General features: G+C 35.6%; 1 protein-coding gene across 7 annotated transcripts; it reads right to left on the bottom strand.

The window, feature by feature from the left end:
• Positions 1 to 23,258: 23,258 nt before the first annotated feature.
• Positions 23,259 to 171,816, bottom strand: NOX4 (NADPH oxidase 4). 7 transcript variants are annotated; one of them, XM_035265278.3, is made up of 18 exons: positions 171,760 to 171,816; positions 170,295 to 170,390; positions 133,765 to 133,875; positions 132,035 to 132,119; positions 126,664 to 126,761; positions 123,074 to 123,101; positions 115,723 to 115,795; positions 111,855 to 111,935; positions 93,642 to 93,858; positions 91,543 to 91,707; positions 91,345 to 91,407; positions 74,549 to 74,609; positions 54,006 to 54,087; positions 40,004 to 40,123; positions 38,006 to 38,114; positions 35,303 to 35,371; positions 33,672 to 33,769; positions 23,259 to 25,179 (listed from the first exon to the last, which is right to left on the bottom strand). In XM_035265278.3, the coding sequence occupies exons 2-18, from the start codon at positions 170,373 to 170,375 to the stop codon at positions 25,059 to 25,061; spliced, it is 1,662 nt and encodes a 553-aa protein (XP_035121169.1). In that variant the 5' UTR covers positions 170,376 to 170,390; positions 171,760 to 171,816; the 3' UTR covers positions 23,259 to 25,058. The 7 variants fall into 7 exon arrangements, 6 of the variants coding, with proteins under 6 accessions (XP_035121169.1, XP_054097787.1, XP_002754746.3 ...); XM_054241812.2 differs by having other exon boundaries at positions 133,765 to 133,871; XM_002754700.7 differs by lacking the exon at positions 171,760 to 171,816 and adding an exon at positions 171,017 to 171,124.
• Between the last annotated feature and the right edge of the window lie 91,426 nt (positions 171,817 to 263,242).

Genomic DNA, 263,242 nt, shown 5'->3' with positions numbered 1-263,242 from the left:
TTTAAGGTCACTGAGAACAAGGTCCCAGCCTCTGCAACACATCCAGCTAAGTGCCTGTCTTAAGATATGTCCATTAAATATTTTAACGATGATAATTATAAGTATATTAACATCTTTTTGACTTCTAAGAACTATTTTATTTTATTAGAGAAAGTTTAAATACAACCAAACATTTGAAGGTGGAACAATTATCTGAATATTAGCCTTTCTGCGGTTCTAGTAAAATAACACGTTTCTATTTTCCTTGGCTATTAAGATTTTAAAGTAGGATGTTCAGATATTCCTACTACTTAAACTTTGGGGCCCTATTGATTTCCAAAAAAAGTTCAATGGGTATTACATTTGTATCATAGCTATGCATAGCATAAAAGACTAGGGCCAGTAGGTAGAAGTTATAGTGGGCCCATTTTAGTTCAATAAGAGGAAAGTAAAATTTAGAACTTCAGAGAGTTCTAACATTGAAATGGACATCTTTGGAAAACATAAGTGGTTGCTACAGGAAATCTTCACATATTGGATTAAGTGGCTGAACTGACTTGGAATCTATGGAGAAAACTTAAGCAGTGAGTCTATATTATATTTGTTTATATTGGCTCAGGATTCTTACCAACTCTTTCCTCACTGTAAAACAAAGCTAACCATGCTCTATAGAAAGTGGCTGTTACTCTTCCACATTATTTCAGAGTATTTTACCATTCCTTCTTCCAGCCTTCCAACCAAATTCATTTACTTTGTCCAGGCATCCTCACTCTCTGCAGTTTCCTTACACCTGGTTGTGCTTGTCTGCTTAGGGTTTTCAAATAGTATTTCAGTTTGACTACTTTTGTCTCAAGGATCATCTCTGAACACCATACTTTCTCTGTTCCTTGGTGGCATATTAAAGGCAGACCTACTCAATCCAGACTCCTAGAAACTTCTCTGGGTCTGGCATCTGAACCTCTACATCTCCGGAAAGGTAGTTAAGACAAGGCCCACAGGTCTTTATGAGGTTCCTTTTAGTCACAATATTCTACAATCACTAAAAGGTCTGAAGCATAGCATTCTGACAGTGTAAAAATGCATTTAAATATAAACTGGCTGAAAAATTTGAGCTCTTGGAAACACATTTATCTTTGTAAGACTGACTGAAAATCAAGAACACAATTTTGTTTTAATGATTATTTTTCATTTAGTCCCATTTTAGATTTCAAAAAGAGGCAAAAATCATCCTACTTTACACACAGGTCAAGTGATCTTGGCTAATTTTAAAATTTACAATAAATAAGAATTTACAATTATTTTTGAAGTTATCTTATTAATGATCAGAAATTACTAACAATTACTAAACTTGGTAATAGAGAAGCAGTCATCTCTGACTCCTGTTAGTCATTAGACTAAGCTAGCATGTCTAATTTCTGATATCTAGTGGAGGAAAATCTGACAAGAAGTGGGGAGCAGCCCACATGGACACAATGGAAGTCTGTGGGAGGAAACAATAAATACCAGGGATTATATCCTCAAGTTAGTACATAACCAGCAAAAAAGACCCAACATCATTCACAATGGTGTCTTAGGATTAGAGTCAATTATATATGGGGATTGAACTAGTTAAATGAAGAACAAGAAGGAATGGAAAAGGAACTTTGCACAATAGTGTGTAGAAGATACTGAAGAAGGAATAACAGTGATTGGAGCACTTTAAGTCTCAGATCACACATGTGTGGGTGGGTCTAGCTTACCTAACAGGGGCCACGGTGTTGTGGACACTGCAAAACAACTATGTGTGGGTCACTTACGTAGGACTGATGTGAAGGCAAGATTTTAGTCCAGGGTGGTATTTTTAAATCATTTTACAACACATTTTGAATAAAAGTGCACCTAAGAAATTGTCATCGTTATTGACAGGGAGCCGTATAAAGTCATTTTTTCCCTTTGTCACAGGCAATTCCCTTCTTCATCACTGCACCTCAATACAGAATACTCTTTTGTTTCTCTAGAGACTTGAGGTGTCTGTCTGTATAGAAGCAGCATCTGTGATAAAACCACTGTCACTTTAATTCTATGGTTTTCTCAATATGGCATAGAAAATCAGTCAATTACATGACTGATAGTTTCTTTAAATTATAATCAACATTATGTTCTATGGCTTTGTTTTTTATTGAGGCCTTTATAAATTGCTTCATTTTATGCTTCTGCTTTGATTTTTCCATTGCTACCTTATAAGCCACATTTTGTTGAAAAAAAGAGAAATAAGCAACCGTTCTCTTTTTAGTCTTTCTGTTTTGAAAAAAAAAAAATGTATTTTTAGTACCCAACCTTTCCAACAAGTCAAATATATAATTCCACATCTGTAGAAATTACATTTGCAATTAGTACAAGTCATTTCAGCCAGTTTCTCCAACTGGCTAACAACTGGCATTAATGGTGGATGCTTTTAGCCTTTTCCTTGTTTGCATAGGCTTTCATTTTTGTGGGATTTCTTTGTCATCATAAAAACGGCCTTGCTGGGGCCACCTATTGTGAGCTTGTTTTAGAGGGCATGTCAGTAGAACAAAGTTCCACTCCCCCTCTGATTAGGTTCCTTCTGAAAGCTGCCGAGATGCAAATGTGAAAAGAGTCTTGTTTTTGTTTCTTAATAAACATTCTATTGCTTATTTTCAAAAGCATTTGCCATTTTGAACAATGTAATGAAAATTAAAATTGGCTATGAAAACCACTAGACCTCAAGAGCTTTCAAATCATTCAGCTATTTAAAGCAATATTGGAAGAATTCAAGTTTTTTTTTTAAGAAAGTCTTACCAAAACTCTACATAGTTTATATTTATCTTATTGTTTTATGATTTCTTTTCTTAATAGCAATGTGAGAAATTATTCTTATAACTTCATGTTCATCTTTCCATTTTTATGTTTCGTAATCATGATCATAAGGCATATTCTTATGATTTCTAATTTCTAGTTTGTTAATTAGAAATAAATAACAACGATGTTACAATCTGGCGGGTAGTTGTGAAAGTCACAGAACTGTGCTAGGCACTTTCCCGTATGTTAACCTCTTTAATAATCTACCTGTTACCAATGTGAGAATAAGTACTATTCATATTCTCAAGAGAGGAAATTGGTTGAAATAGGGTAAATACTTTTGCAAGTTTACATGTCTGCTCAGTAGTTTAGGTAATTTTTCTTGAATTTGAATTTAGTTCTTCCTAGGTGATTCTTATTATAAATTTAATTGTTGTATTTTACTCAATTATGTTGAAGTGTAATAACCAATTCCTCGCTACTCAACAGTTTTGATTCAGCTTTTGTTGTGGTGGTTGTTGTGTTTAACATGCTAATGCATATTGTGGTACACATAACATTTTATTTCTCTTATTTTCCAGGAGTAGGTTTTCTGAGTCAAAGCACATGAATACTTTTATAACTTTTCTAACAGACTGCCACAGTGCTTTTGAAAAGGGCTGTGTGGACTTAAAAATGGAAAGAAAAGAGTCTAAAAACAAGACTTCAGAAAGAATAAAGGCGAAAGGTAAAGAACTTAGAAGAAAGAAGACATGTTGCAGTTCTCTTTGAGGGGAACTGAAGAGCCTTATTTCCTTAAGTTAGAGCCTTCACTTCATGTGAATTTAATATGGTATAGGCTGTGACATTAAGTGCATTAAAGATTTGAGAAAATTTTTAACATATGTGGGATCTCAAGTCAGACTCCATGAATTTGATTCCTGGCTCAATCTCTTATTAGCTGTATAACCTTGTGTGAGTTACCTTACCTCTGTGTGCCTCAGTTTTACCATTGTTAAAATTCATGTAATAATAGTACTTTCCTCAACATGTCCTGAAGAGTACATGTAAAGCCTTTACAGTAGTGCATAAGTATTCATTACTATTCCACAAGTTCTCATAGAGTATGTTAACTCAGCATGTTGCCTGTTTTAAAAAGAAAGAAAAAATATATAACCCCACATTTTGTTTTTCAGTAATTTCACAAAATCATAAATGGTAATGTACCTGTTTAATAAAATGGTATTATGTACTTTTAAGACAGAAACATTTGAGGCATAGAAATATTAATCATGCAAGTAACAGACTTATAGGTCATAAACAAAAGTTGGCTATTAAAGCACCTATGATGTGATACTGGGTTTGAACCTAATGCACACCGTAGGTCAACATCCCCTAGCAGGATAAATTCCTTTGAGTGAAAGAATGATGATTCACTTTTAATCATTCACTCATTCATTCAAGCAACAAGTCTTTATAGGACACCTTCTCTCGTGGCACTGTGCTAGAGATACAAATGTTAACAAGATTTAGTCTCCATTCATGGGGAAATCACAGTACTCTGAGGGACAAGACTATGAGCAAATCATTACAAAATTATAAATATCATCATAAAGGAATATTTCGTGTCTTATAGAGGTAATGTAATGAATACTACAGGGGTACAATACCATCAGGGGAGCTATAGAAGATTTCAAAGAAAAGCTAATAATTGAATTATATTCCCAGAAGTTCACCAGGTAGATGAGGTGATCAGTAATCTGAGCAAAATGGTAACACAAGCAAACACAAGTGCAAACAAGCTATGGCTAATGGGCTAAATCCTGCCTGCCAGTTGTTTCTGTAAAATGAAGCTTTATTGGAACACAGCCAAACTCATTCATGTAAATTACATATTGTCTATTGATGTTTTAATGTTACAATCTGTAGAGCTAAGTAGTTGCAACAGTAACCACATGGCCCAAAGCCTACAGTATTTACTATATTGCCCTTGATTGAAAAAGTCTGTTGACCTCCTTTCCCCCACCCCCAACCTGGGCATGAACTAAATCGGAAAAATTTAGATTAGGTGAGGACTGATCAATGTAGGGAAAAAAATCACGAAGGAAAACTTCACCTTAACAACTGAGACAACAATATTTGATTAGGGTTTTTGTTATTCTATTGTTTTGCTGGTTTATTTTAAAGATATAAAATGCTTTGGTGCAGGTATATAAATACAGTAACAGATGTACAAACACACACAGACACACACTGAATTATATGAATAAGATATATGGGCTTTTAAATATTTTTCTGCCATCAAGTCTACAAACTTTCTAGATTTTTGTTTTATTCATCTTTTTATTCCCTACTGTATTAGCCAATTTTCACATTGCTGATAAAGATATACCCGAGACTGAGTAATTTACAAAAGAAAGAGGTTTAGTTGGATTCACAGTTGCATGTGGTTGGAGAGGCCTCACAATCTTGGCAGAGGGCAAGAAGGAGTAAGTCACATCTTACGGGGATGGCAGCAGGAAAAGAGAGCTCGTGCAGGGAAACTCCGCCTTATAAAGCCATCAGATCTCATGAGACTTATTCACTATCATGAGACCAGCATGGGAAAGACCTGCCCCCATGATTAATTACCTCTCACAGGGTCCCTCCCACAAAAAGTGGTAATTCAAAATGAGATTTAGGTGTGGGTGGCCAAATCATATCACTCACTCACTCACTTACTCACTCACTCACTCACTATTGCTATTAGGTGTCCTTCCTATTGAGGATCCATCTCTGTAAGCTTAGGATCACAACCTTTCTGAACTTCATGAGTTTTTGTTTGTTTGTTTGTTTGTTTGTTTTGTTTTGTTTGTTTTGAAATGGAGTCTTCTTCTGTCGCAAGGCTAGATTGCAGTGGCACGATCTTGGTTCAATGCAACCTCTGCCTCGTGGGTTCCAACAATTCTCCTGCCTCAGCCTCCCCAGTACAGGTGCATGCTACCACACTCAAATCATTTTTTTTTTTTTTGGCATTTTAGTAGAGGTGGTGTTTCACCATGTTGGCCAGGATGGTCTCAATCTCCTGACCTCATGATCCACCCCACTTGGTCTCCCAAAGTGCTGGGATTGCACGTGTGAGCCACTGCGCCCGGCCCCTGAGTTTTTATTTCATTAGTTTTCCTCATTCTTCCCTGTGTCTTCAACTCTTCCCATACCATAGGGTCCTTAACGCTTCAGCACTCAGACATGCTTTACTTAAAAAAGGAAATCATTCTCCATTAATAGCACATTTCCATTCAGCATTTGCCCTATTTCTTTTTATAGTCAGGCTTCTTAATAAGGCTGCTTATGTTTATGGTCTTTAGTGCTATGTGTCCTGTTGACTACTTAACACACTCAATTTGTTTTCTGTTCTGCCTCTCCATAGGAACTTTCCCTACCGTGGTCACCAAAGATGTCTATGTTGACACATCAGATGACTTTTTTCCTAAACATTTTACCTGATTCTCTCTTCTACTTAAACACTCTTTCATTATGGTTTCTGAGCAGTAACCCACCTTGTAGGCATTGTCTTCCTTTCTGGTTTTCCTTTCTTGGCATTTCCGAAAGGTTCAACTCTTCTACCTCTAGATGTTGAAGGTATCTTAGTTGGGGTTCTCTAAGGCAGTAGTTTGCATGCAGGTGGTTTTTAGAATGTGCTTGTAAAATTTGTCATCACTCATAAGTAGGAGCTCAATAATGCGTATATATGGACACAGAGTTTAGAATAATGGACAACGAGGAATCCATGGGGTTGGCGGGGGATGGATGGTGGCAGGTTTCTTGGTGGGTACAATGCACATTGCTCCAGGATGGATGCAATGAAGGCCCTGACTTCACCACAAGGAAATATGTCAATGTGGCAAAACTGCACTTATATCCCATGATTATATATAAATAAAAATTCAAAATAACAAAGAAAATAATAAAAGAAGAAAAGGGAAAATGCTTGCAGAACTAATGTCTCTAAGGGAGTAAGAGAAGTATGATGTGAAAGGTAGAGATAAAGCAATCAGTCAACCCTATGGGAAGCTCTGCAGCTAGGAGGACTATGAACACACACACACACACACACACACACACACATATACACACACACACACATATACACACACACACACACACACATATACACATAAGCATATGTATAAACTTTTTATAAGAAATTTATCTCACACAATTTTAGGGGTTGACTACACCAGTCTGAATTTTGTAGGACAAACAGGAAAGGAAGATAACAAACTGACGGAAACTGGAACCTCAAGGACGTGAGCTAAAATTAGTTATGCATAGAGGAGGGTTTCTTTGACCAAGGAAGGCCAAAACCCTTTTTAAAGACTTTCCAAAGGATTAAGCTTCACATTTCAGCTTAAATTGTAGATCCCTTGGGTTCACAATTCACTTTAATCATCCCTAATCTTTCATTGTTTTTTTTTCAACATCAATATATCAATAGCACTCAAAGAGAGTCACTTCCTTTGAACTTCCCAAGTCCCCAAATTATGCTTTTGTTACAGGTGTATTCAATTCTACTCTAAGCCCATTCCGGTTAATTCTGGTAAAGATTTTAACAAATGCCCACTATAGCATGCTAGGAACTATCCATATTCCAGCTACTACTAGTGATGGAGTTTTCATTGCCATTAACTTGTGGATTATCCAGCAACAAAATCCTATTTCAGAGACTGTGTCCTAAGACTACTTTTGTCACCAGCAGTCTTCGGGTTCCCCAGAAGTCTCAGGTGATCTGATATCCGCAGCTGGGATGGTCTTTTAGAACTGTCTCACATGAAAGCAAGGAGCTTCAGTATTTGTTTTCCCACATTGTCTAATCATTGCATATGAGCGGCCCCAGGCAGGAGACTCAGGCAAGAGACTCCCTTCTGGGGGCACGGTTCCTGAAGGGGGACTCAGCTATGAGTAATCAGCAGCCAACACCAACAGTAGCTGGGAAATGAGTGCTTTGGTCCTTAAGGAACAAGTACAACAGAGCATCCACTACAAGTGAATGATCTTATCATTCTCATCTTTCCATTCGACTTCCTTCTTGAGTATTCCTTTCCAAAATTCCAGAATTGTTGATGACACCCAAGCTTATGTCTCTAGTTCAAGCTTCATCTTAGAGCTTCTGATTGATATATCCAATTGCTTATTTTAAAATTTACTTAAATGTTTTATGGCAATTAAAACTGTACACATCTAAAAGTGAACTCTTACTATCATTCTAAAAATTGACTCCTAGTTAAATTATGTCTTTTGTAGCAACATGGACGGAGGTTATTATCCTAAGTGAAATAACTCAGGAACAAACCATTTATGTTCTCACTAATAAATGAGAGCTAAGCCATATGCTATGCTAAGGCATATAGAATAGTATAATGGACATTGGAGACTCAGAAGTTGGGAGAATGGGAACAGTATGACTGATTTAAAAAGTTACCTGTTGGGTATAACGCACGCTATTCGGGTGATGGGTACACTTAAAACTCAGACTTCACCATTTTACAGTTTATCCACATAACCAAAAACTACTTGTACCCCTAAAATTATTGAAAAAAAAGTTTCTCTTCCAAACTTCCACAACTTAATAAATGGCACCTGTACCCAGGTTATTTCTCATGCAATAAACTTGGAAGTCTTCTCTGATATAGTTTCCCCCTTTGCTTTCCATATCTAATCTATTTGCAGTAGTTTTATTTCTGCCTGCAATATGCAATAACTTTGGCATGTCTCCACTTCATTCTAACATCCTCACTGTCACATCACAGCAATCTCACTATTTCAGTTCTAGACTAAGACTTCTGTTGTTGAAACTACTGCAATAGCAACTTGACTTAATTCTAACTCCCTCACTTGCCTTCCTCTAATCCACACAGCAATTAAAGAAACGATGCTTGTGGCTGGGCGTGGTGGCTCATGCCTGTGATCCCAGCCCATTAGGAGGCCAAGGTGGGCCGATCATGAGGTCAGGAGATCAAGACCCTCCTGGCCAACATGATGAAACCTCATCTCTACTAAAAATACAAAAATCAGCTGGGCATGGTGGCACACACCTGTAATCCCAGCTATTCAGGAGGCTGAGGCAGGAGAATCACTTGAACCTGGGAGACAGAGGTTACAGTGAGCTAATGCCACTGCACTCCAGTCTAGGTGGCAGAGCGAGACTCCATCTAAAAAAAACAAAAAAACAACAGCAAACAAAAGAAAGATACTTATAACACTTCAGAAGTTTAACATTTCTCTTCAGTTAAACAAATAGCTCCTGTTTCAGCCCCTGCCTGCCTTTCCAGTTTTATTTTATGCTTCTCTGCACCTTACTTGTACTACTTTGGCAAGTAAATTCAATGCATCTGCTTCCACTAGATAATAAATTCATGAAGACAAATTCTGCACTCATTTTGAGAATTTATATTCCCAAATGTCTGGTCCCTACTAAGAATAGGAAAAATATTAAAACAGAAGAAAGTGAAACTCATCAAAAAATTAAATCTAAGCAAATAGAGAAAAGTAAAATCAGAATAAACAAACCTTATGCTTAAAAAACAATAAGATCTAGCTCTCACTTCAGTATGTCAAGGACATCCAAGATGTGAGGGCTGCTGATAGTTCTAAAGGAAGTCCAGGCTGCACTACACGATGTATGTTTCAACTAAAAGGAAATACGGAACTCAAACTGGTAAACACGGTGACACCGAGAAGTGGGAACTGCTTATAGAAAAATCCTCAGTAGGAGTTGAAGGCATGCTGATGTGATAAATGTTCCAGTGACTCTAAAAAACAATGTTCTTAGGTGCAGATGGTGAACATTTCCATCAAAACTTCCATAGCATGATAAATCATAAAGGTATTAATAATAGGCAATACTGAAACAATTCACAAAAATAGCTTACCACCATGGCATGTGTATACCTATGTAACAAACTTGCATGATCTGCACATGTACCCCAGAACTTAAAGTACAATAATAAAAAATTATTAATAGCATGTAAAATTTACTGTGTGACCATAGACACCTTACATCTTATTGACTCATGTAACCCTTCTTTTATGGATAAAAAAACTAAAGCTGAGAATTGTTCTTATTTAATTTTTTATTTTATATATTTTTAAATATATATTTTATTGTGTTTTAGGTTTTGGGGTACATGTGAAGAACGTGCAGGACTGTTGCATAGGTACATACATGGCAATGTGATTTGCTGCCTTCCTCCCCAACACCTATATCTGGCATTTCCCCCATGTTATCCTTCCCCAACTCCCCACCCCCCTGCTGACCCTCCCCTAGTTCCCCGTCACAGACCTCAACAGAGCTCACATTGGTGGAGGCAGGATTTTAACTCAGGCAGTGTGACTTTAAAATTTAGAGAGGTTGTCTCAGAAGAAATTGTAACCACCACATTACATGGTCAGTTCTGGAATACGATAGGTTCAAAAAGACATCAATCTATAAAGTCAATTGAAAGAAATCATCAGCCATCATCTTGAAAGAAACCTAAAAGCTCCTGAATCAGCAACAGTGTGCCATTTATGACCTTAAAATTTCTGTCTCGGGCAAAATGTTTATTCTGAATTAAAAAAAAATAAAGATTGGCAGAAAAACTAGTCACTAGTAGTTTATAAAATAATAATAAAGAACAGCTGATTAGGTATATTCTATTTTTCCTAGAAATATAACCTGTTGTCTAGGTTAAAGTTAGAATTATGAGATTCAGTGAAATGAGATAGGTTGTAGAACGCATGAAAAATCACTAAGAGAAGAAAGAATATCTTGGGAAAGCTAATTCTACCAACACAGATGACATCTACCACAATCCACTTTTGAAAAACATGGGAAGAGATGGGTTGGGTAGAAAAAGGAGAGAAAAAAAGCAAGGAATATTAGGGGGTTAGTGATATTGTAATGTTTTAATTCTGCCCTGCCATTCACCTCTGTTTTGTGTTAGGGAACTGAAAGAGAAATATACAATAAACAATATGCAAAGGGGAGCGAAGGCTCTATTAACAGCTATGTCAGTGGCTAACCCCAATTTGGGGTTCTCTGGTAAAGCTAGGTTGGTGCACAAGACTTAAGCAATAGTCTCAAGTGAAACTTTCAGCAGTTAGAAGAAAATGACTGCAAATCTGGGGCCCTTATCACCCTTAGTCTATCAAACTGAGGAAGAAAGGCAAAGAGAAAAGAAACACAACAAAGATGACAGCAACCCCACTGATGGTCCAGAGTATCTCTGGCATGGAAGAAAAGGAAGAGAGAGTGAGAATGTGGGATAAGGTCCTGCATCCAGTTTCCTCCCAGGGACAAACGACAATGAGAGATGAAGGTACTAAGAGGCAAGCAAATTGTGTCAGAGTGCCCAGTATCCCCTAGGTTTACTAACTCTCTAAGAATACTCAAAGGTCTCAGTATAGTTTTATTCACAGCTATGATTTACTACAGTGAAAGAACACAAAGCAAAATCAGCAAAGGGATAAAGTGTGTGGGGTGAAGGCTAGGGGAAACCGGGCACAAGCTTCCAAGAGTCCTCTTCAGTGGAGTCGCACAGGATACACTCAATTTCTCCAGCAACAAGCTGTGACTTGCATGGAGTGTGGTCTCTAAAGGAAGCGCTTTTAGACACTCGGTGACCAAAGTTTGTATTGGAGGTTGATTGCATAGGCATCCTGCCTAGCACTTATAGAAATTCCAGAGTCCCAGAAAGAAAGCACATGTCCAGTATAAACCTTATTGTTTGCACAAAAGTTCTGTAATATTCAGTTATTGTTATCAGTTAGGGTAGTGAGAATTCTCCTGAACTTTAAGGTTCCCAAATGCCAGCCAAGAGATAAGCTTGCAAGCACACTTTTCTAAGAAGGATAGCTGTCTCAGTCCTGGTACGTTAACTTTTTGTCTGAACATACATATATGTGTAATCTTTTACACACAAGAATTGTACCTATTAATAAATGTGGGCCAATAAAAATTTCACACCCTGTACAAACAAATTATTATTCTCTATTCTTGAAGGCAGAAGAAAGAAAGGAATGAGAAGAAAGGTAGACTAATCAAAGTAGAAAAGCATCTCTCTCTCATACAGAAATGATGAAGTTGGTTCAAAACCAGTAAGTGAAGAATAAAAACTAAAAGTATAAAAAGTCACAGATCTTCCTTCCCATTTACCACACCCAGAAAAAGAGGAGGTACTGTCAAGCCACATTATATGTGGATTCCATATTTGCAAATCATCTGCTTGCTAAAAATTTCTGTGACCCCCCCAAATTAATACCTGCTGCATTTTATTATTGCATTTTAGGTTTAGGGGTACATGTGAAGAACATGCAAGATTGTTGCATAGGTACACACATGGCAGTGTGATTTGCTGCCTTCCTCTCCATTACCTATATCCAGCATTTCTCCCCATGCTCTCTCTCCCCAATTCCCCACCCCCCACTGTCCCTCCCCTATTTCACTATGACAGACCCAGTGTGTGATAACCCCTCCTTGTGTCCATGTGTTCTCATTGTTCAACACCCACCTAGGAGTGAGAACATGCGGGGTTTGATTTTCTGTTTTTGTGTCAGTTTGCTGAGAATGATGGTTTCCAGGTTCATCCATGTCCCTACAAAGGACATGAACTCATCGTTTTTGATGGCTACATAATATTCCATGGTGTATATGTGCCACATTTTTCCTGTCCAGTCTATCATCAATGTGCATTTGGGTTGGTTCCAGGTCTTTGCTATTGTGAGCATTACTGCAATAAACATTCATGTGCATGTGTCCTTATAGTAGAACGATTTATAATCCTTTGGATATATACCCAGTAATGGGATTGCTGGGTCAAATGGAATTTCTTTTCTAAGTCCTTGAGGTATCGCCACACTATCTTCCACAATGGTTGAACTAATTTACACTCCCACCAGCAGTGTAAAATTGTTCCTATTTCTCCACATCCTCTCCAGCATCTGTTGTGTCCAGATTTTTTAATGATCGCCATTCTAACTGGCATGAGGTGGTATCTCAATGAAGTTTTGATTTGCATTTCACTAATGACCAGTGATAATGAGCATTTTTTCATAAGTTTGTTGGCCTTATCTATGTCTTCTTTTGTAAAGTGTCTGTTCATATCCTTCGCCCACTTTTGAATGGGGTTGTTTTTTTTTCTTGCAAATCTGTTTTAGTTCTTTGTAGATTCTGGATATCAGCCCTTTGTAGGATGGGTAGACTGCAAAAATTTTTTACCATTCTGTTGGTTGCTGATTCACTCTAATGACTGTTTCTTTTGCTGTGCAGAAGCTGTGGAGTTTGATTAGGTCCCATTTGTCTATTTTGTCTTTTGTTGCCAATGCTTTTGGTATTTTGGTCATGAAGTCCTAGCCTATGCCTTTGTCCTGAATGGTTTTGCCCAGATTTTCTTCTAGGATTTTTATGGTGTTAGGTCTTATGTTTAAGTCTTTAATCCATCTGGAGTTAATTTAAGTGTAAGGTGTCAGGAAGGGGTCCAGTTTCTGCTTTCTGCACATGGCTAGCCAGTTTTCCCAACACTATTTATTAAACAGGGAATCCTTTTCCCATTGCTTGTTTTTGTCAGGTTTGTCAAAGATCAGATGGTTGTAGATGTGTGGTGTTGCCTCTGAGGCCTCTGTTCTGTTCCATTGGCCTATATCTCTGTTTTGGTACCAGTACCATGCAGTTTTGATTACTGTAGACTTGTAGTACAGTTTGAAGTTCGGTAGTGTGATGCCTCCCACTTTGTTCTTTTTCCTTAGAATTGACTTGGCTATGCAGGCTCTCTTTTGGTTCCATATAAAATTTAAGGTGTTTTTTTCCAGTTCTGTGAAGAAGGTCATTGGTAGCTTGATGGGGATAGCATTGAATCTGTAAATTACTTTGGGCAGTATGGCCATTTTCACGATATTGATTCTTCCTAACCATGAACATGAAATGTTTCTCCATCTGGTTGTGTCCTCTCTTATTTTGTTGAGTAGTGGTTTGTAGTTCTCCTTGAAGAGGTCCTTTACATTACATGTTAGTTGTATTCCTAGATATTTTATTCTCTTTGTAGCAATTGTGAATGGCAGTTTGTTCTTGATTTGGCTCTCTTTATGTCTGTTATTGGTGTATAGGAATGCTTGTGATTTCTGCACACTGATTGTTATTTGCAGTCACGAGAAGAGCAGACAAACATTCATCTTCCCAGGTTGACATTCCTAGCTGAGCCCCAATTGTAATGAAGTTCTGTTTAGGGTTCCTAAAGACCTCCCATTGAAGTACTTTGTCAGAATAAAACAGTCTGTCTTCCTGTCTTGTGGATAATACACACACACAGACACACACGATAAGCTTTGTTCAGGAATAAGTTCAACATTAATGAATCAACAATATATACTAAATAAGGTGTCTTTAAAGAGAAACACACATATACAATATTATATATTAAAAGGTTGATGGAAATTTGATCAGAGGCTCGCAGGATCCTATCTGGGAGTAATGGTTTGCTATTCACTAATTCAGTCTGTGTGGCAACTTTATAGAACAAAACTACCATAAATTATGAGAATTGACTCCACTTTAAACATCACTTCACACAAAGAACCTCTACCTACCATAGAGTTACCGGGTTCTGCATGTCAAGGAGCTATCGCAACCATGGGCACAGAAGGGCAGTGACTGGGAAGTGCCAGTGCCTCAATGACTCCTCTAAGCCCTGGGGCAAAGAAAACCCATAATCAAGGATAAAAGGTTAATTCAAGTGCTGAATTGGGAACAGCCAAACACAGAGCTGAGATTAATCCAAAAATCCAAACAAATAGGCTTTTGCCAACTGTGGGATTAGACCTTGGGTCCTAAAGTCTGTAGCTGGGTTATTAACCAACTGGTAAAAACAAAGTTCAGGGTTAAAGTTAGGTTCAAGGAAATAGGTGAGGGAAAGAGTTCATAATAGAGAACAAAAGAAAAGATGTAGTTATAGTATAGTTTCAGGGTACAGGGCTCTGTCAGTTCTAATTTGAAGCACTCTTCTCATTACTGGCAGATAAGGGTTAAAGAAAAGGGGAAACTGCCTTAAAGACAAGACTTAACAGTGTCCACATGGTTATAACATATATTACTAGATATTTTGTTTCAATATGCTTTGGAAGAGAAATACAAGGTAATTATGCCCCTCAGTATTTTTCAAGTATCCCATTAGAGATTTGAAATAAATAACTAAACAAACCACTTTCTACTATCACTAGAAGAGAAACCCAAGGCAGAGAGGCTATTTAAAAACCTTGAAATTTGACTTTGTCTACCAGTCAAAACATTAAAGTCTTTTGTCAAAATAAAACAAAAATTTAATTTCAGAAATCACCTTATCAAAATGCACATGTGTGTGAAATCTGTCATAACAAGCAGTTACTCTAAAGTGTATTTTTTCATACAATACTTTGAGTCTATATCTGAAATGTAAAGCCAATTCTGGCCTATACACTTACATCTCCCAGTTGATTACACATTTATCAGCAAGTTGCAAACATGGCCACTGCAACACAAGACATTTAAAAAGATTTCTCAGAGATTTTCTTACCTAATAACAAGTCTGATAAGAAACTTGTACTGTCACACATTTTCGTATTTTTTAGCCCTAGGAAACACATTCCTGAGAGGTGAATCAATACGAATAAAGGAAGACATTTTAGAGGAAATTTTAGTCTTCAGAATTGAGATTTGCATCAACGCCTTACTGATTTGTGCATCTTTCAAATGTTTTTTTCACCAATTATCTTCTGTGTTCTTCTCTCACTCGCTACTGCTGAGTAATTTTATAACACTACCGCTATTAAAGCATGCACTCATGACCCCATTGTGACACAAAGCAAATAGTGCTCATAGGGAATGCAAGCACATAACTGCTAATCTTGCTTTTTAAATGCATTTGAATTTGACCTTCTAAAATGCCCATTATAGAATGTGTGACAGCTTGGTCAAATACAGGGGGCAAGCCACCATCTCAGGAAAGCAGACTCTTTGAAAATAAATCACTTGAAAGACTGCAATGTGGTAGGAATTGATTGAAGAAATGCAGTACCACATAGTGAAGTAACTTGCTTAAACCCTAAAAAACAAGAAACTACTTCTAAAAGCTCTGTTAATTAGAGCTCAATGGCATCTAATTTAATCCAAGAATGACTCTTAAACAAAATAATGACTAATAATTTAATGTAAAGAGCATAGGTTTAGAAACATCAATAATAAAATGTCTTGTATTCTGAAGCAAATACATTTTCTTTTTTTAAAAAACATTTTAAATTATTTTTTTTTTTAAGATGGAGTTTTGGTCTTGTACCCAGGCTGGAGTGCAATGGCTTGATCTCAGCTCACTGACACCTCTGTCTCCCAGCTTCAAGTGATTCTCCTGCCTCAGCCTCCTGAGTAGTAGATGGTGCACAATTGTGCACCATCACGCCCAGATGATTTTTTTATTTTTAGTAGAGACAGGGTTTCACCATGTTGGTCAGGCTGGCCTTGAATTCCTGACCTCAGGTGATCTGCCCACCTCGGCCTCCCAAAGTGCTGGGATTATAGGCGTAAGCCACTATGCCCAGCCAGCAAATATATTTTCATGCTGCTGATGCAGGAAGGCATTTCAACTTAATATACCGTAGGCATATCTTAGTATACCTGTTTATTAAAGCATTTTTAGTCATCCTTTCTACTATAAAATTATCAACTCTACTGAGAGTCAAAGTCAACACAGAAACACAAAACATAATGATTCTCAGAAAACATTTCTAGAAAAAAGTCTGATCTATATTTTACTGATGGGAAAAGCAGTTTTCAGATGGTATGAAAACACTGGTCTCTAGGACAGGGCTTATGGCAAATGGCTCAGATCCCACCTTGGTAAATACCAGGTGCTCCTGATAGTATGTCTATTATTATTCTTTATTTTACCTAATTTGAAAATTTCAAAAGAGGAAGATTGTGATGTGCTGAATAAAATAAAAATCTTTAAGCAGGAGTTATTGCATGTGTGTAAATATGTATGGTATATTAGAAAATTTGGTAAAATTGACTCCTCAGAGACCAAACATAAAAACTAAACATTTAAACTTCATAATGAATATATTATGTTTTATTTTTTGTGCTAAAATATAATTTTTATATTTTAAAATTATGTAAATATTAAATGTTACAATCTTACTGGGTGTAATTATGAGCTTTAAGAATAATGCCAAAAAACAAACCAAAAATAAACACAAAATCCCAAACCTGGCATGTTAAATTTAAATATAAGAATCCTGGGTCGATCCAAGATGGCCGAATAGGAACTGCTCTTGAATACAGTTCCCAGTGAGAACAATGCAGAGGGTGAGTGATGACCACATTTCTAAATGCATTATTACTGCTCACAGACCAGGAGATTCCTGGGCTGAAAAGTGCCGTTAAGTTTCCAGCATGGCTGCTTCAGCTGGCACAGCAGGTCTCAACACAAAAACTCACACAAATCTGGGTGGCTGTTTCAACTGGTGCCTGGAATGCCTGGGATACAGAGTTGCCCATTCAACTGAAAAAAAGGGGGCTGGAACAGAGAGCCAGGTGATTTGGCTTGGTGGGTCCCACCCCCTCAAAGACCAGCAATCTGACACACTCTGGATTGAGAGTTTCACAGCAAGTGCAGCTGGACCCGGGGACTATGGTAGAGACAGCCAGGGGTAGGGAAGTTGGGGAGGGATAACATGGGGAGAAATGCCAGATGCAGGTGACATTGAAATGGAGGCAGTAAACCACATTGTTGTATGTACCTATGCAACAATCCTGTATGATCTGCACATGTACCTAAAGTGCAATAATATATACATAATTATATAAAGTGCAATAATATATATGTTATGGTATTATATTTTATATATAATAATTATATATAATATATAAATATATATTTTTATATAAATATAAATATATTTATATATATATTTTTTTAAAGATTGGGACATTATAGAAAAATGGGAAAACATGGAAATGCTTTTTGAGTTTTGGGGTAATTGGAGAACAAGAACAACATGCTTCACAGATACCTTGGAGTTTTCACCACATTGCAGACTGAGAGGTGAGTGAATACAGCTTTGAAAACTAGGTGAATACAGACTTCCTAGTAATTCAGATCCTAAGAAGAAATAGATTAAATGTCATCATGCAGAGAATTTAGTTATCTCATTAAAAGAGACCTGGTATCTACACTAAAATTTATTTATATTTGCCCATTTGAGCATTGTTCCTAAGAATATTCTCATCCTTATTACATTTCGTCTCACCTCTTTAGACTTCAATTTCCCCATCTGTATGTTGAATGAGTTGGACTAGATGACTTCTGAGCTCCTTTTCAACTCTAAGCCTTAATAAGTTTTTTAGTTTTTATTGAATTTAAGATCACACTTGGGAATGTGTTGGTCTCATTTGCTATGAAAAAGGTATTAGAAATAACAATGCTGGTAGCCATAGCAACAACAGCAACAAAAATGCCTGTAGAATATGCTAATTAGCTTGATTTAGCCATTCTACAAAGTATACATATATCAAAACATCATATTGTACACCATAAAATATGCAGTTTTTGTCAATCAAAAAATAATTTTTGAAAAATACCCATGACCTCAAAAAGGGGCAGAATGGAAAAAAAAAACTGTCATACCTTTAGTATGAATAAGGAAACTCATGGAGGACAATCTCACACTTGATAATATGGAAGTAAGAAAGTCATTGAGCACTTGTGTTCTAGCACCCCATATAGACTTGAGGGCTCTTGGGAGAGGATCTTAAGTCTTTAACACATTCTGGTGATTTGCATTGTTGCCGAACATTGTATCACCTGGGTTTAATGCTTTTGAGAAAAACCACTATATTAAAAATCACTTTAAGTAGACTTATACTACTACTATTGTATAAGGGGAATTCAGAAAGCATATACTAGATTTAACAAAAGACTTTCTTTATGGGGAGCAGAACAAAGACAGATAGTGGTGCTGGTTTGCTGTAGGTGTTTCTCTACTTGCCTAGAAAATAAAATTAAAGAATGAGTCTTTCAGGTACAATGGACTGCGACTCATAAAAGCCTGAGTTTTACTTTCTTACAACAATGTTTGATTTTTACTCTGTTTTAAAAAAACCTACTAAGAAAGATTTACCTAGAAAATCTCTCTTTACTGCACTTCTCCTCCCCTCTTCCACATTTTTGCCACACTGCATCCCTGTCCATTAAGCAGAGGTAGATATTATTCCCATTTTTATGTAAGTAGTCTAATATATTTTAGGGATGAAGGCTCCACATTTTCGGATTTCTTTTTCAGAAGCCTATTCACTCTATCACCATATCACCATTGGATGTGGCTGAATAGAATGGTAACACTGGCACACTCTCAGGGTAGAACAGCATGCCATTCAATTGTATGCCTAATTTTTAAAGTGATTTCTACCTTTCCCACCTTTGATTTTAAAACAAATTTTAATGAGAAGATAAGAAAAAAGATAATCTTCTGCTAATGCCTTTCGGAGAGCAGACAACTGTCATCTTTAAATAAAGGTGTAATTGCACCTGGTAAGCACCCAGCTCTGCCAGTAGAGATGCCAAGCTGACTTAAGAGATTGTATTTTCCTAAACCTTATAGTCCCTGGGAACCTAAAGAAGAAATTGTGCAGCACATCTAATCACAGAGTGCAGGGTATGTCCCAGGTCATGTTCCAACACAGATGTGGTAAGAAGGTATTTTACGTTTCTTTGAGGTTCAGCTGCAGAGAAAAACCTTGAAAATTTAACAGTTTTGTCTTTAGCCAGTGTGTTGGCTGCAGTAAATTTTTAAGCAAGTAAGCAAAGCTCCCATTTTATGCACTGTGGGTATTTCTCAACAGTAAAATGAGTTACACAGTCATACTAAATTGATACTAAGTTCAAGTGAATATGCTGATGTGAATGAATAGAAACACTGTTATGATACAACAGAGACAACATCTGTTTCTCAATGTCTGCAATTATTAAAAAGGTTTGCATTCCCCGGGTGGAAACATAAGAGTTGTGAAATATGACCTTGCAATGACAGTTTTAACGCCTTGTGTATGTGACTAAAGCAATGCATGGCCTTGTTTATTGCTATGTATATTAGAATATTTTGCAGTGCTGGCTGTCATCTAAGTGTCAGGTTCTTCTCTAGGTCAAATAGCGGCTCATCAATGCTTTATTTCTTAAAGAACCTAGATATAATTTTAACCTAAAATAAAGCTTCTTCCTAAAATTCTAATGTCAGTGAAAATGTGAAAGTTCCCCTACAATCTTGCCAAATATCACATTTTTTAATATTCTTCCAAACCAGAGTAATAGCCAGTTTGCCATATATCTGAGCCTGTTTTGAGTTGTAAAAAGAAAAGCATTATTATGTTCTGATGTGTTAAATAATTTTGCTTTCTCTGATAACTTTTCTTCCTCCAATTTTTCCTCCTATGAGACCTTTCTTGCCCTTACTAGTTTCTGAAATGTGAATTTTAACACTTTGCATCAGATTGTTGGTCTCTGTTCTAAAACAACATTAAACTTTCTGCTAAGTTTAATAAAAGATCCACATGGCCATTTCTTCTCTTATCTTTTAATAAACACTTCTTTGCTAAGTATTAGATGTTTTCTGCATTCTCTCTTTAGAAAGCTTAGTTTAGCTAGTCTTTGCAATTCTGTCCTTTGAGAATAAAGACTATAATAGTATAGAATAGAATAAAGAGTCATACAGAATAAAATAATAAAGTTAAGGCAATAGAGAGGAAATTTAGAAGAGAAATAACAGTGAGTTCTCATTGTTCTGAAGTGGCTGAAGTAAATGCCAATCTCATTATACTAAATTTCATTTATTTCCTGTCTCACTAGTTTATAAAAGGCTGACTCTTCTCCTGGACAAAAAGTGAGTTATGGTCATGTGAGTAATGAAGTGAACAATAGTCATTTGTTTTGATACCAACTTTTCCTGGGTGGTTAGATAGCTGGTGAAGTTATGATTTTAATCTATGAACCTCAGTTTAAAATTATAGTATTAGCATTTCCTAGAAACTACACTACTACAGATTTTTCCAGTGTAAAACGCTGAAGAACACCATCCCTTTAGCACAATTATCAGACTTAAAAACAGGTATATGAAAATGGATTTTCATAGGCAAAACATATAAGACTAACAAATTTGGAATAAGAAGTTAGATTTGTAAGAAAAGTATAATTTTCTGAATCTGAATCTGGAATTAACACTCAGTATCTTATTTTCCACATGGCACTAAGTAAGGTTTAACGGAAGATTCAAACTCACAGGACGAGATATTTTTCTTAGATGAAGATTTCACGGGGGAGGTGAAGAGCCTTTCAATAGAAGGTATTTAAAAATTTGAACGCCAATCTCAGCTCTGCTACAAACTCAACAGATGACTTGAAGCAAATTTGGGCCTCAGTTTTTCCAATAGTAAAATAAGACTACTACGACCTTCAATATTTTATATTCAATAATATAACTGGATATGAAAAAGTCCTAGCTAGCACAAAAAATGGAAACTGCTGAAAGTAAACAGCAACTTAAAAATCTTCACCTTGATTTGTTAAGAAAACTTATTTTTCTGCTTATATAATTATCCTTAAGAAAGTAAATAGTTTTTTTCTTAAAATTTCTTCTTTTTTATACAACAAATATTCTTCATCACCCGCATTCTCTGTTAATGACAACAGTCCATTTGCCTCCAGTGAGTCTCTTTAACAATGGCTCATAATTTAAATCCATTATCCACTGTGAATGCTCCAAGTAAACACGAATTTGTGGGTTTATAAATCACATGGCTGTGTAGATCAAATTGATTCACCCTGTTCCTTCTTTACACTGCTTTTATGCTGCTGTTTTAAATGCCTATTACCATAGTCACCCAACTGGCATTTGAAAGTCACTCAATGAAGAACTATCAAGCATTTCACTTTTAACTTGAAATTTTTAAAAAGGCAAATGAAGTCCCAAATGTATGCATATACATGAAAATGGATTTTGATAGAAAAAACATAAAAGACTAACAAATTTAGAAAAAGAAGATAGATTTGTAAGAAAAGTATAATTTTCTGAATCCGAATCTGGAATTAGCACTCAGTATCTTATTTTCCACGTGGCACTAAATAGGGTTGTATGAATGTGTATGTATGAATCTTAGTTTTTTAGAATTACATGTAAAAATCATAGCCTTCCCTTGCATTAATCAGGAGATCCAGCAAGATTAAAAACTGATGTAAAGTCCTATAGGATTCTCTGTTTGGGAACATATAACGAGAATGCCCTTGTCCACAAAATAAATGTCTTAGCATAACCCTATACAAATTGGTAGTTTGGGCCAAGCATGGTGGCTCACAACTGTGATCCCAGCACTTTGAGATGCCAAGGTGGGAGCATCACTTTAGCCAATGAGCTCAAGACCAGCCTGGCCAAGATGGCTAAAAATTGGCCAAGTGTGGTGGCATGTGCCTGTAGTCCCAGCTACTTGGTAGGCTGACATGGGAGGATCACCGGAGTTCAGGAGGTGGAGGTTGCAGTGAACTGAGATCGCATCACTGTACTCCATCTGGCTGGAAGACCCTGTCTCAGAAAAGGCAAGAAAAAGAAAAGAGGTGTAGGAGTAGAAAGACCTATAACAATAGCCATTTTGCTATTGCTGTTTTAAATGCCTATACTACCACAGCGACCCTACTGGCATTTTAAAGTCACTAAATGAAGAACTATCAAGCATTTCACTTTTAACCTGAAATTTTTAAAAAAGCAAATGAAGTCTCAAAAGTATGTATGTATATGTACGGGTTTATGTAGCATGTATGTATAAATGTGTAAGTGTGAATCATTTTGCTATTGCGATAGGTTTTTCTGTTCATGCACCCAGTTTTTGGATCGTGTTTGTAACTTCCCCAAAATTATAGGGATGTGCTATATGTCATACTACGCATTTTAATCAGATTCTCAAAAAGATACATTATCCAAAAAATTAATAATTACTGATCTAATCCAAATGATACATTTTAATCTATGTATGAGAAGTAATTTGCCTTAGTCACACCATTAGACTGTAACATTGAAAATTCCACAACTCAAATTCCTAAGGCTTCTTATGCTAGTGTACACTCAAATGCTAATTCCTGACAAGTAGAGTGTTTTTCTTAAACTTGCATCATCTTGTGAACAAATGTTGAGGCTTTATTTGTTTCAAAGTTAGAGTGAGCTAACAGAAATTTCAAGGACACCATTTCAATTTTAACATTTATTGCTATTAAAATTAGTGATTTTAAGGTTTATATTTTAAGAACTGTCCCCAGAGAAATAACCTCAAAATAAAATGACGTTCTCTTAAACATGCAAGATGAAGGAAGCCCTGTAGAGGCAAAAATGACCTATGTTAACATTTAACATCTGAACACCTACTGGAACTTAAATAAGCCAGGAGGCTCATCTAGAATGGCAGACAGCTTTGAAACATCATCTTTCTTTTGAAAAATCTTCTACTTGTTTTATTGAAATTAGATGCATTAAAGTAATCACATAAATAAATTATGATCAGTATAGAGTCAGTATTGGACATTAAGCCTGGACTAACTCAAAGTTTCTTTCTACTAGTTCTTTCTCTTACACATTTTCATGAAAATTCTTTTTAATCTAGAAAATGTTGTCAAGATATACTGATTATTAAATACGACTTCATAGCTAAATCTGCATGAGCATTACACATTTCCTGTCACTTTTGTGGATTCATTGTCTTTCCAAAGAAATGAGAATTCCAAGGAGAGGAAGAAATATCAACAAGTAAATACCATTCAATATGGGTTAGCATGCTTGATTGTTATTGAAGAATTATAGCAAAAAATGACAGTTGCATCTACCATGTTATGTTTTATGTAACAATTTAACAATGGCAAGGCAAGTCACACTGCTGATTTCAGCAATGTGTTATATTTGATAGAAATTGATAGTTGACTCCCAAACAAAATCACTAAACCATATGAATCCCTTAATTCTTAAGATAATAATGGGGAATATTGTTCTGAGCCAAGAATATGATAGCCAGGGAACAGAAACTGATAAGCTCACACAGTGTAGTTCCAACAGTGACTTTAAACCCAATAGTTCCCTATGGAAACTCAGGATACCAAAGAGTGCAACAATAATATTCTGAATTATAAACTTAAATTTGAATAAGAATACCATATTTCCTTTTATGTAGAAGGTAAAATACAGGCTTTACTCTTCAGGAATATGACAATACTTTCAATATCTCCATCATAAACCAATGTCTGACAAAGGAGATAAATCTTATATTCAGTGCCTACTGACAGACATAATGTCCTTTGGTTTCAAAGTCCAAATTAACTAAGTATCCTAAGAGGCTACAGCCTAAGACAAATCGTACCTGTGAAAAAAATGAAATATTAATAATAAAGATAAAAATGCTGAAAAAGGAAAAACTTAGTGTGTGTATATATATATAGTAGGAATACTTTATAATTTATAGTAGGAATACTTTCATTTCCATGCAATAGTGAGAGATTAAATAAATTAAAGATGAAAAGGACCTATTAAATCATTATGTCTAATGCATGCTAAGGGAAGGCATATTTCCCTAGAGAGAGGAATAAAAAGAAAACTACATATAAAATTAGATACTATAATAACACTTGAGGAAGGTTCAGTTAGCATATAGTCTACAGACATCAAATAGAGGTATTAGCATAAATAGTAGAGACAATTAGATATTGACACAAAGTACCCGTATCAATACAGAGTCTTGTGCTGTGTTTTCAAACATCTAATATACTTGCCTGGAGTGCTTGCAAATTAAAGCTACTCTGTTTATACACAACATAGAAAATGGAATTTGAGCTTCAACGAATTTTTAATTTTGTTCAATCTTGCATTTGTTCAACCAAAAACAATATAAAGAGGAACAAGATGATCAGCCTTAGATTGAGCAAGTTCAGCTCCTCACTAGGGAGTTCTTAAATCCATCATAAAAATCAACAGTGTGCATCTAATAGTTTTCTTTTAATTTGAGAACTGAGAAGTGAATCATCACATCAAATATTCTTCAGGGTCTCTTTGGTTTCCAGATTAAACATGTAATGTAACCTGTCATCTTGTCACATTCTCACATTTCCATTTTAAATAATCATAAATAAGAAAACCTTGCTACTCTTTGGCATAACACAGCTGTTTGATTCCACTGAGTTTCAAAGTCTTAGAAATTGCACTCATTCCTTCCTTAAAGTCCTACTTCATGGCAAAGATTTTCAGCTGAAAGACTCTTTATTGTATTCAAATCTTGTCCCATATGAGTTGTTCTGGTTACTCAGCTTATGAAGAGTCTTGGATAGTGAATTGGGCCCACAACAGAAAACACCAACTGTTTTCCTAGAACAAGAGGGGGAAATAGAAAATCAGGTGTAAAATTAGACAGAATTTAACAAGAAGTAGGCTTTATGAGCATGGTTTAAAGTATTAACAAAGTCAATTTCTTTCTGTTTTACGTAATGAAAACACTTTTCTAATTATTTCCAAATGTAAATGTCCATTAGAAAACTATTTTATTTACCTCCTACTTTTCATTCCAGAATTTAGGATAATTCAAAGAACATACCTATGAGCGCAAATGTGCTTATTATCAGACAGAGATTGATCAATCTACCTTAGTCTTTTCATGACTTGCCATTAATGAAACCGGCAACCTCATCAAGAGCAGCAGTTGATAGATGTCAATTGCTAATCAGCTGACATCTAAATAGATGTTCAGTCCACACTGGACAACGTAAATTCTTCTTTTATTAGACACTTTACACACAGTTATCTAAAGTTCCTATGTGGATTTCCAAAAGCAGTGATGAATAAGGAAGGAGAGAAAAAAGATATTAAGAATTTGAAATAATAATTTTAAGTGACTAATTTATATTCACAGTAAACAAAAAACATATTCATCTAATTTTTTATGTATGCATTGCAATAATGGCAACAAATGCCAAGTAGCTTTAATTATTCTCTAACATAAAATTTAGTAGTTAAATAAGACATATGTCTAACAAATAGACTAAATAAATCTCAGAAAATGAATAATATTTCAAATTGACCTTCCTCCCAAGTTTGTTGATTTGCATTTGATTCTTCTTTGGATATCAAAACAATTATTATTTCATATAATATCTTGAAAGCTCCAGTATTTCTTAATTATCTTAAAATAATTAGTGCCAAATAAAAACATTGAATCCATTAAAATTGGTACCAAAAATTAATAGTAAATACTGAAAAAATATTTCATTCAAACTTTTTACCTTAAAAAAATTAAACTAAAGCTATGAAAACAGAATTTTACTTGCAGTCATGATGGGGTAAGAGGGACTAGATATACCCCCTTACATTAAAAATCTAGAAAAAAGCAAACAAAATATATTACATAAGTATTTTCAGACACTGAAAAATAGGTATCATGGAGCTATGATCCCTGAGGCAAGGAAAGAAAACAAGCTAAGTCCAGTCACTGTCTCTGCTTATGGCCTGGAGGCAATCTACCTCTACCAGCTGCAGCACAGAGAGGGGAAGGAAACTCAGGCAAAGATTGATGATTACACTAGGGGACAAAGAATGGAGTTCATTGAAGCCAAAACAGCTGGAATTTGTGGAGAAGAATACGGAAGGAAAGGGAGATCACAGAAAGAAACCGTGAACATTGGTAGAGGAGAATCCTCAAGTCTTCGGTTGATTAATAATCTGTTTGTATATGAGAAGAAACTTCATGAATGAAGAGCTATCAGAAATCAAATGTTCAAATAATTGCCAGACTTTACACAGGTCTGCAAATAATTTGTATTCACACCCTCCAGAATAAAAACTCCTATAAGTACATGGGCAATGGGTTGTATTCTTAGAAAGGTGTCACCTTATTTGCAAGGAGTAGAGAGGATATTAGTAAAATTAGCCTTGGGCAGAAGGCTGCTCTGGACCTGCACTAACAAATCTTAGAAGTGAGCCTTGTAAAGATCAACCTGAACCCAAATAACATAACTGCATGCCAGAACAAGTCCAACACTATTGAAATTAATAAATAAATCAAAATTTGGCATCTAATATTTAAACTTTAAAATGTATAGAATTTAATAAAAAAAATACCAGGAATGCAAAAAGTAAGAAAATATAAATTATAATTAAGAGTTTTATGGGCTGAAGTATGCCCCTCCAAAACCCATAGGTTGAAGTCCTAACCCTCAGTGCCTCGGGATGTGACTATATTTGGAGGTAAGGCTTTTAAGGAGGCAATTTAAGTTAAAATAAGGCTACAAGGGTAGGGCCTAATCCAGACTGAATGGTGAACTTATAAGAAGTGAGTTGAACACAAAAACAGACACCAGGGATGTGCATGCATGGAGAAAAAGCCGTGTGAAGAAGCATTGGGAACACAGCCATCTGCAAGCCAAGGAGAGAGATCTCAGGAAACCAGCTCTGCCAGCTTCTTGATCTTAAACTTCCAGCCCCCAGAACTATGAGAAAATAAATTTCTGTTGTTTAATCCACCGAGTCTGTGGTATATTGCTACGGGGGCTCTGGTAAACTAATACAAGGAGAAAGAGTATTCAATAGAAAAAGGCCCAGAATGACAGAGAGGACAGACATACATGGTCTTTGAAACAGGATATATAGGCTTCATAATTCAAAGAAAAGCATTATCATTATGAGAAGATAAATGAAATATTTTTTAGGATGCAAACATAAATTCTAGAGATGGAATGCAATATTTGAAATGATAAACACACTAGATGAGTTAAAAAAAGAATAGGCATTGCCAAAGAAAAAGTAAACTTGAAGAAAGAGCATTAGAATTTATCCAAATTGAAGCCCACAGAAAACAAAAACTGAAAAAATTTAAAAAAAGAAGAAGAACAGAGCCTCAGTGGCTCATGGGACAATATCAACAAGTCGAAAATACATGTAATTGCAGTCCAACATGACAGAAGACCAAGGAAAAAGCAAAAAAAAAAAAGAGCTCATAAGTTTAAAGGAGAATAAACACAAAGATAACTGTACCAAGGCAATTGATAATAAAATGCTAAAAACGATTGACAAAAAGGAAAACATAAAACCAAACAGACTGGGGGAAAAGACACATTACAAATCATCGGCCGGGCGCGGTGGCTCAAGCCTGTAATCCCAGCACTTTGGGAGGCTGAGGCGGGTGGATCACAAGGTCAAGAGATCGAGACCATCCTGGCCAACATGGTGAAACCCCGTCTCTACTAAAAATACAAAAATTTAGCTGGGCAAGGTGGCGCATGCCTGTAATCCCGGCTACTCAGGAGGCTGAGGCATGAGAATTGCCTGAACCCAGGAGGTGGAGGTTGCGGTGAGCTGAGATGACGCCATTGCACTCCAGCCTGGGTAACAAGAGCAAAACTCCGTCCAAAAAAAGAGAGAAAGAAATGTAAGACTGAACGTGAATTTCTTGCCATAAATCATGCAAGTCAGAAAGCAACGAAGTGATATTTTCAAAGTACTAAAAATATAAAACAAGACATCAACTATTATATACCAAGAAAATTTTATGCCAAACAAAATTTTTTTTTCAGAAATAAAGATGGATTACAAACTTCTTATACAAACACAAGCTGAATTTATTGCCAGCTAACCAGCACTATAAGGTATATTAAAGAAAACTCCTCAAGAAGTAGAAAAACTAAATTAGATGGACATTTGAATCTAACCAAAGGAAAGAAGAACACCAAAATAATAAAATCTGTGAGTAAATATAAAATATGTACTTTTTCTAATTTCTAATCTTTTCAATATATGCTTGATGTTTAAAACAAAAATACTAATGATGAGAATTATAACATATGTATATATAAGATTAATGACAACAATACAAAAGGATGGAAGTAAACGGAAGTACCTGAAGTGTTATAATATTATTCAAAGTACCAGCCTGGCCAACGAAGTGAGATCCCATTCTACAAAACATTTTAAAAATTAGCTGAGCATGGTGGTGTGCAACTGTAGTTCTAGCTACTCAAGAGACTGAGGTGGGAAGAGCTCTTGAGCCCAGGAATTCAAGGTTGCAGTGAGCCATGATCCTGTCATTGCACTCTGGCCTAGGCAACAGAGAAACTAAAAAATAAAAATAAATATAAAGATAAAAAATAAAATTGCTAAGTGGCTATGATAAGCTAATGATGTACACTGTAAACCTAGAACAATGTTTCAATAATTTTGACCTCATAAGAATCATTTGAGAGACTTCATAGAACACAAAGAGCTAGGTCTCCCCATCCCTATAGTTTCTGATTTGGCAGATCTTGGATAGGGCTCAAGAATTTGCTTTTCTAACAAGATTCCAATTATTGCTAGTCAAAAAAATGCAGTTTGGAAACGAATGCCCTAAAGCAATTACCAAAAAGAAAAAAAAATACAGAGGTATAGCTAATATTAGAGAAAATTGGAATCATAAATAATAGCCCAAATCAAGGTAAAAAAACAAAACAGAAGAACAAATAGATAAGCACAAAGCAATGGTGAACTGCCAGATTTAAACCCAACCATGTTTTCATTAAATTAAATGTAAATGATTTAAACACTGAAACTAAAAAGCTTCAACATACATAAAGCAAAAATTGATGGAACTGCAAAAAACAGGTAAATACATAATTATAGTTGATGATTTCAATACTCTTCTCTCAGTAATTAATACAAGCAGACAGAAATTCAGTAAGTATATTGAAAATTTGAACACCACTATTAACCTACTGGAACTAATTGGCATTTATAGAATGCTCTATTTAACAATGATGAAATACAAATTCTTTTTAAGTGAATAAGGAACGTTAACTGAGCTTGAACGTATTTTGGGCAATAAAACAAGTGTTAATACATTTTAAGGAATTAGAATTACAAGGAGTTTGTTTTTAGATCAAATCTCAATTGAACTAGAAGTTAAGAACAAAAAGATATCTGAAAAATTTCTGCATATTTGTAAATTAAACATTTCTAAATAACCCATGGGTCAAAGAGAAAATAACATAAAAAATAAAAAATATTTTGAATGAGATGAAAATGCAAACAAACAAATCAAATTTTATTTAGCAAAAGTGGTGTTTAGAGGAAAACATGTAGCATTAAACTCTTTTCTTAGGAAAAAAAGATCTGAAATCAATGACCTATGTTTCCATTTTAAGAAACAAGAAAAAAGAAAAAGGTAATTAAACCCAAAGTGAGCAAAAGAAATAAAAATACATGAAAATAAATGATGTTATACTTAATACAATTTAAATGATTATTGAAACCATAATGTAGCTTCCATTAAAATTAAAAGAGAATTGAGCCATTTTGTTTCTTTGTATAAACTTTCTGTCAACACTGTATGACGGCAATAGGATACCATTATTTTGTTGATTGGCTTTGACTGGGCAATTACAAAGTTAGCTTGGCAAGTTTTGCAGATTTCCTAAAGGTACTTCTTAAATAATAATAAAATCAAGTATTTATTATAAATTAAATAACAGTAATAAAAATCATTATTTTAAACCACCCAGGATATCATGATTTTTAGCTGTTTTTGTTAACAGTTTCGTTTACAATTATTAACCAGTTTAACTCTGATATCCTTTGTGTGTATGTGTGTAATTTGAGGAATTCCCTAACATCACTCTTACAACTTAATGATATCTTACATTTTTTTTCTGAATTCTACAAGGAATCTTTGCAATTCATTTGTACTAAATTTGCATTAGAGTGCTGCAATCCAACTATTATCTGGAGTTTTGTCTAAATAATGTTTGATGGAATGGGTGCAGGTAGATTTGGGTACTAAGTAGAAAATGCAGTTTGCAGGGTTGATACTAGAAACAAGTTCCATAAATATTCACACTTGCTTTTTATGTAGACTTGTAAATGCTGAATCTTAAGTAATGAGAACTTAATCACTCCAGAGAGCTTATTCACTCCTTGTATTACAGATCCAGCAGGACTGAGTCACTTGACTCAAGGTCACAGGAGTAAATGTGAGAGACTAAACCTAGTTATTTTTAACTTGTTTTAAGAACACTACAAGGCAGTAAAATAAAGTAATCTCAAACATTTCACTCAATCCCAGAGTAGTAATTCTCTATTCAAAAAGCCCAATAAAGTTCAACTTTTCTTTCTCTCTTTGCATAATGCATAAACTTCACAGCTCGAAGCATGATATACATTTTAATTACAAACAACAGAAAACCAAATTTGGGCTAGATATAACAAATAATTTTCTGACAGGTTATTAAATACTAAATGGTTTACAACATAATATTGAGAGCACCTCCCTATCTCCCATCTAAAGGGAGCATGGTAAAATAAGATTACTGCTCTTTATCTGCGACAAGTATGTCCTGTGGTAAAGCACAATAGCTTGCAGTCAGGAGATTAGCGTTCATATTTGCATTCTGGCTCATTGACTGTGGCTTTTGATAAATCATTATATTCTGAAGTCCTAGCTTCTTCATTTTAAAAAAAAGATGAAGGCATATTGACTCCAAAAGTTCCTTCACATTCCATTATCATATCACACCATTTTAATTCATTTTCTGAATTTAAAAAGGCAACAAAAGAATGACTGTCATATACATGTGGAAAGTAAATTAATTCTGACTTTTAGTTTTTGTAGATCAGTACCTAAATCTGTATACCTGTTGAGCATTCCCACTCAATCTTAATCTAACTGCAATATTCTCACATAAGAAAGTATGTACAAAGATAATTACTACAAGACTGTTTTTAACTGTAAGGAAATATAAGTAACCTAAATATAAATAATTAGGGTAGTAACAGTCATGTTGTTCATACTCTAGAAGACTGTGAGATACAATTACACAGAAATTGTCTATGATCAAAAGAAGTACATCATTAAAAATTAGTTGGTTCTTCCTAGCATAGCCAAGAAAAAAAGAAAACAACAACAAAGGAAGTTGAAGAATTAGTTGTTACAGATTCTATTTTTATTAGAAAACTAAGGATTAGATTTTTAAAATATATGGTACACACACACACACACACACACACATCACTCTAAAACACAAACAGCCTGACAAATGAGACTTCTTGAGAACTAACTGTAGGAACCAACAGCTTCAATCTCTGTTTCCCTGTAAATAACCTGCTCTTTATGGATTTGGTTTCTGAATTCAGCCAAAGAAACTCAATTTTCAGCAATATACTGTGAAAATCTACAAAAAAAAATTCTTGTCAGCAGTCAGTAAATGCCACTAAAGAGGAACATGTCAGCAATGCATAACAAGAGACAGATGAGTATGACAAGATCATCACATCGAAGATGAGTTGTTATTGGAGAAAGATGGGAAAGGAAGATAGCCAAAAGTCAGTTCACATCATTTTTTTCTAATTTCAACTTTGAATATTACAAAGAACTCCTACTTTGTAAAGCATGCTTACATTTTCATCCCAAAACTAATTCATCAAGGGAAGGGAAATACTACAAAAGTGATTTAAACATGGCTGTAATCTGAATCACATGGGCAACTTTATTCCTTTTTAAATTTCACTTCCCAGGCCCCATTCTGTAATTTCTAAAACAAAATCTTTGAGGGTATAAATAGGAGCCATCTTGATCAATAATGTCTTCAATAAATAACATTCATCCACCAGTTCCTAAATTGGATTTTTAAAAATATATACATTTAATAAGCTGGCTTGTGCATTTATAATCAAATGTCCTTTTGATGTTTATAAGAACATATTTTAAAATTTATGAAGTGGTCAACTATATACTAATAATTGTAATGATAACTCACGCCAGAAGTAAAAATTAACTCTGGAGTCTATGTTTACAGGAAATTTTCAAATAAAATATTTAATTTATATGCATTCTTGTGTAGAAGTATGATTAGGATTAGGTTAGCAATAAAAATACGATTAGTTCAAATGAGAAAGTATATAAATTATATGCACTAATGGGAAAGAAATATAAGTTAAATGAAAGAAAAAGAATGATGTAAAATATCCAACTGCTAAGAGTTTATATATTTTTGTAATAAATGACATTAGTATCATCTAGCTATATTTATATTCCAGTGGATATGTCACACAAAATTACGTTAATTACAAAATGTCAATATCTTTCACAACTATTTAAACTTATGATGAAACTATTTAGATGCAAATCTAAAAATATGTCAGTGGTTATACAGTTTTCAAAATCTTCTTAGAATTCTTATAGATCAGTGCTCTGCACTATGATAAATTTACAAATGACAAATGGGCTGGCTGGTCTGTGCCCTAAAATGAAATGGAGGCTTTCCTTTCATAGCAATTTCTTCAGATTATAAACACATAGTCTATAAGAACAAGATTCTTTATACAATTATGGCTTCCAAATAATACATTTGGAAATATTCCAGATTTAAAGACTGCATAATACAACACAATGATTTTTTTAAATGAATAAACAAAAAATACACATTTATTCTTGTAAAAAGGTACAAAAATGTGATTTTTAAATGAATTCATTGTTAGAAATATCTGTGAATTCTTTGTTTGCAAACATGATTTTGAAAGCTTTTCCCATGATCACGTGATACATGCTGTGAGAATGAATACTGATTTTTAACACAGGCCTATACAAATATATAATCAGGTGGGAGAATTAAGCTCATAAATACATTATACACTATTTCTAAGTCAAACCTTAATTATTTGGAATTACAGAAATGTACGGCAATATCTGTCTTACTTCCACCTTTGATAGTGAAAGAGTGTTTCAGTGAATTTGTCATTTGTAAACTCATTGCCAATTCATTTTTTAAACTTTGTGTAACTATTTGAAAATATTTTAATGTATTTATTAGCCTCATGTCAAATTTTTGAGGTATAGAACTTACCCTCTGTTACATTTTGCTATTTCATCAAACAGAAGTTTCCACCGAGGACGTCCAATAAAAAGTCTCGAATTCAGTATGTGATATTTTTCTCCAATTATCTTTTGCCAAAAAAAAAAACACTACATTATTCAAGATTTAGATAAGTAACCTGTTTCTCTAACGTCATTTCTGCTAGTGCCATGATTTCCCACCAAATTGCTGTGATATAAAGAATGTTAAGTATCAAATGGCAACCTATTTCGTACAATTATTTCAGAGTATCACTTCCCTTCTCTTTTCCTTTAAAATCCATTATCTCCTTGAATTCCATTTGTTTGTTTTAAACAAACAAACCAAAAAAAAATCATTCTGGTAAAAAGGTAAAAAAATTTGATTTTGAAATGAATTCACTGTGCAAACTAATTGTTAGAACTAAGCTCCTTGAATGCCATTCTGACAAAGGGCTAATTTTCTTAGACGTCAGTTCGTTGCTTCATCTTTAAAGAACTGCAATGCAAGACAAAAAATGAGTTCTAATTGCTCACTCTCGAAAAGGCTCAGCCCACTAACTTCATTGAAGTATTTGCCACCATGAATACAGTTGTCATATTTGGCTCATTATATGAGTAAATACTACAAATTGTCATTGTAAATTTGGGGAGATGATCCTAGACAAGAAAGCTCAAGATAGCAGAATTTCAAAATTGGGTCTATCGACAAATGGCTGATAATGGGCTCCTGTTTGCAACTAACAGAGCATTAGATCTGAATCAATGTGAAGAGTCAGCGTGAAACGCAGAGAAAGGAGGAAGAGTCTGAGTCTCAGGCAGGCAAACTGAGAACCAATGCAAATTATGCTTCATACCTTCATTACAGCAGTACGAGGAGGAAAAGTGATATTGACTTATTTCATGAGAGTAGTAAAATGAAATACATTTAACATACCAAGTAGGGTAGAAATCAGACTGAAAAAATTTGGGTTAGATTAGTTTTGTGGCAATTGACAAATATTAATATTCTGTATTCAAAGTATTCTGAAAATGTATGAGAAAGGTACTAAAATAAAATTTGCAAAAGCATTCATGCCTAGATTTATACACCAGTCCAGCTCTTCAATGTTGTCTTCAAATATCAGTTTCATCATCTGCAAAATGGGAATATCATCTACTGCTTAACTCTGTTTTTATTACATAAACTAATATAAGTGAAATTGAAATTCTTAGCACAGTGCCTAGAACAGTAAATTAACAAAGCGTGGTAGCTATTATTACATTTAGTTTTCCTTGGCTAGAAATAAGCTTAATTGTATACAAACTCATCTTCTCTCTCCACATAAAACATCCCCTTAATAAAAAGAAATCACAAGCTGTTCATGTGTAGTCTGAATTTCAGAAGTAAAGAACTTGAGGTGATAGTGAAGAGGGAAGGGGCAGACTCCAAAGGTCTGTTCCAGCCCCGTGAGAAGGACAAATGGAAGGCATAATATGGTTCACTTCAAGGACAAGCCATCAGTTTTCTGGACATATTCCAAAGGAGCCCTTGTGCTAAGAAACTGTTCAAACCACCTGCAGGAGTTTTCTTCCACCACAGCTCTTACAGTAAATCTATTATCAAGAGACTTGTTTAATTTACAGTAACATTCAACCACATACCTGTATCCCATCTGTTCGACTGAGGTACAGCTGGATGTTGACATAGTCAGGTCTGTTCTCTTGCCAAAACTGAGAGGACAGAAAAAGGAACAGTCTTATTGAAATTCTGTGGGTATACTCAGATTTTCTCCTATTCTAACATAAGTGATTCTAGAATTTAACACAACCTAGCTTATCATAGTCAATATCTATCAGAAAAGAAATATATATATACATATATATATTGCTTTTGTAATATAAAAGATATATATATATTTGTTTTCTGATAGATATTGACTATGATAAGCTAGGTTGTGTTAAATTCTACATACATACATATATACATACACACAAATACATATATAACAGATCTAACATTAACAATCTGGCCACCTGGTATGAATTAGGTCTGATGGTGGTAGTGGTAGGGAATAATTCTCTGTTATCTTTATAGATACAAAATTTAGCATGCTAAATGGCACACAAATATTCTCAAATACTAGTCCTTCTGAAATCCTCCTTATTTTATTCTTAAAGGTCTGAAAATGTTACCAGTTTATTCATCATGAACATTATTTTCTTTATAAAAAAGGAAAGACAATAGTGATTTAGCTTATGCATGCTAGCAAATATAAAACAAAACAAATAACAAAAACAAATAGATGCTTTTTCCTGATCCTGCCTTCCATTTATTCAGCAAAGGGCTCTGGTTTCTCGTGTACAAAAATGCATGAGGCAAAAATATACCTACAAAAATAAATAGTGCAGAAAAAACATATGGATCAACAACTCCTCATTTCCCCTTCCCTGAAGGCTCCAGTAACCTGAGAGAATTTTACTGTATCTGAATTGTTTACAATATTTTTAGGAAGGATGCATATTCCATTCTACCTCCTTTCTCTACAAATTAAACTATTCTAAGTACTTCTATAAGCGGCAGCATAATATATTTGCTCTTTTGTGTCTAGCTTAAATCACTTAGCATTATGTCTTCAGAGTTCCTGGATGTGGTGTGTGTCATAATTTCCTTCCTCTTTAAGGAACAGTTTATCTGTTCATCTCTTGATGAATATTTGGGTTGCTTCCATCCTTTGGCTATTGTGAATAATACTTCTATGGGCATTTGCATACAAATATCTGCAATTCCCTGCTTTTAATTATTCTAGGTATATACCCAGAACCAATCTTTTTTTTTTTTTTTTTGCATAAAGTCTGATGGCCTTATGTAATCTGCCTCTTCCCAGAAAGAGTAGACACCACCTTTCTAATTGCCTTTCCTACTATTGTTCCCCTTGCTCACTCTGCTTCACCCACAAAGACCACCTTTCTCCTCTTTCAGGACATCAAGTATACTGCTGCATCAGGGACCCTCCTTGTGAAGTTAGGTTTGTCTATCTTGAATTTTTTTTCTCCAAAGTATGTGTCTAGTCTGCTCATTCACTGCAGTCAAGTCTGTTCAAGTGGTATTTTGACTGATGGGTGTTCCTCAACAAGCAATATAAATTAACACACTCTCTACTGTTTATTCTGCTTTACTCCTACTCTCCCTTCCTTCTGTGTCCTAACCGAAAGCTCAGAACCTGACACTCAATGTATTTATTGGTTGTTGTCTATCTTTCCCCCTTAGAATGTGAACCACATGAGATCAGAAACTTTGGTTTTATTTTGTCACCTGATGCATCTTCAGATCCTAGAATAGTTCCAGATTGATAGTAAGCAGTTGAAAAATGCATATGAAATGACAGAATGACTGACTGACGAGTGAGTACATGCACAAAGAGGTACATATAATGATATATGTTCAGCATTCTGTGTAACAAAGAAGTAAATATCTAACATTAGAGTGTTGTTCAGTAAACGAAATATATCTATACAATGAAATACATTAAAAGAATCAGGTAGGTCTATCATCTCTAATTGTTGGCACCAGGAAAAACAATGAGGTAGCTCTACATGCACTAATACCAAAAAATAGTCAAGACAGAGTAATAAATTGAAAAAGGAATTTGCATAAATAACATAAATAACATGATAGGGCTTATAGAACACTTAAGAGTTAACTCTGTTTACACAGATTAGGTAGGGAAGGTAGTAAGAGAGGATTTTACTTTACCATAATTGTTTGTAATATCCATAGCAAAAATGTATAGGTGTATTACTTGTGTAATTTGAATAAAGATAAATAGATCAAATGTTACTGGTAGGATAGATAAAGATGCCTGCTTTATCTCTAAAAAAATAAAACACAGAATTTGGGATTTTTGAGATTTTTGTGTTGAATGCCAAAAAGTCTGGTGATCTGAAGTATTAAAAGATGATAATCAAGGTAAGTGCTATCAGAACAAAGCACGGAAGATGTTTCAGCAGGTGTATTCTGGCCTTTCCCTTCATCGTCTTCCCTCATCACTTCCAGTCATATGCATACATGTCTATGTGAAACACCCTATGTTAAAACATAGAAATGAACGTTTCTATGTTAAAATATGTTATATTATATATATATATGCGCATCGTCACAGATATCCATATCTGAAAAGATGTACACCTAATTACTAACAGATATTAGCTCTGATTTTTTATGTTTAAGAGACATTTTTTCGTTGCTACTACTTACATAATTTCTATAGTTTATTCTATAGCAAACATTTATTGTTTTTGTAATATAAAAGATATAACTGTTTTTAATTTGAAAAATTACAAAACTAGAAACAACCTTAATGTTACCTTGTTATGCAACACACAGAGTAAGTCTGCAAACCAACAGAAGGACTGGATATCTCTGCATACCCAGATAAAGTATAGTCTTCTAAGCTTGTATGGTTTCCAGTCATCCCTTTAAAATTAAAATAACATGGCAGTGATTAGGATGGCAAACGCAAATATTAAAGAATCCCTATATTCTTGACACTTTGCTTTTCATTAGGAAGCAACAAATAGAAAAAATCAGTCATTTACATTCTAGCGTCTGATACAGCACTTAACCATGAGACCTAAATGAATCTAATATTTAACATACTGACTCAAGGACATGACACACTCCATGAATTTATGTGTTTAAGTGTTAAATGAACTTAAGTGCGAATAATATTTACGAGTATGCATATCATCCATTTCCAGTTGAATTCTGTAACTGAACTGGACCAGAATAATACTGGACCCTGCATCTCAGAAAAACAAGTTTTCAAATTTCAGTAAATTCGATCACTGACTGAGTAGGGTTCCAAAGGTCATCCAGTCTTGCTCTGGCTTTTTGGCAAAATGAGCCAAAACTGTTCCAGAGAGTTGGTTGTTTATCCCCTCTTAAAAATCATTTAAAAAGAGATTTCACAATCACATACGATGTAATGCATTCCAGCAACTCATAATTCCAAGTTTGGATCCCTTTATAAAGTGGGCTTGAGGTTAAGAAAATGTTCTTGCCTTTTCATAACATTAGGCATCCAAATAACTTGTAATGTGCTGTCAGAAACAAATGATTTCTGGCTTCGAACTTGGTCATTTTTGTAAGAACTGCCAGAAATTACCAAATTTACATCTAGTATTTAAAACTGAAATATCATTCAATTACATCACTTAAATTTATTATTTCTTTTTTGGTACTCCAAAAAAAAAAGCAGATGTTTAATGTAAATTGTATCTACCTGAAAAATAAATGGAATAGATTTGAGAATAACTTTCTCCTGTCATTTTGCTTTGTGTTTTCATTAGAATGTCAATCAATTAACTTTTGCCTATAATCTTGAAACTAAAATAAGTTTTAGTTTAGTATTTCCTGGTCAATCCCCCCGCCTCCTTTTTTTGGCACAGTTTCGCTCTGTCACCCAGGCTGGAGTGCAGTGGCACCATCTCCACTCACTGCAACCTCCATCTCCCAGGTTCATTCAAGCAATTCTCATGCCTCAGCCTCCCGAGCATCTAGGATTACAGGCATGTGCAACCATGCCTGGTTGATTTTTATATTGTTAGTAGAAACCAGGTTTCGCCATATTGGAAAGGCTGGTCTTGAAGTCCTGGCCTCAAGCAATCCATCAACCTCGGCCTCCCAAAGAGCTGGGGTAACAGGCGTAAGCCAATGTATCCAGCTGCAATTTCACCTTTGAAGTTACTTTTAGTCTGCTGTAAATTTCCTAAGTAATAAGTGCTGTGTTCATTTTTCATCTCAGAAAAGCTTTCCCTGACCATACTTCAAAAATAAACCCAACTCTGTTTTCCATGTCCATTTAATGTCTTCCTTTTATCATAATTTTTATATTTTCTGAAATAATTTTATTTATGTTTACTGCTTTATTTTTCACCTGCCCCATTTGAATGTAAGCTTTTTAAGGGCAGGAACTCTGTTTTCATTCATTGCTGTCTTCCCAATACCTATAAGACCTATTGGCACATGGGTGCTCAAAAGTATTTGTTGACTGAATGAGTAGAATCACTTACCACTGATGAGGATATAAAGAAATGAAGGATGAAGGTGAATGACTTTTAACAGAGGAAAAGGACAGAGGAGTGCATAACTGTGATACGTCATCTTTCTACAAGAGAGTATGCTGGGAGCCACAGACCACATGCTGAGGATCTCGGAATTGTTACTTTCTCCATTAATCAGTAAATGGAGATCCTTGATCAACAAGCAGAATAATTTAATAAGGAACTGGTTCGTACTAAAAATATATCTGAAATACTGGCAGTTCTCTATTTGGATTAATAAAGTAGATCTAAATGACATACAGCAGGGTGTTGAGTATTGATGCAAATGGAGTTACTCCGATGCCTCCAGCCACGCACAGGCTGACCTCATAGTTTAGTGATTCCTCAAATGGACTTCCAAAAGGACCATCAATATACAGCCTATAGAGCAGTCAGACAAAGGTGGGGAAAAAATGAAATAAGTTAAATTAATTTTCTATGCCATATAGAAAACATGATGAATATAATCTCTAGATTTTGTGATAGTTCAGGCCTTATTTCCCTGTTTCTCATAGTGATCAGCCTAAAGGAGTAACAAATGTTGTTTATGAAGTGTCAATATTAAAACAAGTACATCTGCTTGTAAGTATGCCTTTTTAGAGGAAACCACTAATTAAAAGTACAGAGTAATATAAATATGATCATGCCATATAGCTAAGGGCAAGTTAAAGTTCTGATCATATTAGAGTACTACATTTGACTAAATTAAAATAAGAACTGCTTTTCTGTGTCTAAATTCAATAAATGTTTTTTCAATGGCTAGATCAGTAATCGAAATACTTACTTAAACATGTACTACGTGAACAGAAAAATAATAGGAGTAAGGAAAATAATCTAACACTGTTCCTCCTCTTGACCTAGCTGTTTATAAGTATAGAGCTTTACTTATGAACTGATAGTTCTTTATCTCTAAAGCACAATCACAAAGGAAGACCTGAGGCTCTAATTACTCAGATCTTCCTTTGTCATTGTGCTCAAGTTTATACATTCAAGTATGTGTGTGTGTGTGTGTGTGTGTGACAAAGAGAGAGCGAGAATAGAGAAATCCTTCTTAACTGCAATAGAACTGCTAATTGTTCATAAAATATTCATCCTCTCATTCTTTCTTAGTAACAGAAAATTAATTTTATTTAGGGAAGCAAAATGTCCAGCCAAAATACTACATTTCTCAGACTCCCTGCATCTGTTTTGGCTGTGTGACTATATTTTGGCCAGTGCCCCCCTCCTTCCTACTCATCTGCTTTCTGAGCTACACACCCACATACACACCCTCCCTACTCCCCACAAAGCTACTCTTTGGTGTTTTGAAATAACTTTGGACAGGACAACTAGAACTCAGCGTTCTAGTCATTTATTGGGATGGGATTCCAGACAGGTTACTTGTCCTCTCTAACCTGGATTTCCTTCATCTATAAAAGGGTCAATAAAATGTGATGCTACAGAAAAAAAATGTCTGCACAAATTGTAGAGGGCCACACAAATATCAGAAATACGTTTTGTTAATGGCATCACTGAGTGCCTACAATATACTGACAAGCCTTCTGGGGGTCCCAGCATCAATGTAAGAAATGGGCTAAGTCCAGTATGAGCTGGAAATTGTACATGGGAATTGGTTTTAAGGCCCTTCGAGAATCAGTTGTTTTTCCTTTGAAATGCTTTTTTTTTTTTTTTTTTGTATCAGGTGAGACATAATTTTGCTTTTCTTGGAAAAAATAGGAAGATAAAATTACCAGTAATTGATTACTTTGCACCATCTAGTTTTTTGAGGGAGATGGAAACAGAAACTGCTTAAATCACTTTTTTAAGTGTTTAATCTGATTAATGTGCAGAATACACTGCCTTGAATTTATGAGAAGTGACTTTCTCCCTATAGTAGTACATGGCCTTTAAAAGAATGTATGGCAATTCCTCAAGGATCTAGAAATAGAAGTATCATTTGACCCAGCAATCCCATTACTGGGTATATACCCAAAGGATTATAAAGCATTCTATTATAAGACACATGCACATGCATGTTTATTGTGGCACTGTTCACAATAGCAAAGATTTGGAACCAACCCTACTGCCCATCAGTGATAGACTGGATAAAGAAAATGTGGCACATATACACCATAGAATACTATGCAGCCATAAAAAAGGAAGAGTTCATGTCCTTTACAGGGACATGGATATAGCTGGAAACCATCACTCTCAGCAAACTAACACAGGAACTGAAAACCAAACACCACATGTTCTCACTCATAAGTGGGTGTTAAACAATGAGAACGCATGCACACAGGGAGGGGAACATCACACACTGGGCCTATATGGGGGGGAGCTAAACAATGGATAGAAGGCAGTGGGGAGATAGAGGAGAGACAGCATCAGGAGAAATACCTAATGTAGATGATGGGGTAATGGATGCAGCAAACCATCATAGCACATGTATACCTATGTAACAAACCTACATTTTCTGCACATGTGCCCCAGAACTTAAATTATAATAATAATTTTTAAAAACCCATGTTGTATATAACAGATACAATTGTATTTGTCAACCTAAAAGGTAAAAAAAAAAAGAATGCTGTTGCTATTATCATAATATATGTAACCAGATTGTAGAAATTAAAGGCAACTCTTCAAAGTCTTGCTCTAACAGTAGAGATGAAATCAACTTGACACATTTATAAACTTCAGTTGATAACTAATGAAAAGATCCTTTATGAAGGATTGTGGATCTAAGATAATTCTAAGAGTAATAGATATCTTCTTCTCTGATCCACCCAAAATATATAAACATGTTTTGAAATTAAAGTTTTTCCCTTGAAAGTAGAACCTATTTACATTTTAAAAAACTGATTTAATTTGTTTATTAACATTAATGAGTTTTAAGCTACATTTCTATTTTACATGGCTGAATGCAAATATACTTTTAACATGGTGACTGAACATAGTAAGAATCTGGTAAATATGAGAATATATATTTAAGAATAATATTACATTATTATTGAAAGTAAAGGTTTGGAATTTGCATACACTTAATGTTTATATAAATGCAAATTTTGGAAAATTATTTGCCTTTAAATTCTTTTCTGATCAGCTGTGACTTTAAACAGTTCTTTTAATTAATAAAAAATTTCAAGGGCCTGGTGCAGTGGCTCACACTTGTAATCCCAGCACCTTGGGAGACTGAGGCAAGAGGATTGCTTAAGGGCAGAATTTTGAGCTGAGCCTGAGCACCATGATGAAACCCTTGTCTTAAATATTAGCTGGGCATGGTGGCACATACTTTTAAGCCCAGGTACTAACAAGGTTGAGGCAGGAGGATGGCTTGAGTCCAGGAGGTTGAGACTGCAGTAAGCTATGATCACACCACTGCACTCCTGCCTGGGTGACAGAGTAAAACTCAGTTTCCAAAAACTTTTTCTTTTTCAAGTGCCAGAGACCCCTACCTCAGAAACTAAAATAAGCTATAATAACGATGGGTACTCTTTGCCAAACATTTAGTCCAGGGTTGATACTGAATATATACCTTCTATATATACCTTCACTGTTAATCCACACAACAACTTTCATAGGAAAAGTATAATGCCTATATGCCTTGGGAACTAAAACTCAAAAAGGTTAAATACTTTTCTTAAGGCCACACTTATATTAAGGAAGGAGGCCTGTTACTAAATTCATTCTCAGATTTATTCCAAAGCTTATTTTATTAATAATCAGATAATAATCGTTACAATTGGCAATTATTTTGGTAAGGGATAGTATATAAAGGTAAAAACAATAAAGGTTCTGGGACATCCATCATCTAACAATTATCTCTTCATATAGAAAAAAAGTGAATGTGATTATTCCTCAGGAGAGGATGGTTCTTCAGTTTTAGATCATTTGAGTCTCAGGAGAGAATCTTATCAATAGAAATAACAAGCAAGGCCGGACGCGGTGGCTCACGCCTGTAATCCCAGCACTTTGGGAGGCCGAGGCGGGTGGATCACGAGGTCAAGAGATCGAGACCATCCTGGTCAACATGGTGAAACCCCGTCTCTACTAAAAATACAAAAACAAATTAGCTGGGCACGGTGGCGCGTGCCTGTAATCCCAGCTACTCGGGAGGCTGAGGCAGTAGAATTGCCTGAACCCAGGAGGCGGAGGTTGCGGTGAGCCGAGATCGCGCCATTGCACTCCAGCCTGGGTAACAAAAGCGAAACTCCATCTAAAAAAAATAAATAAATAACAAGCGAAAGGAGTGAGTGTAAAAGCCTGCGATGGTTTTCCCTTGATGGTTTTCAAATTTTAGTGTGTATCAGAATTTCCTGGAGGGCTTGTTAAAACACAGAATGGTAGGCCCTACCCCGAGACTTGATGACTCAGAAGTCTGAGCATTGTAGTGTCCACAATCCCCCAGGCGCTACTGATGTTGCTGACAGAGGAGGTAAGGAGTGAGCTGGTGCAGGTGGTGATTTTAAATACAGGGGGTACCCAACTCAGGATGCTTGAATTTAAAATTTTTTGACTTTATGATGGAGTGAAAGCTGTATGTATTCAGTAGAAACTATACGTAAATTTTTGAATCTTGATCCTTTCCTGGACTAGTGGTATTTGGTACAATGTTCTCTCATGATGCTGGGCAGGTGCCACAGTTTCCAGTCAGATACATGATCATGAGCTTAAACAGCCAATACTGTACTCTACAGAGTACAGCATTCAATGCATTGCATTGAATAAGTCAGGCTTCGTGTGGTCCAGCAGTAGGCTAATGTAAGAGTTCTGAGAATGTTTAACGTAGCCTAGGCTAAGCTATGATGCGCTGTAAATGAAATGTATTAAATGCATTCTCAAGTTAAAGTACTTTCCATTTATGATGGGTTTATAGGGACTAATCTCACAGTACATTGAGGAGCATCTGTATAATGATAAGTGTACTACCTTAACCTTTGTGTTAAGAGTTGTGGGGGGTTGGAGGGACTTTAACACCCTGAATTTTAGCAACAATTTAAGAAAAGAAACCTTATCAGCAGAGGCCTAAGAACTCTCTGTAATTAATTTGTAATTGTTTTTCAACTTTTATTTTAGAATTGGGGTAGATGTGCAGGTTTGTTACAAAGGTATATTGTGTGATGCTTAGGTTTGGAGTATGACCAGATCTGTCACCCAGTTCATAAGCATAATACCCCATAGGTAACTTTTCAATCTCTGCCCTTCTCACTCCCCCATCTTGCATTCCCCCGTGTCTATTATTCCCATCTTCATGTCCATGTGTATCCAATGCTTAGTTTCCTGGTTTTGCACATAAACAGAAATGAAAACAAATAACTTATTATAATATCAATAGAGGCAGAAAAAGGTTTTGATAAAATCCAACATCCCTTTCTGGTAAAAACCCTCAATAAACTAGGCATATAAAGAACATAACTCAAGATAATAAGCACCATCTATGACAAACCCACAACCAACAGCATCCTGAACTGGCAAGAGATGGGTACATTTCCCTTGAGAACCAGAACAAGGTAAGGATGCCCACGCTTACCGCTCCTATTCAGCAGAGCACTGGAAGTCCTAGCCAGAGCAATCAAGCAAGAAAAAGAAAGTAAAGGCATCCAATTAGGAAAAAAAGTCATACCATCTCCCTTCGCTGATGATTTACTTCTATACCTCGAAAACCCTGAAGACTCTGTCAAGAGAACTGATAAATGACTTCGGTAGTTTCGGTATACAAAGCCAATATACAAAACTCAGCAATACTTCTATATACCAAAAATGTTCAAGCTGAGAGCCAAAGCAAGAACTCAATCATACTTACAATAATTTGTAATTATTATCTAATTCAATCTCATGTTAACATTGTTGGAAAAAAAAACACTTTGATGTTTATCTCTCGGCATTCTGAATGATTCAGTCAAGGCCTTAGAAATTAATTAATTTAAGGTCTGCAAGGATAAAAATTCTTTGGCAAGAGATCCCTATAAAACAATCATGCTATCAAAATTATAATTATATTCCCATAACCATTATAAATTGATGCATTTAATATACGATTTTTAACAAAGGAAGGACTTCAGGCTCCTTTGTCAACTGACAATTTCTGCCTAAAAATAATAAAACAAACCCCAAATAAACAACAAAAATCCTTCAAACCTAAAAACTAAAGAGTCTGAAAAGATGTATTCAGCTGAATGCAGGATGGGGTAGCAAAGAAAGTAAATGGCTCTCAAAGGCACTAGATGGAGAACCACATGGGCTTAATCTATCTCCAGAAAGTGGCTACTTCCCCAACTTGTTCTGCGATTCCAGCCACCTAACCTCCAGCTTTAGACTCCAGCTTGTCCCTATCCTTCAACCAATTCTTATCTGAGTCAGGAATGAGTGGTGCTTTCAGTCAGAACTACAGCGCGTTTACTGCTTGCTCATCAGGCTTGCACTAACCCAATTCTTGACTTTCATCTCTGAGCCGAAGTCTTTACAATTTAAGCAATGCCTCAGTTTTACAATCCTACGACAGAGTTTTTCCTTGTGAATCCCTGCCCAGGGGTTGGGATCCACTACCAGCTGACCTTTGGACATCTTACTCGCCTAGTTTTGCAAATATCAATAGCATTAGGCTTTCTTATAATTACATTCCACACTCTAGTCAGAATACTACCCTTTAGATCTCTTGCCATGCAGGTACTGAAATTTCACATACTGTGTAAAAGAAAGCCTAACTTTATGGATAAGAAGATGAAAGACAGTAATTCTCTAATGAAGAACAATATGTATAGTGTGGAAAATCTTATGAATTACTGTGCTTGTAGAAACTGTACTAGAATAACCTTACCACAGATTGGAAGACATACAGGGAAAGGGCTCCTTCCTGACTATTCCAAGAAGAGGTATCACTCTGAGCCATCTCTACCAGACAGAACAATGCAACCCTTCAGACACGTTCTAGAATGAACTAAAGACACAAAAGCAGCCCACATGGTAGAGCCTTTCCCCCTGCCCTGACGCAAGCAATAGCTTTGAGAAAAGGCAGAGCAGAGCTGACTATGAGAATGGTGATGAGAATTCACTTTTGCAAGAGACCAGGTGCTTTCTATGATTTTGTTTAAATTTCACAAAGACTTACAAGAAAGAATTGTGTCAGGCATTGGGCATTCCTCAAAGCAACATTAGAAGGAAAGTATCTCCATTATCATCGTTTGTAATATGGAACAAAAAGTCAACATAAAGATGCTCAGATTGCCACTCTCTCTCCATCATGAAAACTTAAACTGGAATGTGACTCAAGTGAAAAAGCTTGAAGTCACCCAAAGCTCTTTCTTTCTCCCTCTCTCTCCTCCTCTCCTTGCCTAATAGTCATCTCATCCTTTTAATTATGCCGCCTAAGACCCTTAGACATCTACCTGATCTTTCATATTACTATTACCATGGTATGAATTCATTATCACTTCCTGCCTGAATAGGAAATTGCCAACTAGCTAATGTGCTGACCCCATGTCCCTCTTTAGTTCCATAAGAAACTTATAAAAATGTAAGTCTAATTATCTTTCTCCTGGGCTTAAAATCCTTTCATGGATCTTCATTGTCTTTACAACAAAGTCCAAGATCATTTAAGTGGCAGTCCAAGCCAGACGCAGTTGCTCACATCTGCAATCCCAACATTTTGGGAGGCTGAGGTTGGACGATTGCTTGAGACTAGGAGTTCAAGATAGCCTGTGCAACGAAAACCAGGCCTTTGAAAGCAATGTGATAAGACCTATGTCTCTGGCCAGGCGTGGTGGCTCATGTCTGTAATCCCAGCACCTTGGGAGGCTGAGGCGAGTGGATCATCAGAATCAGAAGTTCAAGACCAGTCTGGCCAACATGGAGAAACCCCATTTCTACTAAACATATAAAAATTAGCATGCTCCTGTAATCCCAGCTACTTGGGAGGCTGAGACAGGAGAGTCGCTTGAATCTGGGAGGCAGAGGTTGCAGAGAGCTGAGATTGCAATTTTGCACTCCAACCTAAACCTATGCCTCATAAGTTAGGCCTGGTGGCACACACCTGTGGTTCTAGCTACACTGGAGGCCAAGTCAGGAGGTTTGCTTTAGCCCAGAATGTTGAGGCTGCAGTGGGCTGTGCTTGCTCCACTGCACTACAGCCTGGGTGACAGAGTGACACTTTGCCTGAAAAAACTAAGGTATTCTAGGCCTTGCCCACATTTCTCCTTACACCCCCAACTCCAAGTGTATGTGTGTGTGCACACGCAATCACACACGTGCTGAACACATACGCAGTTTTCAGCCACCTGAAAGTAGTCCCTCAATGACCCACCTACTTCTAAGTTAAGTATAATTTGAAGGGCCAAAGAAATCTGGATCAGAGACCTAGCTCTGCCATGTGACTTTGGGTAGGGCATTTACCTCTTTGAATTTCAGTCCTCCTGCGTGTAAAATTAGGCAAACAGTACTACCTAACTTTTGCTATTCCTTACAGAGGAATAGCAATAATTAAATCCATACTGCATATAAAGCACAATTCTTGGCATGTGTAGTGTTCATTATGTGTTACTATTATGAATGAAAATAACTTGGCTCAGGCTCAGATGACAAGTACATTACAGACATGCAGACTGAACAGAAATTGTTGAAGACGGGTGATGGCTAGAAAAGGAACTCAAAACTTGCCTGGGAAAGGCCAAGGAGGATAAGTTGAATAACAGACTGTAGAAAAGTCACCTGACACTTTGCAGGGTAGTACCCAAAATCACCATTTGGAGCCATTTTTAAGCAGCCCATTAGAAATGAGATTGAGTTAGGACATCGTTTTTATTGTCCAATCAAAGCTGTTCTTTGGTAGCAAACCAAGTCAAAATAGAACAGCCCTAAAATTTGTCATAAATGATATTCCTCTCTCTAAACAGTCCTGATATTAAGCAGCTCAGAGAATTTCATCATTATGAAATAGATCATTCTTGTATTTTCACAATATTTTAACACATACGTTGATTAAAACTTCCAGAGCCATTGGGTCATGTTTTGCAGGCTTACTTGCCAAAATGGTTGCAAGTAATTTGTGGACAAAATTATGCCAGATGTACTTAAACCATTTTACATATCCATGCTTTACTGATAAGAATAAAAATATAACTACTCTCTAGACGACGTATGTTATGAACCTAAATCCTTTAGAGTTCATTAGCAATAAAATTTATTTCTTCATCTCCACTGGTTTCCTTCAACCTACAAATCAATAACATGCACTTTGTATTAGATACACAATCTTTTTTTATTCCTTTCCACTCATCTGTCTCTTTCTGACAACTGTCACACCTATCCCTGCTCTGAGAAGTTTCACGGAGCAATGTCTACAATTACATCCTGATGAGAATGAATGCTTGGTAATGGGTCAAATAAGAGTTCACAAATGTAGAAATGTGATTAATGAATATTCTTGTATTTTAGAAGAGTGTTTCCAAGCACCACTGCAGGTGACATTTTTTAAATGGCTTTCCCTTAAACATATACACACATACACATATATATTTCAGAAATAGTTCTCTTCATGAATATTTTTTATCTAAATAAAGAGCACACATATCCATATTTCATTATTTGTTAGAGGTCTGTTGGTAACAGGAAGCTAAAGATTATAGGGACACTATGTTGAGTAAATAGAGCCCCCAGACCAAATCCAAATTACCACAGCTCGTGCTAACCAGTGCACAATGAATCTACGTTAGTGATGTTATGATCTATGTCGGTCATGCTATGCTCTGTAAATATCACTCTGTGGACATGATATAATTTTATAGGGCAATGAAGTTGCATTGTAACCCATATTTTAGGTCTCAAAACATATTTCAACCAGAAAAATGAGGTAAAAATCTCAATGTAGATATATATTCCTGTAGTTGTGAATGAAATAAATTCTAATTGTTTGACTCATTTTTCAACTTTCCAGATTTTTTTTTAATGTTACGAAGCTATAAACTCGACTTTCAGTTATCTGGAATGATAAATAAATGTGTGTGTTCTGACTCCACCCACCAACCATTTCTCATTATCTTTCCCTTACCTGGGACCATCCTATTCTCTGAGACAACATAATACTGAATTTAGGTCAGTTACTAACTCTAAGTTTCAGGTGAAAGAAAGAGTAACACGTCTCTTACTTCTATCAAAATCTAGACACGATTAAGCTTAGAGAGGAAGGCATGTTGAAAGCTGAGATAGGCATAAAGTTAGGTTTCTTCTGGCAAACAGATAGGCATAAAGTTAGGTTTCTAATTGCTTATGCAAGGAAAAAGGGTTTTGAAGAAAATTAAAAGTGCTCCTTCAGTGAACACATGAATAATAAGAAAGAAAAACAGCCTTACTGCTGATAAGGAGAAAATTTTAGTGGTCTGGATGATTAAATCAGCCACAACACAACATTCCCTTAAGCCAAAGACTAATCCAGAACAAGGCCCGAACTATTCTATTCCATGAAGGCTGTCAGAGATGTAGCAGCTGCAGAAGAAAAGTCTGAAGCTGCAAGAGGTGGGTTCATGAGGCTTAAGAAAAGAAGCCATCTCTATAATATAAAAGTTCAAAGTGAAGCAGCAAATGCTGATGGAGAAGCTGCAGCATATTATCCAGAAGATCCAGATGAGATAATGGATGAAGGTGACCACACTAAACAACAGATTTTTAATGAAGACAAAACAGCCATCAAGTGGTAGATGCCATCTACAGTGTTCACAGCTGGAGAGGAGAAGTCAATGCCTGCCTTTGAAGAGTCAAAGGCTGACTCTTGTCTATGGACTAATGCAGCTGGTCAATTTAAGTTGAAGCCAATGCTCATCTACCATTCTGCAAAACTGAAGGCCCATAAGAATTTTGCTAAATCTACTCTGTCTATGCTCTGTAAGTGAAACTATGGAATCCAGATGAAAACACATCTGTTTATAGCTAGCATGGTTTACTGAATATTTTAAGCCAACCAGAAAAAATGAAAAAAAACAAAAACAAAAACAAGATTCTATTTAAAATATTACTGCTCACACAGGCAGTAAGCAGAGCTCACACCAGAACAATACAAATGAAATGGAATCAACCTAAGTGTCCATCAATGGATGATTGGACAAAAAAAATACAGTATATATATATATATATATATATATATATATATATATATATATATGAAATACTATTCAGCAACAAAAAAGAACAAAATAATGACTTTTGCAGCAACATGGATAAAACTGGAGGCCATTACCCTGAATGAAATAACTCAGACACAGAAAGTCAAATACTCCATGTTCTCACTTAGAAGTGGGAGCTAGATGACGTGTACATGGATGTAGAGTATGGAATGACAGACAACAGAGACCTGAAAGGTTGTGGCAGGGTGGGGGGCTAGAAAGTGGGTGAATGATGAGAAATTACTTAATGGATACAATGTATGTTATTTGGGTGATGGATATGCTAGAAGCTCTGACTTAGCCACTACACAATCTATCCATGTATGAAAATTACATATATACCACAAAAATTTATACAAATAAATGTTTAAAATTACTGCACATTGACAACATATCTAGTCAACCAAGAGTTACGATGTAGATGTACAAGAAGATGAATATTGTTTGCAGGCCTGCTAACACTACATCCATTTTGCAATCCATGAATCAACGAGAAGTTCTGACTTTCAACGGTTATTATTTAAGAAATACATTTCATAAGGCTATAGCTACCATAGGCCGTGATGCTTCTGGTAGATCTAGGCAATGTAAATCTAAAAACATCCTGAAAATTACTCACCTTCTAGGTACTATTAAGAGCATTCATGGTTCATGGGAGGAAGTCATACTATCAGCATTAATAGGAGTTTGGGAGAAGTGACTTGAGCCCTCATGGAAAACTTTGAGGGGTCTATGACTTCAGCGGAGGAACTAACTATAATAGTATAAACAGAGAACTAAAATTACAAGTGGAGCCTGAAGATATGACAGAATTATTGTAATCTCATGATATAATTCGAATAAATGAGGAGTTGCATATAATGGATGAGCAAATAAAGTAGTTTTTTATTTTTATTTTTTTCTGAGATGGAGTTTCAGTCTGTTGCCCAGATGGAGTTTAGTGGCACAATCTCAGCTCACTGCAACCTCTGCCTCCTAGATTAAAGCAATTCTCCCACTTCAGCCACCCAAGTAGCTGGGACTACAGGTGTGTGCCACCAAGCCTGGCTAATTTTTATATTTTTAGTAGGGATGGGGTTTCATCATGTTGGCCAGGCTGGTCTTGAACTCCTGACCTCATGTGATCCACCTGCCTCAGCCTCCCAAAGTGCTGGGATTACAGGAAGAAAGCAGTTTTTTTTTTTCTTTTTGAGATAAAATCTACTCCTGCTGAAGAAGCTATGAAAATGCTGAAATGACAACAAAAAAATTTAGAATATTATATCAATTTACTTGATGAAGTAGCAGCAGGGTTTGAGAGGACTGAGTTCAATTTTGAAAGAAGTTATGCTATGGATAAAATGCTATCAAACAGCATCACATGCTACAGAGAACTCTTTTGTAAAAGGAAGAGCCAATTGATGCAGTAAGCATCAATTGTTCTATCCTAAGAAATACGTGCAGATAGCCCAACCTTTAACAACCACATCCTAATCAGTCTGCAACCATCGACATCAAGGAGAGATCCTCTACCAGCATAAAGTTTATGACTTGTTGAAGGCTTAGATGATTGTTAGTATTGCCGGATATAGGTGAAGGGGAGGAAGGCAGCAAATCACACTGCCATGTGTGTACCTATGCAACTATCTTGCATGTTCTTCACATGTACCCCAAAACCTAAAATGCAGTCAAAAAAACAATAAAGTGTATTTTCATTAAGGGGTATAATTAGTATTTCTAGACATATCTGAGCTACTGCACACTTAAAAGACTATAGCATAGTGTTAAAATTACTTTTATGTGCACTGAGAAACTAAAATAAAAAGTGTGGCAGCTTTATTGCAGTATTCACTTTGTTGCAGTGGTCTAGAATCAAATCCACAAAATCTCTGAGGTATTCCTGTAGCTGCAAAGAGATAACCACCTGAGAAATTCCTATGACTATCCTCTTTAAGCAACGGCATTAGGCGAACAGAAAGCCTTAGAGACCAAAAAGCAGGCATCATCATCCTCTGCCAACAGCTGCTGTGAGTAAAAATACTAACAGATGTACATCAAACCTTTTAGGCACTTTCATGCTGCTGGTCAACATGTAGATATAGAGCAAAGCATACATGCAAGGCTGTATAGGCACATGCTTGTCTGCGTGTGTTATCAGGGGATTGAAAGTTTATTGCTAAAAATTAAGCCTGGATTAATATTTGAAACAATGCACAAGCAATATAATTAGGATACTATATTTATTTTGTGATTTTAATTAAGTAAGCATTATCAAAGCTAAGTATTAGAGGGAAAATAATTTCCCCAGAAAGCAAAGTTTATGAATACTTGAAAAAAACTCTCAAAGCAATCAAAGAATTTGGCATAGTGATTAGATGAAATATATATAAACCAAATTCTATTCCTTTAAGTTGATGGCCTTTCTTTTATATTTCAGATATTAGTTTATTCATTCTTTAGCCTGCTGCATACTAACTATTAAAGAAAGTTAAACACTCACAGAGGAGGTCCCAAGATGCCACAGGAAGGATCAAGATTCAGCATGCATCAGCTTTTAGGGAAGGAGATGTGTTATAAGAAGGCTTGCATTTCCTTAACCTTCAGGAAGATGAAGGCATATTCCCTCAACAAGGAAGTATGGTTAGGGCATCAGTGAGAAGAAAATATCTGCCTCATATAACAAAGGGTCAGAAGATTTCACTTCAATTTTTCAATATAAATAAGAATATACAGAGATTGTTAAAATCATACCTAGCCTGTGGCTACTTTGAAAATGACTGGCTACAATATAAATGAATCCTTTCATTTAAAGGACAGTAAATAGAAAACCAGATGAAGTGTCACTGACAAAATACTGTCCCTGTTGATACAGCATCAAGCCAAAGAAACCAGACACAGATGTACACAGCTCATTGCCCACACTGTGCAGCAGCTCCTCAATCAAAGCTGGGTTGCAATTAAAAGTAAGTCTTTCTTCTATGACCCAGCTGCAAAGAGTCTGAGAGATTATATTGCAGAAGATATCTTTGTTAGTTAAGGTAAGTTATTCAGAATTTTCAGAAATCTCAAGAAAGATTACATTTTGTCTTTGCCTGCCCAAATCTCTCCCAGAGCTATGCCCATTGCCTTATCAAAACCCAGTAACTCCATTTGCTTACTTGGGATAATTTCTAGACTGAATGAAGGGCAGAATTTCAGAGTCTTGACTAGGTGGAGGCAGTAGTAAATCTCGAAATCGTTCTGTCAAAAGAAAAACAAACATCAAGCTGTGAAAAGGTAAAAGTCATGAAAACAATTTCGAAATGGAAGCATTTCCTATTGGTTTGTTTTGTTAGCCATTTTGACTGTATATCCATCCTTTATAAAAAATTTACCCACCATTTTACATATTACATATATATATATATACACACACACATTTGTGCATGAATGTATTATAATATTTTAATCATAAAGATATATGTAGTCATAAAGGATAAACATATATAAATATATTTTATATAAACATATATAAATAATATATATTCATATATTTTAAATATATAAAATTAATCCTGGATTAATATTTGAAACAGTTATATTTATTTATCCTATAAATTTGTATAATATAGACATTTCTCCATGCGTAGTCTGTGGCCCAACATTTCCATTCACAGGGATACACCCTGCAGAAACTTTCACATGTGTCTTAGACAGCAAGTATGAGAATGTTCACAGTAGCACCACTCATAGAACAACATAAATGGAAGCAGCTCAGTTGCTCATTGACATGAGAGAATGGACATTCGTGCTTATTCACAAAACGAAGTATTAACTGAAGTGAAACTGAATGACTTCAGTTATAAATAAAAACAAAATGAATCATATTAATATAAGGTTGAATGAAATAAAATCCCAGCAGATTACATATAACAGAACATAATCTTTTATTGAGTTAAAAAAACTAGGCAATGTATTATTTAAAAATGCCATCTATGAAATAAAGCAAACCAATTAAAAAGGAAGGACACACACAGTTCAGAATAATGATTACCTTTTAGGAAAGGTAGTGGGATGAAATAGGAGAGAAGCAAAGGGTAAATGTAAGTAATTGTTGGTGTTTCATATGTATTAATTATAATATCATAAGTGAATGTGTGAATGAATGAATGAAGGCCTGGAAAAGTCCAATGATGACTGTATACCATGAGCTAAGCATTGATTTAATCAACTTCAGTGCGATGAAGATCATAAAGAAGAAAAGAGAGAGAATAGGAGGGAGAGGGGAAGAGGAAGGAAGAAGGAAAAGAGGGAAAAAAGGACAAAGGAAAAATCCTAGATGTTACCTTGGAAATACTTAATGTTGCATAGCTATCTGCATGGCATAGAGTATGCACATTTTCAGGAATAGATATGCGTTACTTCTAGAGTCATATGTACGGAAAGGCTTCCTTGATCCCTCCATTACTTTTTGTTCTTTCCTCCTGCCTGATTTGGAATAGGCTGGCCCTACTGTGTACTACCACTAAACCTTGTGCTTACATTTTCACAAAATTTATCACACTATGTTTTATTGTTAGATGTATGTATCTCTTCATCCCTCTTCCTCCTTCTAGTAGATGAGCATTGTGCCACCAAGATACAGAACATTATCTGACACATAATTAAGGTGCTGGATAAATATTTGCTGAAGAACTATTTCCAACATCTATTTTTACTGGACTGAGAAAACCGTTTGTCAAGGTGAATCATAATGACTCCCAGAAGAGACCAAATGGTCATATATCAACCATGAACAGCAAGTGGATCCCTACTCCCATCTTGACAAAGTCGCACAATCAGGCTGAGATAGAATGCAAAGCTAACACTCCCCACCTGCAGTAAATCCAACACTAACTGAAGGTGAGTATTTCCACAAAATAATGAAAATCAACACTGATGACAATTGCCATTTCCTAGTTTATGAATAGTTAGATGTTAAATTATTTGTGAATATGGTGGTCACATATTGGCCAGTGCTGACTGAGCAGGAGAATGTATATTTTATCTTCACATTTATTAAAACATATAGAATCAGAGATATGTAATTAGCTCTTACTGTTTTATTTCCCTCACCATTCTGACACTTCTTATAATATAGGTGAGGAGGAACTAATAAGATCCAAACACAGATGTGCTTATACTCTGAAATACAGAAATACAAAAAAGTAAAATGTGTTTTTCTGTAATTATACTTACTATGTAATCTTAGTTCATATTTTTAAATACTAAATTATATTATTGGCTGATATTTTGGGATGATATTACTATTTTTAATTTATAAAATTAACATTTTTTTAGTTAAATGTCTAGTAAACTGTTTGATAATAAATAACCCTTGGTTTTCAGTCTACTTGCCAGTTTATGGTGCACTCATTAAATGAGTGATGTGCAATACTTGATCTTTTGAATTTTTTTCTCATTTAGGCTCTTCCTAAAATGGGTCTTGAAATATCAAGCCCAAACTCCACAGCAAACAACAACTTTACATATCAAGTAAAGAACTGTTAAATCAAATAGCTATATTGATTATGATATTCCTTGAAAGCTAATAGTATAAAGTGAAGTTTGGTGAATACCTCTCAAACTTATTAAAAGCAAACAAAAATCAGAATTCTTAGTGCACACAACTATTATATAATACATCATTTTAGCAGCAATAAGTTTTTCTCTTTTCACATAATCATAAAAGACATATGATTATAAATCTGGAGAAAAGAATCTCTGGAGATGACATATTGACAGGACTAAAAACACATAGAAAGATGCACATGTGTGCATGCATACACACACACAAACAGAGCAAAAGCAGCATAAAAGACATCACTTATAAAGCTATAAGGAAATCTATAACTAGTGTTCCTATATTTGGAACATCCTTTAATCATATTATCATAAATAAAAAGATTACCAGGCAAACACAGCTCAAATAGCTATCATGATTGTCAAACAGAGTTCATAGGCAGGGCTTGGTGGCTCACGCCTGTAATCCCAACACTTTGGGAGGCTGAGGTGGGTGGATCACCTGAGGTCAGGAGTTGGAGACCAACTTGGCCAACATGGTGAAAACTCATCTCTACTAAAAATACAAAAAATTAGCTGGGCACAATGGTGGGCACCTGTAATCCCAGCTACTCAGAGGCTGAGGCAGGAGAATCACTTGAACCCAAGAGGCGGAGGTGTAGTGAGCCGCAATCATGCCATGGCATTCCAGCCTGGGCAAGAAAAGCAAAACCTCATTTCAAAAAAAAAAAAAGAAGAAGAAAGAAAGAGTTTATATATACATAAACAGAAAATATATATACTCCTTGAAAAGTATGTGTTTTAAGCAATTTTTATTTTTATCATATTAATAAATTCTTAAATATAAAAAATTTTATCTCACAAAGGAATACTGATTATTCATTTTTTCTTTATAAAAATAAAGATAAATGATAACAATTATCTTAGAAAATTTCAAGTAAATGGAAAAACTATTTATAATTATTTAGTCCTTTAGTCTCACAGACTTTTCCCTATCAATTTTTAATTAGCATCTTATTCTCTATGTGATTCTGAGGAAAAGACCAAAATAATTTGATTAAGTTAAAAAAAAATGGTATGTTAATGCTACTTCTTTTGCAGCAAAATGTCAAACCAGATGATCATCTTTCTCAGCAGCCTCAAACTGTTTCTTAAGAAAATGGCACAGTTATCCAAACACTACAGCTCAGTCCTTTCACGGGACTACTTAGAAGAAATTCATTAAAGCCACTGGAAAAAAATAGGATTTTCTGCAAAGGGATACTGTGATGAGCTGACTAATGATGTGGTAATGTCTGAACATGATTTTATACCAGTAGGAGATATATCTTAATTAACACAAGCTTTTCTAGACTTTCACCCACTCTCCCTTTCTCATATTCAATCAACAAAAAGATTATGAGGGTCTTACATCTGGTTGACATACTGCACACAATTATGCTAATTTGTATGATCTGACTAATCAATTGTGACACAATATACTTAATTATTTGAAAATGAAGCTGAGAAAAATAACATACTCTTTCCAATTCTAATTGAAACTTTTCTGTATATTTTTTGTGACCAATGTGTTTCATTTTTATCCTTTGCAGATAGATGGCCAATTTCTAATCCACCCCAATATGCAGACTACACAAAATGAAATAAGGATTTACATAACAATAAAAAGCAGTATGCTTTTTTTTTTTTTTTTTTTTTTGAGATGGAGTCTTGCTCCGTTACCCAGGCTGAAGTGCAGTGGCATGATCTCATCTCACTGCAACTTAGCAGCATGCAAATCTATTCCTGGGATAAGAGGAAAATAAAACCTCTTATCACTACAAAGAAAGAAAGAAAAGAAAAAAAAAATTAACACTGATTAATATTATTCTTGTATAACCTAAAGAATCTTTGCCTCTAGAGAAGTGATCACTGCCACCAATTAGTTTTTCAACAGCAACCTAAGAATGAGCAATTGTTTGCTAGAGGGACCCAGAAAGGTTTTGCCAATTCCAAATCATTGCTTTCCTTCCAGTAATCTCCCTTAACTAACTGCCTCTCTTAGCCTCCACTATGAAAATGAATATTTTAACTGTTTTGAGTATTAGATTTTCAGGGCAGTAAAAGAAAGTCATAAAATATTTCTAAGTGAGACAGTATTGCCCTAAAGAAAAAGAATCTGAAAAGAAGTTCTCTGTGTTTTTATAAACAGGTAAATTTTTTTCATTTTTCTCTTGATGCTCACTAATCTGCCAATTTTATTTTTTTTAATGACACCAAAATGAAATCCTTAAGGGATATTAAAGATTAAGATCCTGTTAAAGTCTTTAGCTTAGTTTTAAAAACACCTAGTATATTGTAACCTATTAATAGTATCAGAAGTTATATTTCAAGGAACCAGACAATACCTCCTACTCTAAAACAAAGGCAATAAGATGACTGTACCATAATATTGATATTATTTCACATTTTTGGCAATGTAAGTTGAGGATTACTTCCTAATGGAGGACATACTATCAGAGCGTATACACAATAAGAGATTGCCGAAGGACAAATCTTTCTTCTCTCATACAGTTTGCAGTATTTAGCAGAAACAGATCCTGAGAGAAAAGACACTGTTGCCAAGTAGATCCTTTTTCTTTCACATTTGAAAAGCAATTTATTTTTTTATTTTATTTATATTTTTAATTTTTTAATTGTTGTGAAGCCAAGTAGATCTTAAGTATTCTTACTACACACAACACAGGTAACTATCTGGGGTGATGAATATGTTAATTAGCTTGAACGTGGTAATCACTTTACAATGCATATGTATAGCAGACATATGTACTCCCTGAAAATATACAATTTTACTTGACAATTTTACCTAAATAAAGCAGAAAATAATTCCTCTTGAAAAAGGAAAAAAAAACATTCAACAGGTTGTCAGAGAGCCTGGATTATTGACCTATTTCTGCCATTGTTCTTAACTCCTTTCTGAACTGACAACTGAGTCAGATTAGTTCATTGATCTTTAAACCACCTTTCAAATTTGAGTTGCTTAAAAAATATTTGCTTATATTCTCGAACTATGCATCTGACAAAGAACTAGTATCCAGAATCTACAAGGGATTCAAAAAATCAGCAAGAAAAAAACAAATAATCTCATCAAAAAGTAGACAAATGACATGAATTGACATTTCTCAAAAGAAGATATACAACAGCTAGCAAACATAAAAACATGGTCAACATCACTAATCATCAGGGAAATGCAAACTAAAATCACAATGAGATGCTATCTTACTACCACAAGAATGGCCATAATTAAAAACTCTAAAAACAGTAGATATTGGTGGGGGATGTGGTGGAAAGGGAACACTTTTATACTGCTGATGGGAATGTAAATTAACATAATGACTATGGAAAATATATGGAAAATTTAAAAATAACTAAAAGTAAAACTACCATTCAATCCAGCAATCCCACTATTGGGTATCTACCCAAAGGAAAAGAAGCAATTATATGAAAAAGACACATGTGCATGCATGTTTACAGTAACACAATTCACAACAATAAAGATTGGAACTAACCTAAGCGCCCATTGACTAACAAGCAGATAAAGAAAATGCGGTATATATACACCACGGAATACTGCTCAGCCATAAAAAGGAACAAAATAATATCTTTTGCAGCAACTTGGATGGAGCTAGAGGCCATTATCATAAGTAACTCAGGAATGGAAAACTAAATATTCTATGTTCTCACTTATAAGTGAGAGCTAAGCTAACTTTTGAGGACTCAAAGATAAAAGAAAGAAATAATGAACTTTGAGAACCCAGAGGTGGAATAATGCAAAGGGGGTGAGGGATAAAAAAATACATATTGGGTACAGTGTACACTGCTCGGGTGATAGGTCCACTAAAATCTCAAAAATCATCACTAATGTATTTATCCGTGTAACCAAAACTACCTGCACATTAAAAACTTGGAACAAAACAAAAAAGAATATTTGCTTAAGGAATGAAAATAAATCTTGTTAAAATCACAGAACGGGAGTGGGGCCATTTGTCTTTGTTTGACTGGGACTATTATGGTTTATGCCTGCTGTCCTAGCATCCTGCTCTACTTAGTATTCACACGAGATTTTATTTTTAACTCAATATTAATAAGAAAATAAGCTAGGGGTCATGTAGTTGATGTAGAGAAGTATCCCCCAAGTGCCTCTTCAGTGAAGAACTTCTTGCCCAGCTGTGGAGAGTATAGGTGGCAGGCAATCTCCAGCTGTCAGCTCCATCAGGGTTGGCCTCAGATTCAAAGCAAATACCTCTCACAGAGCAATTCACATCCAGTGACTAAACAGGCAAAGAAATTTCAGTGCTACACAGGCAACTTTCTTGGGCAATATTTGCTCTAGATCTTCCTACCAATTTGGCTGAAGTTGTTGAACCTGCTTGGTGGTTCAAATTCTTCCTTCACCCAAACCTGTTTGTTATCTTTCTTGTCATGGGTATTGATCCCTAGTAAGCGTTTTACATTCTCTCTCTCTCTCTCTCTCTCTCTCTCTCTCTCTCTCTCTCTCTCACACACACACACACACACACACACACCCCTTCTAGTTAATCTAACCTGTAATAGAGGTGCTTTATAGATCTTCACTTTGCACTGAGAACTTCGACCAAGTTCTCGGCTACTACCGGGTACGATGCATGTGCATATGTTTAAGTAGAATAAAGATGAGCAATAAATAATTGCTCTTTTCCTAGAACTTTCCAGATGTTACATAAATAACATCTCTGTGGCATGTGCAGGTGGTCATTGCCAATCCATTTTGATTACTCTTTCAGCCATGCTGTCCAGTATGCTGATCATGCCCACCTTGACTCTATCAGTTACATATTGCCTGTTGGCTCCTGATCATATATAATCATTTTATTTTATCTATATCTTGGTTGAATTTTTACATTTTAGATTTGTTTGAATTTTAATTTTTAATACTTATTTAAAAGTCATCTATCTATCAGTCATCTATCTATATGTGTGTATGTGTATATATTGAAAAAGTAGATATAGGGCATGGATGTGCACACTACCACACATGAACATATCTTCAAAAGTAGTTCTCATTCATACTCCCCATATTACAGATCTTGGTGTACTATCCCCTCCTCCACCTTCCAAGGAGAACACCACACCAATACCAACACATGATATACACACACACACACAGCTTGAAATAGAGGGTACAAATTAATTTTCTTACATTTAGGAATTACTATTTAAATATATAAACACAAAATGTGAACATCTAAAATAAGTAATTTCTCAGTAACATTTCTGATCGTGCACTATAAGCTGGGCACCAAGTTAGGTTCTTAATGGGCTAAAGGTATAGCAGAGAAGACTCACATATTATCAAAATATACAAACACTACAAGTAAATACGTGCTAAACGTGTGCTCTGAGAGTTCAGAACAGAACAGTCAACTTAGCCTGGATACGCAGGTAATGAAAAGCAAAAGAAGTGAAGAGGTTTTATAAAAACACAATAAACCAACAAAGGAAGTCCTTTTGAGCCATGGTGCTAGATAAGGTGAACATTTTTGCTCTGTTACATATATATCAATAATTCATAATGACATAAAATTTAGAATTGGAAGTAAAATTAATACTTTGGATAACCAGAACTTCATCAGTTAAATCATGCTTTATCCATTTTTTCACTCATCTAACAAACTTTTATAGAACACCTACTATTTGTCACATACTATGAATAAAATGAATTATTATTTCCAAGGCAGCTCTGCTTGTTACACACTCACAAATGCCAAGACAACAAAAGAACTTCACTGCCATTACAGCTACTTGGAAAAGGTTTAGAATGCAATTACAAAATTATTTTTAAAAGGGAAAGAAGTGCTTTCTGTCTAGGGATTCAAAGAAATTAATGATTTGTCAAAATTTGGTGTTTTCATTTCCTGGGAAATATGCATATTAATCTTAGAAAAACAAATTGCTTCTAAAAAGAATTAAAAAGCAGACTTAGAATATATTCATACCACCTAGAGAGATGTGGAGCATACATTTCTCTACCTGAAAAGCTTGTTTAAATCAAGTGAATGTCCTTTATTACTACGGTAACTCAATATTAACAATATTTATAATAGTAACAATAGTTGCTATTTAAACTATTACTTTCAAATCAACGTGAGAGGCACTCAAATTAGTACTACTTTACATAAACCAGGAAATCAAGTTGCACAACAGGAATATTTTCTTATTAAGGATATAGGCAGGCCAGGTGTGGAGGGGCTACATTCCCAATATTTGACAGCTTGAGGCCAGGAATTTGAGAGCAGCCTAAGCAACCCAGCAAGACCCTGGCTCTTCAAGAAAGTTTAGAAAATTTGCCAGGTATGGTGATGCCCATCTATGGTCCTCGCCACTTGGGAAGATGAGACAAGAGGATTGCTCAAGCATCGGAGTTTGAGGCTACAGTGAGCTATGATTGTGCTACTACACACCAGCCTAGGTGACAGAGTGAGACCCTGTCTCTGTGTGTGTGTGTGCATGTGTGTCCATATGTTTATATACACATACATATACATATATATATTTGCCTACATATATATTACATATGTAGGCAAATCTTGTTATCGTAAGATTCTAGGATGCAAATAAAAATAATTTATAATTCTAGAAGAAAATAAAATGATTTATAATTCTAGAAGATAAAACCCTATCAGTTGCATGCTCTGCTTATATAAAACTATTTTTTTTTTTGCAAATATTAAGGCCATGTCCAAGTAATATAAACAACAGTATTTTATACTGCCTTATATGAGGGGAAAAAAAACCCTAAACCCATACATGTAATTTTCAGAAGATGACATGTGTGTTCAACCAGAGCTAATAAATGAGTAAGAACACCAATAAGAAAAAAATATAAGCAACCTAAAAATCCGTTACTTGATATATATCCTTTACAATATTTCTGCAATATTTTCTGAACTATACCAAAATTTATCTACTATCATTCCCACTTTAAGTGGAATTCAATTGACTATATCCTAGAATTTCTTTCTTCCAAAATAATTACACCATTTTAGGGCAATAATGAACTGAGAAATTTGGAAACAACTCCCTCAATTTGGTATATCATAGACAAGGAAACTAAAATCCAACCAGCTGGCTGATAGTTCCACAGTCACATGGCTAGAAAGCAGCAAAGATACTTAAACACGAGACAAAAACGAAACAAAACACTCATAGTCCAGGGTTCTTTCTATTGCCATTACATTGCCTTATTCTCTCCTGAGAATATACTGTACTCCCTTTCTCTCCTCCCTTTTTTTACTTTCTTCTTGCCTAAAGATTACAGGGTAAGAGAAAGCTTAGAAGGATCATATGCAATCTTCATGTCTCAACACCTGGTACTTTAAATACTGTAAGGTCTGAAGGTAGGCAATGCAGTATTACACACAGAAAAAATATTTAATGGATCCTTTGATTTTCAGGGGGAGCAGAATGATGAAAGTCTATTCCTGTGATACTCATTATTTTGCTTCATATTTGCTAAACACACTATTTTAAAAAAATCAAAAGCAGCTTTTGAAAGAACTACAGGCAGACTTCTTGGCCTCTACATACACCAATGAATCAATGCCTAGAACTGTATTTCTCATAAAAATATAGACTCTCTTTTATTGCCACAGAGGCTAACCTGTAACAACAAATGAAGGAGAATAAAAAAAAAGCAGTTTCAAAGAAAGTGAAAGCAAGTAACAGAGGCATTTTTTGATAAACACATTATTGCTACTAAGCTTTCTACAATGCACCTTTTAAGTAAAACATTATATTTTCATTTGTCACATCAAATGCATTTTTTAAACAATGTTGGTTTTCATCAAAAGAAACACCTCAAACTGATCAAGACTCAGCTCGATACAAATTCAGTTCCCAGTTTCCGCACAAACTGAATACCTCCTAGGTATATATTCAAGAAAAAACACACCATTTTATCCAAGACCAAGAGTGCCCCCAAAACCAGGAGATTTTCTTTGATGTTTTTATGAAGTTCATATCCATAGACCCAAGCAAATAAAAGCAAGCCATGCAATATATGGTCCTTCAAAGCCAATCAAAATCAACCATGGAGTGAGTCTTCTCTGTTCTTACATAGAGGATGTCTTGGCCAAAGACCAAGCCTACGAATCAGGGAAAAGCAACAAGCAAATACATACAACGATTAGCAAGTGTATCAAGAAAATGAGTACTTAAAAATGTTCCTTATAATAAGGATAATGGCACAAAATCCTTGCCCTTTTGCCTCCTGTGAAATTATTTAGTCCATTAACACTAGGCCCACTTGGCAAAGTGACATGTGCCTTCTTAGCCATTCAGTACATTATGTCATGTTTTTGACATTGATTAAAAAGTTATGTTACCAAGAAAATACCTCATAAGTCTTATTTTCTTTCATGTTACATAGTCAAATCAAGTAGAAAATACTGGATAACAGAGACTCTAAACTACTTTTATCAACAGAACAATTCTAATAAAAACATAACAATCCATAAAAACAAACCACTTCACTGTAATTACTCTACTTCCAGGTCCAGCAATTATATAATTTGTTTATAAAAAGTAACATTTTGGCTGGGCACAGATCACTCCTATGGTCACAGCCCTTTGGGAGGCTTAGGTGGGCTGATTGCTTGAGCCCAGGAGTTCCAGATTAGCCTGGGCAACATGGCAAACCCTGCCTCTACAAAAAATAAAAAAACTAGCCAGGCATGATGGTTTGCGCCTGTAGGCCCAGTTACTCATGAGGCTAACATGTGAGGGCCACTAGATTTTGGGAGATCAAGGCTGCAGTGAGCCACGACCACATCATTGCACTCCAGCCTGGAGCTAGAGCAAGACCTCTCTTCCAAAAATTGTTTTTAAAAAGTCACATTTTAAAAACTGGATAGAAGACAAAAATTTGGTGTTTATTCCTGCATTTGGGTTTGCAAAATGGCTGGAATGAATAAAACTTAATGACTAGTGAATTCTTTTATTTGCTAAGCAATTATTATATTTCTGTGGCATTTTAAATGAGCTGTCACCTACTAAAAACATGACAGCATATATTTAATGTTCATAAAATGTGAAAACAAGGAAAAAACAATTCATCCTCTCTCCTGAGAACAGAGTGGCATTTAAATTGTAGTACACATATAATGTGCCTCTCATCTTCTTGATTAAAAAATATTTCCTTGGTTTCTGAGGCTGTAGAATTTATGCCCAGCTCACATGCATTGAATGATTCACTATATTGTGATAGTAAATAAGCCATGTTAAGCTTCATCAAATTAATTCATTATCTTCAATGATTTCCACATAGACTCAGATGAGGCTAGAACTACAGTGTTTCATTATACAGAGTATATATACTTTAAGATATCATAGGTTAATCCCCATCTTGACACAGATCCATCTAGATATATACATAGGTAATTGTATCTGTATTTGCCACTCATCTTCCCCTGCTAATCACAAGCCAGATCAGTATAAAATCAATCATTCTCATAGTTCTGGGGAAATGTAGAAACAGGAAGAATTTAGAAATAGGTTCATTTTCTATGTGCCTCTTTTTGTACACTAACTTTCTCTACTTACTGTTCTCCAATGCACTCAGTAATTCACAGCAATCAGTACCATCTCCAAACCTTTCCCTTGCATCTTCCTAATGACATGATTTTTATGAGGCTAACAGTAATACTGCTCAGTCCTATTTCATTGGATACCATAGATCACTCCTTTCTAAAAATTCAGAAGATAAAGTCTTCCATTTGCTTGAAACCAAAAAATCTTTAACATGATGCCTTTGCTTCCAACCTAGTCTTCTTCCTTTCTATTTGATATAACACTGGCAGGGTGACACATATAAAGGGCAAATTTGATTTCAGTTCCTGTTTAAAACTCCCCAATATTTCACCAGCATCTTTTGGGAGAAGACCAAGTCTCATGGCAAGACTTACAAGCTCTTCCTTGGCCTGACATTTGGATGCCATCCTAGCCAAGCCTCCCAAGAGGATGACATTTTCCTGACATTCCAAGCTAGGTCACCCTTCTGAGCCATTCAAGCCATTTTTCTCCCTGGAATAATCCCTGACTCTAGGCAAGTTCTATATATCTCTAACCCTCAGTTTGAGCCAGAAAAGCCTCCCAAGTTTTACTCCCAGAAACTTGTACATCTTCCATTTGCTCCTGGAACTATATCCTCAATTTCTCTAGTAATATAAACCTTTCTCTCTCTACTTCATTCTCATCATTCAAATAAGTGTATAAATATATGATAATGTACTTAGTATACTATTATAATTATTATAAAATAATCACATATCTTTAACTTATATCTTCCTTGTCCTATTTCCTCCTTTCAGCTATTGACTTATTTCTTTATTTCCCTTTACATACAAACTTCTTAGAATCTGTCCAGTGGTATTCTGGCAAATAATTAATAGCCAGGTCTAATAATAGATAAATACATTAGGTCTATTTTATTGTTGTCTTTGTTAGAGAGCTGCTATAACAAAATACCACAAATTAGGTAATTTATAAACAACAGGAATTTATTTATCATAGTTCTAAAGTCTGGGAAGCATAAAATCAAGGCACCAGCAACTTTGGTGCCTGCTAAAGGCTGCTCTCTGCTTCTCAGATGGTTCCTTATTGCTGTGTCCTTACATAATGGAAGAGCAAAAGAGCAAAGAGGAGGAACATACACAGTAGAAGAGCAGAAGAGAGTAAACCAACTCCCTCAAGCCCTTTGGTAAGGCACAGATCTCATCCATGAGGGCTTCATTCTCAGGGCTCAATCATCTCCTAAAAGTCCCACCTCTTAATACTATCATATTGTTGATTACATTTCAACATATGAATTCTAGAGGACACATTCACACCACAGGAATGATGTTCATCAATTTCAGTGCAATAACTACTATTGCTGTGAGTGATGGGAAGCTATCAGACATGCCTACATTGACCACAGAGGTGGGAAGAAAAGAACCTTCTGTCAAGCCCTAGGAGCCACCCAAGCATGCTGCTAGATTTGTCTAGACGTACCAGCTCCACGTCCTCTCTTACTTTTATTATCTCTTTAACTTATTTCAATTAGACCTTTGTTCTTAACACTCTATTAAAACCACAGCTCCCAAAGTCATTAAGTCAGGCCTCACTTTACTCCACTTCTCAGCAGCATTTGATAACATTGATCAATCCTTTTTTTTGAAACACTATCCTATGGTGTCTAAGAATCAAATACTCCTGATTCTTTTCTAACTTTGGAGGCACTCCTCTTAGTTACTTTTGCTGAACACTGCATGTTGAAAGGTCTCAGGGCTCAATCCTCTGTTATATTTCTGCTCTATCTAACCCCATTCCTCAAAGCAGTTACTCCTAATGGGACAGTGCTACTACCCAGAGGAGGTTTTGAGAACTCGTGGAAGCAATTCAGTTCTCAATAATATTCTGAAGTTACTAATATATAGTGGGTGGGTTTCAGGGACACTAGGCATTCTCAATGCTGTGGAGAATACTGTGGAATAAATAATTGTCTCACTTGTTGTATGCTTTACAAATGACTTGCTGGATACTCATGTAAATGTAAAACTCATTTATGATTATGAAAAATCTGAAGTTTTTGCATGATTTTAATATGCAATGAAACTTCTATGATTGCAATCACCCTGGAAACTAAAGGAATACTGAACTCTGTTGTGTCTAGAACTTAACCAAAAGCTGTTCACCATATTGGAAATCACAACATAAGTGCTGTGATTTGAATTTTATCTCCCCAAAAATTCATATATTGAAGTCTTAACTTTCAGTATGGCTGTTTTGGAGACAGGACCTTCATGAAAGCAATTAAAAGAGGTTATAATGGTAAAGCCTTTATCTGATATCATTAGAGTCCTTATAAGGAGAGACAGGAGACAGCGAGCTCTCCTCTCATTTCGCAGTTGTGTGATTCATGTCTCTCATGAAGACTCAATGAGAAGGCAGCTCTCTCCACGTCAGGATGAGAGCCCTCACCAGAAACTCACCAGGCTGGTACCCTGATCTCAGACTTCTAGCCCTTAAACTGTGAGAAAATAAATTTTTTATTGCTTAAACACAGGCTACAGTATTTTGTCATGGCACTCTGAGCTAAGGAAGTAAGGGAAACAGTCCTCACAGCACTTGAATTGTATTTGAAGCCTGTATTTAGAATGTCTTATTCATAACCATTCTATATGCGGGTTTAAGTATATACCTACTTTATTATTAATTCTAGTGGAGTCATGTCTGAAAATTTAAATATCCACTGAAAATCATGTATTATAAATTAATTTATGTTAATAACTTCTTTATACTTACTAAATTAGGACCTTATATTGACTTTGTTGTGTCTAATGTCTATGAATTTTATTTTCAGACTGTAAAATGGGCATACAAAATGTTATTAAACAAAGTGTTGGATCTAACAGAGATCAGAAATACTGCTGTAGGTGATCCCATCCAGCTTCAATACTTTAAAACTATCAATATACAAATGATTCCCAAGTAAAAATCTCTAACCCAGACTGCTGCCTAATTTGCAGACTTATATATGCAAATGCCTAAGCAAGCTCATCTCTTGGAAATCTAAAGGACCTCTCAAGTTTAATACGTCTAAAATGGAACTCTGTCTACCCTTGCCTCTCAAATATGCTGTAGTACTCTGCATCTCACTAAGTGGCAGCACTGCTGTTCACTTACTCAAGAAGAAGCCTTAGAGTCTTCCTTAATTTCTAACTTCTCTTACATCCCTCCTGTAATACATCAAGAAAACCTGTGAGATGTACTTTTGAAATCCAACCACTTTGCATGAGCCAGTCACTACCACCCTAAGCCAAACTAGAATTTTCTCTAATGTGGACTTCAGCAAGGGCCTCTCTCTTAACTCATCTCCAAAGTTACATATATTCTTACCCCTACTATATAGCAGTCAGAGTTACCCTTTCAAAATATGAGTCAAGTCCTGATCAAAATCTTCCAATAGGTTCCTGTTACATTTGTAATACAATTGAAGTTGTGCAATTGCTCACCTGATCTGACTCATGGGTATTTCTCAGACCTTATCAACTACAACTTTCCCACTTAGTGTCAGGAACACTGCACTCCTTACTGGTCCTTTAGCACAAGTATTTGGCTTATTCTGGGTTTTTGCACTTCATTGAAATGCAGTTCTTTATATATTTCTCCTCTTTATTCAGGGCTCTGTTCAGAAAGCTTTGCTAACCTGTGTTACAGTGCAGATCTGCCAGAAACACGACTGTATAATTGAAGTGGAAGAAATTCATTACAGGGAACTAATGACTTAGGTGAGGGAAGAAGTGAGAAGCCAAATTGAGGATGATGAAAAAAATTCAGAGAGTAGCGGAAAACTACTACATCCACAGGGGCTGGTAGGACATGGGTGTAGGTGAGGCTGCTACAATCTATAAACCACAGCCAGATAGCAGGAGATAGAGTCACACCAAAACATCTCCAAAAAAAATGATAAAGTCCCCATGGACCAAAATACAGTCTCTCTAAGAGCAGAGGCATTGTCATTTTTGTTCAATGCTGTATCTCCAGTGACTAACACACAGTCTGGAACACAGTAGGTGTTTAACACACACTGAATTATTAGCCAAAGCTAATAGTTTAAATATTATTTTCAACAAATGACTAATCATTGTAATTCACTAGTCATGGTCAAAGTAACAACAAAAAGAGTACTTCTAGGCACTCCTTTGGTTATGTAGTAGTTGATAATAAATATTTATTATAAGCTTAAAGTTCACATTATATGAACATGAACAGTGTAAACTCTGTCAGATTACACATATATTCAAATATGATTTATTTATTGATTGATTGGCTTTTTGCAGTAACCAAAAGACATTTACAGTTATGTCTAGTGTAAGGTGGTTGATGTAATTGGCCTAAAATACGTTGTCATTATAAAGTAATAACATTAATATAATTTATTGTGGTCATAATCTGACTTATAAGGAGTTTCCAAAAATGAAAAATAAAGTTACTTTAAACACATAATACATGTTTTGTTTTAATCTTTTCATGAAAACATCTAGATAAAGCCTGATACATGACTGGGTTCTACAGTGATATAGAAACAAATAGAGAGTTATCAACTCTTGTATTCCCCAGTCCTTAATTAAACCTATATTTAACATTACTTGTACTGTGAGTAGTCAATACATCATGTGACTAAGGCAAATCCACAATAATATATGCCCCTGTCTTCTCATTTTTAATCTGAAAAGACAATCTTTGGATTATAGAAAGCTTTTCCAGTAGACAATATGGGTATTTATATCCAAGAGGCAAAGAAACATTGTCATGTGATACATGCTACAAGTCCTTTATTGAATATTTATTCACAATTATTACAAATTCATTAACTACTGAAGGAATCAATGGCAGAAATTTTACATTAATTACATGTGGATGTTATGTCTTTAATTCTGTTGTAGTACAACTCAAACATCTCTGGAATAAGCAGGTATTCAGCCCACCAAAATAAGCAAGGGTATAGCATTATCTCAGACATTAATCAATACTAATCATATGTAATGAAGAAATTAACAAAACATTTTTGTACACTTAAAATGATTAGTCAATAGTCCTTGACCATACGTTTGAAACTGGAAAGTGGCTATTCTAGAAGAGCAACAAGATATTAATTCAATTAAAAGACACACCTACTTGGGTAATCCAATCCATCCACTCTACTACCATCATTTCTTTTTTTCTTTTCTTTTTTTCTGTCACCAGGCTGGAGTGCAGTGGCCCAATCCCTGCTCACTGCAGCTTCCGTTTTCCGGTGTCAAACAATTCTCCTGCCTCAGCCTCCCAAGTAGCTGGAACAACAGGCACGCACCACCACACCCGGCTAATTTTTTGTACATTTTTTTTAGTAGAGATGGGGTTTAACCACGTTGGCCAGGATGGTCTCGATCTCTTGATCTCATGATCTTCCCACCTCGGCCTCCTAAAGTGCTGGGATTACAGGCGGGAGCCACCGCGCTGGGCCTACTACCATCATTTCAATTAAAAAGCTTGAATTGTATCTAAAGTGTTTCAAGAATCTTCTAAACTTAACAGGTCTTCCACATATTTAGGAGATGCAGCCAGAGGTCTGGTGAAAATGAAAATCTGGACAACAAGTATGAGAGTTTGATGCTTCTTCGTCTTGTGCTGCATAGCTGCTTCGCTTACTTTTCCAGCACTCGATAGCTAGGTATAGTTGGTTAGTCTTAGAGGGATCATTTATGGAGCTAGTTTAAACCTGATCTTCAGTCCCTGTACCCTGCCAATGCAAAACATATTTCAACAAATAAAAAGTCACTATTGGCTGGGTGCAGTGCCTCATGCATGTAATCCCAACACTTGGGAGGCCAAGACGGGTGGATCACGAGGTCAGGAGTTCAAGACAAGCCTGACCAACATGGTGAAACCCTGCTTCTACTAACAATACAAAAATTAGCTGGCACAGTGGCATGTGCCTGTAATCCCAGCTACTTGGGAGGCTGTGGCAGAAGAATTGCTTGAACCCGGGAGGTGGAGGTTGCAATGAGCCAAGATCACACCACTGCACTCCAGCCGGGTCAGCAGAGTGAGACTCTGTCTCAAAAAACAAAAACAAAAACAAAAAAACAAGTCACTATTAAATATCTCTAAGTCAGTTTTAAAAAAACAAACTTTGATATTCAACCTCTTAGGTATGTCTTTGATATTTCCTATACCTACTGCTCTTAATACTTAGTTGTAATAAATTCTTTTAGAATAAAAACCAATGATTCTTGATCTCAAAGATAATGCTCCTATTTTTCCTTCCAAAATTTTAATTTCATTGTTGTAAGGCAGCTAAATCTCTTTCAACTAAAGTGTCAGACAGTGACATGATTATTTAGGGGTTCTCTGCATGAATGCTCATTTTTTTCCAAGTCAACAAATATTTCAAGCCAACAACAAAGAAGGTCTATTAATTGAAAAGCACCTGACTGGAACTGAACTGTCTAAATAGAATGATCTTGTTTTTCTTAATGGCATAGTACATTAAAAAAGGAGGATAAAATTAACACTATTAAGTGTTCCTAATAGAGATGATTAAAATAGTGAGACATCCTTTATTTTAATGAGCTATTGGTAATAGAAAATCACTTTATGAAGAAACTCAGTAACAATAGCTAATAATAAACCATCAGGAGTTTCTGCTTATTCTTATGAATTAAATTTTGTTTTCATTGTGCATTTTCTTTCAAATATAGAATTTTACCAATTTACCATTCAGGACTGAACTTAATGCTTACTATGTTGGGATTCTCACCAGAAAAGAACTTTCCTTATTCTTTATTTCCAGAACAGTGCAAAAACAAACAAACAAAAAACTGTGATTATATCTACTGATTTTGGGCATACTGATTATTCATATGTTCATACTCCACCAGTATATATCTATCAGAGGACGACCATGATCTCTTTTCAATGCTACCACCTGAAAATTATCCATGTAAGCCTGGTTTTTCATGACTCTGAATGAGTCATTAATGCTCAAAGATCTTTTTAATTCATTTAGATGTTTGCCCATAAAATCCTATGTTGTAGATTTCCTTCTTTTTTTTCAAGTCTCCAATTCCAAGCTGGCTATCCTTTCTAAGACATTAAATTTTATACCTGCCACTATTATTTTTTAACTATATGAAATAAGCCCTTTATATCGACTACCGTAATCCTCATTTCAAACATGTCTTTCTTATTATTTAACATCTTATCCTTCCCCAGTTTTTACAGAAATTAGGTTCTTCCTTCTAATGCTACCTTCTTAACTTGTGTTCACAAATCCATTACTTCCAGTTTCCATCCCACCTCTCCACTGCCTCTTTTCCCCCTGCCTTTAAGTACCTTCAAGTCTTCCCTTGATTTTAATCTAACTAGCAACTTATAATGCTATTTTCATCATGGTGCTTCAAATGCTTCAAAAGTTCTCTAAAGTCTCTCAGTTACTCCAATATTTTGCTAAGGCATCATGATCTTCACCAGGTTGGCCCTAAACGGCTCTTCTATACTACTCTCCAGAACAAAATCTTTGCTTTTGTTTGATTGCTTTTGTTTCATTTTGTGTGTGTTGACTTTACTTTTGTTTAATTGACTAAAAGCTGATGGGATTCATCCTTTCCAAAGAGACTTTAATCATTGCCATTCCTGATTTTTGACAATACTGTAAATTTCACTTAAATTGCCTACATCTTTCTTCATTTGCCTGATTTCTAAGCTTCAGCTCAAATTCTGTCTTTTCTCTAACGCTTCTCTTACAGCCCCAGACCACATTTAAGCTACATTTTTCTCGTTCCCTACAGATTTTACATGCCAGCTCCTTGTTTGGCACCCAATTATAAGAAAATTTAAATTTACATTTGCATTCATGTTTATATCTGCATTCTTTCCTGCAACAACAACATACCAACCAACAAGCCAACATTTACTGAGTACTCACTTGTCAGTTTATTCTGGTGGGTCACGGAAATATTCATACAAGAATGAATAATGTTTCTTTTCTTTACTCAGAGCTCTTAGTACAATGTATCTCTCAGATAATAAAAAGTATTTACTGAAGACAAGTAAAATATCACCAACAAGCCTACAGTTAAAAGTATCTATTCCAAAGATACTATGAAGTTGCTATATATACAGAAACACAACAAAAAATGTCATGAAAGAACTGTAAGATTTGTGTGATCTCAATACCAGGTGTTGATTATTTTGAGAGTCAAACCAAGCACATATTTTAAACTCATGTTTTTTCTAAGAAACACATTTCAGCATTCCCACTATTGCCAGTACACCTGATAAGTAGGTAGAAACCTATTATTTGCAAGCATATTGAACAATATATTACTAATAATTACTGATATCCAAGATATTCTGATTGCAAAAATGCATCTTAAAAGAGAAAATATAGATGTCAAAACTGTACAAGCAGAAAAACAAAAAAACAAAAACAAAAACCAGAACAGCTTAAAGCATACACACATTTTAATACATGCTGGTAGTTATAATAAAACACATTCAAATTGTTACATTCCATTACCTTCAAAGAATGTATCTTAAGATTGTATGTTCTACATACCTGTCCAGTCTCCTACTATTTTAAGATGAACCCCAAATGTTGCTTTGGTTTCAGTAGGACACTAAAAAAAAAATAAATACTAGGATCAATTGTGATTAATAATTACATAATGCGAGACTATAATTCAATTACAACTTTTATCCTGATAGCAAGTCCTCCAAGTCAATACACAATAGAAAGGAATGGACTAAAATCTACGTAGATCCTTATCAGTGGAAAAAAAAAGCAACATCAACAGGTCATTTAACTACAAATCCTGCTAAAACATCTTCTGAGTTAAAATACATATAAGAAAAGCCAAGTTTTAATCACAAAGGAAGAAATAAAAACTAATAATTTTTTGTGTCATTTTCTCCCTAGATATTATCCTAACAAATTCCAGGGAGAAAAAATTCTTAATGTGACATTAATTTTCCATGCCCAGCAGTTATACTGAATTCTTAGGCATGGTCCTACTGAAATAACTATTTCATTCCCACCCTTCGTTCTCAGAAGAAATCTGGAGTGGTGAGGGTACCTGGGGAAGGGGATGAGCTGTGGAAGTTTAGGTTAAAAAAAGTGCTGTGGTCCCATATTTAGGAAATCTAGAAGACATCCAGGTAGTCAAAATGAAAGAATAAAATTTAGTTTACAATAAGAAAAATGTAAAACCTCCTCTTGTTTTCTGGATTCCTACTCCTTTATTCTCAATTCCAAAATTCAAATAATTTTTTTCATAGCTTATTTGGTAGCAATATCTGACTTGAATTAACGGGAGGCTAATATGTCTGTGTAAAAATTCATACGTAAGTATTGTCCTACTTATGTATGAATTATCAACTTGCTTAAGCATGCTGACTAACATCCTGTTGGAGATATTAAGTACTATATAAATATATATACCTTTTAAAGTACATAAATTCTGAATTCTAAAAATGCATCTAAACTAAGAGCTATGGGTAAGGGACCATCTGCCTGTGACTACCCAGCTTTTACCAAGTACCCATGTGCCATGGGAAGTATTAAGTGATTTGTTTTTAAAATTTACAATATCTTTACAGAGTTGTCTTTTATAGATAAGAAAATGGAGTGATTGAGGCTTTAAATATTGACTTGCCCAATAAAAAGGCAAGACAAAATTCGAATCCAGGTCTATTAATTCTTAATTATAGCAGGCCACTGTCTCTATTAAAGCAAAGATACATAAAATGAGTGAGTTGCATAAGAAATCAAACAAAATAAGAGAAAAAAAGGCATGTATTGATCATTAGTAGAATCCGTATGCCACAATAGGAATTAAGAGGAAATAGGGGCTGAAGTCAAGGCAAAGATGAAAGAAAACGGCAGTGGAAGGGCCCTGTGTTCAGTGACTGGCTACATAAAGCAAGTCCAAGACTTCAGAGCTCACTATGTTGACTAGGTAATGGAGGTCATATAGGGATGTTATAAGGAGAGAAATAAATGAAGATGAAGGTACCATGAAGATATGTCAACAAACTCATTAGGCAAAAAGGAAAAGTAGCTCAAAAATCAGTAAAAACACTAAATATGTATTTATATCGATAGGTATTATATTATATATATAATGTTATATATGATATATATTATAAGGTAGCTATTAGTCATTCATAATAAATTATAAACAAACTAAAAGCACATAATCTATGTTAAATGACTGGAATTAATGTACTACGGAATGTGCAAACTACTACTTTACAATCAATGTTTCTGATAGGAAACACTAACAGTATTATTATTGCTGACAGTAGCATAAAATATTGAAGTAAATTGAAATATTTTAAATGACATTGTTCAAACATTTATACTATCAAAATTATATTTTTATTTATAATTGTGATTCTATAATTAATTGTTTTATTTACATTGTAACTTTGTTACTGTTGTTGAGATAGAATCTCACTCTATCACCCAGGCTGGAGTGCAGTGGCGCAATCTCAGCTCACTGCAACCTCTGCCTTCCAGGTTCAAGTGATTCTCCTGCTTCAGCCTCCCAAGTAGCTGGGATTACAGGCACCTGCCACCATGCCCAGCTATTTTTCTTGTGTTTTTAGTAGAATCGGGGTTTCACTATGCTGCCAAGGCTGGTCTCAAACTCTTGGCCTCATGTGATCTATCCACCTTGCCTCCCAAAGTGCTGAGATTACAGGCATGAGCCACCACACCCAGGCTACACTGGGATTTTTAATAACTGAAAGCAACCAGTTTTGTCATCAGTGAATCTTCAAATAAAATGATATTATCTACAAAAACCACCCACGATTTTACTACATATTACTAAAGGCTGGCCAGAGTCTCTGTATAATAAAACTTGTAGCTCTTAAACGCAAAATACCCAACAAAGATCTGAGCTACCAATCTGATAGTCCACATGACACTGGATGTCCTTCACTGTGAACTAGATCTCAGGTTATAAAAAGATGACCTAAAGTCAAGAAGAATCAAAATGGAAAGCAAAGAATGTTTGTTCTTGTGTGCCTGAGGGTACATGTAGCTTCGGTTAATCTCATAATGCATTCTAAAATGAAACACATATTTTGCCAAATATTAACATCTGTGTTCAATTCTTTCAAAGCAGATATTGTAAAAGGTAATTACACGCAATGTTTAACATCTCTTTGGGTCTCATAGGAGACTGTGAACTTCTGAGTACCAGCTCAAGGTATCAATATAGCTTCAAATGCTGGTCTGATTTTGAGTGGATAAAACAATATATTGTTTCTCTCAACCTCTTGGAAATGATGTCTTTATAAGTCACTGATACTTCTCCAAACTAAGAATTTTAACAGTCCTTATTTAAGCATGTAACCTCATATTTGCAAAGAAGCTTCACAGAATAACATAAAGAATGACTTCAGTATTTGTGGTTTGAAAACTGAAGATCTTAGAATCACATTTTTGCGTCTTTGCATTTAAAAAATCCAAATTTACTAATATTGCTAGAACACATTGTAGCAATTCATTTTTTTCTCACTGTCCTTTTGTTTTAGAAAACTGTCTCAAAGGGAAAAAATAGTACACGTATTGATATCTATAGCTTTGTTGTTTCTCCTAAAACATGAATAAAAAGATATGCTCATGGATATTTTTCAGTTAAAAAAGTTACAGAATAATATGTGTAGTTTGGCACATATTAATGTTAAAATAAAAAAGACAGATACTTGTGCTTTTTTCTCATTGAAGACAATATATAATAAAATTTTAGGAATACTAACGTGGGAAGTATAAATGAAGACAGAGAAGTCTCACAATCATTTCATATATATCTACATTTTAAAACTGATCCAAGCCTTTGCTATGACAATAATTTTTAAGTATTTTGAAATTTTAATTTAACTGTAAACATTAAGCTATTGCTGAATCTCTTTAGTTTTCTTCAAATAAAAAATAAAGTTTGGATCACATCTACATTAATGTAAATAGAATATATATTCACCTAAGTCTAAGAAAAATAAAAAGTGACAATTTGACTGTAAAAACAGATCTGGAGAAATATGTACTTAAGGGCCTTGAGAAAATATAACCTTTAACTTCCAATTATTTCTTCAATACGGCACTGGGTTTTTAATGTGCACAAATGACTAATAATTTTATAACAAAATATAAAAATATTTGTAACTTGTCTTATATTTGGGAACTAAATGTAAAAACGATGTCACTTGATGTCTCTGCACATTGTTTTTGAATAAATATAAATTTATAGAACATAAAACAATTACAAGTTGCATTTTTATTTGTAAATCAAGAGCCTTTTAGTAAAAATTAAAAATGATTCAAAAATAGCAACTTTTCTAGAACCAAATGTGTTAAACCTGAGAAAATGATCACAGAATATGATGCTCTTTAATCATTTTTGTCATCTTTATTTTAACCCTTTCTTCCCAAGTTCTTAGTTTCATACTTTTGACTGCCTGTTAGACGTTTATACCTGAAATTCACTCTAAATTTACCATATCTAAAATTAGTTATTGTATTAATACTTCCAAAACTGTCTTCTCCTTCTAATTCCATATATCTGAAAATAGAGCCTACATCCTTCTCAGTACAAAGACTCAAATCTCATTAAGTAATACTACTTATTTATCTTGCCTGCCAGCATTCAATTACCTTTCATTTCCTTTCAAACAGGCCTCCCAATGAATATGTCTGACCACAGCAATCTCCTACTGATTAACCTTTTGTGTTCCCCTGTGAAAAAACACCCATATTCTTTTTGTCCTACGGCCTATGGCCAAACACATCTGCTTCAAATTCTTTCTGGCTTTATATCCAAGTTTCTCCTTTATTTACTCTGATCTAGCTAAACCAATACTTACCAACTAATACATTTTCTAGTCCCTTCATCCCCCCACATACAAGCCTACTCATTTCAAGTGACTTCTTTTCCATTTCTCATGTTGAATCCTAGCAACTTTTCAAGGTTTATCTTAAAAGCCACCATTTTATAAAGATATCCTGATTTTTCCTGCCAAGAAAATTCTCATTTCCCTTAGCCCTCAAATTATGAGTATGACTCTTATGCTCCTTATTACAGTCTAGCTCTTTATTTTTATGCAATTTTTCCTGTATTAATAAACTGTAAAATTCTTGAACTATTTCTAAATTATTATTATATATTCTACAGCACCTTACACATTGAGGGTATCAGCTGAATAAATATTATATCAATTGAATAGTAAATACTAGATGAAAAATACAGGAGAATTAACCTGAGAATGAATAAAAATGTCAAAGGTGGGCAATTCTTCTAGAATTTATTTATTCACTCAAGAAATATTTATTTAGTGTCCAAAATGCTCCACAGACTATTATGCTAGGAGCTCATGCAATTTCACAACTTTAGACTGTTCCAAAAGTCTGTGAAAAGACAAGAACATGGAACACTGAATCTTCCATGATTAATGCAATGTCATGACAGTAAATATTTTGACAAATTAAAACTTTAATGCTTTTGTGTTTATATGAAAGAAAAAAGTGTTTAACTGTATATTTGAATGAAAAATATGTTAAATATTAAAAAGAAAGATTCTGGAAGAATATGTAAATGGAATTTTTATTAACTTGGATTGAACATGTGCATTTACCTCAGGTCCCTTAGGCAAAGGGAATACTAAAATAACAGTTTCAAGATATAAAAATAGATACCACAATGGCAAAAATAACATGGGGAGTGATAAGAAAAATAAAGAGATGTCAACAAATTTTTGAAAAGTGACAAGTGGATGAGGTGGTGGTTTAGGAACGGACTGAAGAAAACATGTGAAGGCAAAATCCCACTGCCTTCAAACAGAGATTATCTTGAGAAGCAAGCCAATCTTTTGATCAGAACACTGGAGAAACTCAGGTCTTAGAGGTAATAGGAGGAAGTTAGAGTTGGGGGAATCATTATTTTTTTTAAAAAAATCTGTTTGTGTCTGTACATGAGTTAATTTTATCCCAAAATTTACTTCGCTCTGATCACAGGCTATGTAACTACTACTCCACAAACCCAAGACAAGGAAGGTGGAATACAAAAGACTATGTATAGAAATAACTGGTCATGGAGGGCAGGACTGAGATGCCAGTCATTCGCTGAACAAAGATTTAATGAAAGCATTCTAAGTGTGATCTCAAAATAACACTTTCTAAGTGGAGTTGCACAGATTTCCATCATAATCTCCTCTCCATCCCCAACCTTCCCTATCTTAATGAAATTCCAGTTGCTCAGACCAAAACTTTGGAATCAGCCTTGACTTCTCTTCCTTTCTTTCACATTATATATACAATCCATGGAGTAAATTTTGTTAACTCTAACTTTAAAGTATATTCAGAATATGATCACTTCTCACACTTCCACTGTTACTACCCTGGTCATAACCATCATCATACCTCGACTGGACAACTGCAACAGCTCCTAACTGGACTCCTAACTGGACACCCCACTTCCGCTCGTTCTTCCCCTTATGTACTCTTACCACAGCAGCCAGCATTATCCTGTAGAAAAGTAAGCCATATCACATCATTTCTCTACCCACACTCTTCCATGACTCCTTTACCTATCAAGGTAAATCCAAAGGCCTAAATGTTCTAGAATATGAGCCTGAATTACAGGGTTAAAATCTGGGCCGGGAATATAAATTCGGGATGTGAAAGCAATATAGATGATGAGAGAGACTACCAGAGAAATGTGTACAACTAGAGAGGAAGAGAAGTTGAAGAAATGGACACTGGTATGTTCTGATACTTAGAGCTTCTGGGAACAACAAAAATAGACTAAGTAAAAACAGCCAGAAATGAGGAGAAAAACAAGTAAGTGGAAAAAAGTGTTTCAGTAAAGTGAATGATCAGCTGTATTAAGCGCTGCTTGTTGCTCAAGCCCATTGAAGAGTGAGAACTTAACAATAAAACGGTCACTGCTGAACCTGGAAATGTTTCAGTGGTGTGCTGTGGGCAAAAGTTGGTTGATTTAAGAGAATGAGAGGAAAGGAACTGGACTGCTGAGACAGGGAGCAATAGCTAGAAGGGATGTGAGTCAAGAAAGAAACTTTTATTCATCACTTCCTTTGGGTCCTTAGGTGAAAAGAAGCATCCAGAAATAAGGATTGGATAAATTAAGCTCAATATTTAGTAGATTTACTCTAAATACACTAACCTACTAAAGTTCATACTTATCATGCAAACTCTCATTAGACACTAAGGGAATATTTTTATTTCCCCTGGAAAAAAGCCAAACTAGAGCAGTTAGATGATTTTCAAGTCTCAAGAAACTCAGATGTCCTAATAGTTTTTCATGAACATTAGTCATCTTCTCTGGTAATTTTGACAACTTTGCTTCATCTATGGTTAAGATACATTGTTGTCATGTTAACCTATCATGTATCCAAGCTAATTCTGGTCAAGCAATAAAATTGGGAAACCATAGAGCAAAGCAATTTTTAAGGTTTAAATAGATGAGAGCAAGACCAGAGATCAAAACTGCTGCAGACTTCCTGGTTTCATTTAAACCCACAAAACTAAATAAACAATAGCAATAAATGTTGCCAGTGTTTGTAAGATCCATAGCCATTCTTGCCTGGTTTTCATTGAAAACTGGAAAATCTATTCCTATAGTGACTGGTTAAGAGATTAAAAACACAAAGTAGAAAAATGATGGCTAGTGCAGCTATGCTATGTAAAAGGGCAGACAATAACAAACTAACATCTAGACATGTTTCTGACTCACGGAAAAATATGTGAAATCAGGTTATTCAAGCTTAAAAACAATGAATCACACAACAGAAAATACAGATGTCAGGAAACCACGTTTGTTCCTGACTAAAAATAATAACTGAAGAATAAAGAGGTATTCATGTAAGCATCAACTCATTACTACTATTTAAAAGGCAGACTCTGCATTATTTCCATAATTGAGAATCCATGAAATTAGTATGAAAATAATGTCTACCTCTGCTAAATATGAAGAGATGCTATATTGTGTAGTAAGCAGTAGGTTTCATGCTCTCTTAACTTAGGGCTTTTTCCAATTATCTCTAATTGATACAGCTAAATTAGGTGAGAACATACCTTAATATAGGATTTGATTTGGTAGAAAATCTTAAATTTGTTCATTGCAGAGCACAGCTGGAAAATACTTGCAGACATCCCTTACACAGTTGAAGAACAAAACGTTACATTCTACACAGGTTTTAAATCAATAAAGGTGTGACATGAGAGAAGAGTCAAGAAACGGGTTCTGGTTTGAACTTTGTTATTGATTGTATTATTTGGGTTTCGTTGGTCACTTCAACAATCGATGCTTTAGACCTCTCAAATGTAAATAAATTTGTAGTTTGGACAACAGGTTTTTAAAGTTCAGTTAGTGTAGACAAACTAGAATTTATATGTACCTCAAATTTAATTTCTAGTGTTAAAAATGGAGAATTACCTCATAAAAGATCTATGTTTTTATTTTTATTTTTATTTTATTTTATTTTTGTATTGCATTTTAGGTTTTGGGGTACATGAGCAGAGCATGCAAGACAGTTGCGTAGGTACACACATGGCAGTGTGTTTTGCGTTTTTAAAACCTACTTAAAGGACACCGTCTTGCACTGCTCAGACCCTTTCCCTTCCCACCTGCCTTTCAGTTTCCAGGATCAACACACTCATTCGTCATTCTTCCAGCTTCTGAAAGGGTTGCCTGGGAGGGCTCACTACTGAGACCTGTCCCCAAAATAGCTATCCATAGAACAAAGCTTCCTTGCCTATGTCAACCTGGAGGTATCTCAAATCCAAGGATGGGTCGACTGGGGTTTACAAAGGTTTGGCCCCCTGATTTCAAGACAGGTTCACTACAAGTTATCATTTCATTTGCAGAGCTCCGGTCAGATCTTCTGAGACTTCTACAGAACTGTATCACATAATTCAGGTTCTGCCTTGTCTTTTTAGTCAATCGTTATTGATTGTCTTCCTAAGCATACTTCGCAACAAATCTGCTGCATGCAATATGCCTCCCAGCCTGTTTCCTAGGAAACCGAACCTAAAACATCATTCATCCTTCAGGCTAGAAGACCATAAAAGGTAAGTTAGTCATCAGTCCCCCAAAAGACTGTTTCTAAAACAGTCTGTGGCCAAAGCTTAGTCAGTTACTACATACTGAAGAATAAGGGGAAAAAATCTTAGTTTAATCCATGTCTTTGGTCCCTCAGTAACTATCTGAAACATCCATAGCAAAATCTATTTACAGAGAGTTTACTATATGCCAAGCATCACACATACCACTTAATTATATCTTTTTGATTAATAGTAGAGTAACTCCATGGAGAAGTTGCTATTATTACATTTTTATAAAGAGGTAAACCAAAAATTAAGTATGTTAATTTTCATGTCCACAGTCTTAATATTAGAAAGTAGAGCATATAGAACTCCATCCCAAGTTGTAGTCTCCTATAATCTATGATCTGATATGACACAATGTCCTATAATTTCCATCAGTTTTGCCAGCAAATGTGTGTGTGAGGTTTAACCATGAAAGAATATAGGTGTACCAACAAAAAAACAATCACAATTTCCTTGGAAAACCCATCACATTGGAATATCATTCTTGTGTAGGGAAGTCAATGTTATGTGTAAAAAACAGTGAAGCACTTTAAATAATCAAAACTCCAACTCTTGCACTCCCAATAAATCAGTGCTTAAAGCTTAGCTTTACCTTGACCGAAATAGTGTTTCTGTGCCCTATCTTTTGTACTTTGAAGTTGTACCTTCAGTTTGAAAAGTTTAATCTCCACCTTAAAAAGTGAGATAAAAAAAACTACTGAATGTGGAATAGTGGTATATATTATCAATTTGATTCTAACTGTCACAGTATATGAAAATAAGTATTAGACATTTACAAATAATTCAAATTTCACCACTTTCACACTATTAAAAGAGCTTAGCAGTATGGACAATCCAAAGCTTTCATATTTCCATAGAAAACACATATCTGTGTTTTCAAGAAACCTGAGTTCCAAATGGTAATTTTAAACTTATATTTGATTTTTGACTCCAGCAACATAGATGCTCAAAAATAATAGCAGTGTTAGGAATAAGAAAGCCCTCAGCACGGATGAATGGTGTGGCAGGAGAGAGACAGTGCAGAACAGTTAATAACATGCCTCAGACAGACAGGTCTGTGTTTGTATTTCACCTCTGCCTCAACTAAATGTGTGACTTTGGGCATGCTATTTAGTATCTCGGAGCCACATCCCTTTCTGCATCACTGAGTTAACAATACATGTCTCATAGAAACGTAAGAATTAAATAATGTAATATTCGCAAAAGAGATGAAAGAACCTCTTAGGCACTTAATTCGTAGGTACTATTATCTTTGACAAAGATGTGATACTTACTTTTTAGTGGGAATCACCAAATGGGAAATTTTGTTTTACTTCAAAGGAACTCTTAAGACAACTATGCAGTGAAAGGGTTTGAAAGCATGCATTTTTCATTTCCAAGTGCCGAACAGAAGTAATTGGACAAAGAAGAAATGGCAGGAAAAGACTGTTAATTAACATAACTAATGTAAAACTTGACTTAGAAATCTTTGCTCTATTCAAATTCATTTCTAATCAGCAGCAAGGTTTGACTATATTCCACTTATGAAAACAAAAACTCCTTTGGGAGATAGTGCAAATGAGCAAACTTGCAACCCCCCGAATCTGGGAAAGGTATAAACCATTTCCTAAGCCTACATGATAAACAGATGGTCTGAAAAAAATAATTTCTTTACCTTAAAATTTTATTTAGAGCCAACTATTATAAAAATTTAAAATATCTATGAGATAAAGTCATTTTAAGAAAACAGTATTTAAAATTGAGGTTTAATAAAGCTTAAGTAAAACATACAAAAACTGATGCTCAAAAAATGAATGAATGTGAATACAAAACCTAACCTTGTAGAGTCAAGATCTATTTCAACCTATAAGGTGCTAGGTGAATATAAAAAATATTGATAGGATTTGTCATATAAGCACAGATGGAGGAGCAAGTAATTTCAAGTTGTTTCACCCGAGAATAAGGGAGGTGATGTGAAAAATGACTTCATCATAGACCAGATATAATCCACAAATTGTGTCTATTTGTCTTTGGTGGTTCTTTCTAAAGACCTTTGCCATAGGTACATTTTCCTTTTATCTTTTGTTAAAGAGAAGTAAGTGCCATCACGTAAAAGATGAGACTTTAAACACTGTACTCTGACTCAGTCTACTCCAAATGAGAGCCACTTTGGAAATAAGTATTTCTCCTTTCTTCTTTATCTCTCCAACATTTCCTTTTCTGTAGTTGCACCCTCTAAGAAAGAGTGTGCTATAAAGAGATCAGGGAAGGAATATCTATCCACAAAGCACTTCTCATGCTAGGTCCTGAACTCTATATATTAGGTGGTTTTTACTCTTTGAACAGATATGCATTGATTATGTGCCAGATACTGTGTTATGAATTCATCTTTCAAAGGGCTCATGGAGCATATGGTCTCTGAGGAGAAGAGAAATTAATTAAACAAATAATTTAATGACTGGTGTTGAAGAGTGCATGCGGGATGCTCTAAAAAAAATGAAAAAGGTCAGGATACTTAATCTACTTGGGAGGGTCAGTGAAGGCTGCTCAGCAGAAGTGATACGAAAATGGGATGTGAAGGATGAATGAGAGTTCCCAGGCAAAGAGAATGGGTGGAGTTTAAGGGGTAAATACGTGAAAGAAGATGAGGTGGTTCCCAGGGTGAGACCCAAAAGTGGGAAAATGGGAAAGCATTAACTAAATGAGTTAACAAAATTTAATGGGATTGGTGGCATGGGGTGATTCATGCCTGTAATCCCAGCACTTTGGGAGGCTGAGGCAGGAGGACTGCTTGAGGCCAAGAGTTTGACATCAGCCTGGGCAACATAGAGAGACCCTATCTCTGTAAATTAAAAAAAAAAAAAAAAGCCAGGCATGGTGGCATGTGCCTGTAGTCCCAGCTGCTCAGTAGGCTAAGTCCAGAAGTCCAGACTACAGGGAGCCATGATCACATCATTGCTCTCCAGCCTGGGTGACAGAGTCAGACTTTGTCTCAAAAAAAAACAAAAATTCACGAAATTATATATTAAAGAACTTCTCAAACCCATTAATATATTAGTAGGCACTATGCATATTAAAATACATATTAAGCAGCATTTTCCAAACTAAGCCATTGAAAATGTCTTTTATTCCTCCTTCCTTCCCTCTCTCCCTCCCAACCTCTCTCCCTCCCTCCATCTCTCTCTCCCTGCCTCCCTCCTTTCCTTTTTTCCTTCCTTCCCTCTCCTTCCTTCCCTCCCTCTCTCCCTCCCTTCCCTCTCTCCCTCCCTTCCCTCTCTCCCTCCCTCCCTCCCTCCCTCCCTCCCTCCCTCCCTCCCTTCCTTCCTTCCTTCCTTCCTTCCTTCCTTCCTTCCTTCCTTCCTTCCTTCCTTCCTTCCTTCCTTCCTTCCTTCCTTCCTTCCTCCAATGCCACCTCCCAACATCTGGGATAATTTTCAGAGAACAACGTTTCTTTAAAGGAATGAAAGAAGTGGTCTCCAAAACCTGGTTTACTACAATTATCCTTTTTTCTCCTCTTTGTCATTTTGGTAAAAAATTCTTACGGAACCAGAAGAAATAAGATAATTTTTTCTTAAGTAAAAAGAAAAGAAAAACTATGATGGATATAGACTGTAGACATCCAACCTCTTCATCTTCATCTCATGCACTTCTGAATCTGAATCTTCTGAAACAAGTCTGCAATGGACTCAGAGCCTTCATGTTGAGGGCTCCCTGGGCTTCCTCCAGAGTCAAGGCTCAGGGTGAGATGCCCTTTGCTAGAGGAGGCAACTCATAGGCTCCAGAGCCTCATACACCTAAAGGAGCTTCCTGGAGTGAGGAAAGCTCTCTTGTCTTTTTCCACCAATCAAAACACATCATTTCCCAAAGTGGTCACTAAACCAATATTTGTTCTCCGAGAACAATGTACTGTTCCTATTTCCACACTTTGAGATCCTAAAAACAAAGTTTTCATTTATATGACAAAAATATCAAGTACATGAGGCTATCCTCATGTTATTTTAATTCTTGATGAACTTGTCAGATATTTATGCTGCTATACCACTTTTCTTTTTGATTCATATCCAAACTGCTATTTGGGCATTGATGACAGTGAATACAAAAAAAAAAAAAGAATTTTGAATTTGAAAAGTAATCAAATTCTCTTTCAAAGGTCTACATCACATGAAAGTATTCAGGAATTCATGGTAACCAAAATAATTTTCATGGAATTCCAAAAAGGATTCTAGTTGAGTAAGCAAAATATGTTTTTAGATGATGATGTTTATATGAGTACTTTAGCAGAATCGTCCTAACAGAGACCATTTGAAAGTGAGCTGTTCTCACTGACGTGATTGGTGTCTACAGAACACAGGTTAAGCACTCCCATCCCTCAACTTCTCTATTGTCCTTAAATTGTCCTTTCTCACAGTGGCCTCTAAAAGAACATCCTGGAGCCCTTCAGGATTGGAAGCTATGTTGACCAACTACAGATCTAATGCAGTGGTTGTCAACTATAGGTGATTTTGCCCCTCAGAAGGCATCTGGTTACATCTGGAGACAATTTTGGCAGTCACAGTGGGGATACTATTGTCATCTAGTGGATCAAGGCTAAAGAGGCTGCAAAACACCCTATAATACACAGGACAACACATCCCATCAAAGAATTATCTGATCCAACATGTCAATACTGCCATGATTGAAAAATCCTAACCTAGTGCAATCATCTTTGCAAATACTCCTGTGAGATAGCTGTTTGCAATTTCTAGACTGGTCTCATTGTTAGAAACGTCTTTATTATGTTAAATCAAAATGTATTTTCCTAAAACTTTGCCTATTGGGATCCTAAAAGATTAAAAAGATCCTTCGCCCATATGACAGACTTTCAGATAACCTAAACTACTCTCATATTCCCAGTTTCTCATTTTCAAGTTGAAAAACAACATGCTCATGTCTCGTACTTGCTTCTTAAAAATGAATAATTTCATAAATGAAAGCAATAATCCAAGCTAAAACCAGATATTTTAAGATTATGAAAATAATAACATCTTTATTACCAAGTACTGACCAATAATGACCTGCCAAGGGTTTTACACATGTGATTTTGTTAACTAATATTGACAACATGAAGGATGCCCCTCCAGGTAAGTATTACTAGCACTGTTTTGCAGATGATGAAACTGAGCCTTAGCAGGGTTGAGAGATATACTCACAGATACAGCAGTAATAACTAAAGGAGCTGAAAATGAATTCTAAAGTTTTTGCCCTTTGTGTGAACAGTTACTACTATTTTATGTCACATATAATTTGGTTTCCCTTTCTCAGCCATCTCCTACCTCCAGTTCCTTTTCTTCTGTCTGTTACCTACATTCCCTTCTCTTCTTTTTCTTTTCTCCGCATCCATCTGTGCCTCAAGCTGGCTACAGGGCTATCACATCTGTTACCATAATCACCTTTTAAAGAGCAGGCCAGGCCACAGAAGGCACTTACTTAAAAGCCCTTCCAGCTCTACAAATCACTTCTTTATATTTTCCCTTTGTCTTGTGAAAAGGGCCTAGGCCTGTGGAAAGAAATTAGATCTAGAAGCCTCTCTTCAGTATGAACATAGGTGAAAAATTCTTTGACATACTGTTTTAAGAACACAAAAACGTATTTAGTGATAGAGTATATACTAAAAAGTAAAGTATCCTCTATAGTTCTGATAAATACATAAGGGTTCTTTATACTATTCTTTTTACTTTTGTGTACATTGAAAAATAGCTTTAAAAAGTAATAAAAAATCCTTTCTTCTCTGTATTTGGTATTTAGCAACTGATTTCTTTTCTTATTCCATATTCTTTATTTAATGCTGAAGAAATGATTTTCAAAATAAAGTTGCCAACACAAGGGAAAGTTAAATTCTGAAGTAAATTTCTTATGACCCCAGGATTAGGCCAAACTTCTAAAACTGTTTAAGTTAGGAGAAACTCGTGTATTTTCTCCCTTTTCAATTATTCCCTTCTATTTTTGTGTTACCAATTTTACATATATGGGATATGCAGATGCAGACAGATGGGAACATGTTTTGCAACTATCAGAAGTAAAACATAATTCAGCTGAAAGCCCAGACCTGAACATGTGATAGTAAGGTATATTACCCAAGCCTCCTGGAACAAAGGTGATCTTATTAAACCACCTTGTAAGGCATGCATATCCTACAGGAAGGATGGACATGACACAGCTGTTTGGTTTCTGAAGAGAGCTATGGCCTAAAGACACTAAGATCTCAATTTTATATTCCATGCAGGCAACTACATTTTCTCTATGCCTCCTGATAACATATTTATCCTCTTACTCCAGCCAGCTACAATGCAGCCCAGATGAAATGGTGTCTGGACTCATCTATCATTATTATTGGGGAAACAATTATCAATTAATTCAGTCGTCATGGTAGATCAGTTTTGCTATCTTTCTTTATACAATCGGATGTTGCTCATTATGTCGCTGGATGTCAAACTTTTTCCTAATCATTAATAAACAAGTTTCCTACACACAGAATGCAAAACTTGAAGCAAATGAAGCAGAAATCATTTTTTTTCTTTTTAAGAAATACCATCGAATGAATGGCTTCTGGTTTGATTTGACACTTCCTTTCTGTCTCTTAGGTCCTTTAAATATGGAACTTTCTGGTCTAGTTGTCTGCATAAGCATATATTTCTCAAGGGGTAAACTCTGAAAATCAAAGACATAATAATTGCTACCATGTATTTGCATGTACCTGACATTTTCTTGTTCCAGGAGGTCTTCTACATGCCTTAGTTTGTAATGGTTCACTTAAATCTACAAAAAATACCTATGAATAGGTAGTGGTTTTATCTCAATATTAAATTTACAAAGAACTGAAGCAATTTGCCCAAGGTTTCAGCATACTTACTTGAATATTAGAATTTTCAACTTCAATAATACATCCAATTTGAAAATGATTCCCATTTACAGTATAACCCTATTTTCAAATCTCAGCCCTTTGTCCTCAGTTATTTTTTTGCTTTTTCCCCCAGCCCAATTTGTTTGTCTTAAGCATACATGTAAACATGTGGTCTCAGTTCTCAAATGTCTATCTTAAAAATTGAATGAAATCCAAATCTCCATCATCCATGAGAATATCAAATAAATTACAGTACTTTCCCACTGTGGAATATTACACAGTCATTAACATGCATGAGGCACATATGGTAATATGGAAAGATGTCCGTCATATGTTGTTGAGTGAAAGGAGCCAGTTACAAGACCCAGTAAACAAATGTTAGACACTCATATGTGCAGAAGCAGATGGGAAGATATCTGGAAAGATATGCCAAATTTCAGAGTAAAGGACTGGGAAGTGGGGAAAAATACAATTTTAAGTTTCTATTTTATTTTATATCTGTGAATTGTCTAAATTTTTTAAATGAGCTCATACTATTTTGATAATAATATGAAACAATATGCTGATTAGTTAGTCATATTTGATGCTGTCCATTATTTAGCTAGATGCCCTCCCATGCCATTATTTACTCCATTTGATTTTTCTAATTTTACTTCCCATTCTGTCTCCCATTACACTGGATTTTACCTCTTCTAAACACTACATGTTTTTTTTAATGCTTCCACCCCAACACAGAGTATCTATATTTCCCCTAAATTCAATCACTAAAGAAAATTGTGTAAATATCAGATTTTCCATATAAAAGGAGAAGAGTAAATATTCACAAAATTTTTACTCTTTACTGGACAAGGTCTTACTGTCTTGCCCAGGCTGGAGAGCAGTGGTGTGATCAAGGCTCAGTGAAATCTCAAACACTGGGGCTCAAGGAATCCTCGTCCTTCAGCCTTCCTAGTAGCTGGGACTATAGGTGTGTACCACCGCGCCTGACTTTTCTTTTTCATTTACTGTAGAAACGTTGTTCAGGCTGATCTTGGAATCCCAGGCTCAAGCAGCCTTCCTGCCTTGACCTCCCAGAGTGCTGGAATTATAGGCATGAGTCACTGTGCTTGGCCTACATTTTGAATCAACAAGCTTTAATACATTTTAATTCACTACTTCCTGAATTGTAAGGTATCAAAAAAAAAAAATAAAGAATTACAAAGTTCTTGAACAGATAACTATTTTCCTTGTAAAAGAATGCTTACTTAAACATCAGGAATACTATGATAGCCTTGAATATTTTTTAGAATGAGATAGGACACAGAAAAAGAAAAAGATGCATAGCACCCTACAAATGTGAAAAATCAAGAGATATGTTTCTTACCATTGTGAGGGTAAATGGATGATTTTCTAATGCAGATACACTGGGACAATGTAGAATAATATACTAAAAAGCAACAAACAGATAAGTTTTAAATAATCAATTTAGAATTTAAACTATTTCAATGATGCGATGTTTGCTAAATTCCAAAAATTACATAAGGATAAAGGCTATTTTAAAAGTTGCTGACCACTGACTCACCTGGCCAGGTCTTGCTTTAAAATTTTCTTTGACCATTCGGATTTCCATGACATCTGAGGGATGACTTATGACGGAAATGATGGTGACTGGCTTATTGCTCCGGATATATCTGTAAAGTCTTTCAGCACAGTACAGGCACAAAGGTCCAGAAATCCAAAGCCACGTCTAAGATAAATTTTTGAAAATAAACTTCAAGAAACACTCATATTGCAGAAATCTACACCCTTCCCAATTGCTTATTGCTTATACTATGGTAATAATATGTTAATTTGTATTTTAAATCAGAAAACATAAAAAAGTAACAAATAATAGATGTTCATTATCATTCAAATAAACAAAAATATAAAATAAAATGGAAAGTAATATAAAAACCCTACACTCAAACTCACGCTCTGGGTGTAACTACCATAAACAAATAAGTATATATTCTTTTATTTACCTATTTAAATGCCTAGAGATATGTAATGTATATAGACAATATATTTATTAAGAGAAGAAAGGAAAGTTAACCACATCAGATAAATCTGGGGATAATTTCAGAAATAAATCATGAGTCTCATGTTTATTAAAAAAGAAAATACTAGATTTTTAATGTATATAATGTATATGCATAATATACATATATAATATGTACACATGTTAAATATGTATAGTGCATATTTTTTTAAATGCAATATGCTAGGCATGTTGTTTACCACTTAGTTTTATATAATATAAGAAGAACAGAAAATAATATTTAAAAATGGGAAACCATGAAAATTTTGAATATGTGTTACATGGTTAGCCCTGATCCCAGGATAAGTCCAAACTATGGAAAGTGCAGAAGCCTATGTGGCTAACCCTTCTCCTAAAATTACACACTCTTTCTCTCACATCCCTTTGAAGCCTCCAACTAAAACTTTTTATTATGGCCACCTTTTTAAGCCTCACTTTAGTTGTTTCAAATCTTCCTTCTTTCATGCAGACAGATCATGCCTCTTCTGCATATAATAACATTTGTCCCCACACTGTGCTATGAGTGGCACTTCAGGACAAGCTCTGCAATGTAGCAGCCTCAACCTTTGAGACAGTCACTTACCCTTTGAGTATCAGGTCCCACATGAGCAAAATGGGAGTCGCCACACCTGCCTTGTCTAATACTTGTGAATATTATGTGAAACTCAGAAAAGTTCAGAAACTTACAGAGTCTAATAGGGATCTAGATGATTATTATTAATAATATAATAAACACAAGACCAGTACACTATTCCAAAGTCATCCACAAATTCATCCTAGCTTTTGACATCTCTGTCTTCTCTTCCTTATTGAGACATTTGACATCACTATTTCCTATTTCCACCTTTTGTAGATGAAGAATAAAAGGTGTAATTTGCCTGGGTGCAGTTCCCATAGACACAGAGGAAGATCAGGGCCCTCATTGAACCAATTGTTGAATACTTATGAAAGTTTTCCAGGAGCAAGCATATTAGTCAAAGACCTGGGTTTGCATGCTTCTTTTGCCATTTACTAGTTTGGAGACTTTGATCAAGGTAAGCACAATTTCTTTATTAGACAATTGAGAATAATATTAACTACTTGTGAATACTGCAAAAAATATTCTGTATGTCTAATACATGTTCTTTATTATGCATACAGGATATTTTAGCACAATGCTTAGCAGATAATATTAAGCATTCAATAAATGGATTTTGCTATTTACTATTTAAAATATTATACATAATATTCTAATATAGTAAAATAATAATTAGCAGTAGTAGTGGTAGGTTTTTTTTTTAACTACTATTTTTATTATTCAACCAGCTTTTCTCAACTAATGGGAAAATGTTTGTCCTCTCTCGGCTACAAGCACCATTGCTGTTATATGCAAAGGTCATATGGTCAATTAAGTAGAAATCTTATCTATCCTCTAATATCATAGATCTTTTGCCTTGAACTGTCAGGTACCTGTAATGGAATAATAGGCACTAACTTGCTGTTGGAACATCTTGAAATATCCTACTATGCATGAACATATAGCTTGAAAAGCACATTTATATGTGATGTTGATCAATCATATGGAAACAAATTTTGTAGAGATCAAAATACAAAATTAATCTGACCTGTGGAAAATTAGCTTGGAATCTAGGCTCTTCCACACAAATCTTCACAAATGTGTTCTGAGTGAACTCTTCTGATTTTGAAAATCCTTCAGGGAAAGGTTCATGAAAATGTTCTGAGAAATACTCTGGTAAGGAAATATTCTGAGAGCTGGTTCGGTTAAGATTGATGCAGCCAGGAGAGTGGGTATCTAAATTAGTTTGATACTTCAGCAGACCTCTAAAATTAAATTTAAAACAAACAGAGAAATGAAAAAATATTGAGATCAGGAGGTACAGTAAAAAAAAATTTTTTTTTCGGCTAAGTTTATACAGCATTTATCTAAAAAGTGTTCCTTATGTATTATATTTGGGAGAATTTGAAAAATCTTAAAAATTTTAAGAAATTCTTAACTATAGGACTACAACAAAAATTTTGGCCCTCCAAACGCTAAAAAAACGTGATAGAGAAGAATACATGCAATCTCTCCAGGTATTATTGAATTTGACAGTCTTTACTTCAAGGCTATTAGGCATTCATGTAATCACATGCAAGTTTCACTTCAGTAAACAGTATAATGATAAATATTTTGCTTTATCTCCAAACATGAGGGAAAAATACAGGGATCATATTTAATTTGGCCAAGTCTGGATAAAACAAGCCTTGCTGGTTTGCAGAGAAATGTCATTCAGAAATAATTGTAAGTGGAAGTTTGCCTCTCTTATGGTCTGAAAACAATGTATATACAGCAATCAGTCCCTAAACCTGTTTACTTTTCAATTTTTCCATAGACAGAATCACAAAAAAAGTTCAAAATAATAAATCAGGCAGGAGAACCCAAACTATAAGAATCTCATTCTGATGGTTTCTTACTTTGTGAAAAACCAAGACAAACCATTCAACTGTCTTGTGCTCTTATAAGAAGTGGTTAACATCTACCACATAGGGATAATCCATAAAATGACAGATTGCACAGCGCATCAACAACATCACTGCTGCATAAGCAAAGACTGCATGACAAAGCGAGATTTGGAAATGTTCTGAAAATTTTGCAGTGTATTTTATTATTTTAAAGAATCCTAAGGAAAAATTTATTTCCAAGATTATCAGTTCATGGTTGGCTTACAGTGTGTTATTTTTAAATGATCCTTCATGCTCCCAAATACTTGATTTTAGTAGCTTAAAAGGGTATATTTTTAAGTATGTCACAGCTATGATGCATTTACAAAAATAATATTTTTAAACAAAAACTGAATAATAATACTAACAGATCCATACATGAATGTTAGGAGAGCAACGGCCAAGCCAGCCTCTGGTGGTATTCCCCATCTCCTCATCCTGATCACTTTGCTTTCTCCCCTCTTTGCTTATGCTCACTTCCTTTTTATAATTTTATTTTCTTCCTTAAAACTAGTCATCATGAAGTCATTAGGGAGCATTCAGTACATGTCAGGGGCATGTATTATATGACATCGTAATGAACCACACACACACATTTTGTTTTAAGCAATATAGTAGATATGGCCTAAGTATGAGATAAATTTATATATATATATATATAAAACAAATATGAGTGAAATTTTTGTCACTAATAATTTATAAGTTTCTAGTCACACAATACAACTGCTGGGATATTATATCTAGACAGCCCATGAATCTGATTTAGCTTTCTTTACATTAATAATTTACCCAACCTTTTGTTCATATTGGCCATCCGAAGGATACTGGCTGATAGGTAAGTAGGTAAAAAAAAAAAAAAAAAAAACCCAGGCATTTATTCTACTGGCCAAAAGTTGAACAGACATGAACATAATGTAGTTAGCACTACGCCAATGGTGCTTCACAATTCAACAGAGTCGAATCTGGTTCCTCCAGAAACTCATGATCTCGTTTGGAAGATATCTTCAAAGCTGAACATAAGTCAGACTACATACAGTAACTGGAATAGAGTGCTTTCATAATAGCTTAGTAATGTATGGAAAACACCATGGCTAGCACAGAGAAATTTATATACATTTTACATTATCCTCACAAACACTGCATGAACTAGGAATTATTATTCCCATTTAAAAACTTTAAAAAGTATCATAAAAGATAGAATAATACCCAAGGGTCGCACAGCTGATAAGGAGCAGGGCCAAGATTTGAATTCAGATCTGATTCAAATTCTGTGCTCTTCACCTCTCATGATATATTATATTAGTTCACTGAATCCTCACAAATAACTCTTAGAAAGGAAGGGGGAAGATTAATGCTTACTAAGGAAGCATCACTTCAGTAATTTTTAGAACATCTATTTCTCATTTAAACTTCAAAATAAAATAATCATACAAGGTAAGTATCTTTCTTTTTATTACACAGATGAGAAACCTAAGGGTTTTATTTAGTTAAGAGATTAAGTATAGCCAAAGCATGGGGTTCAGAAACGTGCTTATCTCACTCCATGCCCCTATGTCACGCAAAGCAAATCAGATGGTTAAAGAGGTAGACATAGTAAAAGGGTTCAAAATAAACCAAAGTCAGATTGTGTGTGTGTGTGTGTGTGTGTGTGTGTGTGTGTGTGTGTGTGTGTTGGAATGGAGCTGCTTATAATTTAGGGTCCCAACACTAGGCAAATAAATGTTGTTAATCCCTTCGCCTGTCATAACAACATACAAGTGGACGTAACTTTCCCATGCTCTAGGTCCTTAGAAAGGTGAATGATATTACTGTAAAGTAAAGTTCTTCATGCCTGCCTGATCAAACAGTGTTGCTGCTCTTGGCACATAAAGTGGAATGTATTATTCTAAAATTCCTTTTAATTTTGAGAGCTTTGTGTCATTTTAAGCTATGCTCAAGCTAAATAGCATAGGCTATCTCTGTCTTAAAACTCCATTAAAATTGTCCTTACTTGGTCTTTATATTTTTTTACTTTCAGATTTTAAACTTTATTTCAAGACTATAATAGCAAAAACAATATGGTATATGCATAAAAAACCAACAATAGAGAGCTCAGATTACTTTGTCTTAGGTATAATTGTTGTCACCAAAGAAATATGGATAAGATCTAAAGACAGACAATGATTAAAACAAAATCATTTATCAAAAAAACTCAAGTATGGAATCCCACATCATTTGGCTATAATTAGGTGGTGAAGGTACTGAAAGGCGACTGGAAGGCAGGTTTTTAACTCCATAATGAAAGGCCATATACTGGGCATGCCAGACAGTTGCTTGTTACTTCTATGATTATTTTCATAAACTTCGTAAAAGACTTGGATGGTAAAGATTGATGACCTCAGATTTGGAGTACTTAAGTATCTCCCAACACAACAATGTCAGTCAGTTGCAGAGCTGGGATTGAAAGCCCAGTTAGTCCAATTCCAACATCCATGCTCCTTCCCCTGTACCAGGCCTATCCCCCTTGCAGAATATCCATGCCATTTTATGGTCAATCTTTAAATTGAAGACCAATGTATATATTGAGCAAAATTTGATGGCTTTATAAGGCTATAGACTTAGAAAAGGAAGGAGTATATTTTACCAAATAAATCATTTTATGTGTTATTTTTCAAGCTCAAGTGAATACATAACTTACTTTTTCATTGTATGAGTAAAGAATAAGAGTGCTCATTTCTTTAGTACTAGTGCAGAATTTCTTAGAATTCTTATATATTAGGGCCATTCAAACAATCTTACTGTAAGGAATTTTGAATAGGAATGTAAAGTAGATATTATGGATATTTGAACTGATAGAAAAAAATCTGATATTATGTCTCTAATCTATTTACTTCACTGTGGCCACATTTATTCAAATTTGAGGTACACATTCTACGTGATTTATATCGCATTTAAAATTCCTGGTACCTTTATTTATTTTAGCAGATATAACATGCTATCTTCTCAAATATAACAGAACCCACTTAAGATAACACAAAGCTCTGTGTCTATTTGTCAAACAATCCTGACCCTGCTTCTTGCCCCACACCACCACTGTGATATAACTCCTTTAGACTTATTATTTTATTAATTTTAGAACATTATTAGTTTCAGTATTATGGCCACTGCCTTCAAAGATGTGCACAATCAACAACAGCACTGTCCAATAGAGCTTTCTGTGATCGTGGAAATGATGTAAGTCTCTGATGTCCAACATAGCAACTCTTAGAGAAACATGGCTAGTGAGCAATTGAAATGTGGCTAGTACAGGTGAAGAACTGAATACTTTTGTTTTTTAAGAGATGGAGTTTCACCATGTTGGTCAGGCTGTCTTGAACTCCTAACCTTGTGATCCTCCCACCTTGGCCTCCCAAAGTGCTGAGATTACAGGCATGAGCCACACCATGCCTGGCCTAAGAATTGAATTCTTAATACTACTTCACTTTAATTTAAAGTGAATGCCCACAGCACCAATATAATGGGTCAAATTAGACATAAAAGCAAAAACAACAATTAAAAAGGGCAAAATGATTAATGATATATAAACATATCATAACTTCTTGAGAGTACAGATGGGTAATGAACTTTGATTATAAAATTCCAGAATGACTTCACAGAGAAGAAGGCAGCTGAGCATGTAGAGATTCCAGTGGTTAGGGAATAGGAGAATGGCATTCCAATATGAGGAAGTAAGATGTACAAAGGTACTTGGTTTATACCTGAATTGGTAGAAGGGATCATGACTTATGCATTTATCCCTTATACATTCATACTCCCTGACAAACCTCAGCATCCCTCTGATATGGTTTTTGCACATAGTGGATCTCTAATGCATATCTAGAGAATTGACTTTAAAAGTAAACAATAATCACATAATTTATTTTAATATAGCAAGTACATGTAGGAATCAAAAACAGAGCATTCTCATATGTATTGTTGGAGCTTTCCTAAATAAATGGCAAACAATTCTAAAGCAAGAAACAAGAAGGGAAAAAGACATTAGCGAATGGTAAACAGAGCCTTGCCAAATTAAGATAATGACATGGTGAGGGATGAGGAAAGGAGATGCACAGACTATGTGGAAATATAAGTGCTTATTATTAATGTTTTAAGTTTCATGGTATGTGTTCCAAATATCAATTTTGAAGTATCTGTAGAATTGGTTATCAAAATTGCTTTTACAATCATAAGGATCTTAACATGTGCTACCAACATCCAACCAGTTTCAAAGTTATATGTTTCTTTTTTTTACCTTGTTTCCCTCAAGAGGCATTATATTATTCTATCTATAGTTATCCTATTTGGCTTATTCATCTGTTTGTTTTGCTTTCTGCTTGCTCATTTGTTTGTTTGTTTATTTTTAATACCTGGCTATGACAAAGTCATATAAAATAATACAGTACATTAAATAAATCCTACTTAGAAACAACATTCAAATCATGACATGATTTTATGACAAAAGATAATTATAAAATGCCACACCTGACAAAAGGACAATCACAGAATTATCCCTACTTTAATTTCGTGTTTAAAATATCCCACAAATGCAGTGTTGTTGGGAAAAGTAACAAAAGAGAAAGGCCTTACAGAGTCCCTACATCAATTTGTTATGAGTAACACATAAACAAGAAACAACAAACTGTGGAAGGCCGCAGGAGGCCTCTGAGGAGGAAGGCCTCTCCATGCCTCACGTTCTGGTGCAGGGTGACCTACACTCTGTTACCATAAACATCGTGCTCAAGGATGTAAACCCTTTCATAGCACTATGATGTAGCCAGACTACATCTTGTAAGGCTCATGTTCTATCTACAGTACATAGATCATAAACTAAAGATAACCACATGTTCTTGTTTTGTGAAACTCCCAAACTGCCACTGTTATCAATCCTTAGGATGACACACCAGTCCCGGCTCACTGATTCACTCCATCATCACTCCAACCTACCCTATAGATCAAAGTGATTGTAATCAATAAACAGTGTGGATGATCACAGCTTAGGGCATTCACTGCCTCCAGTAATAAAGTGATGGCCCCCTGGTCCCACTGTCTCTCTTAATCTGTCTTTTTCTCATTCCTTTGTCACCACAGAACTCGGGGTACCCACAGGTGATGTAGGGCTGGCTCCCTATATTCTGGTGCCCAACATGGGGCTCACGGATCCCTACATTCTGGCACCCAATGTGTGGGGCTCATGGATTCCCTAAACAGTGTCACTTCTGTGACCTTTATATTTGTGGTATTTTAATCTACTTTTAAGGAGGAGAAAAAAAAATTTTGTCTCTTAGGAACCTAATATTTTTTCCTAATATTCTATAACATGATTTTTTTTTCTTTATGGTAAAAATATAACTTGATTCTGACTGCCACTTTTATTTTGCTTTAAGCACAAAGAAAAAGAACTGAATTCAAAAAATAAAACCAAATCATTTATTTTAAAATTCATTGCAGTTCTCTAATTTCGTGGAACCTACTAGAATGTACACTTCTTAAAGTCAGGGGTTCATCCTGCTCCACTGCTATTTTTCTAGTGCCTAAAACAGTGCTTATTACTTATAATAAGTGCTCAATAAATTTTCATTAAGTTAGTGACCAGAAGTGCATAAACAACTTTTGCTGTGATTGTTGTTAAAACATGTGACTGGGAAGTCACCTGGTTTTAACAGACATTTGAACTTATTTTCTACCTTCAAAAACGAAGTCTATGTTTTAGCAAATGGCATGTAGTAAAATAAACCATGTACATGTATTCACATTTGCAGGAAGGTAGCACTGACTCTGTCTGCAACTTACATCATCTCTCTTCACCAGTGGGTACCTCCAAGTCTAGCCTGAGATCTCAGTCCTGCCCTGATACTGAGTCACTCCTAACCTACACAGACAGTTATCAGGAAAGTCAAGTCTACTTGACTTGACTTTAAATGTTAGGTACATTTAGAAGTAGAGTGCTGGCCAGGAATGGTGGCTCATGTCTATAATCCCAGTGTGCCTCTAAAGATCCAGAGTACCTAAAATAATCCTGAGCATCTGGGTACCTACCCTACCACAGCTTTTACTCCCACCCCCACTTTGTTTATTTGGCCTAACAGAGTTCTTGCCTCTGCATTCTTTCCTGGCCCTTGCCTCTCATAGCTAAGAGAACTGCCATCTGCAGCTTAACCACAGCAGGGACTGTGTCTAGCTTTTACTGGTGGGGTTGTCCAAGCTTCCAAGTTGGGGATAGCCTCATGTGCTTGTAATCTATGCAGGTACACTGGACCTTGCTCTTTAGAAAGACACTGCCATTGGTTTACTGCACTGTTCTCATCATCTCCAAATGCTTAGTAATTTTTGATCAAGGAATCCCTCATTTCATTTTGTAGCGGGTCCTGCAAATTAAGTAGCTGATTCTGCCAGCCTCTGTGCAGCTGACTGATGTATAGCCCAGGGTCTTAAGGGCTTAGGATCAACACTTACAACTTCCTTGAATACCTGAAGTAAAATAGGTCATTTCCCTGAGTTTCCTTAACTGAAAAAGATAAATAGTATCTGTTCCTCTCCATTTCATGGATATATAAAGGGAAGAGCTTGAACCCCTTGCAAAGAAAAAAAAATGTAAGCATCCATTACATCTTAGTATTTCCTCAGCTTTTATGCTTCACTAAAATGACAGTGGAGGATAAAAGAATTATTTCATGTTTCAGAAAAACAGTACTGTACTGAAAATGTTTCTTAAAATAAATACAGTCCCTTTTCCTTCTCCTTCCCCCAACTTTCTCATCTTGTTATTCTAGCTATAAACCCTTGCTATTATAAAAAAAAAAAAAAAAAAAAAAAAAAAAAAAAAAAAGCTCCCTGGAGTGAAACTGAGATAAAAAAATTATATAAAAATGTATTTGGTCTGAAGTCCAACATGTCTACCTCCAAAACTGGGGAAAAATTAACTTGTAGTTTGGAAGTTAAAAATCCATTAATATATATAACTTATAGCACAAATGACTTCATGTATATGAAAATGCTCTGTATATACTGTATCTATGTATATGTGCAGACGTATATACAAACAAATTATAGAACTATAATGCATCTTTATGGGAGAAAATACCACATGACCTCAATTCCTACCACCAACTGGCTTACAGCATAAAATATCAACAAATGTGAATAAACCATAAGATCTTAGTCCATAATTACTATACAGAAATACTACTTTGTACACAAAATTTTAAAATCCTATGGAAAAAAATTGGAAGTTGGCAAACAAAACTGGAGGTTGCTAATCAAAATTGAAAGTTGGGAAACAAAAATATATAAAGGCATAAAATATATATATATTAGATGGAGTTTTGCTCTTGTTGCCCAGAATGGAGTGCAATGGCACGATCTCAGCTCACTGCAACCTCTGCCTCCCGGGTTCAAGTGATTCTCTTTCCTCGGCCTCCTAAGTCGCTGGGATTACAGGCATGTGCCACCATGCCCGGTTAATTTTGTACTTTTAGTAGAGATGGGTTTCTCCATGTTGGTCAGGTTGGTCTCAAATTCCCGACCTCAGGTGATCTGCCTGCCTTGGCCTCCCAAAATGCTGGGATTACAGGCATGAGTCACCACACCTGGCCAAAAATCTTTATATCTTAAAGATCATAGTTTTATAGGACATTGTATTTATTAACATATCAAAAATATGTAAATATTATGGAGGAGAAGAATATGGATTCCATCTAAGAGAGATCTACTTACTCAATATTTTTCACCCCATATATTTAAGTGGAAAATTGAAGACCCAATAAGTGAAATAAAACAAATCAGGAGAGCTGGGACTGAGCATGCTGGCTCTTGCTGTAAACTCAGCACTAGGGAGGCTGAGGTGGGAGGATTACTTGAGGCCAGAATTTTCAGAACAACCATGTCCCAAAAAAAAAAAAAAAACAGGGAGAGAGACATGGATTTTTTTCTTTCAGAATTTTTAGCCACAGAGATACACAAAGGCCCCCAACAAAAATGTGCCAGTCTATAATAAAACCAACATAGTCAAGACTTAAAAGCTAATTCCTCTGGCATGGGAATCAATATATTAGCTGCCATAATAACTAATTACTTAGATAATACTAAGTATAAATGATAGTTACAAAATGAGAGTCCACATTATAGTTAAACAAATTTAGAGATTATCCTTTTTTATCATCTGTAATACTTTGATATTTGAGGAAAACTGGAAGAGCCTAGAAGGAAAACATATTCCTAGTTTAAACTAATTAATGCAATTCAGCTTTATCCAACAAATACTGAGTGACACGTGAAAGGGATTCCCTGCATAAAGATGGGTCAAACACTCCTATCCGCAAAAACACTATAGTTTTCCTAGGATATGGCACAATGTTCAATTTCCTTTTTCTCTTTCATGTTGGAACTCACAGAAATATAATGGGGTTAGAGAGAAGAAAACTCAGTGTTGCCCTGTCACAATGCAAAGCAACACAAGGAAGAACTCAGCCAGAGCCCATGGAGGGAGCATTCAGACCCAGTCCTAGTCAAAAAGGAATTGCCCATTCCAGTGTGTGTATAGTGTCAATTTTATGTACAATAGCTAATATTTCTCTTCTAATAGGTCTGTGAAATATCATTACTTTTCTTTATTTTACAAATCAGAAAACTCTATAGAAAACTGATTTGTCCAAGACTATATTAGTGATCTTCTAGCAATCAATCCTGTTTCTTCACTACTGTATCCCAGGACGTTTCACTATAGTTAAAACACCAAAATGTGTGAGATAGCAAGACTATGGTAATTCATAAATTGCATGCTTACTTGGGTTTGTTTATGTATTTACTTTGAAATTTCATTATCAAATTTATCCTTCACATTTGAATAATAACTTGATGAGTAATCTAATAGTTACAGAAAAATCATAGCAAAATTCTAAAAGGTATGGGTTTTTGAAATCTGTGGATTTAATAGATTTTTCTATATGATGAATAATGTGTTTTCCACATTGCTTTCTTTGCTATGTTTTCACTTAATCTTTTTATAAAGACACACTGGCAGTAATACTGACAAGAATATCTCTTCCATGACATTTTTATCAGCTCCAGTCTAAATCCTAGTCTTTTCCACTGTTATTTTCAGGTTATATGGAAGAATTCTGGCAAGTAAAGCATCACATACATATGATTTTACTATTAGAATTGTTATAAAGTTATTATGTACCTTAACAAGGTCAAACATTTTAGGAAACATTTATAAGGCACCACCATAAAGAAGTCATTTTCTTCTCACTCCATTTTCTGGGAGCTACTTAGATTTCACCTTCAAAACCTTGAACTTTATGTAACCTGAATCCAAACTGAACTTCTTATTCAAAACAGGCAAACATATATGTATATATATTCACCAACTTACATAGATATATAGAAAAGTATATCCTAGAGTTTTGCATGACATAAATATTTTTTATTCATAAGCAAGAGTACTTTCTAAATGATGAATAAATAATTCAATAATTCAAGAAAAGGGTAGAAATTAAATTCTGGGGTCAGACTTCATGAGCTCAATCTTAGTTTTTTCAGGTATTAGCTGTGTGGCTTTGAACAGTTACTTAATTTAATCTTTTGTGCTTCAATTCTTCATCTATAAAATAGAAATGATAGAAAACTTTATTGTACTGTGCATATGTGTATGTGCATGTGTGCGTATGTTTGTGCGTGTGCATGTAAAGTGCTAAGAATAGTCCCTGTCACATATTCAACATTAGCTAACACTGGGAATTATTATGATTAGTATAATTATTATCCTCCAAAATGATAATGCAATTGTCAAATTGCTCATTATATTTGCCAAGTTCTCTTTCCAATAGTCTTCATGGGAGAAAAAAATTGCCCGAGTAGCTTTTATGCTTCCCCCAATCCAGTGTTTTTAACTCTAAATAAAACTTAAGCAGGCTATATAAAAGTGTGTCAATGTGATATTAGACCTTATAGCTCTTTGTTTAAAATCTTGCTTTAAAAACTTCAGTTTCATATTTTTATAAACTTTTTTGACCACACAAATTTTAGGGTATATAATGAAAGCTGAGAAACTTTCCTTTAAACAAAATGTACCTATGTGTCTGAAAATTAAACATATACATAAATATACAGATATATGTGTGTATGTATTTCAGGAACTAATGGATCCCTCAATCCATTCAATGGTTCCTAGGGATTATGGAGCCATGTTAAAAACACCTATTCTATGGAAGGAGAAGTAGAATTTTGTGATAGAAACAATGGACACCAAACTAATAATGAGTATTCCAGACTCATTAAAAACTAGGCCTCTAGGAAGTATTAGAACGTCACCTGTATCAGTGACAGAGAGTTTATAAAAGATTTTAACCACTGTCATGAACATCCAAATCCCCAGTCTTCTAATGACCAGGGTAGTGGACATCTAATTACAATCTCTAAAGTGAGACAAAGCTAGGCAAACTTACAGTGTGTATTATCTGAAGGTTCTGGTTCTCAAATAGACATGCAGGGACCCTATTGAAGGTTAAGACTCCTTTTATGGCGCTAGCTAAAAGTCTACATTAAAACAGTATATTAGCCTCTCCTGAAGCTTCCCCCGCCACCTGCCTAGGAACAGGTAGAATACCTATATGACCTGGTTTTTCTATAGCCACTGCTGAATTATCAATAGCATCCCCATTCATTCTCAAAAATATCTGGTTTGAACAATAAATTACATAGTCACTGCAAATGTACAGGCAAGAAAAGGGAAACTGAAAGGAATGCAGAGGAAAGTAAGCATTTTCTCCCTCAGTGATGGAATAGAATTTTTTAACATACAACTGTGGGCCTTCCATTCAAAATGCAATTTGATTTTCTTTTACTTTTTTTTTTTTTTTTGAGATGGAGTCTCACTCTGTCACCCAGGCTGGAGTGCAGTGACATGATCTCAGCTCACTGCAACCTCCACTTCCCAGGTTCAAGTGACTCTCCTGCCTCAGCCTCCCGAGTAGCTGGGATTACATGCGCCTGCTACCATGCCTGGCTAAGTTTTATCTTTTTAGTAGAGATGGGATTTCACCATGTTGGCCAAGCTGATCTTGAACTCCTGACCTCAGGTGATCCGCCTGCCTCAGCCTCCCAAAGTGCTGGGATTAGAGGTGTGAGCCACCGCACCTGGCCAAAATGCAATTTGGTTTTCTAAGAGGAGCCAAGTGCCTCTCACCAGTAGCGAGATAACCAAGTTTTTTCTTCTGCCCCAGCAGTGTGGGTGAAGAGACTTCCGTGAACCTGGCTTTTAAAAGAGAAGATACCTGGGAATCAGCAATTCTTAACACTTCACTATATTGCATAAATATCTCTATTCCCTAACAGCATATCCTTAATGTCCTCCTCCTAAGGCCTGAGGCCATAATAGAGGGGGGATATTTTCCAGTCAGCACAGTAAGCCGATCCCCACAATATGTGTCTAACCCTGGTTAACGTGTTGAGTCTAAACCCCAATGATGTTCCCTGTTAAACTACCTGCCTATGACACTGCCTGGGTTCATTAATGTCACTGTTGACAAAGCCTGCCCACAGTGTTCCCCTGGCATAAAGAATACATGTTTTCTAAAACCTGCATGTAAAAATATTCCTCGTAGATTTCCTAGAAAAAAATGACTGGAATATAAACCATGCTCTATGTTTAACTATCGCTAACAAATAGTACCAAATGGCAAAGAGGTCTACTTAGAGGAATAACTCAGATATCATTCATATAGTAGAAATGGTCTGAGAAGTGCAGCAGAGCTAGCACAAAGTTATTTACACTATTAATGTGCTGTCATTGCCTTCCAAACACCAGAGGAGGACTTTCCCCTCTATCATTCCCAGAATTACCACATTATAATCTCTCTCACTCACTTAAATAAAGACATAAAATACAATCACCACCTATGCAGCACTCTCCAAGCTAAAGCCAGTGGGAGTGTTGACTACGGTAAGATTGCAGAAGCTAAGGTGCCAAATCTCATTTACAAGGCATTCCCTCCACATTTCTTTGAAAGGAGCTGGGTTAGGCTGTTAAGCAGAGGCTCTGTGACATTCATAATTTATTTTCCCTCCCAATATCCTTTTTATCAGTAAGTGAGAATAGCAGTACGCATCTCCTTCTAATGAGTTTTTTAAAAGAAAATGAAGAAAGAAATATCCAGCTCTATACATGTTTGGAAAGAGGAAATGGTTTTGTTTTCACCAGATGTCTTAGGAATTGGGTATCTTTAATGCAGCACACCAAGAGCAACCTCCTAAAATGGTAAACTAAAAATTAAAAGCAAAAATTCCTCAGTAGGAAGGCTTGTTTTACAAAGATACACCTTTATTGCTAAAAATCAATACAATTTTAGAGACCTTAGAATGTTATAATAATTGTTGCCATATCAAGGAATATTCTTTTGAGCTGCTAAGCAGTTTTCACTATATGTTCATCAGATTACTTTACTGATAAGAAAATCTGGGATCTGGGTTTTCAAAGGTGTTATATCTTTACCAAAAAATAAAAAATAAAAAAACCCTGATTTTTCAAACAGTTAAATGTGGAGGTTCTTTCTTACAAAGCTATTAATATTGGTAAGAGTATATATTTTTTGCTGACATTTATTATGTCTATATTCTGCCTACTTTGCTGCATTACCTTATTTAAACCCAAGACAACTCTATGATGTAAGTGATTTTATTAATCACACTTAATGGATAACAAAAAGAAAGGTCAAATTATCTGCCAAGTTTGCACAGGTATTAAGTGATGTATCTTTTAACCACTATGCTATAGTAACATCTTGGAGAAGAAAATTAATGTATTTTAAAGATGCATTTTAACACTAAAAAGAACGTCTGCATTGAGTGTACAAGAAATGTTATCATTTTAGGGTGGCATGCAACAGATTTATTTATAAATAATAAAAAGAATTGCTAAAATAGACAACAAGAATGAAAACCGGATTAAGCCAAGGCAGTTAATCATGATACAAAAAAATTGGGGTCCTAAATAATAGTTATTGCAATATTTGTAATGAAGAAAGGGAGACTTTCACTCTGCCAATATCAGATCACATATTCTAACAACACTTAGTTTGGTTTACAGTTTTAAAATGGATACAGAGAAGTGTTGCCAGATGGGGGAAGGCATAATTTAGTGGTTTAGAATTTGAGTTCTGGCACCTGATGCTTGGGTTTGAACTGGAAATCTACTTACTAGCCATGACCCTCAGCAACGTATCTCTTACTGCTCCTATACTCTCAGCTGAACACTGAGAATAATATAATAATAATAATAATAACCTTACAGGAGGATTTAATGAGAGTAAATGTTAGTAAAAGAAAAGCATTCAATTAATACTAATTGTTAGTAATTCAAAGAAACAGATGAATAGAATTTAGAAAAGTGGGGGACTCAGTTCCCATGGCCTCCAGAATCACAGACTTTTAAAGAACTAGACAGAAATTACAGTAAAATAATTGTAGCCAAAAAAAGAAAGAACATTGTGAGAATTAGAACTTCCCTAAGACAGAGTGGACATCTTCAAAATTAGGCATTGACTTAGTACATATATTGTAGAGAAGCTTAAAAGAGGTTTCATCAAGATATCTTTTAAGCTTCCTTTAAAATTTAAGATTCTATGAAAAAAAAAATGACCTTAGACAATCATACGAAGCAACTTCTCTTACTATAAAAGAAAAACCAGTTAACAATGTCTAATTACCTTGTCCTTGAGGCCTAATATTTTCTAAAATTTCTAGCTCACATTGATCCTTCAATTCTCTGAATTGTTAGCATTCATGTAAATAAAACACAGATGTTTACATTTTTAAAATATGCAGTTTTATAATATGTCTAGCTTTTCTAATTGATTTTTCAAAATTCCAAATCAGTGATCAGTGCTGGAATACTAGAGATCATGCAATATATTGCTATTCTTTTTTTTTTTTTTTCTTTTTTTGAGATGGAGTTTCCCTCTTGTTACCCAGGCTGGAGTGCAATGGCACAATCTCAGCTCACTGCAACCTCCGCCTCCTGGGTTCAGGCAATCCTCCTGCCTCAGCCTCCTGAGTAGCTGGATTACAGGCATGCACCACCATGCCCAGCTAATTTTTTGTATTTTTAGTAGAGACAGGGTTTCACCATGTTGACCAGGATAGTCTAGATCCCTTGACCTCGTGATCCACCCGCCTCGGCCTCCCAAAGTGCTGGGATTACAGGCGTGAGCCACCGCACCCGGCTATATTGCTATTCTTTACCTTATGGTACTTAGCACATTGTTAGACAGAGAAGTCAATACTAAGCGAATCGTGATTTTCTGTTCAGATTTAAAGCATACTGTTGAACAGAAATTTCAATATAAATCAAAGAAATTTACTTGGAACAACTGTACTTTACTTGTATAACCAAAAGCTGAAGAAGAAAGTTATCTAGGCATTTCAGAAGTAAAGATACCTCTGTTTTCAACATTTGCACAAATAAATAGACTTAATTATAAGCCAATCCTTTATCAATACAGTGTATTTTTTTTATTTTCAGAAAATTGGAAAATGTTATCATTAGTAACATTTCTCATACCAGAAGCATATCTATGTTGCTTTTTTAAAAATTAAATTTCCTGGAAAAAATGTCCACTGTAGAATCCTTATTGTATTATGTATGGGTTGCATCACATGTTTCAGAATTAGAATAACTGCTTTCTTCATTTCTACCTATAATAAAAATCTATTAATTTGGATTAATGATTTAGTATATATAAGTCATCCTATAGATGCCTATTATTTCTCTGTATAAATTAAAATCACTTTGTCTCTTTAACTTTGACCCTTTTCTTATGCAAGTAAAATCAAAATTTAAATATGCATTCCTTTTGCTTCAAAAAATGTAGAGAAAAGAACTCTTAATGTAATCTTCCTCTTTAGAAAGAAGTCTGTTTGAATTGCTGATCTTTAAAAAAAAAATTACTCTAGGGCTGGGCGCGGTGGCTCAAGCCTGTAATCCCAGCACTTTGGGAGGCCGAGGCGGGTGGATCACGAGGTCAAGAGATCGAGACCATCCTGGTCAACATGGTGAAACCCCGTCTCTACTAAAAATACAAAAAATTAGCTGGGCATAGTGGTGCATGCCTTTAATCCCTGCTACTCAGGAGGCTGAGGCAGGCAAATAGCCTGAACCCAGGAGGCAGAGGTTGCAGTGAGCCGAGATCGTGCCATTGCACTCCAGCCTGGGTAAACAAGAGCGAAACTCCGTCTCAAAAAAAAATTACACTATTTTGATTTATAAAGAAATAGTTTTCTTCAGAGTTTTAATTTAGTACAACATAAAGACAAAAGAGTATATAATTAATTATACTAATAAATGACTGCATTTTTCTTTTCTATATCTATCTGCTACAGATAGATACACAGATGGATAGACAGATCACAATTTCAAGTAAGTCAAGATAAAGGCATTTAAACAAATATTAAGTGCAAATTCTGTACTCAGAAGTACAAAACTCTCCAAAAAAATACAGCCTTGTAGTAAAAACTCAGGAGTTTCTGAATCACAATGCCTAGGTTTGGATCTAGGATCCATTAGTTAAGTAAACTTCAACAAGCCACTTAATCTTTCCGAACATCAGTGTTTCCACCTCTGAAAGAGGTTTCACAATGTTATTTATTCTCATAAAATTCTGAGTATTTGATAACATAAAGTATCTAAAGCATTTTGAATTTATACTTAGCGTATAGTAAGCATTATGTAACTATTTTAGATTACTGTTGTTATCATTAGTAGTATCTGGTTATTCATAGCCCACTTAAGGAGCACAGCCAAGCCATTTAAAGAGCGGAATATAAAAGCAGACTCTTCTCTACCGAGGGCTTTCTTGGTGCCCTGAGGCTTCACAGAATGAATTATAATGTGTGGCTATGTTTCCAATGCTCTACAACTACATGTTCTAGAACTATGGTACTGAACAAAGCTAACCAGGACATATGGGATAAACCCATTTGATACAGCTGTCTTAACCAGCAGTCTCCAAAATCAGAGGGGAAAAAAAGGAAAGCAACATTTTGAACACTCACCTTGAAACAAATACATGACCTATGCAAATGACCCACTGTACTAATAAATTACATTAAAAAACATTCTGAAGAAACAACTAAACAAAGATCTGAACCTTTCTTCAAACCATTTCTCTGGAAATACTTCAAGTTAAGAAAAATAGGGAATGTCATCTGTGTCACCAGCAACATTGTTTATTATTGGTGAAATGCATCCGGACCAAAAGGACTGTGACTAAACTATACAATCATTTTGGGACTCACAGACCTCAGCCTCCTTGTGTACAGTGTGTTCTTGTTCCCAAGGGCATCCCTTGAGGGGACATATGCTATTCCCAAGATACAGGTTCCTGGGGAGTATTAATGAGCCTTACCCAATGCAAGGTGGTCCATGCCTATCCACATGGTTTCCTCATCTTAAAACAGAGTTGCAACACGAAGGAGAGAAGTAAATCTTTCCTGAGCACCTTTAGGTACTCCTACTGAATAAGCACCTGATGTTATCCTGTTGACATTCTGTGTTTCCTGCCCCGTATCCTGCTAAACCAAGTAAACCTGCTGCCAGACCTATTATGTCATGCAAGTGTGAATGTCAAGCCAAAGCCACCTAGTCTACTGCTGGTGGCCATACAGACACAGGCATTTATAAAAATACATTATGTTCTTCAACTGTATTCATGTACTGTTTTAAGCACCCTGCTTTTGAGTATGCTGCTTCGGTACACATACTTTCAGAATACTTTAAATATACTGTTTGTAATAAGCTTAGGATATGGTCTTTTTTCACTTTGTGATTTTTTTTGTTTCCTTTTGGTGATTTTGACAGATCCTTCTCTTTGGTCATTTTAAATCTCTGCCTCTCTCTGCAAGTATTACTTCCTACAGAACTTTTAAAATGAAAAATCAGAAATTCCATTGTTAAAAATATTGCTTTAACAGGACAGTTTCAGGAAGTACAAATACTAAAATATATTCCTGATGCTCTTCATTCTGAAAATTTTTCCTTTAGAAGATATTAGGATATATCCATAGAAGCTTTAGAAACTAAAAGGTTGTGGGAGAGGTAACTCTAAGTTTTAAATTTAATATACTTTATATTAGTTTCATTAAAATATGCTATGCTAAAAATAGAACTATTTCTTCCATTCTTGACACTATCCTGAACAGTAGAGAAACGATTTATTCCACTCTTGACACTTTTACCACTTCCTGTGAAATTTCCTATAGAGTTGTCTTTCATTACCCCATTTTGGGGCACAAATGGTTTTAAATACATTTCTTTTAGAACTTACCCTGAAACATGCAACATCAGCAGCATGTAGAAGACAAAGAAGAGGTTATGAGTATACCAGAAGATATCATAGTTAGAAACTCTGCAAAAGCAAATAAATTCATTTTAATGCTACTTTACATTCTATCTTACTAAAAATATCAAAAATATCATGTATCATTTCAAACATATCTCATAATTTTAGAAAGCTAAGATATGAATACATCTGATATTTATCTATTAACACCAAAGTATGAACACATCACATATAGAGAACTGACAAAAATTATCAATAAGACTTTATCACATGGAAATAATTAAGTTGTTTATTTTCAAGTTATTATGATATAAGGCTAAGAAGCAGAGAGTAGACTGCTAACATGTACCCTGGCTTTTATTTTATCAATATTCTCAATTTTCAAATAATTTCCAAAAAATAAACAATGTTTCCCTTTCCATACATATTTTGAGAGTAGTTTAAGGAAAACATAAAAAGGGAAAAATTAAAGGAAATTATAACTGAAGTATTATATTTTTCTCTGGACAGTGTAACAAGAATGATACCTTGATGTTATTGCTCTGGGGGAGGACAAATACTCTGAAAAGAAGGAATGAGAAGCATAATCTACAGAATGTTTGAGAGAAGTAAAACAGTAACAGTTATTTAATTTCATATGTCTGGAGTGGATTTTATATATTAGAATCTTGCAAGTAGAGGGCAGATACTTACAAAAGCTTCTTATATGGTTCTGATACTTCCCCTAGACTCTTAGAGAAACCTTTATTTAAGCAGCAGGAAACTGCTTTATATTTTCTCCACTCTTAGTATTGGCCATCATAAACAATATCACTACCACCCCTTATAATATATATAAAATTCAGATCCTTTTTTTAATCAAAACTATTACAGGTTGAATTGCAACATTAAGGGATACACATTTGTAATGCTTTTAATACACACTGTCCATTGCCCTCTAAAAATATATTTATTAATTACAAACCCAACTATAGAGTAGGAGTGCCTATTTCCCAAAACTCAGACCGAGTATTATGTTTTCATTTTTTTTTATAATTAGGATGGGGTATTATTTCATATGTGTATTACTCACTTTTAATTCTTCGGTGACCTTTCTGTTCATAATCATTGCCCAATTTTTAATTAATATGTGTAATTTACCTAGACCTACATTTGCTTAAACTTTACTTTCCTTATAAGCTTGTAATGTCACCTTTATTATCTAGCAGGTTCTTATATATAGCAAGGTCATTTACAGGGCTTTTTACTAACTTTGCCCCTTGGTTCAATGTGTTGGTCATTTTTACAAGTTAATTTCTGCTCTCTTTTAAGTTACTGAAGTTTAATCATTTTAATGTTTTACTGAAGTTTAATCATTTTAATGTTTAATGTTTGGAATCACTTTGCTAAATTAAAAAAAAACAAGCAAAATAACCTGTCCGAGAATGTTACTGAAATTGCAACACTCCTAAAAAAAAAACTGAGGGTTCAGCCACAGTGGCTAATGTCTGTAATCTGACAGTTTGAGAGGCAGAGGTGGAAGGAATGCTTGAGCCCAGGAGTTCAAGACCAGCCTGGACAGCATATTGAGACCCTGTCTTTACAAAATAAATACAAAATTAAAATTAGCCAGGCGGTGTGTGCCCGTGATCCTAGCTAATAGGGTGGCTGAAGTAGGAAGATAACTCGAGCCTGAGAAGTCAAGGTTGGCGCTGCAGTGAGCCATAATCTCACCACTGCATTCCAGCCTGGATGAGAGAGAAAGACCTTGTGTCAAAAAATAATAATACTAATAAAATAATTAAAAGGAAGAACTATTCTTTATAATATACAGCCTATATTCAAGTCTCTACATATCTCTCAGTGAACATATTTGTTTTGTCTCTAGATATTTTATGTTTTGCTGCAATTATGAGTGGTATATTTTTATTTTATTCAATTTTTCAAACTGATTATAGCTAATATACAGAAGGATTGTGTTTATGTTTGTTTTATATTCAATTACCTTTTTCAACTCTTTTTGCTGGTGTTAATACCGAATTTTTCCATAATTCTCTTGGATTCTCTTAGAAACCTAATAATTACCATTATTTTCAGAAAGAGTAGATAGATATAATTCCACAATTATATCTTGAGATATATCTTGGGGGTGTTTTTTTTCAAAATTCTCAAGAATTTTATCTACTTTTCTGGAAATAATGATAATTTATTGTTGCATTTTTTCTAAAAATTCCAAATGTTTCATTTTTTACTATATGTAAATATTGGTAGAATTAAAAATACTTAGTTACTGCCATTTTAAAATCAATTGAGATGAGAATAGGTATTTCTGTCATCTAATAATGGGATATATTAATTATTTTAATAGACTGATCTATATTGAACTCTCCTTGAATTAGGCTACATTTCACTATCAGAAATCAAACATTGGGGACGTATTTCTTCACTTGATTTGTCTAATGCTTTAGTTTCTCAGTGGTAAAAAGAAAAGGTTAAAAAAAAACAGATATCCGTCTCCATGATCCATTGAAGAATTTCAAGGTTCTAACAATAACACTTACAGAAAAGCAAACTAGATGTTATAATCTTGTTTAAACAAATTATAACAAATCATAAAAAGCATGGAAGATTAAGAAGTACTTAAATTGTTTATGAAAGCAAGAGTAAAAGTGCAGTTCAGAATAGAAGCTAATCTTTGTATTCCATTTGACAAAACTATATCTCGAGGATTTCAAAATAACTATGTCAGATGCTCTAATTTTCCTTCAAGAACTCCTAATGTTGAAAAAGTGAGATTTTTTTTAAAAAATGATGCCTCTATCTAAATAAAATAAAATTGCTCCCCACAAAATTTTTCATTCTTATAAAAAGCTTTAAAAGTATTATTACAATTTGACTCAGCTATTCTACATCTAAGAATTTTTCCTTAGGACATCATTGAAAAAGTATGCAAAGACATGGATGAGGGTATTTGTTTCAAAACTGAAGTACCAAAAAAATGAAAATCTACCCAAAACAGAGTAAGACGGGTCTGGGAAAATAATGTATAAAGACCTATATGGTGATGTGCTGTGTCATCAGTAAAGAGAATAATAACAAAATATTTCTTAATGTGAAAAATGTTCATAACATAAATGTAGGTTAAAAGTAAATGAAAGATAGTATTCTAATATGGTCCTATTTTAGTAAAATACATAGGTATATGAGAGAGAAAGAATGATCAGGGGGTGGAGGGAGGTGAATTAGTGAACAAGAACAAGAAGGATTTAACGTATAAAAATACTCTACATATGTACAGTATTAATCTTTGCGTAGTAAGTATACTTGTGTGAAATTTTGGGGTGTGTGTATGTGTGCACACAAATGTTAAGAAGTATAAAGACAGATTCATTTAAGTATGTTACTGGGCAATTATTTTCAAAGCTATATACATATATATTTCGGTGTTTCTATTAAATTTCATATTTCAACAAGTAGAACAACATATGCTATATTTCTTGTTTTTCTTTTTTGCTTTAAGTAAAACTTTTATTCAGAAACATTGACACTAAAATATTCTGAAAAATTAAATAGGTTTATCAGAAAGGACATGTGAAAGTGTTCCTGATAATGTATATTTCATTTTCCTCAAAATCTCTTAACTGTAAGAATCAATATGAATGCAGATAATTTCTTACCAACCCAGAAAATTTGCTAATGCAAAGATAATTTTCAAAAACAAAAAGTCACATATAGAAACAGCTATACTTCAGTCTTAGTTATCTAGAATAGTTCATTAACCAGGACACTACAAGGGTTAAATACTTTGGTTACTCAAGACTTTTTCTAAATAACCTGACAGATAAACATCAAAATAATTGACTCTCACACTCACCTTATTGCATATGTAGAGGCTGTGATCATGAGGAACAGCACCACTACCATGCAGACCCCTGTCAGGCCAGGAACTATAAAAATGTACACAAGTACGTTTTTACTTAAATCATAGTGAGAAAAAAGTACAAAAACTGATTATATTAGAATCCAAAGTACTATGCTGTTCTGTGGGAAGCTGAATTCAAATCCCATATCTACATATATGTTCTCCCTCAAGCCTTTTGTTTTTTTTATTTTTTTAATTAATTTTCTTAATTGACAGAATAATTGTACATAGTTTTGGAGCACATAGAGATATTTCCATACATACAAGGTAAAAGTGATCAGATTAGATTAATTAGTATATCCATCCATCATCTCAAACATTTATTGTTACTTTGTGTTGGGAACATTCCATACTTTTCTTCTAGCCATTTGAAAGTATATAATAATTACTGTTTACTAAAGTAATACTACAGTGGTATAGAACACAACACTTACTAAAATGAGCAGTTTCAAAATCTTTAAGACAAATCAGGGTCTTTAATCTATTTTACAGAGGATTATATTTTTTATTCCCAAATATTCTATTCACAATGGCAAATATGTACTTACTTCTAAAGGTACATACTAAATATCAGTAATTAACGCAATAGGACAGGGTTAACGTTCAGCACTGTTACTGTTTTGGTTTTAGCCACCATAGTACTAAATCTCCCTTATGCTCTCCTTCGTTTTATGAAACTAAGTAGTGCCTTCGGTTTCAATTTCAATTAACTGCTCTTAGGCTTCACTACCTAGAATAATTTTAAACAAAAAATAAGCAAAGCCTAAAGTGTCTTCAAAAACCACAAGGCACAGAACAAGAAATTGTAGATTTCTAGAATAAATTACAATATTGATGTTTTAAAGATACTTGCAAACATATTTCTTCTTAGTATGAAAAATATGCTGAACTCAGTGCTACAGATATGGGATAAAGTTTTTTAAAAAAAAAAACAAACAAAAAAGAAAATTTGCAAATATATTGTCAGAATTATAATGGTAGGATAGATTGCTACAAATCTATCATTAGCACATATAGCATGTTCAAAATGAATAGCTAACTGAAAAACCATATCCTAAATAGCTAAAGTATTAATGGTTTCCTTTAGTATTATATTACTACAAAATTAAATATCCTGTCAATGTTACATTAGTTTACACTCATAAGCAACAGTAAGTCCTAAATACCCCAGCTGAGAGAATTTTAAATCAGACTACAAAGAACGATATTGGGACAATTCCACCTGGAAAAGTGACATTCCTCTGCTTCTTGTCTTATCAAGGAACCTACTATGGAATAGAAGGGCTATCATCACCAGCAGAAGCAGATACCTTGGGTATAACGTAAGAGCAACACAGGTGTGCATCATTAGAATTCCAGAGTTAGAATCACTGGAAAATAACATTTGAAATCTCAATACAGTAGAAACAAATTTCACTTACAAAGCACCACATGAAAAATAAGATAATTAGTCTATGGATTCTTAGCCCTTGAGTACATGCACTCCTCACTCTCCCAGTAGACGGTTTTGGAAGCCTAGCAAAAGGTGCCCTTCCCTTATATACCTAATCCAAATCATTTCTTCTCTACGCTTCCTTCCTAGAGTATTTCCTTTCCCATTGATTTTTCCATTTCCTCCAGGTGAGTGCTTACTTTGTAGGAGTAAGAGATGAGCAAGATAACTAGCCTAGTTCACTCTAAAGAAATAGTAGCACGAAAAATACACTATTTTAGAAAAATAGCATGCCTGCAAAGTAACCCAGCCATTGTGCTTCCAAGTATTTACCCAAAAGAAACACAAACATATATCCATGCAGTGACTGGTTTAAGAATGTTCATAGCTACTTATTTTTAACAGTCATAGTCTATAAACAATCTGATATTCTTCAACAAATTAATAGATAAACAGTTGTGGTACTATCTGGGTCTGGAAAATTGGCATTTAAAAACCATAAACTGTTGATATATAAGCAACAATATAGATGAATCACAAAATTATTAGACTGAGTAAAAGAAGCTACGCCATCCCAGCCCCCCAAAAAGTACAAACTCTATGATTCCTTTTATATAACATTCCAGAAAATTCACACTATTCTTCAGCAATAGAAAGCAGATCCATTAGTAGGCGGGGTAGAGGGCAGGATGCATTACAAAAGAGCACACAAATCTGCTGTGATAATAAAAATATTTATCATCCAGCTTTTGGTGAGGGTTCCACTAGTGTGTATGTGTGTGTACATATGCATATATCAAAATGAATCAAACTGCATACTTTACATGTGCATAATTAGTGTCCTTCAATTATAACTTCATAAATTTGAGAGTAAAAAGAAGAAATTGGTCTCACTGTTTTCAGGTATTAAAAAACAAAACCATTATTTGATCAAAAGAATAACTAAATGATAGAATCTCAGATGGCTACACAGTGTAAAATTATAGTTAGAGGGGCCATTCCAATATTTTATTGGGTGTTTATTAGCTTTCTATGTTTTCATACAGTTTTCTATATGGTTCTGAAAATGCCAACATTAGTCACGGAATGTCTGCAAATTACTTCATCGAAAGAACACCTGAAAAAACAGGATATGTTTAGAATAGGGCCATAATTTCCAAGCTGTATTATTTGAAAACTAATTTCTTGAAATGCTAATTTCTATTACTCAAAAATGCTATAACCATTCCTTAAAAAGTCACAGGATACATTAATATATAAAAATCTCTGAGAAGTATTAAAGTCAAGAAACCTGATTAAACTTAAATATTTTCTTAAACTTATTAGACCAGAGAATTCCTTTTAGGTCAGAACATAAAAACATAATGGAAAGACTTAGAGGAAATGAAAGAGTTTACTTTAGTCAGTTGAGGACAAAGTAGAAGCCCCAGACAACCAGCCAATGATGTATATGGTCTGGGATTACATTCTTGTTACTGTCCCTTAGGCAAAACTCCGATCTCACTGAATCTTATCTGCAAACTAAGGAAAATAAATATGATCATTTTCCATGTTCCTTCAGATTTATAAAGTTATCTCTTTTATCTAAAGAATACTCTTCTTTTTATTTCCCAAAAGTAAAAGACCAAGGTGTATAATTAATAAAGCAATAGATTTCAGAACAATGAAGAACTTACTATTAGCAAGAGCAAAAAAGCATACTATAGGCAGGGTGGTCAAAAAGTCAGGCGTAACTACCTTAAGAAGCCCACTGGAAACACACACGCAAAGGCTGGCTAACCTATTATCTGGGATGTTACAGAGAAGATCTATGCATCAAATTAAAAAGTTAAACAAATGACTTTTACACATTCAATGAACAGTGTGTAGGCATCTATAGTGTACTGTTAAATGCTAGAAATAAAATAAATTCTTTCTTTTTTCTTTTTTTTTTTTTTTGAGATGGAGTTTTGCTCTTGTTACCCAGGCTGGAGTTCAATGGCGCAATCTCGGCTCACTGTAACCTCCACCTCCTGGGTTCAAGCAATTCTCCTGCCTTAGCCTCCAGAATAGATGGGACTACAGACATGCACCACCATGCGCAGCTAATTTTTGTATTTTTAGAAGAGACGGGGTTTCACCATGTTGACCAGGATGGTCTCAATCTCTTGCACTCGTGATCCACCCACCTCAGCCTCCCAAAGTGCTGGGATTATAGGCATGAGAAAATAAATTCTTTTCTACAAAAAAAAAAAAAAAAATCCCAGTCCACTGGTGGAGACAGATAGGTTAAGCAGGCAATTGCAACACAGGGCATTAAGCACTCTAAAGAGAGCTAAGCATTGAGTGTTTTCAGGGCACATCAAAGGGCACCCAAAGCTAGCCTTGGTTGACAGCTCAGCTAAGTCCAATATATTAGCCTTATTACTACACATTCTAAGAATCTGCAAACACAGGCTGGAAATCACTGGGCTAGTCTAATCTCACGGGCAAAGTTACTCATCCAAGTGAAGTGCTTTGATTCTCCTGTGAATTTTTTCAGTCCTTCAAGTTAGGAAGCCAAACCAGTACTTGTCTCCTTAGCAAAACACTTGTTTATATGTTTATTCTTATCTCTTTACATTTATGGATATTAAATTAGTAATCAGTAGCTTTTAAAATGAATAATTGCATGACATTGTAATTTCTAAATGAAACTGAAGGATTATTTTCGTTCATACCCAGGTGTGGTCAGAAATATACCATTATCTATTCATTATTCGATTTTCCTAACATAATTGGAAACATAATTATATTTGTTTATAAGGGTTTTTAAAATTAAAATTAGATATTATGTGTTTTATTCTCACCATATAAGGTCCTATCAAATTTGAAGATATTAGTAAGCATTTTTAAATGAACATTTAGATAATTCAATCTATTAATCTTATCTTATAAATTTTTAATTGGAATGTTTTTAACATTTCTTATGTAGTAAGTTTAGCTACTATATTTTGTGTCACTTTTATAGCCAAAATCTTTTTCTACAAGATAATCTTAATCTGCCAGTATATTAGATTCCATTGAAAAAATTTCAATACACAGATATAGAAGAGTCTATGTAACATTAAACCAACTAAAATCCATGAAATCTATTAACCAATAACAATATTCTTTATCACTAGAACACCTAAAATCATACATGCTTTCCTTCATCAGAAACTTAATTTTTCCGAGGTGTTGTGTCTGAGAACATTCAGAAATGGCTGTGAAATAGCTTTAGTCAGTATTAGTGATACAAAGCTGGATTAAGTTCATTTATAGAAAACAGTGTCTTTCATTCCATTACCATCCTTAAACTCTCCTTTGCACTCTCACCTGTTATTCATCAGTGAGGACAAACAGATGCCTCAGGAGCTCCAGACTCACTTATGGAGCCCTGTGTCTGAACCCCAGCTCCAGGCTGATGACCTGGGAAATGAAGGCCTCCTGATGGCCTGCAAAGCATTTCTTTCTTGAAATTATGTGAGACTCTGAGGGAATGTGTTCTCTTTCCGGGTCCATGAGGGGTCGTAGTTTTAAGGGCAAGAATTTCCCAGCGCCATGCCCCCCCTCCCATCTCTCTTTATCCAGGAGATTTAACGGTTTATGTTTGAATTTCGCAGGCACTGAAAGAAACCAAGAGTCAATCACCCCAGTGAAAGTTTAAAGAAACTCCTTTCATTGGCCAGAAGAACCTGAGAAGGTGGGAATTTCTCCCAGGATAAATTCTCCTGCTCCGACACTGGATTTCCAGCTCTCTACAATCCCGTCCCAGGTGGTGGGAGCTCCCTTTCCCCTCTGGATTTCCCCTCTGGAATCCCCTTCCACATTCTTCGAGTGGAATTCTTTCTCTTCTCTTTTCTCTACCTAAATAAAATCACTTTTCCACAACACTTCTTGGGTCCAATATTTACTTTTACGAGCATACGGCACACCTGCAGTGGTCCCATCACTTATTCTTTAAGAAACTGGAGACCAAGAACCCACAGCATTCTCTCCGGGGAGCTGTGCCTCACCAGTACCAAAGAAAATAACCGGTTACAACTGGGCCACCAAAATGGTGCTAATTTGCTGATTTGGGTGAGTCAAATTGTTTATATTGCCAGAGGCCTTAAAAAATGTTTACCTAAGACCCTGAATATTCTAGAAGCAGCACTTCCCAACCCAAGAGAAGCTCACCTACAAGTGGAAAAGACTCTATATGTAAGGAGATAAACTCTTCTAAAACACTACTTTTAGTCATCCTTCAGTATCCATGCGATTGGTTCCAGGACCCCTTCAGAGATACCAAAGTTTTAAAATGCTCAAGTATTTATACATAACCTGTGCATATCCTCTCACATAATTTATCTCTAGATTACTTACAATACCTAACACAAAAGGCAGGTAGTAGTGAGATTATATGCTCAAGAGTATGATGAGATGTTCAGTAGTGACAGGACAGCAGCTCCCGAGGTACCTGGGAAAGTTAGTAAAACACTTTGCCAAGTCTCTCCCAGAGACCCTTTAAGGTAGACTCAAAAAATTTGTATTAAATGTCTTCTCTACTTAGTCCAACACCACTCATAGGGACCTCTGGGAAAGAACATAGGATGATGAGGTTGCACGCTAGGTAGATAAATTACCTGCTTATTAGAAGTATTAATTAAGTGTCAGTGTAATCTTAGACACATAACAAATCTTTTTGTATCTTTGTAAACTAAACTTCTTAAACTTTTGAGAGCACTTTAAAGGTTCCAAGGCTTCAATTAAACTTATGTTTTAGAAAATAATATTAAACAAAGTTTCTGTTTTTCTCTCATTAAACCAAAAAATACATGGATTCATACATAAGGTTTTGTTTTTCTGTAGTTTTGTTCTCATCTGGTTCTTCTGGCTTAAATGAAAACATGTTTTCAATGAGCAAAGTTGTTAGCAAAAGTAAACTGTGTTCCTAAAGAGAAAATTGTGAAACACTTTATGAGTGGCAAGTATTATAAACCTATAAGCAAAAGCAAAATACATTTTATAAATCTCAATATATAGCTTTGACATGAATGGGAAAAGTGCTAGAAGTATTGTAATTTTTCAGCAAAAAATTGATTCAAAAGAAAAACAATGCATTTGACAGGCTAATGTGCCTCAGTCCTATATGCAAATTCTAATACTTAATTGGGTATTACAGCCAAAAATTTATGATAAATCATCTCAACTATGCAATCATCCTTGTCCCTGAAATAGGTGCCAAAAATTTCCCAAATGCATCTTTCATCTTTATAAATGTAAGGTTGGAAAAAGAAAAATTTTAGTAAAAATTGTTAAACATCAGGGGAAGTTCTGAGACGTTTAAACACACTGTAACAAATTAATAGTCTAGACTGGGATTTCATGGACAATAAACTTGAAAAGGAAAAATAAATTACAAATAAAATAGAAGACACATTTCAAAGAAATAACTTATTTTAATGACTGTTTCTCCTCTTTGTTGTAGATTTTAAGACTATAAAATGTTGCACTAAATGACTCAATTATAAGAACTACCCACAATGCTTGGTGTTTCTTTCCAATACAGTAAGGGCAGGGGCCTGTTCCACGTGCATTATCTCCCACAGCAATTACCACAGCAGCAGGCACAAAGCAGGCCCTTCATAAGCATGAGGTTCTATTGTTTTGATCGGAAGAATATATGACAGTGAAATGTATTTGCTTATTTTTACCCTCCATTCATTCACACCCAATGTTTGCATTGTCTCTCTGTTCTCATTGCAACCTTACCTTTGAACTCCACACATACTTACTCTTATATGCAAATTTTTCATTATAATTTGATAATGCTTACTTTTATTAAAGATGTTTCTGAATCTAAAGAAAAGACTAAGAATGACAACTTACCAGTTGTGAAGAGAAGTTTTCTAGGATCCTGAGAAAAAGAATAAAAATTAATGACTGAAAAACAAAGCACTGATGATTCTATAAAGGGTATGCAGGATCTACATGCCAAATATTGGTCATGTAAAATACTGTCCACCCAACGGAAGTGAGAAAGACTCAATTAAGTTTTGTAACATTTTTACAATGCTAGAGGAGATTACAAGTAAAAACCCAACTCAGTGAAATCTATCCATCTGAGGCAAAATACTGGATGACTCAAAACACCTAACCATTATGCTTAATGGCTACCTACAAGCTGGTGGCACTGGCTTTAAGTCCACCTTTGACCATTTTGAAACTCAATATCTTAGTCATGATGTTAAAGTATTAGTATATACTCTGTCTACCATAACTGTGAACCTGCATCACAAGATGTGAAGACAGAATAAAAACCAATAACATATGTAGGGCATTTTCACATTATAAGCTCAGTACAAAGATGGCTAATTGAGAACTTTCCATGTTTCAAATATAGTGAAAAGTGATGAGGATACACAAATAAAGATCAGTTTCTGCTCTTGGAAATATGAAACATTAATACTGTTATGATATTGTATAATTTCCCTTAAACTATATCTCTTGTGCTCTAATAGGTTATAGTCAACTCCCTTCCACCTTCTGAAAAACCCATCCCCACTAAATTTGTGGATTTACTTTTATTTGCATGGTGCTTAGTATTTCACAAACTTTTGAATTCCTTTCCTTGTGCCTTCATTGACTTGGATCAGGCCAGACTAAGAAGGAAACCATTTATATAGTGTCATTTTGGAGTCTTTGAATAAGGACCCCTTGTCCAGGAATAGCTCCTCACCTGGCTTAACTCAATTGACTTCTATTCCAACTATTAGAAATATGGCTATAGGGTGATCTAGGGAAACGAAACACATAAACAACCCATAAAAATGTAATATGGGCTGAACAAAGTATAAGACTAGAAATGCAAATAAATACCTATAGAAACCCAGAAGATGGAACAATTAATACTGCTAGAGAAAGAAAATGAAACATGAGAGATGGTTTCACAGTAGCAAGATGAGGCAGATTTAGCTGAGCTATCAAGAAAGTGCAGTAGTCACAAACTGGAAGATGAATCCTTCCAAGCAGAGTAAAAGCATAAAACAAGAACAATAGGGTATATGGCACAAACCATCTTTTTCAAAACCGGTTCACAAAACGTATGTGTTGATTGTGTGTGTGTGTGTATATATATATATATATATATATATATATATATATATATATATATACATACATATATTATATATAATCACTATATATAAAATATATAATATATGCATAATATACATGCCATACATATTTACTTATATATTTAAATATATAAGTACATATACACACTTTTATTTTCATCTATATCTAATGCACTGCCTTGTACCTATTAGATGCTAAATACATATTTATTAAAAAGAGGGAAAAAAAAGAATAAAGAGAGACATGAAGGAATAAATAGAAGAAGAAAGTAAAGGCAGGGAAATATTACCTTAAAACAATGAGTTGCCATTTTCATCCATCAGATTGGGAAAAGAAGAACAGAGATGAGTTGTAAAGATAGGCATTCTAATATTGGTTAGAAGTGTGAAAACAGGAGAAGACTTTTTAAAAAGGAATTTGGCACTGTCCATCAAAACTAAAAATGTGCAACTTTTTAAACCAAAATTCTACAACTATGGATCTGTGTAGCAGAAGTGGACAAAGAAATACATTTATTGGAGCGTGGTTCATAACAAAACCTTAGAATCAACATAATGTCTGAATAAGAAAAAGACTAAAAATAAATTATAGCACAGTAATATGGAGAGAATGAGAAAAACCAAGATATTTTGATACAGTAAGCCATAATATGTATATTTATAGAAACAAATTGCCAAGGAATATATATGATAAAATGCCACTCAAAATATCAGAAAAATACATAATAAACGATGCCTTGTTTTGGAGGAGAATGTTACACTTTCAAATTCATTTATTGAGAGTTTTAAAATATTTTAGGGGTCCAAAGTGGCTCCCGCCAGAGGTCGTGGCACTTGCGAAGGCGAGGTCATGAGTTCAAGGCTAACCTGAGCAACCTCATAAGCTCAAACTGATTGGCAGAAAAAATAAAATAAAATAAAATATTTTATATTGAGCATGTATAACTTTTAAAAGAAAATAAATTTAATAACTGAAACCCTTGAAATCACTGAAAATACTGGAACTGAAGCAAAAGCATATTCTAAGAAAATGAGAAAACCACTGAAGTTATTAACGACATGAATTCTGAAAAGAGACAAAAAGAAGGAAAAAAGAATCAAGGAAAATATTATAACAGGGGCAGGAAACAAGTAGCTAGTGATTTGAGCAGAAGGCAGAAGAGAGGGAAGCGGGAGGGAATGAGATAGGGAGAAGTCAAGGCTGGGTCTGAAATCTTTACATGTGAAAAGCTGTCACCAGCCTGATAAGGAGTTGAAATTTTTCAGTGGTTCTCAGTGCTGGATTCAGTCTACACCCCTGGTAAGCTTTTATAAAATATGAATGCCTGCCTCCCAACCCAGACCAATTAGATCATATTGGTATTTTTAAAAACACCCATGAGGCAAGGGCTGTGTGAAAGGTTGCTCGCTATTTTAGTTTTGTGATTTGTTTCCGTGTTTGTTTGTTGTTACTTTTTCCTTAGTTTTATTTTAAGAGGAGGTCAAGCACATGATCACAACAATACTAAATCTAGAAAACTCTGGTGACCTGTGGAGGACAAAAAGACATGGGGAAGATGGAAAGAAATCTGAGTAAGTCACTACCAAACTTAATCTGCAGAACAGGAGAGTAAGGGTGGGGGGATACTGATTAAATGGGACAGAGCAGTTTGGTTTGGATGCAGTCTTGGCACTGTGAAGCAAAGGCAGCCTGAGGACTATATGAAAACATCAAGCAACAGAGACCTAACTGGGCTGAGCATGTGCTGTTCATCAGGCCCTGGCCTGCACCTTGCACATATAATTTCATTTCATGGATGGCTTCACATGGAGAAAAACACTCTATGTCAGATATTGCCTGCCACAGAATTCAATTCAACACACCTAATTTGAGGAACTTTTTAATGAAAGAATCATGAAAACTCACTAATATTTGTTAAGTCAAATAAACTAATTTATCCAGGATTCACAAATAATCAATCTACTTTTCTTCCCTTCTCCCCCAAACCAAGTTTGTTAGTTATAAAGTATTTTTACCCTGTAATGGCACTGTTGACACTCTCAACTGAATGATAGGAATTAGACAAAAGCTGCTGGGAGTCAGAGGCAGACCTGAGTGGCAACCATCTGAACACTGCAGAATATAAAAAGTAGACATTCTACCAACTCCTACTTTCAGCAGGAAAGACTATGAAATAGTAATTACTTATATTTTCTATTGAAAAGAAATAAAACTCAACTTGACAACTGCATTTTAAAAGCACTCAAAAGAAGAAGTAGGTACAAATTTTCAGCAAAAATCACAGACCCTCATCAGTCATCTCATGACAAATGAAAGGAAAATGGAAGACAGAGACCACCCACCTCATCTCGGTATCTTGCTGCATTCAGTTCAACAAAATCTTCACTGTAATTCACTGAGAAGTTGAGGGCATTCACCAGATGGGCAGCCACGTGCACGCCTACAGAATCGCACCAGGAGCAAGTTAGAGGGATTTTCATACATGCTATATGTCAAGGACTCTGTTCTTCTCTCCGTAAGTAAATACAGGGTCAGACTTTGACAGCTATATGGGCGATGCAATATTACATTGAAAGGTGAAGTTTTAAAGAAACAAAAAACTTAATAATACTTTATCAAATTTCAAAGGCTGTGAAGTAAGTCAGCGATAAGAAAAAACATACACACACACGTCCTCCCCCAACACATACACACAAACACACACACACACACCTTCCCCCAACACATTCTCCTCCCAACACACACACATCTTCCCCCCAAACACACATACACAATTCCTCAATACACACACATCCCCTCCCCCAAGACATACACACACATCCTCCTCCCAAAACACACACACACATTTACATAAATGTGTGTCTAATGATATGATTATTTATTTATTTACTCAAGCAGCTCCTTGATATTTTAGGTATTCCAGATCTTTCACCTCTTCCATAGTTTCAAACCTGCTATTAATATATATCTTGCATACTTCCCTGTCCCACAAGGTAAATTATAAGCCCAGTGAAAGACTTTCAACCAGTAGAAATTTTTGACAATCCAGAGATTTAAATCACAGTATTTTTAACCCAACAGAGAAAGTGTTGGGAATCACTTCAAGGGACAGAGTTCAGGAAAATAATAACCACAGTAAACAGAGTGCTCAGCTCATATGAATAATAGCAGTGTTAGGAAATTACTAGAGACGTGATGACAAACTCATTTTGGCAAACCCAGGGTAATAAAAATTATCCTGCAGAGGCTGGCTAAGGAAGAAAGTGGGATGTGCATGGTCTAATCACACCTCCCCCTTGCCCAATCTTTGCTTGTAAGCAAAATAAGGTGTGAATTAACAGCACATTTTAATACACTGAAAAGTACAACAGATAACTCACTGGAAAATTTGTGATCTTGGCCATATTACTTGCCTTTCAGGGCCCTTAATTTACTTCTCTATAAAATGATGGTGATAGAAACAAAAGACTTAATGAGATAAGTGATCTGAAATTGTTTAGTAAACCATTTTAGTTCACAATATATGGAGTACAGTGGTTCAAAAGAAGATATAGCCTGGAATCTAGAAAACTATAACTTTCCACAGCCCATAATATGAGATGCAGAGGGCTTAGAGTTCTAAAATACAAAAAACAATGAAAACGAGAGAGGACTAGAATGCTAAAATGCCTAAGAGTTAATTACAAAACTTATAAGGTCCTTCAAGTAATCAAATTAGAGGTGGAGGAAGAGTCAGGACTTATTATAAAGTTACAGTAAACAAGAATATATGGTATTAGCAAAGGAAAAGAAAAACAGATTAATGAAACAGAATAGAGAGCCCCAAAATTCACCCACATAAATACAGTCAATTGATCTTAGACAAAAGAGAAAAAGCAATACAAAGAAGAAAATGACTTCATCGCAAATGGAGCTGAAACAAGAGAACATTTACATTTAAATAAATAAACCTAGACATAGACTTTACATGCCTCACAAAAAATTAATTCAAAATGAATCACAGATCCAAAAGCAAAATACAAAACTATAAAATTCCTTAAAAGAAACACAAAAAAGTCTATTGACCTTGAGTTTGGTGATGACTTACAAGGCCATGATCCATGAAAGAAAGAATTAATAAGGTGGACTTCATTAAAACTGAAAGTTTCTGCTGTGCAAAATACATTGTAAACACATGAGAAGACAAGATACAGATTGAGGAAAAGCATTTGCAAAAGACATAACAATAAAGGATTGTTATCCAAAATATACAAAGGAACTCTTAAAATTCAACAATAGGACAACAAACAACCTAATTTAAAAATGGGCCAAAGATCTTAATAGATACCTCACCAAAGAAGATATACAGATGGCAAACAAGCATATGAAAATATGAACCACATTATACGCCATCAGAGAAATGCAAATTAAAATGACAAGTTACCACTATGTACCTATTAGAATGACCAAAATCCAGACTCTGATAACACCAAATGTTGGTGACATTGGGGAGCAACAGAAGCTCTCATTCATTGCAGGTGGAGAATACAAAAAATGGTACAACCACATTGGAAGTGAGTTTGGTGGTTTCTTAAAAACTACCCATACTCTTACCACATGATCTCACAATCACATTCTTTGATATTTACCCAAAGGAGCTAAAAAGGTATGCCCACACAAAAACATGCACGTGAATATTTACAGCAGCTTTATTCAGAATTGCCAAAATCTGAAAGCAACCACGATGTCTTTCAATAGGTGAATAGATAAATAAACTGTGGTGCATCCAGACAAGGAAATAGTATTCACCACTAGAAAGAAATGAACTCTTAAGCCATAAAAAGACACAAAGGAAACTTAAATTCATATTAATAAGTGAAATAAGCCAATCTGAAAAGGCTACATATTTTATTATTCAAACTATATTACATTCTAGAAGAGGTAGAATTATGGAGACAAAAAAAATTAGTGGTTGTCAGGGGTTAGTGGGAAAGAAAAGATAAATAGGCGGAGCAAGGAGGATTTTTAGGGCAGTGAACCATTCTGCATAATACAATAATGGTGGGTACAGGTCATTACACATTTGTCCCAACACACAGATTATATAGCATCAAGTGTGAACCCTGATGTAAAGCATGGACTTAGGTGATAATGATATGTCAATTAATGTAAGTTTATTGACTGTAAAAACTGTACCACTCTGGCAGGGGATGTTGATAATGGGGGAGGTTGTACATGCATAGGGACAAATGATATTTGAAAATTCTCTATATTTTTCTTTCAATTTTGCAGTCAACCAAAATTTGCTCTTCAAAAAAAAAAGTCTTTAAAAAAATTTTTAAGAGAAAAAAATGGACAGGAAGCTAGAATGAGTTAACATGCAAGGATAAGTTTCCAACGAAGTAAAACAAAGAGTGTCTAGGTGTGACACAACTATAGCACAGGTATAAAATACTATTTAAACAAAACTGTCTGTGTCATGTAGCTTCATCAGTACCCAAATGTGTAGTAAAATAATCCTTCGATTTTAAATTAAAAGCTTATAATATTAACTACATGCTCTATGGCTAAAAAATACAGAGTCATCTATAGAAGAACTAATATTCTCTCTGTCTCTGAAAAAAAAAAGTCATTGGTAATAGCTATAGAAAATATATCATTAAGGGATATATTCACCTTTTTAAAGGACCTCTCAGGTCAAAAGAATTTAGAGCTCATAATTTTAGGCAGCAGGGAAGGAGCTAAACAAAGCACTTTGCATAGATTTTCTCATTTGATTCTCAAAACAAAACAATGTGGTAGATAGAGTCATCCCCATTTGTCAGATAAGAAAACTGAGGTAAAGAAGGGTAATTTAGCCAAAGTCAGACAACTAGTGAGTGGCAGAATGCAAACCCTCTGGAACACAAGCTCATGCCAACTCAGTCTCCTCATTGTTGTACAATTGAACCAGAATTCTTGGACGTGATTACAGTTTAGGACAAATTGAGTCATGAATATGCTGGTTTCTTGATCATCCTCCATTTCTGAGCTTTCACCCTCCCTCTCCCATCTATCTCTAACACTAACCACACCCTTGGTCCTTATCTCATCCTCACTGAAGTACAAATCCCATCCCAGTCTCTTCCCATTACCGCAGAGGTGGGACTACCAATAGGAAGATATTCAGTGATAAATCTGTGAAGGTACCCATTTAGACAATGCTTGGCAATTTTTTACAAAGCTAAAAGTATAATGATTTCTTGGCAATAGCTGTATCGAAACATTCCTCAGTCAAAATGGCCCTACGATCAAAACAGCTATGTCATCAAATAATGGCCAGGTGAAAATACCAGGTGCTTTGCACTGAAATAATTAACCCTTGCAATTGTAGATTACAATTAGTAATTCTATCCTAAGAATGTCTATTCATTTTCCCATTTTTGCCTTAAATCTATGAGGCAAGTCCTGTTGTCAATCCATTTTACAGTTAAAAACAACAGCAACAACAACATATTGAGGATCAGAGCGGTAACATCACACCTTAAAATAGAAGGGCAGCTGGGAATAGAATCTAAAATACGTAGGGCAGCTCTGAGGAGTCCATGTACTTAATCACAATGTTTATTTTTTTCTCTTCCAAAAATTTTAAAATGATCATGTAAAAGCTCAGGATAAAAATGTATTTTAAAAGGACTTACAATAACAAAAAGATCATTGCTTTATTTGTTAATTTGGAAAAAAGCAGGATAAAGATTCACGAATTTTGACATTTGTTTTCCTACCAAGTATTAATACCAAAGAAACATTAATCACATATAATTTGGGATGGAATCCTAATCTACTAATGAGTATTTTACATTCTAATTTTCATTCATGTGGCCAGGCACGGTGGCTCCTGCCTGTGATCACAGTGCTTTGGGAGGCTGAGGCAGGCAAATTGCTTGGGGTCAAAAATTCAAAACTAGCCTGGGCAACATCATGAAAGCCCATCTCTACAAAAAATACAAAAATAAGCCAGGCATGGTGGCACACGCCTATAATTCCAGCTACTCAGGAGGCTCAGGTGGGAGGATGACTTGAGCCTGGGAAGTGGAGGTTGCAGTGAGCTAAGATTGTGCCACTGCACTCCAGCCTAGGCGACAGGGCCAGACCAGATCCTGTTTCAAATAATAAATAAATAAATAAATAAATAAATAAATAAATAAATAAATAAATAATGTTCATGCATTTCAAGTCATATTATATCATTACTTTCAAAGCTTGAAAACTTTTAGTCTGTTTGTTCCAGTATTTCTAAATAAAATTACTTACTTTAAGCAAATAGTCATTATAAGCTTAGGGGCCAACTTTTGGATATCATAATGTAAAAATTACAAGACACATCCATTTTCTGTAGCTCCCTGTAGACAACCCTCTTTAAATACATGAAAAATAACTACTAAGCTATTTAATAGGAAAAGCTTAAATTGCTGATAGCAAAAAACATACAGAACAATAAAATCACACATTTTCTATGTATAATTTTATGTGTGGTTTAAAACACAAACCACATGACGCTCTTATGCTGTTCAACATTAATGACATTTTATGTTCATGTATCTGCAGGCAGTTACCCCAAATTGTCATCAGCGGTTATTCTGGAAGAATAAGATTCAGGAAAAACTTTCTCTGACCATTCTGCATATTTCTGGAATGTTTAAATTTAAAGTGTATAATTCTAGCAAATTATTTAATATCTTGTGGCTTTCTCACCTGAGAAAATACAGATAGTAACACCACAGGTAATATGGAATGTTCTGCTTTTATCCAACAATCTCCTGGTTCTCCTGCTTGGAACCTAAGCAAAAATCATTTAATATGGTAAAAATAACACAACAAATGAGATATCAGTATATATACATATATTTTTTACAAAGTTTTTCAGTATAGCATTGTTCATTATGTCAAAATTTTTAAAATATGGCAGAAGCCTAATAATCCCAAATTGGTGAGATTAATTATGATCTATCTAGTTAACGGAACACCTGAACCATTAAAAAATATATGTGAGAAGGCTGTATTGTTGATATGAAAAGATATTCAAGACACATTGTTAGGTAAAAAAAAGTTACAAAACATAAACCACACTGTGATCTCATAGTGATCAACACAAATGGCATTGTATGTAAATGTATCTGCAGGCACTTACCCCAAATTGTCATCAGTGGTTGTTCTGGCAGAATAAGATTAGGGAAAACTTTCTCTGATCATTTTGCATATTTCTAGAATGATTATGTTTTAAAATACATATGATTTCCTTTTGTAGTAAAAAAATAAGATTATTTTTAAATGAAGCAATCTCATCTATAGTTTAAAACACCTGCTTGATCTTATAACAAAATAAAATGTCAAGCACCTTTGAATCACTGTTTCACACTTGGGACAATTCTTTAAGAATTATTCAATACTGAGAGGCTTATGTGGGAATTCTTCATTCCCTGCCACTTTCTTCTCTTTCTCCAAGCCAAGGCAATGGCCAGCCACAGGGATCAAAACCTAGCAGTTTAAATGGTAGGCAAGCTAGAGAAAGAGTTATTTGCACAGATTACTGCATTAAAAGGATAGCGTTTCTAAACATAATTACATAAAAGGGTTGAAAGGTTTTCCTAGAGTAAATCTGCACACATTAAATTCATAGAACATCGAAGTGATCTCAAGTTAACAACTCCTTTTAAAATATCAATATATATCCAGCAGCGCCTTACTTCGTGTACCTTAGGGAAGAAGAATCAGCATGCATACACACACACTTATACAGATACACAAAAATAGTCAAAGATGAAAAAGAATTTTTGTGAAATTTTAACAGAATGGTTGTTTTCTCTGTTTTCTTATATACTTCATTTTACAGCATTATGGATCACACATGACATCACAATTTAATCAAGACATGTTTCTCAAGCCAATTATACATTTCAGAACAAGTATATGTGTTAAACAGAGATAAGTTTTTGCCAACACCAGCAATCATTTCATGTATTGCTCAGAGTCCAAAGGACTCTAGTTTGCTCACCTGGATTTAGCTAAGTAAATTACAGAATCTCAATGAGACACGATATAATGAAAAGAACTCAAATTAGCATTCAACTTAACTTTGCCATTCACTAGTCTCAAAGTTACTCAGAGTCTCTGTGCCTGAGGTTTCTTGTGCATGAAATGAATCTAACAATATATAATTGCAAAATCCCTGTAAGAATTCACCAGTATGTATGTGAAATACTAAGCATTGCACTGGAAATCCCCTGTTAACAATATTACTATTACCTTCTGCCCTTATCTGGTGTTGCAGAGTAGCTCAAAGATCATCTTGACAGGTGACATAGCTTTCACCACCGTCTTAGAATAAATCACTGCAGCAGACTATGAAAACTAAACAAACTAACATGTGACTGTTACACTTGATTTTTATGCTGGAATTTGTAACTAGGACTTTTTTTTCTTACCTTCTGTGACCCTCGGAGGTAAGCCAAGAGTGTTCGGCACATGGGTAAAAGGATAAGGCTGCAGTTGAGGTTAAGAACAGATGCGGAGGCTCTGCTTAGACACAATCCTAGCTGAACAAATAAGGCAAGGTCAGCACACAGGTAAGGACAGTCGTAAAGCCCTGACCTGGCTCTACAAGCTACAGGTCTCACCTTATCACTCGTTTAAGAATCATGCCACATACCAACTCCTTCAAGAGCCTTGAATAGTCTTCCCCTTTCCTCTCACAAAAACCCCAAGGAACAAATAGTTTCTTTCTGCTCTGCACTGCCATAAAACTTAGTACTCCTCTCATTTATGCTACGGTAACAGTCATCTGAAAACACTGTTCTGGCAGAAATTTCATTTCTTGTTCTGCTCCTACCCCACTGTTCTGGCTGTTAAGAACCTTAGAGAGTTTCCATATATACTGCACCTCCACATTCATACGGTGTCGGACCCTTTGTTTACTGATAAGGTCACAGATTTAAATGAAGATTTTTCATGTGTGTTCTCTCTTTCTGGAACATTCAGTCTCCACACAACCCACCCATTTATACAACACAGCTTTTCTGCAAGCTCTGCTTATCACTAACTCTACTCATCTTTCTGGTCTCACAGTAAGCACGACTCTTCTAGATTGCTTTCCTGATCAGAAGAAACTAGGAGAGAACTCACTGGTTTACATGCACTCATTGCTTTCTGTACTTCCCTGATTATGTCTCTAACCCTCTTTCCAATCTTTAAAAAAAATTTATTTTATTTTAAATTGACAAATAATTGTATATCTGTATGGGTACAATATAATGTTTTAATACATGTGTGCATTATGAAATGATCGAATCAGGCTAATCTATATATCCATCCCCCAAAACACTTATCATTTCTTTGTAGTAAAAATACTGATTTATTTTATTCATTTATTTATTGTTTGAGGCAGGGTCTTTGCTTTTTCTCCCAGGCTGAGTGCAGTGGTGCCATCAGAACTCACTGCAGCCTTATTCTCCAAGGCTCAAGCTACCCTCCTGCCTCAGCCTTCTGAGTAGCTGGGACTACAGATGCAAGACGTGTGGTGAGAATATTTAAAATCCACTCTTAGTTGGGCATGCCGGAATGCACCTGTAGTACCGGTTACTCTGGAGACTGTGGCAGGAGGATTGCTTGAGCCCAGGAGCTTGAGGCTGCAATGAGTCATGTTCATGCCACTGCAGGCCAACCTTGGTGACAGGTCAAGGCCCTGTCCCAAAAAATAAAAAATAAGAATAAAATATACTTTCAGCTATTTTGAAAAATACAATACATTATTACAAACTATAGTCACCATGTTGTGCAATCAATTATCAGGTCTATTTCTGCTAACTGAAACTTTGTGCCTTCTTTCCACTCCCATCCCCACCCTCTGGTAACTACCATTCTACTCTCTATTTCTATGATTATAACTCTTTTAGATTGAAAATGTAAGTGAAATCATACAGAATTTGTCTTTCTGCACCTGGCTTATTTCACTTAGCATAATATCCTCTAGATAATCCATCTTGTTGAAAATGACCAATCTTAAATAAGACAGTGCCTTGAAAAACTGAGATTCATATATTTGACTATGTCTTGGGAGGAGGATATATCCATTCTTTCAAGCACCGTTTTCATTTGGTAATAGCTAACTTAAAGCATTGTCTTCATATATTCACACTACATGCATTATGTCCATGTTAAAACACATAAAGAATATAATGGAATAAAAATGCAGAGATGTTAACAAAAGTACATCTAACTCTTAATAGCCACACATGGTTTGGATCAATTTACACTTATTAATACATTAAACCTCTTTCTTCAACCCTAGGAAGTAATTAACAATATTATCTTCCTTCTTAAAAAAGAAAGAATATTCAGTCATTGTGAAGTTAAGAATTTACAGAACATAATACAATCAGAAAGTTGTGGAACCAGAATTCAAGCCCAGATATTCTGGCCCCAGCATCTATACTATTTATTAATGACTACTTTATCCTGCTGCTAAATTGCCTTTAAAAATAAAATGTCCAAAAGGCATGTGTTAGGTAATAAGTATTTTGTTGAATGACTTGATGATTAAGTGAACATCTGAGGTAAGCAGTTTTAGACAACCACCCTATATAAGACTTCCCTCCTAATAACCCTCTCCAGTCCCAGAAAGTTTATTGTTCTTGTCCTTTTATCATCAAAAAAAAAAACTAAGGCATAAATATTTGAGAAGCACTAGAGAAGGTCACAGCCTCGTATTCATTAAAGATTGGCTACACAGTATGATTGGGATGGGATTCCTAGCATAATTATTCTGTTACTTCCATTTAGTGAATAACACGTTACCTTGAATTTTTCATGTTTTAACCTATTTCTCTAAGTAAATGTTAAACCCCTCAAGAACAGGGTAAATACTTCTAAAATGTTTTAATATTACCTTACATTTTAATTTTAATTATCTCTTTATTAATTGCTTTTGAATATATTTTTATTGTAATCATCAGATCTATTCTGACAGGCTGAGTAGATGTTATAATTGCCATTTTCAGAGATGAAGAGCTGCTACAAAATAATAATAATTAGGTCCACAATGAGAAATCCTGAATTCAATGACTTGGGATAGTGCTTGAACACTGACATTTTTGAAAGCTTTCCAGATGATTCTAATATGCCACCTGGGTTGAATACCACTACCTAATGCTATTTAGCTAAACTATACTGTTTACAAGTTATGAAAAAATGACAACCATTAAATTATAATAAGTAAATATAATTGCATATTTCCAAACTTACCAGCCAAATAAAGCTTTAAAAATAGCTCTTTTTAATACTTAAAGTACAACTGCAAATAGTCTAGGCACAAATACAAACAAAGCAAAAACAACAGATATCTCATCTACAGAAAGCTGACATAGTAAAGTACAATAAACAGGTTTCCCATTTTTTTATCATCCAATATAGACCAGTCACTAGATTAAGCATTTTTAATGAAAAAATGAAAATATTTTCAAAAACCTTGTAGAGTAAGAACTATCATACTCATTTTACAGATGACTTGTATAAGGATCTTAGAAGCTGCATATCTTGTCCAAACTAGTTGAAAAGGAATTCTGTACCCTGGACCCTATGACTCTTTCATCTCAGGGTTGAAACCAAGGCAAAAAATGCACTGAAGGATATAGAAGGATAAATATTAACTTGAGAGACATGAGAAAAGTCCGCTCCAATAGCTCCCGTAGGCCATATACATTGTGCTTAGTTGCCGGCAAAGTATGTTTGTTAAACAAAGTTCTTGGTTTTCATCTTCCATCAAGCCTGACTACTTTAGTTTATTACTTAGTTACAAGTTACCTCTATCGTCCTAGCCAGTAGCATTTTCTCTTTAGTTGGTATATGAATTAATGTGTTTGTGTCTTATAAGACATCAAACTTCTCTGACCTTCTATGCATTACCTTGATTCTTATATATTATCACAAGGACATTCCAAGGAGAAGCAGAAATCCCAAGGTACCTCATTTCTCCTTGTAACTGCCTCTCAACTCTACGATCTGGCTTACTCCTCCTTTCACTCTTTTCCTGCACCCAGGTAATAAGTTTTTCAAAGGCAGGATCCTTTTTTTTACAGCTGTATATCCTCAGCCCTAACACAATGGCAGTATTCAGCAAATGCTTGTTGAATTGAACTGAACCTCTAAACACATGTACCATGCTCTGATCGGCATTTTATTTGGTTACAACCCTCAACTTAGTTCAAATATTTACAATCTTAGAGCTTATTTTATTCGTGAAGCTTGGATGTCACCAATAACTTTAAAATGGTCAGTTTTCAGTATTTTATATGGAAAATATTATGAAGTGGTCACTGAAAACTCCCCACTGTTATCGAGAAGATGAAGTCATTATCTATCTATCTAGCTAGCTAGCTAGCTAGCTAGCTATACTGTACAAAAAGCAGACACTTCAAGAAAATTCCTAGTTACATTATTCTTACTCCCAGAATCTGTAGGCAAATCTATAGGTAAATCTATCCATCAAAGTGGACAATCAATAAATCTTGAGTGAATACACATATGGTAACTAAAAAAAAAAAATTGAAATCATGAAGACAGAGAATACTGATGGCTACCAGAGGCTGAGAAGAGTAATGGGAAGTGGGGAGATGAAGAGGCGATGGGAAATGGGTACAAGAAAGCAGTTATATAAAAGAAATAACATCTAATGTTGGATAGCACAATAGGGTGATTGTAGTTAACAATAATTTACTGTATATTCCAAAATAACTAAAAGAGTGGAATTACAATTTTCCCAACACCCAACACAAAGAAATGATAAATGGTTGAGGTGATAGATATCCCAACTACTCTTATTACACATTGCATGTCCGTATCAAAATATCATCTGTGCTTTACACATATACACAATTAATACAATAATTGAAAATTAAATTGCTTAAGAAGGTAAATCTAAGCAAGCCTCAAAAAGAAATCTGTGTGAATAAATGAATGGATGAATAGCAATAAATATTAAGTAAATTTAGAATACATATATTTTTACAAATATAAATGCACAAATATTTCTAATAACAGATTTTGAAAAGACTAAAAATTAATCCATAATGAAAGTAGAAAGAGACCCCAGATGGCTGACTAGATATAGCCAGGAGGAACATCTCACACTGAGAGACCAGGACATGGGAAAGACTAGCAAACTCTGAGCAGATCTTTAGCAGGAAAGCATTAAAAGTGGATAAAGAGAGGATGCAAACACTGGACTGAACTTGGGGAGGAAGCTGGGAACCCTGTAAGGGGCTGCTGAGTACTGGGGTTCATTCCTGGCCCGCAACTCTGGGGAAGGAGTGAGTTAAACATGTGAGGAGTGGTCTGTTCTTACCAGGAACCTCCAAAACTCCTGGCAGCAAGAGAGCTCACAACTCCCACAGACACTTGAGCTGACAGTGTTGTTCAGAGAGGTAGAAGAAACAGGATTCCAGCCTGTGTAGAGCCCAAGCATTTGGCACAAGAACAGCTGCAGTAAAGCATGGCCAGGGTGCCCATCCCCCAACACTCTCCATGCTCCTCTAAAAGACTTCAACCTTTGAGAAACTGTCAGGCCTGAACAGAGAGAGCATTGCGGTGTTGCAAATGGGATGAAACCAGTCCAAAGTGCACATCCTGTGTCTGCTGGCCTCTCCTGGGGCCTCAGCCTGGCTGTACCTGCTTGAATCACAGCTTCTGATACCCAACCAACTTGCTTCCCTGGGGTTATCATCATAGCTCCTTCACTGGAAGACCAAGCCTGATTGTTGGAGAGTTCCAATAGATCAGCCCCTGACAATGCACACTAGCCAACCTGCATCCTTGCCCCACAACAGTCTCCCTCTCCCCACGTGGGCAGACCTTCCTCCCTTACTCAGCCAGTACATATGTGTGCATGCACCCTACTGTGCCACCACAGCTGGTGCAAGCAGAGCTCACTGTCCAACATCCACTGACAGAGGAGCACCCTGCTGCACTGCCACAACCAGCACAAATGCATACATGGATGCTGGCAACTCTGCCTCTCCCACCCCCCTACACCAGCCACACTGCCGCTGCCATAGACATGAGCATACACAGAACCACTGCAGGCTCACTCCCACTGGTGCCCCACCCAAGCCAACAAAAGTGAACCCTGCCAGCACCAGCATTGTAGAGTTGTGGCCAGAAGAATGGGATACCTCAGCCCCCAACAAATCAGATTCCTAACCTCAAAGGGCCAGAGATCAAACCTGGGGTCCTGGTACAGCCCCCTAGAGTTAATTAAACATGCAGTACAGGAATGCTGAGCTGACACTTGGCCCCCTAAACCTTCCAGAAATAAAGTCAGTCTACTGAGCCTACCTTAAACCAGAACCAAACCCCTAAAGGCATCAAAGAAGATAAAATTTATTTTAAAAAGTCATCTGAAGAACAATAACTTCAAAGACTTAAGAAACATCCATCCACACAGATGAGAAGGAACCTGGCAACTCAAAAATATAGTGTCTTCTCACCTCCAAATGACCATACCAGGTCCAAAGCAATAACTATGCTGAAATGGCTAAAATGTCAGAAATGGAATTTAGAATATAGATAGAAACAAACATAGAGATTCAGGAGAACGTCAAAACCACATCAAAGGAAACTAAGAAATGCAATAAAATGATGCAGGAACTGAAAGATGAAATGGTCATTTTAAGAAATAACCAAAGTGATCTGATAGAGCTAAAAAATTCACTACTAGAATTTCATAATCCAATCACAAGTATTAACAGCAGAATATACCAAACTGAGGAAAGAATATTAAAGCTTGAAGGCCAGTTCTCCAAATTAACTCAGATAAAAATAAAGAAAAAAGAATGAATGAAAACTCGAGGAAATATGGTATTAAGTAAAAGGACCAAATCTATGACTAATTGGCATCCCTGAGAGTGAGTAAGCTAATTGGAAAACATATTTGAAGACATAATTCATGAAAACTTCCCCAACCTTGCTAGAAAGGCTATCACTCAAATTCAGGAAGTGCAGAGAACCCCTGTGAGCTCCTATGCAAGATGACCATCTCCAAAACATAGTCATCAGATTCTCCAAGATCGAAATGAAAGAAAAATCGTTAAAGGGAAGCCAAACTACAAAGGGAATACTTTTAGGCTAAAGTGGACCTTTGCACAGAAACCTTATGAGACAGACAAAACTGGGGACTTATATTCAGCATTCTTAAGGAAAATAAATCCCAGTAAAGAATTTCATATTCAGCCAAACTAAGCTTCATAAACAAAGAAGAAGTAAGATGCTTTTCAGGAAAGCAATTGCTAAGGAAATTCCTAATCACAAGACCTGCCTTATAAGAAATCCTGAAGGGAGTGCTAAATATAAAGACAAAAGACCATTACCAGCCCCACAAAACAAACTTAAGTACATAGACCATTGACACTATAAAGCAACTATACAATAAAGTCTGCAGAATAACCAGTTAACAACATGACGGGGATCAAATTCACACATGTCAATAATAAGCTTGAATATAAACAAGCTAAATGCCTTAATTAAAAGACACAGAGTGGCAAGCTGGAAAAAGACACAAGAGCCAACAGTATGCTTTTTCAACAGCCCCATCTAACATGCAATGACATCCATAGGTTCAAAGTAAAAGGATGAAAAAATATCTACCAAGTAAACAGAAAACAGAAAAAGCAAGGGTTGCTATTCTAGTTTCTGACAAAACATACTTTAAACTAACAGTGAACAAAAAAGACAAAGAAGGGCATTACATAATGGTAATGCTAAGTAGATATGAACTCAACCCAGCAGCACCCAGATTCATAAAAAACTTTTTAGAGCTACGAAGAGACTTAGATAACCACACAATAATAACAGGAGACTTCAAAACCCCATTGATAGTATTAGGCAGATCCTTGAGTCAGAAAACTAACAAAGATATTCAATACAAGATCTTGATCCTCGACCAAACGGACCTAACAGACATCTACAGGACACTTCGCTCAAAAGCAATTTAATACACAATCTTCTCATCTGCACATGGCATATATTCTAACATTGACCACATGCTCAGCCGTAAAACAATTGTCAGCAAAATTTAAAACCTAAAATCATAGCAATCACATTCTTGGACCACAATGCAATAAAAACAGAACTTAATACTAAGAACTTAGTACTAACAACTTAACACTTAATCTTAGTATTAAGGTTTAATTTCCATGGTTTAATTTCCACATAACCACACAATTACATGGAAATTAACCTGCTTCTGGATGACTTTTGAATAAAAAATGAAATTATGATAAAAATCAAGAAATTATTGGAAACTAAGAAGAACAAAGATACTACATACCGCAATCTCTGGGACACAGCTAAAGGAGTGTAAAAAGGAAAGTTTATAGCACTAAGCACTCACATCAAAAAGTTAGAAAGATTTCAAATTAATAACCTATCACACCTAAGGGAACAAAAAATAACCAAAATCAGAGATGAACTGAATGAAACTGAAAGAGGAAACATCATACAAAGGATTAAGAAATTGTAAAATTGGTTTTTTGAAAGAATAAATAAGATTCATGGACTGCTAGCTAAACTAATACAGAAAAAGACAGAAGATCCAAATAAACACAATCAGAAATGACAAAAGAAACAGTATCACAGACTTCTCAGAAGTACAAAAAGTAGTCAGAGACTATTATGAACATCTCTATGCACACAAACTAGAAAACCTACAAGTAATGAAGGAATTTCTGGAAACAAACTCTCCAAGATTAAACCAGGAAAAAATTGATACCCTGAATAGACCACCTAGTAAGTTCCAAAATTGAATCAGTAATAAAAAGCCTACCAACCAGAAAAATCCCAAGACCAGACAGACTCATAGCCAAAATCTACCAGATATATAGAGAAGAGATAATACCATTCCTACTAAAATTACTCCAAAAAAAATGAGAAGGGACTTCCCTTAACTCATTCCAGTACCAAAACTAGCATCATTCTGGTAGCAAAACCTGGCAGAGATACTACAAAAAAAAAATAAAAGAAAACTTCAGGTCAATATTCTTGATGAAAATAGAATCAAAATCCCCAATAAAACACAAATAAATTAAGTCCACCAGCACATCAATAAGCTTATCCACCATAATCAAGTAGGCTTTATCCCTGAGACAAAGGCTGGTTCAACATACACAAATCAATAAATGGTATACACATCACATAAACTTAAATGAAAAAACAAAACATGATCATCTCAATAGATGCAGAAAAGACTCTGAGTAAAATTCAACATTGCTTCATGTTAAAAACCCTCAACAAACTAAATGTTGAAGGAAGACATAATAATAAGAGCCATCTATGACAAACCCACTGCCAACATCACTCTAAAAAGGGAAGGGCTGTAAGCATTCCCCTTGAGAACTAACACAAGACAAGGATGCCCTCTCTCACCACTTCTATAGAACATAATACAGAAAGCTCTAGATGGAGTAGTCAGCTAGTAAAAAAATTTAAAGACATCCGAATAAGAAGAGAGGAATTCAAATGATCTTGGTTTGCAGATGATATGATTCTATGCCTAGAAAATCCCATAATCTCTGCCCAAAAGCTCCTAGCTCTAACAAACAACTTCAGTAAAGTTTAAAGATTATAAAAAATGTACCAAAATTAGTAGCATTTCTATACACCAACAATGTCCAATCTGGGAGCCAGATAAAGATCACAATCCCATTCACAACATCTACAAATATAATAAAATACCTAGAAATACAACTAACCAGGGAAGTGAAAGATCTCTGTAAGAGAATTACAAAACACTGCTGAAAGAAATCAGAAATAATACAAACAAATCAAAAAACATTCTGTGTTCATAAATGAGAAGAATCAATATAATTAAAATGGGCATACTGGTCAAAACAATTTACAGATTCAATATCATTCCTATCAAACTACCAATGTCAGCCATCAGAGAACTAGAAAAACCTATTTTAAATTAATATGCAACCAAAAAAGAGCCCAAGTAACTAAAGCAACATCAAGCAAAAAGGACGAAGCCGGATGCCTCACATTACCTGACTTCAAATTACACTACAAGGCTACAGTAACCAAAGCAGCATGGTACTGATACAAAAACACACACATAGGCTAATGGAACAGAATTGAGTGCCCAGAAATAAAGCTGCATACCTACAACCATCTGAACTTTGACAAAGTCAATGAAAGAAAGCAATAGGAAATAATGGTGCTAGGATAACTACAACTATATCCTCCTAGCACCAGTATAATATAATGGTGCTAGGATAACCGGCTAGCCATTTGCAGAAGATTTAATCTGGACCTTTTCCTTAAAGCAATATAAAAATCAACTCAAGATGAATGAAAGACTTAAATGTAAAATCTAAAACTATAAAATCCCCAGAAGATAACCTAGGAAAAATACCATCCTGGACATAGATTTTGAAGAACATTTCATGATGAAGACAACAAAAGCAATTACAACGAAAATGAAAATGGACAAATAAGATCTAATTAAACTAGGTAGCTTCTGCACAACAAACTATAAACAGAAAATCTGCAGAATGGGTGACAATATTGCAAACCATGCATATGACAAAGTTCTAATACACAGATTCTACAAGAAACTTACACAAATTAATAAGCAAAAAACAATCTCATTAAGTGGGCTAAGGATATAAAAAGACACTTTTCCAAAGAAGACATACATGTGGCCAACAAACATACAAAAAAAAGTTCAACATCACTAATTATTAGGGAAATGCAAGTCAAAACTACGAGATACCATCTCACACCCATCAGAACGGCTATAAGTCAAAAAACAACAGATTCTGGGAAAGTTGCAGAGAAAAGGGAACACTTACATGCTGTTCATGGGAATGTGAATTAGGTCAGCCCCTGAGGAAAATTGTTTTGCAATTTCTCAAAGAACTTAAAACAAAACTATCATTGAGGCAAGTCCATGATTGAATACATACCCAAAAGCATATAAGTCATTCTACCATAAGGATACATACACACATACATTATCACAGCATGGAATCCACCTAAATGCTCATGAATGACAGACTGGCTAAAGAAAATATGGCACATACATAGCATGGAATACTGCACAGCCATAAAAACTAAACAAGATCATGTCCTTTGCAAGAAATATGAATGGGGCTGGAAGCTATTATCCTAAAAGGAAAAGAAAACCAAATGCTGTGTGTGTGTTCTTACTTACAAATTGAGAGTTAAACATTGAGCAGACAGGAACGTAACAGACCCCCGGGGTCTACTTGAGAGCAGAGGGTGGGAGGAGGGTGATGTTCAACAAACTATATAACCGGTACAATGCTTATTACCTGGGTGAGAAAGAATCTGTACATGAAACCCCCAAGAAACACAGTTTATCCCCATAGCAAACCTGCACATGTAGCACTAACCCTAAAACAAAAGTTTTTAAAAAAAGAAAAAAATTTAAAGCCAATGTTGACATTGTGGAAGAGAAGAAAGTGGGCTGAGGGAACCAAAACCTCATTAAAGAACATCTTATAAGTCACAGGTCATAAAGTAAAATTGACCAGTAAAATCCCACTATTATCTCTTTCAAGTCATGGAAAAATTATTTGAATGCTCTAATGTTTGCATTACTCATCTGCCAAGATGAGTATATATAATACCACTATGTGAGGAAATTCAGCTGCAAACTACTTGTAACATGCCTCCAAAATGTTTTCTATTCAGTAAGTACAATCCTTAGTAAACTTTTGTTTTATTCTGCTACTTTTGGGGAAAGAAGAAGAAAGAAAGGGAGCAAGTCAGAGTAGGAAGGAAGAAAGCTAGTTAACTGCATTACTATATAGCAGCAACAAATATTTTTTAAAAGATATTTTAAAGATTTTATTTTATAAAAGCAATAAAAAATATAAATTTTTAAGTAACAAACTTAACCAAAAAAAGTACAAGACACATGTAAAAAAGGAACCTAAGAGAAGGGCTAAGTAGGTAAATAATATACCATGTTTCATGTAGGAAGATTTAATATTGTAAAGATGCCAATCTCTCAAAATTGATTTATAAACTGAAAGCAATTCCAATCAAACTCCAATAAGTTTTCTTCGTAAAACTTGAGAAGCTGACTTTAAAATGTATGCAGAGGCTGGGCGAAGTAGCTTATGCCTGTAATCCCAGTACTTTGGGAGGATGAGGCAGGTGAATCACAAGGTCAGGATATCAAAGACCATCCTGGCCTACATGGTGAAACCCCGTCTCTACTAAAAATACAATAATTAGCCAGGCGTGGTGGCATGCACCTGTAGTCCCAGCTACTTGGGAAGCTGAAGCAGGAGAACTGCTTGAACCCAGGAGGCAGAGGCTGCAGTAAGCCGAGATCGCACCACTGCACCCCAGCCCGGCACCTGGTGACAGAGCAAGACTCCGTCATTAAAAAAAAAAGAAAGAAAAATAAATGTATGCAGAAATGCAAAGCAGCAGAAACAAAGTAAAACACTAAAGAGAAGAAATAATTTGGTCTCCACATAACAGAACTTACTATAAAGTTACAGTAATTCCTAATGTGTTTCTTGCGTATAGATAGATAAACTGACCAATGGAACAAAACAAAGACCCATAAACAACTACATAGATATTCGACTATGATACGTGACAGAGATGGCATCTCAGATGAATGGAGAAAGAAGAGTCTACTCGATAAAGGAAAAAACTGGTTATCATAAGGAGAAAAAAATCACATAACATCCTTATTTCAAACCACCCCAAAACATTAGTTCCTGAATAGTTAAGAACTTAAATATCAAAATCAAAATTTAAAACTTTTAATAGAACATAATATATGAATCTTTTGGATATTAGCATAAGCACAGATTTCTCAAGACATAAAAAGCTCAAAATCAATCAAAACAAGTAATACATTAAATATATAGGCAAAATAAAACTATTTTTTTCAATGCCAGAGAAACTCAAAATTCACAATAGTGGTAATCTCTTGCAGGAAGAGGGAAGAAAAAAATAGACATATGATGAGATAACCAAATATATAGAAGTAAATTATTCATAATGTTCTAATTCTAGGTGTATCTATGGTCATTCATTATATCATAAGTAATTTGTATAAATAAAGGAGGGTCATGCCTGAATTAACAAATTGGGATAAGAACTGAGAAATATTAGTAATAAGATTCTGTCCATTTAATATAAACAAAAAAATAATTATGGAAATAATTATGGAAATTGTTTAATTCAATGCCTGTCATATAGCAGACTTCCTATTAATAATAATAGGAACACTGTTTTCTGGATTACCACTGAATTCCACATGCCAGATCAGCTGTGCTTTACAGAAACTAATTATAATCACATTACACAACATAATTTTCAAAGAAACAGTCCCCTTTGGTATTGATGCAATACGTTTTGGCAACCAAGTTTGACTCATATTCTTGCTAGCTTGTCACTAGCAAGTCTAGCTATTATTGTCTGGTACTATCCACATGTTTTATATGAATACTGTATAAAAATCTAACAAGAGATGGTGTCCTATCTGTATAGTTTTCCTGAAGTAGGCCACAAACAACTCTATTTCAATGACACTGACTAAGGATATGCATAAGGCAGATGCTTATCTTGGACTCGTTCATGTCCTTGATATTTCCAACTTTACTGTCGGCAAAATTCCAACTTTTAGTTTCTTATCAGCATATGACTTATAGTTCCTGAAAGGGAGACAGGATAATAAATAGTGTTTTCAGGAAAGCAGTAATTTTCATTGTCTGATATAAAAAGCAATTAATATGTCCAGTTAGGCTATTTCTACATCATAAGTTGGAACACCTTAGGGATACAGTTTAATGAATATATCAGTAAGAGGACAAATAGATATAATACTCTCTGGACTATCTAAAAAAGGTAAAATATAATTTTCTCAGCTGAAATAATTATCATTTGAGAGTAATATCTCTTTTGATCTGGCATTTGCATAGGATAAGAACATTTTAGCTCAAAGGATTATAGATGACAATTGTATTTGTATCTGAACAATAGTTAATGTATCTGAACAATAGTTTTAATGTATCTGAACAATAGTTAATTTAAAATATATCAGCTAAAATCTATGGCAATAGTTCAAGACTTAAAACAGAAATAAATTATATATATTTCCTTTGAGATTCAATGCTTTAAAGAAAAACTTTATATATCTTCATTGTCTAACTATATATATTGCATGACTGGAAGTGTTTTATTTTGTGTTTACATTAAATCCCACAGTAATTCAATTCAAAGTGGCCTTAAGTGTCCCCTTGGGATAAGTGGAGCTTATTTTAGCATTCAACTTCTTTATGATTCTGCAAAATCCAACTGGAAATTTTATCAAGAATGCACTTCCTCATAATGTTTGTTCTTGAATATACTTTGCTTTTCAAACTAAGGAGAAAACTTGGTTTTACTAGCTTCTCAGAGTATAAAACATTCTCATTCAGAAGTAGTGGTGTGAGGAAAATGGAGATGGACCCATTTTTAAGTGTCAAGATTATAAGAAAACATTTTATCTAGTTACTACATGGACAATATTCTAATAGCTAAGTATATTGCTTCATTATTAATCCATGAGCTTCATAAGCATCAATTACTTCAATTATTTATTTTTCAAAAATGACTGCTTTATGTGTCCAGTCCCTCCTATACGAATAATTTGTTTTACCCTTCCCAGCTACTTCAGAGTTTTTTTAATTTAATAAGGTCAGTTGTTACTAGATGGAAGTGTTATTTTCAAGTTTCAGGTCCCACCTGTCAAGTGGTCTAAGATACATAATTAACTGAGGATTCCATATGTAATTTTTAAAACTATAAATAGATTTAAAATGATACATATAAAAAAAAACAGAGTTTAGTCTTTGTGATGAACTCAATGCTGTTTCTCTCCAAAATTCATTTGTTGAAGCCCTAGTCCCCAATGTGATGGTATTTGGAGTTACAGCCTTTGATACAAAATTAGATGTAGTTGAAGTCAGGAGAATGGAGTCCCCATGATAGGATTAGGGCCTTTATAAAAAGAGGACGACACCAGAGTACCCTGTCTACTTCTCTCACCACGTTAAGATATAGCAAAAATGCAGCCACCTGTAAACAAGGAAGAGGGCCCTCATCAGACCCTGAATCTACTGGCACTGTAGTCTTGTATTTCCCAGGCACAAAAAAATGTTTGTTGTTTTAAGCTGCCTGGTCTATGGTATTTAGTTACAGTAGCCTAAACCAAGACAATCCTATAGAAAAATATATTTTAAATGCTATTTAAAGCAAGTTATTGAAGAGCACAATCTCTAAGTATACCAAGTATATGGTTATTTTTTAAAAATCTCAAACAGTTTCTTATCTTGAATACTCTACTTAATAAATATTAATCTTGAAATAGTTAATTGAGAGGGACACAATTTTCTACCTATAAAATATAACATAATCCTAGCTGTTAGAGCTTTTGTGAAAAGTAAAAACAGTCTAAAAAATTCAGGCAGTATATAGAATTAACTTATTGCCATAGGGTCACCGTATCACAACCTTTCACTAAACATTCTATTCTGTATTTTTAAAGTAAGTACTATCTGTTCCAATGTTCCACTTACATTATCAATGGAACACATATTTATTGTGATAGGCACATATTGTGGGGCCCCAGGAGTTCAATAGTGAAGTAAAAACCATAAAATTCCCTTCCCCTCAGGCTGCTTATGTTTTAGAAGGGGAATTACATTAATCAAATAACTTGATAGGCAAATATAATTTGTAACAGTGATAAATGAGAAACAGTATGAATACGTGCAATAGGAAATCAGATCTAAATGGGAAGTTCAGTAAGCCTTCCCTGATTAATGACAAGTAAAAAGTAAACTGAGATCTGAAGAAGAAAACTAGAAGTCAGCTATAAATAAGAAGGACATCCATGCAGGAAAAAAAGCAGCATGAAAAGTGAAGTGTGGCAAATGGAAATATGGTGTATATATAAGAAATAAATAGTAGGCCAGTATGGTTGGCTTGGAAATGGAGGGTAATAAAACGTAAAGCTGGAGAAGCCGGTCAAGGCAGAACTTGCTGGACTTTGTATGTTACATTAAGAACGTGTCTTTATCTTAAAATCAGTGCCATGTCTCTCTCAGTCTGCTCTGGATGCTTTAAGAAAATACCATAAACTGGGTGGCTTAAAAACAACATTTATTTCTCACTATTCTGCAGGCTAAAAGTTCAAGATCAAGGCAGATTCAGTGTCTGGTTAGGGCCTACTTCCTCATAGACTATGCCCTCTGCTGGTGTCCTCACTTGGAGACTAACTAGACCTCTGATGCCTGTTTTATAAGGGCAGTAATTCCACTCATGAGGGCTTTACCTTCATGACCTAATCACCAAATCACCCAAAGCCTCCACCTCCTAATACTATTGTCTTAACAGTAAGGATTTCAACATATGAAATTTGGGGGGACACAAATATTCAGTCCATAGCACAGAATGATTGTGTTTTAAGCCAGGAAATGGCATGAAGAGATTAGTATTCGGTAGTGATTATTCTCAATGAAATGTGGACAACAGATTGTAAGGAAGTAATTTTGGCAATTACATTACTTTGTATTTCTAGGTGCATCTTGGTCAGTCAACAATTACAAAAATAATATTAAAATTTTTTAAAACCTTAAAGTTTACAAAATATTTTAAAATTCTGATTTTCTGTTTGTGTTTGTCTAAAAATATGTAAATTCGTGCTCATTAAGGTCAATTTTATGAACTCTTCCATCCGAAGGAAAATTTTAATCAAACCAAATGATGCCTATATAAAGCCTAATTATTTCGTGCTTTAGAATAAAAAATCTATAGTTCTTTCATGGTGCCTTACAAGTCATAGAGTTCAACCTTCTTTTTGCCACTGTTTACAGTGCTAGTTTGTAAAGATGCAAGAATGGGAACCCAGGTCTCCTCTCAATGATCTGTGTCAATTCTCTAACAACACATCACTTCCCAGAATGCAGCTGCAAATTCAGAAACCTCGTCTAGTGCTCTTTCCAAATCTTTATACTTTCTTACTCTTTCAGTTGCTTATACTGTTACCCAATCAACAAATTTTCCTCTCCTTTTATGTAAATCTTCACAAAGGCTTCTCAAGTTAGACTGTACATAGATATTACCTGATAGGCGATTTTAAAATAAACCATTTTCTACTACTGCACTTTATTGAAGTTCTGATTCCTTAGGTCTCAGGTGGGGTTCTGAGGACATACAGCTACGATTATCAATCACTGTTTTAGAAGACAACTTGATGTCAGACAAACCTGAATTTAAAGCCCCTTTACTAGCCCTGTGGTCTTAGGTAACTATGTTACCTTATCTGTCTCATTTTCCTCATTTGCAAAATGAAAAAAAAATGATAATAATATACCTACCCCAGAGGGTTACTGGATGTATTAAATCAGCATATATAGTATGTAATACAGTCTCTGACATATAATAAATCAACAGAAGTTATTATCATCATTCTGGTGCTCCTGGCCATCCACAAGCTTAAACTAGTCTCAGAATTTAAATGCACTTATGGCATGGCTTCCTGCAAATCTCCAGGCTACCTTTCCAGCCACACACAGCTTTGGAAGGTGATAGTCCCATTGTAGTTATATAAATGGAGCTTTATTTCACTCACCTGCAACTAAAGAATTCAAAGAAAGTTCTAGGCAACTAGCATATGTTCAGCAAGTATATGTTCGATGAATGGGTGAATGAATGAGGCTAAGAGATGATCCTTCAATGCCCTTATTTTCGAAAAAGAGAATACCGAAAGTGATTACCCAGGAAATCTAGTTCAGAGCTGGAATCACAACTCAGGACATACTCTTTCCACCCTGTCTCTCAGGCTCAGCAGCTCTGCCTCCACCCTTCACTCCACCCAGTTAAAGAAAATTTTCAAAGCCACTATAGCTTTTCTATGAGACTGCATAAATGATCTAGTCCCACCTCCTTTTTTTGTTTTTTGTCTCAAATTATATTACAAGTCCGTAAACAGGCCCAACTGATGATACCCTTAGACCACTTGGCTACATATCCTTTCATATTAAATGCCTCAGTTTAGCTCCCAGATGCATTATGAAGATGAGCTGACCCAAATTCTTACTACCTATCTCAGTTGACACTACAGATCCACAGCACAGACTGCTGCTATTCCTTCTATCTGTGGTGACATTGTACCTCTTCCAACCCCCATGGTAACTACCAGATGAACTCAATTTATCTTTCAGTTACAGAATAAAGTGGCTCCAGTGTCACTTTCTCTGTAATGGCTTCCTAGGGCCCATATCCCTCTCTCTCCCCTCATTTACAACTCTCCAAATTTCTCTTTTATATATTATTTGACAAAACTGGAATATCTTTCTCAGTGTTTCCTTTTGCCTTCACTGTATCTCTCCTAGAGCACTTAATTCTTTCCACTGTAATGGTTTACCTATTCATCTCCTTGTTTTCCACATAAAACTAGCAAGGGGCTGCACCGAGAAGTGGCAAAACCCAAACTCCCTCTTACCTTTGAGGACCTCAGAAATGTATGTTTATTAATAAATTTGTTTCTAATAAGTACTCTTTGGGGAAAATATGTTCTGAGCAATGAAAGTCAAAGAAAATAGTCATCGAGACCATCCTGGTCAACATGGTGAAACCCCGTCTCTACTAAAAATACAAGAAATTAGCTGGGCACAGTGGCGCATGCCTGTAATCCCAGCTACTCAGGAGGCTGAGGCAGAAGAATTGCCTGAACCCAGGAGGCGGAGGTTGTGGTGAGCCGAGATCGCGCCATTGCACTCCAGCCTGCGTAACAAGAGCAAAACTGTCTCAAAAAAAAAAAAAAGAAAGAAAGAAAAATAGTCATGAGACAGATACATGAATAAAAACAGAAACCCCATGAAGTAGACTATACAATTTTCCAAGGCTATGATAAGCATATTTTTATTGCCTATATAGTAATCAAAAGGGTCTACAGCAGAAAATCAGAAAAAAATTATTTTTCCTATGCATATAAGTCAAAATTATAGTTCTAATTCAAATGTTTAGTTAATATCATTAATAAATTATAATAGGGATGTAAATTTAGAATATGGTAGATATTCCATGGGAGCAAGACTGCACTTAAGAATAAAACTGACATATTCAGTGAAGATCTAGTTACAAAGGTTATTACCTAATTTTTTTGCTTGTTTGGGGGTTTTATTGTTTGTTTATTTGTTTGGTTTTTGGTTTTTGGATTATTTTTTTGAGACGGTGTCTCTGTCAACCAGACTGGAGTGCAGTGGTGCCATCTTGGCTCAGTGCAACCTCTGATTCCTGGGTTCAAGTTATTCTCCTGCCTTAGCCTCCCGAGTAACTGAGATTACAGGTGCATACCACCACGCTCTGCTAATTTCTTGTATTTTTAGTAGAGACAGGGTTTTATCAGTTGGTGAGGCTGATATTGAACTGCTGGCCTCAAGTGATCTGCCCACCTTGGCCTCCCTAAGTGCTGGGTTCACAGACATGAGCCACTGCACCTGGTCTTTATTACCTAACTATTTTGATAAGATTATTTTGATAAGGTTTCACGTGAAAATAATGATGAAGAACATGTCATGGGTAACCAGTAAATGGTTAACAATAACTGAAGTAATCATTTCTTGTAAAAAAATTATGAAAAGAAACTACCAATTCAGTGCTCTTGGGTTTAACCAAAAGCTCATGTAGGTATCTTAATGCCATAATAAACTACAGTTCATTCCAAATGATCCCAGCTCATTTCTGTCAACTAGCTTCCCTGGAGACTTTTGACTATGATGTAATTTTTGACTCAAGTTGACCTAACTTCTCATCTATTATCTGCTTTTTCTTAATACTGTCTCCAAAAGACAGTATCAGTTCTAAAGAAGAATATGGTGAAATTTTGTTTTCATAAAACTAAAGGGACTACTAACAATATATAGTTCATTCTGACTTTATATCCAGATTTCCTTAAGCTTAACTCCAATCTTTTCTATCGGTTATACGTCATCATGTTTGGATCTACCCTGTCTAAACATGGCATTCTTCCATATTCAGTGGGAACGTGGCTTTTCCCTAGAGAAGCTATTAAGTCAGAAGGACACATAGCTATTAGAGAGAAGAAAGCAACATTATAACATGATATTTTTGTCACCATTTTGTCTACCTTGTCTTTCCTGTGCCAAAAGCACAGAGGGCAGAAAACATTCACTTCTAGAATCTGTGTCTATCTGGCAAAGTTAAAGTTCAACAGAAATGGGATTCAGAATTGCATATTAACGCTTCCAGGGGTTTCTAAGGACAATATTGTCTAGTGAGCAGCTCACCAGGTGAAAAAGATTATGAAATTTTTATCACAATTAATACCTGTGACCTCTACCAAGGCCGTTTGTCTCCAGAACCTATAATTGAAGAATTTAAACAATAGTAAACACTGTCGTCACTTTTCCTTACAGAAATGTACCAAGTGAAAATGGTTTGACCTCTTTGGCTGAAAAACATTATTTAAGTGGAAATAATTTTTTAGTTCATCTATTAAGTTCCTATCAATATTTAGGCCCATCCCTTATTCTATACACCTTTCTAATGCCCAACAACAAGGTTTCAAAAGTTACAGAGCATTTGATTTTATATCACTCTTACATCTTCCTCCTTCTACAGAGATTATCTGTGCACAGAAGGCATGGAGAAGCTGAATGTGCTTTGCAGAGCACGGTTGACTGGACAACTGAAAGAGGCCTTGTCTCTCCTACATCATGGGTCCAGCACATCTGATGACAATTACTGAGTGTTTAGTTACCTCTCTGCTACTCCTCATCAGAAACAATCATTCCAAAATGTTGTCTCATTCCTCTTTATCTTTAAACAATTTTTAATTTTTCAACATTCCTCTGAAAATTGGAAGCCAAAACAGACATACTAGTGGCCTGAACAAACAAAAATATTAAGGGAAAACAGAAATAGCAATGATACCTCCTCTGATTAGAATTTTAATATATAATGATATGTATTAAAATTAATACATAATGATATGCATTAAAACTCACATAGTGAATACAGGATATTCAATATAACGATTTTTTTCTTATGTCTCCTAAGCATATCCTACTTAAACATATTGTCTATTTTACTCCTCCTGAACTCAATCCTATTTCTTATTAACTCTTACTAATTGAAGCTACAAAATTGTCTTTAAATTCTATTTCAGTCCTCAAAACACTAGCAATCTTAGCTAACTCGGCATGTCTTTTAACTGTGACTTTAAACTTTTAAATGAAGTCGACACTCTTCCAGTCTTTCCTTTGGGGAAAAAATAAAACACTGCCTCCAAAATAAGCTATCAATTTGAAGAAAAAGAACTTTGTATGCAAAGAAAGCCAAAATGCCTAACACAGGGGGTACTCAGTTAATATGGACCAAATGAATGGATAATTTGATAAAAACTATTTTCTTAAATCTCCTGATATATACATGTTAACATTCTTCTGACAAACTCTTCACAAAGTTTAATGGGCCAACACGCGGTAGACCACACTAGTTCAATTGTAGGGAAAATAATATTTAGGTTGGTGCAAAATTAATTGCAGTTTTTACTTTCCATGGCAAAAACCAGTTATTTTGCACCAATCTAACAAATTAAATCAAACTAAGATGATATATATTTGTAGTCCTCTTTTCTCCAACTGATAATCATTGTATAGTTTCCAAATGTTACAAATAAAAGTTTTACAACACCAGTGCCACATTTTTACAAAGGCAAAGGTTTGTAATAAAGCAGAAAATGTAATTCAAATTTAATCTTTTTTGTCTCTAAAAGCTAATATTGAGTATGACCAATGCGCCACATCTTGGAATTTCTTCAAAAAGTAAAATGGCATACAGAAACACTTTTCTAATGTACAAGGATATTCACTGCCCTATGATCTGTAATACCAAAAAAAGGAATTAAAGTTATCCAACAATCGAGAAACGCAAAATAAATAATGGTGCACATTATGGCATTATGATGCACTATGTAGTCATTAAAGATAAAATAAGTTTGCCTCACACAATGGGAATGAAATAGTAATATCCAGCCTATATTACTGAATTAATAATATGTACACATAAATATGTATATTTACATGTACAAGCATTGATATATAGACATAAGCATAAATGTAATAGATACCAGTAGTTACTTCTAAGATGTGGAAGGAAGTTTTTAATTTTTTCTATTGTATTATCAGTGCTTAATATATAAAATCAGGTATTTCTTTTGAAATTTAATATATTTTAATAATTAAGTACCAAGAATTCAATGGATAAATAAGCAGTACAAAGTCACAATAAAAGAAATTAAATGGGTTAATATATTTTGAAAAATCTAATAACACGTTCAAAGGACATATGAAAACAGAGGGGGCGTTCTGTACAATGTAATTTCTCAGTGAATTTTCTAAGTCGGTGAAATAACAGAAGCCAATTGCATTTCCAGAAATATGGAATGCTTAAGTTTTGTGTTTTGTTTATTCAGTGAAATATTAAAAATAACCAACATATGCTTAAAAACGAGTTTGTGACAACACAGATAAATCTAATGTGATATACTACATTTTAAAGTAGGAAACAAAACTGTTGATTCTGAATGATCACATTGCTACTTAAAAAAACAAAACTTGTATTGAGGAAATGCACCAAAATGTTAATGGTGGTTATGTGTGTGTGTGATGATATATATAACATTTTTTTCATTTCCTCTATTTTCTATAATAAATATGAAAACAATTAGCAAATGTTAAAAAGCTATAAGAAAAAATATTTTTCTTAAGAAAATAACGTGGGGCAAGTCTTAAAAATAAAATTTGAATAAGATTAACTTCAAATAGTGATAATATTTAACCATTTTCCATTTCTGCTTTTGTGCATTTTTCATTTTTTTCCCTAATGGTATGCATTATGTTCATACTGGAAAATGTGTGATAAACTTTAAAAAAATACCTTGAAAATATTTAATGGCTTGGAATGGAATCTTTCAGAAGGGCATTAAGCCGCTGATCCCTTTTCTTCTAGACTTTTGATAAGTAACATATTAATTCAAAGCTCAGGATTCGACATGTTAGGTGGATGGAACAGGATGGGACCAGACAAGACAGGACAGAACAGGAACAGGGAAGAGAATAAATTATAATAATTATACTATAGCAATCTAAAAAACAACAGGGGCACTGGGTAATGTAAAGAACTATTGAGGCACTGGGAGGGCATAACTGGTGGGTGTTAAAGTTACTGACCCTTTAACACCACTACTAATCAATTGGCCCAAACATTAAATATTATCCAACCTGTGGTTCCCTGGTCATACGATATTTCTATAATATATTTCTTATGGCTTGCATTTCTTAGGTGCTGTTAAGACATTTAACAATTTTGGAAAAAAGTATTTTAATGTATGTTAAAATTTTAATAAAGAAAATCCTAATATCCTGCCATGTACAAAAAAAAACACTTCCACTCATATTCCATCTCACAACCTTCCTAACCAACGATTGCTCATTAGGACTGGTACAGGCTATCTACTGTACTGCACTTTGCAGTATAGAAAAGTTAGGCTTTTCTCGTGCTCGCTTCGGCAGCACATATACTAAAATTGGAAAAATTAGGCTTTTCTATAAAGTTAGGCTGAGTTGTTTTCCACTTTTTTGTTTACCTATTTTTCAAGAAAATCCATTCCACTCTTTGCGTCTATCCTTTTAACGTTCTTTCTTATATTTTCTATTCCACTGCCTAGTATCCCCAAGCTTGACGTTATATTTGCTAGGCTTACTTTTTTTACTGTAACTACATATATATGTATGTATTATATATACAGCATCTTGTTGTTTAAATTGTTACTATTATTTGAAGTTCATAAGAAAGATATATAGAAATTAAATCATACTTAAAATACTGACTACATTCATTCCTTATGTCACACAATATACTTTAGTTTTTCTCACTGAAAACTAGTTATTACAATCAAATATCTTAATATTTATAAACTTGTTCCACACGTTAATATTAATTTCATATTTATCTTAATCTGACTAAATTCAACTGCTATAACAAGTAACTAAAGAAATACCATTTTTTTTTTTTTTACAAAAAGAAAAACTTATTTGTGCTCCTTTTTTAAAGAAAACCGAGTAGGCAAAACCAACAAACTACCATATAATATTTATATTACAATAGTATACTTTATATTCATGATGATGCTATTTGAAACAGCAGCAAATTAGAGGTATTCTGAGTTTACATGCTTAGAAGAATGGATAAATAAAAGGTGGTAGATGCAAACTATGGAATACCATGTAGCAGTTGGAAGCAAGAAACAAAATCAGCAGATAGCCATGTAAATAAACCTCAAAAATATAATGCCTCATGAGAAAAATTCAGAAACTAAGTAAGTCCTATGATCCAATACCATTTTTGTGAATTAGAAGACACATATACATAAAACACCAAAAAAAATTATGAACATCATTTAGCTCCCAATTAGAAAGACTGCTGTTATACGGAGAATGCAGTGGTCCCAACCTTTCTGGCACCAGTGACTGGTTTTAGGAAAGACGATTTTTCCACAGATTAGCAGAGGGGAGAGTGATGTTTTCAGGATGATTCGGGTGCATTACATTTATTGTGCACTTCCCTTCTATTATTATTACATTTTAATATATAATGAAATAATTTCACAACTCACCATAATGTAGAATCAGTGAAGGCCCCGAGCTTGTTTTCCTGGAATTAAATGGTCCCACCAGTTGGGAGGGGGGGGCGGGCGGTGATGGGAAACGGTGACAGATCATCAGGCATTAGATTCTCATAAGGAGCTTGCAACCTAGATCCCTCACATGTACAGTTGACAATAAGGTTCACTCTCCTAAAGAATCGAACGCCACCGCTGATCTAACAGGAGGTGGAGCTCAGGTGGTAATACAAGCTATGGGGAGCTGCTGTAAATACAGATAAAGCTTTGCTTCCCTGTCAGCTGCTCACACCTGCTGCTGTGTGGCCTGGTTCCTAACAGGCCAGGAACTGGTCTCTGTCTGTGACTTGGGAATTGGGGGCCCCTGGGAGAGTGGGATTGGTTAATGGAGAATGATTAAATGGATGAATGCATAAATGAATGAAAGACAAAGAAAGCAAAAGGGAGCCTTGCACAGACGCATGAGGATAGTGTGTTATGAACTCAGGTATATGTATAATTAAATATTCTGTACTTCATATCAAAAATTTTTTTTAAAACTTCTTGTTTTTATGGAAAGAATTCACTGCTACTGTCCTATAAAATGGTCCTTTTCACATGTATCTCAATTTATGAGCTGCTTGACAGAAGTTCTAAAAAGGCCAAGAAATTGGGAGCTAAAATGTGGAAACCACGGCCAACTGACAAGCAATTAATTGTGAGCTTAAATATTTTTAAAATTCTAAGTAAGAAAATAATATATATTGTCTTTGGAAAAATATTTTTCTCATATAACTTCAAATGCATGCTTTGCTCTAAACTAGAAGATATTTTCTCTTAACTGTTAGAAATTTTATAATCATTTTATAACCATTAACAAATGTTTATAAATAGATTTCAACTTCAAAGCAGTGTTAACTCCAAAGATGTTTTCTGAGAGAAACAAGTCTTAGCATTGTCATAAATTTGTCTACTATTGCTTGCCACTAGGATGAAGGAAATTAACACTTTTTGAGGGCCTTACACTCAATTCTTCCTCACCTTGGTTAATCTTTTCCTCTCTTTCCTGCTCCGGTTTTCCCCTGCCAACAATCCCATAAGTGATATATTAGGTCAAACTATGTTAAACTAAACACTAGTTAAACTAAATTGTTTTTGTGAGTCATACTGAAATGAGTCATATTGAGTCATATTAAAATGTTTCTATATTGAAATGTTCAAGTAGTTCAATTAATAATAAAAATCTCAATGAGGAAATTGAGAATTTCAAAGTTTTAATAATTCACTTAAACGTATATTTGTTAGGAGGTGAAGTTGAGATTTCAACTTAAATCAATTTTCCACAAAATTCATGTTTTTTTCATGATATCATGCCACTCCCATTGATATTCTCAACTTTTCACAGATGTTACCATAATTGATATTTGAACTGATAGACATTATGTGCTCAGGAAAAGGTGACAGAAGACACTTGATTTTAGCAAGAATCAGAATGATGATCGCAAAGAACTTTAACAAATTAACTTTCATACTCTAAAATTTGTACACTGAACAAAATGTATTTTCTCCAAGCATGACACCTCAAGATTTAAACCCATTACAAGTCTAAGACTAAACTCTTCCAAAATTTACATTTCACTCATTCTTTCACTCTTAAATATTTTGAAAATGTACAAAATCAAAATAGTAAAATGGTTAGTTCAGTGATAGTTTCTACACAGTCCAAGCCAATCTCCAACCCCAGAGAATAATCACTTGACCCAAGGAGTGTAAGGCTATAGTGAACTATGATCATGCCTGTGAATAGCCACTGCACCCCAGCCTGGGCAATAGAATGAGATCCTGTTTTGTTTCCTCTTTTTTTTTTTTTTTTTTTTTTTAAAAAAAAAAAAGGAAATGTGGCCAAGAAAAGTTAGCCAGAAATAAAATTACTCTCATCCTAAGTATTCTCAATAGGTGGTTATTTTCTTGTTCTACAACTTTCTCGCCTTATGAGATCCATCCTCACCCTCCTTGAAATCCATGCTTTCATGTAAGGTGGAGTAGCAGGGATTTTATTCAGGACAAGATGTTAAAGGAAAAGCACATAAAGGAAGGCATATTGGAGGAAAAGAAAGCTCACAAAGAGAATCACAAGTATAGCATGGGGATCCAAACGTGTTTGGATCACTGCCACTCCAGATCCTCCGACCAGACCTGAGCTTTGTATGATCACATTAAATGAGATTATTTGCAATTTGAAATCAGGTATTCAAAAATCTGATCATAAAGAGATATAGTCATAAAGGCATTCCATATAATATTTTCTTAATTATACCCTGTTGTTAAAATGCCTCCATTAGAAAAAAAAATCTCAGCCATATAAAATTATTTTGCTTTGGTTAAATCACTCATATCTTCTTCCCTTAAAATTTATCAGACCCCTGAAAGTCTTGATATGTGTCTGGAGACCTTGAACAATCCTTTCATGGATTTTCATATCCATGAAAACCTTTGATAGTTTCTATTTAGAGAGGAGAGCCATTGTCAAATTCAACTTTCCAATTTCTAAAGATGAACACAATTTCTACTGAATGAACAAATTTCTTTCCTTTACTTTTTCTTTAGTCTCATTGTTAGAACTGAAAGTAAACTAATTTTCACTAGACACTAATTTTTTATCAGATTGCTTGAGTTTTATTATATCGCAAAGTTGAACATCCCTAGGATATGCTTCTAGCAATCACATAGATTCACTCTCTACCTATGTAATTTGCTCTTTCAGTTGTCCCTTGGCATATGCACGGGGCTGGTTCCAGGATCCCTGCATGTACCAAAATATTCAAAATATTCAATGTGCATATTCAAGTGCCCCAGGGGGCCCCATGGAACTGTCGAAAAGTAGGTCCTTAGTATATGTGAGTTTCATATCCTGCAAATCCATGTTTGGTTGAAAACAATCTGCATGTAACTGGACTTGCCCAGTTCAAATCTTTGCTGTTAAAGGGTCATTATATACACTTGTTTTACTATTATTTACAACATGTCACAGACCTTCACGATCCCACTTCAACAGTCAACACTGCAAATGTCAATCATATTGCATGTTAAGGGTTGACTGCGATTTTTTTGGCATGAAGACAAATATCTCATTTCTTTCTTAAAATTTTCCTTAATGGAGTCCAGGGGAACAATGTCATGGCACCATGGCTGGAGCCTTAAAATCTTTGTGAAATGCAAATCAAAACCACATTGAGATACCAATTCACTCCAGTTAGAATGGTGATCATTAAAAAATCTGGAGATAACAGATGCTAGAGAGGATGTGGAGAAATAGGAACACTTTCACACATTGTATATTAGTTCAGCCATTGTGGAAGACAGTGTGGCCATGTCTCAAGGATCTACAAATAGAAATTCCACTTGACCCAGCAATCCCATTACTGGGTATATACCCAAAGGATTATAAATCAATCCTTTATAAAGACTCATACACATATATGTTCCTTGTGGCACTGTTTATGATAGCAAAGACCTGGAACCAACCCAAATGCCTATCAATGATAGAGTGGACAAAGAAAATGTGTCACATATACACCATGGAATACTATGCAGCCATAAAAAAGATGAGCTCATGTCCTAGGGACATGGATGAATTTAGAAACCATCATTCTTAGCAAACTGACACAAGAACAGAAAACGAAACACCACATGTTCGCACTCATAGGCAGGTGTTGAACAACGAGAACACATGGCTACAGGGAAGGGAACATCACACACTAGGGTCTGTTGGGGGCTGGGGAGCTACAGGAGAGAGAGAAGGGGGTGGGGAGGTTGGAGAGTGATAACATTGGGAGAAATGCCTGATGGAGGTGACGGGGGTGGAGGCAGAAAACCACCATGGCATGTGTGTACCTATGCAACAATCCTGCAAGATCTGCACATGTACCTCAGAACTTAAAGTACAATTTAAAAAAAAAAAAAGCTTTGTGAAATCATAGGAGACAGAAACAGTACCTAACAATAATCTTTCACATCCATGGAATTTAATTCTTCAAACTACTTTCTTATCTGTTAAGTCATCATACTCAGCACAATATTCTGAGACAAGCAGAATATTTCTACCATGTTTTCCTGGGGTATAAAACAGGAAGGTGAATTGTTGTATGAGGCTGTGAAGGATAAGAGCAGAGGGAAGAAAGAAGATGACTGATATTTTTAGATCTCCTATTATGTGATAGATTTCATGTTAGGTACTTATAATCAATGAGCAAATTGCTCACAAATTACGTTCTTTAGCTTTCTCTTAAGAATAGAACCTACCTTGTAGAATAGTGGAGACTATAGCAAAGAACATATAGGAATTTGGCACAATGTCAGGCCCATGAAAAGATTGCAATGAAAGTTAGCTCTAGCTATTATTATTATTTATCTTAACTTCCTTTAAAACTTACAATAATCTGAGATAGGTAATTTATCTAATTTATCTGTTGAAAACTCCAAGATTCAATGAAAATTAATTAAAAAGTGTTACATAATGTTTTATTGAATGAAATGTGTTCCACTCAAACTAAAATTCCACCCAACAATCATAGCCAAATTGCCACAAACTTTGTGCCAAAAACAAATAGCAGCAAACAGCCTCTCTCTCTCTCCAGAGGATCAGGGAGGCAGCCAGAGGTCAACCAAAGGACTGAAGGTAACATGTTCCAACTGACCAGCAGACATGCAACCTCATCATCAAACATCCATCTATTAAGCACCCATGAGCCCTGAAATAATAGAACAAAGGGTAAATCTCTGTCCTAGATGTCATCTCATATGCTAAGAATCTGTATGCTCAGCAAATCCCTTCCATCTTTATGTCTCTGAATTCTTTTTAACATACATATACACACACATATATATATGCATACATAAATAATATACAATATTACCCTTTAGTACTATTCATAACATTGATGCCATTAATACTAATTACCATTATTTAATATTTGTAGTAACAGTTACCAATTCGTTGAGTGCCTATGTATCAAGTGTTAAGCATTTCACCTGCATTTTCTCATGTTTTCCTTACATCTAACTTAAGAGTAGGGCGTAAGCCCTATTTTATGAGTAGAGTTTACACCTAGGCTGAGAGAAGAAGTATGTAAAAATCACAAAGGGAGAGAAATGCTTAACCACAATTCAAACTCATATCCATATAACTCCAAACCCCATGACCTTTTTAGTAATAAATTATAATTATTTTTGACTCCAGAATTACCAAGGCAATTTTAAAATCAGTTTTATGATAAATTCAATGCTTAGCATGATGGACATGAAGAAACACGACCAGGAGTTAGAAGAACTACAATCCACATTCAGCTTTGCACTGAGCATAAATAAAGCATTTAATTATATGAATTTACCTATCAAATGGAATAAATGGACTAGGGCAGTCCACAGCTCTACAGGCTTCTGTCCCTCCAGGCTTCTGTCCCTCCAGGCTGAGTGTTGCCCATGAGAAAGTATACACAACTATGACTAGGACTAGAACTACGACGACTACTACTATTATTGGCCTCAGCAGTTTGCAAGGTAATGTAGTTACTTGATGTTCACTAATTCCTTTTCTGGGAGTCATTTCCCTGAATTCATACTCTTGATGCCAAGATCTATAAAATCAAAATAAAATATTTATGCTGCTCCTCCTAGGTGCGAATTTATCTGATTTTCTTCTTTGGGATAATAGAGGGAATAAAGGGTTGTATAAGAGCATGTTTGAAATAGTTGCAGGGTGGGGATAAGAATAATGCTGTACAAACCTCTGAGGAGGAATATTGCAACACCCTCTGAAAAGGGCCTGGGAAGGGCCCTTGTGCTATGTCATTCTAGAATGCTACTGCTCAGCTGGACTTCTACAATCAAGAAGGAAAAAAAAACTGCATTAACCTCAAATTAATTTCTCAGAATGCATGCTTAGCTTCCAAAGGAAGACTGACAAAGTTGGTAGATGTACCAAATTGAACTTACCTCACAATGTGACTGTATTTGGACACAATCTTTAAAGGGGTAATGAAGGTTAAATGAGGTCATTGGGATAGGCCCTAATCCAATATGACTGGTGTCCTTCTAAGAAGAGACTAAGACACAGACACACAGAAGGACGGCCATGTAAAGACACTGGAAGAAGAGAGCCCATTATAAGCCAAGGAGAGAGGTCCTCAGAAGAAACCAATCCTACCGACACATTCATCTTGGACTTCTAGCTTCCAGAACTGTGAAGAAATTTAAACCTGTGGTTTAAAGGAAAATATAATATAATTTTATCAAAGAAATATAACTCATTTAACCTGTCAATAAACAGGAAGAAATTGTTTAAACCTGTGATTTAAAGGAAAGTCTGTGGTACTTTGCTATGGCTGCCCTAGAAAACTAACAAAGTCCACCTCATATATAAGTTATACAAGTCCACCTCATATATAAGAATAATGCATATATTCTTACCTTTACTTCTGATCGAGTACTTCTTAACGAATGCAAAAACACACTAACATGCAGAGGGAAACACATACAAACAGTATATTCAGAGCCACCATGACAAAATGTATAAGGACCTTAGATAAGACTAGAGAATTCCAGGTTCTAACAATGTTTCAGAACCTCACCTGGAGAACAAAGTGGTTGAAAGCATGGTCTTCAGTTTCAGACAGATGTGGGCTCAACCTGGGCTTCTCTATTGGTTAGCTATGTAACCTAACCACTCAGAAAGTTACCTAACCACTCAGAATCTCAGTTTCACAATTCTGTAAAAAGCAAATAGTTGCTAATCTAAGTTTCCCAATTCTGTAAAAAGCAGTAATTCCTATCTTCTACAATTGTTACAAGGATTCAATCAAATATAAGGATTAAATGGGATTATAAAAGTAAGGGGTCAAGAACTGTTTCTGACACATCACATATAATCAATAAATGGTAACAGTTGCTATTAGGTTGAACCTTATAAAATGGCTGATATTTGACTGTTTTTGATCTATCAAAATGGCAATTCTATATGGTTCAACCTAATATTAATGTTGCAAAGAGATTACAGAGCACAACGGCTCACAATACAAATTTGGTCAACAGATAAATAGATAAAGAAAACAGGTTTTATATATATATATCTCCCATTATATATATATATAAATAGATATCCCATTATATATGTATAAATATCCCATTTTATATATATATCCATATAAATATCCATATATATATATATATATATATATATATATATATATCTAATAGGATACTACTCAGCTTTGCAAAAAAGAAAGAAATCCTGTAATTTGTGACAACATGAATGAACCTGAAGGACATCAAGTAAAGTAAAATAAGCTAGGCACAGAAAGACAAATACTACATGATTTTACTTACATGTGGAATCTAGAAAAGAATCTAACTGAATTCACAAAAGTAGAGAGTAGAATGGTAGTTGGTGGAGGTAGAAGGGGGCTGGGTAGATGTTAGTCAAAGGATACAAAAATTCAGATAGAATAAGTTCAGGAGATCTATTATACAACACGGTGACTATAGTTTATTACAATATACTATATTCTTGAAAATTGCTAAGAGAGTAGATTTTGTGTTTTTATCACAAAAAGTGATTAGTATGTAAGGTAATATACATGGCAATTAGCTCAACTTAGCCATTCCACAATATACACGTATTTCAAAATATCATGTGGGGGTACACAATAAATACAATTTGCATTTGTCAATTAAAAGTTTATAAAACCAGCAGACAAGTTCTGGAAACAGGATCTTTAGGCTAGAGTCCTGTCTCTGTCCCTCACTAGCAAGTTATAGAACCCCTCTAATTCAATTTCTCAGCTACAAAACAAAAACTTGAAAACATGCCCTCCATACTATGGATGAGAGAATTAAATAATCAGTTCAAAGCTCTTAGACTAATGTCTAGCATTAGCCAGCTCTCACTGAGTATAATCTGTTATTGATATTATTAATATCATTCATTTAAAAAATGAAGATTTGACTATCTCTGTCATTCATTCTAACTTCGAATTCTATGCAGTTTGGAATGATACTGATAAAAGAGAATTATGCAGTTGACATTTAGCTATCTAACACACGGGTTAATTGTTGAGCCTTAGAATTCTGATAAATATTGTGAAATCAGAAATAATTTAAATAAAAATGTCTCATAATTCCTTCACAATTTATCTAAGGCAAGTCTCAAACAAGTATAATACCAAAGATATATTTTTTCTTGAGGGTAAATTAATCCTTTTTCTTAACTTCTTAAATTGCTAGACATTTTAAAGTATCGTTTCACCTAAAACATAAAGCTAGTAGCCCATACGGTGTGGGGTTTTAAATGTTCTTGCATATGTTCATACAGCTGTTCATTATAGCAGGCTAACATTGGACTAAGGAGAAGAATAGACTAAATAGTCACCCAGCCACTAATTCAGTCACTGATAGTGAACAAATCACTTCAACCTCATTTTTCTATTTTGGAAAATGAAAAGTTATCTAAGTAAAGATGTCAAAGTTCTTTCCAAGTCTAAAATTCTATGAATCACTATCTATTGTAAATAGATGAAGAATATAATATAATTTCATCAAGAAACATAACCCATTTCACCTGTCAATAAACAGGAAGAAATTGTTTTTAAATAGCAGAATGTTAAATAATACTAACTAAAAATGTCGCCTGAATTGGAACCATAACATGTGCCTGAGCAACTCTAGCCAATGACTTTTATAGTCTGTACAATTAAGAGTTAATGACCAAATCTCTTCTGAGATTAACAGGGAGGATACATTCATTCTCAGCAGAATTAAAGCAGCCAGACCAGCTGTGAAACCAACACTGACTTAAAATCCTAGGTCCATTTGTCCAGATACTCTAGTCTCTGACCTTAAAGAATTCACATGACATCAGATGTCTGTCTCTTTAAAGTGTTATAACTTCCAGGACTCTTGAGAAGGTAAATTAGTTCATGTTTCTAACTGATAATGATTGACTAAAGAAAGATAATCCTGGTGTTTCACTAGAAAGAATCTGAATGCTCATAACTTTCTTCCAGAAAGCATAGGTATTTCAGTAAAAGTTAAAAAAAAAAAAAGCTTCATGATTACACTGCAGATCTAAAACAATATTTGTGAATAAAAGCAAAATTAAAATTAAAATATCGTGATACCATGAGAATAACTAGTTTGAAATTGAATCGTTTGGAGGGAAAAAACATATTTATATATTATATATAAATGATATACATATTTTTATATAAATATGTATATATACATGGGCAGTTTAACTCAAAACACTGTCTACAGGAACTCTTAAATTCATGGTTATCTGTTTTGAGTTGTGTTGTATATATATATATGTGTGTGTATATATACACACACATAAGTTGTGTATATATATGTATATGTGTTTATATATAAACACATATACATATATATACGAAACATTTATCTAAAAACGTCCCCTTAATTGAAACCACAACGTGTGTCTGAGCAACTTTAGCCATATAGGACTACGCATAACCTGATGTCTCTTTTACTGCCTGGTTAGTTGGCTATATATTATTAAAATCAATGCCACTGGCTTCTTTCTCCTTTCTTAAGTTATATGCATATATAACTTAGACACATTGAATCTGGTATCATAAAATCATTCTCTTTTCAAGTTAAAATATTTATGGGAATTATATGATATTCTTTAATAATTAAAATGTGAAAAACACAACTCAAAACAAGTAAACATGAATTCAAGAGCACCTGTAAACAGTATTGTGAATTAAACTGCCCCAATATTTAAAAAAACAAAAAATAGAAAACTACATTTCTGAGAGTTGAACACAACCTACTACTACTTTCTATGAAGTGCAAGCAACTACACTTTCCATTCCTTGAAAATAAATAAATAAAAATAGACTTAATCTTAAGCAATTAATGAAGTCCTTTATTTAAAAGGTTGCTATGGGACAGTGGAGCAGGCTATTATTTGGTTTGTTTGTTTGCTTGTTTGGGTGCTCGTTTTAGCTTCTCTCAATAGATTTGTTTTTCCTCAACTAATTTTAAGATTAAAAAACTCACAACATGTGACAATTGAACATCGCGAGGAAGTGCACAGTCTGATTAGCACATTAACTCAGGCATAATAAACCAGCCGTGACCACATTGCCTCCAGTCTGGATCAGACCAGTCTGGGGAAGGATAATCATGATGAGGACCCCCAACCAAACATATTAATCTCAATGTTATTTTATCTTCCAACAATTAACATCTTATTTTTTCTGTCAATCGTATGTAACTTTTTGACTCTTTAATTTTATTCTGAGAACAGTAACCCAGAAATAAAAGTGGATATTCTAGTTCTGAGAAGTAAACACTTTCACCTTCCTTCTCAAAGATTCCCACCCTCAGAAAACTCAAATGAGACAGAGTCATGGAGATTTTTATAGTTCTATACCAATAATATTTATTTATTTTAAAGGGAGGATCTTTTAAAAGGCTGGAGTGCAGTGGCCCAATCATAGCTCACTGTAGCCTCCAAACTCCTGGGTTCAAGCAATCCTCCTGCCTCAGACTTCCAAGTAGCGGCAGTTACATGACTGTGCCACCACACCCAGCTAATATATATACACATATATACACACACATACACACACACACAAACACACATCTGTAGAGATGGGGTCTCACTTTGTTGTTCAGGCTAGTCTCAAACTCCTGGACTCAAGTGATGCTTCCACCTCAGCTTCCCAAACCAATAATTTTTATAGTTCCACAACTTCCCATCCATTGACAATTCCTGCTTAGCAGAGAAGGAGCAAGAGGACTACCCACATCCTGATGTCTCTTTTATTGCCTGGTTAGTTGGGTATATATTATTAAAATCAATGCCACTGGCTTCTTTTTCCTTTTTTAAATGTGTTACTGAAAAACTTTAAATTATATATATTGCTTGCACTTTGATAAGTCATCGGACCTCATTTGATAAGTCAGCAGACCTCATGGGAGGCTGGATCCCTTGAGGTCAGGAGTTCGAGACCAGCCTGGACAACACAGTGAAACCCTGTCTCTACTAAAAATACAAAAATTAGCCAGGTGTGCTAGTGCATGCCTGTAGTCCCAGCTACTCGGGAGGCTGAGACAGAATGCTTGAACCCAGCAATTGAAGGCTGCAGTGAGCTGAGATCACACAACTGCACTCTAGCCTGGGTGTTACAGCAAGACTGTCTCAAAAAAGAAAAAAAAAAAGAAAAGAAAAGAAAATGCAATCTCCTTGTACAAAACAATATGCCCTAAGTGACACTACCTTCTGTTAAGCAGTCAAATAAGAAGGGGATGGAAAGGAAGAATGAGATCAGAAACATCATAGAAAAGAAAAGAGAAAAATATTAACATAAATCAGGAAAAAACTTTTGCCCCGTGTGTTTCTCATATTATACTAGAATACTGGGATATCATCAGCCACTAACCCAAGGCAAGCACTGAGAACTGCCCAGAAATGAAAAACCCCATTAGACCCGTACTTTGTGAGAGTTGTCAGTAAAAGCAAACAGTTCAGAAATCCTCTGGATAAGCTCATGAGCAGCCTAAAAGCACTCATAAAGTGTAAACTAAAAGTTTGTCACTGGTTGGTCCTCCTGGTGAATCAGATACTTCAGGGTACTTAGCAAGCCGGCAATAGGTAGCAACCTTTTTTTCTTTCTTTCTTTGTTTCTTTTTTGAGATGGAGTCTTGCTCTGCTGCCGAGGACAGAGTGCAATGGTGCGATTTCGACTCACTGATATCTCCTCCGCCTCGCGGGTTCAAGCAATTCCCTGCCTCAGTCTCCTGAGTAGCTGGGATTACAGGCGCCCACCACCACGCCTGGCTAATGTTTGTACTTTTAGTAGAGAGACATCGAACTCCTGACCTCGTGATCCACTCACCTTGGCCTCCCAAAGTGCTGGGATTACAGGTGCGAGCCTCCGTGCCTGGCCAAGTAGCAACTTTTTTAAGGCACCAATAACCTGGTCTGGCGGGTTCATTCATTTCACTTCAGCTGATAATAATACCTCCGGTTCTTGAGAGAGTCAATCTTTTTAACTTATACAAGTGTGAATGATAAATCAGGAAAATGTGACCACTTTGGAGAACAACAAATATTTCTAAAGTGAACAGCGCACATTTCTTTAAGGAATGGAACTGACCAAACCTGTAGCAATGTCTGCCAGTGTTAAACCCATTCCACCAAATCATTCAAGTTCAACTTACCCCCAACATCTGGTGGAGGTAGTGATACTCTGGCCCTTGGTTATACAGCAAGAAGGTTTTCCAGAAAAGCAGGACATTCATGGAGAGCCAGATGAGCTAAACCAAACAGACGTGAGAGACAGAAACAAAAATGAAAAATAATCATTACCTGATGAATAGAAACCACAGGAAATACCCTGGGCACAGCGCTTTCAATAAAACCTAAATCAGTAACTGCAGAAAGCTTTTTCAATTAACCAGCAAGCTGAAAACCACTCAGAGGAAAACAATCTGACTTTACCCAGCCATTTCACCTGAGACTAAGCATTTGGGTTCCAAATAGGTCTCCTAAATGATTTATAGCTATCCCCTGCCATACAAAATGAGATTAAGAAATTAATGGCATCACCGTATCCCAAGAAACAGAAGTACTCTGGGAAAAGAACAAAGGGAGCAAAAATGTTTAAAGGGTAAAGGAAAAGATGAGTTCACTGAAATGACCTCTCTTCCTCCACATTTGCTCTCCCATCAGTGTCAGAAAATTTCTCATGCATTTGGGGGACAGGCACGCAGGGGTTGGGGGGTGTTCATTGTTATCTCCAACATAAAGTTTTGTTAGTTGAGAATGTTCGCATTAAGACGAAACTTCCACTTTCAGCTTCCCACCCATGCACTCTCAGAGAATGAATCAAAATCGCTGCAGGACAGAGAAAACGGAAGGAGAGCCTAGCCCGCCATCCTACCAGGCAGAGGTGTTTAACCCCTTCGTTGGCGAGCCAGCTCCTCCAGGACACAGCCATGCCGCCGGCCCCTCTGCGCCGTGCTCCGTGCCCGCCGGCCCAAAAAGGAACGGGCGGTGGCGGGGGCAGCGGTTACAGTTACGCGGCCTGCGGGGCCGCTGAGCGAGGACCGAGGGTCAAAGACTGAGTGGAAGCCCGAAGGCCCGGCGCCAAGCCAGCCCGGGCGGGGTCTGCTCCCCAGAGCCGGGTTTTCCGGGAGCCCTGACTCCGACCGCGCCGGGTCAGCTCTGTCCACTCCTGGTCCCGACCCCCAGCACTCCAGCGCGCCGCCCGGGCTGCCCCGGTCTGCTCTGCTGCCGCACCAGTCTGCTCCGCTGCCGCGCCGGCCCCTTTGTCTGGGGGCGAGCCTGTTGTTGTGGCTGCTGCTGTTCAGGCTGTCCCGGGTGGGAACTTGGAGGCGTCCCCCGCAGCCGCTATCTAGCCCGGCCTGCCAGACTCCAAAATACTAACACACATGTGCACAATGATACTCAGAGTAAAAGTGGGAACCCTCCCCGCCCCCTCGTACACACGCACGTATCTAATTCTTTTTGGACTCGTTGTTTTCCCCCAAAAAAGTTCATCTCAAAGAGGCTTGGTAAGGACATTTGAGCCGGAAACAGCCTTTTGTGTACTAGCTCCCTGTTCTCCACCTTTCCTCAGCAAATTATCCCACTCCCAAAGGAGAGTCCCCAGACAGCACTTACCTATGGCTTCCCACTAGCCACCAGTTTCTTTATCTCCTTCCCTGCCTATCACATAGTGATAAAAAGGGCTTTAAAACAGTACTGAATAAGAGCTCGGGCAATTAATGGTTAAAGCTGACGTCATTCTTAGGGGCTCTAGGGGAACTTAGATTCACTCTCTTCAGTCATCTTTTTGTTTTACTATCTAGTCTGTTTAGTAGTAATAGGAATCCTCTCAATCCTGTACCAGAGGCCCGGTGAAGAGTGAGAAGCCTGTGGAATTGACACAGGTACCTACCCGACACTGCAACAAATCACTACTAGAGAAGAGCGGGAAAAATGTCATTCGTATAGAAAAATATCTGATGTAAAATACATGTCCAATAAAGGTTTGTCCAATAAAACAAGAACTTTTCCAAATTTAACAACTAATGAGTGACAGAAAAAGTTTACTGCTAGTTGCCTAACGACTTTTAAACTCTTTTTAAAAAAATCTTACAACATAGGCCATAGGATTTAATTAAAACTAAAATTTCAAAAAAACACTACTACTCTCACTACATGCAATATACTTATTCCAATTAATTTAATGAACTGATTAATGATTGCAGTCCTCAGTTTGCAGTCCTCAGTCTGAAAAATCAAAATGAATCTATATCAAGTCCCAGTTGGACTGCACACAATTTTCTAATAGACTGTTATTCCTGTTTCATGCATGACCAAATCCAGAAAACTGTCCTAAATCTTTCTGAAGTTAGAGAGCATATTACCTATATTACCATTATTTATAAATAATGGTAACTATATATATATATATTACCATGTGATACCTAAAGGAGCAGGAAAAGAGCACACAAAGAACCCAAGGAGTCTCACCACTTGAGGGAAGTCAAATTCTGGGATGCTCTGGTGCTCCTAAGCTTTAATTTCAATAGATGAGGGCAGGAGATTCTTGTCATGAGTTGAGAAGTGTGAAGCAACTGAAGAATAGTAAAATAAGAGATAATTTTTAAAAGCTCAGAGACTTTCAGAACAACAGCAAAAGTGACAAGAAGACAAAGGATTTAAAAAATGTTTCCACCTCTTAATAATATGCCTACTAAGTACCAGGCCCTGTCTTTGCTACTTCATATACAAAATCTCACTCCATTCTCACAGCAGCCCTCCCTGTGGATGTCAGCACTCTTACTTTGCAGATGAGAAACGGAAGTTAGAAGAGATGAAGAAACTTGCTTGAGGTAATGAAACTGGGTTTACTTACAATTAAAACAACCCATAATCAGGTACTTTTGTAAAATTCTTGGGTTCAAGCAATTCTCCTGCCTCAGCCTCCTGAATAGAGTAGCTGGGATTACAGGCATGTGCCAACATGCCCAGCTAATTTTTGTATTTTTAGTAGAGTTGGGGTTTCACCATGTTGGCCAGTTAGTCTCAAACTCCTGACCTCAGGTGATCCACCTACCGCGGCCTCCCTAAGCGCTCGGATTACAGGTGTGAGCCACCGTGTCTGGCCAACCAGATTATTTAATGACAGTAGTTGCTGTATTTTCCAAACTAGGAAAGGCTATTCTTGAAAGTAATGAGGAGAGATTTCTGTAGCTATATCAATATTTCAAATATTGTAATAAAAAAATCACACTTTTGCCAGAACAGACTTCATAATAAAAACTCAAATGAAAGATACCTTTGACTTTTGGCTGAAATAATGGTAAGCTAGTAGTGTAACACTGATCATTCTATGTTAATTATAAAACCTTTTAGCAGTTAGAACTGTTCTTGACCTGATATATTACTTAAACACAGAAACTTTTTGTAGACAGTGTTTTTCAAAATATGAAATGCACTGGGGAAATATAATACTATTTGCACATAATTATTACTGCATATTTCACAAATTAATTTGATTTGTGTGTGTCTAATTATCCTACTCAACTGAACTTCTTAAGGAAAAAAATTCTGTCTTATTTCATTTTTATTCTAGGACTTAGCACAAACCTTGACACATAGTAGGAATTTACACAATGTTTATTAGATGAAGGACTAGTGATTAAGTGTATCATCTTTCTTTCTGTGCCTTTCTCAAATCCCAGTTTCTCAAGCGTAATTTTCCAGTCATACAAAAATAGTTTCTGCTCAGCGTGATAATTACCAGAAACGGTGGTGAAATGGGGCAAGAACTCCTTAAAATTAATGTTACCGACCCCACAGTTTAAATGATAGGAATTTAAGACAGTGAACACTTGTATTAGTTTTCTATGGCTGTGCTAACATATCACTACAAACAAAATTTTCTTCTCACAGTTCTAAATGTCAGAAGTCTGAAATCAGTATCATTTGTTCAAAATGAAGGTGTTCACTGGACCACAATCATTTCTTTTTTCAAGACAGGGTCTCGTTGTGTCACCCAAGCTGGAGTGCAGTGGGGCAGTCACAGCTCACTGCAGCCTGCACCACCCAGACTCAAGTGATCCTTCCTTAGCTTCCAGAGTAGCTGGGACTACAAGTGCACACCACCCTGCCTGTTCATTTATAGTTTGTTTGGTTTTTGTTTGGTTTTGTTTTTTTGTTTGTTTTGGTTTTTTAGAGGCGTGTTTTGCCACGTTTCCCAGGCTTGAATCAAACTCCTGGGCTCAAGTGATCCACCAGCCTCAGCCTCCCAAAGTGCCGGGATTATACGCATGAGCCACCATGACCAACACACCATCTTTTCTGACGTGCTAAAGAGAATCTGTTCCTTGCCTCTTCCGGATTCTGGTGGCTGCTGACAACCTTTGATTTGTGGTTGTATCATTCTAATCTCTGCCTCAGTGGTCACATTGCCTCCTCCTCTTCTGTCTGTGTCTGTGTCAAATCACTCTCTGCCTCTCTCTTACCAGGACACTTGCGATTATATTTAGGGCTCACCCAGATAATCCAGGATAACTCCCCATGCGGGATACTTAAATTTAATCACATCTGCAAAGTCCCTTTTTCCTTATAAAGTAACTTTATAGATTCCTGGGATTAGGCCCTATTATCTTTAGGTGACTATTATTTAGCCTAGGATAGCACCTAAATTAACCTAGATCATCTTAATTTTCTTTCTCTGATTGGACACGGTAGCCTTAGAATAAGACATCTGAAGAAATTTGCCTTAAAGAACAAATGTTTGGGACTCCTAGTTAGCATGTCCATCAAGATGTAAAAAATTATAGACCAGGAAACAGGCCTGATAGAATTTGGTAAGATTTCTTAACCATGGTAACTTGATATAGTTTACCATTTTTGTTATTCCACATCTGATTACCAGGAGGGATTCAACTTAAAAACAGCTTGTGTGTTTTTTCAGGAAGAGAAACAAGGAAAGTAGGAAAGCTCCTTTCCAGTATGTAGCATAAACTGGTAGAGTGGGTAAAAGAATCCCAGAGGTATGAGTAACCGAAAGGGACAGTAAAGAGAAAAGGAAACTCCACCATGTCCCTGAGGCCCTTGCAAGGAAGAAGGGCCCACCAGGGAGCCAGTGAAAAGTGGTCCAAAGGTTTAACATTCCCAAGTCAGGGGACGAGTTCCAGACAGTGACTCATTCTCATTTCTATACAAAAACAAGTGTAGGCCATCATCTGATTCAGTCATTTAGGAATGTCTACCGTGCACTCACATGGCTAGGCTAGCTCCTTGAGAAATCCTGAAGAAGTTGGAGAGGTCCTTATACTCTTAAGGACCAGATACTTTGTTGGAAAATAAGGCTTACAAATGTGAAGGCAATTTAAGAACTTAAAAATGAAGATGTTCAGTAAAAGCTCATTGAATAAAACTGAATAAATTTTTGTTTAGAATCGCTCCACATTAAATACTTTTCCAAACTCATGGATTTCATAGACCAATAAAATTTCAAAAAGAAAAAATATGGTAATCATTTCACCATGTATATGTATATGAAAACGTCAAATTATATACCTTAAATATATAAAATTATGTATACCAATGATAGTTCAATAGAGTTGTTAGAAAAAACAAAACAACACAGACTAGTCAAATTTTGCAGCAAGTAGGGCAATTTTTAAAATGCAAACTAAAAACAACAATAACAAAAATACCATCCACTTCTGTATTTATTAAAGAAAATTCATTTTTTACAAAGTATATGTAAGAAATACTGTCTTCAGCTTCCAAAGAATCTCTCTCCTCTCTTTGTCGTTCTGTCATTTCACAGCAACCTTACTGTTTTTCTTTATTAGTTCCTCGAATCTATAAGGTAGGAAGGTAGGAAGGACATTATTTTCTTCATTCTAATTTTGTAAATGACAGAACTGGGGCACCTGGACAGTAACTAACTTGAACAACCAAGGTAATCACATATTAAGTAGTAGATTTCCAGGAGCCAATATCCCTGCTCTTTCCTCTACTTCATGTAGTCATTGTTGAACCAGGACTTCGACAAGTTCTGAGTTCTAATGCTTAAGGTCACAAATGCAGCTGTGGTTGGTGACTCTCCCCAGTCATCCCAGGTGTGTAGAGATTTACCAGTGGGCCTTTATGCTGCAAGACAGTGCACACTCTCAAAAGACTATTATGTCTATTGTTTATATCGTTTGTACTTCATCTTGCATGGCATTTCGTTAACACAGCTATTAACACAGTAATTTCTGTATGTTTGTGAAGTTTTACTGTTCTTAAAGTTTTAAGCAGAAGAGTCTGAAAAAAACATTTTTAATGCCTGAATCCATGTTTTCTAGTTGCATCTTCAAACAACTTTAAAATATTAAGGAAATATGACTGCACTTCTATAGTCTCATTTTACTTTCTGAATATATTATGAAAATCTGAAACACAAACTATTAGAATCCATGTTAAATTACATAAGTTTGAGTCATAAAAACATTGGAACTGGAAGAGGCTTTGGAAAGCATCATAACTTTTACTTATAGAAAGGAAATTAAAGCCATTTTCTCAGTTCTTTGAACTCACCAAGAAGCTTCATGCTACTGCATCTTTGTACACTTGGGTAGTGTTTATTTATGTACTTATTGATGAGTTTGTTTGATTAATGTCTATATCTGTTTATATTTGTCAAAACTGTGAACTTCTCAAAGGCAAGTCCCATGTCTGTTTTGTTCATTCTTATTTTCCCAGAGCCAACCACAAGACTTGGAACATCAGTAGTACATCAGTAGCACATCAGAGGCTCTGTAACTGTTTTAATGAAAGAAATGAAAGACTATGGGAGAATCTAAACTCCTAACCTCTCTTTCAATAATTGTTTCATATTGACATTTTCTTTTTTCACCAGTATGATATTCTGTACTTCTTTAATTCTTTCTATTTCCTAAACATATCCAGTTTTCTCACATTTCCATCTATGTATGTGCTATTCTTGCTTCATGGCACACCTTACCTGGAGATACTTACTTAGTCATCAAACTCAAGACCAGTATCCTTTCCTGCTAAAGGCCTATGTAGACTCTTCCCAGCTGCATCAGAACCCCTTCTTTGTTTCCACTGTGTGCCACTCTCAAAAAAGTTATTATGCCACATTTTTTTGGTGGATTTTCTAGGTTGTTTCTCCAAGTAGACTACAAGTACTTTGAGGAAATGAAGTTTTTTGTTGTTTTTCAATGTATTTTAAGAACAGCACAGAAGATAGATAACATTAAAAACATGTAATTTGCATGTGGGACAACTTAGAAAAGAGTAAAAGGATAGAATCTACTGTATGATAAAAATTCTACAAACATCATTTACTTGCTGTCAGTAAAAAATTTACTTGCTAACCCATTGCCAATCTAAATTCTGACATTGTCCAGAATAATTTAGCAGGTTTCTTTATAATTGCTATAAAGTTGAATTGCTGAAACTTGTTGACTGAAGCATGTTGACTTGCATTAATGCTTCACATCCCCATGTTTATATTAAAAATTCACATACAAATGAAAATAGAAAAACTGCAAATAACTTATTTATGTGCCCTATTTTTCCACTTGCAACCGTACATTTGGGTACCATTTGACCCCGTGGGGGAAAAAATAACAGTCAGAACAATTAATAATTCAAAAAAAAGAATTTGGCAGGGGGACAGGTGGATATGAAATGCTTCCTATCACAGTGGGAAGCATGTTTTCTATATTTGTGGCTTGCTAGTTGAACGTCTTTTGGCATAATTGTTACACATTTGAAATGGATAACACATAGGATTGGGACTTCAAAGAGGCCAACTAGTTCTTCACTTGCCTCTTGCAAAGCACCAATAGCTGCACTCTGGAGGCACAGACCTATTTTGAAGTCTTGTGCAATTTTTCACATCAGATGCTAGAAAGAAGATTTTGAATCAGAAGTTCGGTGGGCTTTTGATAACATCTTATTTCACGAAGCACCACATTCCAAGGCTGGTCTCAATGAGGTTTCTTCACCCTTCCAGTAGAGGGTGCCCCTCTTGCAAGTGCTATTTGTAGCTACTTATTGGTAGCTAATTGCTTCCTGGGCAGTTTACTACGGGTCATTTGCAAGCGGTCCACTTTGTAAGAGCCATGGAATAGAGATTTCCTTACTTATACCCCCAGTCCTTTGGCTGCAGCTCAGTGAACTAGAGCCTGCGCTGGCATTGCAGCAAGAAATTTTTCTTCATTGCATATATCCTGGCACATAGTAAGTGCTCAAAATATATTTAATGAACAAATGAGCAAATAAATTAATGTCTAACATATGAAAACAGTTTAGGTTATTTTCAAAATAAAAACTCAGTATTCACCAAATACTCTAATTGCCAACAGTATGGCAAAGGTTTTAGGTAAGAACTTGTTAAAGAAGTTCAGGAACAACAGAAATAAATAAATAAGCAAATAAACTTGACATCTGTCTTGTCTTCTTCCTCAACAATCTGCCATGGAATTCAGCCTTCAGACAAACTTTCCTACTCTCCAAAAATCTAAGGTTGGGAATTTAAATTATTTTTTGTTTTTGTTTCCCTTCTTGCAATTGACTAAATCTTACTTATACTGATACACTAGCTTAAATGTCTCCAATGTTAGGGCATTTCACACTGTATAATACATTTGTTTATCTGTCTCCCCCATGGGAATCAGATAACTGGAGGTCAAAGAAACTGTGGAATTAATCTTTGCAACCCCATGGCCTAGCACAATGCCTGGTTCATTATTTAATCAAAGCATATTTGATTTTTTTTAAATGCTGAAGCACCTCTTTTATATTACTTATCATTCTAACCTTGGACTTCAATACTGTGTTATCTTGAGAGAAAAACTACTGTAGGAATAAGAATCTATTAGAAAGGTAAATTACCTACATGGTATAAAATGTAATATCTGTACTTCAGATGTTATGCCTGTCATATTTCATTACTCTTCCTCCTAAGAATTCACTACCTTAAGTAACATATTCTATGTCACCTAGCTTATTAGGACTATTCAATATCTTTGAAAGATTACTGTGTAAGCTCAAATGTTTAAAAGGAGAATGAATGATCTTGCATTAGGGTCCTACGCTCTTTTCTACTGTTGAAACTTATGGTTAAGAACTGTTGTAGCCTTGATTTCTTTTTACCTTTTCTCTTGGTTCTGTCAATTCTTTACCTGGACACCCTTTTGATTCAGTCTCCTACAGAGGCAGCATTATGCCTCCTGTGGTCTTTCATAGTCCTTTGTTAAAAATTACTGTGTTCAGTTATTCCATGGTGATGCAATTATTTCTTAACCAAATGTCTTCATATCAGTGGAATTTCACTGGAGTAGCACATAGCCTACAGATTCTCCATCAGTCTGTTCTTTCTTTTAGCAACAAAACACCCTGAGTTTCAGCTGGATTATACCTGCCAACTAGCTATTACTTGTTTTAGCTTCTCTTTCAGTCAAGATTAGATATTGACCATGTTTCTACAAATGGGATGTAAGCAGAAGAAATTTAAATGTCCTTTTACAAAGGACATTTCTTCCACAGTTTCTTTTTTCTTCTTTCTCACAGGTTGGAAATATGCTTTAAGCATGAATGTAAGGACAGTGAAGGATAATGAAAGATATTATCTAAAGAATAATGAAGAAATAAGATATTAAAAATCTGGATGACCTTGTAGATGAGTCGTAGCTACCTACTTATATGGCTCACTTCTTCACTGTTATGAGAGATAAATGAACTGCTTTATTCAAGGCACTATATTATAGATTATAGCTGCTTAACTTATTATAGTCTATTATTATAGAAATTGGTTCCTGCAAGTGGGGCATTGCCATAATAAACCCAAAATACATGACAGTAGTTCAGCACATTAGGTGGCAGGTAGAAAGAACCTGCAGGCTAGAAAGTGATGTCCTTTGATATGCCATTACAAAACATATGCCAACTTGGAAACATGCCGCATTGTTACCAAGCTGTAGCCCTAAGAAAACAGGAATTTTTTTAATGTCATATTTTTGGTATGTGTTGGCTGCTACTTGAAACTTGCAGCAAAATGTTACCAGAGACATGAAATAAAGTTAGGCAAGAAATGACCCATTTGTAAATGGAAATGAAAAGAAATAAAGCTCTGGTTGTGCAAAATCTCTCTGCCTGTGACCAGCAATTTAATGGATTAAAATTCCCCTAATTTGAGACTTCAGAAGGTAGAAAAGCTGTTTCCATATCCCAAAGAGCATTATATTAAATTGTCTCTCAGAGTCATCTCAGAGATAAAGAGTGGTAGTTTTGGATGCTATTAAGGTAGCTTATATTAAGTTAAGGGAAGGAAAGATGAGCAGAAAGGAGAAGATAATAAAAAACGGAGAGTCTACAGACTCTATAGACATTCGCTCAAAAGATTGTTTTTGCTGTGGTTATTTCACATGGAACTGATTGGAAGCAAACCGACAAGAATCCTACTAAGGGTCTGAAGAATTTTATTATCATAAGAACCACAGGCTGGTATACAAAGACCTTTATTATTATATCTTTAACACAATCCTCTGTCCTTTAAAGATGCACCAGAAAGAGAACACTCTCTCTTGCCACCTTCTGATGTGGACAGTGGACAAGAAAGTAGCCCCCAAACACAAAGTTAAAACTACAGGGGGCAATAGACAAAGAAAATACTCACTGAGAGCAGAATTAGAGGTTGGTTAACCCAAACAACTAACACACCAACAGGAAGGAGAATATTCATGATTTCTACCCAGGAGAATTTGAGATTTACTCTGAGCCAGAAACAGCTGGGTGCTTTCCAATTTTTACATTTCTGAATGGGAATTTTTGTTGCAGTTATCCTGTTCCTATTCCACCATTATATATCAGGACTGAGGAAGACGTGTAATTTGTTTTTGGAAGTTTGTAAGTTGATGCCAGAGAACAAGGAGCTACTTCCAGACTTGAAAGAGAAGACTACATTTTAAATGAAAATCCAGTCCTGGATTTTCAGCTACAGCAGTAACTGAATAAGATTTTATGTGGGCTCCCTTGAAGAAAGTTTGAGTGTATTTGTGAAGAAAGATGAGGGTATATGGATATCTGGGTTGTTAGAAGGACAAACTGACAGACTGATGCTTATCCATAGTTACTAATTCTCCCCAGTCCACTTACTAGTAGAAACCCATGAGTCTTATCTAAACACAGAATTGCTCAGATGTAACACTTTGCAGCCTATTCAGGTAGGTGTGGGCATGACACTACATTCTGACCATCAGACATTAGTAGAAGTAATGTGTTAAACTTTCTAGTCATATCTGTTTAAGATAAAATTGCTTATATTTCATTTTCTCCCTTTCCCCATTCATGAGATTGGAGCACAATGTGTTGATGAATTCTCTTGGACTGAGAAAAAGAAGACCGTGCTCTAGGAGACGGTTGAGCAACTTGATAAGAAACTGGGTTGCTAAATGATCTCCTAGAGCAAAGGTCCCTGCTAGCCAAGATTGGATGAACTCTTATATAAGAGAATAAAACTATCATGTTGATGAGGCCACCACAGTTTTTGGAATTTTTGTGTTACAGTAACTTAGTTGTTACTCTAAATGCTGTAACTGAATTACAAAAATATGAATTGTCCAGCATGGTGGCTCAGTCCTGTAATACCAACACTTTGGGAGGTTGAGGAAGGTGGATCAGCTAAGATTGGGAGTTCGAGACCAACCTGACCAACATGGAGAAACCCCGTCTCTACGAAAAACACAAAATTAGTTGGGCATGGTGAGACATGCCTGTAATCCCAGCTACTCAGGAGGTTGAGGCCGGAGAATCGCTTGAAGCCGGGAAGCAGAGGTTGCCATCAGCCGAGATCACACCATTGAACTCCAGCTTGGGCACTCTGTCTCAAGAAAAAAAATTAATTGATGACAGAATAATAGTTCTAATGTTGAGAAACACAGCCCTACCAACATGCTAAATGTTTGCTTCACATCTTAAGTTATCAATAATTTGGGAAACATATCTTAATATTTATATTCCTAGACTTATCTGACTTGGTAATGAATTCATATTTCTTTCATTAATTAATTAAATAATTCACAAAATGACAAGCAAAATAAGAATGATTATATGGTTCAAAAGCTTCAAAAATGAACATTAATTCTGTTTCCTCTACCTATTAATTGTAGTTGTCAACTTAAGGTCTAGCTTTGTACCTTCTTTCCAAAAGTTGAACTGAATTATTACTCATCATATCTGACCTATCTAAATGAAAAATGTCCTTCATCGTTATTTATTTGTTCTAGACTATTTAAATCTTTTATTTTAACAGTAAATTTGGAAGAACAATACTAGACCAAGTGTTTGGTAAATGTGGAGATGCACTTATTAGTAAAAGATTCCAAAATTCCTTTTTATATATTTGGAATCCCAGAGTCAAATTTTCAGTAGCAAATTCCATGCTACTGAGCATTACTCCCAAATATTATCAGGTCACAGAGCAATAAGTCTTCAAATAGACTCTCCCAGACAGACTAATTTAAACAACAAAAGAGTCTAATTTTATTTATGGTAATTATCTGAGTGATGATACTCATTAATAAGATCTCTAGCAGAATATAAACAAGAAATATGCACAGGGAAACTGAAATAATATAATGATGTCATAATATTCAACATAATGGCAAAAAACTGCCATTAATTCTACTGTTGATGATCAAATTATATTTCCTTTTTTCAGCTCATTAATACTGGATTTGGTGTTGTTTTCTAAATAAGTAAAAAAAATTAGGTTGTGAGATTGAAAAAGTATGTTAGGGAGGGAGTCTGATTTACTGGACAGGGTAGTGAATTGGGAGTTGGAATTCCTGACTTCCACTGAACCCTGGTGCTCTGCCATTAAATTTTTTATTAACTTTAGACAGCAATTTAATCCTTTTAAGCTTCAAATTCTGAATTTAAAGATTAAAGGGATGGACTAGACAATAACTAAGGTATTTCTGGTTCTAGAGTTTTGTGATTCTACAAATTTCCCAATCCATCTTATAACACTGAAATCTCACCCAACATATATTAATTGAGCAATACACTATGGGTTAGACATCATGCTAGATCAAAGCTGAGATAAATGGCCACCATAGACATGATCCCTATCCTTCTGGAACTTGCTATCAGGTGGAAAGACAGAGACTCTGGTAATAATTATAACATAAAATACTTATATTTGTGGAAAGTTCTACACAAAGGGTATACAATGCTGCGGGGTAGAAAATAAACAAAACCTTTGTAGTCTAGAGTGCTATGGAATCATCTCTGATGAATAAACTTTTAAGGTGAGATCTGAAGGACAATAGCCAGACAAGGAGGAGTGTTAGCAGAAGGGATGTCCAGACAGAGGAAATCATGAGCAAATTCCTTGTGGTGGAAGATACCCCTTGGCCCAATTAATTTGCTGAAAGTAAGCTAATGTTGCTGGAACACACAGGGTCAGGGAGAAAGTGATATAAAATGATACTGGGGAGATAGACAGGGTCAGTTCACTTGGAGCTTTATAGCCCAATATGCATTGTGAACTCCATACAAAAATATAATACATGGGACAAAATAGATATGCTTTAAGTAGGGATGCAATGTTATTGTTTTTCACTTTAAAATATCACTCTATCATTGATGAATATGTAGGATGTGGCAATAATGTGTGTAGGAAACCAGAACAGAGGCTATTGAAGTAGATAGGTGATAAGGCACAGTGACTTTATCAAGTGTTGTCATAGTTACAATGGAAAGAAATGGAGAGATTTTTTATGTATTTGGAAACCAGGGTCTACCAAAATTGTGAGAAATCAAAGATGATCCCATATTCAACTGTTAGTGTAAGTCCCATTGTGAATTATATGTCAGGATATTTGTAAATAGAATATAATTTTGTAAATTAATGCAGATGTCTATTTTACTGCATCTTTAAGCAATGATCATACAAACTTTGAGTACCTCCAGTTTCAGAGAATTTATTGCATTTTAAAAAAGACAGTTAGTTTGTGGAAATTCTGAGCATTAGAAAGATCTTCCTGATAGTGTGTCAAAATTCCTTGACTTTAATTATTGTCCTAATTACCTTGTCTCACCTTGGAACTCCAAAGCAATAGAGAATATGATGAGTTCTTCTTTGGTATGGCAACAGTTCAAACACGTCTTGTTGGCTTTCAGTTGCCACCTTGCCTTCTAGCCCCATTTTTCTCCCCTACCAAGCCTCTTTTTTATAAGCTAAGTGTACGAATTTCTGCTTTATTGCCTTAATCACTCTTTGTTAGCTATTACTTACCTTCTAGGTCTCAGATGAAGGACTACTTTCCCAGAGAAGTCTAACACGAATACTAGGTGCCCTCATTATAAACTCTTAAATCTCATTAATTTTCTTCTTTATAGCACTTTTAAAGTTAGAAATCATTAATGTCTGTCTTCCCTGCTAGACATAAAGTACATTAAGAGAATTTGTTCTGCAATAGGAAAAGACAAGCCTAAGTCACTGGCTATGAGGAGATGATGTTCTAATGAAACGAATAAATTGTTAAATGAGTAAATAAATTAACACATAATTAAAAACAGTATAAATAATAATATTAGGTGGGTGCAAAAGTTATTGCTGTTTTTGCCATTAAAAGTAAACATAACTTTAATGGCAGTGTGAGGATCGGGAAAGGCTTTTCTAAGAACCTGATATGTAAGCAGAGACTGAGAGGAGCAGAATTTACTTAGGTGAAAATTTGGGTTAAGGATATTCTAGAAAGAGGGGGCAGTATGGACAAGGTCTCTGAAATTTAGTGTGCTGATATGGCTAGAGTGAAGTTACCGAGGGGACAACTGGAAGAAATGTACAGCAAAGAGAGTAAGCATCATGTGGTATTTGATGGGAATGTAATGAGAGGAGAAAACAGGAATTTTAGAGTTGGAGTATTTGCTAGTGTAAAAGAAGCTGGACAGATATCAATTCTATAAAATAAGTACATTATTTGTAATCACTATAAAATATTAAGGTACCATTAATTGGACTTTTGCTTCCAGATAAAATAGTAAAGCCAGAAATAGATTTAGTCTTCCTCCTGAATTAACTTTAAAAACAGACATAATATATGGAACAAAGGCTTTCAAAACATTGGACATGAACCAATAAAGAACAGTGATCCCTGATAAATGGAAAACAAGTAGGGTGAGCTTTATGATTGTCCTTGCTACTGTCTTGAGAGGGTTTCTGTGTTGAAGCAGTATGTATATTTATGGTATTGATAAACATAGAAAAAAAAGTAAGTATAGATAAACCAATGGAACTAATTAAAGACTGCAGAAACAGATACACACACATGGAAACTGATTTGTGACAATGTTTGAAGTCAGTTCAGTAGACAATCTGTAGTCTTCCTAAAAACGGCTTTAAAGTATTTGGGTCCTATGTAGAAAGAAAGAAAAGGAGAGAAGGAAGGAATGAAGGAGGGAAGAAACGAACGAAGGAACAAAGGAAAATATAAAGGAAGAAAAGTATTTTCATCCATATCTTACACCATACGCAAATATTAATTCAAAATGGATCATGGACCTAAATGTAAAGCCTACAACTATAAAATATCTAGCAATGAATAAAGAGAAAATTCTTGTAATATTGAATTAGTCAAAAAATTCTAAAATATGACACCAAAATCATGATCCATAAAAGGAAAAACTGATGTTAGAGTTTACGAAAGCATATAACTTTCATTCTTCAAACACTACTGTTAAGAGAATAAAAACAGAAGCCATAGATATGAATACAATATCTGTAACTCCTACTTCTGATAAAAACTTGTATCTATAATACGTAAAAGACCTCTACAAGTTAGTGATAAGAAAACAAACAATCCAATGACAAAGAAAAGATACTTCACCAAAGAAGATATATGGATTGCAAATAAGCATAGGAAAACATACCTAAACACCATTAGTTAATAAGAACAAATAAATTAAAACTACAATGTGATAGCATGATGTACCTATCAGAATGGCTAGATTAAAAACCTTTAAATGGTGTTGGGGAATAAAATAGTATTGTTGAAACTGTAGTATACCCATACAATGCAATACTATTCACCAATGAAAGGAATGAACTCTTGATCCATACTACAACATGTATGAATCTCACAGTAATTATTCTGGGCGAAAGAAATCAGATGTAAAAAAATAGGTACTGTATCATTCCATTTTTTCACAAAAAACTATATTCTATATTTATAGAAAGTAGATGAAGATTTTCTGTGGATGGGGTGGGCTGGGATAGCAAGGGTTGTCAGAGAAGGATTACAAAAAATATGGAGGAATCCTTTAGTAGGGATAGATACATATATTATCTTGATTGTGGTGATGGTTTCATGGGTGTATGCATATGCCAGAATATCCAATTGTACCTTTTAAATAAATGAAGTTTATGAGGTGTTTTAATGTTAACTATGCCTCAGTAAAGTTATGTGTGCATGTATATGCACATGTATATGCTATACATAATATATAATATACACAATATATAATATATAGTATATAACATAATTTATAATTCATATGTCATATAATATGTAATACACATTTGCACAAAAAGTATGTAATATACATTGAAATATATACATATATTTTGAATGAAGATTAAAACTATGGGTGCATATGTAGGTATATAAATGACTTTTTGCTAAAAGCTATTTTCTTATCTGTCACATGGTACAATTCAGTATCCAAAACAAATGTGGTTATTCCACTTTAAAATATCTCTTGTGTAACATTCTGCTTCATTATGGTTGTTTTCATTTACTCTTTTATTCTCACATTTCTGCAGTGCCCAGCTTAGTAATTTGCACATGGCAAATATTAGCTAATTCAAAGTTGAGTTCAGGATAGGTAAGATTCTAATGGGAATTTTTTACCACCAAAGATAGCAGTTATGGGTCTTTAAAAAAATAAGAATTTCTTAGAAAAGTCACAGTTTCATTCAAAGGTCAAAGCATCTAAACAAATAGGAATAAAAATCCAAATAGCCAAACATTCTCTCTTAGCTAATCACATTCAAAAGTTATATTTGCCTTCATAGTTTATATAAAAGAGGATTTATTTTTATACAAAGCACTCATTCATTGATAATATTTACAACCAGGAAGATCAAATAAATAAACGTGCTTTTAAAAATAATATAATGCAAAAACTATTGGTTTGTAAACTGACTTTCCGGTAACCTCACAAGATACCATTAGGTATGAGAATCTTAATATCATACTGGTTTACAGGCTATCTAATTCATACCTGCATTAGGTAGAAAAACAAACATGCTCAGAAGTGACTTTCCCAAGCCGCCACAGTCAGGATTTCTGCACTACAGGTGTGATGTCCTGTAAATGAGGTCCAGCTCTCTGACAAGTGTCACTCTTTGGCTGACCTGTGGCCAGACAGTCCAGGTCAGAAGTGTACTTTTGTTCCGAGCTTGTCGATACACTTGATGGTAATTTTAATCACCAGTAACTCTAAACTATTTCTTTTATTGAGCCTTTCTAAGTACTCTTTCTAAGAGTACTCATGTTGAGAAGATAAAGGTAATTATATCTTTAAAAACTATTCATGGTATTCTGAATGTGCCAGATTCTAAGCAATGAGATAGGACATACTCATGTGACAAATGACATGTCATAACTTTTCATATTCTTTGATATGGTGAAACTTCCCAAACAGGGACTTTTTTCCTGTTTGGGAATGGATATACAGAGGGGATGGATATACAGAGGAAGTTATGGAGAGAGGATGGGAGTAAAAAGGAAACTAATATTAATTCAGTGCCTACAATCTCCCCGGCACCACGCTAGGCCGGTTCTTGATGCTGTGTTATGCAGTGCTCACAACACTTTCTCAGGTAGCTGTAATCAGCCCCAATGTACAGACTGAAAAACTGAGGATCTGAAAGGTTAGGCCACTTGCCATGTTCACAAAGCAACAAAGTGACAGAGTTTGTATTCAAATCCAAACATTTTTAGAGCTACAAATGTTCTATTGCACACAGCCTTCCAGTCAGAAAGACTCAGCACAGAGGTTAAAAAAATTGGTGATTTTCCTATTATCCAGGAAACATAATTTAATTCTCAATTCAAATAATGATGTCACTGAGAACTTTATGAAGATATGACTTTTTTTTTTTTGGGGGACGGAGTTTCGCTGTTGTTACCCAGACTGGAGTGCAATGGCATGATCTCGGCTCACCGCAACCTCCGCCTTCTGGGTTCAGGCAATGCTCCTGCCTCAGCCTCTCGAGTAGCTGGGACTAAAGGCGCGCACCACCATGCCCAGCTAATTTTTGTATTTTTAGTAGAGACGGGGTTTCACCTTGTTGACCAGGATGGTTTCGATCTCTTGACCTCATGATCCACCTGCCTCAGCCTCCCAAAGTGCTGGGATTATAGGCATGAGCCACCGCACCTGGCCTGAAGATATGACTCTTAAAATGTTTTTATTTTTTTAAATGATGAATGTCATAATTCTGTTCCTCAAAAAAAAAACCCAGAAATAGTAGAATCAGAAACAATAAGCACAATATACTTGTAAATAATAAATCATTCTGAGCAAATCTAATTACCTTTTTTCTTCCAACAGAATTGCATGGACAAATGATAATGGAAGTTTAAAAGAAACAATATATCTTGATTACTAATATAATAGATAGTGTCTCTTAGACATTAACTAGCACAATTAATTGAAAATAGTCTCAATCTGGAATATAAATTGACTCCACAGGAACAAAAGGGCAATGTCATCTACTGTCAGGGGTTAGTCTGGACTGTCCATCCTTGCCAGCTCCAATTGCCATTTATAATGGTACTTGTAGGGGCAGCAATTGTCTGAAATTACAAAGAAAATAAATTGTTCTGTCCAGTGCAGGCTTTGCCTATCTTGAAGACTCAACTTACTTTAGACAGAAATAAGAGTTGGGAGCCACCAAGTTACACACTAGGAAAATGAGTAGTGATTATAAGATAAATACATAAGATTTAGGAAAGACTTGTGCAAAGCCACCATAAGGACCCAACATGACTTCTAGAATGGTATTTGTTAATTAATTTAAATTTATTTTTGAAAAACATCTGACAAAAAAGCAGTCAGAGGGGAAATTAGCCAGCCTTGAAAGCACAGGAAAAAAAACCACCAGGGCAGAAAGGAAGCCATTTAAATTTAGCAAGGTGCAATAACCTGCCCTATGACACACAGCCATCAGGGGTTGGAAGGAAAACTAAAACGTGATGTGTCCAAGACCACTGACTGTAATCAACTCAAGGGCTCTAATGGCACTCTACATAATGATGTAAAACGTCCATTCAAACTTCTCTACCTCCTCTGTTCCAGGCACTGCTAGGTGTCGCAAGACAAAGAGATGACCTGATGAAGATGGGTAGTAGGAATATAAACAATCTCCAATAATGGAGTTAATTTGAACCTACAGAGTGGTAAATAGATGACTTCCTGCGTTCTTCTTTGGAATCTGTGGGTTGTTTCGAAACAATTAGATGTTGGTTGTATTAGAAGGCATAAAAAGCCTACTGTGCAATGCACCTATTGGACATCCGGACAGGAAAGGGATGGTCAGGCTTTCCAAAGTGATGGCAGTTTCAAGCTTAACCTAGAAAACAGCCTGCTCATTTAGATCTTACAAAGTGACAGCTTGAGTTACTGATTACGAAGGTGAAGAAAATTCCTCATGAATCATGCGGAGCAAAGAAGCTTATATTTTCTTACATGCCCCAAGACATAGCTTCTCTTTGCCTTAGCTGAGTTAGGTGAACAAACCCTGGGCAAAAATATGAAACCTACAAAATACTCTTCCATATCCCTGAGATCTTCTCTGACTTAAGTAAGAATATGATAGAGTGAGACTGCTAAAGTTCCCAATCAATGGTTCTGAATATTGCTCAAATGAGATAGTAACATAGAGTCACAGTAATTCTTGCAAAAGAACATGAAATACTGTAGTTTTAATTACTAACAAATTAGGTAATTTTTACAGAATCAGAAGCCCCTCTATACTTGAGTGTAGAACAGATAAATAATAGTGGACACCAATAGTTTAAGAAAATTTCAGAGAAAACAAAAATGCAAGAGCTTTTTATAAACTTAAACTGTTTGATAATTTTTAATAGGATTATTTTTCCATTTTAGCAGCAACTGGCTTCTGGCTTACATGGTACTTATGCATACTACTTGAGAAATATTTGTTTGGATCCAGGAATTGCTTAATTTATAAAATACTATTCTAGTACTTAAACTTTGTCCATTCCCAAAACAAATTTACACAAGACCACCACCAACTGGTCTTGTAGTACATTCTCCTCAGTATCTAAGGACAGATGATGTCTTTTCTCCTAATTTTAACACAATCTTTTCTCCTCCTGCTTCAAAAGTCCCAGATAAACATTTTCTGAAACATTTGACATTGCATTATTTTTTCTAAACATAATTCTTTGTGTCATTCTATATGCAGGTATGCTACCATTGTTTCTTTGGCGTTCTTATAAATTTTAAAAATTTATTTATAATTGACAAACAATAATTATTAATATTGCATTTATGGAATACAATGTGATATTTTGATCTATGCATACATCATAAAAAGATTCAATCAAGCTACTTCACATTTTCATCACCTCACCAACTCATCATTTTATATCAGTTGATTTTTGTGGTGAGGACATTAAAAATCTATTAGCAATTTTTGGATATACAATAGATTATTATAAATTGTGGGCATTACAGCACAACAGATCACTAAAACTGATTCTTCTAGTCTAATTAAAACTTTATACCCTTTTTTCAACATTTCTCTTTTTTCCATCCCTATCTCTTCCCCTTATCCTCTGGTAACCACCTTTCCACTCCCTGTTTCTATGAGATTTATAAGATTAGCATTTTTAGATTCCACATATTCATGCATAGTACTTGGGAAGGTTTTACTGGTAGGTATTTCATAACTAGACGTTACTGACAAAGGCTATTTCTGGACAGTCTAATTGCTAACAGAAATTTTGATGACAAAAATAGGATCCTGACTACAAATATCTATGTATCAGAGACAGTCTATGTCCTCTTTTAAATAATATCAAATTTGGCCAACTCCTGAAGCCGGATTGGAACCTTCCTAAAATTGCTTCTTTGGAGTATATTTAAGGGTTTAGAACCACTTAAACTATTTTTCAGGCTTCATGTTCTCAGAAGTTTTCCTTTATCCTTTAGCAAACTAAAGTTTTCCAAAGAAAAGAACCAATCTGCAGATTTCTCATGGAGTCCACACATACCTCACACAATACTTGTTTATAAACAAGCCTAACGTCTTTTAAGACCAGGACAACTTACTGAAATAATAAACATATTGAAGAAACACACTTCTAACCAGGACCATCAATCTTCTCTGTTTTCAGATTACAGATGTAATTAGTAGGTGTTTGTACTGGTGAATTTGGCTCTGAGCTCAATAGAAAATTTTTGTTTGAGTTTTTTACCTGATATGTTATGAGCTTGCCTTATATATTGCATCGTTTCCTCTTGATGAAGCCAATATATTAATCTTTTTAGACATCTTTATTAAAGTGTAACTGATACACAAAAAAGTATACATATTGAATGTATACATTTTAAAGCATTTGTACATATGCAGAAGCCCATGAAACCATGAACCACAGTCAAACTAATAGACATATCCATTATTGCCAAAATTTGTTGTTGCCTTTTTCTTTTTTTATAATAAAACACTTAATATGAGGTCTTAATAATTTTCAAGTGTACAATACGATACTATTAACCATAAGTGCTATGTTGTACAACAGATCTCTGGAATGTACTTACATTGTGCAACTGAAACTTTATACCATTTGACCAACTCCTTATTTCCCCTCCCTCACTCCAGACCCTGGTAATCTCCATTCCATTCTCTGATTCTATGAGTTTGACCTTTTCAGGTAACTCATGTAAGTAGAATCATGCTACATTCACCCTTCTGTCACTGATTTATTTCACTTAGCATAACATACTCTAGGCTTATCCTGGTTGTCACAAATGGTGGAATTTTCTTCTTTTAAGCTGAATAATATTACGTTGTGTGTATTTACCATTTTTTAAATCCATTCATCTCTCAATGGTCATTTAGGTTGTTTCCATATCTTAGCTGTTGTGAATAATGTTGCGATGAAACTTAATCTTAGATTAAACATCACTTGACCATTAAATTCTTCCCTCACTTTTGCCATACACTTCTAAAGCATCCAGTGATTCTTGCTCACTGATTATATTTGCAGTTACTGTTCTGTATATAGCATCGCAGATAGGTGAAGACCTTAAGAGTAGGATTCTATCTTGACTTGTGTACCACCATATGAGCAGCATCTAGCAGAGTGCTGAGAACATACTCAGCACTGAAAATATGTTGAGGAAGTAAGTTATTTAACTGAAATCTTTGGAGGAATATTTGTGAAACTCTTTGAAACTATGTTACAATATTTTCACATTCAATCTGGCGCAGTGACTCACACCTGTAATACCAGCAATTTGGGAGGCCAAGGCGGGTGGATCACCTGAAGTCAGGCGTTTCAGACCAGCCTGACCAACATGGTAAAACCCCATCCCTACTAAAAATACAAAATTAGCTGGGTGTGGTGGTGCTTGCCTGAAATCCCAGCTATTTCATTTAGGAGGCTGGGCAGGAGAATTGCTTGAACCCAGAGAGCAGAGGTTACAATGAGCTGAGATCATGCCATTTTACTCCATCCAGCCTGGCAACAAGAATGAAACTCCATCTCAAAAAAAAAAATTACATTCATGGAATGAATTCCAACAGAGCTTTGTCTTAACTCTCTGGATCCCATGGAATACTTGACTTTAGATCTCACTGAAAACCAAATAACAATAATCCAAATCAATGAAAAAACCTCTAACTATAGAGAATGTGTCATGATATGTCACAAAAATTAAGGTATTTGTTTATAATTTTTCAAACATAAGCAAAACAATCTTTGCAACACAGCCAGTTCAAACAACAACAACAAAAATGCTTCCGGAAGAAATGCGGATTAAAAACTGCTGTTTATGCTCTGAATGATTGCATATCAATGTGCCGGGAGATTTAAGAATGCAGAGCAGAAATTCTGTCCAAATAAAGGCTGTCTTTGGAGAACAGTATGCTCAAATTTCCTTGTAACAGGATTTCTTAATCTGATGAACCATGAATTTGCTTCAAAGTCCATAAACCTCCTAAAATTGTGAGTAGAATTTCAAGTGTGTCTATCTTTACTAGGGAGAGAGTCCATAATTTCCTTATTTCAGTCTCTAACCCCCCAAAATGAACTACTTTAGTAAAGTCTAGAAATCATAATGGCAGGTAATATTATATGCCCTTGGGTGATATTGATTATTCACACATCAGTCACTTGAATCTCAGAAATCGTATAATTTTCAGATTTAGTTCCAGAGACCTTAGGACCTGGCAGCATTCCCTGATGTGTGTACAAATGATTTATCATAATGTATAGGGTGGATACCCTAATGATATACAAGGTATAATCATTATCATTATATCACATTAATCTGATATTTGTAAAGATACCAGACAGGGCCTTTTTCATCAGTTTCCTTATCAAAGAAATTGAGGGCTTTTCAAATCCCTCAATGTAACAACTTACTAGTGCTATTCAAACATGGCTGTGTTGTTTCGTATGTATTTATCATACCAAATACAACATGAATTTTTCATTAAAAAATCCATTAGTTACCCTATATAGGAAATAGAAAAACTTCATGGCAAGAGTATTACTATATGGTCATTGTAACCACGAATATAGTTACAGCAACTGAATACAATTTTCTGAAGAAAACAGGGTTTATCATTGTAAGCAGGAAAATTCCATGTGTTTTCAGCAATTAAGGCAATTTATTTTAAGTTAGAACCTCTGATTAAATATCTTAATATTTTAATTATTTGAATGCTAGTTAAAAATAAATTGTACTGAAATGAAAATTGATGTTCTTAGGGAAAAAAGTACAGTTTTTGTTCTTTCCTATTTGACATAAAATAAATAGTGAGTGTCAACTTGATCGGATGGAAGAATGCAAGGTATTGTTCCTGGGTGTGCCTGTGAGGGTGTTACCAAAGGAGATCAACATTTGACTTAGCGGACTGGGAGAGACAGACCCTCCCTCAACCTGGATTTTCACCATCCAATCAGTGGCCAGTGCAGCTAGAATAAAGCAGATAGAAGAAGGTGGAAGGAGCTGACTTGCTGAGTCTTCTAGCCTTCATCCTTCTCCTGTGCTAGATGCTTCCTGCCTTCAACATCACACTCCAAGTCCTTCAGATTTTGGACTCTTGGACTTACACCAGTAGTTTGTCAGGGGCTCTCGGGCCTTCAGCCACAGACTGAAGGCTACAGTATCAGCTTCCCTACTTTTGAGGTTTTGGGACTCAGACTGGCTTCCATGATCTTTAGCTTGCAGATGGCCTATTGCGGGACTTTACGTTGTGACTGTGTGAGTCAATTCTCCTTAATAAACTCTCCCTCATATATACATCTATTCTATTAATTCTGTCCCTCTAGAGAACCCGAATACACTCCTATCTGACATAAAATAAATATCGCATTTTTTAAAAGTATATTTTATTTAATCCTCAGAACAAACGTGTGATGTATATATTATTATTTTTATTTTATAGAGAAGAATACAAGTTTGGCATAGGTAATTTTCAGATCACTGAATGAATGTGCAAGGAAAACATAACATAAATCCATACCCCTACTAGTCAATTTTTTCTGTTATTCATATCATTTTTTAAAAATAATACTTATGGGGTTATAATTTATGTTTAATAAGCTTAACCCATTTTAATAGTATAATAAATGAATTGTGATAAATACATGTACTCCTGGAACCACCACCACAATTAAAGTATTTCCAGGATACATTTCTGGGATATTTACATTTCCCAAGCTTCCTTCTGTCTTTTCAGTAAATCCTTTCTCTACCCCAGCTCCAGATAAGCATTAGGGGTTTTTCCCCCATATAAAAATTTTCAAACCTTTATGGAATATAATTCACACACTATAAAATTCAACAGTTTAAAATGTACAATTCAATGCTTTCAGTATGTTCACAAAGTTGTATACCAATCATCATATTCTAATTTTAGGGTATTTTATTATTCCAGAAAGAACCCCCATGCCCATTGTCAGTTACTCTCTATCTCCACACCCCACTCCCCAGACCTGGGGAAACACTTGTCTACTTTTTGCCTGTTCAGTACATCTCATATAAATAGAATTATATGATACCTGGTATCCTTCACTTAGCCTAAGCAAAAGTTCATCCATGTCATAGCATGGGTCAGTACTTTATTCCTTTTTACTGTCAAATATTTCACTTTATAGATATTCCACATTTTATGTATCTATGCCTCATTTGATGGACATTTGGGCTGCTTTCGCTCTGACTATTATGAATAGTACTGCTATAAACATTCATATATAAGCTCTTGTGTATGTGTGTGTGTGTGTGTGTGTGTGTGTGTGTGTGTGTATACACATTTGTTTCTGTTAGGAATATACCTAAAATGGGACTTCCAATTTCCCACTTTAGAAAATCAGATGTTTCCTTTATTCCATACCTTCCAATAGCCAAGGTATGCAATCAATGAAACATCTGATTTCATTTGGCTATAGGGATTGTACTACACCAAACGCGGGGATGCAGCTTAGATACACTAATTTCCTTTTTTTTGGATAAATATCCACTAGTGGGATCCCTGGATTTTATGTTATGTAGCAATAAAATCTAAACAAGAAAAAATAAAGGCTGAACGAACTGAAAATCAACAGTCCTTCGATCTGTCAGAGAACTAAGGTGACAAAGCAAACTACCGCCCTGAAAATTAGACACAGACAGGCAGATACAGAACTGCAACTAGATTAGGACAAAAGTAGCCACTTAAAAATACTTGCATTTGGAAGGGAAGTATCTAACTGCAGCCTGCTCTAGTCTTCAAAAAGGAGAAGGGAATTATTTAACTTCAGCTCCCTGTAGCCTTGTCTCAACTAAGTGAGTAGAGAGGACGGAGACTAAGAAGAACTTGTGAAGATCTTAGCCAAGGGGCAGAATCTCACTGAAAGACCAAAACCAAACCATGGACTATAGAATCCTTTCCCTTGTGGACACCTTTACATCATATCAACAGGGCTCCTGCATAATGGCAGGGTAATACAATAAAACTGAAAGAACTGCAGTCTCAATCCTTATGAAAGAAGTTTCTAGGGAACCCCAAAGCCAACAGGGAGATATTAACAAAACCAGCAGAGGAAATTTTAGCAAACAGTATGCATGGCCTAACCTCTAGCCAAATAAACAGAAAATATCATTCTAAAGGTCTATTCAACTGAGTTCCTTTTTTCCCAGTATATCATGTCTGGCTTTTGACAAAACATAAAGCGTACTAAAAGACAAAAACACAATTTGAAGAGACAAAGCAAACATCAGAACCAGACTGAGATATGACAGAGCTGGAATTATTAGGCCTGGAACTTAAAACAAGTTAACATGCTAAAAATTCTAGTGAAAAATGTGGACAAAATGCAAGAACAGACAGATAATAAAACAATCAGCCCAACATGGCCAAGTAGAGAATCAGTGAGCTTGAAGAAATGTCAATAAAAACTTCCAAAACAGAAATGTAAAGAAAAACAAAAATGAAAAGAAAAAAAAATAAAAACCAGAACATAACAATCAGGAAGCCTGGAGCAATTATGAAGTGTAGATACACAAACGAGAATATGTAACGGAAGGGAAAGAGAAAGGAACAGAATAAGTCTTTGAAGTATTAATGACTGAATTTCCCCAGATTAATGACAGATTTAGAATAGAATTCCTGAGTCAGACAGTAACTATGTGTAACAATCTGGGTAATTACGAAAAAAATTTCTAAAGTGACTGCAACAATTTGCATTCCTACCAGCAATATGAAGGTTCAAATTTCTCCACATCTTCTCCAACACTTGGCATTTATCTTTTTTAATTATAACTGTCCTGGTAAAAGTGAAGTGATAGGTCATTTATATTTCTCTAATGTATAACAACATATATCTTTTCAGGTCAATATTGGTCATTTGCAGGATACCCTTGTAAGAAGTCTTTAGAAAAATATTTATTCAAATCCTGTACCTATTTTTTAACTGGGTTAATTGTCTTTTTTTTCTCATGTGTTAGAAATTTAATCTCCAGATCAACAGTATTGAGAGGTAGGACCTGTAAGAGATAATTAAATCAAGAGAGGTGTACCCTAATGAATAAATTAATGACGTTATCACTGCAATGGGTTAATTATCAAGAAAGTGGGTTTGTTGTGATTGTGTGTTTGAACCTCTCTTGATCTCGTTTACTCTCTCTTTCACCCATGTGATGCCTTCTGCCATGTTATGACCCAAAGAAAGCCTTGACCAGATGTGGCCACTTGATTCTGAGCTTCCCAATCTCTCTCTATTTTTTTTTTTATAATGGTCGATTAATATTTCATTTAAACCTATGAGTAGGTGCAATGTGGTACAGACAAGAATGTATATTTTATGTATTTAAAATGGAGAGCTCTATAAATGTTTACTAAGTTTACTTGTTCCAGATCTGAGTTCAAGTCCTGGATATTCTTATTAATTTTCTGTCTCCTTGATCGATCTAATACTGATGTTGAAGTCTCCCACTATTATTGTGTGGGAGTCTAGGGAGTCTAAGTCTCTTTAAAGGTCTTATGTATCTGGGTGTTAGGATCATTAGCTCTTCTTGTTGCATTGATCCTTTTACCACTAGATCTTTGTTGCTTTAAAATCTATTTTATCAGAGGCGAGAATTGCAACTCCTGCTTTATTTATTTATTTATTTATTTATTTATTTTTGCTCTCCATTTGGTTGGTAAATCTTTCTCCATCCCTTTGTTTTGAGTCTTTGTGTATCCTTGCATGTGAAATGGGTCTGGATGTAGCATACCGTTGGGTTTTGGCTGTATCTTTTGATTGGGGGATGTAGTCCATTTAAATTTAGGATTACTGCCATTTGATGTTAACCGGCTGTTTTGTTAATTTGAGCTTCCCAATCTCTAGAACCACATGATAAAGAAATTTCTGTTCATTATAAGTTACCCAGTCTGTGGTAATTAAAGCAGCACAGAACCAACTAAGACAGAGAATATTATCATTTTAACAATATTAATTCTTTTGCTTCATGATCATGGGATGACTTTCCAATTATTTAAATTTTGTTTAACTTTTCAACATTCTTATGTAGTTTTAGCACATGAGTATTACACTTTTTAAATAAAATTTATTTCTAAGTAGTTTTTTTCTTTTGGATGCTGTTGTGAATAGAATTGTTTTCTTAATTTTATTTTCATATTCATTCACATTACTAGTGTATAGAATTATATATAATTGTATAAAGTGATATTTTATTCTAAAAGTTTCTGAATTTATTTATTAACTCAAATAGTTTTTACACAGAAGCCTTAGGATTTTCTAAACACATAATCAAGTAATGTACAAAAAAAATAGTTTCCTTCTTTATAATTTGGATTTTTATAATGGTTATTTTATCTTCAAAACTAGTTTTTCTGACAATGAACTCTATTAAAATGTTTATTAAGAGTAGCAAGAACAGATAACCTTGTCCTGATCATAGTGGCAGAGCATTCAGTATTTCATATGATGTTAGCTCTGGGTTTTTCATAGGTGCCCTTAAATTGAGGGTTTGTTTGTTTCTTTTATCATGAAGGGGTACTGAATTTTATAAAACATATTTTCTATGTCTATTATGATTATCATGTTTTTTGATCTGATGATGTATTAAATTGATTTTTGTATGTTAAACTAACCTTGCATTCCTTGGATAAATTTATGTTAATTTTGCCTATTCTTGAGTGCCATACCTATAATCATTCAATATGTTCTCTTTTGTTTCTGTTCGTTAGGTCAGCATAATGTTTTTCAAACTCACGCATGCTCTTTTATATATCAATAGTTCATTTGTTTTTATTGCTGAGTATTAGTCCATGGAATAAATATGACATGACATCTGCCCACCCATTCACTTGTTAATGGACATATAATTTGCTTCTAAGTGTTGGTTAGAATAAATAAAATTGTTATGAATATATATGTGTAAGCCTTTGTATTAACATTTACCTTTATTTATGTCTGGTAAATATCCAGGAGTGCAATTGCTCCTGGTACATAAAAATTTACCTCAATAAGACAGTGATAAATTCTACTTCAAAGCAGTTGCACCCTTTTAAATCTTCACCAGCAGAATATGAAAGTTTAATTTGCTCTACAACTTTGCCAAATATTTTTTATTCTCAGTGAGGGTATTTTTTAACAGTTCTAATAACTATTTGTAATTCTGAACATCTATTTCATATGTTTACGGCTATGTCACTCATGTACCTTTTTTTGTAAAATATCTGTGCAAATTTTTCTCCTTGTTGTTTTGTTAAAAAAATCTTATTGCAGTGTGCCTCTTATACATTTATATATTTTGGATTCAAGTTTTTTTCAAATACATGCATAATAAATGGTTTTTTTTTTTTTGCATTCTGTGTCTTGCCTTTTTCATTTTCCTAAAGACGTCTTTTTAAAAGAGTGTAATCTTTATAAATCCCAGTTAATTAATATATTTAAGATTTATTTTTCTCTGTTCCATTTAATAAATATTTGCCTACTCCAGGATTGTAAAAACTTTGTTTTATTCTAGAAATTCTATAATTTTTTATCATTTATATTTAGGTCTATGTTTTATTTCAAATCAATTTTTATGCATGGCATTGGACGATTACAGATATTCATTTTCTTCCACATAGAATCCTGTTTTTCTAGCCATACTTACTTTAAAGTTATTTGTTGAAAATCAGTTGACCATATATATGTAAGGCTGTCCCAACACTTTTTATTTGGTTGCAGAAAAATTATCTGAAAATACCCCAAATTTCTGGGGGAAAAATGTATTACATTGACTACATCTTCTTCCCTCTCTATCCCCCTGTTGAGTTCATCCAAAAAATTTGTTGTTTCACCTAATAATTTGCATTGGCTTTTTGTTTGTTTTCCTTTAATTTCTACAGTGGTATTTCTTATGTATTACATATTTACTTATTTAATATCTCTAATATTCTTGATTAATTTTATTAGAGCTGAGTTGCCATATGATGTCATTCTTCTTTATCCTTATAAAATATCAGGATCTTTCATCAGTACATTCCCATTGACTTCCCTAGTAGTACTGTATTATCACATGTACAGCATCTATAGACATTATAAACCTCAAGATATAATGTTGTCTTTTTGGCTTTAAAGAGTCACATATCTTTTAAGAAAAATTCAAAGAGGTAAGAAATTAGTAAAACTGAATATAGATCAATAGAAATTAGAGATTCAATACGCTTCACAAGCCCTATTCAGATGGAAAGAGAAAAACACTGCCAGGTATACTATCATCAAACTATGGTTTCCTCATTGTAGATTCCTCTCTAAATTTCAGCTGCTTTGCCAACCTCAGGCTTTATCTCTGCTATCTCAAGACAATATGCCTTTAGCTTTCTGAACTCCACATTGTTGAGGAATGTATTTAGTTAAAAAGTAGCAAACTTACATCTTATCTGGTTTAGCACTATATGTCAAGTATGAGTTTCTCTCTGCTCTCTGACAGCATTTCTTACTAGGATCCTTGAGGGCCTTATCTACATGTGAAATCTGGTAGTCAAGTGGTGTTTGTGTAGGGTTTATAGTCAGATTTTAGGTCTTACTCCTGAAATTCCCTCAATGCCCGATTTTTCTCCTTTGAACTTCCAGCTGTTATTTTAGGCATAAACAGTCAGTATTCTCTGGTACTTTGAGCCAGTAAGTCTAGGAGTGTCAGCTGTTCTTGACTGATGCCATGTAGGTTACTGGGGAGTGCTTTCTGCCAGAAAGCCTTAAACATATAATGCTTGCCCTTTCACCTACAGTTTTTGAAAGCAAACTCAATGGTACTGGCAGCTGCAGTTTCCTCCTCTCTTCCTCCTCCTCCTGCTCTTCTTTCTCCTCCTCATTCTTCATGTTTTCTAAGATTTTGAATAATTATCTTTACTATTTGGTTCAATGCATAATTACAATCTGCAAAGGGCTTAAATGACCACTCTCCACCATTACCAGAAATACTCTCTCTTAAATTACTTTGATGTTATTCAAGCCATAAATACATTGTATCTAAGAGTATATGTCAGACATACTTAAAAATGCATTTCTAACAAGGACCTTTTTCTAAAATCTTTTTATTTCATTGGCCAGGATTATTAAAAGTGATGTAAAATGTCCTGCTACATTTCTTAAGGTCTGGATTAAAATTTATATGTTTGTTATTTTTAATATCAGAGTTCATCAAGTTTTTAAGTCATTTGGTTGACAACTTATCAATATATGAATATCTTGTTAAACATTACTTGACCAAGCAATCTTTACTTCTTTTATGTGCTTCAAAAGCACACTGTACCATTTGTTAATGCTTGTCTCCTTATTTTTCATTCATTTTTAGAGACCGCATTTTGCTGTGTCATCCAGGCTGGAGTACAGAGGCACAGAGGCATAATCATAGCTCACTTCAGTCTTGAGTTCTTGGGTGCAAGTGATTCTTCCATCTGTCTTCTGAGTAGCTAGGACTATAGGTATATGCAACCAGAGCCAGCTAATTTTTTTAATTTAAAAAAAAAATTTGTAGAAACAAAGTCTCACTATGTTACCCAGGTTGCTCTCAAACTCATAGTCTCAAGCAATCCTCACACCTCAGCCTGCCAAAATGGTGGATAATTTCTTTAATATAGACTCTTCTCAGAGGAAACAAACACCACCAAATAAGGATTATGTTGATCTTGTGTATCACTGTAAGGCCCGTGCCCAGCATGCAGCCTGGGAAACAACAGGTACTTAATAAATGTTTACTGAATGAATAAAGTGAAATCTATGGAGGAATGTTTTTAAAATTCTATATTAACTCGACTTAATTAACTTAAAAAACTCTATATCTAGCCTTAATAAAGCAATTCCAGAAAAGCACCAATGGCATAAAAACTTTTACTTTAAATCTCTTTGGAAAACAAAACACAAATTAAATCCCAAAATAATAATGATTAAATAAACTGGCTAAACAGCGCTAGAATTTTTAGACTTTGAAAAACATTGACACAAAAGTTGAGACTCACTTAAGAATGTGCCACTAGTAATAAGTAAAAAATAGAAATAAAAAGAAAAATTAAAACAAACCTATTTTTGGAAGAGACAAATATTCCGTCAAAACAGACTGCTTGTACTTTAACAGGAACAGACCATAATTCATACCAAGCAAATTTTGGAAATGTTTTATGGACAGCTATAGAAAATAATCACAGGAATTTAATTATCAAAGTTCTTAAAATGACTACAGAAAGTCTTGGGGAGGGGCATAAAGATGGTTCTTGCTTACAAAGAAAACACTAAAATCAAGAAACACATAATCAGAGTTAGTATCTACTCAGACTAAAATAATAGGATTATTTAGGAATTCTATCTTAGTAATTCCTATTTTTAAAAATGATCTGCAGTAGTCATCTGAGTGTTCTTTGCAAGAGTATGTCAGAGGCATTTGGTCTGGGTAAACTCTATTCCTTTGACATTCTGGTAACTGAAACCTGAATCCACAGCAGTTTCTCCTCCCTTGAGAAAAAAAAACGTGAAAAATAACTGCTCTGCACTTTTGCCAAATTGGATAATCCAATACTAACAGAAAGTTGTATGGTATAATAATGGAAATGAAACAAGGTTGGTCCTTAATGAATCATTTGATATGGAATAATTCACCAGTTTTCTGATGCTTAGTGCTTTCAAGATGACATTTAAGATGTATTCTATTTTTTATAATTTCTTAATTTCTCATTTAAATAATTTTTTAAAGATCCATCTGTGATTATGAAAAAAAAAAAAAGCACTTCATTCCCAGAGAGAACAAAGCAAATGGTGAGTGATCACTGCATTTCCAAATGAGTTATTACTGCCCGCAGCCCAGGAGATTCCTGGGCTGAAAAGTGCCACAAGTTTCCAGCACGGCTGTTTCTGCCAGTGCAGAGGGTCTCCACACAAAAACTCACACAAATCTGGGCAGCCATTTCAACTGGTGCCTGGAATGCCTGGGAGACAGAGCCGCCCATTCAACTGAAGAAAGGGGCTGAAATGGAGCCAGGTGATCTGGTTCGGCGGGTCACACCCCCACAAAGACCAGCAATCTGAAACCCTCTGGATTGAGAGTTTCACAGCAAGCATAGGTGGACACTCCTGGATCCAGCTCTGTGGGGGGAAGGGCATCTGCCATTATCCAGGCAGTCCACCAGTACTGAGGCAGTCTACCACCACTGAGGCAGTCTGCCATTACCAAGACAGTCCACCATTACAGAAGCAGTCCGCCACTACCAAGGCAATTCTAACTAGTCCTCTATAAACAAAACCTCAAGGAAGTTCACACAGCAGCTGGGCAGAGCCCATGGCAGCTCAGCAAGGCCTTGGCTGGCAGACTGTGACTAGGCTACCTCCTCGCTAGGCAGGGCATCTCTGAAAAAAGTCAGCAGCATGTCAGAAACTTATAAATAGTTGCAACTTCCCAGGACAGAGCACCTGGGGAAAAAATGGTGGTTATGAGTTCCACAGAAGCAGACTAAAATGGACCTGCCCAGCAGCTCAGAATGTAACAATGAAGCTCACAGCTCAGCAGCTGAGTTCCTATAAGGGTCAGACTGTCTCCTCAAGCAGCTCCTTGACTCCCATATATCCAAAGAGACACTTAATAGAGGAGAGCTCAGTCAGACATCTGGTGGGTATCTTTCTGGGACTATAATAACAGAAGAAGAAAATGGCAGAAACCCTCATAGTTCTGCAGCTGCTGCAGGTGGTCACAAGGCAAGCAGTATCTGGAGGAGACCTCAACCAGTCCTACAGCAGAGAGGTCCAACAGTTAGAAGGAGAACTAAAAAACAGAAAGAAATAACTTCATCATCAACAAAAAGGACATCCACTCAGAGACCCCATCTGAAAGTCACCAACTACAAAGACCATGGGTAGATAAATCCACAAAGATGAGAAGAAACCAGTGTGAAAAACATGAAAACACCCAAACCAGAATGCCTTTCCTCCTCCAAGGGAACACAACTCTTCACCAGCAAGGGAACAAAGCGGGATGGAGAATGAGTCTGATGAACTGACAGAAACAGGCTTCAAAAGGTGGGTAATAACAAACTTCTCTGAGCTAAAAGAACATGTTCTAACCCAATGTAAAGAAACTAAGAAACTTGAGAAAAGGTTTGACAAAATGCTAATGAGATTAAACAGCTTAGGGAAGAATACAAATGAATTGATGGCGCTGAAAAACACAACAGAAAAACTTCGTGAAGCATACACAATAGCCAAATCTACCAGGCAGAAGAAAGGATATCAGAGACTGAAGATCAACCCAATAAAACAAAATGAAAAGGCAAGATTGGAGAAAAAAGAGTGAAAAAAAATGAACAAAGTGTCCAGGAAATATGGGATTATGTAAAAAGACCTAATCTACACTTGATCAGTGTACCTGAATATGACAGGTAGAATGAATCCAAGCTGGCAAACACTCTTCAGGATATTATCCAGGAGAACTTCCCGAACCTAGCAAGGCAGGAAATACAGAGAACACCACAAAGATATTCCTCAAGATGAGCAACCCCAGGGCATGTAATCATCAGATTCACCAGGGTTGAAATTAGGGAAAAAATGCTAATGACAGCCAAAGAGAAAGGTCAAGTTACCCAGAAAGGGAAGCCCATCAGACTTACAGCAGATCTCTCAGCAGAACCTCTACAAGCCAGCAGAGAGTGGGGGCCAATATTCAACATCTTTAAAGAAAAGAAATTTCAACCCAGAATTTCGTATCCAGCTAAACCAAGCTTCATAAGCAAAGGAGAAATAAAATCCTTTATGAACAAGCAATTGTTGAGAGATCTCGCCACAACCAGGCCTGCCTTACAAGAGCTCCTGAAAGAAGCACTAAACATGGAAATGAACAACCAGTACCAGCCACCCCAAAAACATACCAAATGGTAAAGATCATTGACACAATGAAGAAACTGCATTAACTAATGGGCAAAACAACTAGCTAGCATCAAAATGGCTGGATCAAATTCACACACAACAATATTAATCTTAAAGGTAAATGGGCTAAATGCCCCATTCAAAAGAAACAGACTGGCAGATTGAATAAAAAGTCAAAACCCATCAGTATGCTGTATCCAGGAAACCCATCTCACATGCAAGGACACACATAGGCTCAAAATAAAGGGATGGAGGAAGATTTATTATGCAAATGGAGAGCAAAAAACAGCAGGGGTTGCAATCCTAGTCTCTGATAAAATAGACTTTAAGCCAACAAAGATCAAAAGAGACAAAGACAGGCATTACATAATGGTAAAAGGATCAGTGCTACAAGAAGAGCTAACGATCCTTCACATATATAGACACCCAATACAAAAGCACCCAGATACATAAAACAAGTTTGTAATGACCTACAAAGAGACTTAGATTCCCACACAATCATAGTGGGAGATTTTACTACTCCACTGTCAAAATTCAATGAGACAGAAAATTAACAAGGATATTTAGGACTTGAACTCATATCTGAACCAAGCAAACTTAATAGACATTTACAGAACTCTCCACCCCAAATCCACAGAAAAAACATTCTTCTCAGCACCACATCACAACTACTCTAAAACTGACCACATAATTGGAGGTAAATCACGCCTCAGCAAATGCAAAAGAATGGAAATCATAACAAACAATCTTTCAGACCACAATGCAATCAAATTAGAACTCAGGATCAAGAAACTAACTCAGAACTTTGCAACTTCATGGAAACTGAACAATAACTGGCTCTTGAATGCTGACTGGATAAACAACGAAATGAAGGCAGAAATAAAAATGTTCTTCAACACCAATGATAATGAAGACACAATGTAACAGAATTTCTGAGACACATTTAAAGCAGTGTCTAGAGGAAATTTTATAGCAATAAATGCCCACATGAGAAGCAAGGAAAGATCTAAAATCAACACCCTATCATCAAAATTGAAAGAGCTAGATGGGCAAGATCAAGAAAACTCAAAAGCTAGCAGAAGACAAGAGATAACTAATATCAGAGCAGAAATGAAGGAGATACAGACACAAAAAAACCCTTCAAAAAATCAATAAATCCAGGAGGTGTTTTTTTTTTTTAAAAGATCAAGAAAATAGACAGACCACTAGCCAGATTAATAAAAAAGGAAAGAGAGAAGAATCAAATAGATGCAATAAAAAACGATAAAGGGGGTATTACCACAGATTCCACAGTAATAGAAACTACAATCAGAGACTACTACAAACAACTCTATGCACATAAACCAGTAAACCTGGAAGAAATGGATAAATTCCTGGATACTTGCACCCTCCGAAGCTTAAACCAGGAAGAAGTCAAAACCCTGAATAGACCAATAACAAGGGCTAAAGTTGAGGTAGCAATTAATAGCTTACCACCCAAAAAAAGCCGAGGTCCAGATGGGTTTACAGCTGAATTCTACCAGACAAAAAGAGTAGCTGGTACCACTCCATCTGAAACTATTCCAAACACTCTTAAAAGAGGGAATCCTTCCCAAATTGTTTTATGAGACCAGCATCACCCTGATACCAAAACCCAGCAGAGACTCAATAAGAAAAGAAAACCTCAGGCCAATATCCATGATGAATAGTGATGCAGAAATCTTCAACAAAATACTGGCAAACTGATTGCAACAGCACATCAAAAAGCTTATCCATCACGATCAAGTAGACTTCATCCCAGGGATGCAAGGCTGCTTCAACATATGCAAGTCTATAAACATAATCCACCACATAACAGAACCACAGACAAAAACCATATGATTATCTCAATAGATGCAGAGCAGGTCTTCGACATAACAGCCCTTTCTACTAAACACTCTTAATAAACTAGGTATTGATGGAACATATCTCAAAATAATAAAAGCTATTACGACAAATCCATAGCAATATCATACTGAATGGGCAAAAACCTGAAGCATTCCCTTTGAAATATGGCACTAGACAAGGATGATCTCTCTCACCATTCCTACTCAATGTAGTGTTGGAAGTTCTAGCCAGAGCAATCAGGCAAGAAAAAGAAATAAAGGGTATTCAATTAAGAAAGGAGGAAGTGAAATTGTCTCTATTTGCAGATGACATGAATGTATATTTAGAAGACCCCATTGTCTCAGCCCAAAATCTCCTGAAACTGATAAGCAACTTCAGCAAAGTCTCAGGATACAAAATCAATGTGCAGAAAGCAGAATCATAACTATGCACCAATAACAGACATAAAGAGAACCAAATCACGAATGAACTGCCATTCACAATTGCTACAAAGAGAATAAAACACCTAAAAATATAACTAACAAAGGATGTAAAGGACCTCTTCAAGAAGAACTACAAACAACTGTTCAAGTAAATAAGACAGGGCACAAACAGATGGAAAAACATTCCATGCTCATGGTTAGGAAGAATCAGTATTGTGAAAATGGCCATACTGCCCAAAGTAATTTACAGATTCAATGCTATCCCCATCAAGCTACCTATGACCCTCTTCACAGAACTGAAAAAAATCACCTTAACCTTCATATGGATCCAAAAAATAGCCCACATAGCCAAGTCAATTCTAAGCAAAAAGAACAAAGCTGGAGGCATCACACTTCCTGACTTCAAACTATACTACAATGCTACAGTAATCAAAACAGCATGGTACTGGTACCAAAACAGAGATATAGACCAATAGAACATAACAGAGGCTTCGGAGGCAATGCCACACATCTACAATCATCTGATCTTTGACAAATCTCACAAATACAAACAATGGGGAAAGGATTCCCTGTTTAATAAATGGTGTTGGGAAAACTGGCTAGTCATTGCAGAAAGCAGAAACTGGACCCCTTCCTGACACCTTACACTAAAATTAACTCCAGATGGATTAAAGACAGAAACATAAAACTTAACACCATAAAAACCCTAGAAGAAAACCGAGGCAAAACCATTCAGGACATAGGCATAAGCAAAGACCTGATGACTAAAACACAAAAAGCATTGGCAACAAAAGCCAAAATAGACAAATGGGATCTAATTAAACTCCAGAGCTTCTTCACAGCAAAAGAAGCAATCATTAGAGTGAACAGGCAACCAACAGAAAGGGAAAAAATTTGCAATCTAACCATCTGACAAAGGTGAATATCCAGAATCTACAAAGAACTAAAATCAATTTACAAGAAAAAAGCAAACAAACCCATTCAAGAGTGAGCAAAGGATATAAACAGACACTTTTCAAAAGAAGACATATATGAGGCCAAGAAACCTATGAAAAAATGTTCAATATTACTGGTCATTAGAGAAATGCAAATCAAAACCACATTGAGATACCATCTCAAGCCAGTTAGAATGGCTATCATTAAAAAATCTGGAGACAACAGATGCTGGAGAGGATATGGAGAAAAAGGAACACTTTTACACTGTTGGTGGGAGTGTAAGTTCAACCATTGTGGAAGACAGTGTGGTGATTCCTCAAGGACCTAGAAATAGAAATTCCATTTGACCCAGCAATCCCATTACTGGGTATATATCCAAAAGATTATAAATCATTCTATTATAAGGACACATGCACACGAATGTTCACTGCAGCACTGTTTTCAACAGCAAACACCTGGAACCAACCCAAATGCCCATCCATGATAGACTGGACAAGAAAAATGTGGCACATATACACCATGTAATACTATGCAGCCATAAAAACAGAGTTCATGTAACTTGTAGGGACATGGATCAACCTGGAAACCATCATTCTCAGCAAACTGACACAGGAACAGAGAATCAAGTACCACATGTTCTCACTCATAGGCGGGTGTTGAAAAATGAAAACACATGGACACAGGGAGGGGAGCATCACACAATGAGGTCTGTTGTGGGAGACTAGGGGAGGGACGGGGGGGATAGGGAGTTGGGGAGGGATAAGGGGGAGAAATGCCAGATATAGGTGACAGGGATGGAGGCAGCACACCACATTGCCACATATGTATCTATGCAACAATCCTGCATGTTCTTCATATGTACCCTAGAACCTAAAGTATAATAAAATACATTTTAAAAAAATACAAAATTAGACAGAAGTGGTGGCATATGCCTATATTCCCAGCTACTCAGGAGGCTGAGGCATGAGAATCACTTGGACCCAGGAGGTGAAGGTTGCAGTGAGCTGAGATGGCACCATTGCCCTCTAGCCTGGGCAACAAGAGCAAAACTCCATGGGAAAAAAAAAATCAGACACATTTACCACTGAACCAGAATAGATAACACTAAAATAAAGCCACCCACCTATAGCCATTTGATCTTTGACAAGTCAACAAAAATAATCAACAGGGAAAGTTCTCCATATTCAGTAAATGTTGCTGGAATAACTGGTTAGCCATATGCAAAAGAATGAAACTGGGCCCCTATCTTCTACCACATACAAAACTTCATTCAATATGGATTAAAGATGTAAATAAATGACTTTAAATTATCAGAATCCTAGAAGAAAACCTAGGAAACACCATTCTGGATATCACCCTCAGAAAATAAAATATGATTAAGTCCTCAAAAGCTATTGCAACAAAAACAAAAATAGACCAGTGCCACCCAATTAAACTAAAGAGTTTCAGCAAAGCAAAGGAAACAACCGATAAACAGACAACCTGCAGAATGGGAAAAAAATCATCACAAAATATGTATCCAACAAACATCTACTATCCAGAATCTAAAAGTACTTAAACAACTGAACAAGCAAAAAACAAATGACCCCATTGAAAAACTGTCAAAAGATATGAACAAACATCTTTATGTCTTCTCAATAGAAGACATACAAACAGCAAACAAACATGAAAAATGCTCAACATCACTAATCATTAGGGAAATGCAAATCAAAACGACAGTAAGATACCACCTCACATCAGTCAAAACGGTTACAATTAGAAAATAAAAACAGCAGATGTTGGCAAGGCCATCGAGAAAAGTGAAAGCTTCCACCTGTTGGAGGAAATGTAAATTGGTTCAGCCACTGTGGAAAGCAATTTGGAGATTTCTCAAAGAACTTAGAACTGAACCATCATTTGACCCAGCAATCTCTTTGCCAAGTAAATATCCAAAAGAAAACAAATTGTTCTACCAAAAAAGACACATGCACTTGCAGGTTTATTGCAGTACTGTTCATAATAGCAAAGACATGGAATCAACCTAGGTAGATTTGGTAAAGAAAATGTCATACATATACACCATTAAATACTATGCAGCCTTAAAAAGAAATTATATCCTTTGTAGCAACATGGATGCAGCTAAAAGCCATCATCTTAAGCAGATTAATACAGAAGCAGAAAACCAAATGCTATATGTTCTCACTTGTAGATGGAAACTAAACATTAGGTACTCATGGACATACATGGTAGCAACAGAAATTTGGGATTACTGGGAATGGTGAGGTTTGAAAAACCAACTATTGGGTACTATGCATGGTAACTGGGTTTATGGGATCATTATCATAGATATACCCTAATAATATACCTCCACATGTACCCCCAAATCTAAAATAAAAGTTTAAAGTAAAATAAAATAATTTAAGAAATGTTTGAGATTGATTTAGATGATTTTGTAAGGTTTTTCATGAAATAAAAGTAAACTTAATTTTTTAAAATATAAATATTGTATCTATCAAGAAAAGCAGAATCAGTCCTTAGGTATACTTAGTTTATTGCTGGGTACTTCCAAGGCAACCACAGTTATTCAGAAGATAAAAGAAAAACAAAGCCCTTTAATAAATCAAACTAAGCATTCCTAGGACTCATAGGTCACAGAGAGGCCTCATTTGGAGTTTCACCATCACTTATAACAAACTCGTTTAGAGTTAGACCCAATAGTGGGAAAGGACAGGTTATACCCAATTGGTAGAAAAGTACAGAACTCTTAATAGCAGTTATATTAATAATTAACTGCTATTAAGGTAATTATTAATATAGTTACCCAATAGGTACTAATGTACAGGTTAAACCTAATAGATGGATTAGACAGGTTAGTCCCAATATAGCACAGGTTAGACCCAACAGGTGGGAAAGTACAGAACTCTTAATTGCAGGCATATTAATAATTTCAAGGAAGGGCAAAAGAAAGCTCAGCAATGAGAGAACAAACATAAATGAGAATATATAAATGTAAAGTCATCTGAGGGCGAAAGGATGGTACACAAACAAATGCATTAAAAGATGCCATCTAAATGACAGTATTTTGCTGTGTAAAAGATACATAACCAGACTTTGTTATTTAACTGTTCGTTATTTGGACCTATTTTGTTATGTTTTCCTCTGTAGAAATTGAATTAAAATAGATTCTTATTACATATCCTAATTCTTGGTATTTAATTGAGAGAAAATAAAAACATATGTCCACACTAAAAAATTTCATGTGACTCTTCATGGTGGCTTTCTTGTCAATAGCCTCAAATTAAAAGCAGTTCAATAATCCATCAGTGAGTGAACAGATAAACAAGACATGTTATACTCATAGAAGGAAACCTATCCATGAGTAAAAAGGAACTAACTGCCAGTACATCCAGCAGCATGGATGAATAATTCAAAATCATTATACAGACAAAAGAAAGTAGACACACAAACATATATATAGCGTGATTTTATTTACACACAAAAAATTAAAAATCCAAGCTAATCCGTAGTGATTTAAAAATAAACAAAACAAAATAGATCAGCAGTTCCCTGGGGCCAGAGGCAGAAGGAAGATGAACTGCACTGAGGTCATGGAAACTTATAGGATGGGAAAGAGGGTGGGATGCAAACGTTCTGTATTTGTTTGCTGTGGTAGTTTATAGATATAAAAATCTATCAAAATCTTTCTAGTGAACACTTTAAGCAGATGCTGTTTATTCTCCATAAGTTCTACCCTCAAGAAAGTCAATTTAAAACAAGTTGTTTCTGAAAATGTATTAACCTTAAATACAAAGTAGATCACTGTTTAGTGCCTACTTACTACAAATGTCAAGTAGGTTTAAGTCAGCATCCTTTCTGGAATTGTTTTGGAAATGATTCTTTTAACTTAAGGCCTATCAAAGGCAAGCTATGTCATTATTTAAAATAACATAAGGAGAAAGGAACTAACAAGTAATGACTACCTACTAGTTATAATACTTTAGCTATATCATTTATTTTAATATGACAGTTGTAAACTAATCCACATTATAAGTGAGAAACATCAAGGCTCAGAAAGCACAGAAAGCCTGTCTAATTTTCTCTGGCTATAAGACCATATCAGACCATTGATTCAAACTCCTATGTAAGATTTGAATTATCAACATATTGAGGTTCACATAACATAAAGTAAAAGGCACATACTTTAAGTGCACATTCCAAAAAGTTAATAAATTTAATAACTCATGCAACCATTACAAGCAAAATACAGAACATTTTCTTTCTTCTTTTTTTTTTTTTTTTTTTTGTGCCGGAGTTTCACTCTTGTTTACCCAGGCTGGAGTGCAATGGCGCGATCTCGGCTCACTGACACCTCCGCCTCCTGGGTTCAGACAATTCTCCTGCCTCAGCCTCCCTGAGTAGCTGGGATTATAGGCACGCACCACTGTGCCCAGCTAACTTTTTGTATTTTTAGTAGAGACGGGGTTTCACCATGTTGACCAGGATAGTCTCGATCTCTTGACCTTGTGATCCACCCGCCTCGGCCTCCCAAATTGCTGGGATTACAGGCGTGAGCCACCACGCCTGACCTTTCTTCCTTCTTATAAAAAAGTCTATTATTTTTTAATTGACAGATAAAATTGTGTGTTCACTGCATGTACAACATGTTTTGATATATAAATACATAGTGGAATGGTTAAATCTGACTAATTACCAAATGCATTACCTCACATAGTTAACATTTTTGTGGTGAGAACACCACACAAACATTTTCCTGTGCTATTTTCAGTTAATTGTTCCCACCCCTGGCCCTAGTGAGTAACTAATTTGTTTTCTTTCATTATAAAATAGTTTGCATTTTCTGAATTTTTAATGAGTAGAATCATATTTTTGTGTATGGCTTCTTTCATTCAGCTTAATGGTTTCAAGATTAATACAAACTGTTATGTACATTAAAAATTTCTGCTTTTAAATTGTTGAGTAGTTATCCATCACATGAATATACTGCATGATTAAAAATTAAATCACCTTGTGAGTGATATTTAGATTCATCCTAGTTTCCAGTTTGGGATTATGACAAATAAAACTGTTATGAACACTTGCGTACAAATCTCTAGGTGAACATCTCTTTTTACTTTTTTCCTTAAATGCCTAGATGTGGAATAGCTGCCTAGATGTGGAATAACTTGATCATAGTGTAGATGTATGTTTAACTTTATAAGAAACTGCAAAAGAGCTTTCTAAAGTGGTCGTACCATTTTAAAGTTCAAGAGTAGTGAGTAAGAGCCCCAGTTGCTCTATCTTCTAGTCAACATTTGGTATTTTTTTTAATTTGGTCATTCTAACAGATATGTAATGTATCTCATTTGTAATGTGGAATGTAATGTATCTCATTTGCATTTCCCTGAAGTTGAGCATTTTTTATGTGCTCATTGACCATTTATTTTCTTTTACAGTATTTCTTCAATACTTTGCTGATTTTTATATTGGTTGTTTCTCTTATTATGTTGCAACAGTTCTTATGTATTGTGGATAAAGGTTATTTGACAGATACATGTTTTATAAATCTGTTCTCCCATTTTGTACCTTATCTTTTTATTTTCTTAATGATGTATTTTTAGAGTCAAAGTTTTAAATTTTGTTAAGTTTATCTATTAAGGGGGATTATAATCTTTGTGTGCTAGATAAGAAGTATTTACCAACCTGAAGGTTTCAAGAATTTGGCTCACATTTTTTTCTATAAATTTTATATTTAGATTAATGTCTATAATCCATTCCAATTTAATATTTTCTGTATTGTCTGAGGTCAAGATTGATGTGCATGTTTCCCATATGGATATTCAGTTTTCTATCAACATTTGTTGAAAGGATTCTCTTTCTCCATTCAGTTATATTTGCACCTTTTTCCAAAATTAACCATATGTATGTGAGTCTCTTTCGAGTGCTGTCTATTCTTCCCATTAATCTTTATGTCAATAACACATTGTCTTAACTAATACAGCCTTATAATAAATCTTGAAATCAGTGTGTATAAGTTCTTCAGCTTTTCTTTTCTTTTTAAAATTATTTTGACTAATCTGGGTCATTTGAACATTCATATACATTTTAGAATCTGTCAATTCATTAAAAAGATTACTTCATTTAATTTTGTAATTTTATATATACATAATATTTGTACACATTTATGGGGTACATGTGATATTTAGTTCAGGCAATCATTCAATGACTAATGACAAAATCTGAGTAACTGGGATAAACATCACCATAAACATTGCTACTTCCTAATATTAAACATAGTTCCCTGAACTTCGATCTCCTTCTTTATAAAATAGAGTTTAAACTATCAATTTTCAAGTCTTATATAAGGAATACCTATGATATGATTAGGGTTTGTGTTCCCACCCAAATCACATCTTGAATTGTAATCTACATAATTCCTGTATGCCCATGTGTTGAGGTAGAGACTAGATGGAGGTGACTGAATCATGGGAGCATTTTCCCTCATGCTGTTCTCATGATAGTGAGTGAGTTCTTAGGAGATGTGATGGTTTTATAAGAGGCTCTTCCCTAGCATTTCTCCTCCTGCTGCCTTGTGAAGAAATGCCTTGCTTCCCCTTTGCTTTCCACCATGATTGTAAGTCTCCTGAGGCCTCTCCAGCCATGCTGAACTATAAGTTAATTAAATATTTTTCCTCTGTAAATTGCCCAGTCTCAAGCAGTTCTTTAGAGCAGGAAATTAAGACTGGAGAAAGTGGGTTGTTGCTATAAAGATATCTAAAAATGTGGAAGTGACTTTGGGACTGGGTAACATGCAGAGAGGTTGGAACAGTTTGGAGGGCTCAGAAAAAGATAGAAAGATGTGGGAAAGTTTGCAACTTTCTAGAGACCAACATGCTGATTGGTCTCTAGACTGTACCCTGCAAAGCTGCAAGGATGAAGCTGCCCGAGACCATGAGAACTCAACTCTTGCATCAGTGTGACCTGGATGTGAGACATGGAGTCAAAGGAGCTCATTTCAGAGCTTTAAGATTTGAATCCCCTGCTAGATTTCAGACTTGTTCGTTTGACCAATTTCTTCCACTTGGAATGGGTGTATTTACACATTTATGGATAATGAAGTCCAGGCTGAGGTGATCTCAAATGGAGATGAGGAACTTCTTGGGAATTGGAATAAAAATGACTCTTGCTATGTTTTAGCAAAGAGACTGGTAAAATTTTGCCCCTGCCCTAGAAATCTGTGGAATTTAGAACTTGAGAGAGATGAATTAGGGTATCTGGTGGAAGAAATTTCTAAGCAGCAAAGTATTTAATTAATGACTTGTGTGCTCTTAAAAGCAGTCAGTTTTGCATTCACATAAAGATGGTTTGAAATTGGAACTTATTTTTAAACGGGAAGCAGAGCATAAAAGTTCAGAAAATTTGCAGCCTAACAATACAGTAGAAAAGAAAATCCCATTTTCTCAGGAGAAATTCAAGCCTGCTACAGTAATGTGCATAAGTAATGAAGAATCTAATGCTAAATGTCAAGACAATGGAAAAAATGTCTTCAGGGCATGTCTGAGGTCTTTACAGCAACCCCGCAAAGCACAGCACAAGAGGCCTAGGAGGAAAAACTGGTTTTGCTGGCTGGGCACAGGACCTTGCTGCTTTGTGCAGTCTTGGGACTTGATGCCCTGTGTCTCAGACATGGCTAAAAGAGTCTAACATATAGCTCAGGCTGTTGCTTCAGAGAATGCAAGTCCCAAGACTTGGCAGCTTACATATGATGTTGGGCCCATGGGTGCACAGAAGTCAAGAACTGATGTTTGGGAATCTGTGCCTAGATTTAGAGGATGTATAGAAATGCCGAGATGTCACACAGAAGTTTGTTGCAGGGGTGGAGCCCTCATAGAGAACCTCTGCTAGGGCAGTGTGGAAGGGAAAGGAAGGGTCAGACCACCCACACAGAGTCCACACTGGGCACTGCCCAGTGGAGCTGTGAGAAGAGGACCATCATCCTCCATACCCGGAATGGTAGATCCACCAACAGCTTGAGCTGTACACCTGGTAAAGCTGCAGGCAGTCAATGCCAGCCTGTGAAAGCAGCCAGGAGGGGGACTGTACCCTGCAAAGCTGCAAAGATGAAGCTGCCCAAGACCATGAGAACTCAACTCTTGCATCAGTGTGACCTGGATGTGAGACATGGAGTCAAAGGAGCTCATTTCAGAGCTTTAAGATTTGAATCTCCTGCTAGATTTCAGACTTGTTCGTTTTGACCAATTTCTTCCACTTGGAATGAGTGTATTTACACATGTCTGCACCCCCATTGTATCTAGGAAGTAACTACCTTGCTTTTGATTATACAGACTCCTAGGCAGAAGAAACTTGCCATGTTTCAGATGAGACTTTGAACTTGGACTTTTAGGTTACTCTGGGAATGAATTAAGACTTTGGGGAACTGGTGGGAAAGCATGATTGGTTCTGAAATGTGAAACAGTCATGAGATTTTGGAGGGGCCAGAAGAATGATATGGTTCAGATTTGTGTTCTCACCTAAATGTCAACTTGAAGTGTAATCCTTATAATATCCACATGTCAAAGGAGAGAGTAGGTGGAGGCAACTGAATCATGGGGTGGTTTTTTCCAAGCTATTTTTATAATAGTAAGTTCTTATGAGATCTGATGGCTTTAAAGGGGACACTTCCCTCCTTCACTCAGCACTTCTTGCTGCCTTGTGAAGGAGGTAGCTCACTTCTTCTTTGCCTTCTGCCATGACTGTAAATTTCCTGAGGCCTCCCAAACCATGCTGAACTACGAGTCAATCAAATCTTTTAACTTTATAAATTACTCAGTCTTGAGCAGTTCTTTATAGCAGAATGAAAATGGACTAATATAATCTATGTATCTATCTATCTGCCAGCCAATGTATCCACTGACCTGTTGATAAACCAATCAATTTATCTATCCATCTTTATCACTATAACTTGAATTATGCTGGCTACTATTATTATATGATAGGAAAAATATTAAGCAGCAATTCTCACAATGCCTTGCTCCCTCCTTTTCTATGAAGAGTGATATTCAATAAAGACAACTTCTACTTTGTGGACAGGTAGCAGATAAGAATACAGACAGAGGAAGTTAAATCCCCTGAAAATGTAGAAAAAGAAAGAATAAAAAGCAAAGAAGAAATGTGTGTTGCTGTCATAAATTTGACTTTTGAGGGGAGGTAATGAATAAATAACTGGAATTAATAGAAAATTATATGTCTGATGTTCCTTCTAATCCCTTTCACTGTGTCCTCAGAAGAACCTCAGTAAATATACAGTTTTTCAAGGGTTTTGCAGGTATATTTGTGTTTATTTTTAATATGACTTTGTAATAAGACTAGCTTTAAAGAAGGAATGGGGAAATATAAATGTGTTCAATTAATTAAAACCAAACGGCAGATGTTGGAGCAGGCAAAGAAAGGGATGCACTGAGAAAAAGCAGTGAAGTAGCCTTATTACACAGACCATCACTGTACCAAATAAACAATAATACTGTGAGATATTTAAGCAGATAAAATACCTGGGAACTGATCCTAGACAGCCCTGAAGCCAAGGTTATTTGTTAAAAAGCCACACATAGGATGTTTGTATACTTTATTTTATTTTAATTCCAGGATGTATCCTGAGATGTTTATAAACTTAAGATTCTTGAAAGAGCTATCAAAAGAACAGAAGATGAAATATCAACCAATAATCACTTCAAAAAGAGGTAAACTGTGGCCAAAGGAGATAAACAAACTCTTAAACTCTGTCTCTAGACAGTTTAATGCTTTCATTCTTCAGCGACACATTGGAAAGCTTTCACTAGTAAATATATCCGAGATAGGAAAATAAATCAGAGGTGTTTGTCAAACTGGACACAATGTGCAAAGACTAGACATGATGAAGTTATGTGGATAACAGTCATAGGATAATGGCTCCCATTTCACTCGATTTGGAAGTAATCATGTCTAAATAGTTTTGGGGGCAATGAAGCTTGCTTTACACATAGATAAAACAATTATAAGAAACAAAAACACAAGAAAAGAATAGTAATGGCAAATGTCAGTTTTTAGCCCCCACTGTGTCCTAGTTATTTTACATATTTTGTTGTTAAACATCACAGTAATTATGAAAAGTAAAACTTATACTACAATATCACAAACAAAAAATAGATCTGAGTTTATTTTAAACTGAGCTTAAATGATCTGTGCAAGGTTACATGAATTAATGAGACAATATCCCAATTCAAATTAGCTTGGCTCCAAATCCCATGTTCTTTTCAGCAGTAGGCTGTAGGTATTGTCAATGTATTAGTAGATGTCTTCAGAGTGTCTGTGTAGTTCACAAGGCTCCTGTAATTGCCTTTACCTCATTCTTTCCATAATACTGCATTCTTAGTTGATCTTCACTGATTCTAAATGTCTATTTCCTTTTTTTTTTTTTTTTTTTTGAGATGGAGTCTCACTCTGCTGCCCATGCTGGAGTGCAATAGCATGATCTTGGCTTACTGCAACCTCCACCTCCTGGATTCAAGTGATTCTCCAGCCTCAGCCTCCTGAGTAGCTGGGATTATGGGCATGCACCACCACATCAGGCTATTTATTTATTTTTGTATTTTTAGTAGAGATGGGGTTTCACCATTTTGGTCGGGCTGGTCTTGAACTCCTGACCTCAGGTCACCCGCCTCAACCTCCACCCACCTCAGCCTCCCAAAGTGTTGGGATTACAGGCATGAGACACTGTACCTGGCTTAGATATCTATTTGTTAGGATATGATTCACTTCATTGCCTGAAGTACACCAGTTCTCTCCTTCTGGGCCAAAGTTAATTGATCTAGAGAGATAGGTTCCTGATACAAGCTGAGCTAATTGGAGTCTTTTCTCTAGGTATTTAAAATTAATGACAAATAAATAAAATTAAGCAAAATACATGTGGCTTTGTAGACCAGGGAGAAGAGGAAGCTAAACTGTAGAGAAAATAAGAAACATAGGTACAGCAAAAAGTGAAGGTGAAGAGAGATTTCCTCCTGAGTTCTTGACTATTTCTATTTCCAGAATATAATTTCAATCCTTCCTGTGACCCAGCAGAACTCTTCTCACTGAGTTGCATGGCACTCTCTTGTTACATTATAATCTACTGCCCTGTTTTGCTTAAGTTAGCTTCAGCTGGCTTTCTTTACTTGTAATCTAAGAGTTCTAACACCAAATATGCCAGGATTTATTTTCATCAAGAGGATAAATGGGCAAAATGTCTCCAATCTCAAAGATCAAGTTGACCCCAAGGGCTTCTCTGTCTTCTTACAAAGATCTGCATAGCTCTGGGTAGATCTCTAACTGCGCTTCTTTTTACAAGGCCCCTGAAGGCCATCGAACTCTCATCAACACATTCGACCTCACCCACAACCTGAAGACTAAACCTCTTTCAAAGCAACAGTGATTTTAAGACACCTAGATAACCAGCTGAAATGAGTCAACAATAAGACACACAAAAGCTTTAGGTCAAGAGTCCTGAATTTGAATACCAAATGCTAGCTGCCCAAGCGAACTTGGTAGTCACTTAGTTTTACTAAGAGTGATATTAACATGGTTTGGCTCTGTGTCCTTAGCCAAATCTCATCTCGGATTGTAATTCCCACATGTCAAGGGAGGAAACTGGTGAGAGATGACTGGATCATGGGGGCAGTTTCCCCCTTCTGTTCTCATGATAGTGAGTGAGTTCTCTTGAGATCTGATGGTTTAAAAGTGTATGGCAGTTCCTCACTCACTCTCTCTACTGTCACCATGTAAGACATGCCTTGTTTCCTCTTCACCTTCTGCAAAAATGTCTCCACCTCATTTCAGAGATCTTGGTGGCAGGCCCTTCCATCACAGGCCTAGAGGCTGAGAAGGAAAAACAGTTTTCTGGGCCAGGCCCAGGGTCCTGCTGCTTTGTACAGCCTGGGGACATGACGCTCAGTGTCCCAGGCACTGCAGCTCCAGGCATGGCTAAAAGGGGCCAAGGTACAGCTCAGGCCATTGCTTCAGAGGGTGCAAGCCCCAAGCCTTGGCAGCTTTCATGTGGTATGGGGCCCATGGGTGTGCAAAGACAAGAGTTGAGCTTTGGGAGCTTCTACCTAGATTTCAGAGGATGTATGGAAATGCCTGGACGTCCAGGCCTCATGGAGAACCTCTAACTAGGGCAATGCAGAGGGGGAAATGTGGGGTTTGAGCCTCCACATAAAAGTCCACACTGGGGCATTGCCTAGTGGAGCTATGAAAAGAGGGCCACTGTCCTCCATACCCCAGAATGACAGATACTACAGGCACTGAACATCAGCCTGTGAAAGCCATGGAAGGTCTTCCCTACAGAGCCACAGGGGCAGAGCTACCCAAGGCCTTGGGAGTCAACACCTTGCAGCAGCATGCCCTGGATGTGAGACATGGACTCAAAGGAGATTATTTTGGAACTTCAAGATTTAACAACTGTCCTCTTGGGTTTTGGAATTTCATGGAGCTTGTAGCCCCTTTGTTTTGGCCAATTCTCCCATTTGGAATGGTAACACTAATCCAATGCCTGTACCTCCATTTCATCTAGGAAGTAACTAACTTGCTTTTGATTTTACAGGATCATAGGTGGAAGGGGCTTCCCTTGTCTCAGATGAGACTTTGGTCTCTGACTTTTGAGTTAATGCTGGAATGAGTTAAGACTTTGAGGCACTGTTTTAAAATATTTCAGAAGGACATGAGATTTGGGAGGGGCCAGGAGCATAATGATATTGTTTTGTTCTGTGTCCTTACCCAAATCTCATCTAAAATAGTAATCCCCACATTTTAAGGGAGGAACCTGGTGGGCTATAATAAAATCATAGTAGTGGTCTCTCCCATGCTGTTCTCATGATAATGAGTTCTCATGAGATCTGATGGTTTAAAGGTGTGTGGCATTTCTCTGTTCACTTTTGCTCTCTCCTGCCATCGTGTAAGATGAGTCTTACATGTGTCTTGCTTCCCCTTTGCCTACCACCATGATTGTTAGTTTCCTGAGGCCTCACCAGACATTCAAAACTGTAAGTCAATCAAACCTCTTTCCTTTATGAATGATCCAGTCTCAGGTAGTTCTTCATAGCAGTATGAAAACAAACTAATGCAGACAATTTTTAAAAATGGAGATAATACTATGTGTCTCAAATTCTGGTTGCATGTATTGGAATCAAACTATATGAAGTGCCCAGTACAGTGTGTGACATATAGTAGGCACTTAATATGAGGTATATTTTGATTATTTGCTACAATTTTGACCTTGTTTTTCTTATTGTTAATAAGTGACATACTCATGTACTTGAATTTCTCAAATCAGTGTTTTATAAATTCTGCCCTTATATCAGTCTTCCTTTTTTTTTTTTTTTGTTTCTGTCTCAAACATTTTTTACTACCTCCAGCACAAACTAAAGATATAGTTGCTGCCTTTAGGAGTTCACAATCTAGTGGGAGAAATCTCACAGCAATACAACAGCACAAGCCAGGTTTAATGACAGACAACAGTTTGTGGGGTGACAATGACACAACATAAGGTCATCTAACTTGGACTGCAGGTTCAGAAGAAATTTATTAGTTCCATAGTTCCCTGAGTTGCTGCTTGAAAAAAAGCTGCACTAGAGGGCTGTTAAATCTGCTTCACATGCATTTTGAGTGAGAACTAAAATTCTTTTCTGTTAAGCCTTTAAGATTTGTGAGTTCTTTGTTATAGATAGCAGCTAAAGAAATTATCTCAAATAACTTAGCTCCTAAGAACTAGAGTCTTGTCTTGGAACAAAAGACTCCACATCATGGCTATCTGCAGGTAGACTCAGGAACATTTTCCTGCACAGACCTCTGCCTATTGTTTTCTGTAAAGACTGTTGATTTTACTCAGCTTGTCCTGAATTTTTTCTTTTGCATCTATCCCAGGTCGTCTCTTCTCACCACTATCCACATAATTCCCCCAACACAGACACATGCAATGAAAATGCCTTGAAGTAGAGCATTGTTTCAAGCTTGTCTCAGGCCTGTCTCAAGCCTCCATCTTGTCTCATAGACAAATATGTTGAGAGGTCCAATAGAACAAAGTTCCTATTACAAAAAGGATAGCTTTAATTCCTTTCCCACTTACTTCAAGTCTCAAATTTCTGTTTTAATACTTTTCCTTATTCTCCACTGGGGCCTCAGTTGTGCTCACTCTCAGTGGCACTGCTCTGTGATTAGACAAGGCAGGAAGATTCCTAGACATTTTGTAGAATGGCTTTTGTTGTGGAGATACAAATCATAGACATTGTTTTCCTGCCTTTGTGCTTCCTGATACCTTGAGATTGGCCATGACACGTCACACCTGATGTGTATAACCTGGGGTGAGGTAAGGTTGGAAACAAGATTTATCCAGATGTTGTATGCCAAGGATAAACACTGAACATCCTTGTCAACTTTTCTGAGTCACAATATTTTTTCTCTCTACCTGATTGGCATAATCTATAGGCTTGACCCTTCTTTTTGCTCTCCACATCTTTTTCTCTCCACCTCCCTTCCTCTTCAACAAACATATATTACCTGCTCACCTCCTATCATAGCTAACATGATTCAGTCTCAAAATAGTTGAATTTCCCACATAATCTTGTTTTGTCCTGTATCACATCCCATTGGGCCAGGTTCAGTTTCTTCTGTACAGCTCTTGCCAGGGTCTTATCCCCGGGACTGGGTCCAATTTTCTGAGCAAGTGAGAGTGCTGTTTGAAAAGGAAATCAGCTTAGAACAGCATAGAGTTTTGCCAGATTCTCTTCTGTTAAATAACATTACCCAGTAGACTGGACTGCCCTAGAATCGTGCCTGAAACCATACCTGAGCTTGATGAACTTCTGGGATGTGATGCTTTGGCAAGTGTGGCTGTCCTGGATTCTCATTTCACAGTACTTCCACACTTTTGGTTTTACTGTTCATATCCAGTATAGTTTGCACATAAGGCTGTTTACATTGTGACTGCTTGTGTCTAATAGTAGGCAACTATCAATTCTCAGGAAGAATTCTCTAAAAGTCTGAACTTTTCCCCCCAATTTCATTGCCTTGAATTTGAAGTTTAATTTTACAAAACTAAAAAATGACTTAAAATAGAGCTTTATTACAAGAGGTTAATATGCCTTTGCAATCTGAGACTTTTTAAATTTTTTGTTCTCGTGACATTTTTTTCTTTAACAGAGTAATATAAACACATTACAAGGAAAAAAGGGAAGAAAAATTTTTTAAGAAACCATTAAATATCAGTCCCCTTAGATAAAAATTGTTAGCATTTTTCTACTGTCCTTCAGTCTGTTTTCATGAATATGTGTTACAGACGTATTTGTGATCACACTTAATATTCTTCTTAAATGTAATTGTAACTAATTATGCAACCCCATTTGGGGTTTCAGCTATTTGACTATATGCTCTTTAACTGACTTTCACCCTAATGTTTCAGTCAAGGGACACATAAATGTGTTCTCATGGGACTCACTGATTTTTCAGTTGCATCCAAGGCCAAATAACTGTCCAAGAAACGGCATTAATTTAAACACTAAAGGAATGAAAAATGATTTTTTGTACCTCCCTTAAAAAATAATCTGAACACCACCAAATGTTGTAGTAAAAGTCTGCATCAGATCATTAATGTAATTTATTTTGATCGACCTCTCCTCCTTTCTGCTTTTTGCTTTCCCTCTTCTATCTCACTCTCTCTCCCCGCTTTCCTTTCTCTACTTCTTTTTTTCTCTCTTCCTCTCTGTCTGTCATCTTCTAGACATAGGCCCTGTGCTCTGAGATACAGAGATACTATATTATTTACTGAGATACTATATTATTTACTTAAAATTCTACTTTTTCATTTAAAAAGCAGAATTTATACAACCTTTTAAGTAAATAACATAGTATTTATACAGATTCCAAATTAATAATTATAATCTTTTTTGAAATTAGATAACAAATATAAAAACTAATTACAGCCACACTGTCATAATATATTACAGAGTAATTATTCTCCTAAACCCTAATTCAAAAAGCAATTGAAAATAAAGCAATACATTTATTTCAGCCATGGAGAAAGGTAAATTTCCAAAGATAGAAGTACTGAGTAAAAAAAAAATCCCACAGTCTCTGCTTTAGTTCAGGCCTGTATTTTCTCTTAGCTGGAAAACTTTACTAAACACTGTCTTCAATCTGCTTCTGGGTTATCTTTCTGATCATGTTAGGTTTTTATTTAATTACCTTTGGTAGATCCCTGTCACCCATTCAGTAAAGTTCAGTGTTCTCAAGCAATCTGTCTTGATCTGATCCTTCTCTACCTCTGCAGCTTCATATGATCCTTCTGCCTCCTTTTCCCAGTTCTCCTTCAGTTACCTAAACTGTTGTAATGTTGCTACAAGAATTAAATTGATTTAGACATTCAATACTCCAAATAGTGCCAGTGCATCAGGAGTGACTCAATAAATATTGCTGTAAATACTGTGAACACTACTTCTGTTGCTACTAGCACTAGTATTGCTACTTCTCCATCTACTGTGGCTACTTCTTTTCTCCTCCTCCTCATTATTATGATTATGACTATGATTATGGTTATGATTACAAATAGCTAGATATTATGTCTGGCATAAGGTGAATGTTACCATTCCCATATTTTACTCAAGAAAATAAGATTGGGAGACATTAACTCAATTGCCCAATGTTACGAAGCCAAAATTCAACGGCAGACTGTCTGATTCAAAACTTCCACTCTTTCATGCATACCAGAATCATTTCCAATGAGAAGTGTCTGTTGTGCGAATATTCATTTTGAAAAAACTATGCAGTTATTGGAGAACTTAAGGTTATACATCTGAACTACACAAATGGGATTATGCCCACTTCTGAAAGTAACGATCTCAAAGTAAGCTGTGTTGCTGTCAAATTTTTTACTGGAATCCAAAAAGCAAGGCATATCCAGAGCCAATGAGAGCAGCTTGGCTCTTCATATTTTGAATTTTTGCCATTGTTTAAAAATATAAAGACAGAATGTAACATGTTGGAAGTAAAATGTCAGCCAACGTCCTTAGTTAAAACTAGGAACTGCTTTATTTTTATAATGTTCTAAAATGATGGTAAGCAAACATTATGACCTATTGAGTATATTAATTGATTGTTTTAATATTGGTCATTAAAATATATATTAAGGTATTTTAATTTTAAAAGCATATTTATATCTGAAGGGAAAAATATCCCTCGTATAGTTGTTATACAATACTTTTAAACACCCTTTTATACATGCTGTATAAAAATTGTACTAAAAAACTGATATATTTCATTTGTTCTGCTCAACTTTATCATAAGATAGTTAAATTTCAAAATTCGAGTTTTAAGAAAAAGCCAAGCATAGACATTCAGGCACCGACCCTGACCCCCCAGTCAACCTACTCATTTTTAGATCTAGTGAAGTTACTTATCTAATGTTTACCTATACTATCAAATTGAAAAAACATCAATCACAGATATTGACTCTTCCATTTGAAGGCCAGTTCTCAATCCTGGATTTGACTTGGTACAACACTATGATATTCTCTGCTAGATTCACACTTTGTCCACATTTTTAACACTAATTCCAGGTGACTGAGCACACACAGCATTGAAGAGGGCAGTGGCATGTCTGTTTTTCATCTCTAGCTCTAACTCAAATCTCTATTTCATCTGCCTTGTCAGTTTCCCTACACCAACCACCTACTTTGGTAACTTCTCTTTTACTTTTCTCCTCCGATCTTAAACCAGAATAGGATTGGAAGAACTAGTACTTTTTTGCCCTATTCTTCTGAATTCTGAATCTCTGCTGTTTTTTTATTTTCTTTTATTTTTCTGCTGTCTTGCTTTGTTTTGAATTAACAAGTTAACATGTCACTTAGCATGGACTGGAGCCTGCCCTCATGCTGAAAACCACAAACATGGGAAATGCACCCAAATACAGTTGATTCATCTATGTGGTAAACAACTTCCAAAACCTGGTAACACTCACTTTATGCCAGGCAGAGCGTCCAGTTATTTGTAATCATAACCATAACCAGAGTCATATTTGTTTTCTCTTCATAGCCTAGATGTAGTTGTTTATTTCAATGTTTTCTATAGAATTTATAACTTTCATCTATAAGCAAGTTAATCTGATAAGACCTATCGTTCATATCCTGAATAGAAATCTCCTCAATATGGTTGTAACTTTTACTTTTTAAAGTCAAATTTCTGACAATCTTCTTTAAACTTTAAAATTGAATAACCTTAATAATTATTTATTTGAAGCATCTTATAACACTGATACAAAATTGTTTTTGAAATTCTGCTTCTCATCATGGAGGCAACATATTAATAACTAGACCTTCACTTTTCACACATGCCCAGCAAAACTTGGAATTGAAATAGAATTAAATTAATTTGGAACACTCATTTGATCTAAATAGAAAAGGATGCTTCACAGAATGATATGTAAATGCCTTTCTACATCTGTTTGGGGTTTGATTATGTATTAATAAGTAATAAATTTCTCCAAAACTCAGTGCTTAGTGGCTTAAAACACCTCGCTATGTTTTTGTTATAGTTTTTTAATTTTGCAATTTCCTAGATCATATGTTAAGAATAAAGTGTAGCAGGGAGACCTTATCTCTGTGCCATGATATATGGGGACCAGACATTGTGGACTCAATGTTTGTGTCTCCCCAATTTCGTATACGGAAACCCTAAACCCCAATGTGATGGTGTTATACGGTAGGACCTCTGGGAGAAAATGAGAGTTAGAAGACATGATGCTGGGGATGAAGTCAACCTGATAAGTTCTTTATAAGTGACCAGGGAGCTTCTGCTCTCTCTTTCCCCTACCCGCAACCCCAACACTTGAAAATACAGCAAGAAGACTGCCTTCTGCAGGCCAAGAAGAGACCTCTCACCAGAAACCAAAGTGTCTGATACATTGATCTTAGATGTCCCATCCTTGACAACCATAAAAAATAAATTTTTGTTGTTTAAGTCACCAAGTTTATGGGGTTTTGTTATGGCAGACAAAGCCGACTAAGATAGAGGGCAATTTCTCTCTTCCCATTTGCTCTGTGTCCCTTTCCCTCTCTCTCTTTTTTTTTTTTTTTTTTTTTTTTTTGCCTTCCCCTCTCTCTTCCTTCTTCCTCACCCACGCTCTTTCTCATTCTTTCTCTAACTTCCTCAGATAATAAATGTCTTGACTCAGGGCTTCAAGAGTCTTTTAAAAGACAGGAAATACAGGCTGACAGACTCCTAAGTTTTGATACCAGAACAAGCACAGTTTTACTTCTGGTATATTCTTTGGTCAAAGCAGTCAAAGATCCAACCCAGGGCAAGGAGAGCAGTCATATATCCAATCTCCTCATTGGAGGAGTGTCAAATAATTTTCAGCCATTTTAATTCACCTTAAGCTACCTGCTGGGCATAAATTTCTTACATCTTCCCCTGCACATTATACCCTCTCACTCCCAAGTCTCCCCAGATTCCCAATTAACTGTGGAAGCAGACTCAGTCTTGAAGTTCAAGATATCATCTAAATCTGGTCTAAGAACAGATTAGGCAGCTCAAGTATCAGTCTTTTCATTTAGTTCACAAAAACTTGTGAACTAAAGGAACAAATTACCCGTGTCCTCATACCTGCAATGTAAAATGCTAAGTCAAGCATGGGATAACCACAGTAGATGCTCTCATTCAAAAAATAGAAAAAGAAGCCATATAGAAATACTTAGTCCATATTAAACCTGAAACCCAGCTAATACATGCTATCAGTTCTTTTATTAGCATATGGTTTTGTTCCCTGGCAATGATTCCTTGTCTCTTATCTTTGCAGCTGGGTACTTCTTTCATCCTCTGAGTCATTCTTCCATTCCTACAAGAAATTGTCCAATACACAGGGAGGGGTGTACTAAACACTGGGGACTATTGCAGGGGAAAGGGGAGGGCCAGCGGGAGGGGGAGCTGGGGAGGGATAGCCTAGGGAGAAATGCCAAATGTGGGTGAAGGGAAGAAAGGAAGCAAAACACACTGCCATGTGTGTACCTATGCAACTGTCTTGCATGTTCTGCACATGTACCCCAAAACCTAAAATGCAATAAAAAATTAAAAAAAAAAAGAAATTGTCCAATACTATATTGAATAGGAGTGGTGAGAGAGGGCATCCTTGTCTAGTGCCATTTTCAAAGGGAATGCTTCCAGTTTTTACCTGTTCAGTATGATGTTGGCTGTGGGTTTGTTGTAAATAGCTTTTATTATTTTGACATACATTCCATCGAGACCTAGTTTATTGAGAGTTTTTAGTATAAAGGGCTGTTGAGTTTTGTCGAAGGCCTTTACTGCATCTATTGAGATGATCATGTGGTTTTTGTCTTTGGTTCTGCTTATGTAATGAATTACATTTATAGATTTGCATATGTGGGACCAGTCTTGCATCCCTGGGATGAAGCCTACATAATCGTGATGAATAAGCTTTTTGATGTGCCGTTGCAATCGGTTTGCCAGTATTTTATTGAAGATTTTTGCATCAATGTTCATGATGGATATTGGCCTGAAGTTTCCTTTTTTAGTTGTGTTTCTCCCAGGCTTTGGTATCAAGATGATGTTGGTCTCATAAAATGAGTTAGGGAGGATTCCCTCTTTCTGTATTGTTTGGAATAGTTCAGAAGGAATGGTACCAGTTCCTCTGTACGTCTGGCAGAATTTGGCTGTGAACCCATCTGGGCCTGGGCATTTTTGGTTGGTAAGCTATTAATGACTGCCTCAACTTGAGACCTTGTTACTGGTCTAGTCAGGGATTCACCTTCTTCCTGGTTTAATCTTGGGAGGTTGTAAGTGTCCAGGAGTTTATCCATTTCTTCCAGATTTACTGGTTTATGTTCATAGAGTTGTTTTTAGTAATCTCTAATGGTAGTTTGTATTTCCCTGGAATAGGTGTTGATATCCCCTTTACCATTACTTATTGTGTCTATTTGATTCTTCTCTCTTTTCTTTTTTATTAGTCTAGCTAGCAGTTTGTCTATTTTGTTGATCCTTTCCAAAAACCAGCTCCTAGATTTACTGATTTTTTGAAGGGTTTTTTTGTATCTCTGTCTCCTTTAGTTCTGCTCTGATCTTAGTTATTTCTTGACTTCTGCTAACTTTCAAATTTTTTTGATCTTGCTCCTCTAGCTCTTTCAATTTTGATGACAGGGTGTCAAATTTAGATCTTTCCTTGCTTCTCATGTGGGCATTTATTGCTATACATTTCCCTCTAGACACTACTTTAAATGTGTCCGAGAGATTCTGGTACATTGTGCCTTAGTTCTCATTGGTTTTGAAGAACATCTTTATTTCTGCCTTCATTTCATTATTTATCCAGTCATCATTCAGAAGCAGGTTGTTCAGTTTCTATGAAGTTGTGCAGTTTTAAGTTAGTTTCTTAATCCTGAGCACTAATTTGATTGTGCTGTGGTCTGAGGGACTGTCTGTTACTATTTCTGTTCTTTTGCATTTGCTGAGGAGTAATTTACTTCCAATTATGTGGTCAATTTTAGAGTAAGTGTGATGTGTTGCTAAGAAGAATATATATTCTGTGTATGTGGGGTAGAAAGTTCTGTAGATGTCTATTAGGTTCTATTGATCCAGATCTGCATTCAAGTCTGAATATCCTTGTTGATTTTATGCCTCGTTGAGCTGTCTAATATTGACAGTGGAGTGTTAAATTCTCCCCCATTATTGTGTGGAAGTCTAAGTCTCTTTGTAGGTCATTAAGAACTTGCTTTATGTATCTGGGTGCCCCTGTATTGGGTGCATATATATTCAGGATAGTTAGCTCTTCTTGTTGTACTGATCCTTTTGCCATGTGTAATGGCCTTCTTTGTCTCTTTTGATCTTTGTTGGTTTGAAGTCTGTTTTATCAGAGACTAGGATTGCCACCCCTGCTTTTTTTTGCTCTCCATTTGTTTGGTAAATCTTCTTCCATCCCTTATTTTAAGTCTATTTGTGTCTTTGCACGTCGGATATGTCTCCTGAATACAGCACATCAATGGATCTTGATTTCTTATCCAGTTTGCTATTCTGTGTCTTTTGATTGGGGTATTTAGGTCATTTACATTTAACATTAATAGTCTTATGTGTAAATTTGACCCTGCCATTTTGTTACTGGCTGGTTGTTTTGCCCATTTGTTGATGCAGTTTCTTCATTGTGTCATTGATCTTTACCATTTGATATGTTTTTGTAGCATCTGGAACTGGTTGTTCCTTTCCATGTTTAGTGCTTCTTTCAGGGCCTCTTGTAAGGCAGGCCTGGTGGTGATGAAATCTCTCAGCAATTGCTTGTTCATAAAGGGTTTTATTTCTCCCTCACTTATGAAGCTTAGTTTGGCTGGATATGAGATTCTGTGTTGAAAGATTTTTCCTTAAGGATGTTGAATACTGGCCCCTACTCTCTTCTGCTTTGTAGTGTTTCTGCTGACAAATCCACTATGAATCTGAAAGACTTCCCTTTATGTGTGACCTGACCTTTCTCTCTGGCTGCCCTCAGCAATTTTTCCTTCATTTCAAACCTGGTAAATTTGATGATTATGTGCCTTGGGGTTGCTCTTCTTGAGGAGTATCTTTGTGGTGTTCTCTGTATTTCCTGGATTTGAATGTTGGCCTGCCGTGCTAGGTTGGGGAAGTTCTCCTGGATAATATCCTGAAGAGTGTTTGCCAGCTTGGATTCATTCTCCCTGTCACATTCAGGTACACTGGTCAAGTGTAGATTAGGTCTTTTCACAACATCTCATATTTCTTGGAGGCTTTGTTCATTTCTTTTCACTCTTTTTTCTCTAATCTTGTCTTCTCATTTTATTTCATTGAGTTTATCTTCAATGTCTGATATCCTTTCTTCTGCTTGATTCATTTGGCTATTGAAACTTGTGTATGCTTTGCGAAGTTATCATGCTGTGTTTTTCAGCTCCATTAAGTCGTTTATGGTCTTCTCTAAGCTGCTTATGCTAGTTAGCATTTCATCTAACATTTTTCAAAGTTTTCAGTTTCTTTGCATTGGGTTAGAACATGTTCCTTTAGCTAAGAGAAGTTTGTTATTACCTACTGTCTGGAGCCTGCTTCTGTCAATTTATCAAACTCCAGCAAAGTCTCAGGATATAAAATCAATGTGCAAAAATTACAAGCATTCCTATACACCAATAACAGACAAACAGAGAGCCAAATCATGAGTGAACTCCCATTTACAATTGCTACAGAGAGAATAAAATATCTAGGAATACAACTAACAAAGGATGTGAAGGACTTTTTCAAGGAGAACTACAAACCACTGCTCAAGGAAATAAGAGGAAACAAACATATAGAAAATCATTCAATGCTCATGGTTAGGAAGAATCAATATCATGAAAATGGCCATACAGCCCAAAGTAATTAATACATTCAATGCTATTCCCATCAAGCCACCATTGACCTTCTTCACAGAACCAAAGAAAAACTACTTTAAACTTCATATGGAACCAAAAGAGAGCCTGCATAGCCAAGACAATCCTAAGGAAAAAAGAACAAAGATGGAGGCGTCACGCTACCTGACATCAAACTATACTACAAAGTACAGTAAGCAAAACAGCATGGTACTGGCACCAAAACAGAGATACAGAGCAATGGAACAGAACAGAGGTTTTGGGAGTAACAACACACATCTATAACATCTGATCTTTGGCAAATCTGACAAAAGCAAGCAATAGGGAAAAGATTCCCTGTTTAATAAATGGTGTTGGGAAAACTGGCTACCTATGTGCAGAAAGCTGAAACTGAACCCCTTCCTTAAACCTTACACTTAAATTAACTCCTGATGGATTAAAGATTTAAACATAAGACTTAACATCATAAAAACCCTAGAAGAAAACCTAGGCAATAGCATTCAGGACATAGGCATAGGCAAGGATTTAATGACTAAAACACCAAAAGCAAAGGCAACAAAAGCCAAAATAGACAAATGAGATCAAATTAAACTTAAGAGTTTCTGCACAGCAAAAGAAACAATCATTAGAGTGAACCAGCAACCAACAGAATGGGAAAAAACTTTTGCAATCTACCCATCCGACAAAGGCTAATATCCAGAGTCTACAAAGAACTGAAGCAGATTTACAAAAAAAAAAAAAAAATCCCATTCAAAAGTGATCAAATGATATGAACAGACACTTTTCAACAGAAGATATATATGAGGCCAACAAATGTGAAAAAATGCTCAATATCACTGGTCATTAGAGAAATGCAGATCAAAACTACATTGAGATACTATGTCATGCCAGTTAGAATGGCAATCATTAAAATATCTGGAGACAATAGATGCTGGAGAGGATGTGGAGAAATAAGAACACTTTTACACTGTTGGTGGGAGTGTAAATTAGTTTAACTGTTGTGGAAGACAGTGCGGCAATTTCTCAAGAATATAGAAATAGAAATTCCATTTGACCCAGCAATCCCACTACTAGGTACATATCCGAAGGATTATAAATCATTCTATTATAAAGACACATACACACATATGTTCATTGTGGAACTGTTTACAGTAACAAAGACCTGGAACCAACGCAAATGTGCATCAATGAGAGAGTGGACAAAGAAAATGTAGCACATATACACCATGGAATACTATGCAGCCGTAAAAAAAGGATGAGTTCATGTCCTTTGTAGGGATATTGATGAATCTGGAAACCACCATTCTCAGCAAACTGACACAAAACAGAAAACCAAACAATGCATGTTTGCACTCATAGGCAGGTGCTGAACAATGAGAACACATAGGCACAGGGAAGGGAACATCACACATTGGGGTCTGTTGCAAGCTGGGAAGCTAGGGGAGGAACAACACAGGTGGGGAGGTTGGGGAGGGATAATACTGGGAGAAATGCCTGAGGCAGGTGATGGGGAGTGGAGGCAGCGAACCACCATGGTATGTGTGTACTTTCGCAACAATCCTGCAAGATCTGCACATGTACCCCAGAACTTAAAAGTACAATTTAAAAAAAGGAAATTGTCCAAGAGCCTTTTTTTATTTTGAACTGTTGTTGCTCCTTTTTGTGCCATGCTCGTAATTTCTTTAAAATTTTGAAAGCTTCTTATGTATCTAATGTATCCACCACATTAGACAAAGGCCACACCCATTTTCTTTCTAAGATAGGTCTCTCTACCTGAAGTTCTACTTGAGTAGTTCTATTGTTTAACAGACAGAATCCAAAAGGTAAACTCTTAAGACACTAATAATGGCCTTTTACTTGAGGAGTCAATGAAAGTACTGCTTTATATTTTTCTGAGGACTTACCAAGGTGTTTTACAGTTGTTTATTCCATCTTTATCCTGAGGCAATGCTTTAGTTAGAGAAACTTTTGTTGACTGGAAACTCACCTTAGGCCTTCAAAATCCTCTTAAATTCTCTTTGAAAACTAACAGTTTATTCTTTTGTAGTTCATTTCTTCATAATATATTTTATCATAGAAAGTTAGAAGAAGCAGTTACATTCCGGTACACCTATTAAACATAGGTTAGGTCTCTTCACATAGTCCCACATTTCTTGGAGACTTTGTTCATTCCTTTTTGCTTTTTTTTTTTCTCTAATCTTGGTTTCTCGTTTTATTTCATTGAGTTGACCTTTACCCATCTGACAAAGGGCTGATATCCAGAATTTACAAAGAACTCAAACAGATTTACAGGAAAAAAACAAACAAGCTCATTCAAAAATGGGCAAAGGATATGAACAGACACTTTACAAAAGAAGACATACGTGAGGCCAACAAACGTATGAAAAAATGCTCATCATCACTGGTCATTAGAGAGGAGCAAATCAAAACCACATTGAGATACCATCTCACGCCCGTTAGAATGGCTATCATTAAAAAATCTGGAGACAACAGATGCTGGAGAGGATGTGGAGAAATAGGAACACTTTACACTGTTGGTGGGAGTGTAAATTTGTTCAACCATTGTAGAAGACAGTGTGGCGATTCCTCAAGGCCTTAGAAATAGAAATTCCATTTGACCCAGCAATCCCATTACTGGGTATATATCCAAAGGACTATAAATCGTTCTACTATAAGGACACATGCACATGAATGTTCATTGCAGCACTGTTTACAATAGCAAAGACCTGGAACCAACCCAAATGCCCATCGATGATAGACTGGATTGGGAAAATGTGGCACATATACACCATGGAATATTATGCCGCAATCAAAAATGATGAGTTCGTGTCATTTGTAGGGACATGGATGAATCTGGAGAGCATCATCCTCAGCAAACTGACACAAGAACAGAAAATGAAATACTGCATATTATCACTCATAGGCGGGTGATGAAAAATGAGAACACATGGACACAGGGAAGGGAGTACTAAACACTGGGGTCTATTGGGGGGAATAGGGGAGGGACAGCGGGGGGGAGCCGGGGAGGGACAGCCTGGGGAGAAATGCCAAATGTGGGTGAAGGGGAGGAAGGCACCAAAACACACTGCCATGTGTGTACCTATGCAACTGTCTTGCATGTTCTGCACATGTTCCCCAAAACCTAAAATGCAATTAAAAAAAAAAAAAGAAGCGGGTATAACTTTTAAAATTCTGCCTCGAATTTTCTATAGCTAGATCCTTCATTTAGTGAGTACATTTTCTGTTTTCTACCTTATCTCAGACAACAGTGTTGTTGAAATTTCCACCACTACCTAAGAAGACTTTTTTTCCCCCAGCCTCCAGTAGTATTTTTCTCCCTTTCTTCAAGTTTTACCAACTACTTCCTCTGGGAGCTTTCAGTGTCTTCCAACCACCAGGTCTCAATGCCAACATATGCTTTAGATTTTAATTATAGCAGCATTACACTACAAGGTATGAGATTGTTTTTAAGTTAATAACTAACTTTTAAAACATATATTGATTTTTTTTCAGGAGATATGTGTCTTCTGGTTTTCAGCATAGTTGATGCTGAATTAGTCATCATTAGCTTTCTTCAGAAGTGAACATTTACTATCAAATTTGTATTAAATGTACTGAAAATGCACTTTAAAAATTTTTCTTGAAAAGTTTTTACCATAAAATAAAAGCATGTTACTACATCAATAAAAAATAAGTATGTCAGTATCATTTGATAAATAACAAAAATCTCTGTAGCAAGAGTCTCTAAAATATACTATTTATTAATTAACAAATTTATTATTAAGATAGAGTTTCACAATGTCACCCAGGCTAGAGTGCAATCAAGACTCACTGCAGCCTCGACCTCCTGGGCTCAAGCAATCCTCCCACCTCAGCCTCTCAAGGAGGAGGGAGTAGAGGTGCACACCACGACACCCAGAAAATTTTTGTGTTGTTTGTAGATATGGAGTCTCACCATGTTGCTCAGGCTGGTTTTGAACTAATGAATGCATGCAATCCTACTGCCTCAGCCTCCCAAAGTGCTGGGATTACAGGCATGAGGCACTGCACTTGGTCCAAACTACTGTTTACTTATGGTGTGATTGTTCTTCATCTACTAAAAGAAGGGTAAATATTTCTCTTTGTACTGAAAATATGTCTTTTTAATACATTGAGTCTGTGCACAACATAAGATTGATTCTGCTTCCTATTACTAAGAATTACTAAGAATGATTTAAAATAAACAATCATAAACTGAAAATAATATCTAAAATATGTCATCTAATATTTATCTGGCTTTTAGCCAATATAACTGGTCGATCATTCAGATACCTCAGGGTTCTCTTCTTAACTAATTTATAATAACCTACTTAGAACTTACCATTTAAAGTTAGAAGTTATGTGATTTTTTTAAAGCTTTATTAATTAAGGCTATGGCAAACCTTGTTGATTGGGAGCCAATATGCATTCTTCTTTACTTGCAAAGTAATAAAATATTAAGCCAGGTAGATTCTGTCTAGAATACAAATCCTGTTCCCCAGCATGCCGTAAAGCTGGATGTGACCATGAGAATAAGAACTACTCCATGATATATAAGATAAAGTTTCATAGGGTGGCTTCTAGTGGTGTTCTTTATCCTCTCCCATTTTTATTGCTTTCTTTACTGCCTAGAACAAGAATACCATCATCTTGCTCCATGTAATGAGCATTGAATCCTGGAGGCAGGAACCCAGGTCTAATTATTAAAATTAAAGTGTTAAGGAAAAATTAAGGCATTTTCAATTAAAAGACTGAAAATATTTTCTTCTCTCACTCCTTAGAAAAATAGCAAAAGATGCACTCCAACAAAGTAGGAAAAATAATTCAAGGACGATATGAAAGTGAAGAATGCTAATAGCTAACTGTGTAGTAGGGAAGTAAACTGAAATTCTGAGGAGCAGACCTCACTGAAGTAGGAGATCTATAGAAATGCCATTATGTAGAAGATTAAAGCTCTTTAGAAATACCATCACGTAGAAAGTAGATTCCATAGATTCAACACTATAAATAAGATAGGAAATCTAGGTGATAGGGTGAAAGCAATGTACATTATTTGGGTGATGGCTATAATAAAAACCTGGGCTTCACCACTACACAATATATTCACATAACAGAACTTCATTTGTACTGTCTAAATCTATTTAAAAAAATAAATAAGCAAATTAGTGAATGATTTTCAATAATTGACAGGATAGAAGAAAGAGATTTTATGTGATCTCGACGGTCAGAATGTTGTTGTTCAAATGGAAAGGATTTGGTAATATATAATCACATATCATAATTTTTCCTATTGTTCTAAATATTAATTCATTCCTCAATAAACAACATTTTGATTATACTTGTCAGTTTTTCATTTACAGATTTAACACAGAAACAAATTAGAGAAGAATGGATTTTGGCTACAAAAAAATAAATATTCTTTATCCTCAAAATAAAAAACAATATATATTCCTGATAGAATTTTAAAGAAGGGTGTGAGGAGGAAGAGTGATAGAATGATAAATATGCAAATATCTTCATTTTACATAATAGGAAGTCAAGGATGCTGTCTAAAATTGACTCAACAAAAAATTTAGTAATTATATATTTATATAAGAAGTTGGTATAGTTCTAATAGAATTATCAAGAACCAGCAAAAGTATGAGGATGACAGATAGTGTAAGTCAGCTAACATTAATGCCTCAAGTGTCATCGTGGAAAGTCAATAGCTATTGCCTGAATTTGATAGATCAAGAAATAGAATTATATACATTTTATTAATAGTTGAGGTGACTACTGAAAGAAACATCATTAGAAATGCTTATAAGTAATTGTTAGGGAGTAAAAGTGGAGAAGTAAAGAAAAAGGGAACCTGTTCCTTTTCATTTATTTAATCCTGTGCTCTTTTTTGTAACCATATAAATGTATTATTGTGAAAAAAATAGAAGTAATAGAAGCCATTTTCCTGATACTGTAGACTCTTTCATAATATTAAATCCTGTGTTGCTAAAATTTCAGGCTCAGGCATGGGTAATGATCTGATTTATCTCAATGTATTTCAACCAGTATTTGTTAAGTTTCTACTCTGCTAAGCCTAGTCCATTCTTCTTGAAATCTATGCTTAAATGTTTTTTTTCTCTAAGAGGCTATTTCTAGCTTCATAGTTTAGGTTATACCTTCCTAATCTCCGTTCATATTTTACGTGTTTAATTATCACCTGCTTTTGCTCCTAGACTTTAATCTCTGTAAAGGTAGGGACCACCACTTTCAGTTTCATCCTGCTCTACAATAGGATTAAATCATTTTCTGAATTGCAGTATAAATAAATGCAGAACTGAAAACTGGTGAGTGACTTGGAGATTCATGCTGCTTTAGCAAAAGAAGGTCAAAGTCAAGAAGTAAAAGAAGTGTTTAAAAGTGGTGTAGGTGGCACCGTATATTAGTATACTGACAATAATAATATGGCCTAGATGGCCGGACATCTTTTAAGGATTCCTGCACTGAAGAAATGTATATTGCATACCTAAGAAGTTTTAGAAACGATGAATCTTTACTGACAGAGACTTTCTCAATCTTTACAACACGGTTAGGTATGTATAACCTCTCCAATTTTGCAGTAAAGGCCATGTTGGGCTGAATGACTCAGTAATCTGCTGTATGTCAAAGAGCTAAAACGTTTAGAGTCTGAATTTCAATTCACATATGCCTTATTTCAAAGCCACAATGCTTTTAAACTTTCAAAACTCATATTATTTTATAACACTCTAAAATTTGCCCTTAAAGAAAACATATATCCTATGACCCCACCCAATTACTGAATGTACCAAGAAAAAAAAAATTGGTAGCAGCATCACCAAGCCCAGATGCTCAATCTCTTTTGAGTAACAGGATACTTATTTAGCAAAGTCTCATGAACTTTTATATTTAGATTAGCCGGTAATTTGTGCTCTTGGTGTTGCCGTCTGTAAGTTGAATAGAAGGAAACCAAAATAGCTTTCATTTTTCTGTCCCATTTCTGTCTGTACTTAATGTGACAGTTATTGCAGAACAAGTGCTGTTCCAAATGATTTTTTAGCAAAAGGTCATCTTATCAGGTGCTAGGCATTTAGTTCTCCGTATGTTTTCCTACTTTGACTATGATTGTGAAAATGAGGCTGTTCCTGTCCAGTAGAAACCTTTGAAAGACTGTTCTGAGTCTCAGCTTGACAATCTACCTATTAAAACAGTAAAAATGATTTTTCTGGTTTGTAATTTACAAATGTCTTCTCTGCCATGACTTAAATGAAAATCTATAGCAGATACAATTTCAGAGCCTTCAAAATAACATTTCTAACCTCTGCAGATTATAAAAATAATATGTGATCACTGTAAAAAACTTACAATACACAAAATATATATATGAATTTTTGATGGTTTTACAAATATACTTTTAGTAAGTTTTTAATAACCACCAATGTAAATATTAATAATGTCACAATAGAGAAATTTACAGATGACAATACATCACCAGAATTACATTTAGACACCTCAAATATATATATGGCTGAGGTATCATAGGCCCTGGACTAGAGACAGTTTGGTAAATATTCAAATTTGGATAACAGAAGTACTGTTTTAAACAAAAACAAAAAACTTCTTACAGTCATTATTTTATCTCTTCCCTGAAGCATTATTCCATTGTCATGATGAAAAAACAGTGTCTGATTTAACTAGCATCATAGACCTACTCCCGCAAAAAAGACTTGATGCCAGTCCTCTGACTTCAGAATCAGAGCTTGACCCCATAGTCCTTAATCTGTATAGCACCTGTCTGATCTGGAAAATGAGTCTGCCTGTATTGTATGACTTAGGGCACACCCATCAGCCTCTGTATGGCTATTACTTCCTCTTTGGTCTTCCGATGGTAAGTGATATTAGAGTCAGTCCTTGGAGTTAAAAAAAAAAGTTTAAAAACTGCATTTTAAAAATTGCAGCTGTTAAAAGTAACGTTAATTATAAGCCTGTTGAAAATTTCTTTCAACTAGTCCTTTATTTCATTTCAACCACTATCCCCACTGTCACTGCCTTAGTTTAGACCCTCAAAATTACTTTTAGCTTTATATTACTTTATAGCTAATTATAATAGTAATCATTTATTCACTTAATAAATATTTATAACTACTATATTCCAGGCATGTGTTTGGTGATAGTAAGAAAAAAAGACATGTTTTTAGTTCTTCAATGATATTGATAACCCTATGAAATTACAGCAACTTGAAGGAGAAATTCTAAGTGGCATCAAAGCCTCCATTCTTGCCCTGTCCATATCCTTCATGCTGCTGGGAAATCTTTCTGAAATAAAGATTTGGATCATCTTTCTTTTGTGTTTAAAAGCTGTCTTTGACTCTCCATTCCAGCTTTTTCAGGATAAGGGCAGGGACTCAGAAGAGAGATAGTGGCTTGGCTCTTATCACTTATTAGCTATGGGATCTGAATCCACTCATACAAACTTTTCAGTTTCTTATGGTTTCTGCCTTAGTCTGCTTTGCATTGGTATAAAATAATACCACACACTGCGTAATTTATAAAGAAAAAAATTATTTCTCACAGTTCTGGAGGCTGGAAAATCCAGTGTCTAGATGCTGGTACCTGGTGAGGGTCTTCTTGCTGCAACATCTCATGGCAGAAGGCAGAAAGGCAACAGAGCGGGCATATGACAGAGGAAAGAGGTGGAACTAATTGTTTTTTTTTTTAATAAAGAATCCCCTCCTGTGCCAACTAACCCACTCCCAAAATAACAGCATTAATCCAATTACAAGGGCAGAGACCTCATGAACTCATCACTTCTTCAAGGTCTCACCTCTCAACACAGTTGCATAATGAATTAAGTTTCCAACATACCAACTTTGGAGGACACATCCAAACTATAGCAGTTTCTAAGCTACCTCATATATCATTTTAATTTTTGTACACTTGGTGTGGGGATTAAATTAAATAATGTATATAAAGCATGTAACAAAGTGTCTGAGAAGCAGTAAGTGTGCAATGAATGTTCAACATTTTTGTCATTCAATGAACTGTTCCTCCTCTCTGCAGCCTTGCCTCTCATCCCTTGCCTAAATGCCCCATACCACTGACTCTACCAAATTACTTGTAGAATTGATGTACAGAGTCCCTCATGCCCTATATATTGCCATAGAATCACATGGTGAGGGGGCAATCATGTCCATTAATTTAGTTAGTTGTATCAGGTCCTTGATAAACCACAGTAAGCAAAGATTAGTGAGACACAGTAAATTATCTGACATGGCAAGATGCTCTTTATTTATCAGGATCTAAAACTAGAATATACTCATGTCATAATAATTTCTCCTTCTGGATGCTTGAGTAGAAAATAGCATTCAGAGGACAATAAACTGGTGAGATATAATTAATTTTAAATATTCTAGGACCTTGCTATTCAAAGTGTAGTTCCTGAACCTATAATATCTACATCTCTTGGGGGCTTAATAACATGATCATCAAGTGATTAATATAACATTAAAGATTGAGAAGAAGTACTGTCTGGGACAGTGGTTGCCAAACCTGGCCACACAGAAGAATCAGTTGAGAAGCTTGCAAACAAAACAGACACGTTTTCAGAACCCAAGCTCAGAGGATCTACTTTAATTGAGAGGAGTTTAAGCACTTTATGCACAGGTATTGTTTAAAGCTTTTCAGGTAATTCTAATGCACAGATGTGGTTGAGAATCAGAGCTGGGAGGGTATAGCTATATAAAGCAACAATGGATTCCCAATATTTCTGTACTTTAGGCACAGATCCAGTAATTTATGGACCCTCTCACCACATTCTATCCCCACAGGACAGGAGTTATGAACAAAGAGATATGGCCACTCTTCTGCAGAGCAACTATGAGAAAAGAAGAAATAAGTCTTTGCCATTTCATTAAAGTTGAGACTAAATGAGGTGCAGGGAGACTAAATATGTATAATTTTTATAGAAAGAAGTGATTCTAGAGAAAAAGAAAAGATACAGTGCAAATAGGCTAAGTGTTTATGTCTTCTTAAAACTCATATTTTGTAGTCCTAATCCCAGAGTGTTGGCATTTAGGAGGTGGTACCTTTAGAAAGTAATTAGGTCATAAAGGTTGAGCCCTCATGAATGGAATTGGTGTCTTTGTAAGAAAAGACCAGAAAGCTAGCTAGCTCTCCTTTAACCACGTGAGGATACATGAGAAGTTGGCCATCTGCAAACTGAATGTCGGCCCTCACCAGAAGCCAGCGATGCTGGCAGCCTGACAGAACTGCCACTTCCGGAACTGTGAGAATAAATTTCTATCATTTATAAGGCACTGAGTCTATGACACTTTGTTGTAGTAGCCTGGACTGACTGAGACATGTGGACATTTGATAGCAAAAAACAGCTAAAGACTGCAGGGTGTGGAGAAGGGATCAGAAACTTGAGGAATGAGGAAGAAATACTGGGATCCTTACACTGGGGCCTAGAGAGTAAGGTCTTTTCTCTAATGGGGTAAAAAAGGAGTAAGATATCTGACTTCCTGTCTATCTGTATTTCTTGCTTTCACCGGCCATCCCACCCCACCACATACTTGTAGATAATTATTTGAATATCTTAAGAGCCTTCACCAAAATCTGGCATTTTATAAAAAGATGGGTGAAATGTGATCTGCACTAGAGAATAGTATTTCTTTCTTTGCACCACAGGCTGGAAGCTGCTGCTGTGTTTGCTATCTGCACACACCAACAGGAGAAACCATAAAGTTTATCTCCAGACTCACCCCACCCCACTGGAAATTCAACCAAAGGTTCATTCCCTAATAGACAGGGGGAAAAGTCTCATAACGGTTTCATGTGTACCATGTAAGTACAATATATAATAAAACTCAAACCTTTTCTTAAATTAGAAAATGTTTCAAGAGCAATAAAACTTTAATGTAACTATTTTACCTCCTTCTAGAGCAAACACAAAGTCCCGGAGCTGCTTTTCATTGTTTATTGTAATTTTTGTGTGAAAATCATCTTGCATATTTCTTGCTTTGATTTGATTTTTATATGATTTACTATCATTTAGCATTATAAAGCAATGTTACCGTGTGTTACTAATTATAGTTGCAGACTAAGTTCACATTTAATTTTCTACAAGTTAATTATTTTTAAAACCAACTTTTTCTCAGATTTTGTCCCTTTGGTTCTCTACTATACGCAACATCATTAATCAGCCCATCCTTGAAGCTCTTCCCCCTTGATTTTTGTGGCATGCCTTGTTTTCTCCCATTGTGTTAGTATCACATAAAATACTTTATTGTATTACAGAGTGCTGCTTTTTCAAACTTGTTTTAAAGACAAGCCATAACAAGAAGTATATTTTATTTTTTATTATACTTGTAAGTTGTGGGATACATGTGCAGAATATGCAGGCTTGTTACATAGGTATACAAGTGCCATCGTGGTTTGCTGCACCCATCAACCTGTCATCTACATATGATATTTTTCTTTATGCTATCCCTCTCCTTGCCACCAACCCCTGACAGGCCCTGGTGTGTATTGTTCCCCTCCCTGTGTCCATGTGTTCTCATTGTTCAGTTCCTACTTATGAGTGAGAACATGTGTTTGATTTTCTGTTTCTGTGTTAGTTTGCTGAGAATGATGGTTTCTAGCTTCATCTATGTCTCTGCAAAGGACATGAATTCATGAACTCATTCTTTTTTATGGCTGCATAGTATTCTATGGTGTATATATGCCACATTTTTTTCTTTATTCCAGTCTATCACTGATGGGCATTTGGGTTGGTTCCAAGTCTTTGCTATTGCGAATAATGCTGCAATAAACACACCTGTGCATGTGTCTTTAGAATTTATAATCCTTTGGTATATACCCAGTAATGGGATTGCTGGGTCAAATGGTATTTCTGGTTCTAGATCCTTGAGGAATTGTCACGCTGTCTTCTACAATGGTTGAACTAATTTACACTCCCACAAATGGTGTAAAAGCATTCTTATTTATCCAAGGCCTTGCCAGCATCTGTTGTTTTTTGACTTTTTAATCATGAGATGGTATCTCATTGTGGTTTTGATTTACATTTCTTTAATGACCAGTGATGATGAGCTTTTTTTTCATATGTTTGCTGGCCACATGAATGTCTTATTTTGAGAAGTGTCTGTTCACATTCTTTGCCCACTTTTTTATGGGGTTGTTTTGCTCTTGTAAATTTAAGTTCTTTGTAGATTCTGGATATAGTCCTTTGTCAGATGGATAGATTGTCAAAATTTTCTTCCATTCTGTAGGTTTCCTGTTCACTCTGATGATAGTTTCTTTTGCTGTACAGAAGTTCTTTAGTTTAATTAGATCCCATTTGTCAATTTTGGCTTTTGTTGCAATTGCTTTTGCTGTTTTAGTTGTGAAGCCTTTGCCCATGCCTGTGTCCTGAATGGTATTACACAGGTTTTCTTCTAGGGTTTTTATAATTTTAGGTCTTATGTTTAAGTCTTTAATTCATCTTGAGTTAATTTTTGTGTAAGATCTAAGGAAGGGGTCCAGTTCAGCTCTCTGCATATGGTTTGTCAGTTTTCCCGATGTAATTTATTAAATAGGGAATCCTTTCCCCATTGCTTTTTTTTGTCAGGTTTGTCAAAGATCAGATGGTTCTGGATGTGTGGTGTTATTTCTTAGGCCTCTGTTCTGTTCCATTGATCTATATATCTGTTTTGGTATCAGTACCATGCTGTTTTGGTTAAAGTAGCCTTGTAGAATAGTTTAAATTCAGGTAGTATGGGGTCTCTAGCTTTGTTCCTTTGCATAGGATTGTCTTGGCTATACAGGCTCTTTTTTAGTTTTCTATGAAATTTAAAATAGTTTTTTCCTAATTCTGTGAAGAAAGTCAATGATAGCTTGATGGGAATAGCACTGCATCTATTACTTTGGGTGGTATGGCCATTTTCACAATATTGATTCTTTGTATCAATTAGCATGGAATGTTTTTCCATTTGTTTGTGTCTGCTCTTATTTCCTTGAGCAGTGATTTGTATTTTTCCATGATGAGGTCCTTCATATCCCTTGTAAGTTGTATTCCTACATATTTTATTCCCTTTGTAGCAGTTATGAATGGGAGTTCACTCATGATTTGGCTGTTTATTATTGGTGTATAAGAATACTTGTGATTTTTGCACATTGATTTTATATCTTGAGATTTTGCTGAATTTGCTTATTCACTTAAGGAGATTTTGGGCTGAGACAAAGGGGTTTTCTAAATATACAATCATGTCATCTGTAATCAGAAACAATTTGACTTCCTCTCTTCCTATTAGAATACCTTTTATTTTTTTTCTCTTGCCTGATTGCCCTGGCCAGAACTTCCAATACTGTGTTGAATAGAAGTGGTATGAGAGGGCATCCTTGTCTTGTGCTGGTTTTCAAAGGGAATGCTTCCAGCTTTGCCCATTTAGTATGATACTAGCTGTGGGTTTGTCATAAATAGCTCTTATTATTTTCATTTTAATTTTTAAACAAATTATCCCTTACACACACACACACACACACTCACTAGAATAAAGTGTTATAAAAACCCTTATTTGTATCATGAGTGATACATTCTATTTTCCTCTTCCAAATTATTTTTATTAAAATGTTGCTTGTGGGCCGGACACAGTGGCTTATGCCTATAATCCCAGCACTTTGGGAGGTCGAGGCGGGTGGATCACGAGGTCAAGAGATCGAGACCATCCTGGTCTACATGGTGAAACGCTGTCTCTACTAAAAAATACTAAAATTAGCTGGGCATGGTGGCGCGAGCCTGTAGTCCCAGCTACTCGGGAGGCTGAGGCAGGAGAATTGCTTGAACCCAGGAGGAGGAGGTTGCAGTGAGCTGAGATTGCACCACTGCACTCCAACCTGGGTAACAAGAGTGAAACTCTGTGTCAAAAAAAATAAATGCTGGTTGCTCCTTATCAAATTGTAAAGTTAATTTCTCATGACCAAGGTGTAACCTGTAGTTTTAAAACACTAATTTTATAATACATTGCTGAAGCAAGTACTGTTTGTTCTCTTTTACACAAAAGGAAATTGAAAAGAAAAAGTATCATGTAACTTAAATTCTCGACAATGTCAGATCTGGGACTTGAATTTGGGTCTCATAGACACCAAAATCCATATTTTTATCTGCTGTACTATCTTATGTCAATCATTAATCATGTATATCTCATTTTAATTTAGCCTTTGCAGAGGCACTTGTCAAGCTCCTTTGATTCTTTCTGCAATTTAATTTTATCTTCCTATTTCCATCTCTATTATGGCAAACTTCTTATAATTCATTGCCTCACATTTAAACTATTACAACAGATTCCTTAACTTTTCCTCCTTTCTTCAGATCTGCCCACTCCCATTCATCCCCTAGGAAAATTACCAACTAGATCAAAGAGAGAGAACAATGCCTCAGTTACATTTATTTATGTTCTTTCAATCCCAAGCACAGGTCTGAACACAGAATAGCAGTTTAATAACTACTTAAAGGTTATTCTCTTGAGTTCATTTGATTTAGTTCAGTCTTTAGATCAAAGTCTGCAGAATCCAGACATTCCATAAGATTTACTGGAAACAAACTGAAAGAAATCTAGTATCTGATCACACAGTAAGAATTCTGCTGAGAAGAGGTGAGCCTGCAGGACAAAGTATATCAAGTAACTCAATGTTGAGTCCAAATTATAGTGGAATTCTCAAGACTCATATGTGTTTATTACATATCTTACTATTATTCCATACCAGTTAGGCACGAGAGCATGCCCCAAATTATCATTAGTAATGACATTTTGTTTCAAGTCAAGCAGTAAGAAATTCTGGAGACAAACTTCTTGGTTTTACTCCTAGCTGATAGAAATCTCCTACCACTCCCCCAGAGCAAAGCAGGCTAGTTAATCTGCCCCATCTCCATCCCACAGTATTCTACCTGACGCAGGGTCCCAGTCAGAATTCCAACCCAGGTAAGAGAACCAGTGTGAAAACAGGGTTGATAGAGGTTTGGCTGCACCCCCAACTAAATCTTATCTCAAACTGTAATCCAAATCGTAATCCCTACATGTCAAGGGAGGGTCCTGGTAGGAGGTGATTGGATCGTGGGGACAGTTTCCCAAAGCCTTTCTTGTGATGATGAGTGAGTTCTCACAAGATCTGGTTGTTGGTAAGCGACTGGCAATTTCCCCTGCCTCACTCTCTCTCCTGCAGCCATGTAAGAAGTAACTCGCTTCCCCTTCTGCTATTATTGCAAGTTTCCTCTGGCCTTCCCAGCCATGTGAAACTGTGAGTCAATTAAACCTCTTTTCTTTATAAATTACTCAGTCTCAGGTATTCTTTATAGCAGTGTGCAAACAGACTAATAAAAAGGCTATTTACAGCAGAGGAAATCTGTATCAGTAATATTGCTGATAAAAGCAAAATCCTCTCTCAACCTAGAAATCTTTCCTACAAAAGTAGTTGAGAAACAAAAAGCATTTCATTATTGAATAAGAATTAATCTAGAATGTGAGCATATCACAGGCAATCCACTAAGATTGCAGAGGCAGAAAGAAATTTTATATAGTCAAGGCAGATACAACATGCATATTATCAAGATAAATAATAACTAGTCCTTGAGTAAGAGGACTTGATGCATCATTTTAACTTTACCTTAGCTAATGACTTTACTTGAAAGAGAAAGAAATATCTTTTTTTTTCTTTAATGACAGGAGGTAGTTTTGCAACTTGGAGGGAGGTGCCTACCCAAGTTAGACTCTCACAAAAGCTGTGAGGCAGGGTGCTAACTCCTTTGATGTTTACATTTCAGAGAGACAGCTTCCAGGTCCTTGAGAAAGATTTTCCTGGATGATTAAGCTGAAAAAAGTCTCACCTAGGTTTCAAAAGGATGTTTATTTTTTCAGAGAGAGAATCACATATGTATAATTACAAGTTTTCTAAAGTAAATGCTGGGGGGAGGGAAGGAAGAGGGGAATCTCTTATTTTCATAAAGCATGGATCTAGCTTTTTAAATTGCATTTATTTTTCCAAATGGCTAAACAACTGTGGTCCTAACACTATTGTGAAATTCTTTTTACCATGATCTGAAACTCCACCTTTAATCATAAACTACCTTTACATATGTATTTTTGAATTTTATATTCCATTCCAGTTCTCTCCATCTAATTCACTGATAAACCAGTGGCATTTAAAAAATTATTTTAGCTGTATAAAATGATTTACTATTTTAGAGTGCTATTTTTTCTCATTATTCTTCTCTTATTGAAGATTCCTATTCTTAGAATTCTTATTTTCACAGAATTCATTTAAAAGCAACTTGTCTAGATCCAACAATCCCCCTATTTTTAGATATCTATATCTAAATAGATATTCAGGTATAGGTACAGTTATAAATATCTTGGAAGGAGTCATGCAAGAGACTTCTAGATGTTACCTAATTCAGTATCCCATCTTCAGGGTAGATGAAATATCCTTCTAAATCTATTAATGATTCCTAAAAAGTACATGTAGATGTTCACATTTAGTTAGCAATGGGTAGAAAGGGTTTTACAGATTACATTTTTGAAAACCAATCTGTTCTATTTTTAGAGGGGTGTAATTAAAAGGCATAAATACACAAAGGATCCAATTTATCAAGTTATCCATATACTCAAATCAAACTCTATGCTTTATTATTCATCTAGATCTGGTGTCCATTTAAATTTAGTGAAAAAAAATACAAATTAAAATAATTTGATAAGAAATACTACAGAATAACCAGTATACATTCAATGCAAGCCTATAGAGCTTTTAAAATTTATCTTAAAAAAATCAAAATGGCATATACATGATTTTAAAAGCTTAATAGTGCTGCAAAAGCTACAGTAGTTTCCTGCCCCAATTCTCCTTACCCTGAGGCACTTCCCCCAGAGGTAATTAATTTCATTCTCTGCTGTTTCTGCTGGAATTCACTTCCAGAGTTGCTAAAAAAAAAAAAATGCTTTTAGTCTGGGAGCAGTGTAAATCCTGGAAGGTCGAGGCGAGACAGGGGAATCGCTTGAGCCTGAAGTTTGAGGAGCAGCCTGGGCAACAGAGCAAGATACCATCTCCACACATTCACAGATAAGACAGGTATGGTAGTGAACAGCTATAGTCTCGGTTATTGGGAGGCCAAAGCAGGAAAATCACTTGAACCCGAGAGGCTGAGGCTGCAGGGAGCCATGAAGCCATGATTATATCACTACACTCTAGCCTGGACAACAGAGCAACAATCAATCTCAAAAAAAAAAAAAGTGTTTTGGTGTGCTTTCTTATCCTTTATTTATCCTGCTATTGATTTATACTGCTATGGTTATATAACACTTCAAAAAATAAATGATACTTGAATTGAATTTTGAAAGATGAGACCCTCTCCAGGTCTTTGGTGGGAATTTGGGATGGGAAAGGCAGGGTAAGTACGAGGAGCAATATGAACAGAGGCACATACAGAAGTATCACAGACACCATTTGAAACTCCTATAGGAATCTCTAAATGCAATGCCGAAATTATTGATCAATCAGGAAACTTGTTTCTTACCTTGTGTCTGTATGTGTGAGCAGAGTAGGAGAGAGTGCTAATATGTATTACATCATATTTAATAGCTATTAAAATCTGCAAATAAACATATGGAGGTTATATACAGGAACTGTTCTGGCACTTTCTGGTTGTTGGTTTATTCATTCCAGTCTTTAGCTCAACAAAAGAATGTTTAAACAAACACAGGGGACCAAAAGTAAACTAGCATTATTTGCTAATTTATAGAACTCAACGAACAGTTTGTATGCTAAAAAAACAAAACAAAACAAACAAACAAAAACCTTGGTGAAGGTATCTGCTTCACTGAAACACAGAAACTTTGGCCAAGAACAGGGTGGTCAGCAAGAGCTTCCATCTCTGATCCATTAATTGCTGCTCTTGCTTACTTGGGACCCTGCAGCATAGTAAACCATATTAAATATTTATCAACTGAATAAATAAATGATCACATGGGCACATAAATATAATCACAGCCCCAAACCAAAGGAAACGTAATGGAGAGTTAGAAAGTAAGCATAAGGAAAAAATAAAAAATAACAGAAAGGAGGCCAGGCACGGTGGCTAACGCTTGTAATGCTAGCACTTTAGGAGACCAAGGTGGGTAAATCACCTGGGGTCAGGAGTTCAAGACCAGCGTGGCCAACATGGTGAAACCCTGTCTCTACTAAAATTACAAAAATTAGCTGGGCGTGATGGCATGTGCCTGTAATTCCAGCTACTCGGGAGGCTGAGGCAGGAGAATGGCTTGAACCCAGGAGGTGGAGATTGCAGTGAGTCAAGATCACACCACTTCGCTGCAGCTTGGGTTAAACTGCATCTCAAAAAAAGAAAAGAAAGGAAAAAGAAAAGAGAAACCTGCATCTTCAGGAGTAATAGCAACACTGCAAATCCATGGGGAGTTATTTGAAGAAACATCCTAATTTGGGAAGAGGCAAGATAAAGAAAGTAATTAGAACCATTCACTGAAAGAAATGGGAGGGTTACCTCAATTCAAGGGAAGAGTAATCAGCAGTATTAACCTTAGAGATATATAATCAGCTTTCTATTCGTATATGTTAAGCCTTGAATACAGGTCAACTTCTATCTCAGAGGGATCAATAATGAATGCTGTCAACTCTAACAAGTTTGGCTCTGAAATCTGAAATCTCTTGGCACCATTATGGGATAGGGTGAAGGCGCCAACCCAGCAACAACAGTCTGGGCAGAAGTTCATGCAAATATGCATGATGTTTTAATGAAAATGTGATGTTACCAATGCTAACTTCACACGTGTAGTCATATTACCATGACAACCAGTAGCTCTCTAGAGTTCAGATACGGAGTAATGACTTGCTTACGCCTGAACATTTAACTTAACAGTTTTTCATGCTGCTAACAATGATTAGATTGAAAAAGAACTCTGAGCCAAATCTGACAGATATGGGAAAAATTCATTTCTGAAAGCAATATCTGAAACAATTGCTGGCTACATTTGCTTCCTAATTCTCAGGAAAAAATATTCCAAACTGGGTGGCAATACAAAAGTCTTGTTTATGAGTTTTTTTGGTGGTGAATGCTAGAATTGTTAACTGAAGATGATTTTGCATCATGAACTTGAATAATAATTGCAACCAGGGCAGTATTTGAAACACTTCACTGACATCTACTTCTCCAGGAAAGGAGAGACCAAAGCCAGGTCAATTAATTACATCTCTAAAGAAATCTTTTCTCCTGGAAGACTTCTTGTTTTTAATTCATGCCACATCACTGGCACATTGCTGAGCAGTAAATCACATCCTTTAAACACTTATCAAGTTCCCTGGTCCCTTGACTGCCCTCTGTTGACTTTTTAAACATAAACAACTGCCAGGTACTGACATAATTTAAGGGACAAGAGAAAAACAGGTTTTACTTGTTTGTTTTTTACAGCTGAGCCTGAGCGGGTTTATTGGCACATGGAAAAAGGCAGCAGTATTTCATGCTCCCTAAACTTAGTCTTCCTCAGCACTTACTCAGGGTACCTCATAAAACAAAACACACTTTATGATTAATTACATGGGGTGTGAGGTACATAGGATAGAGCAGTGAAAACAGGGTAAATGACTCTAGGTTATCTATTCAGGTTCTTATGTAAAGATACTTGTAGAAATAAAAGTTGAACTAACTTGTCTCCAAGGGTGAGGAAATCCAATTTAATAGTGGTATGGGAGAGACAGGAAAGAGAAGAAAAGGAGGAGAGATTTTTGGGAAGGAAACTAATTTGTGACAGCTGATAAGGTTTCAGACACAGTTCGACGTTTTTATATAAGATTTTGTTTAATCTTTACCTCAACCCCAGGACCCAGAATGATTGTACAGGTCACTTCCTGTATTTGGAGACCAGTAGTCTTGTACCCTGAGTATGAGCACCAGCAACAAGAAACTATCTTTTTATTTATGCAAAAGAGTCACTTTCTGGCCAAGCCATTAGCTAGAGGGACTGCATTTGCTCAGAGTGGATGCCCTTTACTAATTTATGCAAAACTCCCTTAAATGTTAGTAGTGATCTCCTTTCGCCATCAGGTTTGTACTGTTACCCACATTTAAGACATAGAGAAATCGACGGCAGAAAGATTAAGTACATTACTGAAAGTTATTTAATAAACTAAGAGTTAATTTTAACATCTCAATATGTCTACGTTCAAGACTCTTACTCTTACCATTTGGTCATGCTAAGTCTGGGCCTTTGGTAACCAAGACTAGGGAGGGAATGAATTGCTTTCTAACTACTGCCCATATATTGGTATTTAATTGAAACCTGGAAGCCAAGAGTAATGCCCACCTCTTCTGTCTCTAGGCTATTCTCCAGGCTCAGTAGCACCCTAAAATACTTAAAGTATGACCTATCCTCCCATTGAAGTCATTTATTATTTTCATTTCTACATTGAGCTCCTTTATCTCATGTAGCTCCTTAAAATGAGCTGATCTGAGGAGTTGAAGATGAGGCCTAAAGTGAGTATGGGAATTAATCAGTGTATCTGGTAAATATTTAACAGCTGCTTTTCCAAGGATAAAAAAATCTGACTTGTACTTGTAGTTGATTTCTGTGTTATGAATACATCCGCTTTGTGGACAATTTCAAATAACGGAGATGACTTCACTGAACATGGATTTAAGGAGAGATATAAACACCAATATTTTATATTTCTATTATGTAAATATAATAGATGCAAATAATCTAAAGGGTATAGATAATAGTCAAATGTAGCAAAATATCTAGAATTTGTTGAGTTTTTAGAATGTATTATCATTGCTTTAAATGTAATAAATTATGTTTATAGATTTAATTTTTAATAATTGCTGTTTGGTAACTGGCTTCTGAAAATTTAACAATTGACTCTCAGGAGCTGTTTGAGATGCTGCAGGGCAACAGCAGAACTTGAGCAAAGAGTGGGCCAAAAAGTAATGCAGACAGGTGACAATACATGGGAAGTCTCTGAAATAAGAAAGAGCTTGATACATTAAACCCATTATCAAGAATCCCATCATGCTGATGCTCTCCACCCGCTATGGGTTGCATTGTGTCCTCCAGAAATATATGTTGAAGTTTTATCTTCTGGTGTCTGTGAATGTGATCTTATTTGGAAGCTGGGTCTTCGAAGGTATAATCAAGTAAAGATGTAGTCAATTAGGGAGAGCTCAAATCCAATATGACTGGCATCTTCACAAGAAAAGAGAAATCTGGACACAGACTCACACACGTACATAAAAGATGGACACATTAAGATAAAAACACACAGGGAGAATGCCATGCGATTCAGAGACAGAGATTGGAGTGGTGCATTTGTAAGCCGACGAATGCCAAGGATCAGTGACCTCTGTCAGAAGCTAGGGAGAGACAAGGAAGATTTTCTCCTACAGGTTTCAGAGGGAGAATGGCCCTCCCAATATCTTCATTTTGACCCTTTGATGCTGGCATCTTTATTTTTAGTCTCCAGAATTGTGAAACACACAAAAATTCTAAAGTTTTATGCCACCCAGTTTGTAGTATTTTGTGACAGCAGTTGTGATGGTTAATTTTAGATGTCAACATGACTGGATTAAGTAGAACTTAGAGAACTGATAAAACATTATTTCTAAGTGTGTCTCTGAGGGTGTTTCCAAGGACATGGCTCATGAGTTGGTGAATTGAATGGGGAAAGATTGGCCCTAGTATGTGTGGTTAACATCCAATTGGCTGTGGACCCAGGAAGAACATAAAGGCATAAGAAAGGCAAACTTTCTCTCCCTCTTTCTCTCTCTCTTCTGGAGCTGGGACATCCTTCTTCTCTTGCCTTTGGACATCAGAATTCTAAGCTCTCTGGCTTTTGGACTCCAGAACTTACACGAGCAGCCTCCTGAGTCTTCAGGCCTTTAGCCTCAGGTTGAGTTACACCATTTGTTTTCGTGGTTCTGAGGTTTTCAGAGTTGGACTGAGTCATGCTATCAGCATTTTAGGGTCTCAAGGTTGCAGACACCCTGTCATGAGAGTTAATTTCCCTAAAAAAAAATCCCACTTAATCTCACTCTCTCTCTCTCTCTCTCTATATATATATATAATATATATATAATATATATATGAAATATATATAATATGTATAATATATATATGAAATATATATAATATGTATAATATATATATGAAATATATATTATATATATATGAAATATATATTATATATATTAGAATATATATAATATATATATGAAATATATATAATATATATATTAGAATATATATTAGAATTTCATATATATAATATATATATTTAGTTGAGTTTTTAGAATGTATTATCATTGCTTTAAATGTAGTTAATTATAAGTTTTTAGAATGTATTATCATTGCTTTAAATGTAATTAATTTTATACCTACGTGTATATATCCTATAGTTTTCTTTCCCTGGAGAACCCTAAAAGAGCAGCTCTAGGAAACAAATACACCACCTATCTTTCAAAGTTTGTTCTAGCCTATCCGTATACCTCTTATGGTAATTTCATAAGGGATTAAAATACATTCAATCAGTAGGCAAATATATAATGATAATTCTGCACTTCTTCAATATATAAGCAGAAGATGGAAGAAAGCTAAGGGATACAAGGCAGATGAAGTGCGCTCTAGCAAGTAAATTGCTAGGAAACCTGGATTTCATCCAAATACAACAAATCACCATTTGTCAGAAAATTATTATTCCATCCATTAACTAGCTGACCTTCAACAATCCATATAACTGTCTGCAATATGTATCCTACAGCATTGCTGTAATGACTGGAGCTAATTTATATGTCAAAGCATAGGTTTTATAAAAATAGTACTATAATGATAGCAATAATAATTGCTAATGTTAAGTTATATTCAGCAAGTTGTTGAATGTCTCTAGACTTTAATTTCTTCAGGTGGAATTATTTTCGCTATGTTTTATAGGAATATTATTTATTCATTCAATAAATATCTCCTGTGCATCTACACTGTGCCAGACACTGTGCTTGGTGCTGAGGGCACATAGCAGTGAACAAAACAAAATTCTTGCTCTTGTGGAGCTTCTATTCTAGTGGGAGAGGCTGACCACAAAGAAGCAAATCCATAGAATGGAGATAAGTGCTGTGAAGAAAAGGCAGCAGATTTGGAGGTGGTAGGAAAGTGGGCAGCGGCCTTTGCTATATTATATTGGGTGGTCAGAAACAGTGATTTTGGAGATCACACATAAATATGCCCTGTAGATATTTGAGGGAAGTACATCCTAGGCAAATTAAACAACAAATACAAACGCTGTGGGCTGAGGCTGCACCTGTTTTGTTTGGTAAACAGCAGTAGGGTAAGTGTTATTGAGATCAAAGAGTTACTTCCAAAAACCATCAGGCATTAGGACTCTGTAATCCAAGGCATTAATTAATAAGCACCTATATTCACTTGTTGCATGCCAAATATTCCTAACATTGGATTAATTATAAATATTCTTCTTTATAATATCTAATGAAAACCATATAAAAGCAGGTATAAGTTCACATGAGACATATAAATTTAATATGAGAAGACAGAATTGAGACTTGGGGGAATTAGAAAGGAGTCAATGAAAAAAAAAAGGGACCTTAAGAAAAAAAAACTATACTCTGCCTAAATTACATGGAAGCTTTTTGTCCCTTCTCTGACCCTTCTCCTCTTCACTCCTTCTATATAATCTATCCCACTCACTGATGCCCCTCACTGATGCCCATATAAGTAACCTGCTCATATCTCTCTCTTCTGTTTAAAAATCAGCTGATTTGTTCCTACTGCCTTCAGCCTAAAGTACTTAATGTGGCTCATAAAGTACTTAATATGGCTTGTAAATCAAAACTTGGTCTTTATTTCTGATCCTGGTTTTTCATTGTCATAAGACTCAAGAGTTAACTACATGAGACTATTTATTTGTCATCTGTCAAGACCCCGCTCAAAGATTCTTTTCTGAAACTGTTCCTGACATTTCTTATACAATGGGCTCCCCTTTCTTCCATAATTTTTTGGTACTAATCCTATTATGAAACTTTCATCTGTGTTTTGTTTATTTATAATCCTGTCTCCACAATAAAATCATATGATTTTTATATATATATATATTTTTTATATATATTTATATTTATATATATATATACAGTTTGGCTCTGTATCCCCAACCAAATCTTATCCTGAATTGTAATCCCTACATGGTGAGGGAAGGACCTGGTGGGAGGTGATTGGATTATTGGGGGACAGGGGTTTCCTCCATGCTGTTCTCATGGCAGTGACTGAGTTCTCACAAGATCTGATGGTTTGAAAGTGTGACACTTCCCCTTTGCTCACGCTGTCTCTCTTTCTCGGGCTGCCTTGTGAAGAAGGTGCCTGCTTCCCTTTCACCTTCCACCATGATTCTGTTTCCTGAGGCCTCTCCAACCATGCAGAGCTGAGTCAATTTAACCTCTTTTGTTTATAAATTGCCAAGTCTCAGGGGGTATCTTTATAGCAGTGTGAGAATGAACTAATACATCACAATAGTCTCAAAACACTCCATTGTCAATGTGCATGGTACCTGAAACAATGTTGAGCCTTATATATAATTTTTATATAAAATAACTTACAAATAGAGAAAATCTGTCTAAGACAATCAAGGTAACTGCTCAAAAAAAGGATGATCCAGAATTAGTCAAGGACAATTTAGAAGGTACTAATGGTCTCTGGTCAAAGAAATTAGTTGTGAAGACCACCAGGAGTAACCTTGAGAAAAAACTAGAGAAGACCAATCTTATAAGTAGAGAAGAAACTGTTAAAATAAAATGAAATAAAGAGCTAGAGATTGAAAAATAATAATAGACAGATAAGTTGTTATATCTCTAGTTTGTAACAAACATCACTGTGAAGAAATTTTTTAAAAAGATCATTTTAAAGTTCACTGCATCTCTGCCCTATCAGTTAGACATGAGATAAGCCCAGCAGACTTTAACACGTGTTTGTTATAGAGTATTCTATAATACTCTCTATAAGAGAGAGTATTACAGAATGCATAGGAGCTGAAAATCCAGAGCTATAAAAAATAATTCCAAAAGAGAAATTAATTCCTGGAAAGACAATAACACGACTGGTTGCAAAAAAATGTTGCCTTGAACTGAGGGCTTATTCTTTGCTCTGATCAAAATAACTGTTAACAAATTGATCTTCTCGCTACTGTCTAATTTTATCCATCTTTACTTGTAGCATATTTACGGATGCAAGAAGTTCTATAAATTCAATCAAGACTTCAATATGATCTCCAAGTTTTCAGATTTTGTTTTGTTCACCTTATAGTTTATAGACATTTTTATATGAAAGACTGCTGAACTAGAAGCTAATGTACTTTTCTTGACAGAGCTGAAAATGTTTCCATGTTGGGCTTCCTATCAATATTCTCTAATAATCAACAGGGATTTCTGTATCAGCATACTACCTTTCAGTCTACTGATTTTCATGAGAAAAATTTATAGGAATCTCTGTGTTACTAATTTGTGAGCAAGCGCAACTGGTTATTAAAAGTTTATTTTAATGGAAAGAATGCTGAACTGGGACTCAAAACTAAGGATTCAATCTTGTTTTCACTACTATGTGACTCTAGAAATATTATGTGAATTCAAGGATTCCACTTCCTTCTCTGTAAATATTAAGATACATGGATTGCTAGACTAGATTCGAAACGGAGTTTTTTTTAGGAGAGGTGAGGAGGAAGGGAAAATGAACCTGAGACTTGAGACTAGATAGTGAGGACTTCATTTAAGTAGATAATTGTAGAAACAATTAAGTTAGGGCAAGGAAAACAGAATGGTCATGAAGAGACTGATATTCTGGTAGGATAGCAGGTCATTCAGAGATTAGGGTGTAGTTGAGATAAAAAAGGTTTTACAAAAAGAGAGAACCAAAAGAAGTGTCAGTACAAAATGCTGTGTTGTGTGAAGTCAAATAATTTTGTTTGATACAGTTTAGCTTTTCCTATCTTTGTTAACAACCCATATATACCTCTTGTTAAATTACCAGAAGTTTCTACTGCTTACACGGACAGGAGACGTAGTTTGCAGGTGGTAGAGAGATGATTTTGTGCCACTTATATCTGGCTTGATTTCTACATTCTGAACCTGGGAAGTGGCTCCTTGGGAGACTGATATACTCCAACCATATCACTTGTCTCTGCCTCTGAATCTCATCTCCAACCTCATTTGATCTCTCTGGTATGTATTTTTGCCTTTCCAAGTGCTTTCTGACAAGAACTTTCAAAAAATACAGAAAAACATGTTTTTTTAATTCCCTGAACTCATTAAATAAAACCAAATCTTTCAGGGTCTTTAAATTTTGTATGCCAAATTTAGTAACTTTGATAGACAGTTTGATCCCTGCTTTCACCTCCAAATTTTGAACATGTAACTTTAATTTTCCTCTGATTATTGTAGACAACGAATTTACATGTGTGAAATTATAATTCTGAGTGTTTGTTATATTATTTGTCTTTAATGGTACTTTTTTTTAGTAGTAAGAAGCTTTTATTCCTAATATTACACTTATAAGAAATAAATTTACAGTATTTTGGAAATATAGAAAGTGTCACTTGCAAATTTTTAAGTTCAACTTTTCAAAACAAAAGGCTTCATTTTTCAGCTTGTAGTCCTTTATGTATAATTTAAACTTATTCTAATGGTATTCTAATTTAGAGGAGCTTACTGAACAGTAGCCTCGCCTTTGACATGGCAAGACCATTTAGATAAATAAAAGGTTCGGTGTTTGGGGAGGAACATATTTGAAACATACCATATTATCAAAGATCTACTAATAATAGAGAGTATTATAGAATGCATCCCATGTTTCCTTAAATTGCAAATCCTGAACTGTATTAGTCTGTTCTCACAATGCTATAAAGAACTACCTGAGACTGAGTAACTTACAAAGAAAAGAGGTTTGATTGGTTCACAGTCTTGCAGGCTATACAGGACTCATGGCTGGGAAGGCCTCAGAAAACTCACAATCATGATGGAGGGGTGAAGTGAAAGCAGGCATGTCTTACATAACAGGAGCAGGAGGAAGAGAGCAAACGGGAAGGTGCTATACACTTTTAAACAATCAGACTTTCTTTTCACCTCAAGTACTATCACAAGAACAGCAAGGAGGCAAATCCGCCCCCAGGATTCAATCACCTTCTAGCAGGCTTCTACTTCAACACTTGGTATTACAATTCAACATGATATTTGGGCAGGGACACAAATCCAAACCATACTGTGAATCTTGACTCTTAGAGTAGTGACAAAGTGGGTAACTGGGTAGCCTTTTCATAAAAATAATATGGAGCTTGTTTGTTTGCAACTCAGAACTTGACACATTCACCAAAATATCAACATTACATTTATTCAGGGAAATGGCAATTTTGATTATCTGACTAATTTTGGATGAGTTTTTTCTTTTTTTAATTATTTCTATAGTTTCACATCCCAGTGCGCATAGTGGGCTCATTTTTCCCTTTGTAGCACTTTTGCAGAGCCTTCAACCAGCATTAATAGCCATTCATCTAGAACCAGATCTTCCAATTATAGCTCAATATTTCTGTTCGAAAGGATATGAGGAACTTGGAAGAGCCAGTCATGCAAATATCCTGTAACTTGGCTCAGTTGTGGGAAGTGAAAATTCATCCCCCAGCTTTCTTAGCCATATATTGAAATAAAAGGAGACTAATGTAAAAGTCTTCTTACTGACATCTAAAAATACCTGCTGGCATTTTGAGAGGGATTTAACCAGTGAACATATAGCTTCATTTGAGGAGAATTGCCATCTTTAAATATTGAGTCTTCCTATCCATGAACATATATTCCATTCTCTTTATTTAAGTCTTCCTTAACTATGAATACATATAAAAAATTTCTCAATGATTTATCATTTTCTCTGTTGAGATTCTTGTAGGACTATTTTCTGGTAAATAGTATGTGAATAGCATATACCAAAAATTTTATTTCCAATGTTAATTACTGCTTTATACAAAAACTCCCCAGTTTTGATATATTGCCTTACACAATCATCCTTGCTAAACTTCTTAATAATCCTGATAATTCATCTGTAGATTCACTGGATATTATAGATACATAATCATGTATTTTACAACTAATGAGCATTTTATTGCTTTCTGTTCAACCCTTTTATTGCCTTCCTGTTTTGACAGAAATGTGTAGCATAATTTGAAAGGGAAATAATAGTGGGAATTTTTTTCTAATTTCTAATATCATTGTATAATATTTTAACAATTCATAACATTTGCTACAAGTTCTTTCAAAATCTTTCTAATAAGAAAAATGTCATCTACTCCTAATTTGCTAAATACTGTATCATAAATAATTACTGCATTTTATCACTAGCTTTTAATTTTTATTATCAGTAGTCTTTTCTGTATACAATTTTTTTCTGCTTTATTTTGATATAAAATTAAATTATATTAACTGACTTTTTATTATTAAGCCAACTTTCCACTTCTGGAATACAGTCTGCATGGTTGTGATATATTGTACTTTTTATGTATTGCTGGATCTGTGCACTAATAATTTAAGATAGTTGCATCTCTGTATAGGAATGAAATTAACCTATTATTAATACTTTCTTTCCACATAATATACATGTTTGGTTTTAGCATTATGTTTATGCTGCCCTCATAAAATAAGTTGAAAGTATTTCCAAATTTTTTATTCTCTAGGAGGCTTTCTGTAAGATTTCTCTTATTTCTTATTGAATATTTAATAGGATGTATTAGTGAAGTCATCTAAATTGGGTGCTTTCTCTGTAGAAGATATATACATAAAAATACACACACACGGCCAGGCATGGTGGCTCAAGCCTGTAATCCCAGGACTTTGGAAGGCCGAGGCGGGTGGATCACAAGGTCAAGAGATCGAGACCATCCTGGTCAACATGGTGAAACCCCGTCTCTACTAAATATACAAAAACTTAGCTGGGCATGGTGGCGCATGCCTGTAATCCCAGCTACTCGGGAGGCTGAGGCAGGAGAATTGCCTGGACCCAGGAGGCAAAGGTTACAGCGAGCCGAGATCGCGCCATTGCACTCCAGCCTGGGTAACAAGAGTGAAACTCCGTCTCAAAAAAAAAAAAAAAAATACACACACACAAAATTAAGAGGAGCCAAGATGGCCAGCTAGACACAGCAAGGAAAAGCATCTCCCATGGCAAGACAAGAACATCATGAGGTCTAAGGAGATCTTTAGAAGGAAATCACTGAGAATGGAAAGAAGGAGCATATAGACACTGGGCTGAAGGGGGCGGAAGCTGGGAACCCTGCATGAGACTGTCAAGCACCAGGACTTGTTCCCAGCCCCCACTGAAGCCTTAGAAGGAGTGAGTTAAATAGGTGAGAAGACACCTATGGACTTACCATGGACCTCTAGAATATTAACCGTAGGAATCTCTATGACCCTCATATACATTCGAGCTGGCATGGAGAGCTGCTTGGAGAAGTGTCAGGGACAAGAATCCAGCCTTTGTGGAAACTGAGGGGGTTGGCACAGCATGATTGCAGCAGAGCACAGCCAGGGATGCCCGTCCTCCAAGGCTCACCACACACCCTAGGTGGCTTCGGCCTTTGTTGACTGTCAGACCTGAACAGAGCAGAGCTGTCTTGCCCATGGGATACGGCCAGTCTGATCTAAACATGCCCCTCTTTGCTGGTCCTTTGCTGGGACCTCTCCCTGGCCACACCCATTTGCAGGACAGACTGAGATTCCCAACAGAGGCATTTTGCAGCAGCTGCCACCATAGCTGCTATGTGTGGACTCTACCTAACCATCAAAGAGCTTCTGCAGACAGGCCTGGCCTCCTACCACTGCTTTGCCACCAACCACTTGCCCATGGCCTCTTCCTACTACTATGCTGTGGTGTGCACGCATGCGAACCTCATAACCTCAGTCTATTAGTCCATTCTCACCCTACCATAAGGACATACCTGAGACTGGATACATTATACAGAAAAGAGGTTTAACGATTCACAATTTTGACTGGCTGAGAAGGCCTCATAAAACTTAAAATTGTGGCAGAGGGGAAGCAAACATATCTTTCTTCACATGGTGGCAGAAGAGAATGGGTGTACGGTGAAGGGGAAAGCCCCTTATAAAACCATCAGATGTTGAGAACTCACTCACTATCACAAGAACAGCATGGGGGAACCACAGCCACGGTCTAATTACCCCCATGAGGGCCCTCTCCCAACATATGGGGATTAAAATTCAGATTACAATTCAAAATGAGATTTGGATGGAGACACAGCCAAACCATATCACCCAGTACCACAGATGCATGCATGTGGAACTCACCACCACAACCCAGCTTCTGCTCATACCTGTGTGCATGCAGACCCACCACCACTAGCATGAGCATGTGTGCACAGACTCCATCACACTGCCATCCCTCTGCTGTCAGCGTGAATGCATGTGTGGACACTGAGGTCACCATCCTGATGAAGTGCTTTTTCCAGCACCCTGCATCAGAGTGTTGGTGCCTGTGGACTGGGAACACCTCTAGCACGTCCAGGACAGCAGCTGCTTAACCTCAAGAAGACAGAGAACAAAGTTATGGACCTGGACCCAGTGCCTCATGGTTACAGCATGCAGCTAAGGAGCCTGTCCCCCCTGAAATTATCCAGAAACAAAGTCACTCAACTGAACCCAACTTACAGCAAATCAACCTCAAAGCTAGAAGAAGAAAAGAAATACCAAAATCCAAGCTGAACTGAATGAAACTGAAATTTAAAAAAATACAATAGATTAATAAAACAGTAAGTGGCTTCATTGAAAGAATAAGATTGATATAACACTAGCTAGAATAACAAAGAAAACATGCAGAAGATCCAAATACACACAATCCACCAGGAACATTCAAGCTGAGAGACAAATCAAAAACACAATCCCATTCATAATAGCCAGACACATACAAAAACACCTAGGAAGACAGCTAACCAGAGAGGGGAAAGATCTCTACAACAAGAATTACAAAACACTGTTGAAAGAAGTCAGACATGAAACTAACATGGGAAAAATAATCCATGGTCATGTATAAAAAGAATCAGCAATGTTAAAATGACCATAGTGCCCAAAGCAATTTATAAATACAATGTTATTTCTATTAAACTATCAAAAACATTTTCTACAGAATTAGCAAAATGTATTCTAAAATTTATAGGGAATCAAAAAAATAGTCTAACTAGTCAAAACAATCCTAAGCAAAAAGAACTAAGCCAGAGGCATCACACTATACTACAAGGCAACAGTAACAAAAGCAGCACAGTACTAGCACAA

The sequence above is a fragment of the Callithrix jacchus genome, chromosome 10 (genome assembly GCF_049354715.1).
Source record: "Callithrix jacchus isolate 240 chromosome 10, calJac240_pri, whole genome shotgun sequence".
Classification (NCBI taxonomy): Eukaryota; Metazoa; Chordata; class Mammalia; order Primates; family Cebidae; genus Callithrix; species Callithrix jacchus.
This window is presented reverse-complemented; position numbering and strand designations above follow the sequence as displayed.

Bases quoted from the DNA above. Each gene is read 5' to 3' on its own strand.
- NOX4 (XM_002754700.7), bottom strand. From the start codon at position 171,073: ATGGCTGTGTCCTGGAGGAGCTGGCTCGCCAACGAAGGGGTTAAACAC. The intron at 115,796-123,073 runs GTAAGTTGTCAT...ACATTTTTATAG, and splicing joins AAAACTTCTCTTCACAACTG to TTCCTGGCCTGACAGGGGTC. The intron at 35,372-38,005 runs GTAACATTAAGG...CTGTCCTCTCAG, and splicing joins TCTGTGTGTTGCATAACAAG to TTTTGGCAAGAGAACAGACC.